The 288,358-nt window shown below is 46.0% G+C and overlaps 3 protein-coding genes across 4 annotated transcripts; 1 reads left to right on the plus strand and 2 right to left on the minus strand.

Annotated features, from left to right (window-relative positions):
• Positions 1 to 20,166: 20,166 nt before the first annotated feature.
• On the minus strand, positions 20,167 to 101,938 carry NOP16 (NOP16 nucleolar protein). Its single transcript, XM_085618280.1, has 5 exons — positions 101,682 to 101,938; positions 64,186 to 64,294; positions 62,989 to 63,058; positions 62,248 to 62,354; positions 20,167 to 20,701 (listed from the first exon to the last, which is right to left on the minus strand). The coding sequence occupies exons 1-5, from the start codon at positions 101,780 to 101,782 to the stop codon at positions 20,558 to 20,560; spliced, it is 531 nt and encodes a 176-aa protein (XP_085474406.1). The 5' UTR covers positions 101,783 to 101,938; the 3' UTR covers positions 20,167 to 20,557.
• Positions 101,939 to 102,259: 321 nt separating this feature from the next.
• Positions 102,260 to 118,107, plus strand: HIGD2A (HIG1 hypoxia inducible domain family member 2A). Its single transcript, XM_085618281.1, has 2 exons — positions 102,260 to 102,441; positions 117,502 to 118,107. Exons 1-2 carry the CDS (start codon positions 102,321 to 102,323, stop codon positions 117,666 to 117,668), a joined length of 288 nt encoding a protein of 95 aa, XP_085474407.1. The 5' UTR covers positions 102,260 to 102,320; the 3' UTR covers positions 117,669 to 118,107.
• A 67,990-nt stretch (positions 118,108 to 186,097) lies between these two features.
• On the minus strand, positions 186,098 to 229,973 carry CLTB (clathrin light chain B). 2 transcript variants are annotated; one of them, XM_085618282.1, is made up of 6 exons: positions 229,560 to 229,967; positions 216,746 to 216,798; positions 208,500 to 208,617; positions 199,911 to 200,022; positions 193,639 to 193,692; positions 186,098 to 190,578 (listed from the first exon to the last, which is right to left on the minus strand). In XM_085618282.1, the coding sequence occupies exons 1-6, from the start codon at positions 229,747 to 229,749 to the stop codon at positions 190,407 to 190,409; spliced, it is 699 nt and encodes a 232-aa protein (XP_085474408.1). In that variant the 5' UTR covers positions 229,750 to 229,967; the 3' UTR covers positions 186,098 to 190,406. The 2 variants fall into 2 exon arrangements, with proteins under 2 accessions (XP_085474408.1, XP_085474409.1); XM_085618283.1 differs by lacking the exon at positions 193,639 to 193,692 and having other exon boundaries at positions 229,560 to 229,973.
• Positions 229,974 to 288,358: the final 58,385 nt, after the last annotated feature.

The raw sequence follows: 288,358 nt of genomic DNA on the forward strand, positions 1-288,358 counted from the left end.
AATAGGGAAAAAGAAGTAGGAAAGGACCCCCACCAGACGGGGGGGTAGAGAAAGTATTTATAAACTGGAGGAGGGCCTTCATAACAGACCCCCGGCTTCTCCCTCCCGCACGGTAAGGTTCCCCTGAAGTGAACAAGGAACAGCACAAAAACAATCTTCTCTAACCTCGATGGGGAGCATTATGCACCTATTGTGCCAGTAGCCATGTCAGGAGAGCACACCACCCCATGCCCGCCCGTCCACTAGGCGACCACCCCCGAGGGGCTAGCCTCATCCCTGACCACTCTTTGGAATTCTGCCCATGCCGACCCCTCGACCCAGCACCATACCCAATGTTCCTAGGCAGAGGAATGTCCAATAACAACAGAGAAGCGACGCACACAGGTGGGGTGGAAGTCTCTGAGCATCAACACAGTCCGCCGCTTGAGGAAACAGGCTTCCCAGGGCTGCCTTAGGATCTGCTCTGCACGCAAGGTTCAGGAAGGCAGAAGCAGCCAAAGCAGACATTAGGTGCTGGAGTTGTCTCTGGGTCGCAGGAGGGCATGCACGGGATGAGGCCACCAAATCCCACTCAGGTCCGACGACTCCGGGAAAGATCAGGCCCTCAGAAGGTCGAACACACTGTAGCATACTGGCCGGGGCGTCCAGTCGTACACTAACCTCAGGGGTGGCCGCCACAGCGTCCTCCTGCGCGCAGTGTGGGTAGACTCTGTGTTCGTGCGGACAGGCGGGCCGCCACTGCCCCAACTCCGACGCCACACCATCAAGCTTACTCCCCAAGATCACGAAACCATGAACCAAGGAGGAGTGAAGAGCACCAATAGCCTCGAGGAGGTCGCCGTACCCCAGCTCAGCTCTTTGTGATCTCGCCGCCACACTCTCAAAAATCGTACGCTCACAGGCCCGCTGCGGCCCAGCGGACAGGATGGTAGGCTTCATCGACCCAAGATGGCCGCCAAGTATGCCCGACCCTCACCGGGGCCGGGACCCCGGGACAAGCGTCGCGATGTCCACGTCGCGGGTGACCGGGTTCCGGGGGCAGGCAAAAAACTATCTGTGGTCACGGGCAACAGTCGTCCCCACCACGGACCAGCTCCCGTAGAAATCCGGGGGCGGCCCGCAATGATCGGGGCAGGATACGGACGGCGGCCGGGCAGCTCACCATCAAGGCAGGGGCAGCCACCGGAGGATCCAAGATTTGCGCCCCCGGTTATGCACTCGGTCAGCTACACTGGGCAGTAGAAATGACCACGCCGAGGTGCAGGCCGAGTTTGGCACCGCTCCGGTGGGCCGACTCCACCCAGTCACCACCAGCCGCTGTTGTCGCACTGCCACCCGGCCACGGCGTCCACTCGATGTCCCGGCTCCAGGGTCGCACAGGCCGCAAGGTTCAGATGCAGTTTTCTCCGGCGATAGCACTGCTAGAAACCTCGGAGTCACACAGTCGGGAGCCCCTCTCCTTCAGAAACAAGACCACGTAGCACAGGTTGAGGATCTCAGGCAGGATATTCGTGCGGGATGCGGAGGTTCACGGAGCCGGGAGTCTACGCTGCCGTCCCGGTCGCCATCTTGGCTCCTCCCTCCTTACAGGGAATTCTTGAAGTATCAGCTGTAAACAATGAAATTTTAAAAACACAAAGCAACCAGTTTAGGGTCATAATTGGGGAGCTGACACAGATTAAAAACGTAATGCCCTCGTTAGTAAGAGCTGTAGAAACAAAGGAGGAAATAATTGTGGATAAGGGGATGGATGTGGTAGAAGCGAGTGGTCCTAAGGAGACTGAACCATCGGTATATATATCTCGTTGCCCCATGATTATAAAGAGACTTGGGGAAAGGTGGGGTAGAAAACAAAATACCTGGGGGCGAAGAAGGGGAAAAAAGGCCCCACGCAGAAACCCACCTCTAAAGCATCAGGAGAAAGTTAAGGGGGTAAGTTTAGAGCAAAGGCCAAGGAAAAAGGATAAGGTAGTAAGGCAAGTAATAAAAAAGCTAACTTGTGAAGAAACAGGAGCGAGCACCGGTAGACCTGGGGGAAAACTAGGAAAAAGTATGGCAATGAGCCTTAGAGGGTCCTGGCGGAACCACCAAGGTGAGAAGGAGGTCGTAGCTCAAGAAAGGGAGATGGAGTTGCCAGCAGTTGCAGGGCCCAGTAATCCAGCCCCAGTGGTGAGGTGCAGGATTAGAGGTAAAGAAGAAGTAACCTATCAAAGAAGGGAAAAAATATTAGAAGAAAGATCATTAGATTTGCAACGAGTTAGGCCCATAGATACATGGCTATTTTTAGAACCAATAGGTTATAGAAAGGGGGGGAAAAGAGCTAAGAAATTAAACCCCCTAAATCGTGCCCAGCTCCTCTCCTCATTTGCAAAATGCCCCAGTTTAAGATACGTAAGCACAGAAGACCTAAAAGAAGTGGGGTTCCTGATGAATACCAAAGGACAAGAAATAACAAAGGTTTTACTCCACTCAGCACTGATAAAAGTAGCGCTGGAAAAGGCAGAAGCCGAGATGAAAAGGGAAGGAATAAGGATTGTAAAAAGAGAGGATGTGCTGAGCGACAAAAAAGAGAAACCTTTCCTTAGGAATCATGCAGGGTTGTGGGAAAGGCAAATAAAAATGATTAGTTCAAGTCGGGACACGAAATAAGCCCTCGAAATCACTATAACCCCTAAACATTTAGGGTGGGATGAGGTAGACGCCTGGGTAGGAAATGGACTTGGAGAGATTATTTATACGGATGATGAAGAAGAAGTTGGGGATTTGAGCGAAGTTGATTAGGAACGGGGGTCGTTGCACAGCCTAGCAATAATGTCTTGGAATGTTAACGGATATAAAAGAATATGTGAACATGAAAACTTTGAAGATATTCTAAGGAAGACCGATATTGCCTGTTTACAGGAGACTTGGCTGTGCGACGAAACCCTTGTTATGGAAGGCTTCACATACCATGTAAAGCTGGGAAAAAAGAATAGATTTGGGAGACCATCAGGAGGTCAGATAACATTGGTCTCAACAAGGATAGCGAAAAGTATAGAACCACTTGAACTCAAGTGTAACTGGGCTTTAGGTAGCAGAGTGTTGTTATTGAATAATAATGCAGAGGGGGAAGGTTTATGCATGGTAAATGTGTATATATGTAAAGGCAAAATAAAAGAGTATAAAGCAGACCTGGAAAGATTGAAAAAGGATCTGGAGGTTTTAAAAGATACATACCCAAGAGATGTGTTATTGTTATTGGGTGACTTTAACCACAGACTAGACCCCCAAAAAACCGACTCTTGGCAGAGGGAGCTGCTAAGAGTATATAACAGAGTTTGCTTAGTTCCCTAGGTGTGGTAGTTCAAACCAAGATATGGAGCTCGGTAAATTGCTGGGGGGTATGGGTTTGTTTTGTGTAAATGGAAGAAAGGATCCAGATCGGCCTGCAAAGCGTACTTTTAAAATGGGGCAGCAAAAGTGCCCCATAGATTACGCATTTATTCCGGCATGGAGCTTTCATTTAATTAAACACTTTGAAGTAGGGGGGGCAGATGGTAGTGACCATTACCCACTGATGATAAAACTACAAGTAAACAAGGGCCCGCAGAGGCAAAAAGTGTTAAAATTAGACGTGGAATACCCGAAGCGGCTGACAACTAGGATTAGTGATGACCACATAAGGAAATTGAGTGCACTCCAATTACTAGTTGAAATAGAAAATCAACTAGCAGGAGTGGATTTAACCTGGTATGAGGATATGATAAGGCAACTAGTAGATTGCCTTAGGATTAATATTAAACTGGGTAACAATGGGTCTCAAAATAGACCAAAAGCACCCTCAAATAGTAAACCATGGTTTGATGATGACTGCAGAAAAGTAAAAGCCACTATTAGGCAGAAAGAAAGACGCCTAAGAAAGATTTATAATGATGCTCTATTGCATGAACTAAAGGAATTAAGGACGAAATATAAGGCAACCATTAGAGCAAAAAAAAGATCCTATAAAGATAGATGCTGGATGAATTTATTGGAGGCAATCGAAGATAAAAATATCAAAGGCTTCTGGAAAATGATACAAGAATGTATGGGAAAAGTTGTAGGGACTCTACAGTGTTCGGTTGTGGAAGAGAAGTGGGAAAGTCACCTTGAAGAAATCTATGGTAAATGGCCAAGGAAAGAGGAAATATTATCAAATAATTGGCCAGGGGTCAGGGAAAATGTGAAAGAGAACTTCTCTACCGACCATATCAAGAGTATCATAACAAATTTAAAATTAACACGAGCAGCAGGTCCGGACAATTTACCAGCAGTTGTTATAAAAACGAACTCTGAGTGGTGGGCCGAGTTCTTTTCAAAGATGTTTCTGAAGATATTGATTACAGGAATTTTCCCAGATAGCTGGAAAGGGGCGATAATTAGGCCAATACATAAAAAAGGTGATGTAAAAGATCCCAAAAATTATCGCTTGATAAACCTCCTGGATATAGGCGAAAAAGTATTCTCCAAAGTAATCCTAGGTATGCTAAAGGATTGGGCATATGATAATCAGATAGTACCCCCAGAACAGGGAGGATTTAGAGAAGGACATTCGACGGTGGATCACTGTTTTGCTCTCTGGGCCATAGCGCGGAAGTCGATAGAACAGAGGGGTAATTTATTCTGCTGCTTTGTGGACTTCCGCGCGGCTTTTGACCTCGTGGACAGAGAGCAGTTATGGACAACCCTGATGGGATATAAAATAAAGGATGATCTTTTAGCACTGATCCAAGCCCTACACATTGAAAACTGGGCACAGATAATTTTGGATAAGGATGGAGGTCTGTCAGGGAGGATACAAATTGGAAATGGATTGAGGCAGGGGTGTGTACTTGCCCCCCTACTTTTTTCCCTGTTCATAGCAGATCTACCTCAAAAATTAAGAGAGGTCAGAGGGGCTAGCCCGAAACTGGGAGGGAATCATGTACCCTGTTTACTATATGCAGACGACCTGGTGATTATGGACCAGACGGAGATAGGTCTCCAGAGAAAATTAAATAGGTTTAAAGACTACTGTGTGAATAAAAAACTAGTAGTGAATATGGAGAAGACAAAAATTTTAAGCTTCGGAAAGAATAAAACAAAGTTTCAATGGAATCTTGGTATAGAACGCCTCGAGAGAGTTACGGAGTATAGATATCTAGGTATATGGTTTACGAGTAATCTAAAATGGAATACTCATCTGGAAGCGCTAAAAATACGGGCAGCGGCGTCTGTGAAGGGCCTAAAAAGATTTAATAGCGTATATGGGGAGATGTCGGATAGGCCGGTTATAAAGGCCTATATAGCAATGGTTCCGCCACAATTCCTGTACGGGATAGAAGTACTATATTTAAGCGGAAAATCCAGCTGGGATAAAGAAGAGGGAAATATCTTAAAAAGTTTGTTCTCGTTGCCAAAATCATCAATGGTACAAGCAGCAAGGCTTGAGTTGGGAATCACCTCATGGGCCATAACAGCCTGTATGGCACTAATACGCTTCTGGCAGCGCTTAGGGGCAGAGGAGTCTCATAAAGTGTCCCAGTGGTGTAAAGCAGAAATTGCCACGAGTGAGCTGTCCTGGGCAAAAGAGGCAAAATCTGTAATAAAGGAAGCGTATGGAATATTAGGTTTAATGCTGGATCCTCAGTTAGGTCACCCCCGAATAGATAAGAAAGAACTCAGGTCATTGGGTTTTGATACGTCATGTATACATGACCGGGAGTATCTCTCACGAAAAATCTCAGTATCACATATGATTTTGGCTTGGGAAAAGGATAAACATTACCCTTATATAGATAGGTTACCAAGTCACTATTTACGACGAGAGGTGCTAAGAGTGCGAATGGGGATAAACCCCTGTTATATGAATAATAGGGTGAAAAATCTCATGATAGATCTTAGGGGGAAATGCACTTGCACTTTGGGGACCCCCTGTGATATTCTACACATTTTACTGGATTGTATGAAATTTTTAAATTTACGAAAGGAGATTCTACGCCCAATATTCATAAAATACAGAATAATGAGTAGGACGCAAGCTGTTGAACTTTTAATGGAAATGAGGAATTTAGACATAGCTTGCGCCATGGGGAAATTTATGTGTAAGGTCAAAACGATTCTTAAGGGCTTAGAGTAACCTTTGTATGGATACGTAAACGTTGTTATGAGATGGCACAACGAAAAGACATCAGTCCTGCAATTGATCTATCGGAAATACTGGATGTAAAGGTACAAACGCAGGAATCACCTGGTTTTATTAATTTTAGAATATTTTATAGGATATGGATTATTTTAGCTATGATGAATATGTGATATATTTTATATATGTATTTTAATAGATGAAACAGATGAAATGTACACTTTTATGGTTGTAACAAACTAAATAAAGTTAAATTGACTGACTGACTGACATAGCACAAAGTCTGTGATCTTACCACTTTCTCGGTCTTTTGCTCTCTGGGCTGTTTAGGGTTCAAAGAAGCTGGGGTTACAAAATGGAGGTGGCTGTCTTAGGGTTTCCTCCAAAAACTTTAAGGACTTGTGCAGGTCTTTACCTCTCCAAAGGAAACAAGTATACCAGTTTCCTGATCTAGTCCAGTCCTCGGTACTGTCGCCCTCGATAGAATAGCTCAAAGCAGCCGACCTAAAACCAGGGTTGGCACTAAAGCCGTGAAATGCAGATTATTCCCCAAAGGCAGCTTGCCACTGGCGGACAGTTGGGGCACAAGCGGCAGACAGAGAACGCACAGGGAAGCCGAAGAGAATCAGCGCTGCCCTCAGACTTCAGGGCTGGTAAGATGAGAAGAGTATCAAAAAAGTGTGTTTAACCTGCACACTATGTAATTAAACTTCAAGTATTTCAGTTATGTGCTGCCTCGTGAGGGGACCTGCTCTTGTCCCTGCAGGAATAATTCTAATTAAGATACGGAGTGTGCCAGGGGGGCCCTGGACATCCTGCACTACCACTGGTGCCTGTCGGCTGACAGGAGGTGGGGAGTCCGTGCCCTGCCTGGTGTGCTGCTTACATACCTGTGCATCTGCTAAAGGAATTGGAGGGGATAGCCCCAAACAGGTCATCCACACCCTGCATGTGTTATAGAACATCCCGTTCTGGAAGGATCGTGGAGAGTGAGGCAGACTGTCTCCCCGGACAACGGAGGCCGGAGTTGGATGGAGACACCTACGCAAATAATCACCCATAGGAGCAGCATGCCAAAAAGGGAGAGGTGGTGCAGACTGGCCTTGTGACACCTTATCATCCACTTGGAGGGCTCATTTAACAGATGCGGAGACTATGAACACTTGTGGGCCCGTGGGGTCCCTTCCCACTTATGAAATGAATTGAGTTATCCATGCACTAAAAGGCAGAACAAAACAGGGGCGGGTGTCTGGGGACCCGGCAGGTTGTCACGTTGTCACAAATGCAGGCCTCTTGACTGATTCAAGAATTTGCACTTTGCTGCTCATCGTTGGCTGCCTGGTCTGTTTACCACCACGTGCCTAGACAGGAGTGCAGACCTGGTGTCTGTGGAGCTGGCCATCATGCGGATGGCTCGTCCCCTCGTTGAAGGGCAGAAGAACCCATAAGACCAAGAATGGGTAATTGCAGCTCCACCCAATTGAGGTATTCGAGGGGCACTCTGCAACCTGTGAACGACTGGGCTGGGAGCCAGACACCTCTCCTCCTACTCTTTAGTTGCCCGATGGGGAAGGACAAACATTTAGTGCACCCTACAAAAGGGTACAATGACAAATTTACCAAATTGGCTCCAGTTCCAGACAGGGACCGCCCATGGCTGGCTTTCTTTCAGGGGAGGCCCCCCAGCCTAAACATCCTCCATTCTGCAGGCGATTCAGTTAACAGCTTTCCATGGAGTGGGAAAATAGGAGAACGTAGCATTGACCTATCACTGCTCTGACAAAACCTACGTAGTACAGTAGACATGGTCACAAAAACTGAGGAGTATATTTCTGAGGCAGAGTAACATATCTGAGGATACCAGACCAAAATCCCCAGCCTAAAATAAATATTGAACATGTTTTTGGCTCTCCCCACTTCCCAGCGGCGAAGAGAGAGTCACTGACCCCAATATGTTGTGGCAAAATCAGGTCTTTATTCCTTTCAGCTATATGACGCGTTTCGGATAACAAAGTATCCTTGTTCACATGCAGAAACGCAGCGCGCCAACTCTTTTTATACTTTTGTTTTTTGCTTTCCCCCGTGTCATGTGATTAAAGTAAACATAGAGAACATTTGCATTGCTTATTTTCCTTATAGTCTGTTTTCGTATTTTAAAGTATTGTGTTTTTGATACGAGTTAGCTATGCTATTGATTGTTGTGTATTTGGTATATCCAACAAAGTTTAAAAATACAGCAAAGTGCAAGTGCTAATTAATAACTGCTTAAATGCAGGGATGTCTTGAAAGGATAACTCTAAATGGTCCAATATTACAAATCAACTTGATCATGTTACATTAAACACATTTTCTTCCACATATATTATTAAATACTGTCATTCATTTCATGATAATAAATACATATAAATAAATATATATAAAATGTGTTAAATATGTAAAAAAGACCTATATCACATTCAGACATGTCTACCTTTAAAAGAAATTGGATATAAATAACATTGTGGTTGTTTGTGCAAAACTCGCATTATGTAAACATATAAGGCACGAATAGTTGATACGTACAGTACTAATAACAGTCCAATGCAGAATGATTGGTGTTTGAATGGAGAATTCTCCTAATTCAAATTTTAAAGTGCAAATGCTATAATATTGTGTAGGTGCATGACTAAAATTGGAAAATGTGGTAAATTTAAAAAAAGACAAACTAAAAAATGGAGGTTATTTGCGGCTGAGGATCTCTAATTCCATATGTTTCTTCTTATAATGGGATGCGTTACAGGAAGTTGTGTAAGTCCTCTGTATTGGTAAGCTCTCTAGGGTGTCTACTATCCAGCTCTAAAATTAGTTTGGATTCTAGTTGACGCAGTGTTCGTTCCCGGTTTCCCCTCTACGGGGGTTTGGGACTGCCGCTATCACATAATATTTTAGGCACCATAGATCATTGCCATGAGTCAATTTAAAATGCCTGGCTACGGGGTACACTGTGTCATTGTTTACGATTGCTCGCAGATGTTGTAGGGTTCCGACATGCACCTGTAGCTTTGTGCTTCCCACATATCGTAAGCCACAGGTGCATGTCAGAACACACACAGCGTACTCAGTCTTGCAATTGTAACTGCCTTTGATTTTGATTTCATTGGGGCTGAATGGGGTCTTATATTTTGTGGTGGTTTCCCCGAATTTGCACGCTCGGCATGAAGACCACTTGTAAAACCCTTGGATTGGCTGTTGCCAAGTTTTAGTTTTCATTTGGATTTCAGGGCTACTTTTCACAATTTGGGATCTCATAGAAATTCCCTTTCTGATAGTGACGGTAGGATTGTCTGGGAGGTCGGGGGCCAAGACTGCATCTGTGAGAATTATAGGCCAATTTTGTTTGATGGTAGACCTAATTTGTCTTTCTTGTTGATTGAACGCAAGGATAGGTCTGGGTACATTAGTTTCTTGTGTCTGATCGGGGTTTCTGATTTTTGGCTTAAGTATGGAGTCCATCGATCTAAGGGCTACTTTGGCCACTGCCTCTTTAAGGGTTGCTGTATTGAATCCTCTGTGTCTGAACCTCATTAGTGCCTCCTGAGTGCATACCTCCTGATCTTCTGCGGTACTGCATATTCTTTTTATTCTGAGGAGTTCTCCATAGGGTATACTCCGTACCAGATGTTTGGGGTGTGCACTGGACGCATGAAGCGTCGAGTTTCCAGCCGTAGATTTTCTATATAGAGTGGTTGTGATGTGTCCTTCATTGATGTAAAGTTTCACATCTTAAAAATCAACTCTTTTCGCTGATATGTGAGATTAATCTCAAATTGGCAAAGTTAATATTGATGTTATGTATAAAGAGTGGGACTTTCCTCACTACCCTGCCAAACAATAAAAACATCATCTATATACCGAAGCCAATGCATCACATGGTACATTTCCGAATGTATTGACCTGAGGGCCTGCTCCTACCACCAGCCCACTGTGAGACAGGCGTAGCTCGGGGAGAAACATGACCCCATAGCCACGCCTCTCAGTTGTTTGTATATTTGAGTTCCAAACATGAAGTAGTTGTTGTTGAGACTCCAGTCAATGCATTCCATGATGGTTTTACTGTGCTCGTACCATTCTGCAGGCCTTGTTGCTAAGAAATGTTTAATCGCCTCAAGTCCAGTTTCATGATCTATGCATGTATACAATGACTGTCTAGAGTTATGAACCTCATAACATCTTCCCACTGTATGTTTTTGATTTTTTTCAGAAAGTCTCCTGTGTCTTTTACGTAAGTTGGGAGATCCTTTACCAAGTTTTGCAAAAAGTAGTCTACATATTGGGATATGTGTTCTCCCATGCTGTTAATGGCGTAGATTATGGGTCGTCCTGGGATTAGAGTAGTGTTTTTGTGCGTTTTTGGCACAAAATAGATTGATGAAATTATCGGATATTCAACCCATAGGAATTTGAATTCTTCTCCTGATATCATGTCATCACCCTTAAATTGGTGGAGCTTTTTATAGTCAATGTCTCCGTGGCTTTGTTGTCTTTCATAGTGGTTTGGCCATAGCATGCTTGGTCCGATAGTTGTCTGTGTGCTTCCTTTGTATATTCTGCTTGAGGCCATAGCACAATGTTGCCTCCTTTGACTGCTTGACAACCACCTCATGATTGTTGCTCAATTTGTTGATCAATTTAATCTATTCGGTCTCTTTGTATTGTTTTTGCCGTTTCTTATGGTTGATTCGATAATACAATTTTTTAATATCATCCGTCACACTCTCATGGAATATATCTATCGAGTCCTTGGGCATAGAAGGAATATATATGGAGGCTTCTCCCATGTGAATGAATGAAAGAATACAACTTATTGCACAGATAAGATAAAATACCAATTACAATAAAAAGAATGGAATCAGAAAATACAAAAAAGATCAAAATATAAACCATTAATTTAAGAAACACAGGTTTAGCAAAATGACGATATGCACAGTCTAAAAAAGTCATACAATTTCCAATAAATTGCATATCATTGGTAGAGAAACAATGTCCAATTGATTCATGAATTGTTCTCCAGTTTAGTTTTAAAAATGTAGGACTCAAGTATTTTTTCCTTGCAGATAGTAAAAGTATTTACTAACACACAATATGTTCTAAGGATTCTTCCCTATGGCCACAGAGTGGACACTGTCCTGATGAATGACACTTAATCCCCAACCCTTCAAATTGGGCAATCAGTATATAGAGAAGACAGAACCTCAAGTACTAACCTTTACAAGCCGGGTTTAATGTACAGGAAAGATACTCCGGAGGTGTTAAGTTATAAACTTGAATAAAATGGGTTTAGAAACCGCAATATTCCTTTAAGATAAAGAATCACAAACCTATAAACTTGGATCTCTGGAAAAGTCGCAACAGCATACTAAAAAAGAAGCAGACTGCGAAAGAGTGAATAGAGTGAATGCTCTTCAGGACTGTTGGACCTGAATAGAATTCAGTCCACCAGAATTGGGCCTTGTAAAACAATTTCAATCCCATTCTATTCAGCGTGCTTAAACTTTCCATTAGATTTATCACATTATGGAACATTCTTCCACTAGAAAAATTATGCAACTCAACTAGTCTCCAAATCCACATAATCCCTTTGTGAAAATGATGCAAATCTTTTCATAACATAATTCAATGACAGCCCAGTAGAAAGTGAATCAGTTGACAAGTGCTGCCCACTTCAGTGCTAACAACAAATTAGGTCCCTATGCTAACCTTTACAGAGCTGCCTACCTGTGTCACCATCGACCTTTTGCTAGTTTGCTCTACTAGCGATAGGGGAACTGATTATAGAGTATCCATTTGACGCTAATTACATTCTCCAAGAGTTTGTCCTCTCATGGTACCATAATGCATAGTCCTGAATTTGCACCAAACCGATCTCATAAATGTTCAAGCACACACCCACTAGAATCTTGGGAATTATAGGTGAATTTACAGTTTGCCTTATAAGGATCTCACTATCTGTATAAATATCAATACAAACACACATGTATTTTTAAAAATCTTTTTATTTAATTTTATAGATAAACAGCAGCATAGACATCTTGCATCATTGTCATGTGTCATCACTGCGGTAGAGCCACAATGCTAAATAAATGCATTAAGTTTCGACTTCAGAATTTGATACATCGAGTACCATACAAAAGCTAGTCTCACCATATTAGAATGCATTCTCCCGCCTCATGGTCATCCGGACCTTCACTGGACTCCTCACCCATTCCTATAAAGGAGTACCAACCCGACCATATTTTTTCCCATTTGCGTGGACACCCCCTACCCAACAAGACAGTTTTTTCATTTGAAATAAACAATCCATGCCTCGTACCCATCCCACCACAGTTGGAGCCGCTCTTGCGCCCCACAAACATTCTACGTTGCGTTTGGCCACTGCAAACCGAAAAGATACCCATATTTTCCCATATCTCAGCTGTGGATCTCACCCCCAGATGTGCAAAAGACAGGTTTTTGCTGAGCCCGGGATTGTTCCCCTCCACCCCCCATGACCTCTCCAGTAATTTTCTGTAGTGCCAACCAGTAGTATTGTATGACAGGGCAAAACCACAGGATGTAAAAGAATGTTCCCTGCTCACCACAACCCCAAAGACAGAGGTCTGTAGGGCATCGGCCCATTGCCCGGGCAGAGTATGAACGCTGCAAGATGCAGTTGGATCAATCAGAATCACGAATTAAGTACCACTTCACGAAAAAGACCCTAATGCTTCTTCCCACTCCACATCCTCACACTCCGACGTCGCCCTCCCATTTACCTCTTAAGATGGTCAGGATGTCAGGTGAATTGTTAATTAGTTTCTTATATATAAGCGAGACAGTTTTTTTTAGGCAGGGTTTTAGAGAGAACTCTGTCCTCCACCGGCGAGGATTTCAGGACCAGGGTGTGTCCGGGATGTGCACTGTGAGTGCATTTTTCAAGTTGTAGGTATCTAAATGATTCAGTAGGTTCCAAATCATATTGGACTCAGAGGTTAGCCCAATCAAGCATATTGTCTCCCCTCCACAGTCACCCACAGTGGATGAGCCTATAAGGTTCTACTTCTTGAAGCCCTGTAGTCTTCCCAATTCTCTAAGGAGGTTGCTGCATCACATTGGGGTAATTCCAGAGGACTCCCCCCCCCCTCTAACCCAGAAATGCCATCGCTGTTCTCTACACCTGGGCTACTGCGAGTGTCTGGGGTGCCTGTTAATATTGACCAAGTTATAGAGCACCCCCGGGTCGCTCGCGTCTTCCATCAAGAATATCTCTAGTCTACAGGCAGGGTCGTCCTAGGCTGCAAACGCCCAAACATTGGTCATGGTTAGTTGTGTAGCCCGGTAATATTTTTTTATTGTCTAGGATGCCGATTCCTCCATTGTACACCTCGCTCATTGGTTTGGGAAGGACTATGTGCGGCGGGCTCGTGTTCCATAAAAGCAGGCGAAGAAGGGACTCCATCTTACGGAAGAATTCCTCAGGTATGTGATATGGGGTATTTTGTAGCACGTAAAGCATCCGGGGCAGCATCATCATTTTAAACTGCCCCGCCCTACCCAGTAGGGAGAGCAGCAAGGCCCTCCCAGTGTCAGACAGCCACAATGAAATGTTCCAGGATAGGAACTAGGTTGAAATTGTAAAAAAGCTGGGGGTCCAAAGTGGCATGGAACCCTGGGTATTTAAAGCAACATGGGTAAGTGGATGATTTTCTTTTCTTAATACAGAGGTGTTCTGATGTTAAACCAAACCTTAAAGTGAAATCTTTGATCACTTCTAATAACTTATTACAGGTGAGTATCATCACAAATCTTCAAACAAGAGGCCCTAGCCTTAACTCAATCGCTGTTGTACTACAGACAGTGTAGCCCCAAAGCATTGTTTGCTTGGATGTTTTGCTGGCACACTTTTGAAGGAATATATAGAGTAGCTGAAAAAATGCTCCACTCATTATGATGTAGGTCACTGCAGATGTTGTATGTGAAGACAAAGGGGCCGAGATCACTGCAAGACTTTTGGAACAGAGGCTGCTCGCACATGTGGAGACAGAGCTGTGAGTAGTTGTGCGAGGGATAGAGATCTGCCCAATCACTGACTATCTCAGCTAGGAAAGGGGAGTCTTGCACAGAGACTGGGGGAGCAGGACAGATTCATATTTCTGTTCAGAAATGTACAGGTTGCAGTATATTATGTTACCTAGCATGAGAGCCATAGATCTGCTCGGAGATGAACTGGGCGTTGGTGCAAAGCAAGTAATTGATTATAATCTCTACAATAAGTCAATTAAGGTATTTGGGAACAGAGGGATCTTAAGAGCTCTATAAAAAAAGACAGATGATCAGAAGAGAGTTCTACAATTTTGTTGTGTCTCCCGACAAAGAAAATTGGCCAACCAAGATCTGTTAAAAGTCCCAATTTAAATCCAGACATAAGCAGTTGCTCATGGCTGTATCTTGGCTGATAGGTACATAGTTTCCTCTAGAGAAAAGAAGGCCCGGCTCCTGCAGTGGGTAGTGCAGAGGACCTTAAAGCAGATTGTCCTGGTTACAAGAAGCAAGTGTGGCACTGACATGGTTGAATATATGGAAGAAGTCTTACCCTAACATTCTCAATTGATTGGAGTCTTTGTAAAATATATTCAGGTACACCAAGGTAGAGAACATTGCCATTGTTCAGACAACAGCACCACAGCAATATTAGCTTGGACTCAACAAGAGATGCAGAGAAAAAGGCAAAATTTTGGAGGATTATTACCATGAAGTCAGGTCCTCACTAGATTGTGCTACTAATAATACTGAAGCTTATAAAGCGCGACAGCTACCCCAAACAGGGCTGTCCCGGGGCTGTAGCAGCAGGTAGATTACGACCAGAGGAGTAATGGTCATAACAATCCATGTTAATCTGCCCTGAAAAGCCACGTCTTTAAGGTTTTTCTAAAACAGGTTTGTGTGTTAGCCTGCCGCAGAGAACCTGGTAGGGCATTCCACAGCGAAGAGAGTTTGAACACAGCGCGCGGTTCTGCTTATAGAGACATAGTCTTTCCTTCAGATAGCCAGGGCATTTTCCGTTAAGGGCCCGGTATGCCAACGTCATGGCCTTGAATTTAATTCTTTTCTCCACTGAGAGCCAGTGGAGCTTCTGTAGATGCGGGGAGACATGGTGTCGGAAAGGGATACGCCGAACCAGTCTCGCAGCCGCATTCTGTATCATCTGAAGGCGGAAAATGGCATATTTTGGAAGGCCAAGGTATAGGCAATTCGCATAGTCAAGCCTAGATGTAACTGTGGTATGTACAATTGATTTGCGGCAGTCTTCCGGTAGAAAGAGTAGAGCTTTCCGGAGGTTTTTTAGTTTACTAAAGCAGTTTGCTGAGACCTGCTGTATTTGGGCTGAAAAGGGGAGGTCCGCCTCCCATCTCACCCCTAAATTTCGGATACATGTGGCAGAGGATGGTGGTGTTCCCATTTCTGGCGGCCACCACAGATCTGGCGCTGGGCCCTTCCCGAAGAACAAAACTTCTGTCTTCCCAGCATTGAGCTTTAATTTGTTTGTGTTCACCCACAGCGCTATGTCGCGCAAACAGCCCTTGAAGTTCTTAAAAGCATCTACCGTCCACTCCTTAAATGGAAAAGCCAGCTAGGTGTCAGCGTATGAAACCGCTTTCACACCCCAGTTGGCAATTATGGAAAACAATGGAGCTAGGTAGAGGTTAAAAAGTAGAGGGCTCAAGTTTGAGCCCTGGGGGACACCGCAGCAGAGCTGTTTTGGTTTGGATTCAAATGGTTGCAGGGCAACTGAGTACGCCCACTCAGATAAGATGTCAGCCACGTTAACACTTTCCCGCTAAAGCCCACACCTTGTAGTCTCTGAACCAATATGGTGTGGTCGACAGTGTCGAATGCAGCGGACAGATCCAGGAGCACCAGCAATGCTGATGCTCCTGAGTCCAATGACCATCTTATCTTACTGACTCTGCCACCTCAAGGAGAGCGGTCTCCGTACTAAATCCCGCTCGAAAACCTGATTGTGTGTCGTGCAAGGCGCCATTCCACTCAATAAAAGTGGTCAGTTGGCGCTGGACCAGCTTCTCCAACATTTTACCTGGTGCAGGGAGCAGGGAGATGGGTCTCAGGTTGCTAAGGTCACCTGGATCACCATTTGGTTTCTTTCTCAAAAGGAGAAGTGTCACATGTTTCTATCTATCAGGAAAGATGCCCGTATCCAGAGAGGTGTTCCATATATGACGTAGCCCATCCGTCAGGTAGAGAGATAACATTTTCCACAATTTGGGAGGGCATGGATCATCTGGAGCACCTGAACGAAATTTCTGAATTTCAGCTAGAGCCTCCTGGTGAGAGATCGGAGTGAAGTTAGCTACACAAGCTGAGCAGAAATGTGGCCAAGAGGAGCACCTTGAAGACTGCCTGAGGGATCAAGTCTGAAAGGGAGCTGGTTGTCAGACATGAAACAACAAACTGTGACACATCAGTGGTTAACAACTTAGTGTAGTGCAGCAGATGTATCTGGTGGAGTCCATCAGCGAGACTGGGTTTTGTTCAAGATTTACATTTGTGAGGAGAGTTTCAAGATCGTGTAATTTCTTCACAAAATGGTATGTCCAGACATTGAAAAATTGTTGACAGGTCACATAATCGTCAGCATTTAGCTCTAGATTAAATAATTAATCTCAGATTCTGATTTACTCTTTCAATAGGAAGCCAGTGTGGGGCCTTGTACAACTTGTAATTGTTTACATGAAGGGTTAAGATGTATCAACTGGGCTAAAGCGGATGTCGTAGATGGGGCACAATCTTGGGTGGGGGGGGGGGGGGGTGAAAGCTAGGCAGGATTCATGTATGCATGGCAAAATACAGTATTGAGAGTTGGGAGCAACAGACTTTTGGGGAACACCAAGCAGATAGTAGCAATGTGGATGCTCTGGATAAAAGCAAATGTGAGGACTATTAACTTCCTAGAATAGGGTTGGCTTAGATATCACCAACCAACAGAAAAGGCAGAGCACAATCAGTTAATGTTCAGGGTCCCATAGAGGAAGTAAACAGGAAGTATGCAGTTACGAGTAGCTACTGAAGGTAGGGCAGTTTCAGATTGTGAGAGTAGATAGACTAAGGATGCCCAAGTACATCTCTCTATTTCACAAGCACTGTGCAACACTCCTGCTTCCTTCTAGCACCTGCTCAATATTTTCTAACAATATCTGTGGGGCGGAACGGCACCTACTACACTGGTCTTCTGATCTCAACAGCAGCTCAGGACTGTATCACTGCTGCACAATAAGGCAATGTAACACTGGTCAGGAAATATACATAAAACATTCCCGTGAGCCTACCATCCTGTCCGCTGGGCCGCAGCGGGCCTGTGAGCGTACGATTTTTGAGAGTGTGGCGGCGAGATCACAAAGAGCTGAGCTGGGGTACGGCGACCTCCTCGAGGCTATTGGTGCTCTTCACTCCTCCTTGGTTCATGGTTTCGTGATCTTGGGGAGTAAGCTTGATGGTGTGGCGTCGGAGTTGGGGCAGTGGCGGCCCGCCTGTCCGCACGAACACAGAGTCTACCCACACTGCGCGCAGGAGGACGCTGTGGCGGCCACCCCTGAGGTTAGTGTACGACCGGACGCCCCGGCCAGTATGCTACAGTGTGTTCGACCTTCTGAGGGCCTGATCTTTCCCGGAGTCGTCGGACCTGAGTGGGATTTGGTGGCCTCATCCCGTGCATGCCCTCCTGCGACCCAGAGACAACTCCAGCACCTAATGTCTGCTTTGGCTGCTTCTGCCTTCCTGAACCTTGCGTGCAGAGCAGATCCTAAGGCAGCCCTGGGAAGCCTGTTTCCTCAAGCGGCGGACTGTGTTGATGCTCAGAGACTTCCATCCCACCTGTGTGCGTCGCTTCTCTGTTGTTATTGGACATTCTTCTGCCTAGGAACATTGGGTATGGTGCTGGGTCGAGGGGTCGGCATGGGCAGAATTCCAAAGAGTGGTCAGGGATGAGGCTAGCCCCTCGGGGGTGGTCGCCTAGTGGACGGGCGGGCATGGGGTGGTGTGCTCTCCTGACATGGCTACTGGCACAATAGGTGCATAATGCTCCCCATCGAGGTTAGAGAAGATTGTTTTTGTACTGTTCCTTGTTCACTTCAGGGGAACCTTACCGTGCGGGAGGGAGAAGCCGGGGGTCTGTTATGAAGGCCCTCCTCCAGTTTATAAATACTTTCTCTACCCCCCCCGTCTGGTGGGGGTCCTTTCCTACTTCTTTTTCCCTATTCTCCTACATTTCGGGTCTGGTTCCAGGGCGACAGGCACACTGCTGGGGGGGGGGGGGCCGTACTCATCTGCAGAGGTGCAGGGTGGGGGGTTGGGGGAGGGGATTCTGTATTCTTTCATCTTTTTTTCCATGGCCTCCTTTTTCTTCTCTGATTCTTTTTGTTTTCTTTTCTGGGATCAGCGTGATACACCTCCTTTTGCTATGCCTCGTTGCCGTTCCATGTGTTCACAACTTCCGGGGTGTTCTTGGGGAGTTCTGGCGGGTGACTGCGGGCGCAACTGTATACTATGTGTTTCCCCATCCTGATGTTCTTGTGTTTGCGCCATTGACCGAATAGATTGCTGTAAATCGCTAACGTTCATTACTCCGCATATCCGTGATCGTTGTTTTTTTAAAATTGCTTGTCACCTGATCCTTCTGCCTCGTTTCATCATAAAATGAAAACCTCTTTCTCCTGGTGCCCTACTTACGCTGTTCGCAGTATTAGCAGTACGATTTTGCTCCCCGAAGTGCTGCCTGTGTTTATACTTGTTGTTACTGCTCTGATTGCTTAGCGGCCGGCCCCGGGGGGTTGTAGGCCCATACTTGTTCTTCCTGAACTGTCAATAAAGGTTTTCAAAAAAAAAAAAAAAACATTCCCGTGGAGAGTGGCCAAAGGACTTAATAGTTCAAAGCTAAGCACTAGAAATACAAGGAGCAGGGAGTAAAGAAAAAAAGGTACCAAAACCAGGGAGGCCTAAAACAAAATGTATGAAATCAAAGAAGGGTTCAGGAGTACAAAGTATTTGGCAAAAGGAAACTGAGCACAATAATATGGCAATGAAAAGGCCAACACAGCTGGAGATGAGGAGGTGCAGAGCACATTAAAAACAAACATCTGCATTCCCCCACCTGTCACATCAGTTTGATGATCATATAAAACCTAGGCCATGAATTTCCTGGCTTTCCCCAGTGAAGAAGAGTTGTGGGTCTTTTCCTATGACTTATTTTAGGATGAAGCCAGACAAAAGGGTTATTGTATTAATCCTATTTATTTTTTTAGCACATGTGCTATATTGTTCTCCTTTGGGCTGTATCCCAAGAAGCAAGTGGACCAAGCTCTGTGTTGCTGTAGCCATCCCTCGGTTCACTGAGCCTAATCTACTAATGCACATTTACTTAAGAGTTCAGCATGGTCGCATTTCTGATCTACAAATTAGCTTCAAGCACCTGAACAACTATTTCTCTATTGTGACTTGTGAGCAGGCAAACTTCCTCATAGGGCTTTGATCTTGGTGCCCAATTACAAGAAACCTACAGGGGAAGAGGCAGGTAGAGGAAAGTGTGACATAAGGCTGGTAAAGGAAGGGGCGGGGGATACAATGTGGTGGGCGTAGAATCCAGTCATGCTTTGCATTTGCCCACGGTACTATACTATGCCAAATCCGATATTTAAAAAATGGTCTTAAAAAGAATCTACACCAAAATCTTATTGCACTGCAGTTCAACCGTTTAGGCCTCTCCAAAAAATTAAGGACATAAAAAGCAGCACTCAACCCTGCAATAGAAAGCCTAAAGCTTATCTAAGAAAAAAAACTGCATTCTCCTTTAAAGGAGGGAAAGTAGTTTACAGAATTACCATAGGTTGCGTCAGAAGTTTACTTTGATACAGAATTTAGATATTTTGCTCACAGAGCAAGGTAGTATGTTAAACCTGTTCCGCACCAATACCCGGGACACTGGAGAAATCTGCAAACAATACCCATGTACAGTTTTTAATGTACTCAAAGAGAACAAAAGCAGAAATGTGCTACAGGTCTGCATAAAAAGACAATCTGACAAAGGCATCTCCTCTCCAGATCATTTTGATGGGAGTCACAACCTCCCCGTTCGAGAAAGCTGAAAGAAGACTAGAGGACTGAGGGTAGTTTGCAGTCATTAGATGTCAGAAGTGCAAAAGACAGCTCGCACTAGCACTTGGCTGCACTGAATGGGTTGCAAAATCAGATCTGTAGTTTATCGGGGAGCCATCTGCAGTGCTTCCAATTTCCCACCAGTATCCAGATGTGCCCAGCCAGGGTTCTCCCTCTAAGGGCTTGAGGGTTCCTGCTGACCTTGATGTCTTCTTGCCACCAAGTGTACCTCTACAGTCACTGCAAGTCCATTTTGTTCTCCTGCACAGAGGCAATCAGAGCATTGCATTCAATGGGGTGATAGCGTTGATACATATCAATCTTCCGCTTGATCTGCTTTGGAGTGTCCTGGTAATAGTTCTTCTCGTCCCTGGCCATCGCCTGCATGAAAAGAGGCAATGTTTAGATACTTCTTTCCTGTGTCTACAGCTTCATTAAACACTATGAACACAGTCACGTAGTTTGTTAATGCACATAGAACACCATAAAAAATGAAACAAAAATATCAGATTAGTTCTTTCAATTCCCTCAGTCAAGGTTGTAGAACATAATAGAAGAGTCCTACTGGAGGTCTAAAGCAGTCAAAGCCCCTGTGCGGGTGAAGGGCCACACAGAAGCAGCATGAGCAACGGACATATTCAGACAGTGGTGAGCCATTTTCACTAGCACCGAAGCCATAGTCAATACAAATTTCATCTAGCTATACAAGAACAAGCATTGGCCATGCCAATAGGTCTCTCCTGTGGGCGCGTGATTACTGGCTCTGGCAATAGGGTGGGTAACACGGGTAGAGATAGGTGATTGTGAATAAAAGTATGGGGGGAATGCAATGTGTGTTTTTTTTTTTTTTTAACTCCAGGGAGGTGAAAAAAACACGGACAGAAGGGAGAGATGGTGTTAGGAACGAGAAGAAACAGGGAGAGGGAAAAAGACCCAGGAGTGGGGCATGTGGGGGTAAGGTAAATGCTGACAGTGCCCTCTGTATTGGCCCTGCCCATTCTGGTACACCACGCTATAAACATCCATATTAAAACAAGCATTTGCAATGCAATAGGTCTCGCATTTACGTGAGTTTGAACTATTGCCATTGTATAACAATGCCTTTTATTTAGGTTTTGTTTTTTAAACATAAATAAAAGTGATTGTCATTTACAATGCCAATAGCTCAAACTCGCGTAAATGCGAGACCTATTGCATTGCAAATGCTTGTTTTTGTTTTGTTCAAGTACTTTGCACCAATGTACTTCATTATTTTGTAACTTTTAAACTGACTGCTATTGCATTAGCTAAATAAACATTATTACTGAATTCAAGGGGATCACAAAAGGTACTTTAAAGGAAGCACCAAAACTGAATAAAAAGGGACAATATATATATATATATATATATATATATATATATATATATGTAGTTATAGTTATATAGGAAATCGGCAACATTCTATTTGGAATAACGTTGGCGACGATTGACGAATCTTCGCGAAATTTTCCAAACTTTGGCCAGCTCCGGTCCGCTCCTATCCTGAAAATTTCACGGTGATTCGTCAAGCGGGGACCGAGAAAAAAGGGGGGTCCCAAAGCGCGTTTTCCCCATGCATTTTCCCATAGGACCTGTTCACGCAGCTACAGCCCGAACTGCTGAACGGAATTACACCAAATTTGGCAAAGAGGTAGTCCTCAGTTCAGACTCGTGCCTTTTGCTTAAATGGTGTAAATCCGTTCAGTAGTTCCTGAGAAAATTAGAGTTAAATAGATAGATAGATATATCTGGGAGGAGCCTAACCACACATCTCATCGTGAGATCTGATTGGCTGTCAGTACTTCATACAAGAAGTGTTGGCAGCCATCTTGGGACCAATATACATGATAACACCTCATTAAAAAGCATTGCAGTTAATAGAATGTTTCAAGACTTTAGTTACATTATAAATCATTTGTTGATGGTACCATACTCATTTTAGGAATTGTGGTGTGTTCTAAGGTGATTTTACCATGTGAAAAAGCCTTCTGCTGTGATATCATGAATCATGTTTGAGAGAAAACTATGTTCTCATGCTTTTCAACACAGAGGTTTGGAAGGTGATCTATAAGCTAAACTGACAGCATATTTTCTGTAAATTCACATTATCTTTCTCAGTCATGTGAGAATGAAGTCTGACATTCTCAGTAAAACATGTACATCCAACAAGGGCAGAGACTGTCAGTTGATTCCTTTGTGTTCTACTGCAGCTTCCCAGAGTGTTCTAAAGAACAACTAGAGCGCTAACAGTCCTACTTATGACAAACGTATTGCACACCTGAAGCCATCTTGATTGGAATAAAGTGGTAACTCTTAAAACATTTAATTTACAAAGGACCAAAATGAGGGGGTTCATTTTGCCATAGAAAGTATGATTAGTGCTGCAGAAAGAAAAATTAGGGCACATTTTGAGTGACTTCTCAAATCCTCTTCTATTTCATTAAAAAATTCTGACATGCAGACTGAAACATGCACTTTGAATAACAGCAGCAGACTTCCCTGGTGAGCAGTAGCTTTACTACAGTGATCTAATGAGCAACTAGTGTGCTAACATTCAGAATTTATGGCAAATGTGTGACATATCTGAATACCTTCTTGATGGATTCAAAGTAAAAAACTGAAAGCATTTCCTACTGAGGAGACTGCAGTAAATGAGGAAATTAGGAAACTTCATAACAAATAAATCTCCCAAGATGGCCACCAGAGACAAAAGAGCCCAAATGCAGCACAAATATCACCCAGATGTAGCCCACATGTAGCCCAATGACAGAAGTGTGCAAAACTATTTTTTGTGCATTTGCAGTTTTATATAGTGCAGACTTGGCAGGTATTGGAGTGCTTTACATGAGCATTGGTTACATCACACAAGATCAAATTCATTTTGGTTGTAGACATGGGGAGATTAAGTGATTTGACCGGAATCACAGAATGTTGAGCTGAAGCAGAAACTCCAACCTGGTTCCCCAGTTGCAAAGTCTGCAGCTCTGGAAGTAACACCACATCCTCTCCCCTAGGTGCAACATTTAATCAAGTGGTCAACTGGATAAAAAAACATATGATTACAAATAATTTAAAAGTTCTTTGTCGCTATTTGAAAACTCAGAAAATATGTCCTCATTTTAGTTTTTTAGAGCACTAACCATAATTTTGATGCAAATAAGACCCTCTCATATGGAATATGCTACTTACCAGTATGCATCTGTTCTTGGCATGTAGAGCTGCAGAGTTGTACACTTAGCATAGATCGCCATCTGGTGTTGGGCCCGGATGGTTGCAGTTTGTTTTTGTTCTTTGGACAGTCTTTGGAAGTCACGAGTTCGGTGACTCCTCCTTCGGTCCGTACTGCGCATGGGCTTCGGCTCCATCCTCCGATTGTTTTTCGCCAACAGGGAAATGATGGAGCGTAGTAATAACAGTGAGAAACCCATGTGTGTTGTATCTAAATAAGATGGACTGGAACGGATACAGGTAGCCGGGGAGGCGGGTGGGCGTGTACAACTCTGCAGCTCTACATGCCAAGAACAGATGCATACTGGTAAGTAGCATATTCCGTTCGAGGCATATGAGCTGCAGATTGTACACTTAGCATAGATTATATAGCAGTACCCATCCTTAGCGGCGACCACCGGTATCCGTTGCAGCGGTTTGAAATAGTGTCTTTAGTACAGCCTGGCCTACACTAGCTTGTTGCTTGGAATGCACGTCTACACAGTAATGTTTTGTGAAGGTGTGCGGTGTTGACCATGTGGCTGCTTTGCAGATGTCATCTAAGGGTATGTTCCCTAGCAAAGCCATAGAAGCCCCTAACTTTCTAGTAGAGTGGGCTTTAGGTGGAACAGATAATGTTCTTTTTGCCTTTTGATAGCAAATTTGTATGCACTTTACAATCCACCTAGCTATCCCTGATTTAGAGATGGGGTTGCCTTTATGCGGTGGAGAGAAGGAAACAAACAATTGTTTAGTTTTCCTGAAAGGTTGTGTTCTCTGTATGTAGTACAGTAAAGCCCTCTTAACATCAAGTGTATGTAGAGCCCTTTCCGCAACAAATTGAGGTTGCGAGAAAAAAACAGGTAATTCCACCGATTGATTGAGATGGAAGGGGGAAATGACCTTGGGCAGAAACTTTGGATTTGTACAAAGTATCACTTTGCTGTGATGTATTTGTAAGAAGGGTTCCTGTATAGTGAACGCTTGTATTTCACTAACCCTTCTAAGGGAAGTGATAGCTACGAGGAAAGCTGTTTTCCAGGTGAGGAACTGTAGCTCACATTTATGCATTGGTTCGAAGGGCGGACCCATTAGCCTTGTAAGAACTACATTTAGATTCCATACAGGGGAAGGTGGTGCCCTGGGAGGAATTACTCGTTTAAGGCCTTCCATAAAGGCTTTAATAGCGGGCACTCTGAACAGTGATAAATGCTGTCTGTTTTGTAGGTAAGCAGCAATCGCTGCTAGGTGTAGGCGTATGGATGAATATGCCAGGTTACACCTTTGAAGATGGAGTAGATAGCATATGATGTGCTGTATGGATGCATCTAAAGGGTTGATTGTATTGTTACGGCAGTAAACAACAAATCTCTTCCACTTTGCGGCATAGCATGCTCGAGTGGTAGGACGTCTGGCTTCCTTGATAATGTTCATGCAAACAGGGGGAAGGTTAAGGTACCCAAATTCTAAGATTTCAGGAGCCAGATCGCAAGGTTGAGCTGAGCTGGGTCCGGGTGCCTGATTTCTCCATGGTTCTGAGTTAGGAGGCATGGGGACAGGTGCAGTTTTTGATGTGGTACCACCGATAGCTGTAATAGTGTGGTGTACCACGGCTGCCTGGCCCATGTTGGGGCTACCAAAATGAGTGTGAGGGAGTGCTGTTGTAGCTTCCTGACCACTAATGGAATTAGCGGGAGAGGTGGAAAGGCGTATGCAAATTAGCCTGACCAGTTCATCCATATCGCATTGCCTTTGGACAACGGGCGTGGGTATCTGGCGGCGAAGCTTGGGCATTTTTTGTTTTTCGTGGGTGGCGAAGAGGTCTATCTGAGGATGCCCCCACTTGTGGAAGAATGGGCGAAGAACTTGTGGATGCAGTTCCCATTCGTGTAGTTGTTGCGTTGGTGTTTTGTACGCCTGGAACGTGCTGTGCCAGGAGAAAGATGTTTTGAGGAATTGCCCATCTCCATATGCTCTGGGCTAAGCGGGAGAGCTGGGGGGGGGGTCCCCCCCCCTGTTTTTGAATATAATACATTGCAGTCATATTGTCTGTGCGAATGAGGACTGCTTTGGCTGAAATCTGTTTTTGAAAGGATTTTAGGGCTAGAAAGATCGCCAAGAGCTCCAGATGGTTGATGTGGAGCGACTTTTGCTGTGGCGTCCATAGACCTTGCATTGTGAGGTGTAGGAGGTGCGCTCTCCAGCCGGAGAGCGATGCGTCCGCTGTTAGAATCACCTGAGGAACCGGGTCCAGGAACGGCCGCCCTTTGGAAAGGTTTGTGGTGTTCCACCATTGCAGAGAGTGATGGGTGCGGCCGTCCACCAACACCAGATCCGTCAGCTGTCCTTGGGCCTGGTTCCACTGTTGTGCTAGGCACTCTAGGAGTGGACGCATGTGGAGTCTTGCATGGGGCACTATGAAGATGCAAGATGCCATCATCCCTATGAGCTTCATAAACACTCTCGCTGGAAGAGAGTGCTGAGGAAGGAACGTTTGGTGCAAGGCTTGTATGCTTGCGATTCTGGCTGAGTTTGGATAGGCAATACCTTTGGAGGTGTCTATAGTGGCCCCGAGATATTGCTTTGTGTGAGATGGTACGAGGTGGGTCTTTTGGTAGTTCACCGTGAAGCCTAGCTGGTGGAGCAGTTGGATGGTGCTGTTTGTATGTTACACACATTGGTTGTAGGACGCGGCTTTTATCAGTCAGTCGTCTAAGTAAGGGAAGACGTGAATATGTTGACGTCTGAGGTGTGCTGCTACTACTGCTAGGCATTTGGTAAACACCCGTGGTGCGGTGGTGACCCCGAAGGGGAGAACTGTGAACTGGTAATGTTGACCGTCCACCACAAACCTGAGGTACTTCCTGTGAGAAGGGTGTATTGGAATGTGAAAGTATGCGTCTTTCAGATCCAAGGTAGTGAGAAAGTCTCCTTGACAGAGGAGCGGGAGGACTTGCTGTAGGGTGACCATGTGGAAATGGTCTGAATGTATGTATGCATTTAGAGGCCGGAGGTCCAAAATGGGCCTCAGGGTCCCGTCTTTCTTTGGTATCAGGAAATACAGAGAGTAGACCCCTAGATTTTGCTGATTGACGGGGACCTGCTCTATAGCGTGTTTTTGGAGGAGGGAGAGCACCTCCTGTTTGAGCAGTGTGGAATGTTCTTGAGACATTGGACGGTGCCTTGGTGGGATATTGGGTGGGGTAGATGTTAGCTCGAGACAGTACCCTGACCGAATAATTTGGGTCACCCATTTGTTCGATGTTATGGATTCCCAGGCGTGGATAAAGTGTTGTAGTCTGCCCCCGACCGGAGTGGGATGGTCTGGGGGGAGCGGAGGGAAGTCATTGTGCGGGCGGGGTGGCAGAACGGGTGGTGTTAGTTTTGCCCCTGCCCTTATTGTTGTTGCCCCTGTATCCACCCCTTTGGTAGCCCTTCGAGAAGGTATTTTGAGGAGGGGACTTGTAGGAGGTAGAGGCGCTATCGGTGGAGTAGCCTCTGCCTGTGCTACGAAAGGATGAACCCCGAAAGGAGCGTTTAGGGGTCTGTGATTGTAATGCACCCATAGACTTTGCTGTGTCCGTGTCCTTTTTCATTTTCTCTAATGCTTCGTCTACCTTTGGCCCAAAGAGATTTTGTTGGTCAAAGGGGTGATTTAGTATGGATGCCTGGACTTCTGGCTTGAACCCTGAGATCCTGAGCCAGGCATGACGACGAAGCAGGACACTAGTATTTATGGCTCTAGAAGCAGTGTCCGCTGCATCGAGGGCACATTTAATGGAGGTGTTAGTAATTAGCTTTCCCTCCTGTATCAGGTCATGAGCTTTACGTTTGTGTTTTTCCGGGAGGTGCTGCATAAGAGCCTCAAGCTCATCGTAGTGTGCTCTGTCATAACGCGCAAGCAGCGCTTGTGTATTCGCAATGCGCCAGATGTTCGCGGCTTGCGAGGCGGTGCGTTTACCAGACGCATCTAGGAGTTTCGATTCCTTATCTGGCGGTGGGGCCTCACCTGAGGACTGTGAGTTAGACCGCTTTCTAGCTGTGGACACAACTAGGGAATCTAAGGGAGCAGGGCCCTTAATGTATGTAGGGTCTGTGGGTGCCGCCTTGTACTTTTTTTCTATTCTAGGGTTTAAGACCCTGGCCCTGACAGGGTCTTTGAACACCTCTGCAGCATGCTTGGTGACACCCTTAAGCATGGGCAAGATGGCTGTGGACTTATCCTGAATATCAAATGTATCCAGTAAGAAGTCGTCTTCCACTGGTTCACTATGCAGTTCCACCCCATGGTAGTGTGCTGCTCTCTGCACTAAGTGGTGAAACCCTAGTGAGTCCTCTGGGGGGGATGGCCTGGATGGGTAGAGGTCATCTTGAGGCACATCCGATATGTCAGGGTTTTGGTAATCTTCCCATGGGTCTGGGGTCCCCGGTGGTGTGGGGTCCATTGGGGCGTCCGCCGGGTCATAATCTGGATCCCCGTTATCCAGATCTGGGGACGGGGTCGGGGAATGATGAGGCAAGGGTGGCGGAGACCTGGGAGGGAGAGGAGGTGGAAGAGGAGGAGGAGGAGGAGGAGGAGGAGGAGGAGGAGGAGGAGGAGGAGGAGGAGGTGGTGGGGAGGGCACTCTGAGAGGAGATGTGGCAGAGTCCTTCCGCTTGGGCGGTGGAGGAGGAGCTGGTGTGTCAAGACGTCTTTTCTTGATAGTTAAAGTTAATAGCCCAGTCTTTGGATCCTTTGATAAGGTCTTTTGATAAGATCTGGTGTAAAAAGGTCCGCTGGCGCCGATGTTTTCGGAGCCGAGGACTTGGGTTGTTTCTCTGCGCCATGCCTTTTTGGAACCTCCGTTTTTTTCGGCGTCGAGGTAGGCTTCGGCACCGGAGCGTCGGTGCCGAGGGATTTGTGCTTGTGTTTTGTCGGCACCGAAAGTCCAGGCTTCGGCACCGGTGGCTTCGGAGTCGAGCTGGGCATCACTTTCTTCGGTGCCGAACAGTGTTTATCGGCACCAGGCGTCGGCTGGCTCGAGCTGCCGTGAGACTTGTGAGGCTTCGACACCGGGCCCGAAGGTGGGGTGATAGAAGCTGCGTGTTTGGTTTTACCCAGGCCTGCAGGAGAGGGTGTAACCTGAGTCTCTTTGGTTTTGGGAGCGGGTAGAGTACTCACGACCCTCTGCGCCGGTGTGATGTCCTCCAGGTCGGAGTCGTCGGCCTCGGAAGCGCTGACGAAGTCTTCCTCCTGCTCGGTGAGTTGTTGCCCCGAAGCTCCGGTGTCGTCTCCGAAGATGTCCGGTGGAGCCGCGGTCGATGAGTGCGCCATGGTGCGTCGAGCTCTTCGATCCCGGATGGTCTTTTTTGATCGAAAAGACTTACAGGCGGGGCAGTCTCTAGCCTCGTGTTCTGGAGAGAGGCAAAGGTTACACACCTGATGGAGGTCGGTGTGGGGAAATTTAGACCCACATTTTGGGCACTTTTTGAACGGAGTCCTTTCCATCGGCCGGGACCGGAGTCGAGGAGGGCCCGAAGGCCGGTGCCGATGTGTGGAATGGAGAAAAGTGCCGCTTCGAGAGATGAAGATAGATGAAGAAACTCTAAGAACGAGGATTTTCCGTCGAGGCTGGAACCGTAGAAGTTCGAAGCCGGAGCACGAAGTATCACATCCGAGCCCGATGGCGGAAAAAAACAATCTGAGGATGGAGCCGAAGCCCATGCGCAGTACGGACCAAAGGAGGAGTCACCGAACTCGTGACTTCCAAAGACTGTCCAAAGAACAAAAACAAACTGCAAACATCCAGGCCCAACACCAGATGGCGATCTATGCTAAGTGTACAATCTGCAGCTCATATGCCTCGAACATTTAATTTCTAAAGAAAATGCTCTAGGTATAACAGTTTTGATTACATAAAGATGTCAGGCGTTCCACACTTTTGTAATAAATATAGAATGTTAGCAATCTAGTTGTTCATTGGGATACTGTTGAGAGGCAGAGGCCAGGGGCACGGACTCTGAAAATTGAAGTCAGGTAGGAGAGTGCAGATGCAACAATTTGACCACACTGGGCAGGCAGGAAGGGCAGTGGCAGTGCAACAGACTATGGAGGGCAGTGGAAAGGGGGGCAGGGGCAACAAACCAACAATACAGGACTGGCAAGAGAGGCTGTGGCAATATAATAGACCATTGTGGGCAGAAGGAAGAGGCAGTGGTAGTACAACCATACATGCCAACAGACCCGTTTCAGCCAGGAAACGTCCAATGTTTATAAGCTCAAATGGGCTTTATTTGATCTGTCTACAATCTCCTCTTTTTCATTGTAACTCAAAGGGGAAAATCAATACCCCAGTTTTTTTTCAAAATCTCCCTCTTACCAAGTTCAAAATGTTCACAAGTATGGTACATTGGATCATGGTAGGCAGGAGGAATTGGGGTAGGGACATGACTCGGATAACAGAGGACAGGAGGGACATGGAGAGGTGCACCAAACTGACCCTACAGGGCAGGCATCAGGGTTTGCAGCAGCACAATACACCACACAGGGCATGCGGGACGGGAGTGCAGCACAACAATCCATAGAAAGCAATAGGGAGGGGACAGGACCATGCACATGGACAACAGAGAACAGAGAGGAAAGTAGTAATGGTAGCTAGCTGACCATAATGGACAGACAGGAGAGAAAGCTGCAGCATAACAGAAAAGCCAGGAGGGAGGGAATAGGGGTCTGCACATGGAAACAGAGGGCTGGGGGCAAGGGGGCAGGGCAGGAGCAGCAAGATGACTATGGAGGTCAGGCAGGATGGGCACTAGAAACAAGACACACCATGGAGAGCAACAGTGAGACTATGTTGGCATACACACAGACCATGGAGGGAAGGTGGGAGGGGGTCAGGGGCAGCTAGCTGACCACACAGGGAAGGTGGGAGGGGCCGTGGCAGCACAGAAGACCATGCATGGCAAGCGGGAGGGTTAGTGGCAGCACAATGGCTATGATGGGCAAGAAGGAGGGTGCAGGGGCATGCACAAAGGACCATGGAGGATAGAAGGGAGGGTCAGGACCTGGGCACAGACAAGAGAGTTCAGGGGAAGGGGCCTCACAACAGACCGCGCGGGACAGGCAGGAGGAGCAGTTGCATGACAACAGACCAGGGAGGGCAGAAGGGTTTGGCCGTAAAATGGACCATGGGGGGACAGGAGGAAGGGGATAGGGGCATGGCATGTGGACAGGCAGGGTGGAGGTGGAGGTGGCAGGGACAGGTTACAGTCATCTGACAATGCTAGGCAGGTGGGAGGGGAGTGGCAGCTCAACAGAACACTCAGAGTAGATAGGAGTGGCAGGTCCATGGAACATGGTGGGCAAAAAGGATGGAGCAGGGGCATGCACAAAGACATCGGAGGGCAGGGGGAAGGAGAATAGGGGCAGCAAGCTAAGCACAGAGGCTAAGCAGGAGGTCAATGATGGGCCATAGAATTGGGCAATGGAGGGGAGGAGTAGTGGACTGGTACATCATGCTAAATGGAGGGCAGTGGCAGCACATCAGACCATGCATGGCAGGAGGGAGGAGGCTAGTCCATGGATTCAGACAACAGAGGATAGGGAGGAGGTGGATGGGGCAGAAAGCTAACTGTTCAGAGAAGGTGGGTATTAGGAACTTTATTGTTTTTAAAATGTGTCTGTGCGAACTACTTAAAATATGAACAAGTATGCAGCATAATCTCACTTTTATTCAGGAAGAAGAGGACGTTTGTGACTGACTCCAGGCTCACTTGGCAGAAACACCCCCTGACCCGCAAACCCCCATCGCAAAATGTAATGCCCGTGAAAAGGGTAGGTGGACGCAGTGTTATATAGAATTTAGTCCTGAGAGCACGATTGAAAATGAAAACTAGATATAGTGTATGGTATAAACTATGCACCAAAAAGTGTGATATAAGATGAACCGGGGCGTGAAATATAAAATGCAATACATTGTGCGCAGTGACAGAATCATTGGAGAGCGCGAGATAGCACAGGCACTAGCGCGTGCTATGCGATATGCGCCTTGGAGTGTAATGTGCACAGGGCAGTGTTATGTAACCTAACTAGTCTCTAAAGTTGTAATATAAAATATGTGCTGGGGAGTGTAACGTTGCATATGCACTGCGACAAAAATATGGATCCCAGATTGTAATATGTATGGCATAGCGCTGTGCGTTATAACATAGGCATCGAGGAAGGCACGTTAGATGGGGCAATATAACCCGTGCGAAGGCAAGTGTGGCATGACATACTCACGGGGTGGTGTTACAGTGCACATGGGCTAGAGAGTGTCATAGCATACGCACTAGCTGGTGGAATACAACACAGGTGTGTGGCACTCAGCGGGCACTGGTGGGTGTAACACAGCATTGGGCTCAGCCAGGAGCACGCTGTGACTCAAGTGAGGTTGGTCTCCTTTCCAGAGAGTAAAATAAAAAGTATTACACATCCGACGGTGGATGTGTGTTTTATTAACCGTGAGGGGGGTTTCTTGCATAGTTTGGTAGAATTTTTGTCGAATCCCCTTTGAATGGCTTGGTGTGCGTGTGTTATGTTATGTTATTTTCATTTATACAGCGCACAGCTACTCGGAAGTGTCCCGGCGCTATAGACCGCTGGGGAACCCGTCCTGGCTATCCCTGTGAGATGGTCCCTTTCTGGGTATCTCCAAGGTGAAACCAGGCATCCCTGGCGTCTGTGGGGGGCCGTTGTAGAGATGAGGCAAGCTTAATGCCCAGAGTTGCAGAGTGTGTTCCTGGTTAGAGTAGGTACCGAGGCGAGAGTTATCGAGTCCGTTTTGACCCTGGTCCACAACCCTGCCGCGTCGGGAATTGAACCCTGGTCCCTGGCCGATTCTCTGCTTACGGATCTGCCACCTCTAACCAGTGAGCCACACCTCTGTGTATTAAATATGCCCGTCAATAGCTACCCATGCTTGTATAAATAAACGACAAGGGTGTCTACTTGGAGACTACCCACCGGCGGGGGCGCCGGGATTAGGCACGGTAGGGCGTCAGACACGTCAGAGCTTCACTAGCGGTGTAAATACATTCCACGTGGATTCATTGTATGTATAGTCGCCTTTTAATGAATATCACGCAAATCGTCATGGTGATAGGTACATACGGTTTCTCCAGCATGTCCTAGGTGTTTCTATAAATATATTTTGAAAAAAAAAGTAAAAAACAAAGGCCGGGGATGGGGTCCGCGGGGCCATAAGTGGCCTGAGGAGGGGGACAACGCAGCCCCTCTCCTAAAAATTAAAAAGAAAAAAGAAAAAAAAAGCCCATGACCCAGGGGTTGGTGTCCCGGGGGTCGATTAAGGCCTTGGGAGGGCCAAATTTATTTTTTCAACAAAATTAATTAGGGTGCAGGCCCTGGGGGATGGGGTCCCCAGGGCCAATAAATTAGAAAAAGGGGGGCCACACAGCCCTCCTTCTTAAAAAAATAAAATAAATAAAAGACTGGCATCGCACCGGAGGCCACGCCCCCTCCTTGCAGCACTCTGCAAACGCGCCCCCTGGCCAGTTGCAAGTTGGGGAATTAATTCCCCTTCAATACTGAGGGTCCCTGAGGGCCAACTAGCCCAACAGGTATCTCCAGTATGCGCCAGGGAGCTGCGTTGCAGACAGGTGTTCTGAGGCCACGCCCCTTTTTACACCTCTATGCAACGCAGCTCTGTGGCGCTTACTGGAGGTACCTAGTGGGCTAGTTTGACCCTAGGGACCCTTAGGATTCAAGGGGACTTAATCTCCCAACTTAAAACGGCCACAGGGCGTGTTTACACAGTGGGGAAGGGAGGGGACGGGGCCTGAGGTGACGTGTGCAAACACGCTCTATGGTACGTTTTAAGTTGGGGAAATAATTCCCCTTCAATCCTGAGGGCCCCTGGGGGCCAACTAGCCCACCAGGTGCTTCCAGTAAGCGCCACTGAGCTGCGTTGCAGAGAGGTGGTCTAGGCCGTGCCCCTTTTTACATCTCTCTGCAACGCAGCTCTGTGGCGCTTACTGGAGGTACCTAGTGGTCTAGTTGGATCCTAGGGACCCTCAGGATTCAAGGGGACTTAATCTCCCAACTTAAAACGGCCACAGGGCGTGTTTACACAGTGGGGAAGGGAGGGGACGGGGCCGGAGGCGACGTGTGCAAACACGCCCTGTGGCACGTTTTAAGAGGCAGTTTTAATCCCCTGCCCTATTATATACTAGGGGCTTACAGAGGAGGTTATGCTAATCACAGGGGGACCCCAACGCATAGTGTTCCCTAGTGTATGTAGGTGTTTTCACTGTATTCGGAGTGTCTTAACATAGCACTGGCTCTAGGACTGGTTAGTCAGACTCAGTTACCACCAGTATCCGTCTGAAAAAGTTGAGGGTACAGGATGATTTTGCAACACGGCTTCTTTCTGCTCTTCTGTTTGTTCTTTCTGCACGTTATCCTTCTTCCTGCACTTTTCTTCGTCTTTGAGGACATCTGTTGCTTCTTTCTGCATTTCTTTTTTTTCCTTTCTGTGCGTTTTTTCTTCTTTCTTCACATGTCCTATCTCTGTAGGCATAGTTAGAAATTAGCATTTAAAAAAACCTTTGAAATTCACTGAAAAAACCATACGTTTCAGGGGCATTACAGTTAGCTGGACTTTTCACTCGTACAAAACCATCGAAATTCCCCCGTTATAGTTAGTTCAGCTAACTATAACTCCCGCGCCCGCAATGCACTGCTGATGAAGTCACATATTACATCACTCATGACATGGTCAGTGACATCACTCATGACATCTCAAATGACATCACTGATGACATCATCCTTGTGATAGAGTGGCAGACCTCCTCCCCCCCTAATATAACCTTGGATACACACATTCAATAATAGAAACTAAAATTTTCAAAACAATGGACATACCAATACCAGTTACAACAACCTATTCAGTAATTCTAAGATCCACATACACATCCACTCATTCACCAAGAGTCCTATACAGTCACTCATACATGTACTCACTCATCATATGTACTCATACACCTATACATCCTGTTACACAACGCCACTCATCCATAGAGTTACTCACACACAGTCACTCATGCTAATAAAGAATCAAATATCCATTTACTTGCATATACAGTTATACACACACCACCACACTTACTTCTACAGAAACTTACACATACTTAGTCTTTTAAACAATAACTTATAGAAACACATACTTATTCATGCAGGAACTCTTTCAATCTCTCACTCTCACATATACTCACTTATATACACCAATAGTCACATATACTAGTTTAAAACATATGTAGTTACTCATAAAGACACTATTGAGACAGTCATTCACTCACTAACACACCCATGCACACACTCATCCACCCATACAGTCCTGCATACATGCGGTCTTCAACACATACAAACAGTGAGTCAATCATTCATGCACCTATGCACTACGTAATACCCCCCACCGAACCATACAGACACTCATACTGATACTCAAAAAAACAACTAATAACCTATATAGACACTCATGTAGCTACTCACCAACCCATGCAGCCTCTTATACACAGTGAGAGACGGATACAGATATTTACATATTTAAACATTACTCACAAAGCCATGTATTCACTAAGATAAACTTAATCAGTCAGTTATACAATCAATTTTTCAAAAACAAATCATCCACTTAGACACTTATATACCCATTTATTCTTCCATCTACCTTGAGATATACATATATAAAACATGTAATTTTCAGAAACACACACATTCACTGGATGATGTAATCAGTGATGTCATTTGAGATGTCACTGACCATGTCATGAGTGATGTACTATGTGACGTCATCAGCAGTGCATTGCGGGCACGCGAGTTATAGTTAGCTGAACTAACTATAACGGGGGAATTTCAATGGTTTTGTACGAGTGAAAAGCCCAGCTAACTAGAATGTCCCTGAAACCTATGGTTTTTTCAGTGAATTTTTAAGGTTTTTTTAAAATGCTAATTCCTAACTATAACGTGCCTGAATCCTATGTTTTTTTTCAGCGAATAACTATATCTATCAGAATGCATTTCCCCACTGGGGTGGATACTTAAGACTGCGCAGCTGCGCTGATACTTTGCTGCTGTTTCCCGTTGCCGATGCCAGTGATCAAGGGATAGGAAATGCCCGAAACGCGTATGGATTTTAATTTAAAGGCAATGCTGATACTATGCTTGTAAAGGACTCTCCTGTATCCTTTGATGTCTACCAATAAAACGGAGAGCATGCACGGCATGTGAGGCACCTCATTTGGGAGAAGTGCACTTTTAGATTTGTGGCGGTCGGCTCTGACCGCGAGGCACCCTGCTGCTTAATGGCGGATCCGCAGCGCGAGGTAAAAGAGGCACTGAGAGAACGACGTGCCCGGTCGGAAAGACACAGAGTTAAGGATTACAGTTGTGTCCATGAAAGCAACCCACTGTGGAATATGATAAGCAGCACTAGGCGAGAAGGCGGCATCCACTAAGGACATTATACTTAGTAGAACTATATCTACCAGAATGCATTTCCCCACTGGGGTGGATACTTAAGACTGCGCAGCTGCGCTGATACTTTGCTGCTGTTTACCGTTGCTGATGCCAGTGGTCAAGGGATAGGAAATGCCCGAAACGCGTATGGATTTTAATTTAAAGGCAATGCTGATACTATGCTTGTAAGGACTCTCCTGTATCCTTTGATGTCTACCAATAAAACGGAGAGCTTGCACGTCGTGTGAGGCGCCTCATTTGGAAGCAGTTTACTTTTGGCCTTAGAGTTGAGAATAAAGATTTTTCTTTGACGGAATCTCCCACGATGTCGGCGCCTCTTCAATCATCGTTTGAACTGGATTGCAAAATATATATCTATATAGCTCTCTCTCTCTCTGGAGAGGCAAATCTGCCGACAAGAAAAGGATCCTGGGATGTCCTTGTCTAGGTTTCTTTCTCAGGCTGCACACAGTATTAATTATTGTGGATAAGTGAAAATTCAAATGTTGTTCATACTCCATAAGTGCAGAAACAATCTGCACACATTTGAAATTTCAAAACACTGCTGAATGTATCCTTATGCACATACAGAATGAAAAATAAAGATAGCACAAATGTTATGTATCCTCATACACAGTTGTGCACTTAGAAAGTTTTAAATTTGGTTAACAAATGCTTTTCTCTTAGCCCCGCCCCTAGCTTCGCCCCAAACTCCACTCTAAACTCCACCCTTAGTCACTACGGTGAGGGCTCTTGGGATGCACACGTTGTCGAGGGATGCTTGCACTGGTCATTGCTTCTCCGCCGCCTCTGACCCGCTTCTGAAGGGGCTGGCATCACCCGATGCCTGGATGCCGAGGCTGCCAGCGCGCCACGTGCATATAACAAAAGTCTGACACGTAGGCGTGCTATAAATGCACAGCGGTGCTGGGAAATCGCAGCCGGGGCCTTCAGAAATTAAAACTGCGTGAGCAATGGGAAGAAAGAGAGCAGCATTACCAATTATGCCTTGAGTTATAAGGCGTGCGGGAGCCACGGCACCTGAGGGGAGACACACAGGAGCCCCCCCCAACTACTCTCCGCCCAGGCATGAAAACATACAAAGTGTTCTGTTCCACTCAATTGGCCGCTCCTACCTGCCTGCTCCCACACTGGGGCAGTGGGGAGGCGGGGTGCGTTACAGGAACTCTATTAACAATGCTGAATAGCGTGACAGTGTGTTTGTGTGTGTGTGTGTGTGTGTGTGTGTGTGTGTGTGTGTGTGTGTATGCTTGTGTACATAGCAACTGAAAAACAGAGGCTTCACGCTCACACACACACATTCAGAGCAACTACTATCGACAAAAAAAACCAAAAAAAAAAAACCACAAAGCACAACTACAAGAAATGACACAGGGAGAAGAAAATCCAAGCAGAACGAGATGCGGGAGCTGCTGGTGTGCGCGCGCGGTTGCCAGCATCAGCATATGTTTCCAATTATCGCACCAGTGTCTGGGCACGATAATTGGATACATATGCTGCTGCTGCGCGTAACAGACACCAATAGGCCATGGACAGAGCAATGTGCCCGCCTTTGGCCAATTGCGTGCTGTCTTTGTAAAAAAAGACGCACACAAAGGCCAATAGCATGGCCCAAAAGGAAAAGCACACGCTCGAGCGTGTGCGATTCCTAAACCCCCTGCAAGAGGTCTCTCGCTGCACGAGACCTAAAAATAAGTATATGGGAACATACAGAGAAGAAGTGTTCTCGTGGACACTGGTTCTTGTGCCAAGTTTCCAGACGCTCCTGGTTAGAAGCAAAGGGCAGGTGTTAAAAAAATATTTTCCCAGGTCTCAGGCGATGGGAGCCAAAATATTTAATATCAAATTGTACTCTTTTCAATGCAACATAAGAAACTTCTCAATGTGTTTAGCTGTACATCTTTGGACAGAAAAGGTCCTACATTTGCCTTTAAAAAGTAATTTGTTATGAACAAATATTTTATGATGTAAAATTATTTATACTCATCCCATTTACTAAAAAACTGCGTAAATGGCATGCAATGCCCATGACTGACCAAATGCTTGACAAGCTTTCGAAGCACACATGTATACTACTGAGCTGCCAGGCAATACTGAACCATTTCAATGCTTTTGCACTGAATCAAGCAGAGAAACACTCACAGAAACTTAACTTTGCCTGTCTCAGCACTGTATCACACAACTACAGCAAACGGTATCAATTTATTTTCATAGATTGAATAATTGAAAGAGTTACCAGAAGGTACACATGATCAGTGGAAATGTTCTAGCCCTTTTCTTGTGCAATCCTCAGATAGAGTACTGAGGGTTAGTGAGATCTCCATCAGTCCTTCTCCAAATACAGAAGTGGAGAACGACAGACAGAAGGAAGGTGGTGAAGGAGGAGAAAGAGCGCACAAGAGAAATGGAAAGAGATGGGGCACAAGGAAGAGGGAAGGGGGATGATTAGCGGGAGAAAGAAAGGCGCATATTATAAAATAGTGAAACTAACAAGAGACTAGCTTTTAACAGAGCTCCAGAATATTCACGCGGATGCACCACACACTGCAGTTCTGAGCAGCCAGGAACATATGATGGGGTGGCCAGCAAAATAGGAAGGGCTCAATATATACGTCATGGGCTGCCTTCAGACCAAAACAAATGCAGCTAGATGTCGTAAACCGGTCTATTGTATACATGATGGATGGCGCTCGGCAGTCCAAAGCACCAAAGATGCTGCTTCCCTGTCACTCTGCCTGAACGCAGCGTAAGTCTCAGCGGTAGAGCCCCAAAAAGAATAAGGATACATTTTTTTTTTTTTAAAGATTTACAGGGCCGTAGGAGCTCGGAAACACGAGCACTTACTACGAAAATGGTTAAAGAATTGTCGGGGGAGGAGAGGTTTAGCGTGGCAAACAGGGACGGACGGAAGTGGTGGTGGAGGGACGGCATGGGGAAATTTAAGATGTAATAAAATGCATGCAGCGACGAGCGCGAGGTGGTGGTGTGGGGAACGACACAGGGAGATGAAGTGATTTACAAATATAATTAAAAATAAGTAACTCTGCAGGTACGCAGGGGAGTAGGGGGAACACCAAGCTTGGAGGAGACAACATAGCCTCTGGCTCAAAAACGCGCTTGGAACAACAAGGAACAAGCATTGGCATAGCCAATAGGTCTCGCCTTTGGGACCTAGTAAGTAAAAAAAAAAAAAAATATGAAGTCTGAGACTTCACTCTCACTGTATCCTAAATACGAAGTAAATGTAAACGTGAAGTCTTATACTTCCGTTTTTTTTTCTTTTTTACTTACAAGGTCCCAATGGCGAGACCTATTGGCTATGCTAATGCTTGTTAAAATTTTGCAGCAAATTAGTGGATCCCCTGTAAATTAGCATTATAAATTTAATGTCCTTCTGGCACCCCACCACCAGGCCTAGAGGGTCAGGCTATCACTACCATGCCCCTTATCTCAGCACTGAGTGCTAAGTCCTAAGAAGTCTTCCACCACTTCCTGGTTTATGTGGTGGCAGCTAATTAGATCTCAGGAGCAGATCTGTTGCTTTCATGGATCCTTCACAGAGTGATCTATACATTTTTCGTAACCATAATTTCGCTAAAACTACTGAAAGGATTTACACCAATACTCTAAAAGCATTCATTCTGGACCAAGAAGTAGCTTTTGTTCAAATGTGGTGTAAATCCATTCAGCAGTTTGGGCTGTAGCTGTGTCTAAAGGTTCTATGGAAAAATGTATGTGGAAAACACATTTTGGGACCCCTTTTTTTCCTCTGCCCCTGCATGATGAATCATCCTGAAACTTTCCATGCATACACTAGTCAAAAAGTTCCACTTTTTTTGGAAAGTTTCATGGAGATTCGGCAAACGGCACCAAAGTTAGTAGTAGGGGTGCGCGGAATGTTCAGTTCCGCCTGTGGAATTTTGGCCACACTGCCTTACACTTTAACACCGGGTTCTGGCCAAACTCTGCCAGTCACCAAGTGGCGGACTTTTTCTCCCAGAAGGCTCCAGAATATGTGAGCTGGCGAGCGCAAGTAAGATTTGGCGTCACCTTGCGTAATTTTCTAATGCTGGCAGGCACCGGCATTCAGGAGTGGTCCCACTCAAAGGGCCGCCGTTCGAGTAGATTTCGGCCACTCAAGTAGATTTTCTACTTGAGCGGCAGCAAAATCAACTCGAATGGGTAAACGCTCTTGCACAACACTTAGTGCCATTCACACTAATTTTCAGCACTGCTCGCGCTAACAGTGCTACATTGTAACGTGAGCTGCAAATTTACTGCCCGCTTGTGGAGTTTTTCTGTAACTCCATGGAATTCCGGTGAGTGAAACTGAGTTTCAACCACCCCTATTTATTGCAACACAAAAAGGCATTTCCTTTGGAAACAAGATCCTAACTATAACTACCGGTGGCATCCACCATTGGGTAATGCATATGTACATATAGCTGCATAAGGAAAATGCTACTTACCAGTATGCATCTGTTCTTGGCATGTAGAGCTGCAGAGTTGCACACTATGCATAGATCGCCATCTGGTGTTGGGCTCGGATGCTTGCACGTTGTTGTCTTGGAAGAGTTTTTTGTAGTCACGAGATAGGGGACTCCTCCCTTGGACGATAGTGCAGTGGTCACCTGCATATGTTGCAGTAGTTTGAAAAAGTGTTTTAAGAACAGCCTGGCCTACAGAAGCTTGTTGCTTAGCCTGCAGTGAACACAATAGTGTTTGATAGCATATTTGAATGCATTTTACTATCCACCTCACGATCCCAGCTTTGGAGATGTGGTTACCTTTATGAGGTGGGGAAAAGGCTACAAACAGTTTTGTCTTTCTAAAGTGCTTAGTCTAGTCAATGTAATAAAGTAGGGCTCTTTTGACGTCTAGTGTGTGAAGAGCTCTCTCTGCCACAGAGTCTGGGTTTTGGAAAAACACAGGTAACTCAACTGACTGGTTAAGATGAAAAGTGGAGATTACTATGGGAAGGAATTTTGGATTTGTTCTGAGAACCACTTTATTACAATGTATTTGTAAGAATGTTTTTTGTATGGTTTAAGCCTGGATCTCACTTACCCTTCTGAGAGAGGTAATTGCGACAAGGAAAGCTACTTTCCATGTGAGGAACTGAAGTTCACATTTATGTAGAGGTTCAAATGGGGGAACCCATGAGCCTGGTAAATTTCACACCAGAGAGGGTGGCAGTCTGGGAGGAATTATTCTTTTAAGGCCCTCCATAAAGGCTTTAATTGCAGGTACTCTAAACAGTGACAAGTGTTGTCTGTTTTGTAAAGAAGCAGCAAATGCTGCTAGATGTAATTGTATGGATGAATATGCTAGATTACAGCTTTGTAAGTGTAACAAATAGCAAATGATGTCTTGGATTGAAGCATCCAGCGGATCAATCTTGTTATTGCAGTAGATGACAAATCGTTTCCATTTTCCTGCATAGCAAGCTCTAGTAGTAGGGAGTCTGGCTTCTTTAATGATGTTCATACAGTCCGGCGGAAGGTTAAGGTAACCAAACTCTAGGACTTTAGGAGCCAGATCGCTAGATTCAGTTGACCTGGATCGGGGTGCCTTAGCTCTCCATGGTTCTGCGTTAGCAATGTTGGGGAGAGGCGTAGCTTTTGGTGTGGAACTACTGAGAGTTCCTGTAGTGTTGTGAACCACGGTTGCCGTGCCCATGTGGGAGCCACCAGGATCATCTCGAGACTGTTGCCTGAGCTTGTGTACTACTAGGGGAATCAATGGGAGTGGCGGAAAAGCGTACGCAAATCTGCCTGACCAGTTTATCCATATAGCATTGCCTTTGGACAACGGGTGTGGAAACCTGGTGGAGAAGGTTGGGCCTTTTGCATTTCCGAGAGTGGCGAACAGATCTATGTCTGGTTGACCCCACATTTGGAAAAATGGTTGAAGAACTTGGGGATGAAGTTCCCATTCATGTATCTTGTGTGTCTGTCAACTTAGCAGATCTGCAATTTGATTGTGAACTCCTGGAAGATGTTCTGCCAGAAGGTATACGTTTTGTGGAATGACCCATCTCCAAATGGTTTGTGCGAGCTGGGACAGCTGCAAAGAATGTGTGCCTCCTTGCTTCTGTATGTAATACATGGCTGTCATGTTTTCTGTCCAGACTAGGACAGTCTTGTGCTGTAGATGTAATTGGAATGATTTTAGTTCTAGAAATATTGCCAGTAATTCTAGGTGATTGATGTGGAGCACTTTCTGCTGCATGGTCCATTTTCCTTGAATCGTGTGGTTTAGGAGATGGGCTCCCCAGCCGGTGAGTGATGCGTCTGTTAGCACTATTTGTGGAACCGGCTCAAGGAATGGCCGCCCTTTGGAAAGGTTTTGTGTGTTCCACCACTGCAGAGAGCGATGTGTGCGGCTGTCCACCAACACCAGATCTGTAAGTTGAACTCGAGCCTGGTTCCACTGACGTGCTAGGCATTCCTGTAAGGGGCGCATCTGAAGTCTTGCATGAGGTACAAAAAAGATGCAAGAGGCCATCATCCCTATGAGTTGCATGAATACCCTTGCTGGGAGGGAATACTGTGGTTGAATGTGGAAATTAGTGTTTGCATACGGACTATCCTGGCTGGACTGGGATATGCTAGAGCTCTGGGAGGTGTCTAATGTGGCCCCTAGATACTGATGTATGTGAGAGGGCTGAAGATTTGACTTGGGGTAGTTCACTGTGAATCCCAGGTCGTGTAGCAGCTGGATGGTTTGATGAGTGTGATGAACACACTGGTTGAATGACTTGGCTTTTATTAGCCAGTCGTCGAGATATGGAAAGACATGGATTTGTTGTCTTCTCAAGTGTGCTGCTACCACTGCAAGGCACTTTGTGAACACTCTGGGTGCGGTGGTCACCGAGAATGGAAGGACTTTGAACTGATAGTGTTGTCCGTCCACTATGAACCGCAGATACTTCCTGTGAGCAGGGTGTATGGGAATGTGGAAGTAGGTGTCCTTGAAAACTAGGGTGGCAAGGAAGTCGCCTTGTTGAAGTAGTGGGAGGATCTGTTGGAGAGTGATCATATGAAAATGATCTGATTGGATATAGAGATTGAGGGGTCTGAGGTAGAGTATTGGCCGTAGGGTCCCGTACTTTTTGGGGATTAGGAAATACAGCGAGTAAACCCCTGTTCCTGGATACTGTAAGGGAACTAGTTATATTGCCTGCATTTGAAGCAGTGAGCGAATATTTTGTTTTAAGAGCATGAGGTATTCTGTGGACATTGGATGCTGTTTGGGTGGTATGGTGGGTGGGGTTGCTGTAAGTTCCAGGCAGTAACCATACTGGATAATTTGTCTTACCCACTTGTCTGTTGTGATGGAATCCCAGACAGGTAGGAACTGTGAGAGTCTCCCTCCAACTGGAGTGGAATGGTCTAGAGGGAGTGGAGGGAAGTCACTGTTTAATAGTGGGGGAGGCGCGAGTGTTGTTGTTACCTCACTCTCTCCCTTTGTTGTTATGTCCCCTTTATCCGCCTCTAAAATATCCTCTGTTGGGGGATGTTTGCGTGGCGTTTTTGTAGGAAGGGCGAGGCGGCGGTGTCTGTTCCAATGTTTTTGGATGCTCCTCTATAGAGGGAGCAACGAAAGGAACCACGTGTGAATGGAGACTGTAATGCTCCCATAGATTTAGTAGTCTCCGTGTCCTTTTTCATCTTCTCTAGAGAGGGATCTACAGCCGGTCCAAAAAGTTGTTCCTGATTGAACGGCTGGTTGAGGATAGTTATTTGTACCTCCTGTTTAAATCCTGAGATGCCATTGGTATTGTGCCTCTGGAGTTGAGGGTGTTCTTTGTTCAATGTTTGCTTGAACTCAATAAACAGATTTAAACCATAAATCCTGAGATGCGTAACCAGGCATGTCGTCTGAGTAGCACACTAGTGTTAATGGACCTAAAGGCTGTGTCAGCTGCATCAAGGGCACACTTGATTGATGCGTTGGTTATTAATTGGACTTCTTGATTTAAATAATTTGCCTGTGTTTTGTATTGGTCAGGTAAATGTTGTAATAAGGTTTCTAGTTGGTCATAGCGAGTCCTATCGTACCTAGCAAGTAATGCTTGGGTTTTGGCTATGTGCCAGTGATTAGCTGCTTGTGCAGCATCTCTTTTGCCAGAAGCATTTAGCAACTTAGATTCCTTATCCGGAGGTGGTGCGTCACCGGAGGTTTGTGAGTTGGCACGTTTCCTAGTGTTAGTTACCACTAGTGAGTCTAAGGGTAGCTGCCCTTTGATGTAGGTGGGATCATCGGGGGCAGGATTATATTTTTTGTCAATCCTGGGATTGAGAGTTCTAGCTCTCACAGGGTCTTTGAATATGTCGGGGGCATGTTTAATGACCTCTTTTAGCATTGGCATGATTTGGACAGTTTTTTGTGACTGTTCAAAGGTGTCTAGGAGGAAGTCCTCGTCTGCAGGGTCTGAATGCATCTGAACACCATGGTAGACAGCAGCTCTATTTACAAGCTGACCAAAGCCAATATGGTCATCTGGTGGAGATGGCTTTGTTGGATATGGCTGGGGATCCGGGCGGTCTGGGGGAATCTATTGGGTCATCATAATCGTCCCAATCGTCCTGTAGAACGTCCGTGTCGTCATCAGTGTCAGTGAAAGTGTCATTGTTGCCTCCCCCACCCCCTAAATCATCATCCTGCGGTGGTGGTGGTGGATGTTTTGGAGGCTGTGGAGGAGAGACAGGCTTAGAAGGAAGAACAGGCTCAGGAGGAAGAACCGGCTCAGGAGGAAGAACCGGCTCAGGAGGAAGGACAGGAGAAGAGGTCTTATAGGTGAAGTGGCACAGTCTTTTTTCTTCACAGGCACTGCAGGAGTGTCTGGTGAGTCCAGCTTCCTGTTTTTGTGTGGAACAGCAGCCACATGTCCTGTTTTGGGGTCTATATGGAGTTCTCTGCTTCGGATCGACAGGATCCGGTAGAAAAAGTTCTTCTTCCTCGGTAACTGTCCGAGCGGGGTTTGGACTTCTGCTCCGAGGGCTTAGGAGGTGGTTTGGGTTCCCTTGGCTTGGCTATGGAGACAGAAATCTTTTTTGGTTCCGAAGGCTTTGGTTTCGGATCCGATGGCTTTTCTTTCGGTGTCGAGGTAGTCGGTGCCGACTTCTTTTTGGGAGTAGGTTGCTTTCCAGTCTTCGGTGCCTAAGGCGCTTGCGGGACACTGAGATACAGTTTGCTCGGTCCTGAGGTACCGGAAGACTTGACCTTTATCTTCGGAGCCGGGCCCGGGGGCGGAGCTTCTGAAGCTGGTTTTCGGTCGCGACTAGGGCCAGCAGGCGAAGTTTTGACCAGGCCCGCCTTTTTTCGGGTGGAGTTGGGGCAGTTGTACTCACTCATTGACCAGGAGTTATGTGGTCGTCTGAGTCATCTGCTTTGGACACGATTACCAGGTCCTCAGAATCCTCCTCCGGGACATCGGGGCCTTCATCGAAGATGTCCACTGGTGCCGGAGCTGCTCGCTGCGCCATAATGTGCCGTCGGGCCCGGCGATCACGGATGGTTTTCTTGGATCGAAAAGAGGCGCAGGCCTGGCAATTGTTCTTGTCGTGCTCGGGCGAGAGACACAGGTTACAGACCTTGTGATGGTCACTGTGTGGGAATTTTGCCCACACTGGGGGCATTTTTTGAAGGGAGTCCTTTCCATGAGCTGCAGGCACGAATGGCGTCGATAGGCCCAGCGGCCCGCGTCGACGACTAATCGAGTAGCTCAGATGCACGTCGAAGATCACACGATCGAAAACGATACAGCTAGTTGTACATAGTTTGCGCATCGAAAAGGTTTGGAGAATAAGGTGCCGAACCAGAGCGCAAAAGTTACATCCGAACCAATGGCGGAAAAAAAACAGTCTGAGGATGGAGTCGATGCCCATGCACACTATCGTCCAAGGGAGGAGTCACCTACCTTGTGACTACAAAAGACTCTTCCAAAACAACAACGTGCAAGCATCCGAGCCCAACACCAGATGGCGATCTATGCATAGTGTACAATCTGCAGCTCATATGCCTCGAATATATAGAGTGAGTGAGTGAGTGAGTGAGTGAGTGAGTGAGTGAGTGAGTGAGTGAGTGAGTGAGTGAGTGAGTGAGTGAGTGAGTGAGTGAGGTAGAAAGAGAACTGTATAGATGTATATGGCGGGGTATTCCCACACACAGACACACACACACATATATATATATATATATATGAAAACCAGTGGTGAATGTGAAGTTAAAACTAATTTGGTTATTAGACCTTATGTGCCTTTAAAAAACTCCAAACATTTAATGGGAAAAAAAATAAAAATAAATAATAATAAAAAAAAAAGTAAGAAGTGTAGGTGAAATAAAGCACCTATCATCATGGCCTTTTACAACTCATTGTGGAATATAATTAAGGCAGAAGCAAGTAGCTCACAATGAATAAATACATGTAAAGCAGGTACAAACACAAAGCAGTTGCTAGGGGGATGCTAAAAAGAAAGTCCTTGAGATAGCAGTCCCTTAAATAGTTCGAAGGCAAAATAAAATCTACTGGACATTGGTAAAGGCTGGCTGATTATGTGAAAAGATCTCCATTGAAATGGAAAAAAAACAAACTAGAAATTGTGGGGAATGTCAGCAAATCTAAAGCAGACAAGGGCTGAATGGTATGTGGTCATTTGTAATAGAGTCTTTATTGCTGCCTTCTAGAATGGAGGAGTCTGTTGGCTGCAGTTCACATGAGAGGATCCGATGCCTGCTGGTGAAGTCCAAGCATCTTCGACACACTGAAATTCACACTTTGTCATCTTGTACTCTGGGGCCCTTTGTTCTGGTATGAGAGTTTGAGGTCAGATGCTGGAAGGAGCGACTCTAAGACCTGCTACAGCTCCTAGGAGATTCTCAGACTCTTAGCACCATGCTGAGCATGCAGGCTTTAACGAGAGCCTTGGGGGGGGGCCTAGTGGAGCTAGGGGTCGTGAGGTAAAATCCTCCTTTCTCTGCTGTTAGAGCAAGGATTGTTGACCTTCTTTACTGAGACATGTTGTTCCTGAAGAACAAGTTACTTACCTTCGGTGACAATATATCTGTAAGAAACATTAGTTAGATTCCTCACCTTAGAATATCCCCAGGCGTCAGGCTGGATCCGTAAAGATTTTGTGTCAGCAATACCCTTGTGCGTCGCTAGGCGTCGTCTGCGGCTCCGCGTCTGGCGTCGGCATCGCCGGGATGACGTCAGAGTACTTAGACGCTGCCCTCGCGCGCTGACGTCAGTTTTTGTACATAGCTTTCCGTGCCAGGAACGCAGAGCCATGCAAAAGACTGACACTGGTGCCAAAAAATTCTAGGGCCCTGAAAGGGATGACCTCAACCCCAGATATCGGTTCGCAGAACGGGGAGGATGGGTGGGTCGGTGAGGAATCTAACTAATGTTTCTTACAGATATATCGTTACCGAAGGTAAGTAACTTGTTCATCTGAAAGAAACAAGTTAGTTAGATTCCTCACCTTAGAATAGATACCCCAGCAATACCAACCCCGGTGGTGGGCCTGCGAACCAAGATCACACCAGAAAGTCCTGGAGAACAGAACGGCCAAAGAAGCCGTCTCTCCGGACTTGGCTGTCCAGGCAATAGTGTTTGGCAAACGTGGGCAGCGAGGCCCACGTTGCTGCCTGACCCCCTGGCCCAGGGCAGTGGTCGCCGCTGTCGCCCGAGTGAAATGGGCCCTCAGCCCTACAGGAGGTTCCTTTTTAGCTAAGGAGTAACAGGCCTTGATACACAAAATGACCCACCGAGAGATGGTTCGCTTGTGCACCGCCCACCTCTTCTTAGCGCCCACATAGCCAACAAAGAGTTGGTTGTCCACCCGGAACTGTTTGGTGCGGTCCAGATAGAAGGATAGCGCCCGTTTTGGGTCCAGACGGTGGAGCCTCTCTTCCTCTTTCGAGGGATGTGGAGGCGGAAAGAAGGTGGGCAGCGTAACAGACTGTCCGATGTGAAAGGCAGTCACCACCTTATGGAGAAAGGAAGGACGAGTCCCGAGAACAACTTTGTCCGGATGGACAGAAAGGCAAGGAGGTTTAGAAGAGAGAACCTGGAGCTCACTCACCCTTCTAGCAGAGGTGATGGCAACCAGGAAAGCAGTTTTAAGCGTCAACAGACGAAGCGGACAATTATGAAGTGGCTCAAAGGGAGCGCACATCAGAAACGTCAATACCAGATTCAAATGCCACTGAGGCATTACGAAAGGGACAGGAGGAAACGTGAGTAATGCCCTTAAAGAATCGAGAAACAACAGGGGATTTGAAAAGAGGAGGCTGATCAGGAAGCCGTAAGAAAGCAAAAATAGCTGAAAGATATCCTTTAAGGGTGCCTCAGAAAGAGGGGCGGAAAGGGGATCCACAGCCTTTGCTGTGCACCATGCCACAAATTTGTTCCACCTGCAGGCGTATACAGATTTTGTGGAGGGACGCCTGGCTGCCAGAATAACATTACAGACTTCAGGAGGCTAGTCAAATGACATCAACTGCTGCCGCTCAATCTCCACGCATGGAGGTGGAGGCTGGGCAGGTTCGGTGGAGGACCGTCCCCTGCTGCTGCGACAGAAGGTCATCCTGAAGAGGCAGTCGTATCGGGGGAATCGATCGACAGACTGAGTAGCTCGGGATACCAGTATCTTCGTGCCCAATCCGGAGCCAGCAAGATGACTTGGGCCCGGTCGCGTCTGATCATCTTCAGCACTCTGGGAAGAAGTGGTATAGGCGGAAAGGCGTACAACAGACCGCAACTCCACTCGTGACGAAAAGTGTCTCCGAGCGAGTGCCGCCTTAGAAACTCCAACGCGCAGAACTGCTGACATTGCGCGTTCTCTTCGGTGGCGAATAGATCTAACCAAGGCTCTCCCCACAGCCGAAAGAGGCCTTGCGCCACGTCAGAGTTTAGACGCCATTCGTGAGCCATCATGCACCGGTGGCTGAGTTAGTCTGCTCTGGCGTTCAGAGAGCCCGCCAGATGTTGAACCACCAGGGTGATGCCCTGATGTTCCAGCCATGTCCAGAGGCGCAGAGCCTCCTGACAAAGGGCCCACGACCCCACCCCGCCCTGCTTGTTGCAATACCGCATGGCGGTGGTGTTGTCCGTGAACACCTGCACTACACTTCCCTGCACAGAGGGAAGGAATGCCTTCAGTGCAAGCCGGATCGCCCTCATCTCCAGAAGGTTGATATGGAGCAGAGACTCCGCTGGAGACCAGAGGCCTCTGATCTCCGCCTCTCCCATGTGCCCCCCCCATCCCAGGAGGGACGCATCCGTCACTACTACATGCTCCGGTTGGGGTAGGGATCGGGATCTGCCACTGACCCAATCGCGGTCCGTGAGACACCACTGCAGCTGTCTTGCAGTGCCCTCCGAGATCAAGATATGGTCGGACAGGTTGCCCCGATGCTGGGCCCACTGAAACTTCAGGTCCCACTGCAGAGCCCGCATCTGCCATCTGGCGTGATGCACCAACAGGATGGCCTATCAGACCCAGAAGCCGCAGCACCAACCTGACCGAAACCCGGGATAGAGGCCGAAAGATGGGAATCAGAACAAGAGGAGCTTCTGAGAGGGACTCAGATGCGACTTCGGCACATTGATGGAGAACCCCAGCAAATGCAAGAGGTCGGCCGTAGTCTGGAGGTGAGAGACAACTGCCTGGGGCGAGCCCACCTTCCAACAACCAGTCGTCGAGATAGGGGGAAGACTGGAACCCCCAATCGGCGCAGATGAGCCACGGCCACAGCAGGCAGCTCCAACCCAAGGGCTTCGGCCGCCTTGCGCAGCACCACAGAAAATGTAGCACCTTCCTCCGAAGCCACGGTCGGAGGAGAGATGAAGCCAGTGTCAGGGGAGGTGTCAAGACCACTGGCATTCTCCAGTTCGTCTGCCCAGTCCTGAGATAACTGGCCCTGCCGGGCCAGAGGGTCCTCAGACCCCTCCCAGACGTCACCGTCATCCGATTCCTGGTATACAGGTGGAATGATCGGAGCCGGGCGGAAGATGAAATTGCCACCCATTGGTATCTGGTGCGGCGCCGCTCCGACACCGGGCCCGGATCGGGACTAAACCGGGGAACGGCGTCGTCCGGAGGAGGCACCGGAGGAGTCGGCACCGGCGGAGGGGTCATGAGGTCGACCGGCACAGACTGGGATCCAGGCCTGGATCCCTTGGGGACCTGCGGCGTCGGGACCGGAGTCGATGACGACGCCGGAACCGCCGGCTCGCTAGGCCTCCCAGTCGAGCCTGCGGGGCCAGAAGGCGCGCCGGCAGACGTCGACAGCAGAGCCAGGCTCCTCATTTTTTTGTTCAAATCTGTTTTATTGAATTTTTAGTTACATACAGAGAGACGTATTCACACGTTATACATGCACGTTGCCATCTACCAAGCATTCAATACTATGTTCGTTGCGCGTCAGTTGAACTCTCCAACATACATGGCTCATGCGCCGCTCCAGATTGATTACAAACGCAATTTACAGCTCCTCGCCTTAGTGCTATGTGTCATAAGTCCGTGCTTGGTCAGTGACGATAGTCCCGCAAGTACAGTCTTTCTAGAGCCAGGCTCCTCATGGCCACGAGGAAGTCTCTGATCCCCGCCGGTGTCGTGTCAGACCCAGGGACCGGAGGGTATGGGGTCTGTCGGGACTCCTGCGGCTCCGACGGAGCTGCGCGGGTGGTGGCACCCGAATCTTCAGCCGAGTCACGCGACCGGCGAGGAGCCAGAAGAGCGATGTCGCCTCTTCTACTTCTTGCTGTGCTTCGACTTATCGGATCTCGAAGACTTGGACCCCGACGAGCAGTGATCGCTGCGGCTCCGGAACCGGGACCTAGAACGGCGCGGAGCACACTGCCGGAACTCGAGCAGCTTGCGGGACCGCTCCCGCCTAGCTTTCGAAGTCAAGGCCCGGCAGTCGAGGCACGACTCGGCATTGTGGTCGGCCCCAAGGCAATAGAGGCACCGGCAGTGGTGGTCCGTGACCGACATCAGTTGGTGACAGGAGTCGCAAGCTTTGAAGCCAGGCATCCCTATCGGCACCAGAGTCGAGGTCGACGAGAATGGAACCAAAAGAGATCAAAAAAGTTTAGTCAGAAAGTGACTAAAAGGGTATGCTCTTCCCGGATCGGTGTTTACTGGCGCAGAAAAAAATCTGACGTCAGCGCGCAAGGGCGGCGTCTAAGTCCTCCGATGACGTCATCCCGGCGTGCACGACGCCGACGATGGACGCGGAGCCGCAGACGACGCCTAGCGACGCGCAAGGGTATTGCTGACGAAAAATCTTTCCGGATCGAGCCTGACGCCTGGGGATATTCTAAGGTGAGGAATCTAACTAACGTGTTTTTTTCAGATAGTGTCTGCAGTGACAAACTCTAAAGCTATTACATTTAAAAATAAAATAAGCAGAGCTTTAATAAATGTATGTCAAACTTACGAGACACTTGCAGTGTAACCACAAATCAATACAGATTCGAGAGCTAATTATAAAAACACAAGAGGGTGGCATAATAAATGACGACGCAATAAAATTAAAGCTAAATCATTTCAATGGTTACCATTAACTATGCATTTCATACTGTTCTATATTTATAGCTACTTTCAATGAAGCAATAAATAACTTAGTACCAGATCATATTTACATTCCAAACCTTCACACTTTGCTTCATATGAGATCGGAGGCAATCTAGTATGGCCAACATGGAAAAAACAAATCTGTTAAAATCAAGCATTGTCTTTTATTATGTGAACAAGTATTATAGCCTATTTGTTCCTCTGCAGTCTAAAGATATTGTCCTCAATAGAGCACTTATCTGAACGCAAGCAGCGAACCATTATGCTGGTGCAAGCTGTTGGGAAGTAACGTGGTTCCATTCATCCTCTTTGGTTGGCCATCCTGGAATTCCTAAGACCAAGGAAATATGTTTGCGCTGGTTTTGGTGGGAGACGATAGGCCATGATGTGCAGGTGTTTGTGGGGTCATGTCCAGTTTGTGCAGTTAGTAAAGCAACACATACTCGCCCTGCTGGTTTGTTAAACCCACTGCCGGTGCCCCCTTCCCCTTGGCATACTGTTAGTATGGATTTTGTCACCGATCTTCCTGAGGTGGGGGGGGGGGGGGGGGGGGTGTACACTGCCGATCTCGTTGTGGTAGATCTATTCACTAAGACCTTATCTTGTGATTGGTTGTTGGCACTACCCTTAGCTGAGTTTGCGTATAATAACAGCTTGCATTCCGCTTTGGGAATGACCCCTTTCTTTTGCTCCTCAGGTTTTCACCCAAGGGCTATACCTATCCAACCCTTTGGTGGCTATTTGGGAAAAAGCTCAAGAACAGTTGTTAGCCACTAAGGAGAACATGAAGAAGCAGGCAGATAAACCTAGAAGTCCTGCTCCTTTGTATGCAGGGGGGGACATGGTGTTGTCAGCCACAAAGAATTTGAAGTTAGATGGGCCAAGAAAGTTTCAGTCAAGATTTGTGGGACCCTTTAGCATAGGCAAAGCGATTAACCCTGTGGCCATGAAGCTGGTTTTGCCTGATGCGTATCGCATACATCCTGTGTTTCACACCGCTTTGTTGAAGCCATATACTCCTACCACCCTATCCTTGCCCCCTCCCCCTCCTGTGATGGTGGATAACCATGAGGAATTTGAGGTACATGCTGTTCTAGATTCTAGGAGAAGGAGGTTATATTACTTCATCGATTGGAAGGGCTATGGTCCTGAGGACCGCACATGGGAACCAGCGGGTGATGTACATGCCCCTAGATTGGTTCAGTTGTTCCATCTTCGTCATCCTAGCAAGCCTCCATCCACCTGTGGGGAGGCGTTTGGGGAGGCGGGGGGTCGGAGGTACTGTTGAGAAGTAACAGAGCTGTGTTCTCTTACCTCCGTTAGTTGTTCTGTTTGCCTGCCATGCGTGCTTGATTGGTCGTGCACTTGGGGATCTGGGCGGGGTAATACGGAGTATATAACCTCCTTTCCAGTGCTCGATCGGTGCTTGGTTTCTTTCCTGGTCCTGGGACCCGGAAGGTCTGTGCTGGTAACCTTGGAGCCCTGGAACTTCCTGTTTTGATTTGCCTGACATCCTGTTTGTGAATCCGGAGCGCTGAACGCTGGTAACCTGGACTGAGAAGATCACGCTGGATTCCTTGATTTTGCGGGAAGTTTCGTTCTTATTTTCCTGAGGATGGGGAATCGTTTTTTTGCCCCTACCCCTTTATCTGGATATATTTTATTTTTGTTTTACCGCTACGATTATGGGATCATATGTGTAGCGGAGTTTAAAACGCAGCTGCGTTTTCTGTTCATTTCTCAGTGTTTCCCCGTATTTTTTGCACTCTCCTTGGCCCGGAGATCTCCTAGAGTCCCGTGAGATCTAGTTATTAGTAGATATTTTGTTCGTACTGTGAGTGCACCCTTTTAGAGGTTGGGTAATAATGTATCTTTCCTTTTTATTTAGTAGAGGTTTTTTTTGCCTTGTTTTTGGCCTTTTCCTCTGTGCTTCTAATTTTGGGATCAGAAGGTGTTTTTGTCGGGACTTTTGTTTTTTTCAATGGACATTAGAATCGTAACTCCCCTGGATTTCTGTACAGTTTGGCTCAAGCGAGTGTGCTGAGGACACCGGAATGGGACCGTACCTACAGCTTCATATTGAGCAAGAGGAACCTGTGTAAGGGGTAAGAGTTTTTTACGGTTGCCCAAGTGCTATGCCTAATCATGTGCGTTTGAGTGTGAATTTGTGGTGTTAACCTATGTTCTGTTGACTTTTGTAGGTTGCCTTGGGGTCCCGGTCTACACAGAAGAAGGGAATACCTCCCCACAAGTGCTGATCCAAACTACCTGGTTTCCTTGTTTTTTCGCCCCACCTTCTTCCTTGGTTCTTGTCTGCCATCACCGGTATAACTGATAGGCGGTCGCGATGGGTGCTGAGGAGGAATGGGATTATTCTTCGCTCCCGCAGTATCGGGTGGTTTCGTAGTGGTGGCAGGACACAAGCCTGCCACTCATCAGGCAACTTGAGTCACTCACACTGGGGAAAGTAGGAGCACCTTTTCATTGTTTGCATTACCTTGAAATGCCATAACTTAGCCAATCCTAGTACCTCAACTGAAATAAATGTAGGCAGTTAAGGAAAGTGTAGTGGTAACTGAAGGGAGGGTTTTAGGTTTGGGATAGGTGGAAATGTGAGGGCAAGAGCTAAGGAAATGTTTAGGGTTAGAGGTGAGGATGAGTGATTGGAGTGTGTTTAGGGCAAGTGTTAATTTAGGGGATATGTTTAGGGTTAGTGCCACTAAGGGTTAGTTCTAAGGTAAGAGTATAGGCATGGTTTCATTTAGGGTGCCACTATGAGTCAGCCATTTGTTATGAAGTGTGGGACCTTTTCAGGTTATCACGTGTTGTGCAAATCTCAGGTTAGAGCTGCCTTTACCTGCAGTCTTCCCAATTCTCTAGTCCTCGCTTTACTTTAAACTCAGCTTAGGCTTAGAGAGGTTCATAGAAAGGCAGCTTAAGAGCTGCAGCGATGCCATAAAAAAATGGAAGGTCAAAAGCCCTGTAATTCACCAAAGAGGGGATCATTCATATCCTAACCTTATTATAATAATGGCCAGTCCCCCTCTCCTCCATCCGCGAAGTACATTACGAACAGTGCTTTAAATGGGCCGGTACTGTCCGGTATTGAGTACCGGCACATTTCAAGAGAGACGTAATAGCATACCCGATGGCGGTCCTGAAAAAGATGGGCTTTGGCCCTAATTTTCCCCTGTGGTGCGGCTCCTCTATACAGAACCATTGGCCCAAGTAGTAGTAAACAACAAAATCTCTGAAGTGTTCACACTCGGTAGGGTGACGAGACAGGGTTGTCCACTCTCGCCACTGCTCTTCGCGCTATCCCTTGAGCCGCACGCGGCCTGGGCACGAGGGGATTCTTCTATCCGGGGACTTAAATGGGCAGAAAGGTGGGAAGACCGGATATCACTATACGCAGACGACATCCTTCTTTACCTTTCTACCCCCCAAAAGTCACTAAGGGTGGTTCTAGACATATTCACCAGCTTCGGGAGAAACTCTGGCTACAAAATTAACTGGAGCAAATCGCGGTTATACGTCCTACATGGGAGCTCCCCTTCCATGTCAAAGGACTGCCCCATACAGACAGTCACAGAAGGATTTAAATACCTTGGTATTTTTATTACTACTAATACCAAGACCCGCTATGAGCGGAACCTCCTCCCACCCTTGCAGAGGTTCAGACGTGATACCAAAACCTGGAAAACACTCCCATTGTCCCTCCTAGGATGGCCAGCACTTTTTAAAATGATGGCGCTGCCACGTTTCCTCTAAGCCCTTCAGAACTAACCAGACCTAGTCCCACCTGCATTTTTTAAAGACATTGGAGCTACACAAAGGGACCTTCTATGGGACGGGAAACCACGCATATCGCTCCATAAACTAACACTTGGTTGGTATGATGGGGGTATTGCCCTCCCTGACATTAGAAAGTACAACTGGGCAGCGCACCTCTCCGCTATAAACCAATGTACATACCGCAGTGGTGACGACCCCGCCTATTGTATGGATAGGTGGATTCTCCCGGGTGGGGATTTTATGAGGGTGCTTTACTCTAAACCAACCAAATTTCCCCTTACAGGGCCTACAAGACACTCGGCCCAACTTTGGCACGTGGTCAACCGTAGCTTGGGATGGGGCAATAGACTCACGCTCGCAACTCCACTCTGGGACTCCTAGCGTCTGGGTACATTGGGACGGACTAAGGGGTTCGACGAGTGGAACCTCATAGGTATCTCCCGCATAGGAGACCTCTGGGGACTGCATGGAGTGGTGTCCTTTACCTCATTTCAGCAGACGCACGAGCTGGTTGACTCGGAATACTTTAGATACGCACAAGTCAGACACTCCCTTCAGGCTAACATCCCAGCTGGGTTATCGCTTCCAGAGTCCTCCCCTCTTGAGGATAGACTACTCGACGGATACCTGCCAGAGAGAGGTATATCCCTTACAGATAAAAAACTTATACATCACACTCCAGATCCTTTACTGGCACTGAGGGAGAAATGGGGGAGGGACGGTCTAGAAATAGACGAGGAATGGCAGGAAGCACTGTCTTCCCCTAAGGAAGTTGCCATCTCAGCGAAACTAAGATTGATCCAATTAAAGATTTTACACCGGGTGTACCTCTCTGGACGAAGACTGGTACTAATGGCCAGGAGTGAAGATGAGATGTGTAAGAGGCAGTGTGGCCTAGAGGGGACCTTTCCACACATACTCTGGGAGTGTTCACTGATCCAAAACTACTGGAAAAAAGTGCATGAGCACGGTTTGGGGGGTTGAAATTCGACTTTGGGGAGCAAAAGCGCCACCGACACTCAATGCCTGGAGAGAGGACTTGGATTGGTGCATGGCACGGGAGAAAACAGTGTATGTAGCCCGTGGCTGTCCCCGAAAATGGATAGCGCTCTGGACTAAATGGAATGTGTATCGTGGAAATGTGTGAGAGCCCCCATGAACGCCCCGATACCAACAGAATGTGAACATCTCAGTATTGTACGCTAATATAATGCATGACACTGCTGCCTGATAAAGACACTGTACCATAGAAATTGGTAATGATCTCTTGTATAACATGACCTTTTCCTTGATTGTTCAAAAAAAAAAAAAAAAAATAACAAAAAAAAAAAGACGCAATACATTTAATTGGAGAGTACCGGCACTTCTCAGAAACAAGCAGGTACTCTGGTACAGAGTACATGCACTTTTATTTTTCCATTCCAAGCACCGGTTACGGACCCCACAGAGGGTACTGCCTCGTGAAGCAGTCCTTGAGAATGGAGAAGGCACGTACAAGTGATGAGAGAAATCACCACGTCTGTAATAACCGGATGAAAAAGAAAAGGTCAAGAAACAAGCTTTAACATTTTCTCAGCTCTCTGACCTAACAGCGCGTCTACACACAGGGTTTTACCAGTTACAGATGGGGCCGCTCTACGTAACTGTGATGTTAACCGCTTCAGTGCCCATGACGAGATGGTCTCATCATGGAGCGCGGTTGCGCTGTGCCCATGACGAGACTATCTCGTCATGAACCCCGCCCGCTAATGCAACGCCCGGCACAGGGCGGGGAAAGGGCGTGGCACTGAAGGGGGTTAAATTCACCAAACGAAAACCAAGCCAGATTGCAGAACAGGAATGTTTACTTTGGGAAATCATCTTCCTGGCACTATATCTGCAAAAAACCATGGGCGGTGGCTATTAAAACAAGAACATTCTAATTAGCCGACAAGTTCTCCTGGCTTCTCCGACACCCTAGTTTACTACTGGCTACCCTACTTCTTGTTCTAATGAGACAGCTGGGGGCGGAGTGAGCTGTTCCCTGATATTATCGAGAGCCCGCGGCATGTTGGGAGCAGAGCGGTGCCACGCCCCTCCATGTGAATGGATATTAGAGCCTTCTTTCAGCTGCCACTGAGTGTTTACGCGCTAAAAGGAATTTGCACCAGGGCCAGCGCAACCGCCATCTGTTTCCAATTAAGATAATAGGAAACAGATGGCACTGCTGCTCGCTCCTGAGCTGCCTAGGCCAAGGCAGAGAGAAGGCGGGCCATGCACCCGCCTTTGGCCAATTGCGTGCTGTCTTTCTTAGAAAGACGCATGCAAAGGCCAATAGGTGTGATAAAAAAAAAAAAAGCACAAGCATGTGGTGTGAGTTGAAAAGCTCTTACTAGAAGCCTTGCATGCATGCGCACTGGCTCAGGCGAGACCTAAAAAGCACACTCTGAGCCATTAACTAAAATAGGACAAGTGGAATGCTACAAGTAATGGGGGCTGCTCCATGGGAGGGAACAAACACAAAAGGAGGTACAAATATGTATATATATAAAAAAAAAAAAACACTTCGAAGCAAGGATTTTTAACCCCTTCCATGCTGCGCAGATTCCGCCGCTGTGCTGACGGAATCTTGCGCGGGCGTGGTCATGACGGAACGGTTCCGTCATGAGCACAGCTCAACCGTGGCTCATGACGGAACCGTTCCGTCATGAGCACCGAAGGGGTTAAAGGACATTGAAATGAACAAACGAAAAGCAGTGGGAGGGCTGTAAGCCCACAAAGTATATACAACATGCCTCGACCTAAAAAGCACTCTATTTCTACTCTTGCATTGTCGAAAAATCTTTTTATATCCCTTTCATAGAACACAGAAGAAAATTAGTTATTTTACAGTTGTTTATGCTTGAACTTCATTATTGTGCAAAGAAATTTCATTAGGGCAAGGAAAAAAAGTTCAGACCAGGTCAGGAAAAAATAGGACCTTTTTTTGCTGCTATAATTTCTGACATAGCCCCCTCAGTAAGGTTTCAGAGGCCTTCATCTGTGTTGACTACACTCCTATTTAATCTAGTTCCAGCATGCTGAAGCTGCAGGTTCCAGTCTACTCTATTTTTCAGTAATGACGACAGTGCTTAATTTTTCTTTCAGAGAGGGGTGAAGCCAAATCACAAGGTTCTGTTTATGGGCATCAGTATTGCCACCAACAGGGAAGCCAGGGGACTTGGTAGCACTTTTTAAAACAATTTTTTTTTTTTTTTAAGGTTAGCCCTTCTATGAGGGAAGGGTGGGGATGAAGAGCTGCAGTACTTGTCATGCAGGCGTAACTAGTTTTTAGGTCTCGCCTAGCTATTGCGTTTACGCAATTGCTAGGCGAGACTCTAGTAAGAGGGGCATTTCAAAGTGCCCCCAAAAGTGGATTGCATGGCGAGCACGCGCACAATCACTTGCATCGTGCCGCCATGCAATCCGTTTGGGGAAGCGCTTCAGCCCACTGGCGCCCTCGGCATCAAACTTCAAAGGGCCCGCTCCCCCGCCTGGAATGCGCTCCCCCTTCCCCTTGCCGCTTCAAAGCCCGCGTTTAGCGAGATTAAAGTGACACTTCAATAGCTCGAGTCCACGGGAAGACACGCGCGCAGCGTCTTTTGTCTTCTTTGTTTTTAGTGTGGTCTTGCCTAAATGATTGATGTGAAACCTAAAATGAAAATAAAACCCATAAGCCCTTGTGGTCGACCTTACTTGGTGGCCAGTGTTGCTGCATCAATGCGCTGTTCTTGTCAGCACTTTTGTCTTCGGCTCTCGCTCTCACATGCTTCTCTCCCCGTGTGCTCCAAGTTACTCAGTAGCACGTGAGCTTCTCTCCCTCCCACGCACTTGTTGCTCTATTTCACCGGTGTGCCTCTCTGCTGCCCCGCCCGTCGGTGTTGCTCTCATTCGTGTGCTTCTCCTTTGCCCTTTGTTCACCCTTGTGCCCTTTGTTCACCCTTGTGCCCTTCTCCCGCCACCATCCTTGTTGCTTCCCATCGCTCTCTGTGTTGCTTCCCCCTTGGTCTTTCCCCTCAAACGCTCCTCCAGTGACATATTTAACAACAACAAAAAAACTTTTGCGCTCGTTTTTTTTTTTTTTAAGTTTACCTATCCAATCTGGTTTGCTCACAAAAACACAAAAGGCGCCTGCATCATTTTGTAGGCATGTGCATGCGCTCGGCTGCAGAGTGATGCAACTGTGTCATTGCACTTTTTTTCCCCCTTTAGCCATGGTGCACAGCATTGGCAAAAACAATTGGAAACACTAGTAGGTACGAAAGCAGAGACCTGTTGGTTTTGCCAAATACCTTTTTTATTCTGCCCTAGTTATTTGGCATGCACAAGTAGGTATGCACAATATATCAGTTGTTCAAAGAAAATATTTGATCGCGGCCTAATTCTAATGGATTTTCTAATACGGTGCTCGAAGCTCAACAAGGACATTTTATATTCTGCTACATTAGATATGCACATTGGTATGTGTTTATATGTAGATTCTGGACTAGCAATCAGTCCCACATCCTTTACTGCAGAGCACTGAAGTATGTAAACTTCATATTCAGTCATGCCAGTCATTCCTCTTAATAAGCGGAAGTGTTTGTATTTGTCGCACCCCAACGGATGCGGTGAGCTGTTTGTGACGTCAGTGATTACGGGGACATGGACTGCCAATGAGTGGCCGTGTTCTGTTGATGAAAATGCCAGCTATCGCCCTTGGAAGAGATTATCTGCAATGCCAACTCTTGCCACGTCAAAAAGGAAGTGCGCCTCTTGCATTTACTTTTTGTTTAGAAGGCAATATGCGGTTCCCTGTTAACTAATTTTAGAAGGGCTCCTGGCTCTTAGTTATTAATGATGGCCTTGTTGTTGCAGCGCTCGCCGTTTCCATTTAGAAAATGAGAATTGATCCGGTCTCTGGCATTCCATCCGCCGCATCACACCGTGGACAAAATGTAGCCATTCCAGCTTTGACCTAGATTAATGGCAGTGCTCTATATGTAGTAACAACTGTAGCTTTGAAGATCCTTGTAAATAAGCTGCCATTTGAGATGCTAAATGGAATACAAAATAGCATACTTTGGCATTAAAATGCCCTAATGTATTAAGGCTGTGGGGTTATGTACTACAGGCATATTGGCTCCGAATCGCCAAGATAGAAATCTACTTCTGTAAGTTTATTCCTACATGTGAAATATATTTAAAACTTTCTGGGGATCCACAAAATCACATGAGCACTCACGCAAATCTATGACAGACAAAATGCCAGATTCACAAAAATGAATGGAATAGTACCTGCATAGATGTAGGACTCCACCTAAATATAAATTTCTTTTTACACACTTAAATCTATTTATGCCAAAAGGAATCCTTCTGTCAATTTGTAAGTTATAAAAAACGTAATTTTGGCCATGAACCTATGTTTTTTTTTTACTTACTTTACCTTTGTGAATATCCCACTTGATGTCAAGTAGGACTACTACTGAGTAACATTTACTCATGCAGATATTCACCCAAGTGGGAAATCTGCACGAGTACACAATGCCGAAGGATGTGTCTCAACATATAACCTCTTCATTTCCTAGGCCTTTTAGGACCCTTTAGTAGACAAGCATTGGCATAGCAAATAGGTCTCGCCTTTAGGACCTTATAAGTGTTTAGCCATGCAACAGTTGCATAACTAAATACTTATAAGGTCCCAAAAGCGAGACCTATTGGCTATGCTAATGCTTGTTTCTTTTTAAATCAAGAGCCACGTTTGCACTACTGGAGATATGGGCCATTACTACTGGCCTTTCACACATCACCTTAGCAGGCCCATGATATAAACAAAGGTCTACCTATGGTATAAGAAGCGAGTCCTCAGCGAACCCATGCTCCAGAAATATCAGCATGTCCATGGAAATGCAGCAAATGCCACACCATGGTCAGAGCTCATTCTTCTCACAGAGAATTGTTAGGGTGGTAATAAACTTATTGGCAATACATTTGAGCAATAAGTGCAGTAAATTATCCCTACCCTTCTTTATGGGGTCCTCGACTGCAGTTCGGACACATAATTAACAGCTGTTTTTGACAGAGTATTTTGTGTTTAAAGCAGAATAAGAGTGAAGGCTGGAGCTGTGGCCTCCCTCCATCGTACATACACCTGGCCTGAGTAGTTCCACCCTACTCGCGCATAATATCAAGAGATTGGTCTCATACCATTCAGATAAAGCTTGAACCCCTGATTCTAAGAAATCATGGTCTGAATTCCCACCATTAGACATATCAAAATAAATACAAATTTACCCTGTTCAGCAATCGGCCCCTCGCTGATTTAATACTCAATCATTTTTGTCCAGGCAGCAAGTTCAGATTTCTTGTGCATATACACTTTGATCAAAACAATTACTCTCCTTAATACTTTTATATGTGATGAGCTAATGCACAAAACAGTTACTGAATCAATCTCAGCAAAAAGCAATCATTACACTCCATGGCCCTCACCACAGACAAGCACTTGTTATTTATATTTAATTGAGAAAAATGCTGCGGAGGGCTAAATGGCATGGGTGGTGCAGAAAATGCTATGCTCACTCAAAACTCACTTCTGTGGGTGGAGATAAGCTAGATGGTGGTTTGGGCGGCATCAGTTCCTGTTACGACCCAAAGCACTACACCTTTGGTATCCCACTTCTATGAAGCATCAACATTTCACACAAAAGGATCACCCTGAGCTCTAGAGTATCGACGCCCCACTCAGTACTGGCCGATGGCACTTTTTTGTACCTCTTCTCGCATGAGCGGTGCGTTTCACAAACCTTGTAATTCAGGCCGTGGTTCTCTATCATGTGCTTCACATAGTCTATCATGTCCGAGGAGATTCCTTTGGAGCTCTTCTCAGGGAGACTGGCCACGTCCTGCAGACCTGCATGAACAAACAGAGGACATAGGCAGAAATAAGGTGTAAGATCCTGGTCACAGTACTGAATGAAATGCCATCAAAGGACACAGGCACTACAAATTAGATGCTTCCGAAAGGAGGTGCACAGGGACACAATGAGTATAATGACATTCCCCATAGGAGCCCAGCCCTCAAGGTCAGCAGCCTCCTATGGTACAAGGAAAGAATAATATTTTCTGCCTCTATGCCCAGACCCTAATTCGCAGCCTGTGAGAGTGGCACACTAAAAACAAAAATGGCACATGCCTCTTCACACCCAGAATCGACATGAACAGTCTTTGGGTGCAAAGGAATAACATCTGCTTGTCCACACCCAGACCTCAACATCAGAAGAGTCTGGCAAACCATGTGTACTAGGTAGGGAATCGAGCCTGCTCTTTTACACTATTTAACAGCAGCAATTGAATCTATCAATCCCACCAGCCCACTTACCCACATCCATTGTCAGCAGAAACAGAGCGAGGAAAAAAACTGAAATAGACCCCCTTCACTCCTCCTCCCCCACACGCACTCAGACACTTTACATCAGCGACCTCTGGGAAGAATCCTTAACGCACAAGATAAATGCAGGCGTGTAAGTGCCAAACAGGCCACAGACCTTTTAAAACGTAGGGCTTTCGGACAAGTTGACTTTGTCCTGATTTCAAGTCCACATCCATCTGCAGCATCTGCAGTAATAGAAAAGACATTACTGTTCGTAAACAGAGGCTTCAAGAACTATAGGCTGGGAAAATATAGTTAGACAACCTCACAGACAAGGCATCATTTCCATTTCTTAAAATGCAGACTCACAATGATTTGCGATCTTGAGCACAATGTATCTGGTAACTTTTATTATGTAATAATTTGAACTGCTGCAGATATTGTACTTCTAGGTATATTTTACAAAAAGTTTAGAACAAGAACACACAACTTTATCTAGTCTAGCACAAGTCTAAAAAATCATTCAGAAAGACCAGATTATGGGCTCTTGCATCACATGCACTTCCACCCACTGCTCTACAGCATCGTTTTTTTTTTCACACTTACCACAAATCACCCCCTCTCGACCAAATCTTAGCAAAACTCTGCTAAAAAAATAAAATACACAGTATGCACAAAGGATACATAATCAGCTTAACCTCAGCCCAAAGTGCTGAGTAAGAGGTGTTTCGTAGGCCACTAGGTGGCTGGTTCTCAAGGCCCTCCAGTGAAAGTAAGAATTAGGCCATGGATTATCCTTGCAAATAAGGGAGTTGGGTGTCCAGTCACATGGCTCGCCATCTAAACTATCATCTACGGCAGAGCTGTGTAGCATCAGCGATGGATCCTTATTAAGTGAAATGTGGTTTGTAGTACAGGGTTTGCAACTTATTTCCTGTACAGGTATTGCTCCCATCTAGGTTCTTATCAACTCATCTCCTTGTCTCCCTATAGTTGGGAGAGCTCCCCATTTCTGTTGTTATCAAGTACATTGTTCCAATGGCCAGTATTTCCTGCCCGAATGTCAATATACTAGAGTCCCTCTGTCTCCTATTCTTACCTCACTCCATTTATCGTCTCTGGAGTTAACTTATCTCAAAGCTGCCTGGCTCCCCGTCTCTTGAGAGACCCTGTTATTGGCAGAATGGGCAATCAGACAGGTCTGCAACAAGCCCACAATAAATCAGAGGAGTAAGACATAGCACTGTAGTCTGGCACATAAGACATCTGAAGTCTTTTCTATTTGCCACCCCCACTGCCGACAAGGTTTATGCCTTGTACCGGTGCTTATTTCGGCCCCACAAAACAGATACACAAAAAAATGGCTACATACCTTTCCTTTTCTGGTGGACTGTGTCTGGTTTGGATCTACAGCCAAGCCCATTTCTGACAAATTATGAGCCACAGATTTCGTGTCATCCCAGGCATTGCGGATCTGTTCACTGCGTACAAATAAAACGGAAAGGTGCTTAGCTTCAGTAGCTTGTATGCCATGGTAATAGGAGCACCTGATACATACTTTCCCTCTCCAGACAGTGGAAAAGTGTAGCAATGGAAAGGGCAGGTCTTTGGCCAGAGTTTTGGCAGAATGCAGAGAAACTGCAAGCACAAGTCTGACTGGTAACAAGGAGTGGCTAGCTGACCTCTGCAGTTGGATGGACTCACTAACCTGGGTTTGTCAACCCAGTCCCTGCACAAAACAGAGTAGTTAAATAAACAGAAACACCTTTAGCCACCCCCTTCCCAATGAACATAGCCTCTCTTGCAGCTCAGAACCACAAGAAGAAAAGTTCCCTTTGCTGGGGAATGGGAGGAAGTCGCTGCATCAATTTGAAATAACAAACATTCAAAATTCAGGACATTACCTCAGGAAGGCCATTTAAGCAACACATTATAGGCATGTATCGCAGGACTGTGTGGTCTATAATGCCTTGGGTCAGGAAGAAGGGAAGGGGAAAACACAGAAACAAACTAAAAGAGAAAGCAAGAATAACTGTTTCAGGATGCGTGTAAGCTGCCAGTAGTGATTAGCATCAGAGGACGTACAGCCAAGAAGATACCAGCTGGCCGAAAATGCTACAATGTGCATGGGTTACCTCACCACTTCAGAGGGGAGGGGATGAACAGTCAGTGAGACTGTGATAGCCGAGGGGGCATATTATCATAGGCAATCGTCTCCTAATGTGGACTCGCTGCTTCCCTATCTCCTGGGCCACTGCCCATCGCCAGGGCCGTTCTGGTCATCAGTCCCTGTCCTCTCTTCACCCTCATGATGTTCCCAGGCCTCCAACACCTCCATCTACAATCCAGCTACTGAGCATAGTCTCACCTCCTTAGAGTCTTCCATAAGCAACACCCTCTCCTCCGCTCTGGCCCACATGGTGACATCTCTCAGCCAAGTCTCCATAACAGGCCCCACTGCAGACTTGCATGCTATTGCAATTCAGCTCTTCGCTAGCAAAAGAGCCAAGTCTAAGAATATGGTTCCCAGCAAGGGCTAACAGTCCAGGCTTAGACTAAGAATCATTACAGCACAGTAGATAACACTTTATAATGTCAATGTATAGTTCTTTACTTTAAAAATGAATATGAATTTAATAGTAAAGTAAAACATAAAAACAAGTTACAGATCGAAAACAGAAAGGCCCTAAAACCTTTTATTGTCCACATATAGATCTGCTGCATTTGCCACATAATCCATCATCTGCTGCATAAATTGCAGATTCTACCAAAACAGATTTTTTGCATCCGATGAAGACTTCTAGCTGCAGATTTCTTACCTCAGAATATTCCCCTAGCATCAAACTGGATCTGGAAATTTTTCATGAGCAGGATCCCTGCATGCTGGTACGTGGCGTTGTCTGCATCGGAAGTCATGTGCGCAGTGCCTCTATAGATACCACCCCAGCGCGCGGATATTAGTTCTATTCTTTCTGCACCAGTCAGCGCAGATTCAGAGAAGAGCTACCCCCCAGCCATTTTTTGACTGATGTTTTTTTTACCTTTAGTCAAAGATTTTTTGAGACATTGTCTCCTGGTGTAAACACAAGGAGATCGTGGCAAAGAGAGCAAGGGACCCACGTCTGGGCATACCATGCTAACTTAGGGCAAAAAAGCAAACGCAAGGAGATGGGCGGAGCACTGAAACTTTACAGACACTCACCCCCAGTCACAGATGTGGGTCCCTTGCTCACTGTGCCACTGGATTCAAGCTAGCCTGGCTGATGAAGGGTAATACATAGAAACCGGTCCCAGGATGCTTGTTTCCGGTCCAGGGAGGACCTGGCTTGGCAGTTCGGTCTGGACTGTTCCCATGAGACACAGGGTCAAGACTGATTTGCATATGGCCAGGTCTAAACTGGGGTGGCATGGTGAGCAAAAGAACAATGGATTTAACCCAGATCTCTTGACTGGGGGTGAACGTATGATTTATTCAGCATTCCGCCCATCATTTGTTTGCATAGCAATTGTCTCCTGGTGTGGCAGGAATGTCTGCGAGGAAGGCTGGTTTCAAGCCCTGCGACACCTAAAACCTGCAAATGTCTGACGAATCCACACCTAGTCTGCCTGTGGTGTCTTGAGTGCTCCACGACACCAAGACATGCATCGATTGTCGTGTCCTGCACGCAAGCCCTTGAAGGAGCAGTCCTTCAAGCTACTTGCTGCTTGTAGGACTTGGCCCTTTTTCCCTCATTTGTTTTCATTTTTCATGTTGAGGCAGATTCAGGGAGCCATTTTACCTACCCCTGAAACTTCTGTCTGAGGGCCTGGAGCACAAAATGGTGGCCACCTGTGACATCATCAGCATCCACTGGAACCTGCTAGCACCTTCCAGAACATTCCAGAACCCTGTGACAGTTGGAGGCGGTTTAGAATGTTGGGAAGCTAAGACAGAGAGTTGGCAGTTGGAGCTGGCAGTTGGCACCTGACTGGTGAAGAGAGAGGAGCACAGAACTGAAGGAGGAAGGAGTGAAGCAGCAGGGGTGGAAACTTGTGCCTGGAGTGGGGTCCATAAACCCACCCTTGATGCTAGTCCCTACTGACGGAGCCCAGCCTAGAGCCCTGTGTGGGAAGAAGTCAGAAAAACCGTCCTGAGGACCTGGACAGCAGGAACAGGCCTTAGAAACAAGAGAACAGCAAGATCCTGACCTGGAAGCTGGTTTCCCTGAAGTCCGACGTCGAGTAGCCTAAGACCTGGAGCCCGAGGTGGAGAAGCGGCACTGACTGGAAAAGCAGACGTCGTACCCGGAGCCGCCAGAGGTCGAGAGAGGGCGCCGTCAGAGGTCGTGAGGAATACCAGAGGTCGAGGAGGAAGTCACCCGAGGTCGAGTGAGCGGCGTCATCGGAGGAGTGAAGTCCGCCCTCCGGAGTCGTCGGAGACCGAGGTGAAGGGTAACGGAGGTCGGGAGTGAGGATCGCACTCCGGAGTCGCCGGAACCTGTGAGAATCGTGCCGGAGGTCGGGAGTGGAGGTCGCACTCCGGAGTCGCCGGAAACCTGTGAGGAGCACCGGAGGTCGGGAGGGAGGATCGCACTCCGGAGCCGCCGGAAGTCGACATCGAGGCAAGGCCGGCCGACGTCAAAGCCGAGGTCGTCATCGGACCGGAGCCGCCCGAAGTCGACATCGAGTAAGACTGCCCGAGGCCGCTGACATCGAGACCGGAGCCGCCTGCCGGCGTCGTCAAAGAACTGACATTGTGCCGAGGCCGCCGACATCGAGCTGGAACCGCCTCACGGCATCGACCCGACTCCAGCGGCGTCGGAGCATCAGAAAAAGGGCAGTAAGTGGAGTAGAGGGCGCCTAAGGCCCTGTGGAGACCTGAGAGACTGCTCTAAGGGGCTAGGGAGGTGCTGGAACCAACCTGACTGTGCCAGGGGTGAACTGGGACTAAACTAGAGAAGTTGTGTGGAGAGAGAGAGCCAGGTCTCTGGTATTTTCCCCCTTTATCTACCTCAGTTTAGGCCTCAGCCTTGACCAAGCCAGGGAGTAGACACCCCCAAGCCTTCCACATCCCCACAAGCTGTGCCTGGGCCAAATCAGCCCTTAGGAATTCAAAAGTGATCTGAATCCATGAGTGTCACTGTCAGCTTTTAAGTATTTATTAGGGGCACTGTATTTATTGTATTTAACCTATTTATTGTTCCACTGTATTTATTGGTCCACAGTATTTATTGATGCACAATATTTATTGGTTACAGTATTTATTGCCTCAGAATATTTAATTGCCTGTCTGTATTGCACTTTTATTTATGCCTTCAGTATTTATGATCACCCCTATTTATTGAATCATTAAGCCAGTATTTATTTGTCCTGCACTTTCTAAAAAGTTTGTATATTGTGATTGTTATTTATTTTCTCCAATCAGCAACTAAGAGAAAAAGCAGATAAAGAAAGTTATTTTCATAATTTTTACGGTGTAGAGTCGTTTTTGGAACGGATGCACGCATGGTTATTGTTTGGGTATGTTGTATGCTTAGCACGGAGCCTGATTCCTGACCACTCGAGCCAAGCTACCACAGTGTGTCCGGAAGACCACCACCACCCCTTCTAGTGTGAGAGTGGTTTTCCAACACTGCTCGACACTGCAACGGTCTTGATTCCGGTCAAGAGGATGGTCTCGGGATCAGTCGCGGAGCCATCCCAAGTGCTCGTTATCGCAGTCAAAGTAATCCAGGTGTTCAGGTAAGTCCCACAAACATAAGAAAAATAAGTCAAAGAGGTCTTCGACTTTGCCCCATCCATTTGATTCATCCAAAAAGATACAAGGTAACGCCTGCATATGAGGCCATGCACCTCATATGTGGGTGGCCAGTCCCCGCTGGCACACCCTCGGGCCCAACAGGTTTGGGAAGGGTTCCCACTGGTTTTCCACTAGTAGGCTTACTCCTGGCGCCAATCAAGCCTCTTGGATTCAAGGACAGATCTAGACCGACTAAGGTCAAACCACCTCAACCTTCGCCTGCACTGGCTCCACTGCTGATGTCCTCAGCCGTTCACATACTCATCCCCAACTCCCACACGGAGCCCGATGAGCATCCCCCGATGCAGACTCTGGCACCAACTGGAGGCATTCCTTCCAAGTCAGAGACTGTGCCCTATTGCTATGGGCTAGGACTTGGGGGCGATTGGGGGGGGGGGGGGGGCAGCTGAGGTTCTGGGCCTTCAGCTACCCTCTGTGGCAGGGGGTGGGGCGGACAGCTGAGGATCTGGACCTTCAGCTGCCCTCTGTGGCAGTCAAGACAAACGTCTTGACTGAGGTGCTTGAACCGGGGGTAACCACATCTCCCATTTAACAAATCCCTCATGGGCGTCATACTTGGGGCTTAAGCTCCACACCAGAACCCTCCAAAGCAAAAGTTAAGCTCCCATCCCTTCCCGACATGGCCGACCCGTATCACCCTTGACCTCTATAAGAGGAGGGCCGGCCCAACCCTCAGCCTGAGAACTACTAAGCAAAAACATGTGGCCGATAGCAATACAGTGAGGGAGGGATGGATGGGAACTCATGTGGCGAGGAAGACTATACTCTGAGTAATGAAGATTACCGGTAAGTAACCGGGGCATGACCTCCTCGTAAGTCTACCTCGCCACATGATTAACGAAGTGAGCACATACCTAAGCCAAGCGGCTTCATGGAAAACTCACAAGAAAAGCAACGGACCAGATCGGGAAGCCAGCGAAGCAGGGCAAACCCAAAAACCCAGACGAGTGGAAGGAACCACCCAAGAAAGAGGCAACCACGAGCAGCAAGAACCAGCCCGGGACAGAGAGACACCGGGAGAGCTGAAAAACCCACCCCTCCACCGAGACCAGGAGGCCCTAATGAAGCAAGCCCAAACGAATGACAAAAGGCGGACAGAGAAGGCGCGGGATGAAACCGTACGGAGCCAAAAGCAACAACAAAACAGGCCCCAGAACAGACAGCCAAAAGCCGGGCCAAACACAACAAGACTGGCCAACGGACAGCCAACAGCGTGGGGGTGCAGTAATTGATTGATGCTTGTCTTTTAAACAAAGCGTTAAAACACTAAAATCTAAAATACTACACACTATGACATGCAAGTAACAATATCTACTGGCGCTAGTCATCGCCCCCACCTTCCAATAAAGTGGTATAAGATAAGGTAGGTCAGGCTTCAAGCACAGCTGCAGGGCTACCAAGGCGGTTTCAGAATTTGTGCACTCAATGAAACTGTCTTAGTCCCAGTATGTAAATCTCACCAATTACCCTTCATCACCAACATATACGAAACTGCAGTGTTCAGGAAAAATTATCAACAGCTCCTTGCAGCTAACAGACAATCAAATTTCTGAAGGCAGCCCTCTCGGCTTCTCCTCCTGGACTCTCTACGTCTCATCCCCCCAGCTCCAGGAATGTCAGCAATACACTTCCGCTGTCTGAGAAAATAATCAAACCTCCATCTTGTGCACATTAACATGCAAGAGGCTTTCAAAGAGGAGCCCATAGGCCTCCAAAACTCTAGTTTATGCATACTTACATGTTTGCACCATGCAGGCCACATACTACTTGCAAACATGCACTGGGTTGCTGGAACGCTAGGACCTGGATTAAGGTGTATCCCGAATCAGAATTTTACATGAGTGGGCCACCAGGCCTCCACTTCTGTGACAGATACAAAAGATCTGGCAACAACTACTAATTCACATATCTCAGTAAGCTGCCACCATCACTCTACATACTAAACCTGTGACAGGGACGGAGGTCCACTTCTAAACAAATGAGGGCACGCTTGGTGCGTCCCTCTATATCCGGGCCCTCCTGTCAATGGACAGTCCTTCACCTACATACAAAGTCAGTGTTAGGCTGGGGTCAAATATAACAAGCATTGGCATAGCCAATAGGTCTCGCCTTTGGGACCTTATAGATGTCTTGCCAGAGCGAATGGCTTTGGCAATGTGTTTAAACTACGCTGTAGAGCATTGTGGCTGCTGTGCAGCATGTTGAAAAGTTATAATAAAATGTGCTGAGGTGATACTGAAGTGGTGCTGCGTGGGTGCTAAATTGCTGCTGAGGTTGGACTTCCCTTGTGGTGGTGCACTTATGCAAAGGTGGTGCTTTGCTGAGGCCAAGATGGAACTGTGCTGATGTTGCATTGGTGGGGAGGTGGTGTTGCTGGGGAGGTGGTGTTGCTGGGGAGGTGGTGTTGCTGGGGAGGTGGTGTTGCTGGGCTGGTGGTGTTGCTGGGCTGGTGGTGTTGCTGGGCTGGTGGTGTTGCTGGGCTGGTGGTGTTGCTGGGCTGGTGGTGTTGCTGGGCTGGTGGTAAAATCTGCTGAGGTGGGGGTTGCACTGAGTAATGCTTTGGTGGTCCTCAGATGGTGTAGTGCTGGTACTCTGGTGATGCGGAGCTGGTACTGAGATGGGGCTTCGCTGGTGCGGTGGTAGGCCTGCGCTGGTGGTGGTGCTGTGCTGATGCTGTGATGGTGCTGAGGGATGCTGGGAAAAAGATCTCTGACAAAGAGCTCCTCATAGGGTGCCCGTCAGGCATTGTAGCGCTGGCCTGACAAGGAGCAAGCCCTATGATGAAGCATGACAACAAAATGGGTGTGTGAGGGCCCCACTTCCCAAACTGGGAGACACCCACACTTCACTAATGAATAAGGGTGTTGACCAACCTAGCCGCCTCCTCTTCTTTCCCCAACCTACAGTGTGAGAAGTTGGCCTGATATGTAGTGCTCACTATTCTAGTGATCACTGTGTATCATTCCAAACGACCCTTATTGATGATTGGTTGTAAGTCAACCTTTTAGACCAGCTATCCTAGTAGCGTGGATACGAGCAGTCTTAGGCTAAACTCTAGAGGGCGTGTTAAGCCAGCTGTTTACCATCACATATACCCCTTGAACACCAAGTGAAAGGACACCACACAAGTTGTTATGAAAATAAAAGGATATTTATTTATGACAAGACTACCCTGGCTCTTTATGAGTCAGGGAGCTAAGCACACTACAAAACTCTTAGGAAAATACTTCAGTTGCACAATTTACACAAATGCCCGAGGGGCACGAGAAACCATCTACACTAACAGTGAAATGCGAATGGTTAGAGTCTGGAGATACTGATTCCGGAGTGATCCGATCAGTGGGACTAAACGAAAAAGGAACTGGACACTTGTAGAGCGAACCTGCGATGGAGCACCGAGATGCTCGAGTTACCTAGCCCGGAGGCTGCGGCTGCGTGAAGTTCGTCAAGATGTCGGGAGTCCTCGTGTAGTCTCAGGAGCCTGAAAGAAGAAGTTGCTGGCAGGCGACCAGTGACGATGTTCAGAGCGATCCAAGCCTGGATCGGTGGTGAAGGAAAACCTGAAAGCAGAGGGGACTCAGTTCTCAACCGCTAGCCAGCGATCGTGTGGGTACCAGGAGGGTACCGGCTGAAGTCACCTCGACCAGGTGAGTGGGTGACGTCGGACTCGGCTGTTCCTCGGACCAGGAGGCGCGGCGGCGACCAGGATGGAGGGCGAGCTGTCCCACGAAGGTGTCTGCTGTCGATGATGCTGGGCCCAGGAAGGGGCAGTGGGTCTTGGCAGTGGCCACCCAGGCGGGGGAGTCAAGATGGCGTCGGGAGTGGACCAGGAGGGTCCGTGGTACTCCTCTGTTGAAGGGGAGCAAGAGCCAGTCTGGAGCAACCAGACTCGTGATGAAACAATCGTGGTGCGTCGTGAAGAGGGCCACAAGCCGGCCGGCAAGTGGTCGAACAACGCGGTGAACAGCAAGGAGCGGAAGGGCCCCCACGCAGATCTCGTGAATGCTGGGGAGACAGACTTCGATGCTGGAGCTGCTCAGGGTTAGGGCTTCTCAAACCCTAGGTGCACTCACTCGAGGGTCCCTCGGTGGGCGTGCTAGATAAGCGTCGTGCAGGTTCTGAAGATAGCCGGTCCCGCAGGTCTCGTCACACCTACGACTCTCAGCTGAGCTGATGAGGGAGGTAAAAGGTCAGAGATGGCAGGGAACTCGGGTCTCGTCGAGCTGGGCAGTCTTGATCCGTAGGAGAGACTTACAGCAAACCGCAAGCGCTTAGATGGTGCCTGCTGGTGCAGGGTGGCTACTCCTTAGCCACAAGGGAGAGTCTTCAGAAATAGTCAAGAGTTCCTTTCGTGGAAAGTGGTTCGTGATTCGGAGTTATCCGATTATCTGATTATCCAATTTGGGAAGGGGACCCGCTCCTACCTTTATTCTAAGAGAAAGGGGCTGGCCCGTGACTAGGTTCTACCTATGGGTGGAGCCAGGAGGGGGGTGGTTACACCCCTATCCTTTGTCCGGCTTCGCGCCAGCTCAGGGGCTGGTGTGCCCCCGAAACTGGTTTGAGCCGGGCTATGCACAGTGAGCACCGGGGTGCCACTTGCAGTCACCTTCCTTTCAGCCCTGCCTACCTGGGATACACAAACCCTGTCTGGGACGGTGCTAACACCGCCCTCGACAGGAAACCCTTTGTCCAAGCTCCCCTTGCTGGAAGGTCCCCCAGCAGCAGGAGGTCAGACTTGTGTCTGGTGGCAGCATCCATTTTGTGATGCTGAGGCTTGAGTCAACTTTAACCGGGGTTCAAGGTTACTTCCATGTCGTGCCCCTCTAAAAGGGGGGAATGCTAACCCCGTCACCAGGACTGGCGAGGGGTTCGTATTCCCATTCGTATGACACCTTACTCGACATGTATAGGTGATGCGATGCCAAAGTTAGCAGATAACCGCGAGGATTATAATGCCTTAAAAGTAGTTGGCCCGCGTCACCATGGAACGGCTATTAGGGTTTGGTTCCGCAAGCCGTCGACGGGCTCAGCTCGCGCCAGAGCACCGTCCCACATGATTCCCTGCACTCTGCCTTCAGGATGGATAAGGCCTGCTATAGGAGTGACTGATAGGAATCCATGTGTCCATTTTTAGGGTTTAGGTGTAGGAATACTACACCTACAGCAACGGGTGATTACACCACGTGGCCCCAGCTGTCGTGCAGCCAGTTGTGTCAGATTTGGGCGGCCATTCCAGGGGGGGCATAATACATGCTTCAGCCCCTGGTAGGCCCTGGGTACACCGATGCCCTGGATACCTGTGGTATGCTGAGACAGGGACTGACAAGGTGGCCCAGTTCCAATTAGTGGATGCACCTAACGTACATGTGTGTTAATTTCGAGAGAGAACAGCTAGGCTGTGGGTCTGATTGGCAGGCCCACAGCCGGAGAAAGTCGTAAACCAATGAAGCAAAAGCAAAAAAATCTGGGTGATCATAGGATTGCAGACCCTACTCTCCTACATGACCCCCCCCCAAACTTTGGGACAATAAGCTAACCTTGACCAGGTGAGTCTTCTTGCTCTAAGTGGAAATACCTGGAGAGCCCATCTGCATTGCCATGATCAGTGCCAGGTCTATGCTCCACTGTGAAGTCCATCCCCTGTAGGGAAATGGACCACCTAAGTAGTTTGGGGTTTTCACCCTTCATTTGATTTAGCCACAAGAGGGGCTTATGGTCGGTCTGAATCTTGAAGTGAGTGCCAAACAAGTATGGCCTCAACTTCTTCAGGGCCCAAACCACAGCAAAGGCCTCCCTCTCAATAGCTGACCAATTCTTCTCTCTGGGGGTCAGCCTCCTGCTAATAAAAGCTATGGGCTGGTCATGACCATCAAAATTCAGTTGCGATAGAACAGCTCCCACACCCAGCTCCGAAGCGTCTGTCTGGACAATGAATGGTTTGGAGTAGTCTGGACTCTTTAGGATAGGTGCTGTGCACATGGCCCGCTTTAGGTCATCGAACGCCTTCTGACAGCTTGCTGTCCACTGAACTTTTTTTGGCATCTTTTTACTTGTCAGGTCGTTTAGCGGGGTCACAATGGATCCATAATTTCTGACAAATTTCCGGTAATAACCAGTCAGGCCCAAGAAAGCTCGAACCTGAGTCTGGGTGGTTGGAGGAGCCCAGTCCTGGATGGCCTGTATTTTGCTCTCCAATGGTTGAACCTGGCCTCCACCTACAAGGTGGCCCAGGTATACAACCTGTGTCTGCCCTATCTGGCACTTGGTGGCCTTGATAGTGAGGCCTGCCTTCTGCAGGGCCTCTAACACTTTCCTCAGGTGGACCAGGTGATCCTCCCAGGTGGAGCTAAAGACAGCGATATCGTCCAGATACGCCGCACAGAAGTCGTCCAACCCAGTGAGAACTCGATTCACCAGCCTTTGGAAGGTGGCAGGTGCATTTTTCAAACCAAAGGGCATTACCACGAACTGATAATGCCCACCCGGGGTAGAAAATGCTGTTTTGGGCTTGGCCTCCTCAGCTAACCTGATTTGCCAATACCCAGCTGTCAGGTCAAACGTACTTAAGTAGTTGGCCGAGGCCAACCGGTCGATAAGTTCGTCTGCTCTTGGTATCGGGTGGGCGTCGGTCTTAGTGACCGCATTGAGACCTCTGTAGTCCACGCAAAACCTCATCTCTTTCTTACCGCCCTGGGTGTGAGGTTTCGGCACGAGCACTACGGGACTAGCCCAGGGGCTGTCCGAGGGTTCAATGACTCCCAGCTCCAACATTTTCTGCACCTCTGTCTTGATGCAGTCTCTGACATGATCAGGTTGCCGATAGATTTTACTCTTTACGGGCAGACTGTCCCCAGTGTCGACCTCGTGGGTACACCACTTGGTCTGACTGGGTGTCAGAGAGAACATATGTCGAAAGGATTGAAGAACCTGTTTACAATCCTCTTGTTGATGTCCAGAGAGGCTGCCACAAAAGACAACACCATCTACTGATCCATCGTCAGGGTTCTGAGAGAGCAGGTCCGGGAGAGGGTCACTCTCCTCCTCCTGTCCCTCATCTGTGGCCATGAGCAAGCCCATGCCCTCCCTGTCGACATATGCCTTGAGCCTGTTTACGTGGAGCACCCTGTGGGGGCTCCGGGGAGTTCCCAGGTCTACCAGGTAGGTGACCTCTCCCTTTTGCTCAATGATCGTGTGGGGCCCAGACCATTTGTCTTTGAGTGCTGCTGGGGCCACTGGCTCCAGCACCCACACCTTCTGTCCAGGCTGATACACAGTCAGGACAGCCTTTTGGTCGTGCCAAGCTTTCTGTAATTCTTGGCTCGCCTCAAGGTTTTTAGACGCCTTTTCCATGTACTCCGCCATCCGCGAGCGGAGACCGAGCACATAGTCCACAATGTTTGATGCCGGCTTTCTGAGAGGTCTCTCCCATCCTTCCTTTACCAAACAAAGGGGTCCCCTTACAGGATGTCCGAACAGAAGCTCAAAAGGGCTGTAGCCAACCCCCTTCTGCGGGACCTCTCTGTAGGCGAACAAGAGGCAGGGTATCAGGACATCCCATCTCCGCCGAAGCTTTTCAGGTAGTCCGTGAATCATCCCTTTTAGGGTCCGGTTGAATCTCTCAACCAGCCCATTGCATTGTGGGTGATAGGGTGTGGTGAACTTGTAGTTGACACCACATTCCTTCCACATAGCAGTCAGATATCCCGACATGAAGTTTGCACCTCTGTCTGAGACGACCTCCTTAGGGAAGCCCACTCTGGAGAACACTCCAAGTAGGGCCCGTGCCACCACAGGTGCCGTAGTGGTCCTAAGGGGAATAGCTTCAGGATACCTGGTGGCGTGGTCCACCACCACCAGTATAAACTTGTGCCCTGATGCTGTCTGGGGTTCCATTGGTCCGACAATGTCGATCCCCACTCGTTCAAAGGGTACCCCCACCACTGGTAGTGGTATGAGGGGGGCCTTTGTCGTGCCACCTGACTTACCACTGGCTTGGCAAGTGACACAGGAGCGGCAAAACTCCTTCGTATCTTCGGACATGTGGGGCCAGTGAAAGTGTGGAACAATTCTGTCCCAAGTCTTATTCTGGCCTAAGTGACCTGCAAGGGGAATCTCGTGGGCCAAGGTGAGAAGGAAACCTCTCAGAGACAAGGGGATGACCAGCCTCCTGGTCGCACCAGGTTTGGGGTCTCTTGCCTCAGAGTACAGGAGTCCATCGTCCCAGTACACTTTGTGGGTACCCGTGGCGTTCCCTGCAGCCTCAGCAGCGGCCTGCTGTCTGAGGGGTTCAAGTGAGGGGCAGTCTAACTGTGCCTTCCCCAGGTCTTCCCTGGAGGGTCCCCCTGAGCCCAGAAACTCAACCTGACCAGGTTCAAGCTCTTGCGGCTCAGTTTCCCTCAGTTCTTTAAGGTCAGCCTCCTCGGAGACTTGATCCACGACCTGGGGCAAGGGGGAAGGCGAAGCCTTACCCTTACTGCTCCTTTTCTTGGAAGGTGTCTGGTCCGTTCTTCCAGGATCCAGCACCTGTTCAGTGGGGCATCTTTTGGCCTGTGACCTGGTCACAGCAAGGACATGTGCTGGCAAGCCTAACATCTCCATGTGAGTCCTCTGCTCCACTTCTGACCATTGTGACGTTTCCAAATCATTGCCCAACAGACATTCTACGGGGAGGTCTGAACTAACCACAACCTTTTTCGGGCCACTTACCCCTCCCCAGGAGAAATCAACAACTGCCATACTGTGATTGGTAGTGACGTTGCTGGCATTGGTCACTAGGTAACTGGTACCTAGCATGATCTGTCCAGGGTCCACGAAGTTAGGCGTCACCATGGTGACACTGGCACACGTGTCCCTGTAGGCCTGGGCCACTCTTCCATTTATCAAAGGTGTCTGTCTGTATTTGCCCAAAGTATTGGGACTGGCATCAGGGGACATATCCATATCCCCTGTACAGACAAGGACGGCCTGAGTGAGCGTGCCGACTAAGTCGTCACTCCCCTCGGTTCCCAAGGTTAACCCAACTAATGCCTTGGGAGGCGCACTACCACTGCTGACTGTACTAGGGGGCGCAGGTGCCTTAGGGGCTGCAGTGGTAGGAGTTTGCCCTCCTTTCTTGGTGCACTCACTAAACCAGTGAGTCTTACTTTTACAGTATTGGCACCACCTTTTGGACTGGCCTTCTTGAGTCTTCTTCTTCTGTGAAGCCTGACCCCCACCCTCTTTGGTTTGTTGGGGACCTGTCGAAGACTTCTGGTCATTTTGTTCGTTCTTGTTACCCTTTTGGTCTGCTTTCTTCTGACCACCCTGGTTCTGATTCTGGTTCTGCTTGACCCTTGTTCTGACCCATCTGTCTGCCTTCTTTCCCAATTCTTGGGGAGAGGTCAGATCCGAGTCGACAAGGTGCTGATGCAACAATTGGTTCTGACAGTTGTTTAAAATCTGTTCTCGCATGATAAGATTGTACAATCCTGTGTAATCAGTAACCTTGCTACCCAGCAACCAGCCTTCCAAAGCCTTAGTGGCACAATCGACAAAGTCAGCCCAATCCGGAGACTGAATTTTCTGGGTGTCTCGGAACAGCACCCGGTACTGTTCCGTGGTTAAGCCGAACCCATCAATCAGTGTGTTCTTCAGGACTTGGTAGTTGTTAGCATCCTCAGCTCTTGTAGTGAGGAGCTTGTCCCTTCCTTTACCTTCAAAGGAAAGCCACAGTATAGCTGCCCACTGACTTGGGGGGACGCACTGGACAGTGCAGGCCCTCTCCAAGGCAGTTATCCACTTGTGGATGTCGTCCCCTTGTTTAAAGGGGGGCACTATTTTACTCAGGTGTCTAGTGTCTATACCCCTGTCTTTCTCTCTATTGAGAACGCTGCCACCAGTGGGATCTAACCCACTTAATTTCTGCTCTCGGGCTAAGGCAAGTCTTTCTTTGGCGAGGGCAAGTTCTTCCCGCTCGATCCTCAGATTGACCTCCCGCATCTTCGCTTCATGCTCCCTCCTCTGAGGGGAAGTCATTCCTCTCTGAGAAGGTGCCTGAGAGACATGTGTATGAACCGATCTGCCAGAGCCTCTGGAGAGAGACCTAGCTCGTCCGTTCCCAAGGTTAAGCCTGCTTGAGCGTGGGCCCGGGGCTCCCCCAGTTCCATTCTCATGCCTGCTTAAGTTGGTCCTTGTAAGCCTGCCGACTACCACTGGACCTTTGTCTGCCTCGTCTCCCGATAACTCGTCCTCGTCCTCCTCCTCTGTGTGGAGGTCGAGGTCTGGGTCACCGAGGGTTCCCTCTAAGGGAGGCATGTTCCCATCTGCACTGGGGGGACCTGGGTTAGAGGACCTCCTAGCATCGTACGCCTCTAAGAGACCTATCAGTATTGCGATGGTAGGGTTAGAACCCTGGTTTAGCTTCCTGGAGGCACACAGTTGTCTCATCTCCTTGAAGCTAAGAGTTGCATACCGTGACACGACCTGTGGAGGGTCACTGACCACTAGGGGAGTCCCTGCAGACTCTCCGTGGACCGACATGCTTTTCTAGTGAGGTGTAAGTGTTGCACCTACCTACACTATGGGTTTACCTACTGATCCCTTGCTAAGAGTTGTAGTCAGGGTGTGCTAAGCCCTGTTACACTACAACAGCCGGTTCAGTAGAACTCGGAGTATTCTAAGTTAAGTTATATGTACCTGGGTACTTATGTGATCTTTCACTGCGATATTCTTAGGATACGTGTGTGGTAAAACAACAGCAAGCTCAAATCCCAACCGCTGCTCACCAATGTGAGAAGTTGGCCTGATATGTAGTGCTCACTATTCTAGTGATCACTGTGTATCATTCCAAACGACCCTTATTGAGGATTGGTTGTAAGTCAACCTTTTAGACCAGCTATCCTAGTAGCGTGGATACGAGCAGTCTTAGGCTAAACTCTAGAGGGCGTGTTAAGCCAGCTGTTTACCATCACATATACCCCTTGAACACCAAGTGAAAGGACACCACACAAGTTGTTATGAAAATAAAAGGATATTTATTTATGACAAGACTACCCTGGCTCTTTATGAGTCAGGGAGCTAAGCACACTACAAAACTCTTAGGAAAATACTTCAGTTGCACAATTTACACAAATGCCCGAGGGGCACGAGAAACCATCTACACTAACAGTGAAATGCGAATGGTTAGAGTCTGGAGATACTGATTCCGGAGTGATCCGATCAGTGGGACTAAACGAAAAAGGAACTGGACACTTGTAGAGCGCACCTGCGATGGAGCACCGAGATGCTCGAGTTACCTAGCCCGGAGGCTGCGGCTGCGTGAAGTTCGTCAAGATGTCGGGAGTCCTCGTGTAGTCTCAGGAGCCTGAAAGAAGAAGTTGCTGGCAGGCGACCAGTGACGATGTTCAGAGCGATCCAAGCCTGGATCGGTGGTGAAGGAAAACCTGAAAGCAGAGCGGACTCAGTTCTCAACCGCTAGCCAGCGATCGTGTGGGTACCAGGAGGGTACCGGCTGAAGTCACCTCGACCAGGTGAGTGGGTGACGTCGGACTCGGCTGTTCCTCGGACCAGGAGGCGCGGCGGCGACCAGGATGGAGGGCGAGCTGTCCCACGAAGGTGTCTGCTGTCGATGATGCTGGGCCCAGGAAGGGGCAGCGGGTCTTGGCAGTGGCCACCCAGGCGGGGGAGTCAAGATGGCGTCGGGAGTGGACCAGGAGGGTCCGTGGTACTCCTCTGTTGAAGGGGAGCAAGAGCCAGTCTGGAGCAACCAGACTCGTGATGAAACAATCGTGGTGCGTCGTGAAGAGGGCCACAAGCCGGTCGGCAAGTGGTCGAACAACGCGGTGAACAGCAAGGAGCGGAAGGGCCCCCACGCAGATCTCGTGAATGCTGGGGAGACAGACTTCGATGCTGGAGCTGCTCAGGGTTAGGGCTTCTCAAACCCTAGGTGCACTCAAGCGAGGGTCCCTCGGTGGGCGTGCTAGATAAGCGTCGTGCAGGTTCTGAAGATAGCCGGTCCCGCAGGTCTCGTCACACCTACGACTCTCAGCTGAGCTGATGAGGGAGGTAAAAGGTCAGAGATGGCAGGGAACTCGGGTCTCGTCGAGCTGGGCAGTCTTGATCCGTAGGAGAGACTTACAGCAAACCGCAAGCGCTTAGATGGTGCCTGCTGGTGCAGGGTGGCTACTCCTTAGCCACAAGGGAGAGTCTTCAGAAATAGTCAAGAGTTCCTTTCGTGGAAAGTGGTTCGTGATTCGGAGTTATCCGATTATCTGATTATCCAATTTGGGAAGGGGACCCGCTCCTACCTTTATTCTAAGAGAAAGGGGCTGGCCCGTGACTAGGTTCTACCTATGGGTGGAGCCAGGAGGGGGGTGGTTACACCCCTATCCTTTGTCCGGCTTCGCGCCAGCTCAGGGGCTGGTGTGCCCCCGAAACTGGTTTGAGCCGGGCTATGCACAGTGAGCACCGGGGTGCCACTTGCAGTCACCTTCCTTTCAGCCCTGCCTACCTGGGATACACAAACCCTGTCTGGGACGGTGCTAACACCGCCCTCGACAGGAAACCCTTTGTCCAAGCTCCCCTTGCTGGAAGGTCCCCCAGCAGCAGGAGGTCAGACTTGTGTCTGGTGGCAGCATCCATTTTGTGATGCTGAGGCTTGAGTCAACTTTAACCGGGGTTCAAGGTTACTTCCATGTCGTGCCCCTCTAAAAGGGGGGAATGCTAACCCCGTCACCAGGACTGGCGAGGGGTTCGTATTCCCATTCGTATGACACCTTACTCGACATGTATAGGTGATGCGATGCCAAAGTTAGCAGATAACCGCGAGGATTATAATGCCTTAAAAGTAGTTGGCCCGCGTCACCATGGAACGGCTATTAGGGTTTGGTTCCGCAAGCCGTCGACGGGCTCAGCTCGCGCCAGAGCACCGTCCCACATGATTCCCTGCACTCTGCCTTCAGGATGGATAAGGCCTGCTATAGGAGTGACTGATAGGAATCCATGTGTCCATTTTTAGGGTTTAGGTGTAGGAATACTACACCTACAGCAACGGGTGATTACACCACGTGGCCCCAGCTGTCGTGCAGCCAGTTGTGTCAGATTTGGGCGGCCATTCCAGGGGGGGCATAATACATGCTTCAGCCCCTGGTAGGCCCTGGGTACACCGATGCCCTGGATACCTGTGGTATGCTGAGACAGGGACTGACAAGGTGGCCCAGTTCCAATTAGTGGATGCACCTAACGTACATGTGTGTTAATTTCGAGAGAGAACAGCTAGGCTGTGGGTCTGATTGGCAGGCCCACAGCCGGAGAAAGTCGTAAACCAATGAAGCAAAAGCAAAAAAATCTGGGTGATCATAGGATTGCAGACCCTACTCTCCTACATGACCCCCCCCCAAACTTTGGGACAATAAGCTAACCTTGACCAGGTGAGTCTTCTTGCTCTAAGTGGAAATACCTGGAGAGCCCATCTGCATTGCCATGATCAGTGCCAGGTCTATGCTCCACTGTGAAGTCCATCCCCTGTAGGGAAATGGACCACCTAAGTAGTTTGGGGTTTTCACCCTTCATTTGATTTAGCCACAAGAGGGGCTTATGGTCGGTCTGAATCTTGAAGTGAGTGCCAAACAAGTATGGCCTCAACTTCTTCAGGGCCCAAACCACAGCAAAGGCCTCCCTCTCAATAGCTGACCAATTCTTCTCTCTGGGGGTCAGCCTCCTGCTAATAAAAGCTATGGGCTGGTCATGACCATCAAAATTCAGTTGCGATAGAACAGCTCCCACACCCAGCTCCGAAGCGTCTGTCTGGACAATGAATGGTTTGGAGTAGTCTGGACTCTTTAGGATAGGTGCTGTGCACATGGCCCGCTTTAGGTCATCGAACGCCTTCTGACAGCTTGCTGTCCACTGAACTTTTTTTGGCATCTTTTTACTTGTCAGGTCGTTTAGCGGGGTCACAATGGATCCATAATTTCTGACAAATTTCCGGTAATAACCAGTCAGGCCCAAGAAAGCTCGAACCTGAGTCTGGGTGGTTGGAGGAGCCCAGTCCTGGATGGCCTGTATTTTGCTCTCCAATGGTTGAACCTGGCCTCCACCTACAAGGTGGCCCAGGTATACAACCTGTGTCTGCCCTATCTGGCACTTGGTGGCCTTGATAGTGAGGCCTGCCTTCTGCAGGGCCTCTAACACTTTCCTCAGGTGGACCAGGTGATCCTCCCAGGTGGAGCTAAAGACAGCGATATCGTCCAGATACGCCGCACAGAAGTCGTCCAACCCAGTGAGAACTCGATTCACCAGCCTTTGGAAGGTGGCAGGTGCATTTTTCAAACCAAAGGGCATTACCACGAACTGATAATGCCCACCCGGGGTAGAAAATGCTGTTTTGGGCTTGGCCTCCTCAGCTAACCTGATTTGCCAATACCCAGCTGTCAGGTCAAACGTACTTAAGTAGTTGGCCGAGGCCAACCGGTCGATAAGTTCGTCTGCTCTTGGTATCGGGTGGGCGTCGGTCTTAGTGACCGCATTGAGACCTCTGTAGTCCACGCAAAACCTCATCTCTTTCTTACCGCCCTGGGTGTGAGGTTTCGGCACGAGCACTACGGGACTAGCCCAGGGGCTGTCCGAGGGTTCAATGACTCCCAGCTCCAACATTTTCTGCACCTCTGTCTTGATGCAGTCTCTGACATGATCAGGTTGCCGATAGATTTTACTCTTTACGGGCAGACTGTCCCCAGTGTCGACCTCGTGGGTACACCACTTGGTCTGACTGGGTGTCAGAGAGAACATATGTCGAAAGGATTGAAGAACCTGTTTACAATCCTCTTGTTGATGTCCAGAGAGGCTGCCACAAAAGACAACACCATCTACTGATCCATCGTCAGGGTTCTGAGAGAGCAGGTCCGGGAGAGGGTCACTCTCCTCCTCCTGTCCCTCATCTGTGGCCATGAGCAAGCCCATGCCCTCCCTGTCGACATATGCCTTGAGCCTGTTTACGTGGAGCACCCTGTGGGGGCTCCGGGGAGTTCCCAGGTCTACCAGGTAGGTGACCTCTCCCTTTTGCTCAATGATCGTGTGGGGCCCAGACCATTTGTCTTTGAGTGCTGCTGGGGCCACTGGCTCCAGCACCCACACCTTCTGTCCAGGCTGATACACAGTCAGGACAGCCTTTTGGTCGTGCCAAGCTTTCTGTAATTCTTGGCTCGCCTCAAGGTTTTTAGACGCCTTTTCCATGTACTCCGCCATCCGCGAGCGGAGACCGAGCACATAGTCCACAATGTTTGATGCCGGCTTTCTGAGAGGTCTCTCCCATCCTTCCTTTACCAAACAAAGGGGTCCCCTTACAGGATGTCCGAACAGAAGCTCAAAAGGGCTGTAGCCAACCCCCTTCTGCGGGACCTCTCTGTAGGCGAACAAGAGGCAGGGTATCAGGACATCCCATCTCCGCCGAAGCTTTTCAGGTAGTCCGTGAATCATCCCTTTTAGGGTCCGGTTGAATCTCTCAACCAGCCCATTGCATTGTGGGTGATAGGGTGTGGTGAACTTGTAGTTGACACCACATTCCTTCCACATAGCAGTCAGATATCCCGACATGAAGTTTGCACCTCTGTCTGAGACGACCTCCTTAGGGAAGCCCACTCTGGAGAACACTCCAAGTAGGGCCCGTGCCACCACAGGTGCCGTAGTGGTCCTAAGGGGAATAGCTTCAGGATACCTGGTGGCGTGGTCCACCACCACCAGTATAAACTTGTGCCCTGATGCTGTCTGGGGTTCCATTGGTCCGACAATGTCGATCCCCACTCGTTCAAAGGGTACCCCCACCACTGGTAGTGGTATGAGGGGGGCCTTTGTCGTGCCACCTGACTTACCACTGGCTTGGCAAGTGACACAGGAGCGGCAAAACTCCTTCGTATCTTCGGACATGTGGGGCCAGTGAAAGTGTGGAACAATTCTGTCCCAAGTCTTATTCTGGCCTAAGTGACCTGCAAGGGGAATCTCGTGGGCCAAGGTGAGAAGGAAACCTCTCAGAGACAAGGGGATGACCAGCCTCCTGGTCGCACCAGGTTTGGGGTCTCTTGCCTCAGAGTACAGGAGTCCATCGTCCCAGTACACTTTGTGGGTACCCGTGGCGTTCCCTGCAGCCTCAGCAGCGGCCTGCTGTCTGAGGGGTTCAAGTGAGGGGCAGTCTAACTGTGCCTTCCCCAGGTCTTCCCTGGAGGGTCCCCCTGAGCCCAGAAACTCAACCTGACCAGGTTCAAGCTCTTGCGGCTCAGTTTCCCTCAGTTCTTTAAGGTCAGCCTCCTCGGAGACTTGATCCACGACCTGGGGCAAGGGGGAAGGCGAAGCCTTACCCTTACTGCTCCTTTTCTTGGAAGGTGTCTGGTCCGTTCTTCCAGGATCCAGCACCTGTTCAGTGGGGCATCTTTTGGCCTGTGACCTGGTCACAGCAAGGACATGTGCTGGCAAGCCTAACATCTCCATGTGAGTCCTCTGCTCCACTTCTGACCATTGTGACGTTTCCAAATCATTGCCCAACAGACATTCTACGGGGAGGTCTGAACTAACCACAACCTTTTTCGGGCCACTTACCCCTCCCCAGGAGAAATCAACAACTGCCATACTGTGATTGGTAGTGACGTTGCTGGCATTGGTCACTAGGTAACTGGTACCTAGCATGATCTGTCCAGGGTCCACGAAGTTAGGCGTCACCATGGTGACACTGGCACACGTGTCCCTGTAGGCCTGGGCCACTCTTCCATTTATCAAAGGTGTCTGTCTGTATTTGCCCAAAGTATTGGGACTGGCATCAGGGGACATATCCATATCCCCTGTACAGACAAGGACGGCCTGAGTGAGCGTGCCGACTAAGTCGTCACTCCCCTCGGTTCCCAAGGTTAACCCAACTAATGCCTTGGGAGGCGCACTACCACTGCTGACTGTACTAGGGGGCGCAGGTGCCTTAGGGGCTGCAGTGGTAGGAGTTTGCCCTCCTTTCTTGGTGCACTCACTAAACCAGTGAGTCTTACTTTTACAGTATTGGCACCACCTTTTGGACTGGCCTTCTTGAGTCTTCTTCTTCTGTGAAGCCTGACCCCCACCCTCTTTGGTTTGTTGGGGACCTGTCGAAGACTTCTGGTCATTTTGTTCGTTCTTGTTACCCTTTTGGTCTGCTTTCTTCTGACCACCCTGGTTCTGATTCTGGTTCTGCTTGACCCTTGTTCTGACCCATCTGTCTGCCTTCTTTCCCAATTCTTGGGGAGAGGTCAGATCCGAGTCGACAAGGTGCTGATGCAACAATTGGTTCTGACAGTTGTTTAAAATCTGTTCTCGCATGATAAGATTGTACAATCCTGTGTAATCAGTAACCTTGCTACCCAGCAACCAGCCTTCCAAAGCCTTAGTGGCACAATCGACAAAGTCAGCCCAATCCGGAGACTGAATTTTCTGGGTGTCTCGGAACAGCACCCGGTACTGTTCCGTGGTTAAGCCGAACCCATCAATCAGTGTGTTCTTCAGGACTTGGTAGTTGTTAGCATCCTCAGCTCTTGTAGTGAGGAGCTTGTCCCTTCCTTTACCTTCAAAGGAAAGCCACAGTATAGCTGCCCACTGACTTGGGGGGACGCACTGGACAGTGCAGGCCCTCTCCAAGGCAGTTATCCACTTGTGGATGTCGTCCCCTTGTTTAAAGGGGGGCACTATTTTACTCAGGTGTCTAGTGTCTATACCCCTGTCTTTCTCTCTATTGAGAACGCTGCCACCAGTGGGATCTAACCCACTTAATTTCTGCTCTCGGGCTAAGGCAAGTCTTTCTTTGGCGAGGGCAAGTTCTTCCCGCTCGATCCTCAGATTGACCTCCCGCATCTTCGCTTCATGCTCCCTCCTCTGAGGGGAAGTCATTCCTCTCTGAGAAGGTGCCTGAGAGACATGTGTATGAACCGATCTGCCAGAGCCTCTGGAGAGAGACCTAGCTCGTCCGTTCCCAAGGTTAAGCCTGCTTGAGCGTGGGCCCGGGGCTCCCCCAGTTCCATTCTCATGCCTGCTTAAGTTGGTCCTTGTAAGCCTGCCGACTACCACTGGACCTTTGTCTGCCTCGTCTCCCGATAACTCGTCCTCGTCCTCCTCCTCTGTGTGGAGGTCGAGGTCTGGGTCACCGAGGGTTCCCTCTAAGGGAGGCATGTTCCCATCTGCACTGGGGGGACCTGGGTTAGAGGACCTCCTAGCATCGTACGCCTCTAAGAGACCTATCAGTATTGCGATGGTAGGGTTAGAACCCTGGTTTAGCTTCCTGGAGGCACACAGTTGTCTCATCTCCTTGAAGCTAAGAGTTGCATACCGTGACACGACCTGTGGAGGGTCACTGACCACTAGGGGAGTCCCTGCAGACTCTCCGTGGACCGACATGCTTTTCTAGTGAGGTGTAAGTGTTGCACCTACCTACACTATGGGTTTACCTACTGATCCCTTGCTAAGAGTTGTAGTCAGGGTGTGCTAAGCCCTGTTACACTACAACAGCCGGTTCAGTAGAACTCGGAGTATTCTAAGTTAAGTTATATGTACCTGGGTACTTATGTGATCTTTCACTGCGATATTCTTAGGATACGTGTGTGGTAAAACAACAGCAAGCTCAAATCCCAACCGCTGCTCACCAATGTGAGAAGTTGGCCTGATATGTAGTGCTCACTATTCTAGTGATCACTGTGTATCATTCCAAACGACCCTTATTGAGGATTGGTTGTAAGTCAACCTTTTAGACCAGCTATCCTAGTAGCGTGGATACGAGCAGTCTTAGGCTAAACTCTAGAGGGCGTGTTAAGCCAGCTGTTTACCATCACATATACCCCTTGAACACCAAGTGAAAGGACACCACACAAGTTGTTATGAAAATAAAAGGATATTTATTTATGACAAGACTACCCTGGCTCTTTATGAGTCAGGGAGCTAAGCACACTACAAAACTCTTAGGAAAATACTTCAGTTGCACAATTTACACAAATGCCCGAGGGGCACGAGAAACCATCTACACTAACAGTGAAATGCGAATGGTTAGAGTCTGGAGATACTGATTCCGGAGTGATCCGATCAGTGGGACTAAACGAAAAAGGAACTGGACACTTGTAGAGCGAACCTGCGATGGAGCACCGAGATGCTCGAGTTACCTAGCCCGGAGGCTGCGGCTGCGTGAAGTTCGTCAAGATGTCGGGAGTCCTCGTGTAGTCTCAGGAGCCTGAAAGAAGAAGTTGCTGGCAGGCGACCAGTGACGATGTTCAGAGCGATCCAAGCCTGGATCGGTGGTGAAGGAAAACCTGAAAGCAGAGCGGACTCAGTTCTCAACCGCTAGCCAGCGATCGTGTGGGTACCAGGAGGGTACCGGCTGAAGTCACCTCGACCAGGTGAGTGGGTGACGTCGGACTCGGCTGTTCCTCGGACCAGGAGGCGCGGCGGCGACCAGGATGGAGGGCGAGCTGTCCCACGAAGGTGTCTGCTGTCGATGATGCTGGGCCCAGGAAGGGGCAGCGGGTCTTGGCAGTGGCCACCCAGGCGGGGGAGTCAAGATGGCGTCGGGAGTGGACCAGGAGGGTCCGTGGTACTCCTCTGTTGAAGGGGAGCAAGAGCCAGTCTGGAGCAACCAGACTCGTGATGAAACAATCGTGGTGCGTCGTGAAGAGGGCCACAAGCCGGTCGGCAAGTGGTCGAACAACGCGGTGAACAGCAAGGAGCGGAAGGGCCCCCACGCAGATCTCGTGAATGCTGGGGAGACAGACTTCGATGCTGGAGCTGCTCAGGGTTAGGGCTTCTCAAACCCTAGGTGCACTCAAGCGAGGGTCCCTCGGTGGGCGTGCTAGATAAGCGTCGTGCAGGTTCTGAAGATAGCCGGTCCCGCAGGTCTCGTCACACCTACGACTCTCAGCTGAGCTGATGAGGGAGGTAAAAGGTCAGAGATGGCAGGGAACTCGGGTCTCGTCGAGCTGGGCAGTCTTGATCCGTAGGAGAGACTTACAGCAAACCGCAAGCGCTTAGATGGTGCCTGCTGGTGCAGGGTGGCTACTCCTTAGCCACAAGGGAGAGTCTTCAGAAATAGTCAAGAGTTCCTTTCGTGGAAAGTGGTTCGTGATTCGGAGTTATCCGATTATCTGATTATCCAATTTGGGAAGGGGACCCGCTCCTACCTTTATTCTAAGAGAAAGGGGCTGGCCCGTGACTAGGTTCTACCTATGGGTGGAGCCAGGAGGGGGGTGGTTACACCCCTATCCTTTGTCCGGCTTCGCGCCAGCTCAGGGGCTGGTGTGCCCCCGAAACTGGTTTGAGCCGGGCTATGCACAGTGAGCACCGGGGTGCCACTTGCAGTCACCTTCCTTTCAGCCCTGCCTACCTGGGATACACAAACCCTGTCTGGGACGGTGCTAACACCGCCCTCGACAGGAAACCCTTTGTCCAAGCTCCCCTTGCTGGAAGGTCCCCCAGCAGCAGGAGGTCAGACTTGTGTCTGGTGGCAGCATCCATTTTGTGATGCTGAGGCTTGAGTCAACTTTAACCGGGGTTCAAGGTTACTTCCATGTCGTGCCCCTCTAAAAGGGGGGAATGCTAACCCCGTCACCAGGACTGGCGAGGGGTTCGTATTCCCATTCGTATGACACCTTACTCGACATGTATAGGTGATGCGATGCCAAAGTTAGCAGATAACCGCGAGGATTATAATGCCTTAAAAGTAGTTGGCCCGCGTCACCATGGAACGGCTATTAGGGTTTGGTTCCGCAAGCCGTCGACGGGCTCAGCTCGCGCCAGAGCACCGTCCCACATGATTCCCTGCACTCTGCCTTCAGGATTGATAAGGCCTGCTATAGGAGTGACTGATAGGAATCCATGTGTCCATTTTTAGGGTTTAGGTGTAGGAATACTACACCTACAGCAACGGGTGATTACACCACGTGGCCCCAGCTGTCGTGCAGCCAGTTGTGTCAGATTTGGGCGGCCATTCCAGGGGGGGCATAATACATGCTTCAGCCCCTGGTAGGCCCTGGGTACACCGATGCCCTGGATACCTGTGGTATGCTGAGACAGGGACTGACAAGGTGGCCCAGTTCCAATTAGTGGATGCACCTAACGTACGTGTGTTAATTTCGAGAGAGAACAGCTAGGCTGTGGGTCTGATTGGCAGGCCCACAGCCGGAGAAAGTCGTAAACCAATGAAGCAAAAGCAAAAAAATCTGGGTGATCATAGGATTGCAGACCCTACTCTCCTACATACAGGAACTGCATACTCCTTCGGTGCTAGATTGGTAAGTAACCTCACATTACATGCCACGTATGAAGAGCACGAGGAGGCAGCCCTTGGTATTAATTTTATTTCAGCAACAATTGAGACCTAAAAGAAAGCATCAAAAGTTGAAAGCACACAATTTAAAGCTGCTTCCCTTTTCATAAAACAGAGCAATAACGGCACGTTTACCTCTTTAATTGAATCCAAATTATCACGCTGTCAAACTCAGTGTAAATTGGTGGATACTACTTTTTATTCGTCTTCTTAAACTACACTTCCATTAAGTAAGTATATTATTTAAGGCTTGGACATTTGAGCTTATGAAACAAAAACGTTATAGGATTAAAAAACATAGCCTCAGGCTGAAAAAACACTTGTGAAACCAAAGACAATGGAAAACAAGGTAAGGACATGATTCGCAGCCCTTGCCTGAGCACATTCGGAAAGTCAAACAAACCATGGCAAAAGAAAAAGTAGTGAGCTGAAACTACCATATACAGCCGATAGTGAAGTGATCTATGTAACGGGTCCAGTCTCCAGGGCGCAACCAAACAGCACAAGGAGGGACAAATGTAAACTATTCACCAAAGGAATTCTGAAAGGCACACGAAATAAAACAGAGGGGAGTGCTGAAAGCCCATACAGTAAACACCAAGTCTCGAGAGACCACACATGCACTGCCTAGGCGAGACCTAAAAACACAAGGATGCCAGATACTTGCCATTGGGCACTCAGGGCAGAGGACATTCCTGTCCCAACAGTCTTCACTTTCAAAAACATCTTGGGGAAGACAAACATCACGGCTGACTTCCAACCATGCATGCCATGTGATCCCAATGTTTGTGACAAGTGAAATGAGGATGTCACAGTTGATTATTGTGAGAAAGTGCCATCTTTCTTGCATGGTATGCCCCCACTTTTTGCTAAATTGCTGAATGTACTTTGACTGAGTGTACCCTGGACTCCTGCCAATCAGGTGCCCAGGGCCTATGTTCCTTCCTTAAAACACACAAACTCCAAATTGGCAAACCCTGGCCACATGTCAGCCCCTAGTAAATGGTACCCTAGGTACCCAGGGCCTTGTGACCAGGGAAGGCCCCTAAGGGCTGCAGCACTCATTGTGCCACCCTTAGGGGCCCTGTACCCTTACACACACACACTGCCTTTGCAGGCTGAGTGTCTGGGTGCAGGACAAAATGAAGAGTCGACATGGCACACATCAGTGTGCCATGCCCAACACCCACACTGCCAAGGCATATGTCAGTCACCCCTCTGGCTGGGTGCCTTATGCCCATGGTGTGGGCGCAGGAGCCCTGTGCCCCTACAGTACCCAGGTCCATTCCCGGGCACTGTAAGTGCAGTGCTGCCATTTAAGAGTACATGGTGCTGAGAGCTCGTCAAACACGAGCTCCACAGCACCATAATGGCAACACTAAAGACTGGGAAGTTTGGTATCAAACTTCTCAGCACATTAAACCCACACTGATGCCAGTGTGAGATTTAATGTACCAAGCACCCCAGAGGGCATCTTAGAGATGCCCCCTTACAACTAACCTACAATCCACGTCTGCTCTGAGGCTGCCCAGGCTGCCACACAGCAGACACGTTGCTGGACCCCTGGGTGGGAGAGCCCCTGCTCTCCCGGGCCTGCAACAATGCACATCCTGGGTGAGGTGATAAATCTCCTCCCCCAGGATGAGCAAAGGGAAGCTTCAAAGGCCTGCCGCCTCTAGGAGTTTCCCCAGGCCACTGGAACCCCCCACTCTGGCGGGAAGCTTGGCCGGAAACCCCATACAAGGACAGGGGATGTGCCAGCCTGCCCACCCCACCCCTCAGGTGGGGGAGGCGAGGTGAAGCACATCTCCGGGCTCTCGCCATCTCGAAGATGGGAGGCCCTACCCTATCAGGATTAGGCTACTGCCCCCCTCCCACGGGAGAGGGGCAGGATAGGGGGTGTACCCACCCCAGGACAAGGACCCATTGGTCCCTGACCTTCACCTACCTGTAACGCCTCTAAATCTAGTATTTAGGGGCACCCTGAACCTTCCTTCCCCAGATCCCAGATTCGAAACTACAAGAAGAGCAAGAAGAACAAAGACCTGCCCTGCAGCTGCTGAAAAGAGGAAGACACCAACTGCTTTGGCCCCAGCCCTACCGGCCTGTCAACCCTCGAACCTGCTCCTGCTCCAGCGCGGCATCACTTGTGGCCAGCAACCTCAGAAACCCCGGAGGACCTGGCTACCTTTGAACTCTGATTCCCTGGGACTCCCATGAGTAGAGGCTCTACTCAGAACCTACCTTTCACCCCTGGCAGCAGCCCGGAACCGCGATCCCAGCCCACTCTGCACCCGCCCAGCCTGGCCGGTGCCGGAGTGAACTAAACCCACGAGGACGACCCCACGGCGACTGTGACCCCGAGTCCGGCACCCAAGGACCCCCCTCGACTATCCTGAAGAAGCTTGCAGCCTCAGAACAGAGTGCCACCCCAACCGCGATCAACAAGAGGGTAAGATTTCCGACATCAAAAGGCTTTTGCTTGAAAATTCTTCTAAGTGTGGAATTTTCAAAACTTCAAATAATCACCAAAAATCAGCCGAGTGACAAAAAACGAATTTACTCACCTGCTCTTAGGTGAGCTCCCAGTGCTGGATCTTGGTGCCCAGCACTGACTCTCAAAAGTACCCACAACTATACTTACCTTTAACTCATTTTTCTTCCATAGGAAACCATTGACTGCTTTTCTGTGAAATTTCTTCTAAGTGTTGATTTCTGCAATTTCTAAATATTCCTCAAAAATCGTATAACATCTGAAAACGTAATTACTTACTTGTTTTGGATAAACGTCCCAGTACTGAGTCTAGACACCCAGTACTGGATTACAAAAGTAACGATAACCTACTGTACCTGTAACCTACATTTCCTTCCATAGGGAATCATTGATTGTTTGCTCTGAAATATTTTCTAAGTGCTCACTTTTGGAATAGCTAAACATTAGTTAAAAATCATTACAGTACCAACGTCGACTTTTAACAGCTGATTCTGAGAACTGACCCAGGACTGGATCTAGGATCCAAGCCTGGAATTACAAAAGTAATCTACAAAGTAATCTGTTGCATATAATCTGAATTTATCATTGAGCTCAATGTATTGTGTGCAGAAATAGAGTTGCCTACTGCAACTATTTGCAACTGTTTACTAAAAAGTCAATTGCATATACAAAAGTATTTTTATGATACATCTCCTGTCGAGAAAGTATATTTTAATTCCAAGTGTTGGTTCTAAAATAAAACAAGCATATATTTGTTTATATACAAACCATTGGCCTAGAGTTCAGTTATTGAGTGTGTGGAACTATTTGCTGACTGAGTGTGTACAACAAATGCTTTACACGTCCTCTGATACTGTCTTACTGCTCGACCAGGCTACCACTTTGGATCTTTATCTAACTTTAACTTCTGTTAAACCCTTGGGGTCTGTGGACTCTGTACACCCTGTACCTATTAAGGAACAGTATATACAGAGCCACTTTCTCACAATTATGTAATGGATGAGCGGTGTTACAAGCATGCAATGAACCACAGGTAAAGCATAGAAGTGATTCAGTATGAGTACAAGTATGCCAGAGTGTTGAATTTAATAGTGAATAGTTGGAAAAAAGTATTGAGAAGCTAATCTGCATCCATATCGAACAATTAAAGGTAGACTCACTGTAGAAGATGATGTTATTGGCAGGAATGTTTTAGTTGTTCCAATCAAACTGAAATCCCATATTACTGCTCTAGCACATGGTCACCTTGGGATAACTGGTACCAAAAAGAGACTTACAATGTATTATTGTGGCCTGTTTTGGTATGCAGAGAATTAGACAAAACATACCGTGTGATGACAAGTAACTCACACCCATAACCTCGCCTTAAGGACCATTGCAGAGAGTGGATATAAATCTTATTGGAGCTATTAACAAATTACCTACTTCCCAGCGCTGTGGTCATAATGGACTACCAAAGCAAACTGATTGAGTTGAAGTTTCTAGAACACCCCATGAAAGAGGAGATGTTCGATGTCTTGAAAAAAAAATTCTTGAGAGAAGGCTTCCCCAAATTGTGAGTGACAATGGGACTCAATTTGTATCAGCCAAAGTTACCACCTTTTTTTTGTGAACGGTGTTTCCCATAGCAAGGCATCCCTGTATCACCCACAAGGTTGGATGTGGCAACTGTTTGAGAACGGGCAGTGGTGGAACGGCTCCTGTTCTGTAATTACATCACTCCAAGCCATCGGGAAAAAACATAAGCTTGAGTGTGGAGATGGAATGAGTGCATGTGATACTACTCTGTTTCAGTTGGCGAAGAATGTCTCTCTTGCGAGTGACAATGCATGCTGTAACTCACTTTGATGCAGGCTCTGTGGAGTTTATGAGCAATACAAATGTGGGCCTGCAAGTTTGTCAATGCTGCGGATTGGTTGCAAATCTTGCAATGTTGAGTTACCTACCAATTCAGAGACTGTCCCCAATGCATTAACGTTTCCAAAGAAGAGAAAAGATACAATATATTGAAACTGTATATATGGACTTATGTGGTGCGCATGCGCCTTATGGCGTTTCCTTTCCACCCTTCCATGTGCATGTGTTGCCTCAAGCGCAGTCTTTAGTATGTTGGCAGCGACCGTTTTGGGATTGGACACCTGGGTTTAAAGGCTATATGTTTAGGGGTTGTACATTTGTGAGGAATATAGCGTTGCGCCCACTATATTGTGCCAGGTGTTCTTACAGTTACTGTATTTTGGTTTTGTGTCTCTTTGCTAATTCAGGGTCAACCAACTACCACCTTTCCTCAGCACTCTAGCATGAACAAGCTTCCCCTTGCAGTGCTACATTAAAAGCTTGCTACATCTCGTGTTACAATATGCTGCGACTGTTATCCCTTCCTCATCACTGCATCAAAACCATACACCCTTTCTCTCACCACTGTACACAAGGATGGTGTACCTATTCCTCGGCTACGACACTCAACATCCTGTGATTCTGGGCAAATCACTTAATCTCCTCATGCCTAAGAAAACAAGCATTGGCATAGCCAATAGATCTCGCCTTTGGGATCTTATAAGTGTTTAGTTAGAGCTATTGGCTTTGTCAATGTTTTTGCTTAAAGAGAATTAACACCAATGCCAGCCGGCAGCCACAGAACAAGCAACTCTCCATCACTCCCTTTAGACTAAGTTGGCTTAAACATAGCGCATCATCACAGGCACCACACTGCATCACAGCTAGTTACCCGTTTCGGCAATGCTCTCTATAAAAGAATGTAGGCAGGCCAGATCACAACAACCAATAAGCACGCTGTATGATACAAAGTAAAGTTCTGCGGCACACATCTATACAACGAATACCACCCCCACAGTTCTCTTTAGTACAAAAAAAAAAAAAATACACACCATTACTAAGCAGTTTAAAATCTCTATTAACTGTAGAGAATAAAAAAACCAGACATAAGCAATGGAAGTTCCAGAACGATGGGAAGACGGTGCCCAGATTACGAAAGCAAGTCTATTCAACACATATGGTAAAAAGAACTACACAAACAGTGGCCAAAATATACAAAAGACAATTAGAACACTTTGTGTTTGTCCCGGGGTTCCTTTCTTTCTTCTTTTAAGTGCTGTTTTGACATATTATGTGACTGGTACGCGGGGGCTCTCTCTAATTAATTTAGCCAATGGCTGAATCAGGATAATGAAAGTTTGTATAACCTAGTAGGAAGTGATTAGAGTTGACATTGTTGTAATCTTTAGTAATGAATTTGAAGCTATTGGCATCTCTTCTGACGTCACGATATCTGCTGCCTCTCACCGACAGCTGAGGCAGACTTTCTGGTCTGAAGCACTATGGGAGAGGTGGTCCACTGTGTCATGGGAGTCACTAGCTAGCATAAGACGCGCGTTGAAATGTCTCTCCCCTCTCAATGACTGAGCTAAGCAGCGGAGCCAGTTCCTTCAAATCAAGGCAGAAGGAGGCAGAAAGTAGCGGACGCACCGCTACCTCCCAGACCGGGTCAACAGCTCCCTCCGCCGCCATCTCTTACACTTCTCAGACTGCTCTGCGGTGCCGGAAGTGACATCCCTGATATAGCGTCGGACGTCAGACGCAGTGCGTGTCACCAATTTGCTGGCGCTCACTTGCTGGAGGTTAGTTAGTGCTGTAAATGGACTTTAACCTTTAGTGTTGAGGTTATGAGACTGAATGAGAGTGCTGCAAAGGCTGCTGCAGAACATCACACAGTTCCCAGAACTGCAACGCTGCCATGTGGTTGATGGAAATGACCTCCGAAGATAATCAATGTGGCATTCGCAGACTGCAACTCTGATTCACCAAGCACGGCCTGAGATGACAAAATCTGGACCTCACTGGTGGCCATCGATAGGCCAGGGTAAAGCGCCATAGATTTTTTGAAAGTACGAAAGGCGAGAGCTGCCTGTATCTACAGTGTTTGTCGTTCTAAACAAAAGGTCTTTCTTGTGCGTGCTCTCGTGCAACTTAGAAGCTACGCGCCTGTCTCCCCAACAGTTTGAGTAATATATGGGGGCTGTGGAGGAAACAACGTGCAGTTCTTTGAAAGCGGACAATTCCCATCCGTTCTAAGCCGCAGCTTTTTTGCTTTTTGGGGGTGGTCTGAATGATTGAAACAAGGACAATAAAGAGAAGATAAAGAAAGATAGGCGCAAGATGGCGATAAAAGACTAAGCGATAAAGAATAGAGGGTGGTGCGCGCACGTTAATGGAGCACGCAAGTGGTGCGCACGCGCGCTTGGGAGAGCAGTCTGCCCCTGCTTGCTACCGCAAGGTGGATGCCGCCACAAGCACGAGTGTGTGCTTGAATATGAGCAGAGCGATAGCTAAAGGTCCTCCTATGCAGCGCATGCCTAGCCTAAAAATGAATGTGTCCTTGTGTAACGAAACTGGTGTTATGTAAAGCGCTCTGATACCCGATATATCGGGTCTAGTTTGCGCTATATAAAACTCCCCCCCCCAAAAAATGTCAACCCCGCATTCGGCAGCGCTGATTCTGTGATAAAACGGTGAGGCCGGCACTTTTTTTTTTTTTTAAACACAAATTATGTACTGATCTCGCCATTACCACAACTGGCTTGCCACGGACATGCACCCATCTCAACACTTGCTTTGGATTTCTCCATTATATCATCACAATGCTCTGCCGACAACCCACACTACTGTCCCCAGTTTTGCACATTCACTACAATGCCCTGTCTCAACACTATGATGGCCATGGCCACGGCCACTCTCTCTGTTTAGCCCCGCTTCAATGCAAAAGTCTTCCTATGAATGGGGGCATCCGCCACCAAAGACTATAGTAGGGTTGTATCAAGATTCATGCAAGAGGGACCCATGTGAACAGGAGGTACAAAAAGACAAGCATTGGCATAGCCAATAGGTCTCGCCTTTGGGACCTTATACGTTTTTAGCCATGCAATAGTCGATGTTGTTCCACCAAGGATATTGTGCTGGATAACTAAACACTTATAAGGTCCCAAAGGCGAGACCTATTGGCTATGCCAATGCTTGTTGTTGTCAAGCGGAAAGCAGAGACTGATCCCAGGATTTCTAATTTTACAATGGGCATCTTAGTTACTAGATGGGTATTTCTTTCTCCAGCAAAGGTTAATGATGTCTTTAAATACTGCCCATGAAGCTAAAGCGTGTTGGCTGGTAGAAACTACATGAAACTTAATTTGTTTTGGGCTCGATGGTCTACGAGGCCCTAGAGTTAAAATAAGCCAAGCACCCTGCTCGAGCTTTCAGTAGCTCGCCCACCACTGATTAATATACGATAATCTATAGTATATTAAATAGTGGAGGGCGATTCACTGCAGGCTCAAGGCGAGCCAGGCACTTGCATAATAGGTGAGAAGTTGAGTTCAGGGAGATGTAGGAGAAGCGACAAGGAGGGTGTGAGGTTTTCCCCATGTATTGTGTTATTTCCTCGGGTCGATAACCTACCTGAGATCTTTGCAGCTCCCCTGAGGAGAACTTCTCAAGCCCCGGCATGTCTGTCTCCATCCCCTCCATGTTGTGGGTCTCTTCGCTTTTTTTAAACTTCTCCAGCACCTCTACTTCTTTCACAAATGCTGTTTTCCACTCTTTGTTCTTGCGTAAGTTTTGTCTGTTGGAAGTCTGCGTCTATGACTTTGCATACCCTCTGAGTCTCTGCCACCGCATCCCCAAATCCGACTCCTCTCCTTTGTCCCGCTAGCACTAGTTTCATAACTAGCCGGCCCCCAAAGTGACGTCACAGGAAGAGTCGACAATTAGGGCGGGAGAACTGTCTCCATGGAAACCACTGATGTAGTTGTATAATAAGTTACACAACCTTCCGTTTTTCCAGCTAAAAGGGCCAGCTTGTGTGTATGCGGTAGTGTTGTCTTCTTTTGTCTTGGAGTTCCGACTGACTCAGAGTCAAGTTAGGAGTAGTTTCCACTTGTACTCAGTGGTGCATGGCCACTGTCAACACAGTACTGGTAATAGAAAATATCCTCTAAAATATGATTAAAATAAATACGAATACAATTGAGGGGAAAACATGCTATCCTCAACCATGCACAGGAGCACTCATATTTAGTCACTATTCTTTATATGCATGTTGCTAAACCATACCTCTTCCTAGTGACCAAAGGACTTGAACTTTTAATTAAGTTAATCACAGATATACAACTTCTGCAATAAAATGATAGCTGCCTTATAGTTATAGCATCTAATATTGGCATCTCTAAATACTGGGGCCAATAAGTAGAGCGTCCTGTGCGAGGAATACGAAGTGCAAAACAATATAAGTGCAAGGTGCCTGCTTCATGCGATAGTCATAGGGGCAGTTTGAAGATTGTTAAGGCAGGCTCCCTTCGTAGGAAAGGCCACAGCAAATTAATATTAAAACGCATCCTAGTGAGATAAAATCTGTACCTTTCATTTTGTATTAAAGACATAAAACTCCGGACCTTCTGAATGTTTGATAAATAGTTAACGTCTGTTTGCAATCGATAAAAATCCCACAAGCATCTCTCTTCCACCCATTTATAACCAGCAAGCGCAACGGCACGGGTAGGACAAAACACCCTTTGCAGGATCTTATAGCTGCCGCGTGTCATTTACGTCACTCTATAGTAGAGAGGGTAAGAGTCAACCAAAGCATAAGCATTCAACTCAAAGGCAGAGCAATGCACCCGTACTGGCGATGACATGTAAACAGCTTAAATCACTGACGAGTCCTGTCATCTGGTGCAGACGTCTCATCACAACCTACTCCTTTGTCGTGCTTTCTCCTCAAGAGGACGCAAACAGTGTTCAGTGTGTTGACACTACCCGACTTTGCCGCTGTTTGCAATTGATAAAAATCCCACAAGCATCTCTCTTCCTGACATTTATAACCAGCACGCGCAGCGGCACGGGTAGGACAAACACCCTTTGAAGGATCTTATAGCTGCAGCCTGTCATTTACATCACTCTATAGTAGAGAGGGTAAGAGTCAACCAAAGCATAAGCATTCAACTCAAAAGCAGAGCAATGCACCTGTACTGGCGATGACATGTAAACAGCTTAAGTCACTGACGAGTCCTGTCATCTGGTGCACAAGCCTTTCATCACAACCTACCCCTTTGTCGTGCTTTCTCCTCAAGAGGACCCAAACCGTGTTCAGTGTGTTGACACTACCGGACGTTGCCTGACCCACCACCTCTGGGCATGAAAACTGAATTAATCATGCAGAATCCACATCAGTGTAACCATAAGCACTGCAGCCTTCATTACTAGTTCATGCTACCCGTACTTTGTTTTCAGTTTTATATAGCGCAAACTCAAAAACAAGCCCCCCCAGCAGCTGCGGAATTCTAAAAGCACACAAGTGGTGCACGCGCCCACAGCAAGCGATCTGTTTTCAATTATCGCTCCCGCGTCTGGGCACGATAATTCAAAACAGATGCCGCCCATGCGGGTAACCGCAGGCAATAGGCCATGGGCGGAGAAAAGGCAGGGCATGCACCCGCCTTTGCCCAATTGCGTGCTGTTTTTCTTAGAAAGACGCACGCAAAGTCGAATAGCCTGTGCAAAAAAAAAAAAAACACACACGAGTGTGTGGTGAGCTTTCTGAAGCCCCTTACAAAAAGTCTCGCCAGAGCAGCGCATGCGCGCTGCTACATGCTCAACCTAAAAATGGGTCGATGAAGGCAGAAAAATAACAATAGAAAGCTCAATGTAAGTGTTTCGTTCGCACACCTCCTGGGTTTGAGAAATTTCCAGGTCTTTTAGGGTAGAGCTTTTTTTTTTTAAGTCATCTTGAGAACTTAGTCCTGTGCCTGGCAAAATGCTATGTGGTTGTGCTGACTTTCTGTTTATCGCTTTAGATCGCACCAGTTTTGCCATCCCTTCACTGATAGTTGTTTTTACTTTTCAATCCCCTCAGTTGTATTAGCACCATCCATGTAATGTCTTGTTGGTTGTGTTTTTTTGTCTCATTTAGGGTAGTCTTATATGTGTGTTAAGCAGCGTCCAGTGGCGTGAGCAGGTTTCAATAGCGGCTCCCGGCTCATCACACCACCATCTACTGCTGAAACCGCTAGGCAGATCTACCAATTATCATAATATCCAGGCAATAGTGGTCAATCCCTAGAAACAGACAAAACCTTTGAAAGAGTGCTCCAGTCAAGGTATTCTCTCTCTCACCCTCTTCCCTGTTTCTCTCCTAGTTTCAATGTCTGGTAACACGTTCCATCAAGTTCACCAACAGCGGTATCAAAGGTCCACAGAGGTTTTCAGTGGGTCCATAATAACAAAACCTGACAAGCTAAAACCATTCTTTAGGAAAAACACCAGCTATACTGAACCTAACACCCAGGGCCGGCTTTAATGCTGGTGGCGCCCTGTGCAACAATGTTTGTTGGCGTCCCCTCAATGACCACCTCCACCACGGATTCTCTCACTAGCACCCTAACAGTGACCAAGTCTCCATAACCACACTCTCTCAGATGCATTGAATTAGTTATATAGCGCCACTCATACCAGTGCAGGGTGTCCGAGCACTTTGCATCACACACACATTATACAGAGACAATCAATCATGCGTGTGTAAATCAGTGTATCGGAAATGTTGCATAAGCCAAAGGACTAAAAGTGTAGGAGTCACACGTCATCCATACTGGTAGGCAGTATAGTTTAAGAGTGCTTGGTGTAGAGACGCATAAACTCAGAGTCGAAAAAGAAACGGCATAGTTGGGAGTTCTTCTTTAATAATAAGAATCGATTCCTAGCCAAATCAACCCTTTTTGCAACATTAATCAATCAATGTTCTAATAATGTATACTTTGCAGTGTGTATGCAGTTCTGGGATGAAAGTTAATAACTCACTAGTCTTATATTAGGACTTTTAAGTTATAAATTGCAAAGTAACAAAAAGGATGTCTCTTTTGAAAGCAGTAACCTGCTGATCTGTGTACATCATACCCACTCTGTAATCTACTGGGTACACGTTCTTTGCAGCAGGCATATTAACCCTCTGCACTAACTTCACCCAAGTCAAAACCTCAACTATACAAAATGCTGATCTCTCTCCAGGAAGATAATTAATCACACGAGTTATCTTGACATTTATGCGAGGCCTGGTAATTACCGGCGGAAAGAAACGCTGCAGCAGGTACTTCCAAAGCTTAATAAACTTTCAAACACGGCGCCCCCAAGAAGGTGGCACCGGTCGCACCGCCCTAAAACCGGCCCTGCTAACACCCCTCTGCCGTTAGAATGTAATCTACCCTCGCACCCACCTCTCCTTACCACTGTATCCTAGGCTTTTTCTGGCTCTTCCTCTTCAGTTTCTTCCGGTTCACATTGTAGTTAAACTTTTTTCTGCGATTCTTTCCCTTAGCTTTCGGCATGCTGAGAGTGGGGACGAAAACGGAAATCTAGATAAAACTGCTCACTCCGAATAACAGCCGCGACAGACACGAGGGACGAGATCTCCGAGTACGCACGCTTCAGCTGAAGTGCGTACGTAAAACGAGTTACCCTCTGACAACAGCTTGTGCCCGCGCAAGGAATCCTGGGTAATGTATTTCTTTAAAAGAACGCTCTGGCGATGAGACTCATGTGATTAGCCTCATCACAACTGGGGCGGCCATCTTGGATTGATCGCCTACATGTCTGCTAAACCTGAAAACACGCCAATTTACTGTAATATGGTACTTTCAAATAATCGATTTTTAAATACTACTATTTGAAAATATATTCCAGATGATTTTAATCTGTGATAGCTATCAGTGGAGATGTCCGCTCCAAACGAGCATCCCATCAAGGCACCCAGTGTCTGTCTTCTTTGTCTATGAAAAAATGTCCATCGTGACGTCAGAAGAAGCTAATCTGTAGGTGACCCCTGATAGACGCTGAAGAAAGACTAAACTATCTCCAATCTTAATCATGTCCGCCTCTGGACCACCTCCTGATATCCCGGGCTTCCTGCGGCTTGAGCACCCGGAGGCGGAGACCTTCCGTGGCAAATTTATGAGGAAAGTGCAGCAGAATCCCTTCGTGCCCATTGGTAAGACTTGAAGGGTTTCTGGATTAGGGTGACAGAGATCCAACATGTAGTATTAGTGGCCTGCCAAGAGCTACTACAGCTTTTTTTCAAGTTCGGGCATCAGTAGGGTTACAAGTCCTAGTTAGGTTTTTACGATGTGGCAGTGGCACTAGGAAAATAAATTCTATAAAAAAAAGGTTGTTCGACCAAGACAGGCTGGCACCATCACATGCCCTATTATTACAAAACAGCTGATACAATTGATCTGCATGGAAGTAGAAGCAGCCTTTTAAAATAAAGGTGAGGGGTTGATCATTTTTAAACAGGAGCACTTCTTACCTTATCACACCAATCTTTTTTTAATTTTCAGTCCTGTGCTTTCTTTTCACATATCATTTGTCATACCTGTTTACCCCTTGGCTCTCAAATCAGAATGAAGTTAGATATTCAACCCTTTCGCTGCTCGGCCTTTTATCCCTAGAATGCTAAGCCCTTTGTTGGCCATTTGGGGTAGTTTGTGCTTAAGCCTCCCTAACTTCTTTTTCCATAGACGGTATCTATGCCAAATTTGCTTCCTTGTTTCCAACATCCTGGGGACTCCAAAGGAACCTAGAGCTTGCAGATTCCCCTTGAGCAGACTGAGAAAACAGCTAGAATAAAGCAAAATATGTTTTTGTTGGGACAAATTGGAAAAAAGTACTCCACAAATGGCTTCTGTTTTTTTTCTCCTAAAAATGGCATAAATGACAGGTTTGCCGTTTTTAAAAGAGACAGCCTCCGAGCCAACAACTAAACTGCACCTTTCGATGGTTTTTCATTGTGACAGGTATAGAGCAATTCAAATGGTAAAATATAAAGAGTGAAAAATGGGTATCAAAGAAACCTATCTATTTCTGAAATAGACACCAGATACAGATTTTGTGAGCAGTGGTTATTTGTACATGACTAAACTTGTGGGTATCCATACTACCATGTGTTTCAGAGGTCATTTATCAAAACATTTTCTTTCTAACACATTGCCTTACATTTGGAAGGCACAAATGCACAGAAATACAATTGGTAAAAACAAAAGTTCTACTATTCTGTAGTCCCACATGTGTCCTAATAAAAATTGTACCTCACTTTTCTAGGTAGGCCTAGTGCCAGCAACAGGAACTGACCAATACAGCATGTATATTCAAGCCCTTCAGATCTTAGTGACGGTGATTCTCGGCTCATTGTGCAATATACCGATGTTTCCCCCACCACATAGTGGTTAAATGTACATGCTGTAGTGGCGGCCAGAGCATGCAAAAGTAACAGTCCTCTCGTGGTGTTAACGCTCCGCCAGCCAGTAGGAGCACATTGGAACCTATTTAAGAACAAATCATCTGTTATGCTGTGCAATACCAGGATTGAAAAAGGCAGGGATGCCGAAATGTAAATAAATTGATACATTAAAATACCCACAGAGTGATCCTCGATGTCCCTTTGATGGGAGCTTTGTTTTACAATATATATATCTCTAAATGAGTTAATGAATAACCTTGCCCAATGCGGTAATACCCCCAATTAAGTGTATCCATTTCCTGGCGCCAGAAAATGCTTGCCATATTGAGTTGGACTTTGTGTACTTTCGGTTCTATGTTATTGCTATTTACTTGTGAAATTCCACACCAGCATCATCATAAAATCCAAATAACCGAAGGAAGAAAACGTTCTTCCATGAAAATACAACCTCACCACCATCTACCTTTCATAGTCTGCTGCTAATCGAGTCACAGTAGCCAAATATCTGTGCCATCTTCAGTCCAAACAATTAATTTTAATCATTATTCAATTGAAAAGATAAGAAAAACTATCGTGCACAGAGGTGGTTGCAGAATCGTCACTTGATTCTTCAGTTGTGCCAGTAGATGCCTTTTGTCACATCAATAATGATCTGACCCAAGCTGATGTAAACATGACGTATAATAGAAGTCCACATAATAAAAGGGTTATCTACAAGCGTCAATGACAATGCAACCTAAATTGATCTAAGCTAAGGCAGCTCTCGTGATAGCGTTTTGTACACGCACGGTTGCTTAAATTATATTGTTACTCAACTCATTCAAGGAACTAACCCACTGATTTTCCATGCCTTTAAATAATATCAGCACATGGGCTTATCCAGGGTCAACCGATGAAAAACATTATCTTTAATAATTCACAATTTAAACCTATGAATTGTTTACCCTTCCAAAAATCAGACAAGTAAACAGGTTGCAGCAATACAATAGACCGATCAGCGTAGCACACAAATTAAGTGTATACAGTGATCAGTGTTCAAATCACCCATTACTATAATAAGTCAAAACAAGCTCAAGTGTATTACAATAAAGCAAGGGAATAACACCATTTCACTGCTGTATTCAAGCCTCACTTGACTGTGGCCACTTTCCAGTTCCATTCATTTTCTTTAAATGATAAACCTTTTCCAATATTTGACCTTCTCCTAGATAGACACACAGAGTCAATAGTAAACCAAAATAAATCAGTTTCCCGATTGTTGTTTATACAACAACAGAGCATTGGCAAATCTGCACCTAATTCTCGATTGTTTCGAAAAAATACAGCGCCTCATTTCCTGAATAGTTTTGCCCTTGCATATCGAAGACCAAATGGGCAATCAATAAAATATTCCATGTTTTTGCTACTACATGATCAATAACTGAGAACAGCTTCAAATCAGCAGTTGTACTACAAGAAGCACTAGGGTTGTATTAAAAATATTTACAGTCGTTCCTTTTCCCACAAGGCCGTAATAGCAGTCTTTTCAGATGGTTCAATAAATGCCTTTACAACCTTGTCACAAATATTCGGTGATCTTTTAAATTCAAACAACGTTTCTGGTACTTAAAAGTATCTGGAATTAAATGACAATTTTTTTTTTAAATGAGTCCTAAATTACTCAAATTCCCATCGGTAGTCATGCAAACTTGTTTCTACGCATTTTCTTATTCTTTGTAGCAAACAATGAGTCTCTTTTATTGTGCCATGTTCTTTTAAGTGCTCTATGAACCAAGCTCCTAGGATATGCAATGGGCATAAAATTGATGTTAAAAAATATCCACCTTTGTGAAGTAATCTGCACTCTCAGAACTGTTCCATTTTTTTCTGAGGCATTGCCCATACAGCAAGTGATCACATAGATTACACAGTTGTGCTTTCCTCTAATTCGAGTATATTTTCATCTCTAGCTTTTCTAAACAGAGTGTGTTGAGCATACTATCTTCAGCCCATGCTAATAACTCGAGAACACTAAAACTTATTTTATTGTAGTTGATAATGAATTTTAGATCCTCACAGCTAGGATTCAGTCATCCATGGAATAATGACATTGCATCAACCACACCTCACCAAATCACCACAAACCTGTTGATAAAGCACAGTTAAAGCCCTATAGACTAAATGGGTTCTCCTTATTGTAAATGGCTTCCTCTGGAAACTGTGCCACATACAAAATGGCTAAATTCAGGAAGCAAACCTGGATTATTCATTCATCCCTTACTAAATGCCAGATCTTGTAGTGTGCGTTTTTTTTTTTCTTAATCCGGTTTGTTAGATCGGTTTGCAATAAGCGATAATATTGGGCGACATATAACTGGAGCTTAATTTCAGCCATGTAATTTGCCTTATTTTGAACCACAATTCCTTCCTCTTTGTCAGTCGACTTGATTATGGCATCTCTGTGCTTATACATTTTCTTTATGACTTGGGACTCGTTAGTTGACAGAATAAATGTACATATTTATTTTTTCAAAATGAACATCAGCCTCAGCCAAACAAAGTTTTAAACAGTGTGACTTCATTGCTAACGACACTCTATTTTTGAGAATATATATATTTTTTATTATAATAATTCTGAAAGAGGATAAAACTCAATTTTTATGTGTAGGAACAAAAGAAAGTCTTTCGCTTAACACATTAAACTCGTGTTCATTCAAAATAAATGAAAATAGATTTAAAATCAGAATATTTGTGTTTTGTTTTATAATCATATTTGAATTGTTAACTAGTTTTAGTTACTTGTTTGTCATACTCTGGGGGTTTGAATTGGTTGTAATACCACCCCCTATGTCCCTTTTGTCCTCCCTGTCTTTGGCATGCCCAGGGCTGTCCCCTTAAGAAAAACGAGGATTGTAGATTAGAATCAATACTAGGGACCTGTCTAGATGTACTAGGCTACTGGTCATTATCCGAGTCTGTAGGAAGCCGAATATGTAACTATTTTATAAAGAAAAAACTGTTTGATGTCTCACTCTTCCAGTCTAGTTGGAAAATACCCAAGTAGGTACAGGTCCAGCCTCTCTTTATTGTACAACTGGATATTCTGTTGAAGTTTTTCAGACTTTTTGAAGCCGTTTATTTCCTGATGTTCATGAATAGATCTGTTTATTTATATACCAGGATTTTCACATAACCAGGAAAATCCAAATTCAAGATCTTCTTTTCTAACTCATGTAGTTGTGCTTGTATCAGTTTCATATGAGAAATTAGTTTCGTATTAAGCACAACCTAATTTCTGCTGCACTTCTTTGAGCTCTCTATACAAAAAGATGGGAAGAGAGGGGATCTGGTCCAGCACAAGTCTTCCCTAGAAATAAGAATCCGTAAATGGTTGTGAAGTTCTGTAGTAATGGACCTGTATGTCCACTTTTGGTAGTTGGACCAATTGAGGTCTTCAGAGGCGTCCTTTTTAGGATGCACAAGCCCTCACTCGCCAAAAAGTGTCATGCTTCATGTGAGAAGTTGGCCTGGTATATGATGTTCACTAGTTAAAGTGACCACCTTGTACCATGCCAAGCAACCCTTATGGTGTGGTTGTAAGTCAACCTTTTCGGACCAGCTGCCCTAGTGGTAGCGTAGGCTAAGCAGTCTTTGAGGCTAAACTCGTGAAACGTGTTAAGCAAGCTGTTTTACCAAATGCAACCCCCTTTTATACCAATGAAAGGACACCACACAGATATATATTCAAAATATATATGTATTTATTTCTCAAAGTAACCCCTAGTCTCTTTAGGAGCACAAATCGTCAAACAAGATTACAGTAGAATACACAGAAGTTGCACTTTATATGGATAGGCCCTGGTGGCCGCTCAAACCATATACTAAAATAGTGGTATAAGTACCACGAACAGAAAAGGGAAAAGGCCTAGGGCCTCTAGAATCGCTGGGCCTACAAGGAGCTAACTTCAGTTAGTGACCAGGAGGTCCACGGGTTGCGTGTGCAGAGCAAATAGTCACACGCGTGCTCCCATAGGTTTTCAATGGGTGCGTAAAAAGTACAAAGTTACTGCAAAAAGGATCTTCCGGCTGGACTATGAACTCAAGGTTGGAAACACAGACACTAGAGATGATACTCTACACTTGGGCACTGGAGTGCCAGCTTTACCTCACCCACAGGAAGCGGGTGCGTAGGTGTCGAAGTGCGTCGGGTTTCTTCTATCTGTTCACTGGAGCCTGTGGACAAAGATGCTGCAGGCGGTCGGTCCGGAAGAGATGCGGTGGATCCAAGAGTGGATCGGAGATGTAGAAGACCTGTAAGCAGAGGGGACAGTGTTCACAGTCACTAGCCAGTGACCAGCGTGGCACCAGGTGGGTGCCAGGCGATGTCGGGTGCAAACAGGAAGAAAGGTGTAGCTTGTCTCTGCAGCCACGTGGTCCCTGAAGGTCGACGACGTCCAGGAGTCGGTTCACGAGCTGTCCCACGCAGGCTCTCGCTGTCGGCGGTGTCGGCGACTTGATCGAAGCAAACAAGCCTTGGCAAAAGCAATTGTTGTGGAAAACGAAATAAGCTGATGGATCTGACCAGCAAGGTCAGAGGGATTGCTCCTTTGGAGGGGAGCAAGGGCCAGTCTGGAGCAACCAGACCAGCGGTGTAGTTCTTGAAGTTCGTCGCCAAGATGGCCACTAGCCAGCGGGCCAGCAACCGGTTAGGCGCGTCGAGTGGCAAAATGCAGAAGGGCCCCACGCAGATCGTGGAGATGCTGGAGGGCTCACCTTTGGTGCAGATGCTGCTCGGGTGTTGGGCTTCTCAGATCCCAAAGCACAACTTGGAGGGAGCCTCGGTTGTTGCGCTTGCAGCTTGTCGTGGTCTTTTCAAGATGGCTGGCTCCACGTGTCTCGGTGCCTCCACGGGTTCCTTCTTTTCAGGGACTGTGGATCGGGCGGTGAGAGGTCTGGAGGTCCAGGTCTTGTCAGTCTCTGGGCTCGGACTCCGGCGGGAGGCGGCGGCAAAGCAGACGTTGATTCGCTGGATGGTGCTTGCGTTAGCAAGGTGGTCACTCCCTGACCACAGGGGAGATTGGCTTCAGTCCTCTGTGCAGCAGAGCGTCGAAGTTCCCGTCTTCTTCTTGTAGTTAAGTTGATTCCAGGATGTCTGAAGTCTTAGGACACAGCTCCTACCTTTAAGCGGATTCTAGGGGCCGGACTACCTGCTAGGTCCCTCCCTAAGGGTGGGACCAGGAAGGGGGGTGGTTACACCCCCAATCCTTTGTCCAGCTCGCCCCAGGCCCGGGACTGGTGTGCCCCAGGACCGGTTTGAACTGGCATATGCACCGAGGCTCCTTGTGAGCCTCAGGCATGTCTGGTTTCTTTCAAGCCCTACCTGACCAATACACAAAATCCTGTCTGGGGTGGTGCACGCACCTCCCCTGGCAGGAAACCCTTTGTCCACACCTCCCAAGCTGGAAGGACTCCCAGCAGCAGGAGGGCAGACTTGTGTCTGTGGTGGCAGCATCCATTTTGTGGAGCTGAGGCTATGTCTGATTTTACCCGGGTTTCAGGTACTGTACATGTCGTGTCCCTCTAGAAGGGTGGAATGCTAACCCCGTCGCCAGAATTGGCGAGGGGTTAGTATTCCAATTCGTATGACACCTTACTCAACATGTTTTGATAAAGCCAAACCAAAGATAGCATTTAACCGCGAGGTTCATAATGCACTTAAGAGTATATGGTATGACGATATCTGGAAACAGTAGAAGGAAGTTGTTCCAACTACTGCAGACAGGCTCGGCTCATGCCAGAGCACCATCTCACATGGAACCAAGCACTCTGCCTTCAGGATTGTTAAGGCCTGCCATAGGAGTGACTTATAGGTTAACATGTGTCCCATTTAAGGTTAGGTATAGGTATACTACACCTAAGTAAGAGGTGGTTACACCAACTTACCCCAGCTGAGTGATCAGCCAGTTGTGTCAAATTTGTTAGGCCAGGCCAGGGGTGGCACAATACATGCTTCAGCCCCAGGTAGGCCTTAGATACACCAATGCCCTGGGTACCTAGTGTACACTGGTACAGGGGCTCACAGGGTGATCTAATTCCAATGGGTTATGCACCTAGGGTACATGGAGTCCATTTTAGAGTGAGAGCAGACAGGCTGAGACCCTGAATGGCAGGATCTCAGGCCTACTAAGTCGAAAAACCAGCTAGACACTAGGCAAAAAATTTGGGGGTAACCATAGTCAGATATCCACCTTCCTACACTTCATCATTCAGCCGTGCTCCTCATCAGGCTGACACTGCAATGCCAGACAGGCCCCGCAAAGGGGCTCTTTGCCATAGATCTTTTTCTATGAGATCATTAACAAAAACAATCAAAAAAATTCACCTGCAAGCCTACAGGGATGATGTTGGCTTGGAGATATTCAGTAGAGACCCATAGATCTGGGAGAATTCATTTTTTTAATATAATTTTCCCATTCTTCAAGCTTTGCGTTGCCATAAGCATATGATTTACTTATGTTCTTACCAAGAAAAAATGTCCCACCTGTAAAAAATATAACGTATTCCTCTGTGCAATATGATGTGTTGCTTTCAAACATGGGTAAACTTGAAAAACAAAATATTAATACAGTGTCTGGTTAAATTAGCCGCCAAAAATGTTTTAAACAAAATTGTTTAGGGTGAAGGCAGTTAATGTCACTATAGCCACCGCTTTAGTCTGTTAAGCACACTTGGGCGATTGCCACAGCTTCACAGGCCTCTTCAGCAAGGCAGATCGCTAGGGCACACACAGACAAGTGCCAGGCTGTGGCTGCAGAGTTGACAAGGGATGAGCAGACCTACACCTCAGGGGTCACCTGCTTTTATCCACACCAGTGGTTAGCTCCTCGTGAAGTGATGGATCGCTCCAGTCCTCCCTTCTTTTAGACAGGACTCTCTAGGTAGTCTAGGAGAGTGTAGGAGAGTAGGGTCTGCTTTCTATGTTCACCCCCACTTTTTGCTTTTGCTTTACTGGTTTTCGACTTAGATGTGGCTGTGGGCCTGCTAATCAGACCCACAGCCCTGCTGTTCTCTCTCTAAATTAATACTATGTACTTTAGGTGCATAACCCATTTGGATAGGATCACCTTATTGGCCCCTGTACAGTGTACCCTAGGTACCCAGGGCATAGGTGTACCCTAGGCCTACCAGGGGCTGCAGCATGTATTATGCCACCCCTGGCCTGGCCTTCCATTTTGACACAACTGGCTGATCACTCAGCTGGGGCAAGGTCGTGTAATCACCCCTTGCTTAGGTGTAGTATTCCTATACCTAACTTACATATAGACACATGTGTACCTATCAGTCACTCCTATGGCAGGCCTTGACAATCCTGGAGGCAGAGTGCTTGGTAACATGTGAGATGGTGCTCTAGCAGGAGCTGAGCCTGTCTGCAGCTTTCGGAACCTTGTCCTTATAGCTGTTCTATGATATAGCCTACCATATACTCTTAAAGTGCCTTATAATCTTAGACGGTTATGGTAACTATGGTTTGGCTTTATCAAAACATGTCGTGTAAGGTGTCTAACACTAGGGAATAATACCCCCATGCCATTTCTGGACATGAGAATATTATTCCCCCCTTCTAGAGGGAAAGACATGTTAAAATCATACTTCAACTGTTAGCCTCTGACCAAAGCCTCAGCATCACAAAATGGATGCTGCTGCCACGACACAAGTCTGACCTCCTGCAGCTGGGAGTGATCCCAGCCAGGGAGGCCTGGACAATAGGTTTCCTGCTTGGGGAGGTGCTAGCACCTCCCCAGACAGCCTTTAGTGTATTGGGGCAGGGTGGGCTGAAAGGAATGAGACATGCCTGGGGCACACAAGGTGTTCCTTGCATAGTCCAGTTCAAACCGGCGCTGGGGCACTCCAGCCCCAGCTCTGGCGCGAAACTGGACAAAGGGAAGTGGGTGTAACCACCCCCTCCCAGGTCCCACCCATAAGGCGTGACCTAGCAGGTATCCCAGCCCCCCAGATTAGTATAAGAGTGGGAGTTGGGCCTCAAGACTTTAGATTATCCTGAAGCTGCAACTTGAACAGAAACTCTGGACCTTCGACATTCGACGAAAGAAGAAGACTGAAGAATCTCCCTTGTAGCCAAGGAGTGGCTACCCTGTGCAAACAGGCACCATCAAGAGACTACCCTTTGCTTTGCGACCGTTCTACGAGGAACCGACTGCAGAGCCCGACCAGAGCCTTGACTTCCAGACTTCTCCGACCCTCATCCACATCTGCAGCAGAGCTGAGATCCGTGGAGGCGACGAGCGACGTGGGACCGGCTACCTGGGAAAAGTGGCTAGTAACTTACAGCGCAGCTTCTGAGGTACCCTCGAAGTTGTGCACCGGGGATTGAGAAGCCCCAACCCCAAGCACCATCTGCACCGAAGATCAGCCCCCCACACTCCACGAGTCCTGCGTGGGGCCCTTCAGCATTTTCCTGCTTGCCGCGTCTGTCCGGTTGCTTGCCCGCTGGCTAGTGGCCTCTGTGACGACGCACCCTGAAATCTTCTGCGCTGGTTTGGCTCCTCCAGACTGGCTCCCGCTTCTCTGCAAAGAAGAAGCACCCCAGACCTTCCTGGTCTGCACCAGAAGCAAGTCCTTCGTTCTTCGTGGGTTCCGCTTGCCAAGGCTTGGTGAGTCCTAGTCCAACTTCGACGCCGCCGACAGCAAGAGCCTTCGTGGGACAGCTCGCCTCCTGGTCCTGGTCGTCCTCGACGCTTCCTGGTCCTCCTGGCTGCAGCGACAAGCTTCACCTTCACCTGCAAGTCTTCACGACATCGCCTGGTTCCTTCCTGGTTCCACGTGGTCACTGGCTAGTGACCTTGACTCTGTCCCTTCTGCTTGCAGGTTTCTTCTCTTCTTGATCCCAGCCTTGGGATCCACCGGACACTCTTCACTGACTGCCTGTCAGCATCTTTCTTCAGGCATCCATAGGAGTCGACGACGAAAACGACGTATCTTCACCCCTATGCACCCGCAGCCTGTGGGCTAGGTAACTTGGGTACTCCGGTGCTCATCAGGATAGTGACTATCCTAGTGTCTAGTTTTCCAGTCTCAACTTCCTAGCTACTCCGGAAGTGTCCTAAATCTACCGTTTTCTAAACTGTACTATTGCTATTGACTTTTACGCATTACGCGTGAGTGTTTCCACTCTGCACACGAATCCCGTGGGCCTCCCACTTCCTAACTAACGCTAGTGTAGTGTAGCCCCAGCGATTCCCTAGGCCTAGGCCTATTCTATTTCCGTGACAGTGGTCCTTATACCACTTACTTAGTATATGGTTTGCGTGGCCCCTAGGGCCTAACTGTATTACTTACCTGTGTGACTTAATGTATGCATAAATAAGACTGTGTTGTACTTACCTCTAATCTCATAAAGAGTGCTGAGGGTTTGCTTAGAATAAATACACTTTATTTTATATATATATCTGTTGTGGTGTCCTTTCATTTGGTATTCAAGGGATTATATATGGTATCACAGCTGGCTTCACATGCCATTCAGAGTTTAGCCTAAGACTGCTCTTGTCCATGCTACCACTAGGATAGCTGGTCTATAAGGTTGACTTTACAACCAATCACCATAAGGGTATTTGGACTGATATAAGGTGTACACTATAACTAGTGACATCATACATCAGGCCAACTTCTCACAGAGAGTGAAACCAGTTCTTCTAAATTAGCTTTTAGGTGATGTCTCCTCACCTCCAGTAAGCTTGCTTTCAGCCTCAAGCAGACACAAGCTCTGTTCACGCACTGGCCCCCTGGGTACTCTGTAGAGCACCTCCTCCTTGGTTAGAGAGAACTTGGAATTGGAACGCAAGTGGGTCAGCAGCTACTACTTTAATACAGGGATAGCAACCAGGGGATGTGTATTCTCTGTCTGCACTTTCCTTTCAGAAATGGTTTAGGTCGGTTCTCTATTCATGTGTCCTTCTCAGGGTGTCTCCGGACTCTGGCTTTGTTTAGAATGCTGTTCCTCACAGTGGGGGAGCACCCACAACAGGGACACAAATAGGTATGAGAGGTCTGCATCTCACTATCAATAACAGCACCCAATAGTGATCAGGAAGAGAGACTAAAGGCTGACCCACTGCCAAAGGACCCTTCACACCCTTGACAACAGGAACTGCAGTCACACCTTTCATCCCTACAATCGACCAACTGGTAGTTTCAGAAAAACTAATCAGCAACACTCTTTAATCAAAAGGATCTAATTTAATTTCTAAAGGGAAACATGTCTCCTCTTTCCGCACTTGTCTGCGTTCCCTCCCTCCAGTGTCAGGAATGTTAGCAATACATTATCATTGTCTGGGGAAAGTATCTCACCTCCACCTTGTGAAAAATGAACAGGCCAGGGGTTTCCAATTGGAACCCACAGGCCACCCAGACAACCATTTGGTGTGTAAAGCACTTATCACACGCATCACGCATACATACATGAGCCTGGGTGCTTAGCACTAGACACATGTTAATATGTAATCACAAAATGTTTCCCAAGTGGGCCAGTAGGCCTCTGCTGTCATGCTACTCATAAGGTCTGGTCACCCAACTAGTTCTAAAATACGGTAATGTTGCCACCCCCTCATTGCATGCATGAATTTGTGGCAGTAGTCAAGTCAGTATTGAAGTTGTGCTTTGTGCACTCCTCCAGGTTTAGGACTGGTCCTGGACTGGCCTTTTGTTAAAGCACAGGCCTAGGCCTTCATACACAGGTTGATTAGTAGGAGGCTGGGGCCACAATACAAAAAGCAGGAAACCAGATACTCCCAGTGTGGCACTTAGAGGACACTACTGTACTCCAAGCAGGTGACATTCCTGTCACAACAGTGAGGAAGGTGGCAGAGAAGTCCTAACCGAAGCAAGAAGTTTGCTCACTGAAAGAGGGCATTATAGATAATTGTTATTTGATTCTGTCTGAGGGGACATATGTAGTACGACTGTACTGTTTTGTACAGTAGTTGCTGGGTACTTCAACAGACTTAGCATTTCATTGTTCCTAGGTAAGTACATTAAATAATATTAGGACATTGGAATGCTTAGAGCTCCATTGCAGATGAAGGAGTGCTCAGGGCTTCTAATGGCTGGTAGAATCCCGGAGTATCAACATTCCAATGTTTGTTCACAGCAACAGCTGTGAACAAAGGCCTCACAGAGCCTGTGGGGATTTCAACCCACTCGGACTCCGGGCTCTGTGAGGCCTTTGTTTTACAAATTAGAACATAATGTCCTCTAGGGCGGAATGTTCTAATGGCCTTAGAGCCCTCCTTAGCGGGCTCTACCGGCCATTAAAGGCCTGCTCTCTTGTTAAAGGCTTTAATGCGGGAGCGGGCCTTTAATGACCTTGGAGCCTGTTACGGTGGGCTCTAAGGCTATATTAAGTTGGGTAATAATATCTGCTATTTAGAGTGTTTAGAAATTCCAGAAGAACGGTATTAAGAACTATATAAGAACCTAGTTATTATTCTTAAACAATGTTGGAGAGCTGTTGTTACCTACTGGAAGTATTTGGTATTGGTAATGCCTGGATTTTATATGTTACAGTAACAGTTTCGCAGGTCAGCTGCATTTTGCCAATAATATGTGTATGTGATACCTATTCTATGTGTCCATGAAGGTATCTTTGGCCGTTGATGTGTGCTGCTCATGTGTGCTTTTGGTGTGTTAGATGGACGCATGGACTTCTGATACCCATGCAGTACCTGCTTTGTGTGTGCAAGTTAAGCTTGTCTTTTTGATACTCATTCGGTACCTGTTTTTGTATTTGTGTGTGCTGTTTGCACTCCTGATGCTTTTCTGGTATTAGTTCTGGATAAGCGAGGGAAGCTTGGAATTCAAATGTCCATTTAGTGTCTGTTTGTGTATGGGCTTGCATCACTACTTCTTAAACTGTAACTCTTCTACATTAGTGGAAGGCTACTATTGCTGAGGTCCATGTATTATTTGTTCTATTTGCACCAGAAGACCTTGCACTCTGCACTGCACCTTGCACTTTTTGTTCATCGTGCGCTCCTACCCTTGCGTCCTGCGCTCTCCACCCCCCAGTCCTCTGTGCCCTGAACACTCCTGACCTCCCCCCCTTTACTACACTGATACAATCGATTTCGTTCATCTATGGTTAAAAGGTGTTTACGAAGATTCATTAACATACACCACAGGTAGAACATGGGCAGCAGCAGTGTAAGATTTGCCTAACACTGAAACCAGTTACACGATAGCGTACAACAAATTGTGGGTTCTTACACACATGGAACAGGTAAAACGAAGCGCATGATTTCCTGTGTATTGGAAATCCGCATCCGCTACTGCTGCCCAAGTCTGTATATGACTAGCTTGCAAACATGTTTGAATCAAGGAAAAACAAAAATGATTGAATTATCGGTGCTTTTTTTTGCCCTGTTTTTGTATTACAAAAATCACTACTTCCTTACTTATTGATTTAGACCAACCACTGGCTTAATGAACAGTTTGAGTTGGAATATGGTACGGAAACTCTCGCACCTTTGACAAGTTGAGGAAAAGGACAGACTTGGAACCAAAAGCAACCCTGGCAAACGGATGCTGACCCACATCCTGCTTCCACCCACCAAAAGGCTTTTGGAAATATGGACTCAAACTTTTTATTTTGCAAATATTCGAATTATAATGATTGAAAAAGTTTGTCATATTTTGACGAGAAACTAATGAAATGTTCCAAGTGAGGATCTGTCTCAGCCTCAAGGACAATTGACCTATAATAAGTAGAACATCTTTGCTACATCCGTTTCCATCCTTACTGTATGTGAACCATGGCACCACTGTCCTGGCACATTATGTATGTAACATACCACTGGCATGCACTTTTCCACTTTTCCCTGTATATAAACTACAAAGTGATTTATATACAGGGAAAGATTAAACACAGCATCCTTCCGCCTTACCAAGTCTGTAAAAGTATTTTTCATGTGGTGGTCCTCTCCTCCAGAGCAGTGGCTTGCTGATGATGAGGCGCATCCTACAGCGACAGCTGGGAGGGACTTTAGTTGTGATGTGCTAGCCCCACTGGCACTGGCTTACTTCTGTTGCTTTCGGGCCGCACTGACAAGCCAGAAGAAGGTGACAGATTCTAAAACGCTGGTGGTGCTTTTGCCGCCATTACATTGACTGCCTTGTTAACAACGTTAACTTCCTTATGCAGTTGCATTTTTGCACCAACAAAACACATCTTCACATAGAAGCACAAAAAAGTAACACATTTTATGTATAACATTTCATTATTAGCAAGCCTTGTGTAGTTGGTAGTTACTTGGTTCACCTTTTTGCACACAAAGATAAGGTGGCTCAGTCTAACTGACCTAAAGCAGGTAATGTCTGTGCCAGGCTGTTGCCTCTCTCTCCAGTGGTGTAACAAGAGTTGAGGGGTCCCCCCTGCAAAGCACAATGAGAAGCCCCCTGTGGACTCACTCAGGAGATCTCAGGCCAGGGGACTGTACGATCCTAATCCTATTGTGTTTTTGATTTTTGTGTGACTGTCATCTATTGTTTATTTGACTTTTTATTTGACTTTTTCATCTATCTCGTTTGTATCTGAAACGTGTAAGTATGTAAATTTCCTCATGTAACGTACTTGGTTCTATTGTGAAGCGCTCTGACACCTTTGGGTAAAGTCTACGCTATATAAAATTGTATTAAATAAATAAACTGTGCTGATGGGGCACCCCTGGATCTGGGGGGGGGCACTGTTGGAGCTGCGAGGCCTTTGTTATGCCACTGCTCCAGTGTAACAGCTGTGTTTACTTCTCCGACATCTTTGCACAGGTTGTTTGGCCACAGCAGGCGCCCTGACATATGGACTCATCGCTTTCCGACAGGGAAAGACCCGGCAATCCCAACTTTCAATGCGGGCCCGCATCCTGGCCCAGGGCTTCACAGTGGCGGCCATTATGGTGGGAGTGGTCACTGCGGCAATGAAACCTCGCCAATGATGTCACTTGTACGGCAGTCCCAGCTGCAGCCTTCAGGAAAGGACCATGTCATAGCACAGCCTTTAAAAGTGAAGAGCCTTTTCTGCCTATTTACCCCCTCCTGTGTTTATTGCTGCCACCTTGACCTTCTTTGGACATTTAAACAAGGAACACTTTTAAACGCTCCTTGTTTACTGTATGGAAATGTTATGCATAACAATGTAATATTAAAAGGGCACTGTACATTTGATAATTAGTTCATTCAAGTGGACGTGTATATATATTTTTTTCTTTAACCCAAGTAACTGGCTTCCTTCCAGGTAGAAGAGGTTTGTAAATGTAGTAGTTGTAAGTTTATAGGATGGGAATGCAGTGCTGTGGATCAAAAACTTTGGCAAATGTACCTTAACTTGCCATTACGGGGCCCCATTTTAAAATAAAAATTGATTCCGTTTGAAAATTGTAACTGTGATTTTGAATATTGTGAGAAAGTGGCTCTGTGTATACTGTTCCCAAATAGGTACAATGTGTACAGAGTCCACAGTCCCCAGAGGTTTGGCAGAGGCTAAAGTTAGATATAACCTTACTCTCTAAAGTGGTAGCTTGGTCGAGCAGTAAGGCAGTATCAGAGGACAGTGTAAAGCATTTGTTGTACACACTCAGTCAGCAAATGGTCTCACACACTCAATAACTGAACTCCAGGCCAATGGTTTATATAAAAAATATATGTTTGTTTTATTTTAGAACCAACAATAGGTATTAAAATATACTTTCTCAGAATGATATGCTTTAGTTAAATACTTTGCAATAGGCAATTGACTTGTGCAGGTAATAGTTACAGTTTGTTGCAATGGGCAACACAATTTTAAACAAAATAATACATTGAGCTCAATAGGAATTTTAAGTTATATTCAATTGATTACTTTTCTAACTCCATGTCTGGATCCTAGATTCAGTCCTGGGACAGTTCTTGGAAACAAGTGAGTAAATTTGTTTTAGTTACTGTTGTGATTCGTAAGCAATATTTTGCTATTTTAAAAGTTGACACTTAGAAACTTTTTCTGATCAAATCACCAATGTTATCCTATGGAAGGAAATTCGCTTAGCAGGTAAATGGGGTTATGGTTACTTTTTGTAGGTCAGTGTTGGATCCTAGACCCAGCACTAGTGTACCACCTGTAAGCAGTTGAGAAACTGCGTTTAAGTTATACATGCGATTTTTAAGGAATATTTATAAGTTTGCAAAATCGACACAGAAGAAATTTCATAGTAAAACAGTCAATGGTTCCCTATGGAAGAAAATTCAAGTTACAGGTAAAGTATGTTCTCGTTACTTTTGTAATCCAGTGCTGGGCTCCTAGGCTCAGTACTGGAACATCTATCTAAAACAGGTAAGTAATTTCATAGTTGTTACGATTTTTAAAGAATATTTGTAGATTTGCAAAAAATCGACACTTAGAAGAAATTTCACAGAAAAACTGTCATTCCTATGGGAGAAAATTGAGTTAGTGGTAAGTACGGTTGTGAGTACTTTTCGAGGTCAGTGCTGGGCACCAAGATCCAGCACTGGTATCTCTCCTAATAGCAGGTGGGTATTTCCGTTTTCGTTACTCGGGTAATTTTAGGTGAATATTTTAAAGTTTAGAAACTCCACACTTTGACTGGTTTTCTCTGAAATTTCTTCTATGTTACCCTAGGGAAGAAAAGTGAGTTATCAGCTTTTGGGTAAGTACTCGACTGGCAGAGGTAAGGTTCTGGGCACAGACTCGGGGGTCTCCCAGGGTCAGGTAAGTACAGTTGTTTCACCCTCAGCGGCGCAGGGGTAGCCGGGTGCAGAGTGAGTTAGGCCCAATGTTATCCTATGGGAGGCAGGGGGGCCTTGGTTGGTGGCTGCTGACTAGCAGGCCACGCGGCTGTGGAAGCTGGGCTCCTGGTCACTTGCTCAGGGCAAATGGGGAAGTAGGTTGGAGTAGAAGTTACACTGCCAGGGCCACTCGGGCGGCTGGGTGCAGGGTGCTTTTGAGCCTTCGGGCGCTCAATGGATTTCAATGGGAAAGCTCCAGGTTGAACAAAGACTGCAAGCTCGGGGACGAAGATTCTTCAGGTGCCACCACCACTTCGAGAGGTTAGTTGGAGGATAGGTAGGTACCCAGGAGTTGGGCACAGGGGGCCGCAAGGCGCTGGGTGCAGGGATGCCTTTTGATGTCGGGAAATCTTACCCACTGTTGATCGCGGTTTGGGGGGGTACCTGGTTCAGAGGCTGCAGGCGTCATCAGGAGCGTCGAGGTGAGTCCTTGGGTGCCGGATTCGGGGTCACAGTCACCGGGGGGACGTCCTCTGGGTCTTTGTTCACTCCGGCACAGGCCAGGCTTGGCGGGTGCAGAGTGTGCAGGGTTCCGGGCTGATGGCAGGGGTTAGCAATTTGCTTTGAGCAGAGCCACTGCTCGTGGGAGTCCCAGTCTTGGTAGAGTCTCAAGGTGGTCAGGTCCTCCGGGGTTTTTGAGGTTGCTGACCACTGAAGGCGCCGGAGTTCCACAGGAGCAGGTTCAAGGATCAACAGGCCGGTAGGGCTGGGGCCAAGTCAGTTGATGTCGTCCTTTTGTTAGCAGCTGCGCGGCGGGTCTTCTAGTTTCTTGATCTTCTTGCTTGTTGTTTAATCGGGATCTGAGGAAGGAAGGTTCAGGGTGCCCCTAAATACTAAATTTAGGGGCGTTACAGGTAGGTAAGGGGCAGGAACCACTGGGTCCCTGCCCTGGGGTGGGTATACCCCCCTATCCTGCCACTCTCCTGTGGGAGGGGGGCAGTGGCCTAGTCCTGATTGGGCAGGGCTCCCCATCTTCAAGATGGCGAGAGCCCGGGGACGTGCTTCACCTCGCCTCCCCCAACTGAGGGGTGGGGTTGGCAGAGGCTGGCACTACCCCTGTCCTTCCTTGGGGTTTCCGGCCAGTCTTCCCACCAGAGAGGGGGTTGAGAACCGATAGGGGCCAGTTCCTGGGTACAGCAAGTGGCCTGGAGGAGCTCACAAAGGCGAATGCCTTTGAAGCTTCCCCTGCCCATCCTGGGGGAGGAGACTTCGCACCTCACCCAGGATGTGCATTGTTGCAGGCCCAGGGGAGCAGATGGCTCTCTACCCAGGGGTCCAGCCACCTGTCTGCTGTGTGGCAGCCTAGGCAGCCCCTCAGACAAGACGTGGATTGTAGGTTAGGTTCAGGGGGCATCTCTAAGATGCCCTCTGTCGTGCATCTTACAGTAAATCCCACACTGGCATCAGTGTGGGTTTACTGTGCTGAGAAGTTTGATACCAAACTTCTCAGTCTTCAGTGTAGCCATCATGGTGCTGTGGAGTTCGTGTTGACGACCTCCCAGCAGCATATACTCTTAATGGCAGTACTGCACTTACAGTTCCCAGGAATGGACCTGGGTACTATAGCGGCACAGGGCTCATGCACCCGTGCCCACACCTCTGGCATAGGGCACCCAGCTAGAGGGGTGGCTGAGGTATGCCAGGGCAGTATGTGTTGTGGGCATGGCACACAGAGATGTGTGCCATGTCGACTCTTTGTTTTGTTCTGCACCTAGACACTCAGCCTGCAAAGGCAGTGTGTGTGTGTGTCAGGGTACAGGGCCTCTAAGGGTGGCACAATAAGTGCTGCTGCCCTTGGGGGCCTTCTCTGGTCACCAGGCCATGGGCACCTAGGGTACCATTTACCAGGGGCTGACAGGTGACCAGAGATGCCAATTGGGTTTTGGCTGTTAGGCAGTTTTTAGGGAAGGAACACAGGCCCTGGGCACCTGATTGGCAGGAGCCCAGGACACAACAAGGAAAAGTGCATCAGTTATCGGGCAAAAAAAGGGGGGGTTACTGCAACAGAAATCCACTTTCTTACAAATATTCCTAATGCTGTAGAAGGAGGAAGTCTATTCAATCCAGTGCAATAAACCATTTTCATATTTTTGGACATTAATCTTTACGAAGATTATGTGAAACATACAGCTGTGTAATTATGTAATCTCTTTCCCCATTTAGAGGAGCCTTTTTCAGGGTCCCAGAGTTTTAGTGGCACTGGATGTGCGCTTTTCTCCTGACAAAAATTAACCAGAATTGCATATAGGGCAATGAAGCTGCTGGGAACAAAAGTGTGTTGAAATGCTATGATGCAAGTACACTTATGACTGCTACTATAGTCCTATAAAGTGAATGGTTGTTATTCCATCTGATATTCATCAGGTTTCCACCTGTACCACTAGTCAAAGTAGTATTGTCCTGATATTACCAATGCTAATTTAAAAGCTGGACAGCAGGCTGTGTGTCCTGACCGAGCAGAGTGCTCGTGTGGAGACTGTTCTCTTCCTCGCTGTGCACATAATCAGTGTCCTGACGAATCTAAAAGGAGTCACTAGAGTTGCACTGCCCTTTGCGGGAAATGTCCCTCCATATGCACAGCCAATAATGCGCAACTCTTTGCAGTTCATAAAGTAAGTCTAATCAAAAGTTCAAATCAAAGATTTGTGGAAATTATCCGATAACTTATGCTCATTTCATTCATGAGGAAGTCGCGTAATTTGAAGTATCCATTAGAGGGTTATTCTGTGATACATACATCTAGATGAAAACCCCAATGCATTTCGGGTAGGTCAACTACCCTTCATCAGGGAGAGTGTTCCTAAAAAAGAGAGGCAAAAATAGGCGAAACTCAAACGACCTGTTATCTTTGAATGTAAATGCCTAAGTAAATAGTGAACCATGTTCATGCTCAAACAATAATAAGGACTCGTGAATGGAAGGGTGTGCGTTAAAAAATATGTGCTATTTAGATTGTGCACAGGTTATGTAGTACACAGCGTATCCGGGGAAAAACGACAGTGAGACATTAAATAATAATAATAATAATATGAAATTTATAATGCGCTCAGCTTACCCGGGGGCATCCCGGCGCAACAGACCAGAAAGGAGAGACTCAGCTAATCACTACTATGGAAACAAGTGGGTCTTAAGAAGTTTCCTGAATGGTAGGATCTTGGGCTCTGAGCGAATCTTGAGGGGCAGAGAGTTCCAAAGAGAGGCCACTTGCACAGAGAAACGCCTGCCCCCAGAACGAGCTCTTCTTACTCTCGCTAACTGCAAAAGGTGTTTTTGGTCCGAGCGCAGCAGACGTGGGGGTTTGTAAGGACGGGCCATGTTAGCAAGGATGGGGGGGCCTTTGCCATGTAAAATTTTGTGGGCTGTACATAGCGCTTTAAATTTCACCCGCTCCTTCACGGGGAGCCAGTGAAGCGCTTTGAGGGCCGGAGCAGCAGACTGCCTTCTGGGAACATCCATAAGGACTCTCACAGCTGCGTTTTGCACCTGTTGGAGGGTTTTGAAGGTCGCTTCAGGAGCACCGAGAAACAGCGCATTCCCATAATCGAGCCTCGATAGAATCAGGCCACGTATCAACAGCTTCCTTGCTGGATCAGGAAGCAGAGGTAGCACCTTCCGGGCTGATCTCAGTAAACCAAAGCAAACCCCTGCGGTCTTCCTGGCATGAGTCCTGAAGGACAGGTCTTCTTCCAACCATACTCCCAAGGACTTGATCTCCTTCTTGGGGGATGGTGGGTCACCAAGAGACCGGGGCCAGCAGCTCGCAATAATGGAGGGGCTGGAATTGCCCAGGAGCATCAGCTCGGTTTTACCTCCATTAAGCTTTAGGGCAGAGATAGACATCCAACGATAAACATTGGCAAGGCAGTCGTGTAACACCTCCGGTTGTTCCGCCAGCTGAGTGAGGCCCACCACCAGCTGAGTATCATCAGCGTAACTGACGATCTTCACCCCTGAAGGGGCGACCACTCTTTCAAGTGGAGTCATATATATATTAAATAGGGTAGGGCTCAGCGATGAGCCCTGCGGGACTCCACATTGAAGAGGGATTAGGGCAGATTGCTCTGACCCTTCCCAGACTTGGTAGAAACGGTCAGAAAGAAAAGATCCCAACCATTTCAGGGCCGTCCCTGAGACACCTACCTCTGACAGACGTTGGAGGAGCACCTGATGACTCACGGTGTCAAAGGCAGCACTCAAGTCCAGGAGGATCACTGCCACTGACCCTCCTGTATCTAGAGTGCTCCTTGCCTCCTCCACTACTGCCAGCAAGGCAGTGTCTGTTCCATGGCCGGGGCGGAAACCAGTCTGGGAATCTCCTAGCAGGTGGTTAGACTCAAGATGGTGAGAGAGCTGACGGTTGACCAACTTCTCTGCAATTTTAGAAAATCCAGGCAGAAGTGAAATTGGCCTGAAGTTGGTCAAATTGGATGAATCCAGTCCTGGTTTTTTCAATAGGGCTTTCACCACAGCCTTTTTCCATCTCTGGGGCACTGTGCCCTGAGCGAGTGAAAGGTTCAAGAGATCAGTCAGAGGAGTTGACAAGGTGTTAGCCACGAGCTTAAGATGTTTTATGGGAACTGGGTCACTCGGGGAGCCACTCTTCATCTCCAACAGGACTTTTATCACCTCCTCTTCCGAGAAGGGGCCTAAAGATGCTAGCTCAATCGAGCGACTTGTGAGGCTAGTAACCGGTTCATGGCTTTGAGGAATAGTGGGTAAGGAGGATAAGATTTTCTCTATTTTTGAATTAAACCGTGTCTCTAAAGGAAGGAATTAAACAGTGTCTCTAAAGGAAGGAGTACCCGTGTGGTGTGATAAACGTGACGATAAAAAAACGGATCGTAAAAGGACCAGAGTATATGAATGTTCGGTGTGTACTTTTGGAAAATACACGCTAGTTAGATTGTGCACAGGTTATGTAGTGCACAGCGTATCAGGAAAAAATACAACGGTGAGAGATTAAACGGTGTCTCTAAAGGAAGAAGTAACCATGTGGTGAGATAAGCGTGACGATTAAAACAAAAAAAAAACGGATCGTAAAAGCACCCGAGTGTACCAGAACGTTAAAAAAGCCCAAGTGTACCGAAAGTCCCTAAAAAGTATACCAGGAACACGACAGTTATAATATAGTGTCGTGCAAAGATTAAATAAACGTGTTGTGAAGTGAAAAGGTGCTAGTACCTTGATGTTACGAATGTGAGTCCACAAAGATCTCCTGCGGTTAATCCAAACCGATAGTGACAGTAACCACCCCCTATATCGTGAAAACTAGAAAGTGAAAAGGGTATTGTGGGAAAGTTTAGAAGCGCAATGTTTAAGCAGATGTGGCGGCCATATTGTAATGGGTTAAAGTTAACGAACCCAGTGTATTAGTTATACAAAAATGTAAATACACAAGGTGTGCAAGAATGCTGAGGAAATAAAGGGTGATAAAAAGACCAGGGGTGCTAGCTAGTTAAAAATAGTTCAAACAAACAAACAAATAAATGCTGAAGATGAGTAGCAGTTGAAAGCGTGAGACACAATGTGAAATAATTATGGGGAAATTATAAAAGTTGAAACAGAGGTGGTAGAAAGGTAACTGGAAACCGTACAAAGATCACACATGTCTTTCACAGGAAACAACTAAATTCAATGCGATCATTAAGTCCATGAGGCACCAGCGAGTTCATTTTTTTTGATCCAGAAAGTCTCTCTTTGAAGTAGAAATTTACGATTGTCTCTTCCTTCTTTGATAGGCACTACTTCACATACCAAGAATCGTAATTGGCTGATATTGTGGTTATGTTTGATGAAATGTGCAGCCACAACCGATTTCATGTTTTTGTTGCGGATGTTACTCTTGTGTTCATTGAGTCTGGTTTTGATTTTTCTCTCAGTTTTACCAATGTATACCATGCCGCACGGGCATTGGAGCAGGTATACGAGATGTTTTTAATCACATGTGGCTGTGGTATATAGTTTGATGTTATGACCGTGCGTGGGGTGCCGCGTGTTGTTACCCCTGATAATATTGTTGCAATTACCACAATTCTGGCAAGGTATAGTACCTTTTGAATGTCCTGGTTGGATCCATCATGATGCATGGTCTGAGAAACTCCATAAGATTCTTACTTCTCTTATAGGCAAACAGAGGTTTGTCAGAGAAAATGTTCCTGAAATCAGGTTCTAGTTGAAGCATAGGCCAATGTTTTAAAATGATTTTTTTTTAAACTGATGCTTTCAGTTGAGAACTTTGTGACTATTACCACTCTGGATTTCTCTTCAATGCGGTTCTTGGTAATCAGAAGTTGAGATCTAGAGATTGTTGACACTCGATTGGTGGCTTTAGATATGATTTCTTTGGGATATCCCCGTTTGTAAAAATGGTTCTCCATCTGTAGAACGTTATTTGAGAGTTGTTCTGGATCTGAAATGATTCTTTTGATCCTCAGTAATTGAGAATATGGTGAATGTGCTTTGAGAGCAGGTTGATTGAAACTACTGAAATGTAGTAAATTGTTTCAGTCGAGCCGAGTTCTTGGCGCACATACTTCTGGCCCCTAGAGTTCCTACTGCCCTTTCATCAGAATGTGATTTGTTTTGCTTACTGTTTTGTTCATGCCAACGTGTAAAAAAAGATTTCTTTTTAGGATATGGGGGAAAAGGTTGTCATATTACGGTCTGGAGCAGTGGCCCTTCTGACCTTTACGTGCGACACCCCCACCCCCCGGGCAACAGGAGCACTGGGCTGGTATTTAATGGACTCAGCACTAACATTAAAAAAATATTAAATAAACAGCAAACATTAATTTAAAGGTTAAAGAGAGGAAGTAAGTAGGGTGCACTGCACCCCAGGTTGTCCAATTCCACATTGTGCAATTCAGTTCAGCCACTAGATCTACATGCTTTGCTTCCCCTACACCAACTTTACACCCCCCCCCCCCCCACCCCCTTCCACCACCCTGCTGGCCTTAGTGCGGCCCCCGGGGAAATGTTTGCAAGTACCCATGGTCTGAAGGGTGTAAATAACTTTTTTTTTGTCCTCGTATCACGTTGTATAGCAAGCACCCTCTTGATCCGTCTGCCCCTCTTGTTTATATTGGGGTGCATTTTCGGTCAGTGTCGGAGCTGAGGCACCACCCGACACCATACATCCGAAGCTGACCAAGAGGTATAATCATTGGACATCATAAACATTTATCTGATTCCAACAAATTCCAAAAGGACCCAGATTCTGCCTTACTCCTATCCTGACTGGCCTTATTATCCAATTCCCTAAAGTATTTCACTGAGTTCCACCACTCCCGCCCAGCTGGGGGTAAAGGTTAGCACCACACTTTACATATCTCCCTCCTTGCCAGAAGAGTCAAGTAAAAGGCTTTGGAGTTTTGATAGGCTCCCAGAACCAGATCCTTGCTGCCCCAAACCAAACATGACCAAAGTGGGTGTTACTGCTACATCATGTCTCAGGAAGTCAGAAATTGTCTTACTCACAGTTCTCTAGAATTCTTACAGAGTAGGACCGCTAGAGAACATATGGACGTTATTCGACTCACGAGCTACGCACCGCCTACATTTAGAATCCCCATCACCTCTTATCTTGGCCTGCTTCACCGGGGTCCAGTAGACTCTATGCAAAGTGAAGAAGTGGTTTCTCTTTAGAGTAGCAGATTTAATCACAGAATTAAGCATGCTTATAGATACTTTCCGTAACTCTTCCAACTCCGCACTTGGCAATATCCTTCCTATACCAGATGAGGGGGTCATATGCTTTCTTCCACTGCTGCCACTATGTATTCACACCAGCATGATACCACCTCCTTTCCTGATCCCGAAGATCCTTTTCCATAGAGTTTACCTCTGCATCATTTCTCCCCTAATTGTTAAGCCAAGCAGATATCTGGTAGAACTTAAACCTAAAAAGTGTTCCATTAGTCTATTCTTTCCAGGTGTCCCAAGAGAGGGCCTTGCCCTTTTCCACTATTTCGCCCCCCCGTACAATATTCCCGTCTCCCTCGGGGGTCTTGCCAGAGTATCCAGCAAGCATTTCGGAGTCCCCGATGAATACCACACTGGTGACCATTTACTATAGTATGGTATCTCCAAAAGGTATCGAACCGTGTACCACATTTTCATCACTGCCTTTAAGCACTTCAACCGCACTTTCTTCAAAAATGTGGGTTCCCCAAACTTATACATGGAGCCCATCTCAGACAGGTCATTCAGCATTAAACTATACACAAGAACCACCAATTGACAATCTGGGTGGAGCATAAGCATCCTGCTATTCTTTAGTTGATACACCCAGTAGTACAGCTGAAAATTTGGACGCTCTAATCCTGCACTCCATATTCTCCTTCTCAGCTTTTTCCAAGAAAGTCTGACCCTCTTATTGGCCCAAACAAAATATGTAATTCTTCCCTGTATTTTCTTAAGAGCTTTCTTATCAAACTCGAACGATATATTGTTAAACAGATATGAGAACTTGGGTAGAATAGGCATCTTGACCAGATTTACTCAGCCGTACAGGGTAGGGGGAGATTGTGCCACCTTTTTAGAATCTTATCTACCTCTTTAAAAACGCTCTCCAAAATCAAAGTGGGAATCTTCTCTAGATCATGTAGTATTGTTAACCCCAAATACCTCAATTCATTTGAACTCTGAATCTCCTGATGGTCCTGGTTTCAAACCATTATCTCAGTTTTGCTATAATTTATTTCATAACCGGACAACTTTCCAAAGAATTTCACCTCCGCAATCAGACACAGTATGGCCTCTTCTACGTTTGAGGTATAAAACATCAAGTCGTCTGCATATAAGGGAATAACTTTCTGGAAAAGGTGCCCAACATAAATGGCTTGATTTTACTGTTTAACCTCAAAACTTGCGTCAGGGCTTTGATATATAAATCAAAGAGGATATGAGACCAGGGGCAGCTCTGTCTGGTCCCCTGGCCTATCTTAACTGGGGAGGTGGGACTACCATTGACTAGAACCCAGGCCTTTGTGTGTTCTAAATCTTGCCCAACCCTTTCCGATACTCCTCTCCAATCCCAAACCTCTTTAGTGCGCCTACCAGGAATTTCCAGTTGACAGAACAAAGGCTTTGGCTGCATCAAGAGTAACTTGCCAGGGGGACCCTTTGAGTTGTAGCCAGATCTGTTGGGCCTATTAAGATGTGTGTGAGGTCTCATTTGCCTCCTAGGTGGGAAACTCTTCTAATCTTCATTGATTAGACTTCCCACTTCCATGCACAAACAAGTTGCCAGGATGCTCGTACAGATTTTATATTCGCAAATTAAGCGGCGATATCGGCCGATATGATTGACACTGCATGGGTTCTTACCCAGTTTTAGAATTAACAAGATGACTGCCTCATCCCAAGATTCGGGCAAAGGAGAACCCCTCGATAGCACTGCATTAAATAATTCAAGCCAGACTGGGATCACTACCTCTGCATCAGTATATAAAACTCATTTGGGATCCCATCTGAGCTTGCTGCTTCCCCCCTCTTAAGTTTTTTAACTGCTGTCAACATTTAATTCCCTCTAAGTTCGAGGCATGTGGGCTGCTGAATTCATATCTGTGCATAGATCGCCGCCTAGTGTTGGGTCCGGATGTTTGCACGTTGTTGTCCTGGAAGAGTCTTCGAAGTATCCTGGGATAGGTGACTCCTCCCCTGGACTACAGTGCGCATGGGCATCCTCTCCATTGTTTTTTTCCGCCATTGGGTTCGGATGTGCTTATCTTGACTCAAGTTAGGAAAAACTTTTTCTAGGCCAAAAGGCCTTTAGTTCACGTCGGTACTGTTCCCGATCGGTATCGATAGTATCTTGTTAGTTTACTAACTTCCAGAACCAACTTTTCGCTTCCTACCCGACCATCGACCCGTCATCGACGATGGAATCGAGGACACCATTCAAGCGGTGTCCGGTATGTAATGCGAAATATCCCCACATCGACGTCCATCCGGTGTGCAACAAATGCCTTTCACCGGATCACGACGAATCTACATGTATGGCCTGTGCCCGATTCCGATCCAAGAAGACTCTCCGGAATCGACTAGCAGCGAGACTCGAAGCGCAGCAAGTGGCACCGGCCCTGGCCGACATCTTCAGCGCTGAGACCGAAGATGTCGAAGACGTGGAGAACCTACCCTCCAGCCCCGTTTCCGAACACGACTCCGGCTCGGAAGACGTCAAAGAAAGCCTCTTTCGCAGAGATGAAGACGACACCGAGGTAGGAGACTACAATGAGGCCTTAGGGGCCGAAGAGAGTAGCTCCGGTGACGAGCAAGGCCTACCCGTACAGACTGAGGACATCCCAGTGCGCCAGTCTATGGCTCCGGTCGAGGGATCGCCTTCGGGCCTTACCCAAGACCTATCCCGCAGTTCTTCGGCCCCGCCCTCTGGCCCGGCCTCGGACATTCAGCGGCAGCCATTAATACCCAAAACGGCTGGTTTCCCTTCTTCGAAACCGAAACCTGTACTGGTTCAACTGAAACCGAAACCGAAAGTGACGCTGGTCGGATCGAGGCCCACCACACCTTCGACGCCAGCAAAACCCATCGGCACCGAGCGCACCAAACGAGACTTCGGTGCCGAGCTTGCAACGGCCGACGTCGGCGTCGACATACGGAAGAAGACCTTCGGTGCCACCAAACCTACTCGGCTCCCGGCACCGACGCAATCGACTCCGACCCCAAAGGTCAAACTGCCTGCTGCGTCTCACACCGCTTCGACAGCACCACCAAAGGCACACTCATCGAAGACGTCGACGGCCATTACCGCCCCTCGACTCGATGACTCACCGGCGCCGAAAAAGTCCACGCCCGCTTCTACGGAACCGGTCGGCGCAAAGGAATCGATGGCGCTCCAGGTGCGGCCCGTTGCTGCGCAACGCACCAAACACAAAACAGTCCTCCAGGACACATCGGGCTCCGAGCCAATAAAAGCTCCACCAGCCTCTTCGGCACCGGCCAACATTACTTTTGGCCTGCCGCCATCCACGGCCCCGAAACTGTTCCAAATCAGGACACGGGTCACCCACACCACGATCACGCCTGCCGAACGTTCTCCTGCGGAGACGTCTCCATCACATATCATCGACGCCGACACCGGCAGGATGCTGCTCCACAAAAGGAGAATAACTTCAGAGCCAGCTTTGGACTCCTTCCGGATCCCACTTAAGAGAAAGCTGCCAGTGGCTTCGGAACCAGTTCTTTACGAACCTCTCCATTCCCCCTACCAGGATCCACAGTCCTTCTCTCCCACACACTCCGACACAGATGTTTTGGAGGACTACATGGGTGACCACGTCCCCTACCCCGGTGAGATGGACCCTGAAGGCCAACAGGACCCTGATCAAGCTTGGGATGACCCTGTCGACTCCGGTGCACCTATAGATGCACAGGACCCGCAACTCTATGGAGCAAAAACATCTCCCACAGAGGACACTGCCGCGTTCAACGCCCTAATTGAACGTGCTGCGGCCAATCATGGGGTGCAACTTCACTCTGACACCGTAGAGGACGACTTTCTCATGGACACTTTCGCATCCTCAGAAAGGAACATAAAAACTCTACCCATGTTGAAGGGTGTCCTCAAACCAGCAAAGGACATCTTCAAGGAACCCACCAGGGCAAGAGTAATAAACCCCAGGATCGACAAAAAATACAGATCGGCGCCTGGGGACCCTACCTACATTAGAGGCCAGTTACCTCTGGATTCAATTGTAGTTGCGAATGCTCGCAAGAGGGCACACTCGCAAACAGGTGATGCTCCTCCCCCGGACAAAGAGTCCAAGGTGCTAGAGACCTCCGGCAAACGGGTTGCCGCACAGGCAGCTAACATATGGCGTATTGCCAATACTCAGGCGCTCCTCGCTCGCTACGATCGAGCACACTACGACACATTATAACAACTACTCCAACATCTCCCTGACCAATACAAAGAAGGTGCAGAGATCCTCATCAGGGAGGGACAGCTCCTCACAAATGCATCCATTAAGTGTGCACTGGATGCCGCGGATACAGCTGCCAGAGCCATAAACACTAGCGTCATGTTACGACGACATGCCTGGTTGCGAATCTCCGGATTCAAACCTGAGGTACAAAATAACATCCTCAACCAACCTGTCAACCCCGACTACTTATTCGGGCCGGAGGTTGACACCACCCTAGAGAAAATAAAAAAAGACACGGACACTGCAAAGTCCATGGGGGCTCTACAAACGCAGTCCTTTCGGAGCGGCTCCTTTCGTCGCCCCGGAAATAGAGGAGCAGGTAGAGGACAGGGGTCACAGCAAACATACAACAAGGGCAACACACAAAGCACCTACTACAAAAACACCCGGGGTGGATATCGTGGCTCCAGCACAAAGGGCAGAGGACGCGGCTACGGCAACACCAGGTCCTCCCCCAAGAACAAGCAGTGACGCCATCTCCCTTCCTCCCGACCACATAACACCTGTCGGGGGAAGGCTACAAAGGTTCCTGTCCACGTGGAACTCCATCACCACGGACAGGTGGGTCAAAGATATTGTCAAATACGGTTACTGCCTAGAATTAACCTCAACTCCACCCACAATACCTCCAAAAAACCGTCCTATGTCCTCAGAGCACTTAACGCTCTTACAGCAGGAGGTGCAAAGTATGCTACTAAAAGGCGCAATAGAGGTCGTACCCGTCCACGAGCAAGGTACGGGGGTGTACTCCCTGTACTTTTTAATGCCAAAAAAGGACGGGTCGCTCAGACCTATATTAGACCTGAGGCCCCTGAACCGGTACATTCTTTCCGAGCATTTTCACATGCTCACTTTACAGCAAGTCCTCCCGCTGCTCAAGCAGGGAGACTTCCTGGCCACACTGGACCTCAAAGATGCGCATTTCCACATACCCATTCACCCCTCACACAAAAAATACCTCCGGTTCACTGTTCTGGGGCAGCACTACCAGTTCACAGTCCTTACCTTCGGCGTGACAACAGCACCCAGGGTTTTCACAAAGTGCCTAGCTACTGTGGCGGCACATCTGCGGAGGCAGCACATACACGTCTACCCTTACCTGGACGACTGGCTCATTCAAGCAAAGTCAGCCCAACAATGTGCCAGCCACATGTCCCGCACCATTCACCTCCTTCACAGTTTGGGGTTCTCACTAAATTACCCAAAGTCCCATCTCCAGCCCGCACACGTACAACAGTACCTAGGTGCGACCCTAGACACTCTGGCGGCCACAGCTCAGCCAAATTTAGTGAGAATCAACAGCATACAAATGCTGATTTCCAAGTTCAAACCACAACACTCCCTGCCCGCGCGAGTGTTTATGCAGTTGATAGGCATGATGGCCTCCTGCATTTTCATAGTCCCACACGCGAGACTACATATGCGCCCGCTTCAGGAGTGCTTAGCACGTCCGTGGAATCAGGCTCAAGGACAGTTGAAAGACCTAGTGTTGGTGAGCGGTCGGGCATACAACTCTCTGCATTGGTGGAATCCACAAAACCTTTGCAAGGGCCGACCGTTCCAAGAACCTGTTCCACAAATAATACGGACAGCGGACGCGTCTCTCCAGGGATGGGGAGCTCATGAACTCAACTACACAGTGCAGGGACTATGGACAACACAACAAAAGAAGTTGCACATCAACATTCTGGAATTGATGGCGATCTTCCTCGCAATGAAAGCGTTCAAAGTACACTTGTGCAACAAAGTCGTGTTGATCCGGACGGACAACATGACTGCCATGTACTACATACAGAAGCAGGGAGGAACACACTCTCCACAGTTGTCTCATCTGGCTCAGGGCATGTGGAAGTGGGCCATTCAGAGGAACATGTTCCTCATGGCAGAACACCTCCCCGGCAAGGACAACCAGGTGGCGGATCTGCTCAGCAGACACAGCCACCAGATGCACGAGTGGGAGTTACACCCATCAGTACTCCAACCGTACTTCCAGCAGTGGGGTCATCCAGAGATAGACCTATTCGCCACAGGCGAAAACGCAAAATGCCAAAGCTTTGCCGCCAGGTTCCCACATCCGCAGTCGCAGGGCAATGCGATATGGATGAACTGGTCCGGCAGATTTGCGTACGCTTTTCCCCCAGCACCACTGATACCGCTGGTGGCACGCAAACTCAGACAACACTCACTGACACTCATCCTGGTTGTTCCAACGTGGGCACGCCAGCCGTGGTACACCACCTTTCTCGAACTTTCCGTGGTGCCGCATCAACGGCTGCGGGTCAAACCCGAGCATTTGACGCAGAACCATGGAGAGGTTCAGCACCCAGATCCGCAACAGCTGAACCTGGCAATCTGGCTCCTGAAGTCCTAGAGTTTGGCTACCTCAACCTGCCACCTGACTGTATGGACATCATTAAGGAGGCCAGGAGACCCACTACCAGAGCTTGCTATGCAGCCAAATGGAAGAGGTTCGTCATTTATTGCAATAATAATGACATCAACCCGCTAGACGCATCCATCCAAAACATTATTTGTTACCTATTACACCTCTACCGATGCAATCTGGCGTACACCTCTATACGTGTCCATTTGACCGCAATATCAGCCTATCTACAGACCAGGCAGCACCTCTCTCTATTCAGAGTGCCTGCCATCAAAGCATTCTTGGAAGGACTCAAACGAGTCATTCCTCCTAGCCACCCACCAGCCCCAATGTGGAACCTCAACTTGGTCCTCACACGCCTGATGGGTCCACCCTTTGAACCTCTACACTCATGCGAGATTCAATTCCTTACCTGGAAAGTAGCTTTCCTAGTAGCGATAACTTCTTTACGACGAGTTAGTGAACTCCAGGCACTGACCGTCCAAGAGCCATTTATACAGGTTCACGCCAACAGGGTCGTACTACGTACCAACCCCAAATTCATGCCCAAGGTGGTATCGCAGTTCCACATGAATCAAACTATTGAACTGCCGGTTTTCTTTCAAAACCCACAGACTGTCGCTGAAAGGGCACTCCATACCCTAGATGTAAAGAGGGCCCTCATGTATTATATCGACAGGACCAAACCCTTTAGGAAAACACAACAACTTTTCGTTGCCTTTGCCCCACACCACAAAGGTAACGCTATCTCCAAAGCAGGTATAGCCAGATGGATCGTTAAATGTATTCAAATTTGCTATCAAAAGGCTAAACGCACTTTAACGATTCCCCCACGAGCCCACTCAACACGTAAGTTAGGGGCCTCCATGGCTTTCCTAGGAAACATTCCTTTGCATGATATATGTAGAGCAGCCACCTGGTCCACTACACATACATTTACCAAACACTATTGTGTAGATGTACAATCAAAACAGCAGGCAGCTGTAGGACAGGCTGTTCTCAAAAGTCTTTTTCAGACCGCTTCAGCTGGCACTGGTAGCCGCCGCTAATAGAGGGCACTGCTATGTATTCTATGCACAGATATGAATTCAGCAGCCCACATGCCTCGAACTGAATATGCTACTTACCAGTATGCATCTGTTCTTGGCATGTAGGGCTGCTGACATTCATATCGCCCTCCCTCCTCCCCGGCGCCTGTAGCAGCTGCAGCTCTCAGAATTACTGTAAGCATGGTCATCACTTTCTGTATCTACACCATCACTGCCACAATGGCGAAAAACAATCTGAGGATGGAGAGGATGCCCATGCGCACTGTAGTCCAGGGGAGGAGTCACCTATCCCAGGATACTTCGAAGACTCTTCCAGGACAACAACGTGCAAACATCCGGACCCAACACTAGGCGGCGATCTATGCACAGATATGAATGTCAGCAGCCCTACATGCCAAGAACAGATGCATACTGGTAAGTAGCATATTCATTTCACTACTGAAGAGTTGCTGCTGCTCAGAGGAAAGTCTTGGTAAATTCTTATTATTTAACCAATTCTCCACCTCGTCTACCTCAAGCGTTTCTAAATATAGGTCCTGATAGAACTTGCGAAACGCCATTCAGTCCCTTCTGAGTCCTCCACCACCCAGTCCTTCTTTTCATCCCTGATTTTTCTGATATAGTTTTGTGTTCTATCCATCTTAGCCTTCCAAGCCAGCAGCTTTCCACAGCTCTCACCCTGCTCATAATCCCTCAGCTTACTCGCCTCCTACTGCTGTTGTACTTTCTCCTCCAACTTCAGTTTAAACTTCAGTTGCAGATCCTCCAACTCTCCTTCCAAGCTCTTTCTGATCCCTCCTTGATCATGTTTATTTCAGTTCAGTCTCTATCGTGGCGGTCTCCTTTTCCATCTCTGTGATCTGTCTCCTTTCTCTCCTACTCCAAGCGATAGAAGAGCTCTTCAGAATCCCCCTTAAAGGAGGCCTTAAATGCATCCCATACCAGATGGATAGGTGCAGAAGCCATGTTCCACCTGAATAAGTATTCCTGAATTGGGTCAATGACGCGGATTGCCTGAGGTGGAGGGGCAGGGTGTTCCAGGTTTTGGCGGCAAGGTAGGAGAAGGATCTTCCTCTTATTCTGGTCTTATGGATCTGAGGGATGGAGACCAGGGCGAGTTGGGCAGAGCGGAGTGTTCTGGCGGGTGTGTGGGGAAAGCAAGGCGGTGGTTCAGATATTCTGGTCCCGTCGTGGAGAGCCTTGTAGGCATGAGTGAGGAGCTTGAAGGTGATTCTCTTATTGATTGGGAGCCAGTGGATTTGTCTGAGGTGTTGTCATGTGGCTGCTGTAGGGGATGTCGAGGACCTGGTTGCGACATTTTAGACGTTCTGTAGTTTTCAGAACCGTTTCTGGGCGACGCCGGCTTAGAGTGCGTTGCCGTAGTCAAGTCTGTTGGTGATGAGGGTGTGGGTGACAGTCTTTCTAGATTCTGTGGAGATCCATCTGAATGTCTTTCGAAGCAGGCGGAGCATGTGGAAGCAGGATGAGGATACTGCGTTGATTTGGCGGATCATTCTGAGCATGGAGTCCAGTATGATGCTGAGGTTGCATGTGTGGTCCATAGGGGTGGAAGGGATTCCAAGTGCAGTGGGCCACAGGATTCGTCACAGACTTGGGGGTGGATCCCATGATGAGTACTTCGGTCTTGTCCGAGTTGAGCTTGAGGCAGCTGTCTTTCATCCAGTGAAAGTTGATTCTGGTGGCTGTGGGTTCGTTGGTGAGGGAGATGATCAGCTGGGTGCCGTCTGCGTAGGAGACAATGTTGAGTCCGTGGCTTCTGTCGATGGCTGAGAGAGGGGCCATGTAGACGTTGAAGAGATTTGGGCTCCGGGAGGACCCCTGGGGCACTCCGCAGCGGATCTCTGTAGGTTCTGAGAGGAACAGGAGTAGTCTGACTTGCTGTGTTCGTTCGGTCAGGAAGGAGTAGATCCAGTTCAGTGCCTTGTCGCACATGCTGGCGTCGTGGAGTCTCGTGATTAGGGTGCGGTGGGAGTCTGTGTCGAAGGTGGCAGAGAAATCGAGTAAGATGAGGGCTGCGGCTTCGCCCCAGTCAAGGAGGTAGTGGAAGTCATCAGCACCGGCGAGGAGTGCGGTCTTGTTGCTGTGGTTGCTTAGGTAGCTGGATTGAGAAGTGCCCAGGACATAGTTCTCTTCAATTAACTCAGAGAGTTGGCCGTTGATGACCTTCTCGATGACCGTGGCTGGGATGGCAAGGAGGGAGATGGCTCTGAAGTTCTTAAGGTCTGTCAGGTCGTTGGACGGTTTCTTCAGCAGGGGGTTGATCTCGGCATGTTTCCCGGTGTCGGGTAGGGTGGCGGTGTTGATGGAGCAGTTGATGGTGGGGCGAAGCTGGGAAGAGATGGAGGCGGCTGCTCTATGGAAGATGTGGTACGGGTAGGTATCTGATGGGGCTCCTGAGTGGATGCTCTTCATAGTCTTGAGTGTGTCATCTGTGGTGAGGAGTCCAGTTAAGCACGATCTGTTGGTGTGGTGGTGAGTGTAGTAGCAGGATCATGGGTGTCAAAGCTGTCATAGATCTGCCTGATCTTGTGGTGGAAGAAGTTGGCAAGTTTGTTGCCGAGGTCTTGGGAGGGTGTGATGTCTGTGGTCTCCCTGTTGTGAACTCCTTGATGATGACAAAGTGTTTTTTGCTGTTGTGTGCATTGGCATTGATTCTGTCAGGAGTGCCATTTTCTTTGTGGCTTTGAGGAGAATATGGTGTGCGTTGACGGCGGAATTGAAGATTGCATGGGTTTCCCAGGTTTTGTTGTTTCTCCATCTCTTCTTGAGTCGTCTGCAGGTGTGTCTGGACTCATGGAGGGCGGGAGGGAACCAGCTGGCTTCCTTGGAGTGTTGCTTGCGTGGTGCCTTCTTGAGGGGTGCTAGCGTGTCTGCTCAGTTGGAGATCCATCGGTGAAAGGCGCTCGCTGCGGTGTCGGCATCTGTTGGTGGAGGCGTAGCGTTCATGCTGAGGAAGTCAACTAGACGTTCTTCGGTGGCCTTGTGCCAGCTCTGATGGGGGGACATGAGGGTAGTGGTGTGCGGGTGGCGTGGCGAAGGCGAGATGTACGCAGTGGTGGTTGGTCCAGTGGAGTTCAGTGGTGTGGCTGTAGGTGAAGTTCCCTCTGTCAGAGAAAACTGGGTCAAGCGTGTGTCTGGCTGTATGGGTCAGTGCAGTGAATAGCTGCTTGAGTACAATGTTGGCGAGGTTCTCTAGTAGGGATGCAGTGTTCTTGTTACTCGTATTGTCCGGGTGGAATTTTCGGTGTCCGAGTAGGATGTAATCTGATGCGAGAGCCATTCGGTTCGATGAGGTCTATAATGGTGTCGGTGAAGGGTGGGCTGGGGCCGGGAGGCATGTAGATGAGGGTGCCGCGAAGGGAGGTGTTGGGGTTGGTCTGGATCTGGAAGTGGAGGTGTTTCATGGTTGTCGTTTGAGTGCGTGGTCAGGCGGAGGGTCTTCTTCTGGACAATAGCAGTGCCTCTTCCTGGTCGGTCTTTGCGGGTGATTTGTAGTGGCCTGGGACGGCGATGGCAATGTACGGTCGAGAACAAGGGTTGATCCAGGTTTCTGTGAAGGCGATTTCGGGAGAGGCGTCGTCGAGGAGGTCTCAGAATTCTGTGGCATGTTTGTGAAGGGTTCGCACTTTGAGGATGATGCAGTTGAGCCGGTCGGGTGTGCTGTTGGTAGGCTGGGCGGTGAGAAGAGCTGACGTGTTGGCGTGGATGAAGGTGTGGCTGCAGTTCCGGCAGGCAATGGGTCCCTGGGTTTCCTTAGGCGATGGCAGGTGGCGTCCTGAGACGAGGAGTGTGCTGGCGTTGTAGTGGTGGAAGGTCTGAGAACCAGGGTCTCTGGCGCTGGGCGCGGTTCAGGTGCAGACGGGCTTGCCTTTGGCGCACCAGTGGCCGGGCTGCCATTAAGCAGTGCTGCAGGGGGGGAGTCTGGACAGCTGAGAGGCGGGAAAACACCGAAACGGGAAGGGTCACTTGAGAGTGACTGGTCCGCGGGGATCGCAGGGGCAGCACAAAAAGGCAAAGGAAATGACAGAATAAAGGCAGAGGCAGAATTACAAAAGAGCAGAAATTAAGGCAAGAACAGTAGAAAAAGCAGAAAACAGGGACAGAGGGGCAGTCCTAGCAGCTGAGCAGAATGCTCTGCCACTAGACCACCAGGGATGAGGTGCAGGCAGGAGCCTGGGGATGGAAGAGGGCCTTGAACTCCTGACCAGCGGGTTAGCAGCAGCAACGGGGGCAGCAGCAGCAGCTACCAGGTGGAGCTGCGCCGTGAAGGGAGCAAGTCCACTAAAGGTTAGTGGACTGCACTTTCACTCCGCGTGTGGACATCATTAAGTAGTGCTGCAAGGGGGGGGGGGGCTTGGCAGGTGGGAAAACGCGGGAAGGGTCACTGGTGGAGGGCGGGCCACCGGGGGTCTCGGGGGCGGCGAAAAAAAGGCAAAGGAAAAGAAAGAATGAAGGCAGAGGCAGAATCGAAAAAGAGCAAAAATAAAGGCACAAAAGAACAGAAAACAAAGACAGAGGGGCAGCCCTAGCAGCAGAGCAGAGACGTTCTGCCACTAGACCACCAAAGATGATGCGCAGGCAGGAGTCTGCGGGTGGAAGAGGGCTTCGAACTCCTGACTAGCAGGTCAGCAGCAGCTAAGCGAACTAACCTTTGTGGGGAATTGTTTTTCATTTTTTGTCCCTATGCTTCCCAACTCGTGTGCCCCCCCCCCCCCCTTTGCCGGGAAGCCTCCTACTCCCACCTCTACCTCTTGGCTGTGCAAATTACTATGGTGGGGTGCAGGGGAATGACGGTGCAAGGGGACTTCATTGGTCAATTCTCAACAGTTTCTTGTGGGGATCTGCAACGTGTGTACATTATCTTTATTAATAACCTAATAAAATGTTCTTAAAAAAATATATAATTCTTCCTAACTTTTTTGTTCAGCAGTCACAGACTCTTCTGTTGGAAAAATTCTCCTACGATATCTCCAGCTAAGTCCAAGAATGTCCAACATTTACTTATTTACAATGCCCTCAGCGACGAGGGGGCTGATGAGTACCAGCTTTACTGGCCTTTTCTCAGGTGCTATCAGGGCAAATTGGTTCCACAGAGTAGTCTGTAGAGTTTCTACCTCTTCTCCCTGGGAAACATGGATTTTTGTGATCATTCATATAAGTCCGGGAACCTGTTGAGTGACCAGCAGTTTCACGTGCTGAAGATCTGGTGGAATTGGATCAAACTGTTAAAGTATTTATATATAGCGCTTACTACCCCTGATGAGGCATTGAAAGCGCTTCTGTCTAGTGAGTGCTGGAGATTATCTGCAGATGTGTCCAGGGACCGAACCGTAGTTCTTGTAAACGCAGGCCTGACTCTTAAGGCAAGACCAGGCTGGCCTACGTGAAGGTAGAGGTAACATTTATTTTACCTATATACATAGCTGTTTTGCAGTGGGAAGGCAACACAAATATTCTCATAATTTTTATCATAAAGAACTTAAAGGCATATGGTAAAACCAGACACAATGATTTCGACGTCAACAATGGTCACAGGAAAACAGGCCTATGGAGAAATCTGGAAGTATTGCAACTGGTTTTTACCACTTAAAAACTTGTGGGGTTTGTTAAAAAGTCAGGTCACTGACTTTGCCCCAAACATTTTGAGGCTTTGGTATGTTGTAAATGCTTAATTTCTCAACAGGCAGCCACTTTCTTAGAACTAGTATTTCATTTATATTTTGAAAGACTTTAGTTTGAAACAGAGCACCAAACTGAGGTGAAGGAAAAGACACATGGAAAATGGCCCCTGTCATTTCTTGTAGTTATGTATGAGGTAAAATTGTGATGTACTTATTATTCAGTTCTATGTCGTTGGTCACACCCACCACCTTGCTCAAGACCAAAGGAATTAAAAATTGGGTGTGGACATGTCTGCAGAACACCACCAATGCTTACTGAACAACGCCCTCTGAGTGACTGCATTCATTGCTGGTATAACAAGTTAAGTATCCACTATAAATATCTCTCTTTTGTATAAACAGACCTTTGAGCTTTTGGAAGTTGTTGCAAGCCAACTAAAAAAAAATATGAACATTCATGATTTATGTTTTATTGTACAGTCCTTTTTTTAAAATTTTTTATCCTACCCCAAAAAAGTTCTTGCTTCGGAATCTGAGCATAAACTTTTATTTAATTTGTTAAGTGGGAAAAGAAAATGCGAACAATGTAGACGGGTGACAGCAGTTCATTCGGCGAGGCTTTTGCTATGTATTTGTTATTCAGGAACCGAGCTTGCCGTTATGATCTCCCGCCTTGGCTGCTGCACATCACTCTTTATTGGTGTATTCTGGTGTTGACCTGCAGTCTCGTTAAGGCGCCATTGTATCTAATGCACTGACTCCCAGTGGCAAAACAATGGTATTGCAACATTTATATAGCGCTTACTACTGCTATATGGGGCGCCAAAGTGCTTACCTACATGGGCAAGCATGCTACACCGTGGAGTGTGTGTGGTTGGAAGCGTGTTGTCTTTGTTTTGATCCTGCGCGGGTAGTGTTTCTGTGTTGTGCTTAATGATCACTGAGGTGCGGTTATTGCATTATGGAATGCAGCGCTTGGCAGTGTGATGGATGAAGAAGTGTGAGACAGGTGTACAGTTTATGGTTTTCAATAAGCAGGCAGCTTTGAGCAGCTGTGAAAGTCCCTTTATGGGATTTCTTGTGTTCATAGTCCACTTAGTTGGTTACCGCTCTCGGTTGTCCTTTCTGAGATATGTTTATGGTCCTGAGCAGGCATAGGTTAATGGTGGACTAATGTGCTGGTATGTACTTTGTTAATATCTTACTATATTTGATTGTCACTGTGAGATGCCAAAAAGCGGTTGTAGTTTGTGGCTAGTTGGAACTGGCAGAGGTGGACTAAATTAAAGTCCTCCAAAGTCCAACGGCATATGGCAAAACTCTTCACTAATTCCATGCCTGTTCGGTTGGTGATAATGTAGGAAGGTGGAGAATTATGTGATGATGCTGGTTAGGCTTCACCATGCAATACTGTTACAAACCCCAAAGATAGTCCTTGGATTCACACTAATAAATCCTTCGCTCAGTACTGGTAGTGTGGCAAAGAGCAGTCAGGCATTACTAGAGAAACTTGTTAGGCATTTCAGAGTACCAGCATGGATGGTAAGTAATTGACACAACTCAAGAGAAATTCGACATCAATTTATAACAGTGTCTATTTTTATCTTAATTTAGAGACCACAATTAACAAAATAGCATACATATAACCAGAGTTATGGATTTTTCAAGAAAACATAAATCATAGCAATTCAATACTGCTGAACTTTTGCACTGCCGTCAATGGTAAAAAGTAGTAGTGACAATCTGTCACTTGCAGGTCGAGTTGCGTGGTACCCTTGCATGGTAAAGGTTGTGCCGGTCCCAGGACCAGGCCACGACCATAGATCCTGGTGCAGAGTTGTCCTGGCTGTCCTTGGTGCTGAATGGGAGCAGCAGGGGTGCTGCTTTTAGCACTTGGACAGAGCTGGGGGATGCAAGGAAGAAAACTAATGCAAATTCGCGACAACCACACCACTAATGATGTCGGTTAAAGGTGCTACGGAGTTCCCACTTGGAGCAGCATCAAGTGTAGGGTCTAGTTGCCGGATTGTCAGCCAACAAGCCTTGGCAACGGTAAGCTCAGCAGGGAGCTTCTTTGACGTCCAGAGGCCGTCATGTTAGCGGCCTAAAAATTGGTGGAGGGCAGGACTATAGTTACCACAATGCACTGGACAAACTGTTTTGGGCCGATCTCTCAGAGGGCTACTTGGCCAGAGGTTCTTTGGATCTAGAGCGTTGATTTACCTGCAGGCTACAGGGGCTAGACCCACTAGTCTAAGGGAGCCTAAGGTTGCTTCTGAATCTCACACGGGTCTGGGGGAACTGACCTTTAGCATAGGACAAGTATCATTCATGCAGTTCCGAAAGTGTTGCCACAGTTGCAGAGTATCCTTCTTTTGCTTTACTTAGGGCAAAGTCCTGTTGTCACTGACACGGGGTGCTTCTTTGTCCTCTGTGATGCAAGTTGGATCAGAACTGAGGTTCTGTTGTTGGGGGTCACTTAAATCCTGGACTTAGGGAAGTTATGAGTGTAGGAGCAAGTAGCCAATGGGCTGCTGGTCCCTGCAGTTAATCCGCCCCTGAGGTGACCACATCCGGGGGTGTAGGTCACCTTTTCTGCTCAGGACCCACTATTTCTACCACTTTTAAAAATGGCGGAAGTCTTCCTTAGGTGTACAGACCAGGCAGCTCACCCTGGAAGATTGGCTAGTCTTCTGGGGGTGTACCCCTCCGGCATACCTAATTTCCTACCTGTCCACAAGCAAATGTTCCTGGGCATGGTAGGGCTGTTCACTCCTTTGGCAGGCAGCCAGAATGCATGTTAGTGGTGGTGCAGCCTGTGAAGCTCACCGCATTAAAGTGCCACTTCATTAGCCTTCCTGGGAGGGAGGAGATGTGACCTCCTTCCTGCCCAGGCCTTTGATCCTGATTCCTGGAAGTGATCATAATGCCTGGTAGGAGGTCAGAATCCTGTCTTGGCAGCAGCCAGTGCGGGCTGTCGGCTATGGCACAGGGTAGGTAGGATAACCAGGTGGGCAACCTCTAAGATCAGCACCTGGATGCATGCCACCTCCCCCTCGACACGAGATTCATGTTAGGGGTGATGAGGCACATTGTTTGACACTAAACTTTACATATTTAGGTGGTACCATAATTGAGCCAGCAACCCTGGGTCTGCCAGAGCGCTATCCAATTTTATCCTAAGGACCGCCTATCACTTATAGTGTACTTTAATAGTGAAGGCAAAAAGAACAGCTGATGGACAGAATGCAGAACAGTGTCATACCTTCACCCCAGTACAGAGATCTGGGCCTAAATCCATCATTTATGTTGCTCCCCATGCCATTCCAGTTTAGACCCAGAAATATGCAAATCAGTCTTGACCCTGTTCCCTATGGGAACAGACCAGGCCCATCTGATAGGCCAGGTCCTCCCTGGACTGGAAACAAGCATCCGATAACCGTTTTTGGGGTATCGCCCCTCTTCAGCCAGGCTAGTTAGACTCCAGAGGCATGGAGACCACAAGACCCACGTCTGGGCATACCCGTCCCAATCGGGGTGACAAATGCAAAAAGAACAATTGATGTACAGAATGCCAAACAATGTCATGCATTCACCCCTGTACAGAGATCTAGGCCCAAAGCCATAATTGTTTTGCTCCCCATGCCGTTCTAATTTAGACCCAGCCATATGCAAATAAGTCTTGACCCTGTTCCCCATGGAAACAGACCAGGCCCAACTGCTAGGCCAGGTCCTCCCTGGACTGGAAACCAGCATCCTAGGACCGGTTTCAGGGAATCTCCCCTCATCAGTCAGACTAGCGCGACTCCAGTGGCATGGAGAGCTCCGTCCATCATCTCCTTGTGTTTGCTTTGTTTGCCCTAAGTTGGCAGGGTATGCCCAGATGTGGGTCCCTTGCTCACTTTGCCACTGGATTGAAGCTAGCCTGGCTGATGAGCGGTGTTACCCCGAAACCGGTCCCAGAATGCTTGTTTCCACTCCAGGGAAGATCAGGGTTGGCAGTTCAGGCTGAACTATTCCCATGTGGAACACGGTCAAGGTTTTTGTTTTACATATGGCTGTGTCTGAACTGGGTTGGCGAAGTGAGATAAAGAACGATGATGGATAAGCCCAGAACTGTGACTGGGGGTGAGTGTCTGAAAAGTTTCAGCGCTCTGTCCATCATTTCCTTGTGTTTGCTTTAAAGGTAAAGGCCACTATAGAGATATATAATCTTGCACTTACATGCCTACACCTTCATGTACTGCACCCAGCCTCCTGGGCTCAGGAGGCCTTTATAAGGGATGACTGCCTTATAATAAAAGCAGTGCATTGATTTTGTCACACATGGTGAGGGCAAAGTCGAAATTGAGCAGTTGACACTGTTCCTGCAGTCTGCAATGGCAGACCTTCTGTCAGTAGTTTACTTGGGTCACTCAGGGCGGCACAGACAGTGCTGCAAGCCCTGGGACCCCTTTCCCACTCATGCCCTGGGTACCACTGGTAACATATACTAGGGACTAAAAAGGGGGTAAAGTCCTTGTCAATTGGGGTTGTCAATTACACACATCAGTTTTAGGGAGAATGCACTGTCTGAGTCGAAAACAAGCATCTACCTCTCTAAATGGGGACAAAAAGTGGTGGCCATCTGCAAAAAGCCCTGTCTTCTTACAGTAATGGGTAGTTTATTGCTGTGGGCTGGTGCTGTGGACATGGCCAATCAAAGTTTTGTCTTGTGTGAGTGTAAGAGTCAATCAGTAAAGCAGTAAAGAAAATTACAATGCAGCCTGTATGAACTGCAATCGACTACCTGAACACTGAGTGTTATGGTATCAGTGTGGGTTATATATTGTATTGTAATTTTAATTTGTATAGCACTTATTACTCCTGACTAGGCATTGCAGTGCTTTACCCTGGGTAGCATACTGCTCTGGGGATTTGTTTTGTTTTGTTATTAGATATTGGGATTAGTCTTGCGCTCTAAAGTACCCCAATCCATGCATTTACTCAATTTTCTATATGGTAGATTAAATTAATAGAAGGTAGGTGTGATCTTTAGTGAGAGAGGAGGGTATGTGAATTCATGCGTTGGATGTCTGTATTAATAGATGAGGTATAGGAGATTAGAACTTGTAAGAATGCAGGAGTATGACTTTTAAAGGGGAGACAGCTCCCCTTTGAAAAGAAATGTGTATAATTTACAGAGATATAATAATGGGAATTAAGGCAAACATGCATGTGACTTAAACTAGACTGTGCTCAAAGAAATGAGGTGTGCAGAGGATGTTAAAGGAAGGAGAAAGTAATTTGAAAGAACCAGCAGTGCCAAAGCTAATGGGTTTCTCCTATACAAGCCAACATTGCAGTGCAACATGGCTTAATGTAAATAAAAACTAAGCGTCATGGCACAGCCTGCTTTGAATACGTCCAAGTGCTTTTTTGTTTACTTTAGGCCATGTTGAACAGCAGCACCCGCTCTGCGGTGCAACATCTTTAAAAAACATTAACAAAGCCAAATAGCTCTGCAGGAGCTATTTGGTTATGTTAATGCTTTTTTTGTGGCGGACCTGTTACCACCAACGAAAGCCACACAAGGGAAGTGCATGAACGGACAGCAACCTATCACCAGAGAAATGTGGGAAGCAATAACAGATAGCAGGCGGGGGGGGGGGGGTTGGGAGGGAGCACAAACAATTGACAGTGGGGGAGCAGGGGTTGAGGTGTTGAAAGCTACAAGAGGGAGCAGGAGGAGGGCAGTACATGTACTGCAGAGACCTGCACTCTTCAAGAGCATGTAGGACATTGGAGTATTATGTGGTATGTGGGTTAGACCTCACCATGTAATACTATCACAATACCCCAAAGATGGTCGTTAGATTCATATTAATAAATACTTAGCTCAGTCCTGGTAGTGTGGCAAAGAGCAGTCAGGCTTTACTAGAGGAACATACGTTAAGCATTCTAGAGTGCCAACATGGACAATAAGTAACTGACACGACTGAAATCCAACACCAATTTTTAAAAATAAGGTGAATTGTTATATTAATTTAAACACCAAAAGGAACGGAATAGCATACATATAACCAGAGTTATAGATTTTTGAAGCAATATTAAATCGGTGAAAAATGATACATGGAAAATATAACATTGCGTTTAATAGGGAAAAACACTAGTGACCATCGGTCACTTGCAGGTCGAGTTAACTGAAACCCTCACAGGGTTGTGGTCATGCGTACCTATGGACCATGTCACAACAGTCAGATCAATTTTACCTAGCCCTTGGAGTCCAGGAGCAGAGCTGTCCTGGCTGTCCTTGGTGCTGAACTGGAGCTGCACGAATGCTGGTTTTACCGCTTACATGGTGCTGCAAGAAACCGAATGCAAAAGCATAATACACAGTTGCTAACATCGGATGAAGGTTGCATGGTGTTCCCTGTAGATGCCGCATCGAGTGTGAGTGTTGGTTGCCGGATTAGTGACCAACAAGCATTGGCAGCGGTAAACACATTGAAGAGGTACTGGAACTTTACTGGGTGCAGGGGAGGGAACTAGCTGCCTAAAACTTTGTGGCAAGCGAGACTACAACTCCTACAATGCACTGGACCACCTGGATTTGGGTGATCCCATGAAGAGCCTGATGACCTGCGATTCTTCGGATCCGGTGAGTGTTTTTACATGTAGTTTGCAGGGAACTAGTGCCACTAGTACAGGGGAGTCTGAGGGTGCTTCTGGCTTCGACCGGGGTACCTCTCTTCGGGAGTGCTGAGTTTTGGACGAGGTTCATTCACTCAGTTCCAAGTCTGTTGCCACAGGGACAAAGTATCCCTCTTTTACTTTCGTGGTGTGGGCAAAGCCTTGTTGTCTGTGACATTGATATCCTCTTTGTCCTTCCATGATGCAAGTTGTTCTGATGTGAGGTTCTGGTGTCAGGTGGGGTCCTTAAATCCTAGATTTAGAGGAGTTAAGGGTGTGGGAGCTAGTAGCCAAAGGACAGGTAATCCCTCCATCTAGTTCACTCCTGAGGTGACCACATTTGGGAGTGTAGGTCATCTTTTCTACCCAGAACCCTCTAGTCTGCCAGTCCTAAGATGGCATATATCAAATTGTGGTGTACAGACCAGAGTACTCTCCCAAGAGGCGTGGCTAGCCTTCTGGGGGTGTAACCTCCGTGCATAGCTAATTGCCCGCCTGCTTGGGTGCAAATGTGCCTGGGAAGGGCTGTTTCTTCCAATGGAAGTCAACACTGATGCATATCTGAGGTGGTGCAGCCTTTGAAGCTCACTGCCTTGATGGATGTACCACTTCACTAGCCTGCTTGGGAGCAGGGAGGTGTGACCTCTTTTTGCTCAAGTCTTTCTTCCTGACTCCTGGGAGTGATCACACTGCCTAGCAGGAGGTCAGAATCCTGTCTTTGCATCAGCAGACGCGGGAATGTACGGGCTGGTCAGCCAGAGCATAGTAAAACTGCGACAACCAGGGGGATGTGGAAATATGGATTTTTCTGGTCAGTTATGTCCCCTATCTTGGACCCCAACGGTTCTATGTGCATGTTACAAGTACATGTATGTTCCCTCCAGTTCCAGTTATGAAGACGCAAATACATGTGCGTCCACCGTCGACATGTCCTTTGTCAGATCCGCCATGAATAGGCCGGATATTCCATTCCTAAGTATGAAAAGCCACCGGCCTTATATGGTTCACTTATGCCATTTTACAGTCCAGGCAAGTAGGCCCTGATTCTGTCATCAAACTCTTCTTGCCTTCTGCCTCTGAAAGCTCCAGTCTGAGCCTGCATCTGTGACCATGAACTTTGTCTCATTCTCTGCGCGGCTCACGAAGCCTGACATCAGCCTATTCTCTGCCAAGAACTGTATTTCACCTTCGAATTATCTGCTTCCCCCTCAGCCGATGCATTCCTGCCTAGTAGTTTAGGTAAACATTCTTCCAGTTACCAAGCAAAAAGGCCCAACTTCTCTGTCTTCATGCAAGTGATTCATAGCCCTGTTACCATGGAATGTTCCTACCCCCTCGTGTTTAGTGTAGACACCTAGACGCTTGTACACGCACACACAGTCAGTATAGAATAGATTCTGTCCGAGAGTCCCTCTTTTATGGATAACATAGTTCTTTAAACATAGGATGCTAGATATGATTTGGGATTAGGTTGACTTGACCCCCCAGACTTCTTGTCTCCACATGTAGAGCTAAATGTCAAGTCCCCTTCACCCCCTAGTTACACGTCAATTACACGTCATACTGCTGCGCGCGCATGTAGGCCAAGTATTATCTTATAGATCCACCTATGTATGACATCATAACCAATCATGTTCCTTTTTACCCATTATTACACCCATTTTCGGTTACGCAGACCAAACGTCGATTTCCTTATCAATTGTTACGCCTACTGTATTCACTTCATTATAATGTATGTACTATAAAAGTTACTTCTTGTCAATAAAGGGTGTGCTTCACTTCCTGAACCTTCGTGGTGACGGAACATTGGGAGCAACCGATTATAATCGATTATTGGAATAAAGCCCGAACCTCTAATACCACGGATTCTGCCTCTCATTTTATTGAGCTATTTTACTATGTTCCTGTATCAAATTCAGTCCCGGTAGAGGAATTTTTATTTACCACATGATGGCGCCCGAATAGGGACACTTTCTCATCTCACGCGCCGGCGGTGCGTTGCAGGCCCGGTCTCCTGCCACAGCTGGACGGACAATAACGCGTACCAGCAGGATTTCCTGTATCTCCCTCCGGTCAAGCGGGGGCGACTGAGACTGCGATCAACACCCAGACGAGGCGGTGAGAAGTGCGAAGTATCCCGACCAGAGCCTAGCTGAGAGAGCAAGATCCGAGGTATACAGAGACCCACCAGTCCGAAGTCAAGCCCAGTGTCCGACGAGTCGAGTCGAGTCGAGTCCAGTCCGGTTCAAGTTCAAGTTACTGAGGCCTTCCGTTTCCGAAGCTACCCGGTGAGTACCATTGCTGGGGAGGCATTTCTGACGTGCACATAGGTTGTGCCGGTCAAGACGGGTTTGGGTACACAAATCCGGTCTGCACTGTTTTAGCAGTGTATCTGTACTGTTTAGCAGTATATCAAGTATTCCGAAGTATTCCGAAGTGTCTAGTTATTGTCTAGTTATTGTCGAGATTTAAGCTTGGTGATTAGTTATGCAGACGATCATCATTGTTGTTTCAGTTAAGGGTTTAATGTTTAATGTTTAAAGTGTTTAAGTATGTTCTGAATATCGTGGTATGAATGACTGTTCATTATCGTGTTTATTGTATTAAGTCTGTTCAAATTCAAGTATCAGGTCAAAATCAAGTATAAGGTCAGTTCCCAAGATGCCGCTCTTTTCGAAATTAAGACAGATCACTACCAGAAAAGGGGTTCTCGAAGAAGCCGTCCCTATTCCTCCTAGGGACACTCCAGGGCACTTTATGTATCACAAACATGGCTTAGACGCTATATTATTTCTTGACTTATGGGTAGACTATACCAAGGGATTACCAGAAAGTCAGAGGTGGCCCACAGCGGGGACCTGGGATGCAGAGTGCATCATGAAAGTCGAGGAAGAGTTATGGAAAAGGAAAGTCAGACAGTCACAGAAAGACGCCGTTGAATTATGGCGTAAAGAATCACATAGACGAACAGAAAAGGCACGTAGACAGGAAGAGAAGAGTAAAGAAAATTCCAATAAAGTTCGGGAGAATCTATTAATTGAGGAAGGTATCCGAGTGAAATCAGAACAAATTGACAGACAAAGAAATGCCCTTATGAATGGTATGTATCCCCTTCTGGCCGAAGGATTACCTAAGGCTACTCCAGAAACACCAAAAGACTTGCCAACCCCATTGTTCCCAATAAAGATACATCCTAAGGGGCATCCTAGAACCGCAGAAGATGTTTTTCTTTCCTCATATTTAGATGACGCAGCTCCCGAGTATGCTAATTCCGCCCCACATAGACCGCATACCAGGGAGGTTCAACGCCAAGATCCAGTGCCCGTATCCCTACAGCAACAAATCGAGTCACAAGTTCCGGCAAGCACATCTGTTTCTGCATCTGCTCCTACAGGTACTTCTATAGCTGAATCCACACCTATAGTTGCTGTGTCACGTTCGACGAATCCTTTCACACCCGACGCCCCAGACGGGGCCACGGGAGGTGCTACCAATATTTTTTCTACGCCACGTAGAATAAATAAACTTATTTTTCAAGAGTCAGCGCATTCACGTACACCCAAATTCGTAAGTGATCGTACGCTTAAGGAACTTCTTATAGATTGTAGATATGACCCGGTGCTCGGTAAGGAGGACGAAATGATCCTGGCATCATTACGTATCAGACGAGCCGCAGGGTATTTAGCGAAGCTACCAGGAATGACTGCGCATCTAGATAAAATATATCATTTTGTTCAAACAGGGCGAGATCCAGAATGTATTAACAGAGCTATGGAATACCAGAAAGTAGAGATACAGGGGGAACTGTTACGTTTCCTCATAAACTGTGTGATCAGAAATCAAGACCGACCGGGGGTAGATCCGGAAGCAATGAAAATTCTTACAAAATGGAGCCAGAATATATCAGAAGGGAGACACGATAAGCAAAATTGTATAATAGCCATGTGCCGAAAGATCCGTAAAGAAATAGAACGCCTACACGAGGAGAGATTAGAGACAGACGAGTTCGAACAAAGCGAGGAAGAAGGGTCAGGACTGCCTGCAGGACAGTCGGACACCATAGCCTATGTAGGTAGAGGAAGATCTTGTAATAGGGATCAGACTAGATGTCATACTGACTCAATACGTCCAATATGTCCAGATAATGACAGGAATTTCCAAATACCTATAATTAACATAAGGTCTAACGAGCATTCGTTCCAAACCGCCGACAAACTACTCCGAGAACGAAGGGGTTATCATTTTCTCGATTCTATGGATGAACAAGATTTAGCAAGGGCAGCTGTCCATTGGGTGGACAGTCCCGGAAAATATAGTGATGAGACAGTAGTACGCACATTTTTGAATCTTACCCCAGATGAACAAAGGTTAGCTGGGATTTATATGATTCAACAACTCATTGTACTATATCGGAGTCAGCATTCGGACCCTGGTCCCTTACCTGACATACTGACTGAATTGCTTATGAATAAATGGAGAGGTCCAGGTACTAAATTAATTAAAGAAATTCTAGTATCAAGAAAGCAGTATATTCTTTTTGTATGCTCAGAGCATGTCTCATTGCCTGTCAAGGAAAGAACTACGTATCACCTGGATAGACAGAATCCCTTACGAGAAGTACACCCAATAAAAGGTGAGGACAATCAGTTTAAACGCGTATTTGTATATACGCCCATATCGAAAATAGAATTGTTAGAAATGAAGAAAGTGGTACCCAGTCATGACAAAGACCCAGCGTGTTTTCACCGAGAAATTAAGGACATGTTACTCATGGGAGAGTATACCTACCCCGACATTATGACAATATTAAAGGTGTTGATGCCTGCTGGCATTTATGAGAAACTCAAGGAAAAAGAGTGGGAGGTAGGTGACCAAAAGATAGAATGGTCAGCATTAGAAGCAGAAGAAAGGGCCCGAGGTCCAGATTCGGGGCTTGGGGACAAAACTAAAGCACTACCCGGTCTACTAGTACAGGTACTGCCACGTTTATTAACTACGAAAAAGGAAGATTGGGGTACAATTTCAGCCTGTAAACAGAAGCAAGATGAAGACACTAGCGATTACTATGCCCGATTCGAGAAATGTTTTGGTATAAATAGTGGCATAAAAGCAAGTAGCGAATCATACCCACATCTGTTTGTAACAAAATTAGTGGAAAATGCCCTGCCCCCAGTAAAGAATAGAGTATTAAAATTCGAGAGTACCTGGCAAGGTAACACTCCAACACAAATGTTACAAATGTTACAGTACCACCACAATAGAATTAGAGAGGAACAAGAACATGAACACAGACGCATGAAAGACACAAAAATGAAAATGCTAGTCTCCCAGACAGTTCCAGCTGAAGGACATAAAAAGGGTATGACACATTCCGATTCAGCAGGACCTGTAAAAGGGACATGCAACTATTGTAAAAAGCCAGGTCATTACGTACACGATTGTCCAGTGCTAAAACATAATATCGCCATAGGTAAAACACAGGAAAGATCACGGCCACTAAGACAAGATCAGAACGAACAAGGAGCTACGCAGCATGCCCAGGCCATGCCAGCCGCACAACAGCCAATACAGTTTGTGCCAGCTGCACCACCGTTGCCTGTTGCTGCCACACAGACAACAACACGACAAATGTATCAGACCGCACAGTATGAATATCCCGAGTATCAGCGTTACGCATGAACTAGCCTAGAGAGGGAAGTTGACTTACCCCTTATCGAGATTCCTGTAGATCAAGAAGGACCTTATGTACATAGTGAATTATTAGGTCAAGATAGAAAATTTTTACTCGATACAGGGGCAAGTCGAACAACTATAAAACGTAGTGAAGTTCCAGGGGCACCCCTCTCAGGCTCTCAGAATATTTCCCTTGGTTTTTCAGGAAAACCTATTGTTAATGAAGTATCACAGCCTCTTCCACTTACGATAGGACCTCTGACCCGAACTACAGATCTATTGCTTACTAAATCATGTCCAGAAAACTTGTTAGGAATAAAAACGTTGAAAGCCCTAGGAGCCATAATATGTTGTTCTCCGGAAGGAGTAAGGTTGTTTTTACGTGATTTTAAAGGTCACTATGTATCTAGAGACATGGATCCCCGACTGCAGACTTTACCTACACATCTATGGGCACAAGGCCCTACTGATGTTGGATGCATGAATATTACACCATATCGAGTCACATTAAAGGCAGGAGTGGTGCTACCACGAATGCGACAATACAAGTTACCACCAGATGCTGTAGTGGCTTTACTACAAATCATTGACGAGCTCATTGCCCAAGGAGTAGTTGTGGAAACAGACTCCAATATATGTAATTCACCGATAATACCGATTCTTAAACAAACAGATCCTACAGCGCCGCCAGTATATCGATTGGTTATTGATCTGCGCGAGTTAAACAAATGCATTGTGCCACAATTCCCTGTGGTCCCAGATATCTCGTCATTACTGACAGCTATTGATTCCGAAGCAACATTCTTTACTGTAATTGATCTCAAAAATGCCTTTTTCAGCGTCCCAATAGATCCGGAAAGCCAATATTTGTTCGGATTTAGTTTAAATGGACGTAGCTTTAAATTCTCACGCGCACCTCAAGGATTTACAGAAAGCCCCAGCATCTATAGCCAAGCACTGAAACGAGAACTAGACAGTATCCACATGCCAGTTAACACTGCTCTGCTTCAATACGTCGATGATCTGCTGATCACCGCCCGAAGCGAACCTGAATGTGAAAAAGCATCACTGACAGTTTTACAATTTCTAGCCGAAAAAGGGCACAAGGTGTCCCCTTCTAAGCTGCAATTCTGTGTCCAGCGAGTTGTTTATCTTGGACACTCGCTGGACAAGGAGGGAAGGCAGCTTACACCCGACCGCATTCAGTTGATAGCTAACATGTCAATACCCAAGACACAAAAGGAGGTGCGGGCTTTCATAGGCCTCACTTCATATTGTAGACAGTGGATCCCTCAGTATGCATTTCTAGCAAAACCACTCATTCAATTGACAACACAGGAGGCAGCCACACCGACTGTTCTCCCTTGGACTCAAGAACATACACAAGCTTTTGAAAGCCTAAAGAAAGCTTTATGTCAAGCACCTGTTTTAGCAACGCCATGTTACAGAAAACAGTTTACACTCTTTGTTACAGAACGCGAAGGTACTGCTTTGTCAGTACTCACACAGGATCAAGCAGGAGCACACAAACCATGTGCCTATTTCTCTAGTACATTAGATCCCGTAGCTCAGGCTTTGCCTGCATGTCTGAAATCAGTGGCAGCGACAGCTTTAGCAATCAGACAAAGCGATGCCATAGTGTTAGGACATCCATTGACAGTTCAAGTACCGCACGCAGTAGAGGTTCTTGTAAATAGAACGCAAACACAACACTTGACCATAGCACGACTTACAGGGTATGAACTTACATTGTTTCAGCCACATATAGAAATCAGACGCTGTAACACATTGAATCCTGCCACACTTTTGCCAGTAACCGGAACAGACCCACTAGCCCATGACTGTATTGAAGTTATTACTGTAACGACAAAACCCAGACAAGACTTGACCGATGTTCCATTGTCAGATCCAGACTTGACATTTTATGTCGATGGTTCATGTATGAGAACAAGTACAGGAGAATTAGTGGCCGCTTATGCAGTCACAACAGATACTGAAGTCATTGAAACTAATCGTATAAATACTTTGTCAGCTCAAGCCGCAGAGCTCATCGCTCTGACACAAGCCTGTATTCAAGCCACGAATAAAAAAGTCAACATATACACTGATTCACGTTATGCATTCGGAGTTGTACATGACTTCGGCGTGCTGTGGCGAGAGAGAGGTTATTTAACTTCCCACGGTGCCCACATTCAGCACGGACCCCTCATTCATGCCTTATTAGATGCAATACATCTACCTACTGCAATATCAATTATGAAATGTAAAGCTCATACGAAAGTTACTGATATCATTTCCCAAGGCAATGATCTAGCCGACAGAACGGCTAAACAGACTGCTCAAACTCAAACTCCCGACATGACAAAGACAATAGTTCCGATGCCGACACATTGTATGACAGTTAAAGATCCTACTCTTGACGTAATTGACATACAGACACATGCTACACCAGACGAAATAAAGAAATGGACTGAATTAGGAGGGATCCAAACGGACCAAGGATGGATGATGAAGGAAAAGTCTGTATGGTTCCTTCCTGATTCAATGGTCCAAGTTATAATTAACACTATACATAGTCCAGCACATCTAGGAGAAAAAGCTATACTGGACAGCATTCAACACATTTGGTTCAATAAACATTTACGAGCAGCAGCAAAACAAAAGGTCCGTACCTGTATGATCTGTTGTCAGTTTAACCCAGGTAAAAGCATTCCCGTAGAACAGGGTGGATTTCATACCCCTAATCATCCTTTTGAAGTACTCCAGATGGATTATATCCAGATGGAACGATGTCGAGGATTCAAATATGTTCTCGTAGTTGTTTGTGCTCTGTCCCGTTGGACGGAGGCATACCCGGTTTCAGATTACACTGCCCCGACTACTGCCAAACAGTTGGTTCGAGAATTCTTCCCACGATACGGTTTACCACGTGTTGTCTACTCAGATAACGGCCAGCCGTTCTCATCCGAATTAATGAAACACGTTTCACTTCTGTTAGGTTATCAGTGGAAATTCCACTGTGTCCGACACCCCGAAGCAGCAGGTCTCGTAGAAAGACATAACCAGATACTGAAAATCAGAATGTCCAAAATATGCAGAGAAAAAGGTATCGACTGGGTAGTAGCGTTACCCGTTGCACTCTTTTACATGAGAATGGTAGCACACTCTCGAACAGGGCTATCCCCGTATGAGGTGATCTTCGGTAGACCACCGAATATGTGGGGGACGCCTATACCACGCAAAATAACTGATATTGACTGTAATATGCTGACAGATTACTTGGCTTCCTTGATGTCTGCACTACAATCTTCTCGTTCACAGGTAGCTGCAGCCTTTCCCGACAACACTGAGGTGAAACCCCATGACGTTGTTCCGGGTAATCTTGTCTTTGTGAGGAATTTCGACCGAAAGACTCAGCTGGAGCCCAGGTGGAAGACACCCAAGTTGGTTCTGTTGACCACAAGAACAGCCGTGAAGATCGAGGGCCGCAAGGGCTGGATTCATTCAAGCCACATCAAGAAATTTCATGGACTATCCTCGGATATAGACATTGTGCCCTGCACTCCCTCACAGACTGATACAAAACTCCCTTTTGTTGAACCGAACAAATCTGAAAATTACAAACTAAAGCTTAGGCCCAACAAGTCGAGCAATTTGATTGTTTAAGTCCTCTCCAAGGTGAAGCGGTTGAATTGTCTCTGACATGTATCCCTTGGACCTGAGTAGAGAAAATACCCGAAAAATGTTGAAACGACAGGCGTATTGTAAATCACTGCGTAGCCACTGCATAGTGACATTATTAATTTTGTTTTCCTTAAGTCTTTTAATAATTATTACCAGTATGTTGTTGCACATATATTACCCTATTGCCAGAAATGTTCACAATGTTATTGCAGAACACTCTTTTAGTGACTTACCCCCGCATGAATTGTCCTATAGACTTGCGCTGCGCAATAACACTTTCATCAGTATGTTACATCATTCCCATCAGACTAGTAATGCTACTAATTGTTGGGTGTGTGGCCGACTCCCTCCCTATCAGAATTATGAAGGAGTCCTGCCATTCTTTCCACACCCATTTACACACAATGGCTCCTGTGGAGCATGGTTCAGTTTAATCAATTCCATAGACTCAGACACAGCAGTTTACCAAGATCATTGGATATGGGGAAACCTGAACCTAGTTTTACTCAAAATCTGCTACCCTGACAAAGAGGGTCGCCCCAAAAGAACAGGAACTGATCTAGAAAATGAAGTGTATGGATTAGGTAATTTTACACCTAATCTCATGATTCTAAATGTCATATCCGAAGTTGAGCTAGTCTTACCCACCATGTCAGTATTCCCAGCGAAGGGTGAATTATGTGTAAGAAAGGTTGGTTCCATACATATGGGCCATAGTAAATGCACTACTATAGTAGAATTCAGTGATCAAGGAAAATCTTCATTTAGAGCTTCCCGCCACTCCTACTTTATATGTGGTCAGACGACATATATGCGTCTACCCCTAGATTGGGATGGTACCTGCTACATTGCATTCCTTTTGCCACCTGTTTTCCTAGCTCCTCCTGATTATTATAGGAATATTCATTTAGTACACAATAGAGAGCGGAGAGATCTCCCAATTGTCGATTATACTGAGACGGCATGGGACAAGTATGTAGATTTCAATAAAGGCATCTTTCCCTATATAGGTACAGTTACCAATAGTAAGCTGATACGTAGATTAACTAGAACCCTTGAAGCAGTAGTGAATGAAACTATTTCCGCCTTAAGCAATTTAACAGAAGAGCAGTCTGCTATGCGGATTGTTGTGCTTCAAAATCGTCTTGTCCTTGACGTCATCCTGGCTGATAGGGGCGGAGCCTGTAGGGTCATCGGATCAAGCTGCTGCGTATTCATACCAGAAAATTCGCCATCTGTATATAAAGCCATCACTCGCCTTCATAAGATTGTAAGCCAGATACACCAGAACCCAGGCACTTGGACTTGGTCCAGTTGGTTTTGGAATGCGGTATCAGCCTGGGGATGGAGAGTTTTATCCTTCCTAGGTATTGGCCTTCTCATACTATTCAGTTGCTGCTTATGCCTGCAATGTGGACCAGCGATTTGTGGTCTGTGTGCCACATCGTGCATTCCACATCAAGATTTTCATTCAAGATCCCGGAAGAAGAAAGAAGAACAAATGATGCTATATGAACAGATCAATGGATTGATGAAGATTGATATCTCTTGAAGGGCAAGTAGGGGACAAGGAGGGAATGTGGAAATATGGATTTTTCTGGTCAGTTATGTCCCCTATCTTGGACCCCAACGGTTCTATGTGCATGTTACAAGTACATGTATGTTCCCTCCAGTTCCAGTTATGAAGACGCAAATACATGTGCGTCCACCGTCGACATGTCCTTTGTCAGATCCGCCATGAATAGGCCGGATATTCCATTCCTAAGTATGAAAAGCCACCGGCCTTATATGGTTCACTTATGCCATTTTACAGTCCAGGCAAGTAGGCCCTGATTCTGTCATCAAACTCTTCTTGCCTTCTGCCTCTGAAAGCTCCAGTCTGAGCCTGCATCTGTGACCATGAACTTTGTCTCATTCTCTGCGCGGCTCACGAAGCCTGACATCAGCCTATTCTCTGCCAAGAACTGTATTTCACCTTCGAATTATCTGCTTCCCCCTCAGCCGATGCATTCCTGCCTAGTAGTTTAGGTAAACATTCTTCCAGTTACCAAGCAAAAAGGCCCAACTTCTCTGTCTTCATGCAAGTGATTCATAGCCCTGTTACCATGGAATGTTCCTACCCCCTCGTGTTTAGTGTAGACACCTAGACGCTTGTACACGCACACACAGTCAGTATAGAATAGATTCTGTCCGAGAGTCCCTCTTTTATGGATAACATAGTTCTTTAAACATAGGATGCTAGATATGATTTGGGATTAGGTTGACTTGACCCCCCAGACTTCTTGTCTCCACATGTAGAGCTAAATGTCAAGTCCCCTTCACCCCCTAGTTACACGTCAATTACACGTCATACTGCTGCGCGCGCATGTAGGCCAAGTATTATCTTATAGATCCACCTATGTATGACATCATAACCAATCATGTTCCTTTTTACCCATTATTACACCCATTTTCGGTTACGCAGACCAAACGTCGATTTCCTTATCAATTGTTACGCCTACTGTATTCACTTCATTATAATGTATGTACTATAAAAGTTACTTCTTGTCAATAAAGGGTGTGCTTCACTTCCTGAACCTTCGTGGTGACGGAACATTGGGAGCAACCGATTATAATCGATTATTGGAATAAAGCCCGAACCTCTAATACCACGGATTCTGCCTCTCATTTTATTGAGCTATTTTACTATGTTCCTGTATCAAATTCAGTCCCGGTAGAGGAATTTTTATTTACCACAGGGACCACCTCTAAGGTTGCCACCTGGGTGTATGCTACCTCGCCCAGGGCATGAGATTCGTGTCAGGGGTGAGGAGATACATTGTTAGATATCAAACATTACCTATTTCGGCGGTACTATCATGGAGGTGCCAACAACGCAAATGCCCGGGTGGCAGCCCATGTTATACTATTGACCGCTAACACTTATAGTAGTTTCCAATGCTGAACACCTCTATAGGGACATATAGGCCTGCACTTATATGTCCTCACCTTTAATATACTGCTCCCTGCCTCCTGCGCTGAGGAGGCCTACCTTAGGGGTGGCGTACATATATTAAAGGTAGTGCATTTGACTGTGCCAAACATGGTGAGGGCACAGACGAGTTCGAGCCGTTTGCACCGCTCCTGTAGTCTGCAATGGCAGGCCTGCTGTCAGTACTTTGCTTGGGTCACCCAGCAAAGTCATTTGCCAATTTGGGATTACTAAATTGAACATAACAGTTATGGGAGAGAGCACATGCACTGGGGTCTGGGAAGCAGACTCCAGTGCATTATCTGATTCATAACCAGCAGTATATGGAGCAAGAATTTGGGGGTGACCATACAAAACGGGGCACTTTCTTACAGAGCGCATGTCTAAAACTAAGTACCTGGAGGAGCCTATGGAAGGACACTGGCCGCAGACAAAAAGCTGTAGTTGGTCCACGCTCCACTGCAAGAACAGAAAATTGAATTCTGGAGGAAGCCAGAAGCAGCTGACCAATAAGAAGCAAGGAAACAAGAGCGAAAAGCAAGGTAAGTAATGGTATGTATGGGGCAGGCTCTACGCCACATTTAAGCTTTTTTTTTAATGAGGTTTCACAAGGAGAGGGAATGCGCTGCATGCATTGTTCAGGAAAAACCTAAAAAGGAGAGTCAACAATCAGAAGTTTTATGTCAAGGTCAGTTATCATGAGGTGTTTTTAAGAATATTGTAGAGTCCTTCTGGGATAGCATGCAAAACTCTAGATGGAAACAACATGATTTGCATGTATTACAATACCACTGTAGGCCATGAGAACCCCAGCACGCGCACATACACCACAATCAGCGACAGAGTCAATGGAATTTAGTACATATGGTTTCATTTTCCCATAAAATCTAATGGAACTAAAATGCAAAACAGGAATGTTGTATTTAAAATGGTGGTGCTAGAGATGCGCCTCCGTTTTCCTTCTAATGGTCCTCGTGGAATGAAGGGGAACAGATTCTTGTTTTAGTGAGTTTGTGTAAAGCAATGCTTCTCAGGGCAGGTAGCACGGGGCTGTCTCAAGTTTGGAGCACCCACAACTTGGGCACAATGGAGTGTGAGATATTGCACCAGACTGTCATTAACCTTCCAGTAACAGTAATTGGAGACACAAAGGAAAGCACTTCCTAGAAATGTCCTCACCTAGGCAATAGAAACTTCAGTCCCACCCCTTGAACTTATCATCTACCAAACCTCCAGTGCCCAGGAAAAACAAGTAATCGGAAGCTCCTTCCTAACAAGACCCTCATTAAATTTTTAGGGGAAGGCCTCTCCAATCTTTCTCACTTCAGTGTCTGGTCTCCACCCTCAAGCCACAGGAAGGAATGCATCCAGTACTTTTGCACTATCAGAGGAGGCTGTCACCTTCATCTTGTGCAATGCTAAAGCAGGGGCATCCATAATGGACCCACTGGGACATTGTTATCTTATTTCAGTTTTCCTATTAACATTTGCAGGTGCCTGCTCCAGTTAATAGTGATGCCAGAACTATTTTGAAAGAGGGGCTGCTGGAATCAAAAGTTTAAATGCACAAAAGCTGAACCAGCAAGCAGCACTGTGTTCTGTATGTGTGTGTGTTTCTGCCAGTCTGCAGCAGAACCGATAAATGATGGCCTTATTAGTCTCCATCTTATCTACCTTCTCCCAACAGCATGACTGATAATGAGATCCGTGTGAACAAAACAGCAATGCAACATTGACAATACCAACTAAATTAAAGGGGGACACATGCTCTGTCCTGTGCAAGAGAAATGTTTTGCTCTTCACCCCACTTCCCTGGACCTGATAGAGCACTCCCTGTGCAGCCCTTTATCAGAGACGTCAGCCCATAGTCAAGTCTCGAGCGCCACTCTCCGTGAGAATCAATTCATAGAAGCAAACATGCATTTCATGCAATGGTAGACTACAGACCGCCTCTGAAGGGACAGTCCATTTAAAGATCGCCGGAAGTCAACTAGATGCTCTCTAACATATTTAGCAATCTCCGACATGTTCCAGAGACCAAAAAGAATCTTCTATATAACTCAAACTAGTAAAAACCTCCGGGAGCTAATAACAAGTATATTTATTCTTATAGATTTGATTACCAGTTTCCCCCACCCCAAATGGTTCTATGTCCCTTTCTACACCAGATTTGCACATCCACTCTTTGTTTCCATTGCACAGCCTCTGCACTGGCAGAATACACACAGCCCCCCTGTGGACACTTACACTTTCTCTGTGTTGCACAGTATGCCGCAGGGCACATCCTTCAACCCCAGCCTATGGCAGTACACATTGAGTCTCTAGCAGGTAAGTATGCTGGGGCTTCCTCCAATGCGACCAAAACAGCTGTGCACAAAACCCCAAGCAGCTCCACTATAGTATCCTTTGTGTCCCCATTCCCTGTGTCTCTGAAATGCTGAGAGTGAATGATGTAATATAATGCTGTTCTGTGGTCTTCTGTGAATGTTTGGTCATAGGTTTGTTGGAGGGAGGATAGAGCCTACCTACCTGCTTTTGCTATAACCAAAGGGCCTAACATGAAATAAAGTATTTGCCCCTGCATGAATGACTCCAGGCTCTTGAATAAAGGCCCAGTCCATTTTCTATGACTTATTCATATTCTGTCCTATAATATAGTGGGTCTTACTTGGAATGTTGTGAAGTGTTTAAACAGGCATTTAAGGAAGGGAAGGAACAGAGCAGCTGGTGACCTGTCCTTACCGCCCCTTAAGGCTTATGTTCTTATATAAATAAATTTAATTCTTAATGCGCTCTTACCGTGAATTCATTTATGAGTATATGACAATATTGGTGATGAGTTGGCGTGTCTGCAGGAACCCAGCGAGCAGCAAGTTTTACACGGAGTGTGTTCTATGACTCTTGAACCTCTTCCTGGAATCTGCTACTAGAGGTGTCACGCTAGAAGGCATAGGTTTATCGAGGTGGTCTCAAAGGTGATCAAGCGAGCAGTGTTTTCAAGCGTTGGACAGGGGGCCATGCAAGTCCGTGTCACAGTGTCCATCTTCAGGTAAGTGTGGTCTGCGTGCTACGGAAGCACGTAGCTACTTTATAATCTCAATCTTTAAGCAAGTGTTGGGGGTGTACTTTGTTAAGACCACTCATGGATTCATCGTAATCATTATTACGAGCTAACCTACGTAGACTGTCACCTTACCCATGATCAGGGTTGGATTGGGATCAAAAATCGGCCCGGGCACACCAGAAAAAAGTGCCCCACATTTGCGTATTACCTTTCCGCAAAACACTGCTTCAGCAAAGTTTTATGGAAAGAAAGGGGGTGGGGGGCATGTTTTATTAACTTCACTTAGATAAAAAAAAAATGCACAGATTAGTTAACACTGCAGAGTCACACATGAATGCAAGTGAGACACTTCTGCTCAGGCCACCTGCCCCCGCTCAATCAGCATACATTAATGGGCTGGCCCAGCGAGAGAAAGGGAGTGATACCTCCGCACATCTGCCTCTAGAAAGGCCACTCAGGCACCCACTGGGCCGCTGGCGGCTTCCTAACAGCACAGACAACCCCCAGGCTGCCCTAAAAAGCAGCCCACAGCTAGAACTTGGCTATAGGCCCTTCGGCCATTTCCCGAGTGCCCACATTACCAATCCGAACCTGCCTATGATATGTTAGGCAGCCATTTTGTTTCAAAGCCTGTGAAGCTGTCTACGATTTTTGTAATACGAGAATTGTGCTCAAAAGTGCTGTCCCTAAACTGCTCAAGTAGCACTTGGTAAATATTTTTTCTGGTTTATTGAAATGTGGAAGGTGCCTTTCTTGGTGTTTTTAAGCATCTCATGATTTTTGATCATCCAGTTCGGTAACAACTGATCGTAAAGTTTAAACTAACTTCCTGTATCTCTGGTGGGTGTGTGTGTGGGTGAGTGTGAGTGTGTGTGTTTGTGTGTGTACACGTACATATGTATATGTGTATATATAGCAGTGTATGTAAACAGTTGGGCAAATTGTATATATTTTTATCACTGTGATAAACCGCATCATGCTTCTTTGAGCAACGTCATATTTTAACAAGCATTTGCAATGCAATAGGTCTCGCATTTGTGAGAGTTTAAGCTCATTGGCATTGTAAATGATAATGCCTTTTATTTATGTTTTGATAATTAACACATAAATAAAAGGCATTGTCATGTACAATGCCAATAGCTCAAACTCTTGTAAATGCGAGACCTATGCAAAGAAGCGTCCGCCATTGTCCCATGCTGCTTAGAAAGTGAAAGCGCGCTGAATGTTGCAGGAAAGCATGTCGTGCCTGCAGTAGGAGAAACTACTAAAAGAAAATAGTGCTTACAGACTAAAAAAGACTCACCGTGTAACAACCGAAGTAAATGGGCCAGTCTTCATGGGAGGTTACGAATTAAGACAAGGCTGTACTAAATGGGGACTAACAAGCCTATTAACGAATCAGAAGCCAGCATTTACGAAGGACAATTACACAAGCCAATGTCAAATATGGGCAAGACAGTGGGCGGGGCTTCTATTCCATACTCCAATACAGCTTGGCTCGCAGTGCATGTGCTGCTCAGGCTCGACCTAAAAAGCTTATCTGCACAAGAAAAAGTGTCAGCCAACCAGGTCCGTTGACACTAAATACAGGAAAACCACCAGTAAAATGGAAAACTTTGCTAAGGAACTTTGACAATTATTTAGTAGCTCTTAAGAGAGAGAATTCTGAAAGGAAAGAGGCCATGTTTTTCATGTGCATAGGAGCAGCGGGTCAAGAGATTTTCGATCATCTTTCAAAAGTGAAGTCTCCTCAGAATTCATTATGATTGTAGGATGAATACCATGAAGCAATTTGCAGATTTTAGAAGCAGTCTGGAGAAGAACTAAGTGTAGTTGTTTAACACTTTAATTTCTTCTCAAGGAAACAGTGATGAAACAATGGATGACTATATAGCTAATTTACAAACTCTTGCAGCTATGCTTAATTTTGAGACTAACAGTGACACATATTAATGCAATCAACTAGTTTTAGGGTGTTTTTTAGACAAATATGCGAACACATTCTGTGTCAAATATATATTATTCAACTCTTTTTCTTGTCTTACATTATCCTAGGAGCTCTCATTTTGTTTCTTACTTCTTCTTGGTCTTTGAGCTCTTTCATCACCTCTCGTATGGCACGTGTCATTACGTATAAGGGTCGTACCTTCTGCCAAAACTTTCAATTTTGGCAGTTGTGCAAACATTGGTTGGGCTCTCACTGATCTAAACTTGGTGATTTAATTCTTTCAATTCGCACCAGTGTTTAAAATACTCAAATGACATATCAAGTTATACTTGCAATTCTTATTCTTTGGCTAGCTGTAAGGATTTCACCTGTTTTTCCTTAGTCATAATATTTCCTTGATTCTGCAGTTCCCAAAGTTCACCAACATATTTATCGGTTGGGAGGCAGGTTTAGGTGTAGGAAACTGGACTCTGTGCCTTGCAGATTGACAGATTTGTAACACTTCCAGGTAGAATTTGATATCATATAATTTTGCTAAAAAAAGCTGTGGGGCTGATATCTAAATCTTCTGCATTTCCGAGGCTCCCACATGTCTCAGATTGCTTCTCTTACGACTGTCATAGTCTTCTCTTTTATAGTTAAACTTTTTGAATCGCTTTGTTACTAGTGAGATTTCTTTCACTTTGTACCACAATTTGTGAATCCTCAACCCCAGCAGCCCATTGTTCTAGCTCCTGTATTGGGTCACTCTATGTGTCCATTCATTTAATCTAGGACATTTATCTGTTGTTTTAGATTATTAGCAATATCCTGTTGATTACTTATTATTGTCTGTACCTTTATAAGAATGTTTTTCAATAGAAATAGCATGTGGTACTTGCATCTAGATTATTTAAGGCGAAGGCTTATTTGATAGGGTTTAGAGCAGAAGAATATGCAACAGAGCTTTCAGTTTGTTCACTAGTTAATGGTTGGGTATTCTTTCTCTTTCTAGAGTAATGCTATTATCCTCCCCACTCTTGTGGTACCTCTACGGTTGCCTGCTTTACTAACAGGTCAAGTTATTTCTCTGAAGAGTTGGCGCCCCCAACCTCAGTTATTTCAGCAGCTACCAACATTTGCATGTATTCAATCGCAGTTTTTGTTACTTCTGACATCATTCATGACATCATTCTGGTTTTTTAATTCCTTTTGAAATGGGATTATAAGCCTCTTCCGAGAACAAGGTGGGTGTTCCTTATTTTTCCTCATTGAGTATTACATTTTTAGCTGCAATATTTAGTTTCTCAGCCCTGTCTCACCTCAATCCCTGCAGAGTATCCGTGTGGGCATCACCGTAGAAAGAGGAGGGGATCAGGTTCCCTGTGTGAAGTCTGTAATGCTGTGGGCTTATAAAATGTAGTCTGATGACTACCCTTTGAAAGAGAAAATCTTGCATGGCTTGCTTGTCTCCTAAAGTGTTGCAGCTGGATGTTACATTGTTGCAGAGTTCTGGCCCCAGGCGTTGGAGAGAGTTGGATGTAGAAATACTGTAGTTTTCTGTGCAGGAAAGAGACGCCTTTTGTTCTCACATTCCTGTATGGCCAAGGAGTCTTATGGAGCAAAAAGGCATACAACAAGATGAGAATAAAATACGCATAGAGCGGTCTTTTGCCAGGCTCCACACTGCCCTTGTCCTGTGGAGCTTGGTGTATGCAGTCCATAGTCCAGCTCAGCGCTGAATGCTCACAGCACGGCTTTTGATTAAGCCCTGAATTTTTAATTAATCAGGCACACTACATTTTCTATTCTTTGCCCAGCATTGTTTAGGTGTGCCTAGACAGGGTAGCAGGGGGGAGTCCACTGTGGCAACAGCAGGAGCTGCAGATTTGCTGGAGCAGCCAAACTTGGGGCAGGCCATGCTCAGTGGTGTCAAGAGGTCAAGACGTTAGGTGCCCGCCCTCGACAAATCCATCGAAAATTGTGGAATAATTGCACAGCTCTGCACAACTCTCATGCCAAAGAAATGGTGGAAAGGGCCAACCGTGTGGTCAAGGGTGCTGTTTTGATGACAAACCACTATGGCAGAGATGTGGAAAAAGTGGTGAATTACATGATTTAGCAGGGGCGGGTGCTCCATTAGGGCGGAGGAACGTCGCCCCACTGCTTTCTCAAACTGCGAGAAGCAGAAACATAAAATAGTATTTTAAATACCATTTTATGTTTCTGCTTCTCGCGCTGGGACAAAGCAGAATAGTATGCCTGGTTGGGGGCGGGCGGGGCGTGCAGGTCGGGGAGGAGTGGCTAGCCCAATGTTATGGGCCCTGAATGTTTGGTCGGTCCTCTGGGGCCGACCAAACCAGTCATGCACACTCTGGATTTTCTCTATGTAGGGTGCATGATTGGCTTAGGGGAGGGAAGGGAGGATGTCTGCTTCCTGTTCCGAAAGCAGCAGGAAAACGTGGGCGCCAGACCAGCCAGAAGCAGAGTCATGCGAGCCGAGACTGTGATTTGGGCTCATTGTATAATGGTGAGTAGTGTAACCGACATATGCCCTTTTTAGAAAATGAGGGGGAGAAAGGCAGGAACGAGGTTGAAACCTGCATGGCTGGCTGAAAATGGCTGTGAACAGCAATAAAAAGCAGGGAAAAGGTATTTAGGACTCCAGTGAGAGCTGGTGAGTAAGTGAAGGTAAAACATGGGAGAGTGAGTGGAGCATTGTCCAAATTTTGGGGGCCTTTCAAGGTTCAGGAGGTACATGAGGGTTACGTTTGTGCCGGAGAATGGCAATACTTGAATCTTCACAAAGTAGCACTGTACCAGAAGAATGACAGTGTCTTAGTCAAGGGCGAACAGAGTCAGGGAGGAATCAGCAGTTTTATGTTAGCCAATGATGAGGAGTCACTCGGGGACTTGAATAGTGGATTGAGAAGTTCTGTTGAGAATGGTGGTGAAGATGTAAGGGGTAGAGGAATTCTGTGAGTGATGCAAGAAGGCAGGGTTTGAGTGGCGAGGGTGATGTTAATGAGAGGAGAGGGGTCGACAGTGCAACTCCTTATGGTTTAATGGTGCTATTAAGGGGACAACATTGAACTACCCCATCAAGACCGCAACTCGCAGAAGCCTCCGCTACTGGGAGTAGGAGTGCCTTGTTTTTCCCACCGTTGCAACCACCGGCCCCTACTTAAAGGGCCGGCGGCTACTTAAAGGGCATCGCTACCACATTGCTGGACTACCTTGACCCTCCCCAGTGGGACAACAACTTCCGGCAGCAGCCTCTACTGGGAGTAGGAAGGCTTTATTTTTCCAGCTGTTCCTGCTGCCGGCCCCTACTTAGAGGGTGCCCACTCCTGCATAGCGGGACGAGTGCAAAGCCGGGGCCAAGGGTGGGTCTGTCTGCATCCGTCAGAGCACGAAGGAGGCTGGGATGACACCCCCTCTTTCACCTGACCCCCAGCTAGGGTACTGTACCCCCTTCCCCTGAGGTGCCTGCTGTCCCTGCGGTGCCTGCTGTCCCTGCGGTGCCTGCTGTCCCTGCACTGCCTGCTGTCCCTGCACTGCTGCTGTTCCTCTCCCTGCGCTGCCTGCTGCCCCTGTGCTGCCTGCTTTCCTTGTTCTGCCTGCTGTCCCTGAACTGCCTGCTCCAGATTGCTGCCAATCGCCCAGGACCACTAAGACCACCCACCAGGACCTCTAAAGGAGACTGCCGCATGGTCATGCAGCGGATGCACCGCCAATGCACTGCTGGTTGAACAACGCCCAGCGCCAGGACCCCTGGCCCTCCCACCACACAATGGTACACTGTCAAGGAACTCCTGGACCCCAGACACCAAATTAGCTGCGTCGTCTCCTCCCCATGAGCCTCGAAAGGACCCTTCACCTGCCGACACTATCACTTCTCCTACGACACAATCTATGAAAGATCCCGCCCCACTCCCGTCCACAAGACCAAGAACACCCTGCAACTGATCCACGGTATCCTGCTCAACGCCCACTCACTCTGGAAACACGAGATGGAAATCTGGGACACCAACACCACTCACTCCACGGATGTTGCCTTCATCACCGAAATGTGACTCAACCCCTCATCAAACCCCAACATCACCACTGCCACTCCTGATGGCTACAAGATGATACACAGAGACTGCGCCAACAAACAAGGGGAAGACATCGCTATTATCTTCAAGGAAACCATCAGCTGTACCATCACCAACTACGACCCCACACCCTCTTGGAACACCTCAACGTTCTACTACAAACTGACACGATGACCACGATAAGAGGTACCCTTTGCTTCAGACCACTGGGACCCTGAGCAACTATCTGCAACACCTTTCCCAACCTCATCACACCCCTAGCAATCGATTTTTACCACTACGTCCTACTCGGCAACCTCAACTTCCACATCGACAACCCCAGTGATGCCAACTCCATCACCCTCCTGGAGAACCTGAGGAACATCGGATTCACCCAACTGCTCACCAAACCCACACACAAAGTCGGACACACACTCAACCCTATTTTTACTTACAGCGACAGAATCAAATTCAGCCACACCAAAGAACTCACTTGGAACAACCACACCATCGTGCACTTCACCATCACCAGCACCCAGCACACCATCACCAGGGTCAGATCTACTCCCACCGCAGCTGGACCAAGGTCACCGAAATGCAGTGGTCACAAGCCCTCACCAACTCCTAACCCGAGGCCAAACCAGACCTCAAACAGGCTGTCCAGAACTTTGCCGCCTGGATTACCGACCCCGCCCAAAAAATTGCCCCACTGAAACCCACTAAATCCAACATGACCTCCAAACATGCTACCTGATACACCCCAGAACTCAAGGCTACCAAGTACAACTGCCACCAACTTGAGAAACGTTGGCGCGTAACCAGAAACCCTGCCGACAGAGCAGCTCACAAAACAGCCCTCAGCAAATATCATCGGCACATCAAAGAATCCAAGAAATCAGCCATCACCACCAGCATCGACTCTGCATCCAACCACACAAGGGAACTCTTTAATATAGTCAAATAATTCCCCAACCTGACAGCCATAGAGAGCACCATCCACCCCTCCCAAGAACTCTGTGACACCCTCTCATACTACTTCCACAGCAAGATCACCAACATCTACAACGTCAACATCCATCTCACCACCCTCAACCCCGACGACCTCAAGCAACCAGCACACACCAGCTAAACCATTGCCACCTGGTTACTGCTTACCGTCCTGACCACCTCAGCCATCATGTCTTCCTTCCACTCCGGGGCGCCCACCAACTCCTGCCCCCACCACCTCTTCAACCTTGCAACGAACCAGATCAGCATACAACTCACCAGAATTCTCAACACCTCCATCTCTATAGCAACCTTCCTAGATGAATGGAAACACGCAGACGTCAGCCCCCTCCTAAAGAAATCCCCCGATGACCCCAATGATCTCAAAAACTATTGCACGATCTCCCTGCTTCCCTACCTGGCCAGGGAACTCAAGAAAGCCATCAACCAGCAGCTCTCCTAATTCTTGAAACTGAACCAACTACTGGACACCTCGCAATCAGGATTCCATGCCAACCACATCACTGAGACCGTGCTGATTGCTGCCACAGATGACAGTAGAACACTCCTCGAATGCAGAGAAACTGTGGTCCTGATCGTCCTAGACCTCTCCGCGGCATTCAACATAGTTTATCACAACACCCTTATCAACAGCCTCTACAACATGGGCATACAGCAAGATTCCCCTAAATGAATCACCTCCTACCCTAAATGACACACACAGAGCATCAGACTGCCTCCCATTACCTCTGCACCCAAAGACATATGCGAAGTACCGCAAAGATCATCCCTCACCCCCACCCTGTTCAACATCTACATGACTCCCTATCAGCCTTTTCAGATCCCACGGACTCAACGTAATCTCCTAGGCAGCCAACACTCAACTAATCCTCTTGCTCACCGAGGACCCCTCCCAAAACCAACTTCTGCAACGCCATGACCAACGTAGCCAAATGGATGAGAAACAACTGCCTCCAACTCAACTCTGACAAAACTGAAGTACTGATCCTCGGGAAGAACATCTCCACATGGGACCAAAGCTGGTGGCCTACAGAACTCAGACCCACACCCACACCGACCGACCATGCCCACAACCTCGGCATCATCCTCAAAAGCCAACTGACCATGAAGTGACAAGTCAACGCAGTTGCCTCCTCCTGCTTCCACACACTTCACATGCTCCACAGAATATTCAGATGGATCTCAACCTACACCGGAAAACTGTCACCAGCTGCCCCGATTATGGCAATACCTTCTAAGCTGGCATCCCCACCCAGCTCCTCAGAAGACTCCAGACCATACAGAACATGGCAGCCAGACTCATCCTGTACCTCCCCAAACGAACCCACTTCGCCCCCCACCTGAGAGATCTCCACTGGCTCCCCATCCAGAAAAGACGCCAGTTCAAGATCCTCACACACGCCTACAAAGCCATCCACGACCTAGGACCTGCCTACCTCAACCATCGACTGAACTTCCACCATCCCGCTAGACATCTGCATTCCTCTACACTTGCCCTCGCACAATCCCCGCATCTGTTGCAGCTGCAGCAGTGGTCACTTCTTCTTCTACATTACTGCCAAGACCTGGAACGACCTCACCCTCCAGCTCCCCACAGCCCCCTTGCTGGCTGACTTCAGAAAGAGACTTAAGACGTGGCTCTTCGACGGAGGCACAGTGCCCAGATACCCCTAGGGGAGACAATTTGTGCTTAGATTGATTAATTTCTATGGGTGCATGTGAAGTACAACAACCCAGAATTTGCAGACTGCCACGCTACTTGGAGGATTATGTCCAAGTTCTGGAATCCAGCATGGGGATTTCTTAACGTCCTGTGTATGATGTTTACTGATCTCTTGTTGGAAATGTCTTATAGTTCCTAGCAGGTTTTTATGCTTCTCCTGTTGTTAGTGGTTATTTTTGTTTTCTTCCATTTTTGTTTTAAGGGTAGAAGGGAAGGGGATGTGTAGTAATCTGGTTAGGAGTTTTAGTGATTGCTTCAACTAGGGTTAGACTCTTTACCCAGGAGGGTTCTGTGGAGCCGAAGGATTGTGTACATATTCTACTGTTGTCATTTGAGCTGAGAGGAGGATCACGTTTCTTTAGGCTTCAACGATTAAAGCTTTCATTATTACTAAAGAGAGCCCTGGCTTTTTCACCACAGCCTGCAGCACTGATTGTGCCACCCACAGAGGTAGCCTTTCAAACCTGTGTCAGGCCTGCCACTGCCGGGCCTGCGTGCACTGTTACTTTCACTTTAACTTGGCCTTTAAAAGTACTTGCCGAGCCTTAAACTCTCCTTTTATTATAGATAGGCCATCCCTAAGGTAGACCCTAGGTAGTCCTATGGGCAGGGTGCTGTGTAAGTAAAAGGTAAACATGTGCTTTTATGTGTGGCATACCCTAGAAGTGACGAACTGCCTATTTTGTTTCCCACTGCTGTGAGGCCTACGGCTCTCATCGGCTAGCATTGGGAACTCCCTTGTATACTCTTAAATGGTAATTCCTGATCTGAAAGGAGTGCGTTGTAATGTTTGGTATGTTTAGAATTGTAGTGTTAAATCCTGCATACTGATGTAGTTGGATTTTACATTACTATTTTAGAAATGCCACTTTTTGAAATTAGGCATTTCTCTATGCTTATGACACTTTGTGCTTTGCAGCCTGATTCCAATCTTCCTGGGCTGGGAGAGGACGTTCACACCTTTACATTTGTATAGGTTGTGTCCTGCCCTCACATAAAAGGCTGATTCACCCTCCTACTGACATCTGGAGATGGGGGCTGGGTTGAAAGGGATTGAAATGGTTCCTTCTGAAGTCACCCCTTGAACAAAGACAATTTTGAGTAGAAGTATAAGGGCTCTGACCATATGATTTTAGACACGGCATGGAACTTGTAACCAGATGCTGCTGGCACTACAATCTGCACATTGCCGGAGGTCTGATGTGCTGCCAGGAGGGACCGTTATTGAGACTACTCACTTTGTTGTGCCGGCCTGCCACAGAGACTGCCACTTCTAAAACTATCTGTATGTGTTGGCCTGCTGCCTGATCTCTGCTCTGGTGCCACTGTAGTGCTCTCCAGGGACTGGTTGGCTTGCACCTCCCTACTCTTTTGGGACCTCCAAGGATTCTGTTAAGCCAAACACGTGTCAAGCGCTTTCACCTTTCAGAAGTTGCTTTTTAAGCACGTATCAAGTGCGTTCACATTTAAAGAGAGATTGCCTGCCTATCGAGTGTTGGGCGCTTCGCCCCGTTAGGACCCTGTGTACCTTGGGAGTGGCACCAGCGTGCCCCATGTACAGATCATGCCACTGCACAGGCAGTGCCGACCTGAAGAGTTGCCTTACTTTTGGGCACGTTGCCTAGAACCCGGGGAATATGGTGACTATGTTAGGCCTACCCTGGTTTCCTGGAGAAGCCAACGCCGCCCTTCTGCAGCAGCCCAGAGTGAGAGGCCTGGCCGGGATCCTGCTGTTTTGTCCTCTGGACCGCTGAGACTGTCTTGACAAACCAGGGTAGTCCAATCTGGGTTGCCGGTCTCCCCGCTTAGATCTGCGTTTCGGGCTTAACAGCAGCACCGCAGTTGCGGGCAGCTGCACTCGTTTTCCAGCATGTGTGGGGATCAGAGATGGTCTCCCCACTCTCATCAACAGAGGGTGTGCCTACCCTGTGTTTGGGGCCATTCCTTGGGGTGCTTGACCAGTATACCGTGACAAGAAGAAGCCTTGGCGGAGGCCCCCGATTGCCTTGGAAAACTTGCTTCATACAGGAAAGTTCTGTAGATGTGAGCCTGGGAATTACCGTACCTCGTGTAGTAGGTGTGCAGGTGTTCCTGCGACCTACAGTTGACATTTGCATTCATCCCAAAGGGGTTCATCATTTTAGCACATAGCATGCAATAGAAGAGCAGGTGCACTGTATCTATGTGTTGACTGCATTTGTAGATGATATTTGGTGATTTATATGTTTTGCCTCTAACCTAACTGCTGCATTTCATTCCCTGATGTTATGTATGTTGTTTTTATTCTTGCATCGTCCAGGATAACGAGTACTATCTTAGTATTTGCACAATATGGACAGCATTTATGATTCATGTCGCTTAGGTCCATGTTTGTGTACAATATACCATATCTATTTTAATATAATACTGTGTGGAGTCTCTTTTGGGGTGTGTTCATTGTTTTTCTGTGTGTGTTGTGTAAATGCTTTACACACTGTCTCTGATGATAAGCCTCACTGCTCTGTGCCAAGGTACCAGAAGGTTAGCTCATGCCACCTTTGGTGTGCACCTTACTTGCCTTGACTGACTAGAGTGGTGGTTTCTGCCTGGCTTAGTTGCATACCCTAGCCAACCAGAAACCCCATTTCTAACAACTTCCACATGATGTTACTTATGTTCCCCATATGTTACGCTCATTCTCTCTCAATGTGTTTCTTAACTTCCAAGCATGTCTCTCTCACATTTTCCTTAAGTTTGCCGTCTTTGCCACATTGTATGACTCTTATTGAACCAGTGTCTCTCACCTTAAAAAGAAATGTTTTGCTCCTTTTCTTCCAGTTTGGCTGCCATTTTACTCACAATCACCTATCATCTCCCAAATATAGCTGTTACTTGTCCAATGTACTTGTATCATCTCACTTAATGTGCATATTCAGTCACCTCAATGTTACATTTCTTATTGCTCTCATTGTGTGAGTCTCGAGCAATGGAGCGGTCTCGGGTGGTGGCACATACTGCTATCCTGATTAATGTGGGGCTCCTAAGTTCATGCCTTGGCTCTCCCAAAACTGATAACCACCTTCTAAACGAGGTAGGATTTTTCAGTGTCAGCCCACAAGCCCCCACCAGTCCTTTATTTAGTGCCCAAGATCCCCTGGCCCCACACTGACTCTGCCTGTTTACTCCTGCTGCCTCTCCAAGGTCAACTCAGCTAGGCCTCCCAGATACTCAGGAGCACCTTAGAGGTCTTTCTTCAGTGCCCCCTTATTTGTCAATGGCTCCTACAGAGAGCCCCTCCTACCCCAACTCACTCTCGACCACTCTGTCACTTTAGCCACTCTCTGCCAGTTAAGCTCTGCACCCGTCCCATTCTTCAACTATCACTCTGTGCAATTTCTTCCACTCTTTTTCTCTCACCCTGTGCCTCTTTGGTTTTCAACCAGTTAGCAGTGCAACTGATTTCATTAATGCTGGTTTTTTCAGCCTTTAGCATCCATTCTTCCAAAGGATTGCTGAATGATCCAGTAAATCAGCAGGAGCTCGGGTCGCTCTTTCAGGGCGTTGGTGTCAGCACTCTGGAACTCATTAACTGGGACTATCAGGAGTATGCAGAATTAATCGGCTGTTTGGTTTATCATTGTCTCTAAGTAGGTGCTTTTAGTTCAAAACGCGAGGTTATTGTTTTGAGCAATGGTAGGGGACTGTTTGTGAATGCAGAAGCCTTGTATTAGAAAGAAGCCTCCCACAACTAAAATTAACGCACTCTGCATTTTAATCACATATTTATCTGAATTATATATAGAAAAGTATGTCAGTACAGTACTTGTCAGGTCTTATTTGTGTATGCACAAAAACACTACAAGAAAAATAAAAAATCTTTATCAATAAGACTTGACAAGTATGATAACGCACTGTACATTTCTTCTTATTTCAATAATACATTTGTTTTTGGGTCTGCCTTGACAATGCAATTGTCTCTTGACCATATGTGAACAGAAATAGAGCTTTGAGTAGCAGTACTGAGAGAGGGGCTCTGGCTGTGCCCATATGTTGGTTACCTTGAGTAAACATTTGATTGGACCGAAGTTGTGTTCTGCAGCCAAGAAAGAGTGTTTGTTGCACTCCAATTGGCTTTTGGGTGATTTCTCCTCACCTACGATGGCCAAAGCTGGGCTACAGGCCATCTTTCCTTTATGTCTATGCCACACCTGTTTCTGGTTAAGTCTTTTGTTTTATTTAAATGTTAATGCTGGCTGTTGTGCTAACAGCCTGCTCCTGCCCCAGAAGCTAATCAACAATCCAGTGTGGGAGCTGCGGGAAAGTAACCTACCAACCCCTTGAGGGTCAGTGTAAGGGGTCCCCAGCAGTGTGTCTTTCTTTGGTAATCGTGACAACACGTGGATCCCGTTTCTGTTTCTATGATTTTTGGGGGAACTGCCATCAAGCTGCTCTTCAACCTCAGGATGCCTGTCAGACTGGACTTAGTTTTTTTAAATAAAATTTTATATAGTGCAAACTAGACCCGAAGGTAGCAGAGCACTTTACATGAGCACCAGTTTCGCTACAGATGGACACATTCTTATTTTTTTTTGTGTTAGGCACGGGTGATTAAGTGATTTGCCCAAAATCACAGGATGTTGAGCGTCGTTGCCGAGACTACCGGTCCCGGTCCCCAGCTATGAGGTCGACCGCTCTAACCGTAAGGCTACATCCTCTCCACAAGTTCACGCGGTCTCCACATACCTTTATTTTCTCCTGCTCCGCCACTTGTGTGTGCCTTGCAGACTCCTGTCGCGCATCCCCTGTTGTTACTGTCCTCTGCTGCTATCCCAAGATTCCCCACCTGGTTGCCCTTCTCTGTCCCTGGGCGCAATTTAAGGACTCCCATCATACAGCCCACATTGTTCTAGTCTTCTTCAGCCGCCCCCTAAGTGTGAAAGTATCTGTATTAGTGCCTGTGTGGGTGCAAGATTGTTCCTGTCTGAGTGCATGGCAATCACTGTGCGAGTTCAGGGTGGGTGAGCAGTGTGCTTTTGTGACTGCAGGGTGGGTGAGCAGTGTGCCTGTGTAAGTGCATGGTCAACAGTATACCTGTGTCATTGCAATGTGAGGTGTCTGTGCAATGAGAGGTATGACTTTGCTACTCCAGGGTGTATGGTGTGTTTATGCAGTGGTCGAAGTGGGGGAAAAAAGTAGGGGAACTGTGGGCGGAGAATTAGAGGGCAGAAATAACCCATGGATTGGGTCAGTGGGCGGAGTCAGAGGTGTGGCCAGAAAGAGCAAATCATACTAATTTTTAGTATTTGTTTGACATTTCACTACCCAGTTACAGGTTATTACGCTATTTAATTCAACAAATGAATAGACGTCTATTTAAGGTATAATAGTTGTTGACAGTCAGAAAGTGGGATATGTTTCCAATCACAAAATACCCCAAATACGCTTAGAAGTGGAATCACAAGCCATTTGTCTCCGAGCATGGAGTTTCTGTCTTCAGCACTTCTCCCTTTTTCTACAAGAGCAGTTCAAACATGAATAGCAAAATATCCTAGTTTGCAAATGTTTACTATATAATTATGGCTATGCAATATTTGCCACATAATGCATCATCTGCTGCATGATTTGACGATTTTAACCAATAATTTGTTTGTAGCTCAAACAGATCAAAAGTTACTAAAAGATGTGACTTGTGTTTCTGAGAAGTGGAGGGTCATTGGCAAAGGTTGACTGATCACCTTTCTCACTGCTGTATTTGTATGTTACCCTGGTACTAATAAGGCAAAATCTTCGCAGAGACTGTTAGCATGTGTAGAAATGTCAAAATAATAAAGTATCAGAAAATATGCTGCATTACGCTGCAGACTTTCTTTTGCTGCATAATTTAGTCAACACTGGCATAATTTTGCACCCCATTACTGCATAATTCCAGTGCCCCAAAGCAGGCAGCACATGCTAAAAATGCATGTGCATGAAGCAGAGAGACCATAAAGTTTGTGAACTTAGTTTGGTGTGCATGCAAATCCTGCATTGCCGATCCCTGGTGAGTTGCAGCTACTACTGCTGAAACAAAGCCAATAGAGGTACCAATGGATGAAGCGGACTGGCCTCAAGGGCAGGGCCGACTTTAGCACTGGTGGCACCCTGAGCGACAATCTTTTTTGGAGCCCCTCTTTCCCATGACATCCTCCTTGGATTCTCTCACTACCATCTGGCCAAAGTGCCCCTTATCTCTCCATAGACCCTCTCTCACATGCATTTAATTTGTTTTACAGTGCTAGTGAAGGCTGACTTTACTATTCCACTCAGCTATCCACATAAAATATAGATTGTTCTTTGCAGCAGGCATATTAACCTGGTGTGCTACTTTAAGGCGAGTCAAAACTGCCACTAGACAAAACTCCATCTCAGTCTCTCTAGCAGGAACATTAATTACAAGTTATCATGACATTTTTATTGGTGTCTGAAAGCTGGAGGCACAAGGAACTCTGCAGAAGGTGATTTTAAATTGTAAGTTGTTGCTAAACACTGCACCCCCCTGAGGCCACTGTCCCCCAAACTGGTCAGCACCCAGTGCCGCTGCACCGGTCGCTCCACCCTAAAGCTGGCCCTGATTCCCTCACTACCACCCTTTAACAGTGCTCCTCAAGTCTCCATAACCACACTCCCTCTCAGATGCATTTAATGTGATGTACAGCACCACTGATACCAGTGTAGGTTGTCAGAGCACTTTACATCACATACATTACACAGAGACACTCAATCATACATGTGTAAATCACTGTATAGACAATATTACATAAGACAAAGGACTACAAGGTGTAGGAGTCCCATGTCAACCATACTGGTAGGCAGTATAGTTTAATAGTGGTTGGTCTGGAGAAACACAGACTCTGAATTTAGAATGCAACACCATGGTTGGGGTTTCTCTTTAATAACCAGAATTGATTTCTATCCAAATGAACCCTTTTTGCAACATTAGGATAATCAAAGACTGGGGAAAAATACAATGCTCTAATTTATACCTTGCAGTTTCCGTTCAGCTCTTAGATGACAGTTAATAGCTCACTGTTCTATGTTAGGATTTCAACTTCTAAACTGCAAGTAACAAAGAGATCTCTCTGACAAAAGCAGTAACCCACTGGCCTATTTACATTATGTGCAGTTTGTGATCTGCATGGTACATGTTCTTTGCAGCAGGCACATTAACCCTCTACGCTCCCTTTCCATGAGTCAAAACTTACACTTGACAAAACTCCATCACTCTCTAGGAAGAACATTAATCGCCAGAATTATCATGGCATTTTTATTGTTGCCGAAAATTGCTGGAGGCCAGGAAGGAGGCAGAAAGTGCTTTTAGAAACATAATATATTTGCCCATAATCCTGTGAGTTTTCAATCCTGTAGATGACTCCTTGTGAAAATAAAAAAATACAAGTCTTTATCCTTAAACAAGTTTTATATGGGAATACTTCTCGGATTCCAAACATGTATTTTGATGACTTCTCAGACTAACAGGCTACACGAATTCTAAATTGTAACCATCTGCACAACTGCAGCAACTATGGATCACAATTACCTTAGAAAGGACGCTATGGACCACAAGGAACTTCAGGCGTTTACAGTGGCGGCCGCCCTTTAAAGTCTTGGGAGAGTCCTGTGACTCCTTAGAGATAAGCTGTTATATTTGTTTCCTGGGCTAATTTTGAAACTTGCTTCACTTTTCCTGACCTTAGTGTTCTTGAAAGAGTAGAGCCTCCTTATGAAATCTGCCATGTATTCATACAGCCGTTTAGTGCAGCGCCTCACTCTCAGTTGTCAGGCTTGTCTTCATTCAGCCGTTTAGTGCAGCGCCTCACTCTCAGATGTCAGGCTTGTCTTCATTCAGCCGTTTAGTGCAGCGCCTCACTCTCAGATGTCAGGCTTGTCTTCATTCAGCCGTTTAGTGCAGCGCCTCACTCTCAGATGTCAGGCTTGTCTTCATTTAGCAGTTTAGTGCAGCGCCTCACTCTCAGATGTGAGGCTTGTCTTCATTCAGCCGTTTGGTGCAGCGCCTCACTCTCAGATGTGAGGCTGGTCTTCATTCAGCTGTTTAGTGCAGCGCCTCACTCTTAGATGTCAGGCTTGTCTTCATGCCGTTTAGTGCAGCGCCTCACTCTCAGATGTCAGGCTTGTCTTCATTCAGCCATTTGGTGTAGCGCCTCACTCTCAGATGTGAGGCTGGTCTTCATTCAGCTGTTTAGTGCAGCGCCTCACTCTCAGAGAGAGTAGCAACTGTAGCGCAAGGAGAACGTGGAAAGGAGCTGGCCTGTGTAACTCTCAACTCCATGAAGAGCTGAACTGAGTCCTAACCCTTACCACAAGTCACCCAGAGTTCTCCCTCCAGCAGTGGTGCGCCGACCAGGCCCAAAGTCTATCTTTCTGGCCAGTGCTTCATTTTACATTTTGGTGCTCTTAGTCTCTAAGATCTCTTTAACCCCTTCGATGCGGCGCCGATTCCCGCTGAGCGCTGACCGTTTCTTGCGCGGGCGTGGTCATGACGGAACGGTTCCGTCATGAGCACAGCTCAACCGACGCTCATGACGGGACCGTTCCGTCATGAGCGCCGAAGGGGTTAAAGCGCCTATAAAATAAAGCAATATTTGTTTAGTTATTTTTTCACATTTTGAACCTTTTATTTCTCCACGTCCCTAGGCTGCACTTTGGAATAGAAAAATGTCCGAAAAAGACATTTCCAGCAAAAGTGTTGTTCGTTTTTGGATCCATTTCACGGAGGAACAAAAAATCGAAAGGAGGAAAGAGAGGGTGAGAAACCGTTTCTTGAAAGCACGGTTTCCAGTAAGTGAGGAGAAGCAAGACCGAAAGAGAGGGAGGATGAGTGAGAAAGAGAGGGGACAGCTGTCAGCGGCAGAGCAGAGGTCGACACTGTCCTTGTCTTCTCAGAGGAGGAAGGAAAAGACGTTGCCGTTCCTTCTCTGCCCGCCCGTCCCTGGACGCGTGTTTAAAATAATAAAGTAGGGGAACGTAATCAATCAAATTAAAGAAGTAGGGGCACGCCGTGCCCTGCCGAACCCGCCCACTTAGACCACTGTGTTTATGTGAGTTTAGAACAAACGGTGTAGATGTTTGAGCTCTGGGCGAAGGTTGCGCCGGTTTGAGTGTAGCGTTTCAGTGTGTATTGTGAGTAAAGGGTGAGCGGAATGTTTGTGTGAGTGGAGTGGCTGTGTGAGTGCAGGGTGAGTGGTGTGTTTGTGTGAGTGCAGGGTGAGTGGTGTGTTTGTGAGTGCACGGCTACAGGAGTGTCTGTAAAGTGAAGGGCCAGGAGCGGATGTGTGACTTCAGGGGGAACGATGTCCTAAATGAGTTGTGACTATGTGAGTGCAGGCTGGGCGGGGGGGGGGGGGGCCTGTACAGGTGGAGGGTGAGTCGTGCGTCTGGGGAGTCCAGGGGGAGAAGTTGGTTTATATGAGTAGAGTAACTTTGCATGTATAAGTACAAGGTGAGGGATGTACTTGTTGCAGGCACAGAGAGGATCGTACCTGTGTGAGTGAAAGGATTGTTTGTACAAATGGATTGGGCGGAGTATCTATACACGTGCCGGATGAATGGCGTGCCTGCCTGAGGTGGGAATCTGTGCGAGTATTAAGTGAGTTGTGGTTGTGTGAGGGCAGGGTGAGCAGTGTGCATCTGTGAGTTTGGGTTGAGGCGAATATATGTGAAGGCGAGCTGAGAAGTGTGCCTGTCCAAGGAGAGAGGTATTCCTGCGTGTGTGGATGATGCAGCACATTAAAGCCAAACATCTTGGCATTTTCAGTGTTTGTTCGGTCTCACCTAAGACAGCTTTTAGCTGTCTCTGCACGAAAGCCTATTGTGGACCACAGTAAAAACGTACAGTGGGCTTAGAGGCCTTACATTGCTTACCATTAGTTGGCTTTAGTGTCTTTCTAATTTTCATGCTTCTTATTCAATGGCTTGCCTTCTGCTCTTCAGGTCTGCCCTTCCCCTCAAGCATTTCCTCTTTACCACCCTTTTGATTGGATGACTTTTTTCTTCCACTGCTTACATTCAGGGAACTACTTATTTTTGTTTGAGCACTCCATAAGAGTGCAACCGTTTTCTAGACCTCTTCCTTGTGTGTTGATGACCTCCAACTACCTCTTTCCACATATGTTGTGTTGCTCCCTCCATCCCCTCCTTTCCTTTTTTTTGACCTCCCACATGCCTCTGTTGCACTCTCACCCTGCCCACCCCCATTGCTTCCTCTCACCCACTTCCATCAAAAGAGAAGTTGAAAACAGTTGTATCACTACATTAGACAAGGTTAATTCCATGGAAGCTGCGCCAAGGTAGGAGTCCGTGGAGGCAGAGTCCAGTGGTGTCAAGGATAGAGTTGTCAGAATCATCAAGGCCAAAGGGGCTGACCTACCTATGGGAGCTAAAATGGGCCCAGAGGGAGGAGCCCTGAAGAAGGTCCAAAATGGCCTGCCAAAAGACCTTAATGGAGCCGTATTGGCAGATGGAGTGAAAAACTCGTCTAATAAAAAAAAAAAAAAAAAAAAAAAAAGCAAAATCAGATCCAAGGAACAGAAGTGAAGGGTGCGAAGAATAGAGCAGCCGACTTCCTACACAGTACCATAGGTGGGACCGCTTCTCTGAAGATGACTTGTCTTTGTAATGGTGTTTTGCAGGTTTATGTAGGAGGGTCCCTGAAGGATCACTCCCTTTCAGGGGGCCTACGTAATAGAGAAGAGAGGGACCATTCAGTAGTCTACTTAAGAGCCCAAGCTAAAATAAGAACTTGGATTTCCGCTCCTTGATGGCCTTCAGGTGCACAGAGGTACAAGAGTCACAAGGTGGAGGATTCTTGGTTAGGCCCCAGGCAGTCCAGAAGCAGCAGTGGTCAAGGTGACAGCAAGCCAAAGAGTTTACTTGTCCGCCTGTAATGAATGGCATGTACAGGTTCCCAAGGGCTTAGCCCATAAATAGCTCCTGTCATCGTTTTGAATGTTAAGGTAACTGAACTCTAAGACCTCAGGAGCCAGATTGCTAGGTTGAGCTGTGCTGGGTCTGGGTGTCTGATCTCTCTATGGTTCTGGGTTAAGGGACGTGGGGAGAGGTGTAGTTTTTGGTGCAGGGCTAGAGACAGTTCCAGTAATGTGGTGTACCACGGTTGTCTGGCCCATGTTGGAGCAACTAGAATGAGGGTGAGTGAATGTTGCTGCAGTTTGCACACTACCAGTGGGATGAGTGGGAGAGGCGGAAAAGCGTACGCAAATCTGCCTGACCAATTCATCCATATCGCATTGCCTTTGGACAATGGGTGTGGATATCTGGCGGCGAAGTTTGGGCATTTGGCGTTTTCATGTGTGGTGAAGAGGTCTATCTCTGGCTGCCCCCACAACTGGAAAAAGGGTTGAAGAACTTGTGGATGAAGTTCCCACTCGACGACTTAACAGATCAGCAATGCTGTTCTGGACTCCTGGAACACGTTGGGCTAGGAGAAAAATGTTTTGAGGAATAGCTCATCTCCAAATGATTTGCGCTAGTTGGGAGAGCTGTAGGGAATGTGTCCCGTCCTGTTTCTGTATGTAGTATATGGCTGTCATGTTGTCGGTGCGGACTAGGACAGCTTTGCCTGATATTTGCTTTTGGATTGCCCTTATGGCCAGAAAAATAGCTAGTAACTCCAGGTGATTGATGTGGGGTAACTTTTGTTGTGTAGTCCACATGCCCTGCGCAGTGTGATGTAATAGATGAGCTCCCCAGCCGGAGAGCGATGCGTCAGCTGTTAACACAATCTGTGGAACCGGCTCGAGGAACGGTCGCCCTATGGAAAGGCATTTTGTTGTTCCACCACTGCAGAGAGCGATAAGTGCGTCCATCCACCAACACCAGATCTGTTAGCTGACCTTGATTCCACTGACATGCTAAGCACTTCTGCAGAGGACGCATTTGGAGTCTTGCGTGAGGTACTATGAATATGCAAGAGGCCATCATCCCTATGAGCTGCATGAACACTCGAGCTGGAAGAGTGTTGCGGCTGAAATTTTGTTAGGAGTTTCTGCATGCTTGCTATCCTGGCTGGACTGGGGTACGCAAGTGCTTTTGAGGTGTCTATTGTGGCACCGAGGTACTGTTGTATGTGGGATGGTTGTAGATGAGACTTTGCGTGGTTTACTGTGAACCCTAAGTCGTGGAGTAGCTGGATTGCTGCGTGAATGTGACGTACACACTGATTGTATGAGTTGGCTTTTATGAGCCAATCGTCCAAACATGGGAAGACGTGAATGTGTTGTCTTCTGAGGTGAGCTGCAACTACTGCCAGACACTTGGTGAATACTCTGGGTGCTGGGGTGACTCCGAAAGGGAGTACCTTGAATTGGTAGTGCTAGCCTTCCACTACAAACCTGAGATATTTTCTGTGAGAGGTGTGAATGGGAATATGAAAGTAGGCGTCCTTGAGATCTATAGTGGCAAGGAAGTCACCTTGGGAAAGGAGAGGAAGGACTTGTTGAAGCGTGACCATGTGAAAGTGGTCCGAATGTATGTAAAGATTTAGGGGTGTGAGGTCTAGGATAGGTCTCAGAGATCCGTCCTTCTTTGGGATGAGGAAATACACTGAGTAGACTCCTGTTTTTTGCTGATGCAGGGGGACTGGTTCTATTGCATGTTTTTTTAGGAAAAGGTGAAGGATTGCGCGTTGAAAGTGGGATCTGTACCGAGCTGGAGCGCGATAAACACATCCGAGCCCGATGGCGGAAAAAAACAATCTGAGGATGGAGCCGATGACCATGCGCACTATAATCCAAAGGAGGAGTCACCTATCCCATGACTTCCAAAGACTTTTCCAAGACAAAAACAAGTGCACATAGCAGGGCCCAACACCAGATGGCGATCTATGCTCAGTGTGTGATCAGCAGCTCATATGCCTCGAACATATGTATTTAAGGAATTAACATGCAGATGTCGTAGGGATCACACAAAGACAATATTTTGTGACAAAATTGACAGGGTGTCAATCTACAGACTTTAAGCATTAACATTTGATATAGTCTGCTGAAGATGTATTGGTAACCCTTTGAGGAATTCATTAAAACCTGAAGAAGTCCTCTCGACCTGTTTTGGTAAGGGGTGGAAAAAATGGAACGGACTCCAGTGGCACTGGAGAGCTATTGCTTGAGGGGAGTTTTTCTGGATCCACTGGGGTGAGGAATCTGCCAGAAATATTCATCAGAACCTCACTTTTAATATTATCTAGAACACATTTTAGAATTCCAGAAAGAGGATTGCCAGTTGTTTTTAATTATAAAGCATATTTGAAAGAGTTGACATATTCCCAGATAACATTCTATTTTCCAACGGAATCTTCATGATGAGGTAATTATACAGCCTGGTCTTACACTTGAATTTAAATGTATTGAGACCAGAAATTGCAAAGTTTAATGACCAAACTTCTTCGATTTTTGGAATTCAATAATGAAAGTTCCCCACCATAGATTTCTGTAGTTAAACTGTAAAGCTGAATTACACCATAACAGAATATTAGCATAGATATAAAAACAGCTCACATCTAGAGACCCGATTTGCTTTATTCATTTTGACCACAGGCTTCTTTGAAGCTGGTAGTAAATTATTATTTAATCCCATTACATCCAGTCAGTAAAAGGAAAGGAGAACATTGTGTACCACTTACATTCATCCACTGAGTGGGAACGTTTAGGTTCTTGCAGAAGGCACATTCTTTGCGAAGTTCTTCCGATGCACAGCAGTGGGCATTGTCACCTTGGTGCACATGCTCGCCCTCTCTCCCTCTCACCCACCCTAAGATGCTCCAATGGAATCCAGTGTCTGACTACTTACATCAGTTAACAGAAACTACTAGACTGTGTCTTTGAGGATATATGGTGAAAAAGTCACTGGTGTTGGCTTTTGCATTTTCTTGCCCGTTCATCTCCTTGCTAGGTCTTTGTTTCTTCCCTTGTACCAATACACTTGGTGTTCTGATTTACATTTCTTTGTATTACAATTTTCGTTATGTAGAGTACCGTCATTGTTGCAATTTGTTTAAACGAGAAGATGAACGGTCAAGTGGGAGTCAGGTAGTCACACAGAACACCTCTGGTATAGAGGGTACAACATAGCCTTACTGGCAGAACCCCAACAGGAACAGGATGAATTATTCCCTCAGCCTCCGCCTCTTCCAACGGACTACTCCATCCACCCGTCATAGTAACATTTCAGCCTGGGATGAACTGGACAACGAAAGGAATACACCAGCAGGTTAAAATACATGCCTTGCTGGTCCCGCACAGTGTCTCAATTTGTGCGCACCACAAATGAGCAGGTAATTCTGCATACCTTGAATAAGCCAATAATAATAATAAGAAACATCAGCACGCCACCAGTTAACCTTGATATGTACGTGCCATAAATTAATTGAGATTCCAACATGCTTCAATCACCATAGAGTTATGCAGACACCATGTAGCCTGTACCTGTGCATAGCTCATCGTATACTTTTGTGTTCCAGGTCAATTAAGGTGCCCTTACACTTTGGTGTTGCCTCAATTGAGGTGCCCTTAATGGCAGGATATGTGTAGTTGAAAAGCAAGACCTGCCTGTGAGTTTTGGTAACCTTACGTACAAGAGTACTGTCTTGCAATCTATATAATCTGCAGGAGTGAAGTTCTCTTACGCACTCGTGTCCCAACACCTCGTGTGCTGATATTTTCTGTACACATCAAACTTTTCATACACAAGTCAATCCAATTAGAAAATGAACAGGCATAGACATTATTTTCAGGAGAATATATTTAAAATGGTAAAGGCAGTCCAGAAGCAGCCGTGGTCAAGGTGACAGAAAGCCAAAGAGTTTCCTTGCCTGCCTGTAATGAATGGCATGTACAGGTTCCCATGAGCGTAGCCCACAAATAGCTCCCGTCATTGATGTGACTGGGTGTCAAACTCACAACAAAGGAACACTATTACCAAGAACAAAATATGTATTTAAGGAATTGACAAACCCAACTCAAACACTTAAGCAGTTGGTCTAACTGCATCCACACAAATGACAAAAGGAATGACAAAGACAGAATAAATAAATAACATTTCAGGGATACAGTTTAACATAACATTTAAATGTTCCTCAGTTTGTTTCTTAGACATGACCCAAAACAGTCTGAGAACAAATGATGTAAGCAACCTCTTAAACAGAGGCAAACTGGCCTACAACTGGCCGTAACCCTTTCAAAGGCCATCTGGAGAGGAGCACTGTCAGTCATATGTTGGATTTAGGCTGTAACTAATACTGCACTCTAACATAGTAAGGTTCAAGAACTTATCCTGCCATCCTTCCTAAGGCCATTTCAGATTTCTACATTAATCAGACTACTTTATTGTCTTCTTTTCTGCCATGCCGGTTTCCCCAGTAGAGAGGTCAGTCCATACACTGGATATTAACCGAGAATTCAAACTTTTAGGATTAAACCAAATAAATAAGTACAATAAAGAAGGTATGTCAACTATTGGGATGCTTTTGCAGGGGGTGGCCTTTTCAAAACAATCTGTAGCTAAAAAAACCCACAGAATTACAGCTGATCATCAGAACCCGAATAGACCCTCCAGCGCACTCCCAGGGACACTCATTCTGCTAGGAACAGGGCAGTCATTGCTTATCTTATGGCATATCAGTGAAATCTCCAGGGTGGAAAAATGTTCACCCTTTTGCCATCCATTAATGCCTAGAGTCTGCCCCCTGGATTGACATCCTGATGGGCCAGACCTCCGTCTGCTTAACTGGTCAGCCTTTTCCTTTATTCCCTGGTTTACTTTCCACCTAGCAGTGTTGAGCTTGCTAGTCAATCAAAAGATCCTCTTGGAATTCATTTATAACCTGCCTGTCTTTACATAAAAACTGAAGCACTGGTAGAAATTAGTACTTTAGATCCTTACTCTGCTATTACTGTGGTCATCAATTGCCCTTACGAACTCTTCTCTGCCTTTGCGGCCATTGAGCTCCTTAGAAGTTGAAAGCCACATGGTCAAAGTTCTCTTTTGAGCATATTTTCATCACAACTTGCGTTGATTATTTATTTTCAATGGAAAACTATAGTTTTACCATCAATTTAAAGGTTTATTCTGTTAAAATAGGATTCTAATCAAATTTGATTATAATTAGAAAAAAGTATAATCAGAAACTTACCTTAGATATGTATTTGTTATCTGAACATTTACATTTAAAACTTTGAAATCTCCCAATTGAAATGTGCTACATGATCCCGAACACAGGTATATGAATTCAAATATTGCATGATCAAAGCATGGGAGAAACTATTTTAGAACAAACTGAACTTTCTCTATGTTCTTTCAGCTCTCGGGCACCATATGCTCCTACCCCAGGCAACCATGATGCCTCTCTTAGCAGTAAACAATTCTAACCAGTTCACAGTGACCTAAATGAGCAGGATTAAAGACAAGGGCAGTTCTTCTTCGAAAGATCTTCTGAGTTCTATAGGAGCTATTAGCAGTTCAAATGCAACAGCACCTTGTACGAATATAGTCAAAACATTCAGAATCCATATCTCCTCTGATGATGCAATGTGACTTTTCTTTTACTTCTATTAAATCAATTACAACAAAATGCTCTCCGAGGGGGAGGTTGTCCTTTAAGTGTGTGCATAATGACAGATTACACCTTATAGTAAGTGCACGCATTGAGGGAAGAGTGGATTTGTCAAAAGAGCCACAGAAAATTAGGACTGAATAGAGTTCAGCAAAAAGTGGTATATGTTTATTCTTCCGGCTTGTGCTGCAGGGGAGTCAAAATGTATAGAGTTGTTGTGCTTCCCAAACAACCTCCCCTGATCTTCTCAACTTTTACATAATGCTCCCCCGCCCTTGATAGAAGCTCCAGTGGGCTATGTACAAATATGTCTACTGGATACAGAAGCAGCAAATGGAGTTTTGCACAAAGGACTACATATGTCCCAGTTACCAGTTGCAACAGGTACTGCAGAATTCTCCAGAACAGTTAGATTTTCACTAACCTATCTGGCAGCAATTGGAACCAGAAGAAATCATTTGTAAAAGGTACAGAAAATACTGTGAGACTACAATGTGCTACAATATCTGAAGTGATTAACCCCATCCAGTATACCACGAAATGCAACCACACCTAAAAAGTCTTTGTGCAAGTGTAAAAAGCATTGAGATTGACCAGCAATCTTACATATTCACACCTAAAGACACTGAGGAAGATCTGTTTGCACTTCAGATATTTAAATTCAGGCCCTTGAGGAAAGGAGGTATTAATGGTGCATCATATCCAAATGCTACCGGAAACCTGCAATGCGGTCTGTGAAATAAGGCTTTAGGGCTGTTCAGCCAATCAAAAGAGATTCTCCAATACCTAATCAGGGGCATACCATAGGTAGAGGATGCTATTCTCATAGATAATGGGATCCTTGATTTCTTTTACAGCAAGGCTAGTAGGGAATCAGAGGCTTGGTAGTGCAAAAGAATATTTCAGAGGCTGGTTCCATTTGGCGTGTTCCCGATAATATAACTACATTTGAATCTATTCCAATCAAGCATGTGTCTAGCTGCTGGATGTTATGCGGCCAAAAAAGTACAGTCACGATTATGAGGAACAGGCACCACCAAATCATGCCTAGAGCAAGAGAAGGGCCTTGGACCTCTAAGTTGGGTTTCTGGGTGAGTCTTTTCAAACTTGTTAAGAGTTTGGATTTAAGATCCGGACTTTACATGCAATATACAGATCTACACCAATTAAGTTTCTTGTGGGAGTTTGATAGTTCTCTTCATTTCCTACAAAGAGGTACCTGGGTTCACCACCTTTCAGTACCTTGCTCTGCTCAAGAAATGTACATTTCATTACCCACCTCTTGGCTTTGCAACTTTGCCATGGTGTGTTTAACTGCTGTGTTTTTTACATAGGCTTTGATAAAAACCTGTGCAATAGTTTGTGCTCTTCTTTGGCTCAGTATAGCTCCAAACGTTTGATCTCCACTTCTCAGTATCAAGAAAAAAAGTCTTTTCAGAGACGCGACCAATTTCTTACCTTATTTCGCATTTTTAGCAGGTTTCTTCTACAGCATATTCTCAATACCCTATACATGAGCAGTATTCTACTGCTGCTCTTCCTGAGTCTTCCAAACTCTAGACTCCAGCTTGCTTCTCTCGTCCCTCAGCTGCCCCTTGAGTAACCAGTTTCTTTTTAAGTTAGCTTAGAATTACTGTGTCAAATACATTTTTTTGCTGTAGTTCAATTCCTAGATTTCTATTGCATTCTACCACGTGCACTCCTATCACTCTTCTGAACTCACCCCCAGCTATAGCAGTTTTCCTGTCTCTCTGAAAATGTGTACTTTTATTTCTATGTGATCATGTTTGCGTGGTAGGCATGTATGGGGGTGATGTGCACTAATATCAGGACGCTGCAAAGGCAGTTCTGTACAGTTATCAGCATGGAACTGGCCAAGCCCACCTGCTCCTTTATGGAGGCGACTTATTAAGACAGAACAAACCAAGTTAATCATATTAAGTCGTGCTAGTTTGTTTTAAAGCGATTTAGAGTTAGCAAATGGCTTTCCTCTGTGCATGCGTTTTTGTATCTGGGCTCTCAGCACCACTGACTTTGAAAGCAAGTTTGTCTTAATACCAGAGCTTGTCTTGTTTCTTTTATACAGAGGCAAGTTTTGTTTTTTTAGCTATTGACTAAAACCATTTTCCAGACTCGCTGGTAGAGAAACTCTTGGGCATTCTCCCCATTTTCTTGGTGCCTGCCTCGCAGAGACACAGCAGATATATGTAGTGTGGATTTGCAAAGAATAATAATAGAAAATATAAATAACATCATAAAAAGAGAAGTGTTCTTTTAAGCCAGAAACGCACATACCAAAAAATTTAAACCTCACCCAAAACTAGTGACTATAATCAGGAGATGCTCCAAGGAACAGTGCAAAGTCCTGGGAGAAATCTGGGAGGCATACCACAGGGAGGGGACAACACCTCCACCACCCCAGTAAGAAAGATTAAATAGAGCGTTCCTTCCCCGAGCCCCATCCCACCAGTTTCTGCTAGGTTAGCGGACCAGAGGCGCCTGCTTCAAGGAAATCAGCACAGAGCGTAGGCGGGACACGTCTTTGGTCTGCTTGCTGCTTTTGGGATTGAAATCGCAAAGCCGGGCCACCCGTTCCCACTCTGTGCCAGAGGAGTCATCTGTCGAGTCAGCAGCCAAGGCTTCATCCGATGCTCTGTAGGTGAGAAGAAAATACACAACATTAGTCTCTGCACTGGCTGTCTCCAGGCACTATGTAAACAGAGTGAGGTCAGGTCTCTAATTCTTCCTAATCATAGGTACCATTATATCCTTCAGAGAAACCATTGTAGCCACCTGAGGTGAGAAATTATAGAAGCACTTTTGCACTTCTTTGTTAGTACAAAACGGGATATCAGATTTTGGAATACATAATCGTTGTTTTTGCTTGGAATACATAAACGAACCTTAAAGGAGCTGGAACAGGCACATAGGATCTTTAAACTTATCATGCGCAGTAGCCCATTCTACCAGGGTACCAAAAAGTCCACCGCAGCAACATCCCAACATTCGGACATTTCAGATTTCTACTAATGCAATGTCCAAAACTAGGAGTCACAGAAGGTCAAGAGGAACATGGACATGGCAGCAAGTGCCCAGTCTGGCAAGAGCATATAAACAATTACAATTCACAATAAGGGAACCTGAATAAAGCAATTTCACTTATCAGGGTCACCAAACAGGAGCACTAAGAAATCTCCATTGTCCTCACAAAACGACCAACAAACCCAAAGCTAAAGAGTGCCTGAAAGTACATATCACCTGAGACCGGAAACCAGAGCAATGACTACATGCACAGAGACCCCTGGGATAAATGGAATTTCAGTCTCTTTTACAAAATCTTGTCCACCACAATGGCACATTCTTTCTAAAAACTGTACTTCTGTCCAAGGACTAGGATCTATTTCCAAGCCATGCAGCCTGGCAACAATGTGAGCTCAATAGTGGTACAAACTTTGAAAAAAATGTATGTATGACCAGGAAAAGTGGTGGAGTCCTAATGTAAGACGACAGTATCATAGTGGCATGGAGTGAAGCTCCAACCTAATATGAGAAGGATTCATACATTTTGAGTGAGAAACTCACACACAATGAGTGACACTTGGTATGAGTAAACATGAGAAAGATTTGAAGCAGTGATATTTTTTCAAGGAGATTTGATGTAATATTTAACAAAACCAGATGCAGCAAAACTCGTAGCCATCGGTGACACAGCCTCAAGTTCAGAAGGGAAACAAGGTATCTATAAAATATGCAGCAATGAAAATAGAGAAAACAGGAAATGTATCTGAAAGCACGTTCATGGGGAATGCACAAATTAATACCAATTCTTTATGCACAACTGGTGTGTTTTCCCATTGTTTCAGGAATAGTCGCCTACAGCATTTGAGTTTGTGTAGTGATTTAAAAAAAGATAAAAAAACAAACAAGTACTTTTATGTATATTATTAGGCGAGACTTAATATTCATTTCATCACCAGCCTCTTCCAGTGCTTACCTACTCTAACCTAGGCATGAAATAGTGAAACTAAAGGAGAAAGCACAACACCACAAATGCAGTTTTCAGAAAAGCCATACTGTGTATTCGATAGAAGTTTGAAACTGTCTAAACAAAGAGATGCACATTGTAAATATCAAAAGTGCATATTTTCTATAACGTTGGAGGAGAGGGGGGTCATGAAACCCTCAAATAAACTGAAAAATTGCAACAATTAGATCAAAAGACAAAAAATCCTCTGGTTTGACTTCCTAAGCATCTTGCAAAATAGTGTGAAGGGGAAACCAATTGAGATTTTGCGATCTGGAGAATCAGAGCAACAGGATCCACCCGAAGTAGTGCTGATTTGTATGGATCTACAGAGTCTAGAAAGACTTAGTTGGAACCAGATGAAAAGGAAACAAACCCCACTGGAATCCAGGTTATTTAATTGCATTGTAGTCCAACTTTCATTAAATAACGCTGCTGCCAAGACTGTAGGGGCAAAAATGGATCCTTTTATCCTTTTGCGTGTGCAGCAAATGTCATCAAGCCTCCAAGAAACACTTGAGAGATCCCAGACACTAAAAACAGATCCATCCCGCTTACAATATCTTAGCACATTTCTTTGATAGGTCAGTTCGCCTCCACCCCAGGGCACAGAGACACAGCGTTTAATGGATGGCAGAAGAGAGCAAGCACAGTTGGGCAATGCAAGGCACTTTATGCTACATCAGACCTTGCCCATACTGGACACAGGCCGAGCCTGCTCATTGCACCCGACATAATGAAGCCCCTTGCCACTCTATGACCTCTGTAAACTCTAAGACTAAGCCACACATAATGGGACCAGTCAATGCCCTACAGCTCACATCTTTAACAACTACTGGCCTGACGAGGCCAAACAGTCCACATTCCCCTGCGAATGCCATACTTCACGCTGAATGTAATACACTAATTTTCACAAATGGCATGTGGTAATTACTCATTTTATCAGGGACCTGAACAAGGATCTGTGTTAGCCCATGTCTAGCTGAAGTGCCAATGAAGAGGAGTCTTGTATGCTCTGCACTGGGATGGCCAGGGTGCACGTCTGCATCTTGTTGAGCATCTAGAAGACCTAGAGAGGAGGAGCTGGTTGGATCCTGCATTCTCTTTACCTGTATGTTACAATGCCTCAGAGGAGCAGGCTAGTTGGATCAGATTCTCTACACCAGTATGGTGGCACACCACAAAGCGGGTCCAGCCCAACTGAGCCTCTAGCTTTATGCAGCAATCCTGTGATGGACAGACTAACTGGGACTGAAATACCATATACATACAATGGCACGGCTGAGGGATAAGCTGTCTGCAATACAGGGTTTTCTTTAGCTGCAAAGTTGCATTCCTAGGATGGTCAGGCTTATTAGACCATAGAATCATTTTATCAGTGTGGTTGCGTTTTTGAGTGCCGTCGGATGAACAAATTCAGGGTTCTATCTATTTGTATTTTTCTCTTGCCAGGAATGGACAGGATTATTTAATCATTCCGGTCAGTGAAATGCATAACATGTAGAACAACTGTTAATGTCACAATGTCATTAATCATAGCTTAGTGGGATGTCTCACAGGGAAACTGTGCAAGGGGACAGCCAGAGCAGTAAATAGGTCTCATGTCATTTTAGAGGATTCCCCTTGTTCCTTTAAGTAGAAGTAGATACATGTTAGAGAAGCAAAGATGGAGGAGAAAAATTAACATACACATAGCCGATCACATCAGCGTTAGGCTGCTGGTAGAATGCTTTATCAGCAATCCTGGAGCAGCAAGCGAGAAGCAGGTAGAGAAGTGGAGAGAATAAGAGAAAGAGAAAGCATTAGTCCTTCTTAAATACACATATACAGACATATAACAGAGAGAGGAAAAACAAAGATTAAAGACAAACAGGAAAACGTTAATCATAGGCCTTGTTACTTTAGGTCACACTGAGTAGGCTTCTAGTGCTACGAGCTAGGATCTCTTCGAAGGTTCTGTTCACCGGGTTCTCTGCTGGTATAGTGGTATTAGCAATTTATTTCAGGTTTACTTATTTCAGAGTTAGAACAGAAATATAAAATTAAACAAAACACAAATACACATACGCAACCCCCTTCTCCATCACTCCCACTGGATTTTTCCAATCCAGACTTTTGGGAATAAGGGCAATTACTAAGGATTCTGCTTTTATTGATGGAGTCACTTGAGGTTTCATAATGAAAAAGATGTATTCTTTTTGAAAGGTGACACAAGGGTTCCGAATTCGGGAAGCTGCCTTTTTAAAGGACACTTATAAAAATGCTTGCACTAGGTACAGTGTGATTGCCTATTACTAAAATATATACCTTGAAAGCATTTGTTATACTTTAAACACCATGTCATTTAGTGGCTGCTTATCTTATACTGTGTGTAAAACAATTTAAAAATAAAACGACATGCCTATTCACGGTGCTTTCAGTTACAGAGCACTATAAATACGGGCGCCCCTGTTCCCCACTGCGCCGACCAGGAGTCACTTCTATAACTATCTGGCCTCAAACACAGACATCTGCAGCGATTGCATTAACCAACCGAGGTTTCAAAACGTAAGAGTGCATTTTCCACCTATTAATTTATTTTGCATTTATATTTCATTTAAAGGATGTGCGTTATTTTACAGTTACCTGAAGGTGAAAAAATGACAAAATATTCTCAGAATATTTTGTTCTTATTAGTCATATCCTTGACCCTGAAAAGGGCATTCAGGATCACTGTTGTCATACTTTTTTTTATATGCTCGTCCATTGCGGTTTCTACATGAAGACAGCCTGGAAAAGCACTAAGTTAACAAAATTGTGCTTCCGGGCCACCTTCATTTACAATTACTTACTGAGGTATTTGCACCCCTGGGAATACAGCCATAGACCATCAGGGGGCTTGCCCCAGAGATTGAAGACCTTTGCTTTAATGCATGTTCCAACAATTGTGCTCCATGTCTATGGAACAGTCTATTTATACCTCCTTTTTTTAAACTGCGCAGTCTTTGACAGTTAACTTTCCAATACCAACCAATGGAATGCCAAGATAGGCATAAGGGATCACTGTCTCCAAACCCACCTGATCCAGTAAGTAAGTGTTTATTGCATATAGTTAATTAAGACCTTTACAATTTCATATTAGAGTCTTCCTTTTAGCACAAAAAAAGGAATAAAATACAAAACTCAAATATTAAAAAGAAAACTTACATATTTACAGGTTCAGTGTAATCAACTACCATTTGTATGTGGGTCAGCTATACATAAAATCGTCCTCCCTCTTTACCTTCCAAGATTTTGTAGCTGAAGATACATACTTCCTGCCTCTTGGCCTTCCTTAAATTCATGAATGTAAACTTGTGCAAAATACAAAATGGGTGACAGGTCCTATCAATACTCTGTTTTACTACCGGTATAAAAGTTAAAAAACAGTGTGAGCTGTACAAGTTATCACTGATATTTAGTTGCCATCATGTGCAAAAATGCTCATATGCATGCCCCCTGTATTAAGAATATCGTTTGAACTAAACTTCGATACTTAAATTATTTCATATTTTAGAACCTGCATTATCATTTTGCATTCAAACTTGAAAAATGTACTCTGAATTACTTAAATAAACCACCTGATTCATTGTTCAAAGACTTGTGAAAAGATGTAATTGTAGCTCAAAAGATTTAAAGCATTGGGTTTCATAGATGAAGTTTTTTTGTAAACCGTTCAGAGTGAGGCTTAAGAGAGATGTGTCATGCACATACGTTAATGACCAATAAGTAGGATAAAACATTTTTTTATTGTATTTATTAGTGTGCAGGATTAATTAATACAGACAATGAGGTCTATACTATACCTCACCACTGACTAATGGAAAAAGGTAAGTTTTTCAATATAGGATAGTTTTATATTCTATGATTTCATATTGCTAAATTCCGTCTAGACACCCTGACAGAAATATGATTATGTAGCTTCCAGGGGTATGGAATTTATTAAAACATCTACTTGTCTGTGGGACAAGTTGCTTTTTAAATCTACTTGTCCTGTTAAAAATCCACTTGTCCCTTTGGTGCCAAGTGGTCCAGAAATACATTATGGCAGCAATCTCAATTATATAAAAGCTGTGATCTTGGCCTTTCAGATTACGTCAGGGCTCATACTATAGTAGGGATTGAATTCTAGTAATTTCCTTATTTTGCCCCCTTTCTGCAGATCTACACACTACACAATACTGCCTGGGTTGGATTGCCCTTTTGAGTCTGTGCCCTTTTGAGTCTGATCATGTTTTAAGGGTTTTCTCCAGCTCTGAGAGAGGTTAGAAATTTACTCCTGACAATGGCAGAAGAAAAACTTCTTCCAGGGTTGGGGGGAAAGTTGTTGAAGGGGAAGTGAAATTGTAAACGCTCAGATTTTCGCATAAGCAAATATACACCTGCATATTTGCTCGTGCTAAAAAGCAGTTCACAAATATTTTCTAGGAGTGTGATTTCCTGGACTACTTCAGTAGTGCAATAATGCAAAGACATATACCATGGGTGCAATTTTGTGACTTTCTTTAAGAATTGGGCCCCTAATTAGGTCTGGAGTAAACCAAGACCTTTTGTTTTTATTAAAATATTATCCATCCATCTATCCATTCACCCAACCTTCAATCCATCCTTTCACAGGGAGCATATAGGCCCACAAAGTAGTTTTGTTCAGTGCCAGGGACTACTGTGGCGATGTGTACTCTGCAACCAAACAAATATTATTGCTTTTTGCCGGTGTTTGTTATAATGGTGAGGGCCTGGCAGCTCTCAAAGTTTTACAAAAACTGTACCAAAGAAGACACGCATTGACAAAACCAATTAGTTTTGCCAATGCTAGTTTATTTTCATGTTTCCCATTATCTTGTTGAAACTGGTTGCACTGATTTTCCATAATGAATATTTTTGGAAATACTAGAATGCATAAACACATTTTACTAAACGATGCTTCAAAGAAACCACAGTAGTTTAGCAAAACGTTTTTTTTCCTAGTTGCATTTTTTGTGTACATTTTATTTTGATATCAAAGAATCACCAGTCTTGCTTTCAAGCTTCTGCAGATATTTGCATGTAATTAGAAAGCTTTCTGGGAGCATTGTATGTAGCCTCATATTTTGAAAGTTTGCGAATGTCTATGCATTTTACACTGGAACCAATGTGAGTAGTGCCATCCATGCTTACAACATTTCCTTAGAGTGCTCACACTATTATGAAAGGATTTGTATTAATGAACCATAAATGCAAGTTTGAACAGCATTAACATATGGACCCAAAGATTACCATAACTGTAGACAATGCCCTTTTCGTGTCCATAATGTGGTACTTCTCAAATTCCATATTCCACTATACTAATTCACCGCTAATCCTTTATGGGATCCAGAGTAGCATGGTACTCGCCAATAAAGCATTTCAACACTCCATCAGGGTTACACGCGCTATATAAATGCATTTTTTTCCCCCTTTTCTACCCCTCCCCAACCCTTCTCAATTCAAATAACTGACTAACCTATCCACCACTCAAATTAATTTCATGTTTCACCATACTTATTCAACACTAATCTTTATGGGTTCCAGAGTAGCGTGCTACTCGCCAAAAAGTGCTTCAAAACCCCATCGGGGTAGCAAGGGCTATATAAATACAAACCTCTTTCCCTCTTCTATCCCGCCACCACCCTTCTCTATCCAAATAGCTGAATAACATATCCACCACTCAAATGACTTCATATTTCACTATACTAATTTTCAACACTAATCCTTTATGGGTTACGGAGTAGCGTGCTACTTGCCAGAAAAGTGCTTCACACCCATCAGGGGTAACAGGTGCTATATGAAAGCAAACCTTTCTTCGCCTTCTATCCCTCCGCTATCCTTCTCACTCCAAATAACTGACTAATATCCATCACTCAAATTACTTTCATATTTCACCATACTAATTCACCACTAATCCTTTATGGGTTTCCGGAGTAGCAAGCTACTCGCCCAAAAATATTTTTAAAAAAGCACTGAAACACCCCATCAGGGGTAACAAGAGCTCTATAAATACAAACCTTTTTTCCTCTTCTATCATTCTGCTATCCTTACGAATCCAAATAACTGACTAACCTATCCACCACTTAAAATTACTTTCATGTTTCACTATACTAATTCAACACTAATTCTCTATGGGTTCCAGAGTAGCGTGCTACTGGCCGAAAAAGCGCTTTGACGCCTCGTCAGCGGTTAAAAGCGCTATATAAATGCAATGCAATTACTGTAAACTGGCAGTCAAAGGGTTTGTGCTGCATGGAGTTGGGCCTACTTGTCCCAAGGAAAAAATAAACATGAAAACTTAATGTCCTTGACCCCAAACAATATGTCCTGAGAGTCGGGCAATAGGAATTCCATACCCTTGAGCTTTTATGAATATTTTTGCTTGAACCCCTAAATTGTTCTTTCTTAGCATTAAAAGCCTATTTGGAGGTCCATGCATTCATTGCTGAGATGTGTGTGGGACCATCAGGCTACAATTTTAGATTTCAAAACGGTGACCACATCAATGAGATAAAAAACAAGTTGCAAATCAGAATATGTAGGGTAAAAATAAACATGTACAGAAATGGTCAGCAAAGCACTAAGAGGAAACACAATTAAAAGAAGAATTGTCAAGAAAAACACCATGAAGGTGTAAGGTTTTCCTTGCTGATATATTTTTCACTAGATTCAAAGCATATAAAAGTAACCCATAGCATGGCAGAAACAGTCTACCTCCTCAAAGCACAAGAAGAGTGAAGCAAGAGCAAATGATATGCAGTTCTCACCACAGAAAAGCAACAGCATCAAAAGTGTCCTCATCCCGGGCCCTTCTAAAAGCATACATGGATTAGACAGCCAGGGAGCTAAAGCACTTTGGGAGGGATGAAATCACACAAGGTACCCACGGTGGTGATGGGGCATAAGCTGAGAAGGCAGCTAAACTTGCATAAAAAAAGGACATTACTCTCCTCCTCTGCCTCCCTGGGGAAAAGAGTCAGATTTATAGGTTAGTGACAGCCTCAGTCCACTTGTGTTAACCCACCACTTGTGCTCCACTAAGTTTTAGCTTGCAGTATTCCTCCAACAGGAAGGGGGCATGTTAGGTTCTTTGAGTTTTCTGAGCTAAAGTGTCAGAAATGGATAAAACAAGGAGTTCAAGAATCATAAAGCACCTCTTTCAGGCCTGTGCCCAAACACGGTGCTAGACGCATCAATTCCAAGGTTTCAAGGTATGCTGTGATCACTGTGGTATTTTTCATAATGTGAGGAAGACACAGAAGTGCCCACCTAGAGGGTAATACACCAGAAGGTGACAGAGAGGCAATTTACAGTTTTGCAGTAGAGTGTCCTAATATAAAACCCTTTTCTTTTTATCACTGTTTGAGGAGTTTCATTTCAGCATTATCATGGTTTCTCATTAACAGGCTTCGCGTTCGCCTCATTCGCACATCATTTAGCATTCTTTTTGTTCCAAAACCTTTGATGCCTGCGCTCTCTTCCTCATTCTGCTCCCAGTATGACTTTTTTCTGCTACATGTTAAGAGTGCATTGTTGGAGTATAGTTTCCCAGTCACCACATATTTCTCAAACTGAGCTGTGGCAGAGAACTCCTTTCCTTCCAAGTTTAGAGGAACAGAAGGACGCCTAAGACGAAGTCCTGCCAGCCTGTTCGGCAGCCTGAACTGTCCACTAAGGAGGTCTGCAGGTTTCATTTACCTCACATAACAGAACCCTGGCAGGCACTGCTACAAGTTTTCAACCTTCAAAAAAATCTATAAAATAAGAACAGAGCTGTGTAATAACATCACCCGATATTGAATACATGCTCCTTCTATTAGTGGTGAGATACTGCAGCTCCTTTGGATATATCTGCCCTGTTAATCAGTGTGGGCCCACTTCCTATAGCTTTACTTCAAATCCCACCAGCGTGTCGTGTCCCTTGCTTGCTGACTCACCTGTTGCTGACCTTTGTTTTTTCCATCTGCTCATTCTGGCGCACATACCACTCGTCCAAATCCTTTTTGGCCTTCTCCCGCCACTCTTGCTCAGCTAACTTCGAGGAAGCATCTAAAATGAAAGACAAGTTCAAATAAAAGTAAAATGAACACTGGGCACCATCATCATGGAGTTTTGGCTGCTACCTCGAACAAGTCCAGCTTATATCAGCCAGAAAAACTAAAAATAAGGTGACATTTCTGGATTCCCAAATAAATTATCAAAGTCAAGAAAAATTTACTAGGAGGCAGAAAACAGTATCTGGAATAAGAGTTATAGACCAATGCCTGACGGGGACTCTTCCTTTCATTTATGGAAATCATGCACACTGCCCGCTATTGACTTTAGCTTTCTCACTGGTCAAGCAAAATCCTTTTTTGGTCTCGACTGAGCCAGCGCATGCGCTGCTCTGCGAGACATTTAGTTAGGGTTTTTAAAAGTGCTGCCTCACGGCCTAGCGCTTGCGTTCACGTGCACAGCCGCCAGCTTTCAGGGCATCACTCGCAGGCTCACCCCGTGCTCCCCCTCCCGCCACAGAGCGCGTCTCGCGGCCACGCGTCTTGTGCCATCTCATGGCCGCGTCACTTTTTCACCCTCCCCGCGATCAGTTTCAATTCCCTCCCCCTCCTCGTGATTCCAACTCCTTGAGACCTCGTGTGCCATGTTCTTAATGGCTGCATCACCCACTATTCGATTAGCGGTTTGCAGGCTCTGGCAGCATTTCACTCCCGGGCTTTGTTCCTCCCTTTTGCGCGCAGCCAATGCTTGTTTAAAATTATAATTACCGCCCCCCCCAACCCGCACAACCTCCCCGCCAGTCATGCCAGCCACAGCAGCGTTTAAGACATGTTTAAAAGGTCTGTTGTAATTCTAAAACTGTCCCAATATTTAACTTTGGTCGAGCTCACAAACTAGTGAATTTGACCCCATTTGTTTTGTAAAGTATGCAGGCCAATACTTGCGCATTAATACTTAAGGTGTGTCAGTCAGTCAGTCAAAAATCTTTATTCGGCTTAATGACAGCCATAAAAGAACAAATAAAACATTATTTTAACAATAATACGCATATTAAGATTTTAACCAATTTGAATAATACCCAAGAATTCATCTTCCGACAACATTACGAAGTCGAACTGCAGCGGAGATATACTTATAGACCATAAGACAGGTGAATTCATTATTTAAAAGAAGTAGATGACATAATGCAGGTTGACACTTTCTAATATTTAAAAATCTTAATAATGGTTTTTAAAAAGTGCGCCTGGGGTTAAGATACAATTTACAAAAAAACAAAGTGCAAAGTGCTTTGTGCAGAAATTGAATTACATGGACACAATTCTAATTTGGTGTCACAATATGCATCACGTGGGTGCGATACCAGTAAATGAGCAATACCCATCCTGAACCTGATCAAATAAAACATCTTTGCTTGAATAAAATAAAAAGAAAAATAGGATTCAATTTGTGGGGAGCTAATTAGCAGTGAATGCTCAATGACCCTTTTTTTTTTACCATCTCTTGACTATCTCTTTCATGCTTCAGAAGTAAAAGAAAGTCACTTTTAAGATTGGCCTTAGGAATTGCAGATATATTTCCGGGACTGTTAAAACAATCCTGCAATCCCAACTTCTCCAATTGTTCTTGCAAGTAAGAGAGCCATGGAATTTTTTTTACATAATCCAATTTTAAGCAATCTAAAATTATGTCACGATTCCTCTTTTACCCAGATGCTACGCCAAAGCATCAATGGTGCTAATTGCATACAAAAGGATAATGGTGTAACACCTAATTCATTATGACACATAATGGCAGGGGTGCTTTTAGGTAATGTCAGTACACGTTTTAACATTAAGTTCTCGGCTCTTTGGAGGCCCAATGTGTTTGAACAACCCCAGACTCCAGCGCCGCATAATGTAACGGCGCATGTTCTTGCTTTGTAAATATCAATAATTACTTTTATGGGGCGAGAACCTAATTTTTAAGTGAATCTAAAAATGGCCTCCATGTTTTTATTCAAGCCCCCAATCCTGGCATTAACTAGGTGGGACCAAGAGTTTTTTTCATTAAAAAGAATGCCCAAATAAGAGAAAGTTGGCACCTGACATAATATTTCATTCTTTATGTAGAAAGTTTTCATCTTAGTAGGAACTTTTCCTGCTACCAAGACGTGAGACTTGGCAACATTTGTTTTTAACCCAGGATCGCTCATGAATTCATTAAAACGAATTAAAAGCCTTTGTAAACCCACCCCGGTTCTCGACATTAGGACGCAATCATCCGCATATAACAGGGCTGGTAAAGTCCTGCGGCCTATTGTTGGTGCATCTACGTTTCCAATTCTGATGTGGCTTTCTAAGTCATTTATATATAAACAGGAAAGGAGCAAGCACGCATCCCTGTCGGACCCCACAATCCATCTTTATGGGTCGGGTAAGCTCTCCAGTTGCTCCATAGCGTACGCTACCTGTGACACCCTGATGCATTGCAGCTAAAAAATGGACGATGGAGGGATCAATGCCCATAAGGAGCATTTTCTCCCACAATTTCCCCCTCTGCACCCAATCTAAGGCAGATGTCAGGTCCATAAACCCCAGGTATAAGGACCCTGACTTAGCCATGATGTATTCACCAAAGACTAGGTGCAGGTAAGGCACTGTTCTACAGTGCCCAGGCCCTTCCTGAAGCCATACTGGACAGTGGAGAACTTCCCTTTTTCTATGACCCAAGTCTCCAGTCTCTCCAGTATTACTCGTCCCATAATCTTGCAAGTGCTATCGATTAAAGAAATAGGTCGATAGCGTTTGGGATCTGATCTATCACCCTTTTAAGGTCTCGCCTGACCCAGCGCATGCGTTGGCCTCGCAAGTCTTATTGAGAGGGCTCCAAAAAGTGCTACCAGGCCAGCCTAGAGCTACAGTGCATGTGCGTGGGCGCGCGCGCCACGCTTTACCGTGATTACTTTTACTTTTGCGGGCGTACTGCCGCTTTTATGTTTGATCGTGATCGCGATCACTTTCACTTTCGCGGCCGCACGGCCGCTTGGCATAGCCAATAGGTCTCGCTTTTGGGACCTTATAAGTATTTAGTTATGCAACTGTTACATTGGTAAACACTTATAAGGTCCCAAAGGCGAGACCTATTGGCTATGCCAATGCTTGTTAAATATGGGAACTATTGTAACTGATCTCCATGACTCCGGGGGGCCCTGAACTGCATAGCATCTTAATATATTTGTTAATAGCGGGTGCCACAAGGGGGTATTAGCCAAAAATAGGTCGGCGGGTATACCGTCCGGCCCAGGGGCCTTGTTCTTTACAGTCTGGGAGAGCGCCCTATTTACCTCAACTAAATTTGGGGGTTCCATGGGACATGCCACATATTGGAAGCGAGCGGCACTTTGTTTCTCAGTGCTATTACTATAGAGGTTGGCAAAATATTTTACCCACGATTCGGGCATGATTGTTGCATCAATATGGCCATTTTTTGTGTCACCAAAATATTCTTCGTGAAGTTTGCCAAACAGGTTTGGAATCTTTACTCTGTGATGCCAAGTGTAATTTGCCTCATGCCTCTTGCCTAATTTCCTCCTTGCGTTTCTCCATTGCGCGTTTATAATCAATACGCGCCTGTCTCACTCCCACCCTATCTCGTGGTATAGTTTTTAGGATCTTAATTAATTTATTATGTAATTGGGAGCATTCCCTGTCAAACCACCTTTTATTTTTCTGTGAGCTGTTCAACTGGTTTTTAGTTGAGAGCACCTTTGTTGTCTCAATTATTGCATTATACGATTTGATCATGGATGTAACACTTAAATTTTCATCCAAACAATCCAGTACTTGCGCAAAATTGCTCTTTATAATCTCCTCCAGAACAATCTCAGGGTTGACAAAGGACCACTTCCGAGTTAACCCCTTATTTTTAGTATAAGATAAGGGGACTACCTTAACTGATGTATTTTGAGGAACTGTTAAGATTGCTAATTGTAATGTTAGTGGGTAATGGTCGCTAAAATGTATTTTGGGAATATTAAAAACCACGGTTTCAGAGTTAAAATAATCAGACAAAATAATAAAGTCAATTAGCGTCCCTTGACCTCTTCTAACATATGTTACCACATCAGAATTTAAGAGCTCAATGAAATCTAAAGTTAAGAAAAGTGAGAATATTGACAAAGAATTAAAAATATTCCCACAAGGATTGTGCTCAAAGTGATAGCCACCCACCACATCCCTTGTTAAATGGTGGCATGCCTCGCGTTTAGACAGTGAGCACAGTTTACAATTAAAATCACCCCCCCCCCCCCCCCCAAGAGTATTACATAGTCCATTTTTATCTCCTCAATGTGTTTCATAAGTGCAGTTTCAAGTTCTTGGGCAATAGTAATATTTGCACTATTAAAATTATTGTGATAAAAATTAATAACCACGAGGGTCAGGTTACTCTTCAGAGAAATATTTATAATATGGAAATGTGGGGAGTCCAGCTGCAGTTTCCTAACTCTGCCATTCAATGTTATGGAGATCATGGTTATTAAGCCACCTTTATCATGACTACCTACAGATGGTCTAGCTGATGTGTGTACAGAGTACAAACCATTTATATAAGCTGGTTCACGCATCCAAGTTTCCTGTAAACAAATTAAGCTGAATTTGCTAACCAACTCTACCCACTCGTTCATGCCTAATTTGTTTAACAGACCTGCTACATTCCAGAAAAGACTACCATGAGTAAATGTACTGACATAAGGGGGGTCTTTATTCTCTGCACAACCGGTGTCAGTTACACCACTTTCTACTGTCATCATATTTGTTATTACAGTAGGGTTCACAACACCAACTAGCTCAGCAGCAGGGCATACTGGCAGAAGATCTAATGTGCCATCATTAAATGGATTGGGAGAATTGGGCCTTAAATAGTATGTCGGGTTTAATAAGCATTCCTTATTGGGATGACCAGGAGCATTTAAAATTTTAATATTAGAAAAAGTCAGCGAAATGCCTGAGGGGGCAAGATAGCTGTCTCTTTCTGTGTCAGCTAAAACATGCAAAAAGGCTGGATTTAAATCTAGATCACCAGACTCCCTTAACGGCTGACCATTCAGTCCACCTGATCTAGGGGAGAAAAGGGGTTGAAAGTTGGAAAGTTAAGGTGTGTGTTTAATTATGCCAGGTACACGAATCAATCTTCACTAAACCCAGGGGTGTCATCGCTATAAATGGCGCAGCAAATGCAGCAGCCTCCAGGATAAGGTGTGTGCGGCGCTCACTTCACCCCGATTAGTGCTGTTTTTATTGCTTGACTTGGCATCCATTGCTCCTTGACTACGCCACAGACTAACCACAGTTATACCCCAATTTCTAAAACTTTGTTACACAATACCGGCTTTCATTGTTAGCCAGATACAGAACTTCGAGGCCGCATGAGGACAAATATTGCCCCTTTGCAATGGCTGCTGCCTGTTATGTTATGGATCTGGCGCAGCCTGAATGAAGCAGATAAGAAGCATCGAGAGTCTGGACTCATGAAAAGTCAGAGGCAGGATGCATACATTCAACTTACCGCAATCAGTACTGAGTCCAACCTCTCGAGCTCGGAGGCAGTTACAGAGAAGCGCACCCCTCTTCTCCGTTGCCTGATCCAATGCAAGCGGTAGTCCTAGCATACGTATAACACTTTTGTGATTCGTGTGACAGAGCACTGGACACTATTAATTTGGCACGAATATCACCACGGTTGCCTTGATATTGTCAAAAGGCCGCTTTATTCGGGATCATGCTGGACGCGCCACGTAACATCCTTTGGGTTCCTGCTGTTCTAACAGATATCTACTAACCCATACTCTGGCCCTTAACAGTTCCGACTCCCCATATCACTCTACAACTTCAACTTGACGCTTTCCGTTTGTGTCTTACTCCGACACTGGCTTTCCTCCTGCACTCACTGTTCCTTGTCTCCCTCCCCTGGGCTAAGCCTGCCTTCCTTTTTGCTCTTTTATTTCCTTCGTCCAGTTTCCTATTACCTCTTGTCTCGTCCTAACCGTTCACACCCAGCGAGACCCCTCTCCCTCTTCACATCCATTACTTCCTTCAAAACCCTGCCCCCTCAGCTTACTGTCACAATTTTCAGAGGCACTGACTGCTCTGTTGCAGGTAAACACGCAATGACAGAATGAGGGCTGCTGCGCGGTTCCGTTTTATTGCATCTGTGTCTTCCCTTCCCCAATTCTCCCCAGATGGATAGGACGGTGCCCACCCTCCCTCCACCTGGGGCCTAGCTTGTCTCCAACCTGCCTGCTTCTGCCACTTCACCTCACTGTGCTCAAAGAACGCATTAAGGGCCCAGCACACAAAACGGGCACTACACTAAGCCAGTGCATTGTGAATCGCTGCCAAGTGAAGTTCCATGTCATGTAAATTTTTCAGACATATTTGGGGTTTAGGGAACAACAGAGCATTATGGGAATTGTGATTTTCCTCTTACCATTATATATATGGAATCAAAAATCATAGCATGCAAAACCACTAACTAAGGGTGTTACATATATCAGTGGTCTACTTGGTAGCTATGCTAGATGAAATGAAATCGAGAGTTATAAAACGCCCTACTACCCGTAGGTGTCTAGGCGCTGAACTCCCACTTGGAAAAGAGATAGTAAGTGAAGGCCAAGACAACATGTGTGGAGTAGGGTTAGTAATTGTACTAGTTATTAAACAGCCAAGATTTAAGTGTTTTACGAAAGATTGTCAGATTTCCTGTGGTTTTTAAATTAAGAGGCATCAAGTTTGGCGGTGGCCACCGCAAAACTCTTGCCTCCCCTAGTGGCTCTCTTGAGTTTAGGTACAACCAGATTGGCCTGGGAGGACGATCTTAAAATCCTAGGTGGGGTGTATCGATGAAAGAGCTGTCTAATAGAATCTGGGCCATCAAAATGCAGAGGATGGGTGTATTTTTGGACTATTGCAGAAGATGGGTGTATTTTTGTACATCTGTGTATGACCTGTGTTAAAAACAAGGGAGCATGAACTGGTTCATTAAAACACAAAGTGACACCGATGACACCTTTGAATAATTACTGCTTGAACCAGTAGCTGGAATAAAGTTCAATTTATTTCTAAAGGGGCAAAGATCATTTTTATCTATCCTTTCCCAAATGCAGCAAAGTTATTAAGCAGGAGCTTGTGTCTTTACAGTCCCCACCAGTTCAGTTCCATGGTTCACTCCCTAGGATTTGATAGAGAACAAAACTATAAAGCAGGTGCACACAGGTGTCGTAGACCTCAATGCCATGTGCAACCATATGAGCCACTGCTGAGCTTTTTAAGCTTCAGCCCCTGCGCATGTGTGTTTTACCCATTCCTTGCCATTGCAAACCTCAAAAGGCAAAACCCCCCAAAATGGAACGCGCTGTTCGATAAAAATCCTAGAATGGTTTTGAGGCTACATCATGTGACAGCACACAGCAGCTATGGTGACACAGGAATATGAACCAAGCTACTTTAGCCAAAGCATGCTGCACTACCTTCTATGTGTCAGTAATTAAGGGGAAGGCAATCAGAAAATGATAACATCAGCATACGCAAAGATTGTCCTCTAAAGCTCATAAAAATTGAAAATTTCTTAAATGATCAATAATTCAATCGTATTGCTTTATTAACCTTCCTGCTTCCTCAATTTTGCTTGAAAATACACCATTTGTCCACTCTCTTTTCAAAATTTTCTTGGGGGAGAACCCCCTGGGCCCCCCATAGGATGTTCAGCCTCACTCGCTCGCCGTAGTGCAGTACGACAAGAATTTTACGCCCTACCACTTTCAAATGTCACCAGCCGCCACTGCTCATAAGTGTTTAGCCATGCAACAGTTGATTTTGTTGCACCAAGGATATTATGCTGCATAACTAAATACTTATAAAGTCCCAAAAGGGAGACCTATTGGCTAGGTCAATGCTTGTTTGTATCTAGTGAACTTGCCGTACTAAGTGATAACTTTCTCACGTACAGTTTCCTCCTTTCTGGACATGTGTTGCTCTCTAACAATTACGAACGGGGAGAGATCATTGTTGCTAAATCTTTCTCCAGCCATCTCGTTGATGCTCAGAGGCTACCACCATGAGATTTCAGGTGACCTCTGCTGCTTCTTCCTTCAAAGTCTAAGAAACCCTTGTTGCGGAGATGTTCCCCATTACTGATCCATGATGACCCCCTGAAGATCCAGTACTTCCTCTCTTCTACTCTCAGTGACCCCTTCTACAAAGACCATGTCCTCCGAAGGTCCACAAAGCCTGCTGATATGCTGTCACCATTTCGAGATTTGAAAGACCTTCTGTGGGCAATGTAAACTCATTCACTTCTCAGTCAACAGTCCTGGAAACTGTGTGATAGTCCACAATGACAGCACACCATACCACAACCTGTGCACCTTCAAGTTACACTGCTGCCCTTTGGACACAGTACTTGAGGCACAGTCCTTCTCCAGCTTAGTCTCCCTGGCAACCACTAAACATCTCTATCTATCCCAAGTTAGGTGCCTTGCGTTTGTCGGTCCTCACCAAGTTCTTCCAAGCGTTTCTTCTGCTCTTCTCTCCATACACGGATACTTTCTGGCTCCTGGGTCAACCGGTCAGCCCGGGCTATTGCTGAATATCCATCGCCATGTCCGTTTAAATCCTACAAGGATAAGGCAAGAACGTGAAACCCCATGAGCGTTGCCTACATTTCTATTCACCTCAACTCCCTTTAACTTTTTTTTCTTTGTTTATCCACTCCCTCCCATCCGCCCTCAATGAGATGCCTTCCACATGCAATTAAAAGGAATCGGTCACAAACCCAAACGGCTTCTAAGAGACATCCTCCTGGCTTCTGAGATTGTGGTCAGATATACCTCTGCTCACCTTCTTCATGATAAAAAGCTGAGTGTTCAGCACCCAAAAATCTCCCTTCCTCATAATTCCTTCTTTAACCCTTGACGCTAGCAGCCTAAATTAGCTCACCTGGCTCAACACAGATCTTGGTCTTGACATCTCTAAAGCGTGACATCAGATTCTTAATGAAGAGGTCACAGGTTCTTCACTGTGACATCAACAAAGACAATGTCCTCCTGCCCTGAAGCTCTCTGGCAACGATTTTCCCGCTATAATTTAATCATTGCCTATAGACTGGACCTTCATTGCAAATGGAGAGTTGGCCAGCAATTGCCTTACTTACATCAGAAGGTCATTGTCAAATATGGGGTGTTATTCACTCTAAAATCCCAAGCTCTGCGGTTTCCTTGGTGCTTCCTCCAACTCATCAGTTGCTTCCACCCACCCGCTCTTTATAATCTAACCATACACATTTTTACAAAGAAACAAGGTTAAAACTGAATTTATAGCACATCACAACCTAAAACAATAACGTTTGTGAGATTAAAAATGAATTTCTTCTAAGTAACAATAAGATACATTTGTTACTATCCTGCACAGTTCATGATAGATGTAACACTGCGTCACACTTCACATGGATTTAAAATAAACAATGAGTATATATTACCTCTCAAACGACAAAAATAAAATAAATGAAAACCACAAATCATTTCAGTTCTCATGCATAGAAAAAAAATGAACTAAATTGTTTATTTCACAAAGAAAGGAACACAAAGATATTCATCGTCCAAATAAACAGGCATTTAAAAAGGAAAATACTTCCAAATTAAGAACCCAGTTGTAAATTTCACTACACGTTATACAAATAGTTTAAATACATAGAACTATTTTTCAGAAGAATATTTGGACCATGTTGTACTTTTTTATTTTTTTTAAACATTATTAGATATAGGACTTGCAATAACAACATTTGCGACATGACACAATAATATGACAGTTTTCTGTTCATTATATAACGTTTTCAACCATAGTCGAACATCATATCGTATATACATCGAGAGTCTATTGGTGAATGCTTATTATACCAATTTAATCATCATCGTCTGAAAATGTTTCTATGGTTGGTGGGGTACAGATGCCTCCCCTGAATGTATTCCATTTTCCCCACATTAGCTCCCATTTTTTAGGACACCCTCTGTGAATATATGTTAGCCTTTTCGGCCGCCATGGCCATGTCCATATCGCTACACTAATCTCCCAACAGTGGAGTAGTATGCGACCCCCAGAGTCTGGTGATGTTTTGCTTTGCTATTACCATACCTAATGTGGCCCAAGCTTGGGCCGTATGGTTTAGGTCTGTTGCTTCCCAGACATTTCGGAGACACCGTTTAGGGTCAAGTGGTACTGGAGCCTCACTAACCTGCGTGATTGTGTTCATAACTGTTGCCCAGTAGGTTTTAATTGTGGGGCATTCCCATATTGTATGATAAACGTTGCCTATTTCACCACACTGTCGCAGGCAGAGTTGGCCATTGGCTCTTCCCATCTTGCATAATGTCACTCTTGTGAAGTAGGTCCTGTGGAGTATTTTGAGCTGCACCAGGCGCAGCCGAGAGGATATCGCCACCACTTTTGGGGATTCTAGCGCTTCTTGCCAGTCAGCGACATCTAAGTCACCACATTGGCCTGCCATTTTTCTCGGAGTAATTGTGTAAGGCCCGGCTGATTATTTCCGATTTTCCTGTATGTTAGGGATATGGCTTTCTTATCCATGTACTCTGTAAGGAGTCTATCCTCCTTATCAGGCTGGATGACCGCTTCCAGCGCATGCTTAACCTGTAGGTCACGGAGCATCTCAGAGGGCCCCATCTCGCACTGGTCTTGCAGTTGTGCAAAGGTAATGACTTTCCCTGCTTTCCAGAGGTTATGTTGAACTTTTTAGGAAAAATCAGAAGACCTCTTTGAAAGCACATTGTCTTTTGTTGTCTCACTTGAAAGCGCATCATAAGCGCAAACAATTTGAGGATTATGTAATTTTTATAAATATTTATATCTTTAAGTATTACTTTAGACGTGTTATTTTTTTAGATGTGTTAGTTTTGAACTATTGAGTTAATACCGCCTGTTCTCTATCTCCCTTCTCCTGATACTCTCCATCCATATTCCCTTTTCTCATCCTCATCGGCCAGCCCAATACTTCTTCTCTCGCTTCGTCCATCTCTTTATATTAGTTTTTAGAGTCGTATAAAGCGCACTCCAATCTAAGATATCAGCACACTGTACAAATAATGGCTATGTCAGGGATAACTTGCGATAAATGAGTAGAGAACCCAGAAACTAAACGCATTTGCGTTAGCTCTTGGATCGTAGCGGTGGGAGACAAGCAAATGAGAATAGCAAGCCAAAGTCAGGTGAAGAGCACACAGGCAGGGGGGGGGGGGGGGAGAAAAAGAAAGAAAGAAAATAAGAAAGAAAGAAAGAAAGAAAGAAAATAAGAAAAAGAAAGAAAGAAAGAAAGAATAGGGAGGAACATGCTATTCTGCAGATGGGAAAATTTGTGGAACTAGCTTATTTAAAAGTACAATATGCAAGTTCTCAGGGTTTTTTTCTCATGAAGGGCATAAAGGCCTCTGCAAGTCTGATGTTGCCTGGGAAGGAATTTCACACAGAGGCGCAGCATCTGAAGAAGGCTTGGATGGCTTCTCTGTGAATGCTGAATTCTGAAGTAAAATTCTGTAGGCTCCTTAGATTCAGATTAGGCTGGTGAGTTAAATGGCTGATATGTGGTAAGGTTCATGAAGGTGTGATGCCTTGTACCTATGTATGTCAGTTCAAATGTTATTCTGGCTTCCATGTACAGCCAGTGGTGGTCTTTTAGTACCAGGATGAGCGGATCATATTTTTAGTGAAGCAAAATGAATGACTTCCTTGTCCTTATGAGCCCTCTCGAAATGACAGGCCTACGACCACACAAAAGGAACGCTTGATGGTTCAACCCCGATGTAAAAACTTTGAAAGACAGAAAACATATGGAGGAAACCATATAAACAGTAGTGACAAAGGACTCCAAAGGCAAATCTGAATCTAATGGATGTCCAATATTGAATGTAATGGGGTCATCACAAGTTAAGAGGATAGTGAATATTTTGTTAATTAATTACAAAGTTCCTCGCAAGGAGCGGCACCAGCGTGCTACAGGAACATCCACTGCAAGCAACTGCTAACTCCCAACGCCACCCTTAGAACAACCCACACTATCCCACATTCCATGTTCTACTTATTCCAACATCCCATCACTATACCACACATTATCTACCCCAAACCAACAAAAAAATAAACTTTATACATAACTAATAGACAATTTCAGTTATATCGGAATGTCAATATAAAATCATTTATGCAATCTGATGAACTAATTACCCTAAATGGTAATCATCAAATCTAACAGGAGGTTTCCTCACTCATCGTACTTCAATATTACCGCCAGGCTCATCTACACTTCCACTCACACCATGGCCACATCCTTCTACCTCACCACCACTTCTCCACGCAGCCACCAACAATTCCTTCCCCAAAATGTAACCCCTATCCTCACTTGATTCACTTTTCCCACCATCGCCCAACGTGACACTACTGCTCTTTGCTTTGCGTAAACTAACTTGATGTAGATTTCATTGTCTACTTTCTTCTAACATCACAGCACTCCCCAACACTTTCCTTCAACGGTTCTTATCAATTAGCAGCACCCTTCACAACAAATCTGAAGTTCTTCACACGTACAAGTTGACCTACCATAAACACAGGTCATCTGGTCTTATGATTCCGTTCCTGTTCAGTACGTTCTTGCAAATTCTCTACCCTCATCCTCATATTTTGATCACGTTCCCCAATCCTTATTTTCCTATTTCTCACATGATCATCCTGCACATTCAGTATCACCCACACCTTGTAGACTCCCTCATCAGAAACATCTACGACAATTTGGTTTACTTTTTTCCCCATGTTCTTACATATCCTACTGAAATTATCCTTCTTCTTGCAAGTGCTACATACTTTGTTTAATGGTGGACACATTTTAAAGTTAGCCAAATGGCTACTTGAGACACATCTGGTACATAAAAGTCTTTTACCCCCGTACGTCCATCTTCATTAGTCTTCGTACCACCAGTTTTAATTTTTAACCCCATCACTTGTCTTCGCTTCTGCAAATTTACTTTTGAATCTCACATCCTTCATTAACCACACTCACGTGACTACTTTCACTACCTTCACTTCTTACTATTTGAATACCTTTTTCTGATACTTCAATATTCCTGGCAGCATCAACAGCTGCCTTCAAGGATATCTCTCCACAAGACCATAATTTCTCTTGTATTTTTTGTTGTTGATTTTGTCCTCATGAGAATCGAGTCCCTTAGTACCTAGTCAGATGACCTGCTGAAAATCACAAGTCACTGCTAACCGTCTGAGTGCAGACACAAACTGGTCAATGGTCTCATTTTCCTTCTGTACCCTAGAATAAAAGTGAAATCGTTCCATGACCACATTCATTTTCCTACCAAATCTTTCCTGCATTTGTTGATTGCATATTCATACACTCCAATGTTCCCTGCATGCTTCAATATGGTCGTTTTTGTAATTCTCTCAAACTTATTGCGCCTGATCTATGTTTCAATAATGCCAAACGTCTTTCCTCCGAGCATTCATCCTCCTCTAGAACCGTCACATAAGCTTCAAACACATCTAACCACAAATCCCACAGTATAGGTGCCTCACCTGGTTCTGCTAGGAAAAGCGGGGGGAGAGGCTGGCTGAATACTAGCCATATTGCATACACAAGGGGCTATTATTAATAACTATGCAAAGTAATGATCTGATATTTGCAGCACTTCCCAACAATTGTATATGGCACTTGTGCAAACGTTATTACTGCGGGACAATGCGAGAAAGTACTCCACAGCCCGTGAGAAGTACAGGGAGTGGCCACAGGTAATAACAAGCACAAGGTATACCCGTCACCGGAAACCCCTTTCTGCCATGGCTCACCACCTTGCTGACCAAATTACTGTCGACGTTAGAATCTACACTCAACCACAGAGGTTCCTCGATTGCACGACTTTGAAATAAACCATCACCACAACCACTAGACTGCTTCCACTTAAAAAAAAGATGCCCACCAACGTGAACGCACAACACAAAGACGCCATACACTGCAGGAACGCTCGACTGGCAACTTCCCCCACAAGATGGCATCAGCATCAATGCCACTGCCCTTGACGTCACTCACCATACGCATGCACAGCGCTCCCTGGAATTGAAGATTTCACACACTTCCTGTTAGTAGGGTCTTCAGAAAAAGCTCACAATCCTTTCTTTGTATCAGTGGTCGATAAAACGGCACTTCACCCTGTTTCCACACAATAAGTAAAGCACATCGTGTTGACAGTGCACCTCACCAGTACTCCAATAGTTGTTGGTGCTGCTACGTCCCTCACTCATTTCCATTATTGAAAAAAACAGGGTCTTCACAAAGTAAGAGGATAATGAATATTTTAATAATTACAAAGTTCCTTGCAAGGAGCCGCCCAGCATGCGGCAGGAACATCCACCAACAGCAACTGCTAACTCCCAACCGCCACCCTTAGAACCACCCACACTATCCCACATTCCATGTTCTACTTATTCCAACATTCCATCACAATACCACTTCCATCAAAGAGGCAAAATTATTATGCATCATGGAGGCTGCATGACCTACAGAGAACTCTTCAAAATACTCAAACTTCATAACCCTGCCATTGACCAAGCAAGTGTAAAGCACTCTGAGGACTAGGCAATGCCTTAGCGACACACTACATTGAAAAAGCTGCCAACCTCAAATCCTCTTTCCAGTCAAAGGCAAGCAGCGAACATCAATCTGCCTTCTTCCAAGCAAAACCAGGGACCACAAATACACAACTATTACTGTACACTTAACAGTCTGAAATAAACTATTTACCTAATCAAATGAATACATTTGGCAGGGTCCTCAGAAGATCCATGCCCTCCAAACAAATACAAAATTACCCTACTAGAATGCTTTGCTGACATCCCACCTAGAAAGCGTACTAACTGCTCCCTATCAACAGATCAACTGCCACACTAATTGAAAACATCCTTTGTTACACCAATACTAAAGAAACTAGGTCTTGATCAGGCTGACCCAGCAAATTTCACATCAATTTCCAATGGACTCGGTGTAGGTCAACTAATCCAACGTACTGTGTTCTCCCAAATCTCATCCTTCATTGAGCAAAACATTCTCCTATTGGATGAGCAAACTAGATTCAGGCTATGAAAAAGTACTGCATCAGCACTAATTTATATCTGTAATGACCCAACGCAATCCGTAGATGCTCCAGGGTACTGTCTTGAAATTGATAACATTCTAACTAATCAAAGATCCCAAATTGCCTCCCTGCCACCACTTGAGTTGGCACTCTATAAAAGTAGGCGTCCCACAGGAATCAACCACTGGACTTTAATTTGTTAAAGTGTATCTAACCCTCCGCCCTGATCTTGTGAAAGCATTCTCTCTCACATGCTAGAACTATGCTGATAATACTTAAAGCTGGACCAACCTTTTGATGTCAAGACTCGGCAAATGTAGAATGACTGTCAAACAATGGAAAAGCACCACCTTAAAGTTAGCTCATCTAAAATGGAACCATTCATCTGTAAATCCAGGCCAATCATAACCACATGTTCCATTTTGTGAAACCAGTAGAATAGCCATGGAGTGGCGAAGTGGAATCAAAAATTCTTGTAGGATTCATGGACTTGAAGCTCTCACTGGAATTCCAAATCAACTAAGTGATAAACTCATTCTCTGTGATGTGAACACATTGACTCATCTTTACATTCCTTGAACCCTCACACGACATAGGCCTCTCTGTCCCTAGTGATATATTGTCTAGCCTATGCAAATCCACTTTTTACCGCCAAAAAATCCAGGATATAGCAGCCAGACCAGTACCCAACTTAAACAGATGGTAAAACATTACGCCACCTCTCAATGCTCTTCAACGGTCACCTGTTGTATGAAGAATATCCTTCAGAGCACTTTACGTTACACATAGGACAATCCATGGGACAGGACCAACATTCTTACAATATAAACCTGGGTCATACAACCAAAAGTTAAACTTTATGTCAAATATGACCCCATGATTGATAATCTCTCATCAAAAGACCCACCTGAATAGAGGCGATTCTCAGTACAGATATGCAAGCTCCGGAATATACTCCGAGGATACGGACCATCAGCAATCTTTGAGATTTCAGAAGAGAAACAAAGTCCTAACTTTTCCTAAATACTGATACCAACTAAACTTGTATCACAACCGTGGACTAGTTTGTATATGCTGCTTGCAATCCTATCCTTACTCATAACTTCAAACCTAAGCCATATATATGTACGCCTGCACCAAGTCTGGAGTACACTCTAGGGGGCTCACACACAACATCAAAACTCAACACTAATAGAGCTGGCTGGTACCAACACCCTTTTCTTATCCAAATGCTACAAATGTAGAAGTGAATCACCTAGCTTGGAAAGTGCTTTGGCAGCTCGACAAGAGGTAGGGAAGTGCTATATTAATGCGGCAAAATAACAACTAAATACTGCCTTAATGAAAATGTAGCAATTGTTTATATTTTGCCTCGTTTCTCTCTTCAGCATCACAGGATTCTCATGCACTGTTCTCTTGTCTGTACTCTCACTTTATCACCCTCATCTCGCTTTCCATCTCTTGATTTTTCTTATGCACTCACTCCTTTCTCACGCAGTTGCAATACGTTCCACTGCCACTTTTCTCCCTCCACTTCTCATTCTTCTTCTTATCCTTCCTAGTACCCTACTCTGAACGTATCACAGATGAAGATCAGAAACTCACCGGGAACAGGTCTCCTCCATTCACAGGTGTGGTGACAAGGTCTCCAAAGCCCACTGAAATACAGGAAGAAGCACAGGTGGTCAGTGGTGATGAAAGAACAGTAACACATACTGATAAAGGCTCTATGTATCTCACTCAAAGAAGAGAGGGGGCCAATTTGAATCTGACAATAGACCCATTACCTTGTAGAGTGCAGCCCTCTTCAATCACTTAACACTCTGTATCATTCTTAAACAATTGTGGCCCGATTTAGATTTCGGTGGACAAGTTACTCTATCATAACGGTGACAGATATCCCGTTTGCCAAAATATAAATCCCATTATATCCTATGAAATGTATAACTTGGCAGACGGGTGATGTCACCGTTGTGACGAAGTAACCCGTCCATCGAGATCTAAATCAGGTCCCGAGTCTTCAAAGCCGAGTATGAAGGATTCTGCAAATGAAGATAAAGAAAGGAGATGACTGGACTCACAAACCAAGAAAAGATTTCGCAATCAGATTTTATGTCATTCATTTCAAGGTATTGTGGGTTCATGATGAGCGTACTCAACCTCCAACTCCAGAACAGCCCACCCTCATAAATCCTGTGTGTGTCTTCCTATTCCCTTTTGTTTAAAATGTCTTATCTTGTGGAGAGAGATTAACCCACCTGCTCTGTAGCTTTCAGGAAGGCACACCAAACTTTCATCCACAAAGAACTTGTCGCCTCCACTTGAGAGCTCTCTCAGTGGCCCACATGCTTCTGGGAATGCTTACCCACATCTGAAAGTCAGCTAGAGAAACGTAACTGGACATCCAGATGGGGCCTTGACTAGTTTCTTCGCCAAAGTGATCCTGGACTTTTCTGCAGCCTGATTATCTGAAGGAAGCTACCATCCTATCTTGCAGCTTGGCAACAGTAACACGGAGGGTGGTATTCCTGCAGCCCAGCAGTTCACCGCCTGCATTTTTAAATGCCTTTTAAATCAAATTTGATATCAGAGACATGAATTAGACCATCGGACTGACAGATTTTTGCTCCACGTTCTTCCTTTGTCAACTTCACTTCCCACTTTCTTCTAGTGACTGGTTACGGAGTTGTTGCTGCCTTGATTTCTTTTGGGGAGATGTTAAATAATTAAAAGTTAGGCTTGTTACGTTGCTCTAGCTTTGTCCATTTTAGACCAGGAAAATGTGAGTCCTGGTGCAACAATGCTATTGTTTCCTGTTGAATCAAGACATTTAAAAAATTGGCATGATGTGTGCTTTTTCATGCAAGAATCTGTAACCTACTTGCAGTCTTTTGGCAATGGTTGCAGAAAACGTATTTCATAGGACAACAGATACACTCTGGCTTGGCAGTATATTTATTAACATGCTTATGGTACTTTGGTACCATCTGCATGCCTATTTATAAATGTCTTGTTATGGAGCTGTTTTCAACTATTTAATGGAAATTTTATTACAATTGTGTGCTCCATTCAAAATTCCCAATATATTTATTTGAACAAAACAAATCCGAGCAACCGTGTATTCTTCAGAGCCAGATAATTTATACTGTCCCCGTTAGCTTGTTCCCATTATTGCAAACTAACAAAAAGGGACAGCTGCCCTGCATCTTCTTTCTCCCGCGACAGCTGCCCTGCATCTTCTTTCCCCCCGGGACAGTTGCCCGGCATCTTCTTGACCCCCCCCACGGGACAGAAGCCCAGCATCATCTTCTCCCCCCCCCCACCCCCCGGGACATAGGCCTGGCACCTTCCTTCCCCCGGGACAGCTGCCCGGCATCTTCTTTCCCCCAGGACAGCTGCCCGGCATCTTCTTTCCCCCAGGACAGCTGCCCGGCATCTTCTTGCCCCCCCCCGGGACAGCTGCCCGGCATCTTCTTGCCCCCCCCCCCCCCGCTACAGCTCTGCCCGGCATCTTCTTTCCCCGCGGGACAGCTGCCCGGCATCTTCTTTCCCCGCGGGACAGCTGCCCGGCATCTTCTTTCCCCCGGGACAGCTGCCTTGCATCTTCTTTTCCCCCGGGACAGTTGCCCTGCATATTCTTACCCCTTAGACATCTGCCCTCCGTCTTCTTACCACTCGGACAGCTGCCCTGCATCTTCCTTCCCCGGGACTGCGGCACTGCATATTCTTTCCCTTGGGACAGCTGCCCTGCATCTGCTTCCCCCAGGACTGCTGCCCGGCATATACTTTCTCCTGGGACAGCTGCCCGGCAACTTCTTTTTGTTTCTAACACTATATACATTCATCAAAGCTGATCTAATTCCTCCTGCGAGTGACAGTTTCAATCCAACTGTGGATTCCTTCTGGGATCACCCCCCTCCCAGGGCACAATTGTTTGCTGTTTACAGGGCTGCTATACTAATGTCATGACAGTAGTCCTGGTGAAAATCCCAGTAATTAATATAAGAGAGGTCGAAATGACGACAAAACTGATATTTGGGCTGTATATATCATAACTTAGGTTGATTATTTTTATCCTGTGATCAATAAAATAAAATAAAAACATTGTCCCCTTGTGAGATTGACAAGCAATAGAAAACAACAGCGGGCGGCCTTTAAAACAGAAACTAAACAATAAGTTACTCACAGGAATATGTGTAGCAAATTAAAACATGACAAGTCCCCACACTCATCACACGGGGGGGATAGACTACAAAACAGAAGCGACCAACTGTAAATAGTTACAAATTACACAGTTTGAGGCCTCTGCAGACCGACAATAAACAGAACTATCAGAACATTCGCCCAAATGCATGGCTACTAATCTCGTGAATTTACAAATATGGCGCAAGGTCGCAGCAAAGCAATTAGCGACAATTCTTGAGTGTTTTCAACCATTTGGTATGACATACAGGGACAACAGGCTGCATTCTGTCCCGTATATGTCGCCACTTGAACACAATATAATTAGGTATATCTTCACTCTTAAACCTACATAGCTTATATCAGCAAAATGTGCATTTTTAATTCGTACAGGACAGTCTTAATATTTTTTGTTTTAGAGATTGTTTAGAAATTCAAATTTCAGAACTTGGATCACTATTTTTAACATCTGATTAAAAAATATAAACAATATAAGAAACTCAGATTAAAAAAATACTTCAAAAGCAACCAATGCTGTCAAAAGGTTGTACCGGGCACAGAACCGAACAGCTCATTTATTTATTAGATATTTAACTCCACAGAAAGCATTTGGACCACTACCAGGAGCAACTCCTGATCAGTATATTCATTTGAAATGCGTTTTTATTGAATAAGCTATCGATAGCAAGCCACACTCTAGCTGGATGAAGACACAGAACATCACTAGCCAAGTTTAAGCACCGAGAAGGCAGAGTAATATTGTATATGGGCTGGTTGGCAAACTTATAAACACCATAAATTATCATTTGGAAGAATTTCGTATAAACTCAGGGGTATATTTACTAGAAAAAGATGCTACGCGGCACTGCAAGCCATCTTGCTGTGCTGAGCTGCGTCATTGGGAAAGTGCAGGGATGTGTCATATTTACAGCAATATGACGATCTCTGCGTTTTCCTCTGCACTGGGGCACAAATGACTGCCTAGCATTGACACAGGCGCCCTTGCACCATTGTGCAAGGGCGCCTGCATTGCAGGGATGATTGTTTTTGTGCAGGAAGCGACACCTTCCTGCACAAAAAAAAATCTTTGATGACGCTTTACTCCTTCTATGTGTGCTGCACACATAGAAGGAGCAAAAAAGAGGAGAAATAAAGGTTTTTCTCCTCGTTGTGCCACTTTAACGCCTCCCCTGGGGAGGCGTTAGAATCGGACGCACTCCTAGGTTTACAAAACCTTGCGAATCTGGGAATGCATCAGATTCCATGGGTGCTACGTGGGAACGACCACAGCAACACCCAAGTAACGCCCCTTTCATGCAGAGTAATGTGTGAATGGGGGCCATATTCACAAAGGCATGAAAAAAGCCACGCAGGGTGGCTTTACGTTGCCTTGTAAATATGGGGCGGCACACTGCGCCTCCAGAGCGTCATAAAAGTGATGCTCAAGCGGCATAAAACTGCATCAGGGGCACTGTAAATATGCCCCTCAGTTTCAGTGAATGACCACTCGTTGGACTACCCAAAACATCCAGAGATGCAGTAGTGCCTATGTAAGATATATCTATAGCGTTATGGCTCTTTCTTAAATGATGGTATCATCAGCACATAACATTACTTGAATTGGGGTTGATGCTAATTTAGGGTGAAAAGCTCTAATGTTGGTCAGTGCTTGGTCCTCATCATATGACTAAAGGAAAAACAACATGGCCAGATCGCAGCCTATTTCAACCACAAACTTCTAATAATTCTTTTTGAGACTTGCAACCCTTTGCCCACGTTTACTCAAACCAAAAGGCCACTACATAATAGAGCAATAGCCCTTACAGGAAAGGGAGAGGTTCACCAACAGGAGAGCTTCAACCACCATTGACAATGATTTACACAACTGAAGGCCTACAAAAAAAATGTATGGCTAGCGTACAGTGGTGTGCAAAGCTCACAGACTGCCCTGCTAGCCTGCAAAGCCGTAGCAAAAGCATTATCTATAGTACCCATCCTATAACAAAATCATGTTTGATAAGATGGAAGAATGTCCATGTCCATGCTGTTCCCCCCAATATCATTTTAGAGTAAATTGTGGCTTCGGTATCCTAGGGTGTGATAACACAATAGTTATTTGGGCACCCAGACTTCCCTTCTTAAACAAACAATGATGCCAAAACTGAACCACATTAAGATTTGGAGACGTGGTCCAACCTGATGTCTAGAGAGGAGATAGTAAAGCAGCTCAGTTTCACAAATTGCATTTGAAAACAGAAACCAGCATCCAAATATAAAGTTGAGCAGTAAATGCCCTGGCAGGTTTCCAGAAGCCGATCACTTTTTTTTTTAACTTGTTTCATCTCTTTTGAATATTCGGTACCAATGCAGCTGACCTGAACCGCATGTGATCCAGCGACATACCGAGGTGTATCATGTTAATAGATACATTTGCAGAACTTTTTAGAATTTTGCCATTACAAGAGCTCAAGCCACTTTTTTTGCCAAGCTTTTTTGCTTTACATATCAAATTTGTATATTCTTGCTTTAAGCAAGCTACCCTGTCCATTAAGGAGGTGTCCACATTTCCAGATTTCGACAAACTCCACAGACTGTGATAGGGTTCCTTTTTTATCACCAGGACTGGCATTAAATTGTAATATGGCTCCTTCTAGACCAGAGCCAGACCAAGTCACTGCAGTACAGATTGGCAACCTGGTTTCATGCAGCAGGCCAGTCAAGATGGGAGTACCGCAGGGCTCCATCTTGAGCCCCACGTTGTTTAACCTTTATATGACCCCTCTAGCCAGGGTGATCAGATCCTATGGCTTTGATGTAGTGTCATATACCGACGATACTCAGATTCTGATCACCCTTGGCCCCGACCCCGTGGACACAAAATCTTGTTTCAAGAATTGTATGGCCCAAGTAGATAGGTGGATGAACAGCAACCACCTACAATTAAACGGAAGTAAAACCGAGATAGTACTCTTTGGTAAGGCTCATGAGCACTGGTCAGATGGCTGGTGGCACCAAAACCTCGGTCCATGACCCACTCTAAGTCAGTCAGTGAGGAACATAGGAATCCAAATTGATAATCAATTATAAATGAAAAATCAGGTTAACCATATAATTGACACCTGTTTTGGCATCATGAGCAATTTGCGCAATGTGTATAAGTGGATTCCATTAGAAGCCAGGAAACCATTAGTACAGATATTGATCATCAGCCGTATGGATTACGGAAATGCCCTCTTGACACAAATAAATGAAGATCTTGCTTCCAGGCTTCAGGTCCTGCAAAATACAGCAGCCAGACTGGTGCTAAATCTCCCATCTGGATCTCCCTCGGCACCCAGCCTAAGACATCTTCATTGGCTACCAGTGAGGAAGCGTACCCGTTTTAAGACCCTATGCCTAACGCATAAGAACATGTATGGTAGAGGTCCAAGCTATTGGGCAAAAAAGCTCAGCTGGTATGTGCCTCGCAGGACCTTAAGATCTAGCAATAGTGCTCTCCTCACTCCTCTCAGAGTGCGCACTGTCAAAAACGGGGGAAGATCTTTTTCCTTTCTCTCTCCCTCCCTCTGGAATAAACTGCCTTTATACTTATGCATCATCTCTGATCACAAATGTGTTCGTAGGGAGTTAAAAACATGGATGTTCGATTAGTTTGGTTACTTCTCTTTTTCTAGCCGATAATCTTGAGCTGTCCGCAAGCGCCATGAGACTTTCGAGTGTTTTGTGCGCTAAACAAATGCTGCCGATTTGATAGCAGACTACCCCAGCTAATGCATTTCAGGGTCAGGTGCACCAATATGGTCCCAATTATGAGCTGAGAGGAATGCCCATATGAAATTCTGCTCAATTAGGAGTGGGCTGTTCCCACATCTGAATGTACCGAATGATTTATTTATTTATGGCGATTTTTAGAGCGTGCAAATACCCGAGGGTGTCTCGGCGCTGTTTGTCACAGAACTCTCTGTCGGAGAAGGAGGTTTAGGCTTGAAACAGCCATGTTTTAAGTTTTTTTCTAAAATTGAGCAGAGTCGGTGCACATTTGATGTGAAGAGGGAGAGTGTTCCACAGTCTGGCTGTGACAACGGTGAAGCGTTTGTCTCCCCAGTTAGCCCTTCTTGTGCGGGGGACTGTTAGCAGATGGGCTGAGGATGAACGCAGTGTTCTTCGCTGTTCGGGCGGGTGAAAGGCTTGTTTTAGGAATAGAGGGCCCTGATTGTGGATCGCTTTATAAGCTATGCATAAGGCTTTAAATTTGATGCGGCTCCTCACCGGCAGCCAATGTAGCTGTTGGATGTAAGGTGAGACAGATGCAAATTTGGGAATGGGTAGCAGGGTCCTGGCTGCTGCATTCTGTACAGTCTGCAGTTTGTTGAGGACCTTTTGTTGGGCATTTAGAAGCAAGGCATTACAATAGTCCGTTTTAGAAAAGACCAACGTGCTGACTAAAGTTTTGCCTGCAGAAGATGGTAAGTACGGAATGAGTTTTTTGATCTTTTTTAAGGTGTGGAAGGAGGATGAAACCACTGAATTTGCATGCTGCTGGAAGGACAATTTGTTGTCAAAGACAACCCCCAGATTTCGTACCTTGATTACTGGTTCTGGAGGTTGTCCCATTCGTTGGGGCCACCATAGTGGAGACCAGATAGGTTGTAGTCTCCCGAATGTCATCACTTCTGTTTTATCAGAATTTAGCTTAAGGCAGTTTGATGACATCCAGGAGCTTATTGCTTTCATGCCAGATTGGAAGTTTGAAGCTACTGTTTGGCCATCATCGAATACGGACAACACCAATTGTGTGTCGTCTGCGTATGTGGTGAGAGAAATTCCGTGGGATTTGATGACCCTCGCTAAGTCAGACACATATATATTAAATAGTGTCGGGCTTAGCGAGGATCCTTGTGGTACACCGCAAGGCAGGGAGAAAGTCTGGGAGGTGAATTGTCCCAACTTCACCGTTTGTGGGCGGTTTGACAAGAATGAGGCGAGAAGTTCCTTAGCCTTGTCCCTTATTCCTATAGCCGCGACACGGTCGATCAGTATGGTATGATCGACCGTGTCGAAGGCTGCGGACAGATCTAAAAGTATGAGGATTGCAGCTCCTCCATTGTCCATAGTGGAACGTATGATGGATCATCTGACCCAATTTTACTGGCTGAACAATCTGGCTGGTAAAATCACCTTTAAAACAAGCATTTACAATGCAATAGGTCTCGCAATTACATTGTTTTGAGCTATTGGCATTATAAATGTTATTTTTTTTTTTCCTTCTTGAAACATTAATCAAATGGTGTAATGCAAAATGGCAATAGCTCACATTGTTGTAATTGCGAAATCTATTGCATTGCATTTGTATTAATGTGAGTTTTGTACTGTAAATGGTACTGGCTTTTATTAATTTTTTTAAATCAAATTAATCTGAAGCATTAAAAATGTTAATACCAGCGAACTAATCTCCATACGATATCCATTTCTTGCTAAAAATATGTCTGACATCATAAGCACACATGTGAATTTAATAACTGCACGGAAATGGAATAGTGGTGCTCACTTTATACCGCATTTACTGTTGTAAGGCGCATCTACATTCCTTTCTGCTCACCACCTCTATCACGTACTCCTATGACCAAATTCAGAAGTGCGCTTTGTAGCCGGGAAAACATAACATGCAGACAAACAGTTCTAGACAAAATGCAGATGTGGCCAAGTTATCTCAACAGAGGCCGCTTTAAAATAGAACTGATTTAGCAGGGGGCTGGTATGTAATTAACGATAACATTGCCTTTGTTTTTAGATTAGTGCCAAAAATGTACGGGATTTGAAATAGTCTTAAAAATCCGCTCTTAATACTTAATAAAAATGCATGGGCTAATGAAATTAAGTTGCAGCGCTCTTTATCTGTTCGGAATCAGTGCCGTTTCCTCCTTGGCTTGGTGTTTACTTTCCTGCAGAACCCGTCCTCGCTTGGACCCTCCGCTCTCCCAGCGTTGCTTGTCTTTCTCTTTCTCGCATTTCGGGCCCATTTTTCCTGCATCTCTCGGCTTCCGGAGCCTCCGCCGACGCACCCGCCTCTCGCATTTTCTCATTGGACACTCTCCCTCACTTTGCTAACTCCGATTGGTCTCTTTCTAATGATCCTGCAGAATGATTGATTGCTAACCCCGTCGATCTTGTGGCACACGACTTTTTCCTGAGACAGCTTGGCACGCACTGTCTACAGTGGCCAATTAGCGCCTCTCAAAATTATACGTTTTTAATGATCACCTCGGCGCTTACTAGGGCGTAAATAGAAGCAGCGCAGCAAGTGGCATAACTTGTGGGGTGGGAGGGTACTGGCAAGTACATGGCGCCCTCCTCCTGTTGCGCCGCTGGGTGCAGCGTGTACAGTGGCGCCAGAGGGATTCGCCATGAGATTTGTATTTTATTGCATGGAGATGTGTAAGGGGGGCATTTTATCATGCCGCAATACAGCTTTGAGAATGAAAAAAAATAATAATGATATATATTTTAGACAATGATCACAGCCTCTTTTGGCAACTGAGGGGGGATTTCAATGTGCCAGCCTTGTGGTGGGCAGGCAGACATCTATGAGGGGTTACAAAACACTAGTGGCGTGTTTCGATAAATTCGCTTGTTTGTAGACAAATCGCCCCACCAGTGAGGGCCCCCCTACGGCATAGCGCAGCGGTGGAAAAGCCGGGCTAGAAACAGACACGGGCCGCTGGAAGCACCGCGGGAAAGCGGGATCCGGCGGCAGGACGGCGCCATGGTTACCCGCGCCCTTTCATAGCTCCTGAAGCACTTCAGCGCTTTTCCGAGAGCTGTGGCCAGTCTCTTATCCGCGGGATGAAGAGTGATTAGGGCGCGAGAAACACAGATGGGCTCGACGGCACCGCCAGCTCAAAGCACCGGCACTTACTGTACATCAACAGGCTTCGATCCCGCGCAAGAGACAGACATGGGGTGAGGCGAACACCCGTGACATTAGCAGACAGTAAGGAGGAGAAAGAACCTGCAATAGTGAGACGAAGGGATATGGGGTGAGACGAAGGGATATGGGGAGTGGGGGCTGAGGAAGAACGAGCGTAATCCAGTGTTGTCAGGCCTATCCAGCGTCGGTCTTCTGGCCCAGCACTTCATTCTTCTGCAAGTTAGGTACTAATGGACACCGCACTCTTGGAATACTAGCGCCTAGAAGCAAAGGAAGGTCTTCGGGCTGACTTTGCGCCAGCTAGAGGTCCACGGAATCACCACCTTACCCCCCCCCCCCCTGTTTTAATTTAACTCCTCAGGTGTTAGTTACTATCGCCGACAGCGGGGCGGCTACTCCTACGAACAAGCCTAGCCACCTTACTGAGCCCGGGCACCCAGGCGCTGCTAATTTGTCCCAGTCCTACCAGCCCGCACCCACCCCATCACCTGCACGAACCCGCTCATGAGCCTTCCAGTGCCCGGCAGCGACGCCCATGTCGAAAGGGATGCTGGGTCCAGGCAGCCGCGCATTACTTCACGCCGGGGCACTTCGTACCCGACCACCCTCCCCGTTATTCAGAGGCGCCCCCTGTCTGGGGAAGATGCCCTACCTGCGGAGCAGCTGGGCCTGCCCTTGCCTCGGTACAAGTAGTGTTGATGGTGCTACGTGCAGAACGCCGAGGATAGCGCTTCAACAAAGAGCATTAAAGGCACCGGTCTCGCAAACAAAACGCTTCCCTAGAGGAACGCAAGGTACAAACCACTGGGGATGGGTGTTGTCAGGAGAAGCAAGAGAAACCGAGCCAGCAGCACAGTGCCAATGGGTGAAGGCAAAATTGGATTATGTATTTGTCAGCCCTCTGCTCTCCCAACAAGCGCACGCCATGACGCATTTGCTCGGCTTTCCTGCTAAAAGGTTTCTTGTCTTTATGGGGCCATGTGTTTGGCCCCATAAAGATAAGAAACCTTTTGCGACCAACGTAATTCAGGCAAGCCCGTTCCAAGTGGGACGGCTCAAAAAGCCAAGCAAATACGTCATGCACAGCTCTGTTCCAATGGCTGGCCACCGTTTACCATAAACGGTGACGCCAGCCAATGGAACAGAGGGGCGGGGCTTAAAGCCACTTACAGAAAATACCCGTTAATACTAAATCTCGCCAGCGAGACTGCGCATGCGCGCAGCCTACGCCAGGCGAGACCTAAAAAAAGGGCTGCATTGAAGCCTGGACCAGTTCCTTGTTCCCAGCCAGTCAAATAAGGCATAGCGGGAGCAGGTGATAGTACCCCTGACAACCATGCTTCTCCGATTCCCTACCTCTACGATTCCCAACTGCCTTAAGTCAGCCCCTATGCACACATTTACCACGAGCTCATAGGCAGTTTCTTAACGTCGGTAATAAACTCCACAGTGCGAAATACTGCCCAGTAAATCAAGGTCTGAACAGTTATTCCCCATTCAATGAGGTTATTATAGGAGTAAATGTGTGCAGAAAATCAAGTCAAACTTTAATTCTTGACATTCAAAATTTCTGTTCATACCTAATCCTAACTCGTGCCTTTGCAAGTAACAATTAGTTCCAATGCCATTCTTACCAAAACAAGAAATTACTGGACATTCTAGTTATAATTAAATTCTCCAGTGAGAATAAAAGCTTTTGTGTATTTTAGTGCATTGTCTCGCGGGGTTGAGAGATCCATTGATGTCCTTGGTGATATGAAGGATGGTGTACGGAGACAGAGATACACTTTCGATCCTGAGTTATCCTAATCTCCCCTTTAACGAGCGCTGCGCAGCCAAACTTGTTTTTTAACACAAAAACTTCTCTAAGCACACATTAAACACAGGCACGACACAGAACAGCCACAGCCATGAAAAGCAAGCACAGTGACGTTCTCCCTCATCACATGCACACTAACGCCACCCCTCAGTCAGAGCAGCACTCCTCATGTCATCACAAACACGTCTGTCATGTGTCAGACCAAATACACCAATAGCCCTCTCACAAACGCACAAGACAAACTCACTCACCGCTCCCCGTTTTCACATCATCTGCACACACTCAACGCCGCCGTTAGTCAAAAAAACCGTGGGCTACGTCAGATGTAATAATTTACTAAAGTCACCTTATGACAGACACATTCACATCATCTACACCCCACCCCGCCCCCTTCCACATGACCATCGTCCTACTCACATCAGTCACCTCAAACTCAAATATAAACTGGGATTCCCGCTCACACAAAAGCCAAGGTCAAACTCACAAACGAGCAAAGAAACTGCATGGTTGTGTGGTAGGTCTGTGCTGTCAGCTGAGGAGAAACTGCCAGTAAAATAGTAGATGCCAAGAAACAGCCTGAAAGAAGTGCTGCTCCCGAACGAAGCCGGCAACAATCATCAATAAAGACCACCACCAGACACAAACAGATTAACAGACGAAAGGCAGCACCATCGAAACCGCACTGCCCACAGAACAACACACACACTAAAAGTGCGATCTGTAGAGTATAATAGGTAGCGTGTTTACTTTGGCACTGCGTGTCTTTATTTTCTTGCCAATAAAGCGCTCAGCATTGTGCGTGACTGTACACCCCCTTGTTACACGCGCACAGATGCCAAGGTCACGCCAGCACTCCCTGTCAGCTCTCAGGCCTGTGGCCACCACGCGCTGGCCCAATCTGCCTCCCCGCCTAAAGCCACATTCCTTCTTAATACACACGCTAGGACTCACTCCTTCCTTTCAATCCCCAATCTCTTACCTACACACCACAACACCGTCCATCACTGTGTCGATCTTTACCCTTCAAGCACAACACGATACACCCCTCCCCCACCCTGCACTGGAGCCAACCTAGTACACTCCCTTCCGATCACGTCGGAAAACAACTCGACCCTGCAGCTCAAGCCTCACTTAGTATGTGATGATGCCAAAGCCACCATGTCCCAGTGATTTCCTTAAATTCTAGAAAAAAATGCATTCTGGGAGCTGTAGTCTTGACCACTTAAAATGAAAATGGTTTGTAAAAGTCTAGCCCTCGAAACTATACGGTTCCATGAGCCTGCAGACATCTGGTAATCCTACTTGTCTCTAGACACCCAACAACTAGAATTCCTCCCCGCCTGCCGTCCTGCCCGAAGCCTGTCTAGCCTGGGATTACTGATTCCCCTACTCTCACTCCCTCTTCGGTGCCATACTTCTCGCCCATTCGTCCTTGCTGGCCGCTTCGATGAGCCCATTATATGCCCCCCTCAATACGCCCTTCTGCTCACCCAGCTCGGGCGGTTCCTCGGTGGGCACGGCGCCCCCGTCGATCACCCCGAAGCCCTCGTCGTTCTCGATTCCCGCGATCTCGCTCTCTTGCTGGGCCAGGAAGGCGGCAGCCGGGTCCTCCTCCGGCTCTGCGGGCTCTCCGGGCACCCCGTTCTCCGAGGAGGAGAAAAAGCCAAAGTCATCGGCCATGTTTTCGTCCGCTACCGCTCAGTCCCTCCGTGCCCCCTGCGCTCACTGATGCTCTAGGTAGGTGTGGGTCGGTGGCCCCAGGACGGGACACAGCGGTCGGTCTACGGCTCTCGGCAGGCACAGGAGGGGCAGGAACAGGACGGCACTTCCTCCTTCTCCGGGTGGCAGGTGGAGCTTTTGCAGGGGCATGCGTCACCAACAACGCAGCCGAGCTCTCCAACCACTGTGTGGCAGCAGAGGGCAGCATCACTGGTCCTATGCACTCTAGCAAACACCATAGGGTAGAAGAGAGCACCGTCTCCGCCAGCAGCAAAGTTTACTAGGTCCATGCTTGATGTGCTGCTCCAGTTCAGTGTTTTTCTTTGAATCGTGGGACTTGTAGTCCTGCGGGTTACCAGCTTGAGTTATTCACACCATATACTCATCTTGTCCCATAAACATTCATACAATAAGCTAGTAGTACCACTGGAGTCTATTTTGAATTTGCCTGTGGGATTGTATTTACCTTTACCAAATTCTTACCAACTCAATCTCCTTGATATTAAATTTCCCCTGGTCAATGAATCTAGTTGCGAGGTTATATTAAGTAGAAATGACATTAAAGTTTTATTCTCCAAATAACCACAGACTCAAAGAGTTTTGAAAGTTTTATCTAATCAAATAATTTTGTGAGTCAAAGATCAGATACATGTTATACACCGTTTTCCTTCAGGAAAAATAAGTCAGGTTCAATATAAGTCTCAATTTAAAATATCATGATGACAGCAGCACCTGAAGAGGGAGAGAACAGAGAGCAGTACAAGGACATACTACACAGAATTATATTTAGCTAAGATGTTGTGAAGACCAAACCCCTGGCCAAGGAGTCAGTTGAAGTTCTCCAGAACAGGTCGGGAGATAAAGGATCAGGACAGGTTCAGGACCGGGAAAGGTGACCTTCTCTAAATGCAACGCATGCGTCGCACCCCTCTCTGGCACTACTCTCCTCGATTTTCCATAGCGAATCCCTTCTTGTATGTGCCTCCTCGATTTTTCCCTGCGATCCCCTTCTAGATGATAGGATTCTTCGATCAGTATCTCGGTCTCTCGAGCAGGGCCTCTGGCATCTGCAGTCTGCGGAGGGTCTGTGTCATCTAACTAACTAAACTACCTCAGTTATACTATTCTATGTTCATGTACCACCGCCAAATGTTTCAATATCATGCTAAAGGTAATAATTTTCTTTAGGTTCATTGTTCAATGTTCCCGCCCCTTAATTTACTTTCCCAAGCTTTATTCCCACCCGCATTTCACATTATGATCAATACATTGTATATTTTTTGTATATCTTATTCTTCCTCTGTCCGAGTCGATGGGTTAAGTTCCCAAGAGATTCTTGCCAGTGCAACCTTGGCTGAGTTTCAACGTTGTCATCATAGTTCCGGGCAGGTTTGAGTGCGCTTGCGCTTAGGTCAGGTGGGGTAGGGATTTCAGTCACCCTCCGAGGCCCAAATATGAACTAATAATAAAGTCAGAAAAAGACATGTTAGAATACAAAAATAAATGAATTCACTGTATACCACTTATCACTACTCTAATCCCATTTACTTATATATATCTTTCGCATTAGCAATTTAGTAGAACTTATACGTTATATTTTAAGCAAAGCATGTGCATTAACATGTGCGTTTCAAGCGGCCATTTTAGAAGCTATTGCGCAGCTGCAAAGTTTTCCCTCCAAGCATAGAAAACATAATACTACATAGATGCAGTAGGCGCATGCGCAGTAAGAATCCCGCGTTTTTAGCTGCCATTTTGATGACACTCGGATTACTGGTTAGTAATACACATAGACAAGCTTCCCCTAGATTCAGTGTAATGTGTGTAATGCAATATTAGTAGTTTCAAACAGATTGATTACAGTGTTATACGTTATTTGAGAGGATTGCATCCAAGCAAGTCTCTTTTATATGAGACCTTGCTCCATCGTTTAACAGGTCCATGCATCCAGGTCCATGCATCGTTTACCAGGTCCATGCTTGATGTACTGCTCCAGTTCAGGGTTTTTCTTTGAATTGTGGGACTTGTAGTCCTGCTTTATAGTGGAATAAACAAGACTACCACTGGTCGCACTTGGCCAGTCCGTGAGAGTTGTTGGCATACCTGTGTGTGCTTCATTTTATTTAATTCTGTTGGTGCCGGGGCAGCCTAGACCATACCCCTGGCAGCAGACGTGGCATCCTGTGCTTGTTGAGTCCACTGAGTCTTGCCACACTGTGTAGTCCTGTGACACCACAGCTGAGGCAGCCAAGTTGCAGGCTGTGAGCAGTAGCGGCTCGCACAGGTAAAAGAGGTGGGTGGGGTGGAGTGGACGGTGGTCGAAGCCGACAGACACCGGGATAAGTAATATTAAATAAATAAAACCAATTACCTTGTGCTCGCGATGCGGCAATCGCTAGGTAAGTGGCTTTGAGAGAAATGATGGAAAGCCGTGCCCTCAACCGGTTGGTGTGAAGTGACCCCCGCCTGAGGTGAGAAGCAGCACTCCTGGCCGGTGGGCCGAGCAGCTCATTGGAGGCAAGGCGAGCCTATAACTATACAGCAGTATAGTGGGGCTCATTTGCATTCATGCAGAGTCCCTCATACCTGGGACACAGGAGCAGCTCCTCTATTAGGGCGGAGGAGCGCCGCCCCACTGCTTTCTTGCAGTGCGAGAAGCAGAAATTAAAATGGTATTTTAAATACCATTTTATTTTCTGCTTCTCGCGCTGTGAGAAAGCAGAATGCAGGGGTATGCCTGACTGGGGGCAGGCAGGAGGATATGCGGGCGGGTCGGGGAAGAGTGGCTTGCACCACTCTGAGTACCCTGACTGTTTGGTTGGCCCTGGAGCCGACCAAATCAGTCAGGCGCACTCTACATTTTCTCTATTTAGGCTGCATGCATCCTACATAGAGAAAATGGCCTCCCTACAGGTGCCCGGCTGGGCGCTGTCCGGGACTCCGCACCAATCACAACGCTGCCATTGCAGCATTGTGATTGGCTTACATGCCTGTTCCTGTTCAGGAGCAGGAAAACGCGGACCCGGCCCAGGAGCAGAAGCGCCTCGGGACTGGCCAGGTAATATTTTTTTTAATCCCCCGTGCGATAACCCCTGCACGACCCCACCCCTCCACCCACGAGAATTGTGAGCCGTGACTGCTGGGACATTACAGTAAGCTTCTTGGAAAATGAACTGAAACCACAGAATCAATAAGCACCACGTATGCGCTTCACTGGTCGAAAAGAAAAAGGAAAAAGAGAAAAGAGAAAAGAGAAAGAAGCACATAGAGTGGTGAGGCCAGACAGTAACAGGTGATTAGAAGCAGGTGCTGGGTGCCAGATACACCCGATGAAGGTGTGAGAAGCAAGAGCATTACCGGTGTGGCCCTCACAGATTGCACATAATAGGAACAAGGGCACACCCATACAATCCGCCGCAAGGATAGAGGCCACGCTGGTGGCTGGCGCTCGATAACAATACGTCATGAAAGGGACACTGCATAGCTACAAACAATCTCTCAACAGCAGAATTCAGCACTGACATGCCCCATCCACTACGCCTATTCCTTTCTCATTGCAATAGCGACATTCAGCAAGCTGGTAGACCCTGACCCGGCTGCCCATCGTTGGGGCCAATGGATCGGGGGCCTACAGCATTACTTTCATGCCACACGTGAAACCAATGGGGCGGTGAAGAGGTCAATGATGCTCCACGTCGGAGTAACAGAACTATATGACTTGTATGAAGACCTCTCCAACACAGGTGGAGAGGTTGACTTTGACGCTGCGGTAGCAGCATGGGCACCCACTTTTATCTCCAGCTCAACCCTGACTATGAGAGATTCAAACTGAGGCAAGCCTGGCAGGTGAAACATGAGTCAGTGGACGTCTTCTGTGCCTGACTTTGGAAGTTGGCAAGCACCTGCATTGACATCAACCAGCCAGATGAGATCGGGGCCCAGCTGATCCAGGGCTGCAGTCATCGTTCCCCAGGTAGCTCATACTGTGAACCCAGGCATCTCACGAGACAACATCCTGATACTGGTGAGGTCAAATGAGCTGGCAGGCAGCCAGGCTGAGGACATGGAGGTGGCACTGGTGAGAGGTGAGGCACTGGCAAGTACAGCTCTGGCGGTAAAGGTGAAAGTGAAGCATGTGGATGCCATCTAGACAAGCCCCACGTGATATCATGCCACAAATGCACCCAAGACGCCCGAGAAGGGGTGCAGAAATTGCGACCCGATGCGTCAGCTGTCCAATGTATGCCTGGCACAGGAAAAAGCATGCTTGAGGTGTGGGCACGAGAACCACTTTGCGAAGGTGTGCCGAAGCAGTGGGCAAGGTGCAGCCGTGGGGTACAGAGGATGGAGGTGATCGACCCTGCGACAGGTGTCACTTGAAGAGGAGGAACCTGAAGTCTGACAATTCAGCCTGCCTCCACCACTTGCCCTGATGACGATAAAGTGTTCACTGTCTCGTTCGCTGGCAGCAAACAGCCCCCACTAATATGCAAAGTTAACATTTAAGGCACCCAGATCAAAGCGTTAATTGACATAGGTGCCTCTGTCAATATAATGGACTCAGCCCAGTTTGGCTGGATCATGCCACGGCCAGCACCGACCAAAGCACAAATCTACTCCTAAGGGGGGCACCACGCCACTGCCATTGAGAGGAGTCATAGAGGTATTGGAGAAGGGCCTGATTTAATGTAACCAGGGGTAACACGGGCATTCTCCTTGGGTGCCACATGGCCAAAGACCTGGGGCTAGTTTTCTTTGCTCGGCAGGTGCATGAATATCATGCTGCGGACATTCATTAAGAATTCCCCCAGCCATTTGATTGGCTGGGGAGTTTGAAAGACCTGAAGGTAAAGCTAAACATTCACAGTAGTGTAAGACCCATGGCACCCCGACACATGAAACTGCCTTCCCACCTGCGGCCGCTAGTGGAGAAAGTACTGGATCAACTAGAAGAGCAAGGGGTGATTGAAAAGGTCACAGGTCCCACTCCCTGGGTTTCACCTCTAGTGCTAGCACCCAAGCCCAAACAACCTGGAGCTATCAGACTGTGTGTTGACATGCTGCTCCTGAACAAAGCCATACGCAAGGAGCAACACATAACCTTCACAGTTGATGACATAGTGGCGGACTTCAATGGTGCCAGGTGGTTCTCAGAACTGTACCTCAATGCGGGCTACCACCAACTTGAACTTGACCCTACTAGTCGCTATATAATCACCTTCTCAACGCCTGCGGGGCTCGGCAGATACAAGCTGTTGAACTTTGGAATATCAGCAGCGGCAGTGTTTCAGAGCACCATCCTGGAGACCCTCTCTGGTTCGATCAGAGTGCTAAATGTTAGCAACAACATTCTGATATTTTACAACACGCTTTAAGATCACTCTGTAAGGTTAAGGGAGAATCTCAAGGGGTTAGCGGACTGTAGGTAAGGCATGACGGTCCATGGGTCTGGAACTCCCGCTCCAACCTGCCGTTCTGGAAGGTGAAGGAGGTGCTGTTGGCAGATGCCACCATGGCGCACTTTAATCCAAGGTGCCAAACAGAGCCAGTAGTGGATGTAAGACCCATCAGGCATGGGCAGTGCTCTTACAAGAAAAGAACAAGAGGTCATAGGTCCCTATCGTCTATGCGAGCAGAGCGCTGACAGACACAGAGACCAGGTACGCACAGATTAAGCACGAGACACTAGCAATCTGGTGGGCCTGCTGCCATTTTCCCTTGTATCCTTGTAGGTAGCAGTTCTGGGTCATAATGGAACACAGGCCGCTTGTCCCGCTATTTGTGGTTACCCCCAGGAATGGCCCCCCTCGCTTCAAATGATGGGCCGTGCAGCTCCAGTCATGCACATTTGAGGCTGTGTATCACCCGGGTGTGAATAACCCAGGAGATTACCTATTGAGGCATTTGCAGGCACAAACTGGTGCTAGGGAAACAGAATAAGATGAGGTGGTTTGAGGAGTTTGTTAGGATGGTGGTACATGATGCCTGCCCTCAGGCGCTCTCAAATGAAGATATACAGGAGGCCACAGAGCAGGAAATGAGCCTCTCAAAAGCAAAAGAAACACTTAGTAGAAGACAGTCGTGCAATTTCTTGGATGGCGCTAAAGCATTGACTGCCGATGAGCAGGCAACAATGAGCCAACTCTGGAGGATCAGATTAACTAATCACTAGTGGAGAGGGTCTGCTTCTTTGTGGAAGACAGATCGCAGTACCTAAAAGCATGTGGGCATGAGTCGTCGAACAGGCTCACCAAGCTCTCCAGGACATAGTGAAGATAAAGGCAAGGCTAAGGGGCAAGGTATGGTTCCCCAGCATGGACACATGGGTGGATGACAAGGACATAGGCTGCCACTCCTGCACAACAGCGAGCGGAGAATCCCCGTCTGCTCCAATGATTACCGAGTAACTTTTGTCAGACGCCATAATCCTGAGTCAGCATGAACGTTGGTAGTTTTCCGGATGGCCATTTCATGGTCGTAGTGATAGATAACAACACTAAATATCCTATCTTGGAGCTAGTGTCCTCCACTGCATTTTCAAATGTGAAGCCCACACTGGAGAAGATTTCTTCATTGCTAGGGATCCCCGAGGAGATCAAACCTGACAATGGACCCCCATTCGAGGGGCATGACTTCCAAATTTACCTACGTAGCCTCAAAGACAGGCACAGGAAAGTGACCCCCACAGTGGCCAAAGGCCAATGGAGAAGTGGAGCGCTTTATGTGAAAGCTGAAAAGATCTCTACGAATCAGAGTGGAACAAGGGAAAGCACGCCGAGCTCAGCGCTCTGCTGAAGAAACCAACAGCGGACCCGACCGACCTCAAGAACTTCCGCCCCATCTCGCTCCTTCCCTTCCCCGCCAAAGTCATCGAGAAGGTCGTCAACAAGCAACTGGCCGCCTTCCTCGAGTCGAACGGATCCCTCGACCCATCACAGTCCGGATTCAGAGCCAACCACAGCACCGAGACCGCCCTCATCGCAGCCACCGACGACATCCGAGCCCTGCTTGACAACGGTGAAACAGCGGCACTCATCCTCCTAGACCTCTCCGCAGCATTTGACACTGTCTGCCACCGCACCCTAGTCCAACGCCTCAACGACACCGGCATCCAAGGGACGGCCCTGGAATGGATCACCTCATACCTCTCCGGCAGAACACAGAGAGTACGCCTCCCTCCTTTCCTCTCTGCGGCCACCGGAGTCATCTGCGGCGTCCCGCAAGGATCATCGCTCAGCCCCACTCTCTTCAACATCTACATGAAACCCCTCGCTGCCATCGCACGCCAACACAACCTCAACATCATCTCCTACGCCGATGACACCCAGCTGATTCTCTCCCTCACCAGAGACCCCGACACCGCCAAAACCAGCCTACACGAAGGGATGAAAGACGTCGCCAAATGGATGGACATCAGCCGCCTGAAATTGAACACGGACAAGACAGAAGTCCTCATCCTGGGACCATCGCCCTCCGCATGGGACGACTCCTGGTGGCCCCCGGCCCTAGGCACCGCACCCAAGCCTACGGACCACGCACGCAACTTGGGCGTCATCCTGGACTCCTCCCTATCTATGACCAGACAAGTCAACGCCGTATCCTCAGCCTGCTTCCACAACCTTCGCATGCTCCGTAAGATCTTCCGCTGGATCCCGACCGAGACCAGGAAGACGGTCACCCAGGCCCTCGTCACCAGCAGACTAGACTACGGAAACACCCTCTACGCCGGTACAACAGCCAAGCTTCAGAAAAGACTTCAACGTATCCAGAACGCCTCCGCCCGACTCATCCTGGACGTCCCCCGACGCAGCCACATCTCGAGCCATCTGAGGGACCTGCACTGGCTCCCCGTCAACAAGAGGATCACGTTCAGACTCCTCACCCACGCACACAAATCCCTCCACGACCTTGGCCCAAGATACCTCAACGACCGCCTGACCTTCTACACGCCCACCCGCCAGCTACGATCCGCAAACCTCGCCCTCGCCGTCGTCCCTCGCATCCAGAGAACCACCGCCGGAGGAAGATCCTTCTCCTACCTGGCGGCTAAGACATGGAACTCCCTGCCCGTCCACCTGCGACGGACCCCGGACCACCTCGCCTTCAGGAGACAGCTCAAGACCTGGCTGTTCGAGCAGTAGCAGACCCCCTCCCTCATGCGCCTTGAGACCCTTCCGGGTGAGTAGTGCGCAATACAAATTTCTTGATTGATTGATTGATTGATTGAAAGATGCGGAGTGCTGCCTACATTGATTCCTAAGAGCCTACCGGCAGACACCGCACAATCTCACAAGATGTGCCCCAAGTGATCTATTGATGCAAAGACCCACCTGGGATGTCATATACATGGGGTCCAGCTGGAGCCCAGTCCGCACTGACATCCAAGCTGCACAGGAGAAAAGAAAGTCCTCGAATGACCGTGCAAGCCAGGGCTGCATGGAATACGGGATAAGGAAATTATCTGGCACCAACAACCAGGGGGGAAGTTCCGCACTCCGTTCAAAAAGGAGGTGTGGGAGATCGTCAACATCCAAGGGACGTTGATCACCCTTCAGAGAGGCCAATCCACTGCAGCCAGGAATGTCTCCTGGTTCAAGCAAATTGGATCTCAGGCAAGGGATCTGGATGACGGCACAGAGAAAATAGATGAAACGTCAGAGGAAGACATCATGATGCCAAGCCCTCTGCGGGCGAGTGTGCTGAGGCAGCAACAAGAGCAGTGAGCCCCAGGAGTGCCACTGATTTAGTGAACATGTACACTAACACTTGTGCAACCAGTGTGGTCAAAGACACTCCTCGGAATCAGGAGTCTGGCAGCCAAAGACAGAAATTAGGAGTCCGGCCCCACTCTGTACCCAGCCAGAGGCTGAGAGACTATGAGGCTGATTTAGATCTTGGCAGACGGGTTACTCCATCATGAAGGTGACAGATATCCCATCCACCAAAGTATAAATCCCATTATATTCTATGGGATTCATATTATGGCGGATAGGATATCCATCACCTGTTGTGATGGAGTAACCCGTCCACCAAGATCTAAATCAGGCCCTATGTTTTTTTGTGTACCAGAAAAAAAGTTCTAGATTGCTCTGTTATGATGAAAGTTGGAAGGGATGTAGAGTGCCACCCGGCCTCTTTTATACAATGTATTGCAACCCCACAGCCAGAGCGCCGGGGTACAAATAAAGGGCAGAGTGGTCGCTTAAGGCCAGTCTGCGAGAGATGTTTGCATACCTGTGTGTGCTTCATTTTTTTCTGTTGGCGCCGCTGTGGCCTAGACCATACCCCCGGCATCGGATGCCACCGGCACTGGCACCAAGGGACAGTAGAGGGCACTTTTACTGACACTGTGTAAGCGAGTAAACCACATGGGGCAGAAGAGGGCATCGTCACTTGCACTGTGCACTCCAGCAAACATCATGTGCAGCAGAGGGCAGTGGCGTTGGGCACTCCAGCAAACACCATAGGGCAGCAGGGGGCACCGTGACTGGCACTATGCACTCAAGTAAACACCAAGGGGCATAAGAGGCTCCATCAAGGATACTGTGTAGTCCAACAAACACCAAGGCACAGCAGAGGATACTGGCACAGTGCACTCCAGGAAACACCCAGGGGCAACTGAGCGCACTGCAACTGACACTTTGCACTTCACAAACACCAAGGGGTAGCAGTGGAAACTGTGGCTGGCACTGTGTGCTCTAGCACGAACCAAGGGGCAGCAGAGGACGATGAACTGAAGGGACAGCGAAGGGCACATCACCGGTACTGTACACGCCAGTGAACCCACTGTTATGTTGCGGGTTCTAGGCCCACCGGCTAAATAAATGACCATTGGCACCAGGGTCACCTGACTGTGACACCAGTGGTGGATGGGTGTGGGACCTGGGTACAGCCCTGAGAGAGGGGCTGAGTCTAACAGGTCCATCAGGACACTAAACACGCAGGGTCAGCAAAGAGCACCCCACTGGTACTGTGCACTCTCGCAAACACCAAGCTGCAGCAGAGGGCACTGATAGGGTGACCAACCGTCCGTAAATTTCACGGACCGTCCGTAATTTGGACCTCACGTCCGTTGTCCGTGAGGATCCTTTTTACGGACGCCTTTTGTCCGTAATTTTGGGCATTGCAGGGAACAACACTGTTCCCTGCATGAAGCCTCAGCCCCCTGCTGGGGCGCCTCGCACTCCTCCTGGAGCACAAGAGCAGCCCCACCCCGCCCATTGTCATTCTGTAAGCGGCTGATTGCCACATACAGAATGACAATGGGGCATTCTGGGCTGCAAAGTATATTGCCGGCCTCCTACAACCTCTGTCCAGAAGACTTCCTGGGAGGGGGGGGGGGGGGGGCGATGCGTTGGGGGGAAAGTTGTTTCTTGGCGTTTCCAGAATAATTTTGTTTTCACTCAGGAGGCCTCTCAGGCTGCCAGCTAGTTTGAGAAGATTAGAGAGGTAAATCGGAGAGTTAGTTTGGATTGTGTTGTAGGCAGGAGTTGTTTCAATTTTATTCTAGACATAAGACATTGTAACTAGATGAGGCTTGCAGTGGAATTACTGAATTTAATTGAAAATGGGATAAGTGGAGTGTAGAGCAGTTTTGAGTGGGAGGAGTTTGGATTGGGTGATGCCCAATAGAGTGTTCCCTTAATTATCTAAAGGCACACGTTGCTGAATAAACTTGTAAACATTACTGGCATCTCGGGTTTAATCCTCTGCTGTGAACACATCTAATCCTGCAGTTCGTGCACTTGTTCTCACCTCTAGAAAAACGACAGATGCTGATGAGACTCAATGGAATGATGAAGATTTTTAATAGTTCAAATGTCAAGGAACTGCCATGTGATATGTGTTTTTGGCCCTTCGACGATATATTTTACCATGATAAAGTTGCTGTAAGGAACAAAACGTGTTAGCAAGGCTGATTTCATTTTTTTTTCTTTTTTTTAATATATTGAGTCTATCGAATAAAGCATTATACTATTGAATGAAGATTGATTTTGCCATAATTTGTGAATCCAAGGAGAGTTATTGATTATCTCTTCTCTCTTAACATTTCACTGAATGCCGAGGACTTATAGTACATTGTGAAGTTTTGAGTATGCAACCCCACTAGAATATTTTATTCTGAGCCTTCCAGGTTTGAATGTTTACAAGTACAGAATGGAGCCAGGTCAAGCAGTGATGAGGTTTTTACGGTGTATTAAGGTTGCTCTGGAAATCGTCTAGCGCCCTGGAACATTAGTCCATGTATTGACCAGTTCTGTTACCAGCATTTGCACCCTTCTACCATTTGTGGTGCACTGTACTTATTTAGGATCGTACTATTCTTTCGATACAGTTGTGGAATTTTTTCCGATGCGTTGTGTTAGTAAAGTTTTGTCCAGTCTCTTGTGAAATCATTTTTTATATCGGTTAGCGTGAAAAATAAAAGGTGAGACGGGGGCTTTAAGGTACACTGTGTGCATGGTTGCACGTGCCAGAGGATACGTTTATTTCATTCCACTGGGGTCAAAGGCTATTACGGTGACAGTCTCGCCATTTTAGAAATTATGCATTTTCAATATCAAAGGAAGCCATGATTGCTGCTTTTTTATTTTATGAAACTAACAACCATTGACAAAGCCAATAATTCTGGCTTGTTGCAGGTGTAACGTTACTTGTTGTGTTACATGGATACAATGACAGAAGACGCAAAATACCAGTCAGGCGGTACACTATACTAAGCACAGATTTTTAGCTTAGGTGTTTAAAGCCGCGCCCTTAATTACATCAAACATCCACTTTGGAGAAACCCCCCAGTTGTTTCATCCCACTTAAAGCCCTGGAAACAACACCATGTCACAGTCACCTCATGGCCTGGCGCTGTGCATCATGCATGACTCATGACTCAGATTGCCTATGTTCAAGGGCATAGTGAACCCTTCCCCGCCCCACCCCTTGCTTTAGGAACTAGAGCAAGAGTGACGTTCTTGATGGGTCTCTTCTGTCTGCAACTCTGCAGACAAAGGCTCAGTTCATAAATAAAATGAAAAGGTGGGTGAGTGAGTTTTTGAAGGGATGGGTGGATGGCTGGATAGATTAGTGAAACGGTGAATGGATGAATGAGAGGGTGAATGGATGGATAATGAGAAAAAAAATGGATGGATGAGTGAGTGGAAGGATGGATAAGCCAAATGTAAAAATATAGATGTATGGGTGGAAGGGTAGAAGGATGAGTAAAAGGGTGGATGGATGAGTGAAAGGGTGGATGGATGAGTGAAAGGATGGAGGGATGAGTTAAAGGGTGGATGATGGGTGAGTGAATGGGTGGATGGATGAGTAAAATGATGGATGAATTGATAAGTGAAAGGATGAATGAATGGACCGATGAGTGAAAGGGTGGATGTAAGGATGGAGGAAGGAGTGAGTGAAAGGGAGGGTAGATGGACAAAAGGATGGGTAGATGAGTGAAAGGGTGGATGGATGACTGATAGTGTCAATGGATGGATTCATGAGTGGATGAGTAGATGGATGGGTGGAAGGAAGGCTAAGTGAAAGGGTCGATGGAGAGAGAAAGGGAGGATGGATTGATAACTGAAAGGGTGAATGGGTGGAAGGATGAGTGACTGGGTAGATGGATGAGTAAGTGAAAGGATGGCTGGATGGGTGAAAGGCTAAAAGGCTGGATGGATGAGTGGAAGAGTGGACTGATGAGTGTACCGATGGATAGGGTGTAAGGATGGATGGATAATTAATGGATGAGTGAAAGGGTGGATGGAGGGATGGATGAGTGAAATGATGGATGGAAGGATACATGATGGATAGGTTTGCAAGCGGGCCTGGATTGGGAAGGTCAGGGATATAGAGTTCTCAACTTTAATGTATCATCAGGTATCCTGTCAAGCAGTCATGCCGGAGGGGGGTGGGTGTAGGGGGGGGGGCGGTTGGGGGAAGGGTCATAGTAGGGGGTGGTTGTTTGAAGTTTGAACTTTGTTTTGGCTGCTCCAATTTCACGGGGGTACTATCTGTGTGGGGACCCCGCGCCCTGCGAGTCTATACTATGCCTACGGGGGGCCGCCAGGGGGCGGGCCTCTAAGGATCATCCTGCAGGGTGACTGGGGGGAGCAACGATTTACCCATGTACTGTGGACTCATAGCTGGGAAATTTATGCGATGGAAATTGTATTTTGACATGCCCAGGCGGGGGATAGTCGTTGCTTGTATTGTTTTCTGAGTGTTTAAATGCCAATAAAAATATTCAACAAAAAAAAAAAAAAAATGATGGATAGGTTTGCAAATGGTTGAATATGTTTGGATATGGATGGGCTTAATTATATACTAGTGCGCAACCTTCTCTTGTGTGTCTGTAAAATTTACCTTTTGCCCCGAAGTTTTGTCGTGAATTTTGACCTTCTGTCCTGAATTTTTGTCCTGAATTTAGACCCTTTGTCCTGAATTTTTACACTCACCGTCCTGAATTTGGACCCATGCCAGTTGGTCACCCTAGGCACTGACACTGGCACTGTTCACTCAAACACCGATGAGAAGCAGGGAGCAGTGTCACTGTGCACTCCAGCAAGCAACAAGCTGCAGCAGAGGGCACTGTCAATGTAGGGGCAGCAGAGGGCGCTGTGCCCTGCAGTAAATACTACTGGGCAGCAGAGGGCACTTTTACTGACACTGCACTCCAGCAAACACTAGGTAGCGGCAGAGGGCACTGTCAATGTAGGGGCAGCAGAGGGCACTGTGCCCTGCAGTAAATACTACTGGGCAGCAGAGGGCACTTTTACTGACACTGCACTCCAGCAAACACTAGGTAGCGGCAGAGGGCACTGTCAATGTAGGGGCAGCAGAGGGCACTGTGCCCTGCAGTAAATACTACTGGGCAGCAGAGGGCACTTTTACTGACACTGCACTCCAGCAAACACTAGGTAGCGGCAGAGGGCACTGTCAATGTAGGGGCAGCAGAGGGCACTGTGCCCTGCAGTAAATACTACTGGGCAGCAGAGGGCACTTTTACTGACACTGCACTCCAGCAAACACTAGGGAGCGGCAGAGGGCACCGTCACTGGCACTATACATTCCAGGAAACACCACAGGGCCGCAGACGGCGTCATCACAGGAACTGTGCACTTCAAACATCAGTGGTTCTAAGCACTGCAACCAAACACCAAATTTGCGGCAGAGGGCACCATCACTGGGGCTGGGCACTCAAGAGGCACACCTAGTTTAGGTTTAATTCCTGCCTGTCCTTACTGCCTTGGATTTTGCGCCGAGATATCCCTTCGGGGCTGATTCGAGCGCGTAATAAATTAAAATAACATAGCATCGTGGCAGCAGGGAGGATGAGTAACATGAGAGGGTTCTACCAGCTTCAGCTCTTCATATTTGGAGCTCTTGAGCAAATGATCCTATTATATTGTAAATCAGTTCCTTTGTGTGTCAACATTGAAGCGCTTGAAACGAGCTAACGAGCACAATGTGCCATATAAATGTACGTTTGCGTTATTAAATTAATTTGGACATTCATTCCCACCACTAAGAAGCACACTGTTGTTAATTCTCTGACTTTGGCATTCATAAAACAACAAAACTAGAGGTTTTTTTAGCATTGTCACCCCAAAAACACAGTCTACTCGCACAACCACATGACACAGGACAAACAAAACACGTCAGTTTTAGAAGAAGACTGTTGTCTATGAAATAAGAATAAATACAACAATATTTACAATATTAAAATCATGTAGACACCAACCTTCCAAATACCTATGCAAGAATAACCTTTAAAAATCTTCCCACAGCGCAAGATGCGTCTAAAAACTCCATATTTAAAAGACTGCCTCACTCGATGTTGAATTTTATAATTTAAAAAAATCGGTTTGAGAATCAAACTTCTATTACTGCAAAAATGAAGGCACTCTTCTTATAAAAGAACATTAAAATTGTTAAGCCATAACCCACATGTACAATTATCCCTGTCAAAGAAAGAATGCAATTTTTCATAATTTAGAAACCGATGTGGATTTAAAGCTAGAAAATTCCAGGGCTGAACATCTCCTTTAAGTCTTACAGTCAAGCTCATAGCACTCTTTGGTAATCCCAACGATTTTTTCAGATATTTGCCTTCACATTTACTCCACTTTGGATCAGAACTAATTCATAATACATTTGCCCCATATAAACATTGTGTATGTACCATAGCTTTATATGCTGTGGTTACTGGTATTAAGGAGAGTCCTTCAAAATCATTTTTAAATTTAACTAGCCCTCCAATAGTAGACAATGCCTGTGAAAGAATCAATTTAATTTGTCATTAAACAACACTCCCAAATACTTGTACGAGGCTACCACCTGCACAGATTTATTCACCAATAGACATTTTTATGGTTTAGATTTCTTGCCAAACTTTACTATTTTTGTCTTATCCATATTTTTTTAAAAAACAGATTTTAATGAACAATTACTCATGGCATCTTACAATTGGCAGTGCAAATAAGTTAATTACACAGGTATCGTTGAGGTGCGCTCGTGTCCCCGGATCCCTTCTTCTGGCATTTGTCTTATCCATATTTGTGGTCAGGTTGGTTGCCCCACATTTCCTGATAAAGCTTTCAAGTTTTCTTTGAGCACCCACCTGAGTCAAATCAAGGACTGCCAAGTTGTCTCCATATTAGAGTCACGGAATAGGTCTTCCCCCTTATTTTCAGTTTAAAGTATTTTGTTTCTAGCAGGGCTTGAGGCAGATCTGCATGGTACACAGAAAACAACATAGGCGCTAATACACATCCTTGGCTCAATCTGTTTTCAAACAGATTCTCTTGGATAATGCAGCATGTAAATCTAGCTCCATTTGAGCCCAATTATCTCGATGTAATTCTTCAAGGATAGTGAGGAGGCATAAAAGAATATCCATATTTCTCAGCTTAAGACCAACAGAAAATTACTGGGATCTGCTGGATCCCTTTTCTTGTGTAAAATGGTTAAATGGGTTTAATTATTGCTCCCTTTCAGCTAGCCAGAAAGGTTCCTGTTTTCATTACATATATAAAAACCTTAGAGAAGAAGCTAGCCCTCCATTTGGGTGCGATTAAATTTTAAAATAATTGCCGGTAAATTATCTGGACCAGACTCCTTAGTTAACTTGAGAGAAGTTATTAATTTACTTAAGGACTGTTTGATGAATAAATTCAAAAACTCCTCCCCTGGGGGTATCCACATCCTTCTATCTGTCCCCTCCTGGGCCCTACTGATGTTACTCAAGTAGGACACCCACACATCGTCTGGGACTGTACACCGTATTGGTTCTCTTTCTTTTTCGCACTCTTCCTGGACTAACTTCTAAAGTTTTTTCATGTCTTTTGCGAGGAGGACACTAACTCTCATTTCTCAATTTGCTTCATAAAAATCTTGTTTCTTAGCTGTAATCAATGCCTTGTATCCTTCCTTACTTTATTGTATATGTTTCTCTCCCTCGTACCAACAGGAAACAACTTTTTGTTCTTACTTTTATCGCCTCCTTTTCAGTCATAGACATTGGTTATTGAACCAGGGCTGTTTATGTACCAAGGAAGATTTTGCACTTTTGGCAGCCATATTGCATTTTATAACCTAATGGAGTCAGGCAATTCACAACCTCTCTGATGGAACCCCCTCTAACAAAACAGACTCTGATACTTGGTATTGCACTAACCGTATGATATACCTGTCATCTACCCTAGTTGTCAGACGTTTAGGAAATGATACCTCCATGGGAATCACTGTTTCCTGGGGCAAGGAATGGAATCAAATGACATCTGTAAGCCCCAATGATCGCTACTCATAATTCTTACAACTTTAAATGTTTTACAATACTTGAAGCACCACACTTAAAAGAACATATAGGGCCTGATTTAAATCTTAATGGGTGAGTTACTCCATCAGAACCGCGACAAATATCCTGTCAACCAAAATATAAATCTCATTATATCCTATGGGATTTACATTTCAGCAGATGGGATATCCGTCACCATGTGATGGAGTAACCAGACCTAAATCAGGTCTATGGTCTATCGGACAATTCTGATTTCTGTATATAAATGTTTGGACAGCTGAGAGATCATCCTTAAAGCGTCCATTTAGACAGACAAACCGTAATGCAGCTATATGCTTAATTAGCTACAAATCTCTCCTTGACTGGGAGCATTTAGGAAATATGTCTTTTGAAATCCCACAACCCTCAAGCATTTCACTATACAGAATGGCTACCTTTACTGGGGACAGTCGATGATTAAAATCTCCCACCATCCGAATAGGGGGAGCCCTGGTAGATCTAACAAAGCTACCAAATCTTTTACAAACGATTACCATTGCCAAATCTCGTTACGCGCCTCCCCCCTGATTCACACATACATTCACAATTATTAAAATATTCATTGAGAGGTATCCATCTTGCAAATGTAGAAGACATGCCAGTATCCAATCACAATTGGTCTGTACTAGACGTGCCTCTTTTATACAATTCAAACAAACCGTAGTCAACAGCCCCCTTTTAGGTTCCCTGTCCCCACTTTAGTTGCCTGTTTTGCAAACTGCTTAAAGCCACCTTGAATCAACATTTCTCCAGCTAACCAAGTCTCCTGGTAACAGATATTCATGTTTTCCTCCCAAACCTTCGTAAGACCAACTGTCCTTTGCAGACGTTCAAGCCCATACACATTCCAGGAGAAAACAACAAGGTTGGTAGGGGAACCCTCCACCTAATCCACTTGCCCTACCCAAGAAGAAACACTCTTATGGCGAATGCTTAAACAAGCGTGTCAATTGCGAAGAGGGATGTGATCTACTACACCATCTTTTAAAGAGGAACCTATGGTTACCTCCAAGCTTCCTTGCCTATATCCCCCTACTGGCACTGGGGTGGCGAGCTTACCACCCCAAAACACAGACTCAGCTGCTCTGTGTTTAAGCCACCATGACTCATTAGGAGTGGTTTGTTAGCCTGCTGGTTCTCTACTTCCACTTCAAGTACTAAGCATAAGTCAGTTTACTTAAGCCCATAGTCAACAGTTCAAATTAATTTTTCAAACACTTCCGAACTGAAGGTAACTTTCGTAACTTACCCCCCTTTTATGGTTTTCAACATCCGTAGATGTAATCTTATCTAATGCCTTACTTTTTCGAAAGCCCTCAGCAGATTTGACCTATTTAGCAGTTTTCCCTTGTTCTCTGTTTTCCCTTTCCTAAAAACATCATAATAAACATAAGATGATGCAGGATACTCTTTTTGGTTAATTTGTAGTTTATGATTCAGATCAGGCTCTGCATAAAAGGCCGCGGTGGTGGCAAAAAGGAGACTCACAGTGGGACTGAGATTTTTCCCTGTTTTTCCTGTAGGGATGAAAAACCATCTTCCCAGTCGCCTTTTTACTCTTAGATCCCCTTTTACCTTGAGAACTGTTTGGTTCATCACCCCTGCCTTTAACGTTGGACTTGTTAGGGTCCAAAACCTGCCCTCAGCGTTCCTTATGTTCTTGGTGTCTTCCCTTTGATCCTTTATTCCCTCCCTTATTTCTCCCCATCTTTACTTCTATACTAGCTATCTTAGACAAGTAGCCAGATGGAATAATCTTCTTAGTCCCTTGTGAGACATTTCTAGAGCATTGTTTCCCTGGTGGATGTCTCCTCCCCTTATAAAATGATAGATGATACTTCCCCACCCGATCTTGATACCACCTATTTGCTACCATAGGCCATGTGGACACATATCCAGAACCATTTTCTCTCACCTCCCTAGATTTAACTGACCCCTCATCCTGCAGCTTGAATGATTGGGAGGACACCATCCTTACTAATAAGGGCATACATGAATTTATTGACTTTAGTTCATACAAAATCTCCTTTAAGAGGCACACCTCTGATTTCATGTTCTCATTTGTTGTAACCGTTGATTCCAGAATGCCTTATAGAGTCTTTTGAATTATAATAAGGACGTCCGGCATTGGCAAGGGTCCAAAGATGGAGGATTCTAAGTTCAAAGTAGACAGATCAGGGTTTTGTTAAATCACCTTTGGGGGATTCTGTCCTGATAAACCAGAGTCCTGTTTTTATCCCTCTTCCCCAGATATCCACGAAATTTGAGGACAATCACTTCTCCTTTTCTCTCTGTCCATCTCTCCTTCTTTACAAATTGTTTCTCCTCACTTATGGATTATTCAAGCTTCAATGAAGATCAATACCATATATCTGTGAGAGTGGACGTTACATATATCAACATATGTTCATATGTTATTTTCAACTGTTTCTGACTGTGATGGTACAGTGTTGATGTATTTTTTGAAGTTGCTTGCTTTGCTGTGTACCCCTTTATTTTATATGTTTTCTCAACAATACATTTTTTAAACCACATCACGATATAAGCCCGCCTTTTTTCATTTTTTTCATGTGTTATTCATATGATCTATTTTTGGGATATTGCCTAGAACAATACGATTTTGTATTCTATTACTAATCATTTTTACAACTGAGCAGTAAAGAATTTTTTTTATAAGTATTTTGGTTAAAAACTCCCTTGTTAGCCCTTTTTACCTTTCTATAACCTTACCCAAGTTTGCAAGGGGTTATTGGGTTGCCCATTTTTGTTTCTCGTATTCAAGCAAGAGGCAAACAATTGGATCATACATAGATTTCTACTTCATTGACTGGAATAGCTGCACATTTAGTTTCCAATTGCTAGCATCAATCAGGAATTCAGGAGTTCCAATCTGCTGTTACATTTATCTGGCTTGGAAGATATTCCTCAGTCGCTAATAACTATTGTTATAATGCCAGAAGTCTTTTGCATAATGCCAAAAGTGTTTTGCTCTCTCTGTTTATATTTGAGAAATTGTTCTTCCCAGCTTGTTAATATATTGAACCACTGATAGATTTTCCATCCTCTGAGAATGCATCAATTTGTTTTCTGTGGCAACAGAGCTCTAATAACATAAGAACCATCCAGTAGTTCCATGCAACTGATGTGTAATTCTAGTTCTTCCACGACCAGCATCCTCCTGTATAGAGGAAGCCACATGTGACCCCACAGCCCCATCTGCTGGCGTCTGAATGATAATGTTTAGTTAGGACCTGAAGATGTTAGGGCTTTGTTCAGATGCTGAATCTTCAGCCTCTATGCAGCCCTGTATTGCATAGGGCCAGGAAATATTGCTTGGATCAAGGAAGCAAAGAGACCCACAAGCCATAGAAATACTATCTGCTGAGTCGGTTTGTGAACAAACTTCGCATTAATGTAAGCTAACTCCTGTAGGAGGCGAATTGTCCAGGCTAGATAAGTCTTAAACTCTAGCAGATCCTGTGACATAGGAATAATCAGGCACTCCACCACAGGCTTTATTACCTTAGTGAAACATCAGTGTGCTGACAACGGGCCAATCATGAGAACAGTGTACTTATCCATTTGATCCTGCCATTGAAATTGAAGCAATTGTCTGTGAGGGCAAAAACTGGAATCATCAAGTAAGCATCTTTGATGTCCAGATGGACAATTTAGATTTTTGACAGCATGGTGGGCAGAAAATCTGGATTTTATTAAAGACACAGAGGATAAGATTATGCAAATCTCCTTTATTGACAGCTCACAGCAGCAACAATTGAAGAATATGGAACTGAACATTCTAACATACTATAAAATCCCCCCACAGGCAGCCATCTGCCTTCTTTGTGTATCTGCAAACAAGATTACTTAAACGAAAAAAGTTTAAACTTCAGTTGATAACAGTTTTCCAGAAGAGGACCCAAGAAGATCAAGCTCCTTATTCTGAAAGAGAAAAGAATAGGTTTCCGTAATATCTTTAGTATCATTAGGGGGGGTTACAACGGTATGTGGAGGGATAAATAATCTTAGCCTCCATGTCTTTAATAAAATCCAAATTTTCTGCTCACCAGGCTGTTAAAAATCGAAATTTTATGGCATGACAAGGAGACTAACATTATGCAAGTTTAAAGTGCATTAAGTACGTTATCAATTACGTTTGTCATTGGTCTAAAATAACAGTTCTTAAACATACTTTCATTCGACCGCTCTGCTGCCATGAGGATCTCTTGTAGGCCCCCCTCCAAGGATAAAGGCTGTGTAAGCTGAAGCGCCTCCAAGGGAATGTGCCCCGAATACAGTGCAACCACACCACTTTCATGCATAACTTCTTTCACCCATCTTGCCAACGTGGGTGAATAAACTCCACTATGAGGCCATTTATGAGAAATTATTACTTGCTTCTCGTTTCCTCTCACACTTTCTGTTCTTCTTTCATACTCTTTGAGACATTTCACAACACAAAGTCTTTCATTCTGAGGAAAGAAGGTATAGAAGATAGAGGATGACATAGTCTTGGTTCTCTTTTTGTGGTAATAGAAAACTCCTTCCGGCTGGTACACCCTGCTCGAGACGTCTACAGCCTTTATGTCTGAAGTTTGTCTAAAAGATACTAGACATAATAGTGCAGTGAGTTTAAAAGAGATACAATTTTAGGGATAGGTTTGAGTTCTCGCCCCAGGAGGTTAGGGTTCGTAAGACGTCCCTAACGTCCCATAAGGCTGTGTATTTTGCAGTTGGAGGTTTTACTACTCGCATACTTCTCGTTATTTTGTTGGTCAGTAAATTGTGTTCCACAGAGATGCTGTCTATTAAAGAGTGTCCTGCAGCTATAGCTGATCTGTAAACATTTACTGTTCTGTAACTTAAGCCTGACGTGATAAGTTCTGATACGTAGTTTACAACATGCACTAGATCAGTTGAAACAGGATCATGACCACGTTGAAAACACCAGCGAGCCCATTTGTTCCAAGCCAGTCGATATGCTTTTCTCTCCAGAGTCCCATGATTCAGATATGAGTCGGAAAGCATCTGGCGAAAGTCAAGGGATTCGCCACTGTCTCCTGAAATCATCCAGGCCGCCAGAACCATTAGCCTCTGTTCTACAAGGGGGTGAAAGTGTCCCTCTGGGCCTAGGAGTATTTCTCTGAATGATGGTATTAGGATTGGGAAGTCTATGCTCATTTCCAGAATGATTGGGAACCAGGCTTGTGATCTCCAGAGGAGAGTTATCACTAAGAGGCTCTCTCTGTACCAATGTGAATGTAGAAGTAGTCAAGTCAGCATGGCAAATGGAGGGAAAGCATATGGTGCTAAACTCTTCAGTCTTGGATGAAAGCATCTATCCCTTGAGCTTGACGGTCCAGCCTCCAGCTGAAGAACTCCTTCAGCTGAGTGTTCAGTCTGTCTGCAAAAAGGTCGGTCCCAAAGGGATCCCATTTGGTTAGGATATTAAGGAATATCTCTCCGTCTACTCTCCAGTTGCTGGAATCCTTGACATTTCTGGAGAACCTGTCCGCTACACCATTGTTTAACCCAGGAATATCTTCCGCTGTAACTGATACTCCTTTGCTCAAGCAATTTACCCAATAAACCTTCGCTAGATCTGAAAGTCCTTTGGAGTGGGGTCCACCCAGCTTGTTGACATATTTGACTGCTGGCACATTGTCCATGCGTAACATCACAATGCATTTAATTGAATTTTGGGTGAAGCAACAAACTGCAAATGAACCTGCTAGTAATTCCAAGCAGTTGATATGCAATTCCTTCTCTTGATCTGTCCAACGACCCCCTGCTGGTGAGCTGCCACATCTTGCACCCCATCCTTCTAAACTCGCATCTGATTCTATTATTAACTCGGGTTCCTCCCCAAAAATAGCTCTGTCATTCCATGCCTCTGCATTCTTCAGCCACCATAGGAGTTCTTTCCTTGAGTATTGGTCTAGAGACACTATCTGGGAGTGCGATTGTGTTGAGTTCAATACCCTTGCTTTGAGTCTTTGAAGGGCTCGATAGTATAGTGGGCCTGGAAAAATGGCTTGGATTGTGGATGATAAGAGGCCTAGGATCCTTGCTAACAACCTTAACGGGCAATTATTTTTTTGCTAGTAGTTTTCTCAATTCTTATCTAACTTTCCTTACTTTGTATCTTTTGCGTTTCAGTTCTGCTTTTACTGTGTCTACCACAAAACCCAGGATTTGTGTCTGTTGGCTTGGTACTGTACATGATGTTTTCTTGTTTATTACAAAGCACAGGTGTTCTAACAGCCATATGGCGAGGTCTGTATGACGAGATACTGTTAACTCAGATTGAGCCATTATTAGTAAATTATTAGTATATCGTCCACGTATATTATTAATCTCACTCCCCTTTCCCTGAGCTAGATTGTTACAGGTCGTACGAAACTTGGTGAAGCACCAAGGGGCTGACAATAGTCTGAAAGGGAGACTGCAAAACTGCCATAGTTTTCCCTCCCAGGTAAATTGAGGGACTTTTTGGTGTGGTCCCCAAAGTGGGATTGTCAGGTAGGCATCCTTCAGGTCTAGTCTTGTCAGCCAATACCCATTGTATGTCTCTTACAAGATGGATCCTTTCCATTTTGAAATGGTGGTACGTTACCCATTGGTTTAAATCTTTGAGGATTATTACTGGTCTCAGCCCTTTGTCCTTTTTCTCCACAAGGAAGATGTTGCTGACAAAACCTAACTCTGAGCCCTTCCTTATTGCACCTTTTGCTAATAGATCCTTTACTTCCTGCGACACTAGTTTTCTGTCTTTGAGTGGAAACGATATCTCCCGTGGTCTCCTCACTTGGGTAGGGGTATTCAGGAATTCTATTTTGTATCCCCTGACTGTACTCAGAACCCAGGGATCCCGTATCACCAAATACCAGTTCCCAGAGAATTGGGCCAATCTGCCTCCCACCCTTATAGGGGTACCTGAAAGGTCTTTCGATATTCCTACCTGTGAAGAAACTTCGCTGTCTCCATTCACCTCTGAATGATCTTCCATGGTTTCGTTGTCTTTGTGGGTAGAAGGGTTGATGGATAGCGTAGGCTGGTTGAGAGAATTTGGCACCACGGCCCAGGAAGGGTCTCATAGAAGGTTTTCCACGGCCAAGGAACCGACTCCGCGATCTCCCGACCCTGTCAAAAACCCTATCCTGGAATACTTTCTTTTTTTAAATTCTGTTTTATTGTAGAAACGTGACGGTCACATCTATCTGGAATACTTTCTTAATATACTTTTGGGATTTCTGGATGGAGCTGAATACTCCTACATATTTTGCCATCTCTTTCATGAAGTCCTCCCCAAAAAGGAGGCCCTGGGAGCTAGGTCCCCCATCTTTATTAGCTAGGGTCAATTTTGAGTAAAACCCCCTTTCTTCTCTCTCTGGAGATTGCTGTGTTAGCATTGCCCAGCAGCATATGGTTCTTTGGACCCATTGGCGGAGTTCCTTCGGGTTGATTGGGGCTTCGCCGAGATAGGCTAGTTCCGCCATTTCAAATATTTTTGTAATTGGCCCTATGATATCAAGGAGGTGGTCTTGGCAGGATTTTAGGCCTTTGTCAATCCCTTTTCTAGGGTCTTTCACGTTCTTGGCTATGAACACTACTACTTTAGGATCTAATTCAGGGGTCATTGCCACTTTGTCAGGTAAAGAGGACCGTGGGCCCCCCGAGCGTAGTCTGGATCTAACCTCTTTTGTGATTTCCTTTCTCAACCAGAAAGACAGGTAGTCCACAACGTGTTGTGAGGGTGCCCACTTGGCTGATAAGGGGTGTTTGATCAGCAAAGGGTCAAACATCTAATCTTCAAACAGATCCACAATGCCCATTTTGGATCCTGAGGCCTTGGATGCCTCGTCAGAGCTTCCCATTCTCTTTACCTCTACCTCCTCAATATCAGTGTCGAACTCAGAAGAGCATGAAAGCTCTATATCTGGTTCCAAATTCTCATTGCTTTCGATGGGGATGGGAAGCTCATGACCTGTTTCTTGCCGTTCTTGTCACCGCCTGGAAAGCGTGAAGGGGCCCCTTGGGTGATTTTACTTTTCTTTGCCCATTTATAGAGTTCCTCCAGAAGCCCTTTTTCTTGGGCCCTTACCTGCCCCATCCAAGCCACTTGTAGATGGTCATCCTTTGTTGGAGATGCTTTCTATTTTCTTATTAATGGTGTCATCAAGGGAACCCAACACTTTGTTTGGGGCCTTATTAACTAGTTTTTCTAATTTTTCCTCTATATTTATTTTTGAGGGCGCAGCAGACATAATTGCAGTGGAAGGTAATAAAAGTTATAGTAATAACATTTGTTTGCCTAACTTTGTTAGAAATATCTTTAAACTCCTATTCAGTTATAAATTTCTTCAAGCGTAGAGAGAGGACGTTGTTATCAGCTGTTCGGTTGGAAGAAACAGTTGATCGGTACCGGGTATTTGAAAAAATCTAATTGTCCCCGTCATGGTGACCAAAGAGGCAAAATGGATGTCACTTTAGGATGCATTGGAGCATCCCAACATGTTAAAATGGTGGTCACACACGTATTCGTCGTGCGTGACCGTCTGCTTATAGCCTTTCCTCTAAGGCTTTTTGGGTTGTCTTATTATTGATTCTTTGTGTGGTAAGACGTGTGGCACCGTCATGGCTGGGGGGCTTAAGGTGGTGCAGGATCACGCATCTCACTCCCCATTGTCAGGGGTAGTAGACATGGTTCCCCGGTCCCGTTTGAGCTGAACAAGAATCAGCCTGCTTGAGGTTGGAGAAGGTGTCTCCTAGGCGATGCAGGAACGCATTTGAAGGTACACAAATACACACTTGTCTTTTTATAAATAAGTAGAGATGGTGAAGGCAAGGAGGGGAAGTTCCCTGATTAGGGGGGTTTGCGCAAAGGGGAGGCCAAAGGTTTAAAGCATCCGGTTTAGAGTAAAACCGGTGTAATTAAAGGTGATGAGTTTTCCGGCCTAAAAGGCTGAAAAGGGGAATAAAATGAGTAGGGAAGTCAAAAGCTAGTCCTCATTACATTCTATACAATGCATAGGTAAAGGCATATGGGAGTAAAAGGTTATATTACACAGAAATGTATACAGAATCTAAGGTTAAAGAATGTAGTACTTACCTTGTGAGCAGAAGCAACAAAGAAGGAAGATGGCTGCACATGGGGGACTTTATAGTATGTTAGAATGTTCATTGAAGTTCCATATTCTTCAATTGTTGCTACTGTGAGCTGGCAATAAAGGAGATTTGCATAATCTTAGCCTCCGTGTTATGCCATAAAATTCAGTCATTATCTTTCAGAAGATCTTTTAAAAGATGGATACACTCCATTTTGAAGTGACAGTACAGAATCCAAAAAGTGAATTCTTCATGATTCAGAACCAATCTGAAACTTCAGCCCTCTTTTTAAACCTTGTTGGATGAAGAGAAGTGGGTCAGAGTGCCCTGTTATGGAGCAAATATTGAACTTCGTTTTCGATAAAAGATTGGTTTCGTAGGGAAAAACATTTTTGTCAGAGTTACATAAATCTTCAAATGGATACTGTTGATCATTACTAAAATCTAAGAATGCTGGGTCAGCATGTGCCGACTGTGAACAATCCACAAAACTCTGCCCCTCAAATTTACATGTGAAAAAGGAATAATGTTTAACTATAAATCAAGAGGATACCCCTTCCTCTTCTATATCTGACACACCATCCACTATCATGGTATGGGGAATACTTGCCTCCTCTGGATTGGTCATACCTTACGCCTCTTCTGCATGTCAAATAACCTGTATGGGAGCCTTGAAAAAATGCACGGCCTGTTGCCCTGTGCCTCGAGAGATCCCACCATAAGGGAAAGGCTAGAACACTTTTCTTAAGGCTAGATGAGATGTGTCAAGCATTGTGAAGGTGTTCAAAAACTTTCCTAGGTCTTTCATGAAAGGATTTCTGAACAGTAGACCTTCTGCCACTGGACCCGCTTCGGCTGAGGCCAATTCTGCCAGCTTAGGGTCATTTGACAAAAGCAGGTCATCGTTCAGCAGAAAGTGCACACTTCACATTACTTACAAACAAATAGCCCTCAGGGCCTAACCCTCTGGAACATCTCACCACTCATAGAGCACTGATCCTTTGCTTAGTAAGCCAATGCCAGGATTTTTTAAATGGTCCTGAAAGATCCAACAGTTTGTCTTACAGGTCTTCCACGACCAGTCACTTTCTATCTGGGATTTATTGTGAGCTTCTTGATGAAGGGATACATGTTTAGATCTACATCTGGGGTAGCCACATCCTTACCTTGCAACTAAGATCTTGGGTATTCTGCCCTAAGATTGTTCCAGACTCTTTTGTAGAACACATTTCCAAGGCAAGATTGGACATAAGCAGCTACTGCCATGGATGGAACCCAATCCACTGCCTTAGGGTGCACGACGTCTTCAAGTGTGAATAAAAAACAACCTAGACATATCATCTAAAGTCTTTATGTACTAGTCACAGTTTTCTGAACAAAGTGCTCTCTTGCTTCCTGCCCCACCGGCTGGTGTTTGTCATGACCTCTGACATCCCCACTTATTAGAAGCGTCCAACTCTGCATAGGTTCATCTCTGCCTCAGGTGTTGTTCACAGTCTCAGCATTCCCAAAATTTAACTCAGAGCTTGTATATCTATGGTCAGTAAGAAAATCAGGTTTTAGTTTCCCTGTGGCAACAGAACTGTTTTTAAAATAAATTTTGTAATTCCCCTTCTTGCTCCTGTGCTCCTTTTGAATTTGAGAGATTGTTCTGAGGTTCACCACTGTCTTTATGGAGCACATATTTCTTTAGCTGACTAGAAAGGCTTCAAAGCTGAGGGGACAGCTTTATTCTCTGACTGCTGACCAGTATTACCCATGCCTTCATGGAAGCTGTCATCCCAATAGTAGGCAGAGTAATCCTCCGTGCAGTACTCCTCGTATCAAATATGTGAGAAGGTGCAAGTGGCTGCCATATTCAAATTAAACTTGTCAATATTTATATATGTGGGGAATCTTGCCTATTGGTGTCCAAACTGGCATCAAAGGTAATAGAGGAGATCTACCCCAGGCATGAAATAATTCAAGGGAAAGGGGTCATACCAAAACACAAATATAACTGGGGAGCAGTAGTCATGAGTGAGATTAACGTGCCCTAGATTCTAGAATCTCCTCTCTTCGTACCTTTCATGACACGTCAATCTTACTCATGGCTACTGCTCCCAAGATATATTTTTGTTTTTGATCTATCGGTCCTGACATTGTGTTGTACCCTCCCTTATCTGGGGTGCTACCATATCCTGTATTTTTCTCGCCTATGATTATATTGATTATATGCTTCTCTGTTCTCTGAACAATTGTAAAGCTCTCTTATACCTGCAAGGGTCATGTTCGCGCTATATAAAACTTATTAAATAAATAAAGTACGAAGAGAGGAGATCCCAGAATCTAGGGCAGAAATGAGTTCATAGGTAGGAATTCAACTTCTTTCTTGAAAGATGCAGTTTAGGGAATCAGTCTTATTTTAGGGGGCAAAGCGTTCCAAATTATCGGGGCGTTCCAAGAGAAAGCTCAGTTGTAGGTTTTCTTTTTAACCCTTTTGCTGCTAGGCCTTTTCTCCCCCTGTGCTAAGCCTTTTTTTGGCTATTTAGGGTAGTTTGCGCTTAGGCCCCTGTAACTTTTTCCCCACATAAGGTATCCACACCAAATTTGTGTCCTTTTCTTCCAACACTGGAGGATTCTAAAGGTACCTAGGGTTTGTGGATTCCCCTGGAGGGGACCCAAAAATTTGCCAAAATAGAACAAAACGTTTTTTGGGGTGGGGGAAATGGGGAAAAAAGTGCTGCAGAAGAAAGTGTCTGTTTTTCCCTGCAAATAGTATCAACAAAGGGTTTGTGGTGCTGAAATTACCACCTTCCCAGCTTTCAGGGATAGGCAGACATTTGTCAGAAAAAACAAATATTTCTACACAGTTTTAGCATTTTACTGGGACATAGTCCATTCAACCTCCTTCCAGTTAATGGTAGAAAAGGCTATGAAAGCAATAATGGATCCCAGAACACTATAAATGTCTGGAAAGTAGGCAAAATTCTGAATTTAGCAAGGGGTCATTAGTGTAGATCCTTCAAGGTTTTCCTATAGAAACTAACAGTTGAAGTAAAACAATATTGAAATTGAGTTGAAAATAACAGTCATTTGTGCCAACGTTTTCACCTATAACTTCTTCTAAGTATGGAATAATTTTTAAAGCAATATACTGTTGCGTCCGCTGGACCCTTCTAGTTGTGGTGATATATTGTGGGTACCCATACTAGCATGTGAATTAGAGGCTTTTTTTCAAAGTGACATCTTTTTTACAAATTGTATTACATTTAGAAGGCAGAAATGTATAGAAAGTCAATTGGCAATAACACTGTTTCCCAGAGAGACTGTACAATTGGTAGGGGTGGGGGCTACCCAAAATGGGCATGCTTGTGCCCCCCCACGTATAAAAAATCATAACCCCTGGTGCTTATTGGGTTTTCTGTCTCCCGGGGGGGGGGGGGGGGGGGGGGGGCATATCAAGGGCTACTGCCCCCATCTGCCTTACGGGGGGCCAGAAATACTATGACCATTTTTTAAGGGGATGGGGGCATTGGCATGCCCATTTTGGGCAGCCCCCACCCCTAAATGTTCATAAATAAACATCCCTGGTGCCTGGTGTGCTTTGTGCCCCCCCCTCGGGGTCAGAAGGTTTTCAAATATATTTAGATGGGGGCATGGTCTTGCCCTTTGTGGGTAGCCCACACCCCTCTCTTATAAAAAAATAAATAAAAAAATCCCTGGTGTCTAGAGGACTTTCTTCCCCCCTTATAGATCTAGATAATAACCCTCAGTTGCCCCCTAGTGGGAGCAGAAAGTCTGTGGAGGTTGTTTGGGGGGCATTGGCATTGACAAGTCCATGACCTACTCATGTCCGGGACAAATAAAGGCCTCTGAACTCATGCTTGATTAGTATGAGCCAAGGCCAAAAATCACTCAGGGCAAGGAACACTCCTTTACACCATGCACAAGCCATTCCCATCCTAACAATGAAGCACTGTTAGATCTAAGAGAAATCCCCATAAGGATGCTTTTCATCAGAGAAAGTAAAAGGCAATCCACTCAGTACCGTCACCTCAGACATCCCCACCTCAGAATTGAACACCTTGAAGAGGAGGGGAAAATTCATCAATCACCCCAAATGCAGGGCCCAAAGAAAAAACACTAAAATGTACAGGCCTAAACTAGTTAACGGTTCCCTGGGCCTTACTACAGAAATACCTTCATCCTTAGCAACTGCAATAGCAATTCCAGACTCCGCCTTTCTCTTACCTTCATCAACTGTAATGAACCCATCAGATGAAGGAGCAAAACTTTCAACAAAGGGCGACAAATTATTTCTATTTTCTCTCAGCTGTTGGAAGGTTAAGGGGGGGAAATGACAAAGGGCAAGAGTGGAGCCAATGTGACAGAAATAAGAGACACAAGAGAGGGCAGAATGCTAACCCTAAGTCCACCACCTTTTACTCAGAACTCTGAAACAAGCCATCAGGAGAGACAGTCATCTGTTTGCAGAGTTCGCTTGGAGGTGCCTGCAGTGTTTGCCTCACTGTTTGAAAGAACCGCACAAAGAATCCAAATCATGCTGGATAAAAGCAGGCAGGAGGTAGAAGAGAAAAGGGCATTTGGAAGCTTGTCTGCCATCCCTACATCCCCCTTAGCTTCTTTCGCAACTACTCATAGGACACTCTCAATCAGCACTGGTCCACCGTCGCCTTAGCGGCATGTTCTGTTAATACCACAGAGGCATACTGATGAGTCCAGTGACTATGAGGCCCAAGTCCTCCTACCTGCTATTCCCAGCATTCCAAAAGGCAATTCACAAATCTCAGAATTCAGAAGATCCTCGTTCGCAAAGGAAAGGATGCAAACTCTCAAGACACCCTTAAACTTCTCTTAGGTGGCAGAGACCATGGACCCTCCATGGATGATAAGGAGCCCTGCTCCTCCAAGTTCAGTCACCTGCTCCCAATCTAGTTTAGTGTCATATCCAAGGATGACCATAGTCACTTCCAGACAGCTCAATATAAATGCTGTGGAGCTCCATTCAAGTAACAAAACAAATATCCTAGAGGGACTAGTGACAACAAAAGATGTAATGCCAAAAATAAAGGAACAGAGGATGGTGCAGTGAATAAAACCAAAAAGGAGTATCATCAACACAAATGTTCCCAAGTATGAAAAGAAATGAACCCTTGGAGGTCCTTAGAACTAAAACTCTAGCTTGGGTAAAGGATTGGGAAGCATCAAGTACAATCAGGTCATTTGACCTAAAATAATTCAAGAGACTACATGGGGAGTAGAGAAAAATTCATATTTGATTGACTGTGAAGAAGGTACTCTCTCTGTTTTTGTAAAGCAAGACATACCTTTAGGCAAAAGTTGTTGTCCCTGAAGTTAATTGTGGACACCATGAGTCAAATAAGGGCAAAAGATTAATAGCTGCTATGAGAAACATCCAGCATGAACTCCTACTGCATAATCATGCTGAAATATTTGTAATTCTCCAATTTTGTTCTAACTCCTTATCAGTGGTTTACAGCTTGCAGTCATTATCCGTCGTTTTACTTCATCTTTTTATTTCTGTCCTATTCTCCGTATTTTTTAATTGTAAATGTAGTTATATAGCTCTTACAAGCAGTGTTTGTATGTAGTGGTCATGTGTGATTGTTAATTGGGTGGCATGGCTAAAAAGAAGGGGTGAAAGTTTTGGAAGGACGTTTGTGAGTTCATAGCAGTTAGAAAGGTTTGAGATGAGTAAGAGGGAGAAGGGATAGGAAGAATAGAAGGTTTTTTTTAAATAGCAAAATGAAATTCATTTATACACACACATATATATACACAGATGATGCCCACCATATGTGTAATGAAGTAGCAATATTTACATGGCCTGCTTTCCACATTTTCCCAGCATTAATTTTTTTATGGTTTCATATCATTGTAAGTAACTATATATACATAAATATCCACACATGGCACTTATTGTAGGTTTTAGTAGCAGGCGTAATCCTCTATGCATGTACCTATATGTACATAGGAGTAGCATTTTTGACATGGTGTGATATACGTATGCATCTTGTGACGTAATATATAATTTTCCCCTTATATAAATGCATCTTGCTAACAGAAGGCATCGTTCAAAGTTCAATAATGTGTACGTGTATTACGACAGCTCTTTTCCATACCGTGAGAAGTATAGTTTGTCTTGTCTGAGTAACTGTTGAGGTACATTCCTGAGCTGTCAGGATAGTCCTCATGTGGGAGAGAGCCAGCTCTTGACTAATCATCTGAAGCGGAGATAGTCGTCTGAGGATCTTATGTTTGTGGGTAGGGAGTTCCATAGTTCGGCTGCTTGAACAGAGAAAGATGTTCTACCCTTGGTTTTTTTCTTATATGTAGGAATAATGAAGTGGGGTGGCCTTGAGTGTAGGTTATTTTGTTGTATGTATTTGTTGATTTTCTTCCTAATGAAGAGCGGCTCTTTGCCATGATTTACTTTATGTCTGATACAAAGCAGCTTGAAGGAGGTACTTCTCGCAACTGGTAACCAGTGAGGTGCCCTCAAGGCAGGGGGGAGGTGTCCTTCAGGTGAGTACTTTAAAAAGTTATGTTTAACCATGGGCTGAGTAACACTCAATCTCTTCTGGAGGCAGAATTGCCTCTATTCGAGGTAACTTCCTCTCTGAGGCTAGAGGCATCTTGCAAATAGCTGAACGTCTGCCAGTGTCATGTCAACACATTGACCCCTTCTGTGCCCATGACGTGCTGGACACGTCATGGAGCACAGTCTCGCTGTGCCCATGACGTGTCCAGCACGTCATGAGGCATTCCTGTTACACATCGGGCCTCTTGCCTAATCCCTTGGGTTACGTGGTAACAATAAAGTTTCAAACAAGAGGGCATGCTCTTTGTAGGCGCTCCCTGCTCGAGGACTGTGGAGGTGGACTTTGTATACACTCCCTCTTTTAAATACTGGGCGTTGCCAAGAAGACAATGCTTGGCTTTCAGTTCCTCGGATCCTGTTCCCTTGCTGGTTTACTCCCTCTCTGTTCCTGAGTACCCTGAACCTTCTTGTTGGTGTTACCCTGTAGAGAGTCTGGTGGTGTTTGTTCGTTTCGCCTAGCGAGAGGATTGCTCCGCATTCGGACGCCCTACCGTTCTTCTCTCTCAACCCGCGGTAAGCTGAGTTACTGCCGCGAAGGCATTAGGTGGTTTCCTGCCGTATCCTGTACCGTTGCCGGTCTTCCCGACCTCCTCTCTCCCCCATGAGTGCCATAGGGCTTTCACCCAGTCCGATACAGTCCCCGTAATCCCTTCCCGCCTCCCGCCTGAATTTCACTGGTTGGTTGTCACCGGAACGATATAGTTTGTGGGTACCGTTTTGTTTATTTAGAACTGGGTACAGTTCCTATTAATGAGCGGGTTGTCTCGCGCGCTGCACCTGATAGTTCATGCACGTATGTGCACTCATTGGTTTGGAAATTTGCATTGATACGCGCGGTGCGCGTGTAGGATAGCGACTCTTATTTTATGCGTTTATCGATCTCACAGGCATTGGGACATGCGCAGTGTTGCGTTGGAGTTTTGCTTAGCTATCCCTTTTTGGCATAAGGTTCACGCTGACCTAGTATATGTGTTGCTGGTACTCTTTATAGAAGGTTGCTCCTCCTTCCATTCACCTCCCCCTCCAGTCCGTTTGGCCTCACCCCTAATAAGGAGTTTAAGTCACCTTCTATTCCTCGAGGAGGGTTTCCCTCGATTTTGCCAAATCCTGTGGAATTACTGCACTGCTGCATCAGAGTCATTCAGTTGAAAGCCCCTTGAGATGTCCAGCTGGTAAGAGAATCACCATAACTTATAGCGGAGAGTATTGTGAGAGGAGTAGACGGAGTGGGAGGAAGGCTGGACGTTAATGATATCCTCTTTGTCTCTTATATAGGTCCTTCCTCTACGCTATCACTTGATGGAAGCCAGCTGGGGGACTTGAAACTTCTCCTTCACGGTTTTGGGTCCCCACATCTCCCTTTGACTTTCTGCTTAGAGGGTGTTGTTCAGTCACTCTTTTGTGGATAGGCGTTGGGAGTGTGGGGACATTCTCATCGCTCCTGTGGATCAGCAGCTCACATCCTACAGAGGTGGGTGTGTTCGGCAACAATTCCCTTCATTCAAAATAGCCACATTTCTGAAAACTAGACACCTGGGGGATTCCAGGGAGGTATGGCTTGCGTGGATCCCCCAACATTTCCTTACCCAGAATGCCTTGCAAACCTCAAATTTAGCTGAAAAAATCACCTTTTTCACATATTCTTGTGTGGGAAATTTGTGGCATCACCAGGCGTTTTGGACCCTTGCCCGTGGCGGGTCCTTAGGCCTCCCACACGAGTGAGGCACCGTTTTTATCGGGAGACCCGGGGGAACACTGGATGGTAGGAAATTTGTGTCAGCCCAGTGATGCCACAACTTTCCCACACAAAAATGTGTGAAAAAGGTGATTTTTTCAGCTAAATTTGAGGTTTGCAGGGCATTCTGGGTAAGGAAACGTTGGGGGATCCACGCAAGCCATGCCTCCCTGGAATCCCCCAGGTGTCTAGTTTTCATAAATGTGTGGGTTTGGTAGGTTTCCCTAGGTGGCCGCCGAGCACCGGGCCAAAAACCCAAGTGACCCCCCTTGCAAAACCAGGTCGTTTTGAGATAGGCAATTTTCATGTCGCCTCACTACGTTTTGGGCCCATGCCTGTCGCGGGTACTTGGGCCTCCCACACGAGTGTGGCACCGTTTTTATCGGGAGACCCGGGGGAACACTGGGTGGTAGGAAATTTGTGTCAGCCCAGTGATGCCACAACTTTCCCACACAAAAATGTGTGAAAAAGGTGATTTTTTTCAGCTAAATTTGAGGTTTGCAGGGCATTCTGGGTAAGGAAACGTTGGGGGATCCACGCAAGCCATACCTCCCTGCAATTCCCCGGGTGTCTAGTTTTCAGAAATGTGTGGATTTGGTAGGTTTCCGTAGGTGGTCGCCGAGCACCGGGCCAAAAACCCAAGTGTTTCCCCTTGCAAAACCAGGTCGTTTTGAGATAGGCAATTTTCATGTCGCCTCACTACGTTTTGGGCCCTTGCCTGGCACGGGTACTTGGGCCTCCCACACGAGTGAGGCACCGTTTTTATCGGGAGACCCGGGGGAACGCTGGGTGGTAGGAAATTTGTGTCAGCCCGGTGATGCCACAACTTTCCCACACAAAAATGTGTGAAAAAGATGCTTTTTTCAGCTAAATTTGAGGTTTGCAGGGTATTATGGGTAAAGAAACATTGGGGGATCTACGCATGCCATACCTCCCTAGAATCCCCAGGGGTCTAGTTTTCAGAAATGTGTGGGTTTAGTAGGTTTCCCTAGGTGCCGGCAGAGCTAGGGTTTAAAAACTACAGCTAGGCACTTTGCCAAAAAAAATCCTTTTTTCACTGCGAAATTGAGGTGTGTCCACGATGCGTTTTGCGCCGTTACCTGTCGCGTGCACTAGGCCGACCAACACACGTGAGGTACCATTTTTCTCGGAAGACTTTGGGGAACACGGGGTGGGTGGAAATTTGTGGATCCACGCAGATTCCAGAACTTTCCACCACAGAAATGTGGGGTAAATGTGTATTTTTTGGCAATTTTTTTAGGTTTGCAAGGGATTCTGGGTAACAGAACCTGGTGGGAGGCAGTCAAGTCACCCCATCTTAGATTCCCCTGGGTATCTAGTTTTCAAAAATGTATAGGCTTGCTAGGTTTCCCTAGGTGCCCGCAGAGCTATGGTTCAAAAACTACAGCTAGGCACTTAGCCAAAAAAGGGTCATTTTTCGCTACGAAATTGAGGTGTGTCCATGTTACGGTTTGCGCCGTTTCCTGTCGCGGGCACTAGGCCGACCCACACATGTGAGGTACCATTTTTCTCGGAAGACTTTGGGGAACACGGGGTGGGTGGAAATTTGTGGATCCACGCAGATTCCAGAACTTTCCACCACAGAAATGTGGGGAAAATGTGTATTTTTTGGCAATTTTTTAGGTTTGCAAGGGATTCTGGGTAACAGAACCTGGTGGGAGGTAGTCAAGTCACCCCATCTTAGATTCCCCTGGGTATCTAGTTTTCAAAAATGTATAGGGTTGCTAGGTTTCCCTAGGTGCCGGCAGGGCTATGGTTCAAAAACTACAGCTAGGCACTTAGCCAAAAAAGGGTCATTTATCGCTACGAAATTGAGGTGTGTCCATGTTACGGTTTGCGCCGTTTCCTGTCGCGGGCACTAGGCTGGCCCACACAAGTGAGGTACCATTTTTCACGGAAGACTTTGGGGAACGCGGGGTGAGTGGAAATTTGTGGATCCACGCAGATTCCAGAACTTTCCACCAGATAAATATGGGGAAAAGGTGTTTTTTTGGCAATTATTTAGGTTTGCAAGGGATTCTGGGTAACAGAACCTGGTGGGAGGCAGTCAAGTCACCCCATCCTGGATTCCCCTGGGTGTCTAGTTTTCAAAAATGTATAGGTTTGTTAGGTTTCCCTAGGTGCCGGCAGAGCTAGGGTTAAAAAACTACAGCTAGGCACTTTGCTAAAAAAGGGTAATTTTGCATTGTGAAAATGTGGTGTGTTCACGTTGGGTTTTGAGCCATATCCTGTTGTGGGCACTATGCCTACCCCTACAAGTGAGGTACCATTTTTATCGGGAGACTTAGGGTAATTCAGATTCGTAAAGGAACTGTTATTACCTATTGACTTTCGATGCATTTCTGCCTTCCAAATGAAAGACATTGTGTAAAAAAGAAGTTATTCTAAAAAATGACTGATAATTCTCATGCTAGTATGAGTATTCCCAATTTCGGAAATGTGCAAATATCTACTGTTTCTAAACTCTATATTTTGTTCCCATTTCAGAAATACATAGGTGTCTTTCATACCGATTTTTCCATGTACACATTTTTACAGAATAATTACTATATACCCGGTACATAATAAAAAACCATTGCAAGTTGCTGCTCAGTTTTTGGCTCTGGGTTCGTCTGGTTCTTGGTGAACCTACAAGTCCTATATATACCCACAACCAGAAATGTCCAGCGGATGTAACGGTATATTGCTTTCAAAGAGCTGTCATAATTAGAAGAAGTTACAGGTGAAAACGTTGACACAAAAGTCTTTTTTATTCAACAAATTTTCAATTTATCATATATTTAACTGTTAGTTTCTATAAAAAAACCTTGATGTATCTACTCAAATGACCCCTTGCTGAATTCAGGATTTTGTCTACTTCTCTAAAATGTATAGCTTTCCAGGATCCATTATTGCTTTTGTACCCATTTCTACCATTAACTGGAAGGAGGTCGAAAGCACAAAAAATAGCAAAAATAGGTTATGTCCCAGAAAAATGCCAATATTGTGTAAAAACTTTTGGGTTTCTGACAAAAGTCTGGTATCCCCTAATATCTGGCATAATGGTGATTTCAGTCCCACAAACCCTTTTCTGATAACACTTGCAGGGAAAAACCCAGAAGCTTTCATTTGCAGCCCGTTTTTCCCATTTCCCCCCAAAAAAACTAAATTTTGCTGTATTTCGGCTCATTTCTGTGACCCCTCCAGGGGAATCTACAAACCCTGAGTACCTTCAGAATCCCCATGATGTTGGAAGAAAAGGACGCAAATTTGGCGTGGATACCTTATGTGGTCAAAAAGTTACAGGGGCCTCAGCACGCACTACCCCAAATAGCCAAAAAAGGGCGTGGCACAGGAGGGGAAAAGGCCTGGCAGCGAAGGGGTTAAACCCCTCACTCGTATTCATTTTAGAGTCTCACCCTTGCACTCTTTGGACTAATCTAAAATCTAAAAAGAAGGGAAAATTTCCCCAATTTATTTTATTGGGATGATCAACGCTAGAGAGAGATTTAGAGAACAAACTGGATAAATTCAGTCCCCGCATTAATTTGTACTGGAATTTTGATAGTTTAACGAAAAAGAAAGCAAAAAAATTGGTAGTCTATGACTTTGTGGAAGAGTTAGGTGGGAACCTGGTTGAGTACTGAGAAGCAGGCCCTCTTCCCTCGCCTCCTCCCCTGAGGTTTATGTGCCAATGTTTGCACGGGCCACTGACTTTTTGCTTCTGATACAATACTTGCATACACAGCAGGTAGTTTCCTCCTGAAGAGATCAGTATCAAGATACCTCTGCACCAGCATTCTCCTCCTTTGAATTTCAAATGCATAGTATAGCACTCACTGTGAGTTAGAAGTAATGTATGTTTTCCTATAAGCGCCTCCTGGACATTGACTTGTTGATTCCTATTATTTGTTTAATTGAGTTCTAAGTTTCTACCTCACTTAGAGTTGCCAACTTTCTTGGAGAAAAATTCTGGTCAGCTAGTATACCTGGGCCAAAACTTTTGTTTCAGACACTACACTTAATTACGCAAAAGAAAAATACAAAATTGTTGAACATCCTTAGTTATCTGTTTATGTTTGCAGATGTTCACGCCGGGACACTTTCGAGTAGCCGTGCTCGTTATAAATGGAGGCTAACATAAAATAACATGTGTAAAAAGTGTAGAGGCGGCTATTTGAATCAGAACTTCTATAAAAATACTTTAAGTCCCTTTCAACATGAATAATTTGCCTCCACTAGATTTAATAATTATCCAGGAATAGGTTAGACAGCTCTGAAAAACCTTGTATTTTCTATTTGAAGTTTAAATTCCGACCAGGCAACTAAAATGCTCACCAGGTAGCAACCCCAACCCAACAGCACCTACCCGAGTGAGCCCTAAACTGCTAACATTCGTCATTACATGAGAGTTAAGTGCTAAAAAAGCGTACTTACTGGAGGCTCAGTTTTGGGTTTCAAAGTATGGTAAAACCCGAGATGTCAGCAGTAAAAAACTGATTATTACAATGTGAGCCCAGTATCCCCTCTCTCTCCTGGGACTTCAGAAAAAGTTCCCAAACCGACAAATTTTGAAACACATTCAACTCTGTGCTGTGTTTATGCAATTGCAATTTATTTTTTAATTAATTGATACGATTTAGTGAAGTACGACATAAAACCGTTCATTACAAGACAAGATGCACATATATGTTAAACTTTAATTTTGTCATATGGTGATGTTTGTTATATTCTAATTAAGTACATTTAAAAAGGAGAAAAGTTAGGTTTAACTCCCTAAAGAACCATTTGCTAGGCTTCAAGGAGAGTTATGGAAACAAGGGTGTGAGATCTGCCAGCCTTAGCATGTTCGCACCCCAAACCTTTTCCCTTCCTTCTCCTTTTTTGATCGAGCCTAGCGCAGTGCGCATGCGCGGCACAATGGGAGGCTTATTGTAAGCACTCCCAACTTCCTTGCAACTTTTCCGTGTGGATTTCTTTACACCCACACATTTGATTGGCCATTGCGTCTGGCTTTCACAAAGGAAAGCACGCAAATGGCCAAAGGCGTGGGTATGTCCCGCCTTTTCTTTAAATGTTTACTCCCCTAGCCTATGTGTCTCGGGAGCTAGCGGAGTGAGCAGCGGTGCGCAGTGTGCCAGCTGCATTCCAGGATCATGTTATAGTTCTTATGTTTACCCAGCGTGAGCGCTTTCACTTTCGCGTCCGCGCGTTTAAGATTTCCAGCAGGCAGACACAGCACACCTCCTCCACTTGCAAAAACAGTAAACTTATCTTCCGTCCTTTGATCCTCACCCGCCTTACACTTGCTCTCTCATCCTCCTCAACATGAAACTTTGCGCAACATTGGACAGCCCTTATTATTAACTGATGGCGCTCAATTTTCTGAACTCTCTGCGGCGAACATTTAACTGACTGAGCTAACATGACGGGATAGTGCTTATGTCAGTAATAACCACAGCACATACTTTATTTATATTATTGCTACTGTAATTGCTGGTGTTAGTGCAAGTATTATTGTTTAATAGTGCCAAATGAAGCATTTGTTCAAGGCGCTAGACATATATTGTCGCCAGTCATTTGCCCGCCGCACCCTCTTCTTTGTGCCTGTCACACTACGAGAGATGGAATATGTGCCTGTAACTTGGATTTTTTTATGTAAAGCGCATTTATCTAAATAAGATGGGTTTTCAAATAAATGCCTCCTCTGGTGTCTGGAGCAACACGGGTTCAGAGGGAGGTGGAGCCACCACAGTACTGACTGATCCGTCTTAGGAGGGCCCCTCCGGGCACCCCGCCACCAGCATACTAACATCTTGAGCCCTCTGTACAGCGACAGACCCGCACACCGCTCGCACAATACCTTTAAGAATAAAATGCCCCGAACGTTTAAAATTAAAAAAGCTCAAAAGTACCTTTAAACACAAGCACCGGCTGCACTTTCAATGTAAAAATATTTCCAAACACCAACAATGCAGGATTTTCCGTTTAGAAAATAAACGTCTTTTCAATGACACCGGCTGTACTTTATATTTAAAAATAAACGGAATTTCAAACACAAACATCCCTGCAATTTGAAATAGAAAACGTGTATGCGTCAAGTAAAATAAGAGACTTTCGTATTTTAACAAAATAAAATGAAAAAATGCCGGTACTTCAAGGTCTAAATGCCAGAATTTTCTATCAAAACCTACCACCACTTCCAAACTTGTGAAAAGCAGCACAGCGCTTAGAAACATAAACTGTGATAATAAAGGTTGCTCAAAGGACACGTTGTCGCTTCTGCAAACAAACAACTGTTTTTGTCAGTGGCTCACGCATCTAAACTTGACTCAGCGCGCACTGCTCCTGGTGGCGCAATAAAGTGCATAGAAAGCCTGTAACACAGAGGTAGGCGCATAACTTCTGTAACGTTGTGCCCTGCTGCCTCACCAGACAATAACCACAAGTACACGTGGGTGTGGTGTCATGTACTTTATTCCCTCACAGGAGCGCCGGCTCGGAGCTCCGTACAGTTTGAATCCGGCGCTCGTACTAACTCTCCGAAATGGCCACCACCGGGCATCCTGTGACGTCACGGGGCGGCGCGCACAACACTAGACCGCTACACCACATCTCCCCCTTTACCAAAACAACATCCCAACGAAAATCCCCTGTAACTTGTACAGTCTTACTTGTTGTCCATGCAATATTCTCCAAACTTCCGGGGCAGTATGATTCTTCTTCCCCGTCGCGTCTGCCGGTCAGGTTCACCTGTTTTCGGGGTGGTGGTCACGCTCCGTGTGTCAGGTGTCCCTTCTTCACCTTCCCGGCTTGTCTGTCCTTTTGCACTGCCCGCTCTGTCCTCTCGGGCTTCTCCTTCCTGCTCCTTCTTCCCTCCAGCACTGTGTCTCCTCTCAGCCTGGGGACTGCGTCCCATGTCCCTTGGAGGGCTTTCCCCCTCTTCTGCGGAACTCACCGCCTTGCAAGGTGTCTCTGCAGGTGTCGCCTCCGCCACTGTTTTCTCTCCTGCGGGTAAGCACCTCGCCATGCGGTCCTGTGACCATATCTTCCCTTCGCTGAGAAGCGCCGATCGTGAGTATGGTTCCAGCACCTGGAACGGCGGCGTGAACTTGCTGTCTCCCTTCTTTTGCATGGTGGGTAGCTTGACTCTCACCCACTCCCCTTTTCCCAGGGCCACCTCCTTCGTATTATGTGCCTTGTCGTAGTGTTCTGTGTACACTGCTTGTGCCTTCTCCCAATTTTTCCGCACCACCGCTGGGGACCAATGGCTCTGTACGGTGAGTCGCTTCCAGGCCACATTGTCCTTCGTGAAGGGTTCTCGCCCCCTAAGCACCCGGAAGGGACTGTACCCCGTCGACGTGGGGGTGATACGATACGCCCACATCAGTCTTTTCAACTCTTTTTCCCAGTCCTTCCCTTGGCTTATGGCGGCTTGGACAGACCCCATGATCACTCTGTTGAACCTCTCCGCCGCACCGTTCCCGGCTGGGTGGTAGATGGGAGTGTGCCGGATGGAAATTCCGTTTCGGTCCATGAATGTACCCCATTTGCTGGAGGTGAATTGCGGGCCGTTGTCGCTCAGTATCCCTTTGGGTATCCCTTCCCTTATGAAGATATCCGTCAGGAATTCCAGGATCGTCTCCGTCTCCGCGTTGTCTGCCACGTGGACTTCCGGCCACTTGGAATACCAGTCTACCACTACGGTGATGTACTTCTGGACCTCGTTCGCATCCGTGATGGGTCCCAGGACGTCGATGGAGATCTCCTCCCACGGGTTATCCGGGCACGCAAATTTGCCCAGTGGTCGTCTTAGCATCTCTTGTGTTTTGTCTGCGTTGCTGCAGTGTTCGCACCCTCGTACATGCCGCTCTACCGCTAGATCGATCCCCGGCCACCAGTAGTCCTCCTTGGCTCTTCCTTTGGTCTTTACGATGCCCAAATGTCCTTCATGGGTGAGAGATAGTATGCGTTGTCTCAATGAGATGGGAGGAACCACTTTGTTGCCGCGCAGCAAGAATCCTGGGTTGTCTCCTAAGGACAGTTCTTCCTTCACTTCCCAAAACTGTTTTAGCTCCTCGCTCAACAATCTCTTCTCTGGCCATCCTTTAGTCACGTAAGCTTTGATTGCATTCAACTGTTCGTCCTTGCTGTACTCCTCTTCCCATTCTTGGGCACTTATTGCTCTTTCATGGTCGCCTGTGAAGGCTACTGTATAGTCTTCCCAACCTCCTTCCTCTTGAGTTTCCGCGATCTCCTTGGCCGCCGCCCTGCTCAGGAAGTCCGCCACACCGTTGCGGTGGCCTGGTAGGTATTCCACGTCGTAGACATAGTCTAACAGCCTGAGCGTCATTTTCGCGATCCGCGGTGTGGCGTGCTCGTGCCCCCCTGACGTGAGGACCTTCACTAGCGGCTTGTGATCCGTTCGCAGCAAGAACCGTCCTCCCCATAGGAATTGCCGGAATCTCTCCATCGCCCACACAGCTGCTAGCATCTCCTTTTCGATGACGCTGAACTTGCTTTCGTTCGGCGCTAGCGCCCGCGATGCGAAACTGATCGTAGTTACGCCCCCTTCTGCCGTCTTTTGCATGAGGACTGCCCCCAGCCCTCGATCACTGGCATCTGTCGTCAGCATGGTGGGGGCTTCCGGATCATATGTGGAAATATGGATTTTTCTGGTCAGTTATGTCCCCTATCTTGGACCCCAACGGTTCTATGTGCGTGTCACAAGTACATGTATGTTCCCTCCAGTTCCAGTTATGAAGACGCAAATACATATGCGTCCACCGTCAACATGTCCTCTGTCAGATCCGCCATGAACAGGCCGGATATTCCATTCCTAAATATGAAAGGCCACCGGCTTTGTATGGCTCACTTATGCCATTTTACAGTCCAGGCAAGTAGGCCCTGATTCTGTCATCAAAACTCCTTTTGCCTTCTGCCTCTGAAAGCTCCAGTCTGAGCCTGCATCTGTGACCATGAACTTTGTCTCATTCTCTGCGCGGCTCACGAAGCCTGACATCAGCCTATTCTCTGCCAAAAAACTGTATTTCACCTTCGAATTATCTGCTTTCCCCCTCAGCCGATGCATTCCTGCCTAGTAGCTTAAGTAAACATTCTTCCAGTTACCGAGCAAAAGGCCCGGCTTCTCTGTCCTCGTGCAAGTAATTCATAGCCCTGTTACCATGGAATATTCCTACCCCCTCGCATTCAGTGTAGACACTTAGACGCTTGTACATGCACGCACAGTCAGTATAGAATAGATTCTGTCCGAGAGTCCTTCTTTTGTGGATAACATAGTTCTTTAAACATAGGATGTTAGATATGATTTGGGATTAGGTTGACTTGACCCCCCAGACTTTTCGTCTCCACATGTAGAGCTAAATGTCAAGTCCCCTTCACCCCCTAGTTACACGTCAATTACACGTCATGCTGCTGCGCGCGCATCTAGGCCAAGTATTATCTTATAGATCCACCTATGTATGACATCATAACCAATTATGTTCCTTTTTACTCTTTATTACACCCATTTCTGGTTACGCGGACAAATCGTCATTTTCCTTATCAATTGTTACGCCTACTGCATTCGCTTCATTGTAATGTATGTACTATAAAAGTTACTTCTTGTCAATAAAGTATGTACTTCACTTCCTGAACCCCCGTGGTGATGGAACTTGGAGCAACCGATTATAATCGATCACTGGAATAAAGCCCATTCCGAAACTCTAAAATCACGGATTCTGCCTCTCATTTTACTGAGCTATTTTATAATGTTTCTGTATCAAATTCAGTCCCGGTAAAGGAATTTTATTTACCACATGATGGCGCCCGAATAGGGACACTTTCTCATCACACGCGCCGGCGGTGAGTTGCAGGCCCGGTCTCCTGCCACAGCTGGACGGACAATAACGCGTACCAGCAGGATTTCCTGTATCTCCCTCCGGTCAAGCGGGGGCGACTGAGACTGCGATCAACACCCAGACGAGGCGGTGAGAGGTGCAAAGTATCCCGACCAGAGCCTAGCTGAGAGAGCAAGATCCGAGGTATATAGAGACCCACCAGTTCGAAGTCAAGCCCAGTTTCCGACGAGACGAGTCGAGTCCAGTCCGGTTCAAGTTCAAGTTACCGAGGCCTTCCGTTTCCGAAGCTACCCGGTGAGTACCATTACTGGGGAGGCATTTCTGACGTGCACATAGGTTGTGCCGGTCAAGACGGGTTTGGGTACACAAATCCGGTCTGCACTGTTTTAGCAGTGTATCTGTACTGTTTAGCAGTATATCAAGTATTCCGAAGTATCTAGTTATTGTCAAAAATTAAGCTTGGTGATTAGTTATGCAGACGATCATCATTGTTGTTTCAGTTAAAGGTTTAATGTTTAATGTTTAATGTGTTAAAACGTCCTGCATATTGTGGTATGAATGGTTGTTCATTATTGTGCTTTCGTATTAAGTGTGTTCAAGATTAAGTGTCAGATCAGTTGTCAATATGCCGCTCTTTTCGAAATTAAGACAGATTACTACTAGAAAAGGGGTACTCGAAGAAGCCGTCCCTATTCCCCCTAGGGATACTCCAGGGCACTTCATGTATCACAAACATGGCTTAGACGCTATATTATTTCTTGATTTATGGGTAGACTACACCAAGGGATTACCAGAAAGTCAGAGGTGGCCCGCAGCGGGGACCTGGGATGCAGAGTGCATCATGAAAGTCGAGGAAGAGTTATGGAAAAGGAAAGTCAGACAGTCACAAAAAGACGCCGTTGAGTTATGGCGTAAAGAATCTCATAGACGCACAGAAAAAGCACGTAGACAGGAAGAGAAGAGTAAAGAGAGTTCAAACAAAGTTCGAGAAAATCTATTAATTGAGGAAGGTATCAGAGTGAAATCAGAACAAGTAGACAGACAGAGAAATGCCCTTATGAATGGTATGTATCCCCTTCTGGCCGAAGGATTACCTAAGGCTACTCAGAGATACCGAAAGACTTGCCACCCCCATTATTCCCAATCGAGGTACATCCTAAGGGGCATCCTAGAACCGCAGAAGATGTTTTTCTTTCCTCATATTTAGATGACGCAGCTCCCGAGTATGCTAATTCTGCCCCACATAGGCCGCATACCAGGGAGGTCTCACGTCAAGATCCAGCACCCGTATCCCTACAGCAACAAATCGAGTCACAAGTTCCGGCAAGCACATCTGTTTCCGCATCTGTTCCTCCAGGTACTTCTATAGCTGTGTCCACACCTATAGTTGCTGTGTCACGTTCGACGAATCCTTTCACACCCGACGCCCCAGATGGGGCCACGGGAGGTGCTACCAATATTTTTTCTACGCCACCTAGAATAAATAAACTTACTTTTCAAGAGTCAGCGCATTCACGTACACCCAAATTCGTAAGTGCTCGTGCACTTAAAGAACTTCTCGTAGATTGTAGATATGACCCGGTGCCCGGTATAGAGGACGAAATGACCCTGGCCTCATTGCGTATCAGACGAGCCGCAGTGTATTTAGCGAAGTTACCAGGAATGCCTGCGCATCTAGATAATATATATCATTTTGTCCAAACAGGGCGAGATCCAGAATGTATTTACAGAGCTATGGAATACCAGAAAGTAGAGATACAGGGGGAACTGTTACGTTTCCTCATAAACTGTGTGATCAGAAATCAAGACCGACCGGGGGTAGATCCGGATGCAATGCAAATTCTTACAAGGTGGAGCCAGAATATATCAGAAGGGAGACACGATAAGCAAAATTGTATAATAGCCATGTTATACTATATCGGAGTCAGCATTCGGACCCTGGTCCCTTACCTGACATATTGACTGAATTGCTTATGAATAAATGGAGAGGTCCAGGTACTAAATTAATTAAAGAAATTCTAGAATCAAGAAAGCAGTATATTGTTTTTGTATGCTCAGAGCATGTTTCATTGCCCGTCAAGGAAAGAACCACGTATCACATGGATAGACAGAATCCCTTACGAGAAGTGCACCCAATAAGAGGCGAGGACAACGAGTTTAGGCGCGTATTTGTATATACGCCCATATCAAAAATAGAATTGTTACAAATGAAGAAAGTGGTACCCAGTCATGACAAAGATCCAGCGGGTTTTCACCGAGAAATTAAAGACATGTTACTCATGGGAGAGTATACCTATCCCGACATTATGACAATATTAAAGGTGTTGATGCCTGCTGGCATTTATGAGAAACTCAAGGAAAAAGAGTGGGAGGTAGGAGACCAAAAGATAGAATGGTCAGTGTTAGAAGCGGAAGAAAAAGCCCGAACTGCAGGAGCAGGACTTGGGGATAAAACTAAAGCATTACCAGGTTTATTAGTACAGGTACTGCCACGTCTATTAACTACGAAAAAGGAAGATTGGGGAACGATTTCAGCCTGTAAGCAGAAGCAAGATGAAGACACTAGTGATTACTATGCCCGATTTGAAAAATGTTTTGGTATAAATAGTGGCATAAAAGCAAGTAGCGAATCATACCCACATCTGTTTGTAACAAAGTTAGTGGAAAATGCCCTGCCCCCAGTAAAGAATAGAGTATTAAAATTCGAGAGTACCTGGCAAGGTAACACTCCATCACAAATGTTACAAATGTTACAGTACCACCACAATAGAATCAGAGAAGAACAAGAACATGAACACAGACGCATGAAAGACACGAAAATGAAAATGCTAGTTTCCCAGACTGTTCCAGCTGAAGGACATAAAAAGGGTATGACACATTCCGATTCAGCAGGACCTGTAAAAGGGACATGCAATTATTGTAAAAAACCAGGTCATTACGTACACGACTGTCCAGTTTTAAAACATAATATCGCCATAGGTAAAACACAAGAAAGATCACGGCCACTCAGACAAGATCAGAATGAACAAGGAGCTATGCAGCATGCCCAGGCCATGCCAGCCGCACAACAGCCAATACAGTTTGTGCCAGCTGCACCACCGTTGCCTGTTACTGCCACACAGACAACAACACGACAAATGTATCAGACCGCACAGTATGAATACCCTGAGTATCAGCGTTACGCATGAACCAGCCTAGAGAGGGAAGTTGACTTACCCCTTATCGAGATTCCTGTAGATCAAGAAGGACCTTATGTACATAGTGAATTATTAGGCCAAGATAGAAAATTTTTACTCGATACAGGGGCAAGTCGAACAACTATAAAACGTAGTGAAGTTCCAGGGGCACCCCTCTCAGGCTCTCAGAATATTTCCCTTGGTTTTTCAGGAAAACCTATTGTTAATGAAGTGTCACAACCTCTGCCACTTACGATAGGACCTCTGACCCGAACTACAGATTTATTGCTTACTAAATCATGTCCAGAAAATCTGTTAGGAATTAAAACCTTGAAAGCTCTAGGAGCCATAATATGTTGTTCTCCGGAAGGTGTAAGGTTGTTTTTACGTGATTTTAAAGGTCACTATGTGTCTAGAGACATGGATCCCCGACTGCAGACTTTACCTACACGTCTATGGGCACAAGGCCCTACTGATGTTGGATGCATGAATATTACACCATATAGAGTCACATTAAAGGCAGGAGTGGTGCTACCACGAATGCGACAATACAAGTTACCACCAGATGCTGTAGTGGCTTTACTACAAATCATTGACGAGCTCATTGCCCAAGGAGTAGTTGTGGAAACAGACTCCAATATATGTAATTCACCGATAATTCCGATTCTTAAACGAACAGATCCAAAGGCCCCGCCAGTATATCGATTGGTTATTGATCTGCGCGAATTAAACAAGTGCATTGTGCCACAATTTCCTGTGGTCCCAGATATCTCGTCATTACTGACAGCCATTGATTCCGAAGCAACATTCTTTACTGTAATTGATCTCAAGAATGCCTTTTTCAGCGTCCCAATAGATCCGGAAAGCCAATATTTGTTCGGATTTAGTTTAAATGGACGTAGCTTTAAATTCTCACGCGCACCTCAAGGATTTACAGAAAGCCCCAGCATCTATAGCCAAGCACTGAAACGAGAACTTGACAGTATCCACATGCCAGTTAACACCGCCTTGCTTCAATATGTCGATGATCTGCTGATCACCGCGAGAAGCGAACCTGAATGTGAGAAAGCATCACTGACAGTTTTACAATTTCTAGCCGAAAAGGGGCACAAGGTGTCCCCTTCTAAGCTGCAATTCTGTGTCCAGCGAGTTGTTTATCTTGGACACTCGCTGTCCAAGGAGGGAAGGCAGCTTACACCCGACCGCATTCAGTTAATAGCTAACATGCCAATACCCAAGACACAAAAGGAGGTACGAGCTTTCATAGGCCTCACTTCATATTGTAGGCAGTGGATCCCTCAGTATGCATTTCTAGCAAAACCACTCATTCAGTTAACCACACAGGAGGCAGCCACATCGACTGTTCTCCCTTGGACTCAAGAACATACACAAGCTTTTGAAAGCCTAAAGAAAGCTTTATGCCAAGCACCTGTTTTAGCAACACCATGTTACAGAAAACAGTTTACACTCTTTGTTACAGAACGCGAAGGTACTGCCTTGTCAGTACTTACACAGGAACAAGCAGGAGCACATAAACCATGTGCTTATTTTTCTAGTACACTAGATCCCGTAGCTCAGGCTTTGCCTGCATGCCTGAAATCAGTAGCAGCGACAGCTTTAGCAATCAGAAAAAGCGATGCTATAGTGTTAGGACATCCATTGACAGTTCAAGTACCACACGCAGTAGAGGTTCTTGTAAATAGAACGCAAACACAACACTTGACTATAGCGCGACTTACAGGATACGAACTTACATTGTTTCAGCCACACATAGAAATCAGACGCTGTAACACATTGAATCCTGCCACACTTTTGCCAGTAACCGGAACAGACCCACTAGCCCATGACTGTATTGAAGTTATTACTATAACGACAAAACCCAGACAAGACTTGACAGATGTCCCATTGTCAGATCCAGACCTGACGTTGTATGTAGATGGTTCATGTATGAGAACAAGTGCAGGAGAATTAGTGGCCGCTTACGCAGTCACAACAGATACTGAAGTCATTGAAACTAATCGTATAAATACTTTGTCAGCTCAAGCCGCAGAGCTCATCGCTCTGACACAAGCCTGTATTCAAGCCACGAATAAAAAAGTCAACATATACACTGATTCACGTTATGCATTCGGAGTTGTACATGACTTCGGCGTGCTGTGGCGAGAGAGAGGTTATTTAACTTCCCACGGTGCCCACATTCAGCACGGACCCCTCATTCATGCCTTATTAGATGCAATACATCTACCCACTGCAATATCAATTATGAAATGTAAGGCTCATACGAAGATTACTGATATCATTTCCCAAGGCAATGATCTAGCCGACAGAACAGCTAAACAGACGGCTCAAACTCAAACCCCCGACATGACAAAGACAATAGTCCCGACACCGACACATTGTATGACAGTTAAAGATCCTACTCTTGACGTGATTGACATACAGACACATGCTACACCAAACGAAATAAAGAAATGGACTGAATTAGGAGGGATCCAAACGGACCAAGGATGGATGATGAAGGAAAAGTCTGTATGGTTCCTTCCTGATTCAATGGTCCAAGTTATAATTAACACTATACATAGTCCAGCACATCTAGGAGAAAAAGCTATGCTAGACAGCATTCAACACATTTGGTTCAACAAACATTTACGAGCAGCAGCCAAACAAAAGGTCCGTACCTGTATGATCTGTTGCCAGTTTAACCCAGGAAAAAGCGTTCCCGTAGAACAGGGTGGATTTCATCCTCCTAATAATCCTTTTGAAGTACTCCAGATGGACTATATCCAGATGGAACGATGTCGAGGATTCAAATATGTTCTCGTAGTTGTCTGCGCTCTGTCCCGTTGGACAGAGGCGTACCCGGTTTCAGATTACACTGCCCCGACTACTGCCAAACAGTTGGTTCGAGAATTCTTCCCACGATACGGTTTACCACGTGTTGTTCACTCAGATAACGGCCAGCCGTTCTCATCCGAATTAATGAAACACGTTTCACTTCTGTTAGGTTATCAGTGGAAATTCCACTGTGTTCGACACCCCGAAGCAGCAGGTCTCGTAGAAAGACATAACCAGATACTGAAAATCAGAATGTCCAAAATATGCAGAGAAAAAGGTGTCGACTGGGTAGTAGCGTTACCCGTTGCACTCTTTTACATGAGAATGGTAGCACACTCACGAACAGGGCTATCCCCGTATGAGGTGATCTTCGGTAGACCACCAAATATGTGGGGGACGCCTATACCACGAAAAATAACTGATGTTGACTGTAATATGCTGACAGATTACTTGGCTTCCTTGATGTCTGCACTACAATCTTGTCGTTCACAGGTAGCTGCAGCTTTTCCTGACAACACTGAGGTAAAACCCCATGACGTAGTTCCGGGGGATCTCGTCTGTGTGAGGAATTTCGACCGAAAGACTCAGCTGGAGCCCAGGTGGAAAGCACCCAAGTTGGTCCTGCTGACCACAAGGACAGCCGTGAAGATCGAGGGCCGCAAGGGCTGGATTCATTCAAGTCATATCAAGAAATTTCATGGACTATCCTCGAAAATAGACATTATGCCCTGCACTCCCTCACAGACTGATTCAAAACTTCCTTTGGTTGAAAAGACTGAAACCGAACTTTACAAACTAAAGCTTAGGCCCAACAAGTCGAGCAATTTGATTGTTTAAGTCCTCTCCAAGGTGAAGCGGTTGAATTGTCTCTGACATGTATCCCTTGGACCTGAGTAGAGAAGATACCCGGAAAATGTTGAAACGACAGGCGTATTGTAAATCACTGCGTAGCCACTGCATAGTGACATTATTAATTTTGTTTTTATTGAGTCTTTTAATAATTATTACAAGTATGTTGTTGCACATATATTACCCTATTTCTAGACATGTTTATAATGTTGCTGCTGAACATTCTTTTAGTGACTTACCTCCGCATGAATTGTCTTATAGACTTGCGCTGCGCAATAACACTTTCATTAGTATGTTACATCATTCCCATCAGACTAGTAATGCGACTAATTGTTGGGTGTGTGGTCGGCTCCCTCCCTATCAGAATTATGAAGGAGTCCTGCCATTCTTTCCACACCCATTTACACACAATGGCTCCTGTGGAGCATGGTTCAGTTTAATCAATTCCATAGACTCAGACACAGCAGTTTACCAAGATCATTGGGTATGGGGAAACCTGAACCTAGTTTTACTCAAGGTCTGCTACCCTGACAAGGAGGGTCGCCCCAAAAGAACAGGAACTGATCTAGAAAATGAAGTATATGGATTAGGTAATTTTACACCTAATCTCATGATTCTAAATGTCGTATCCGAAATTGAACTAGTCTTACCCACCATGTCAGTATTTCCAGCGAAAGGTGAATTGTGTGTAAGAAAGGTTGGTTCCATACATATGGGCCATAGTAAATGCACTACTATAGTAGAATTCAGTGATCAAGGCAAATCTTCATTTAGAGCTTCTCGCCATTCCTACTTTGTATGTGGTCAGACTGCATATATGCGTTTACCTCTAGATTGGGATGGTACCTGCTACATTGCATTCCTTTTACCACCTGTTTTCCTAGCTCCTCCTGATTATTACAGAAATATTCATTTAGTACACAACAGAGAGCGGAGAGATCTCCCCATTGTCGATTACACTGAGACAGCATGGGACAAGTATGTAGATTTTAATAAAGGCATCTTTCCCTACATAGGTACCGTTACTAATAGTAAGCTGATACGTAGATTAACTAGAACCCTTGAAGCAGTAGTGAATGAGACTATTTCCGCCTCAGGCAATTTAACAGAAGAGCAGTCTGCTATGCGGATTGTTGTGCTTCAAAATCGTCTTGTCCTTGACGTCATCCTGGCTGATAGGGGCGGAGCTTGTAGGGTCATCGGATCAAGCTGCTGCGTATTCATACCAGAAAATTCGCCATCTGTATATAAAGCCATCACTCGCCTTCATAAGATTGTAAGCCAGATACACCAGAACCCAGGCACTTGGACTTGGTCCAGTTGGTTTTGGAATGTGATATCAGCCTGGGGATGGAGAGTTTTATCCTTCCTAGGTATAGGCCTTCTCCTACTATTCAGTTGCTGTCTATGTCTACAATGTGGACCAGCGATCTGTGGTCTGTGTGCCACATCGTGTATTCCACCACCAAGATTTCATTCGTCACGGAAGAAGAAAGAAGAACAAATGATGCTATATGAACAGATCAATGGATTAATGAAGATTGATATCTCTTGAAGGGCAAGTAGGGGACAAGGAGGGAATGTGGAAATATGGATTTTTCTGGTCAGTTATGTCCCCTATCTTGGACCCCAACGGTTCTATGTGCGTGTCACAAGTACATGTATGTTCCCTCCAGTTCCAGTTATGAAGACGCAAATACATATGCGTCCACCGTCAACATGTCCTCTGTCAGATCCGCCATGAACAGGCCGGATATTCCATTCCTAAATATGAAAGGCCACCGGCTTTGTATGGCTCACTTATGCCATTTTACAGTCCAGGCAAGTAGGCCCTGATTCTGTCATCAAAACTCCTTTTGCCTTCTGACTCTGAAAGCTCCAGTCTGAGCCTGCATCTGTGACCATGAACTTTGTCTCATTCTCTGCGCGGCTCACGAAGCCTGACATCAGCCTATTCTCTGCCAAAAAACTGTATTTCACCTTCGAATTATCTGCTTTCCCCCTCAGCCGATGCATTCCTGCCTAGTAGCTTAAGTAAACATTCTTCCAGTTACCGAGCAAAAGGCCCGGCTTCTCTGTCCTCATGCAAGTAATTCATAGCCCTGTTACCATGGAATATTCCTACCCCCTCGCATTCAGTGTAGACACTTAGACGCTTGTACATGCACGCACAGTCAGTATAGAATAGATTCTGTCCGAGAGTCCTTCTTTTGTGGATAACATAGTTCTTTAAACATAGGATGTTAGATATGATTTGGGATTAGGTTGACTTGACCCCCCAGACTTTTCGTCTCCACATGTAGAGCTAAATGTCAAGTCCCCTTCACCCCCTAGTTACACGTCAATTACACGTCATGCTGCTGCGCGCGCATCTAGGCCAAGTATTATCTTATAGATCCACCTATGTATGACATCATAACCAATTATGTTCCTTTTTACTCTTTATTACACCCATTTCTGGTTACGCGGACAAATCGTCATTTTCCTTATCAATTGTTACGCCTACTGCATTCGCTTCATTGTAATGTATGTACTATAAAAGTTACTTCTTGTCAATAAAGTATGTACTTCACTTCCTGAACCCCCGTGGTGATGGAACTTGGAGCAACCGATTATAATCGATCACTGGAATAAAGCCCATTCCGAAACTCTAAAATCACGGATTCTGCCTCTCATTTTACTGAGCTATTTTATAATGTTTCTGTATCAAATTCAGTCCCGGTAAAGGAATTTTATTTACCACACATATCCGTGGATCGGTACTGCCTCGCTGATGTTTTTCTTCATCTCTTCGAACTCCTGCTGATGCTCTCCCGTCCATACGAAGGTGGACTTGTTCTTGAGGAGTGACCTCATGAGATGCGTTTTGGAGGCGAAGTGGGCTACGAATTTGCTATAAAACTCTGCCATGCCCAGGAAGGTCCGTACGTCCTCTTTGCTCGATGGTGTGGGCGCATCCCTGATAGCGGCGACATTTGATGACTTTGGTTCTATGCCGTGCCTACTTATTTCATGGCCCAGGTAGGTGACGGTGTTCACGCTGAACTTGCATTTGTCCCATTGGGCGGTAAGCCCATTCTGCTGCAACACCGCTAGGACTTCTGCCAGTCTCTTGTCGTGTTCTTCTCGGGTGGCTCCCATCACCAAGATATCATCCTGAAAGTATTGGATGCCAGTCTTCCTGTGGAATAGCTTGTGCATCAGCTTCTGGAAGACTGCTGCTGCGGACGCAAGTCCGAACGGCATCCGCAGGAACTTATAGCACCCGAACGGTGTTATGAAGGATGTTAGATGGTTGCATGACTTATGCAGGGCAATCTGGTGGTAGGCGGAGGTAAGGTCCACCGTGGAGAACCACTGTGCTCCGTGGGTCTTTGCCAGCATCTCGTTGATCCTAGGCAAGGGGAACTTGTCGACAACGATGTTCTTATTCAGCTCTCTAAGGTCGACACACAGTCTCACCTTCCCGTTGGGCTTCTGCGCTACGACCAAGGGTGCCAGCCATTCCGCATTGTCTATCGCCTCGATTACGCCATTATCCTCTAACCTCTGTAGTTCATCCTGCACGGCACTTCGCACGCGGAAGGGTATGTTGCGTACTTTGTGGGACACTGGTACTGCTCCTTCTTTCAGTTGGATTTTGTGCGTAAACTTCGCCATGCGGCCGATGGTGTCTTTGAATACTTCCGGGAACTCCTCTTTCCAACGCCTTCCTTCCGTGTCTGGGCCGTCATCCGTCATGAGGATTTGCACGTGTCCACCTGGGTTCAACTTTATGCCCAACGCTCCTTGATCTCTCCAGCCCAACACCGATGGTCCTTTTTCCGCCACATACAGTTTTCCTTCGCATGTGCGTCCTCGGAATTCGAAGGTGAGCGGACAGTACCCTACCATGGGTATCGGTTCTCCCGTGAAGGTCACGGGATGGATGTCCGTGGGCCTGAAGTGATAGGTCGTTTTCGGTGCGAAGTCTTCCTCCCATATCTTTCTTTGCACTATGGTGTAGGGCGACCCTGAGTCGGCCACCATGGTGGTCTGTATTCCTCCAATGCTCATGTCGCACCGGGGTTTTCTGTCCGTTACGGCCTCTATGCCCAGCACCTGCTCTTCTATGATCAGGATTTCATCCTCTTCCGCTTCTCCTTCGTCGTCGTCTTCTTCCCGCGTCCCCTGGGCTACGAACTTCACTTCTTGCCTTTGGGATTTCCTCCTGCACACCTTTTCATAGTGCCCGATGAGTCCGCAATACAGGCATTTGGCGCCAAACGCTGGGCATCTTTTGTCGCTGGCTGCGTGGTTGTCGCTGCCGCACCTGTAGCAGGCCGTCTTGTTACTCTGCCTTTGTCCTTGCATTCTTTGCGTCCTAGGGTTGAATCTTCTGTTCGATCGTGTGCCCTGTGGCCCCCCCCGGCTGTCTGTTGTCCGTCGTCCTCCGGTCCTCTACCTTGCACACGGTCTGTCCTGGGGGACTCTCGCACTTGGCCGCTTCCCCGCATCTTCTGGAGAGTTCTGCCTTCTTTACTAGTGCTACCACCGTTTTCAGTGGCGCGTCTCCATTGGTCCATAGTTTCTCTTGGATACTCGTGTTCACGGTGTGCATTATGATCTGGTCCCTTATCAGGTCTTCCTGGAGGTTACCGAACTTGCATGTTAGAGCTAGTTTTTGTAGGGCTGCTACATATTCGTCGACTGTTTCGCTTTTGCCTTGTTTCCGGTGGTAGAAGTTGTATCTGTCGATCGCCGTACACACCACTGGCCGATAGTGCACGTCCAGATCCTCTAACGCGTGTCGAAACACGTCGTCATCAGCTGCTGGTCTATCTGCCTTCACCAAGCCCTGGTATACCCGTTGTCCAGCCGGGCCCAGGTTGTGCAGGAGGATCTTCTTCCGCCGTGAACTTGTGTATGGTGTGTCACTCTCCTCCTCAAGTGCTTCTAGATAGTTGACAAAATACATCCTCCAGTCTTCCCACGGCATCTCAGGTGCTCCTGGCTTGGCTAAGAACGGTACCGGGTTTGTTAGGGAGCACGCCTGGGAGGCCATCTTTCTCCTGCTTCTAGCTCTACCTCCTCCGGTCGTGGGTGTGCTCACTGTCTCTTCCTCTCCGCTGGCGCCGCTTCCACCGTTGTCCTCCGTGCCAGGACTGCTCCCGTCCACGGGGCTGCTGCTTGCTTCTTCCAGGGTGCTCTCCACACTCTACACGGGCGAGGGTGGGACATGCGCCGTGCCACTGCCTGTTGGGCCTCTGCTTTGCGGGGTTTTCCCGCTGCGGCGCGTCGATTGTCACCCCCTGGGGTCCTTCTGCGCTAGTGCTGGCGCACGCTGACTCCGTTGCGCTGCCGCGCTCCTGTGGGTCGTGAGATGGCTGCTGGTGGGCTGCAGTTGCTGCGGGGTTCAACTCGGGTGACTCGCGATATCCCCCTTTTAGATCACCAGCTCGTCGCCATTGTAACGTTGTGCCCTGCTGCCTCACCAGACAATAACCACAAGTACACGTGGGTGTGGTGTCATGTACTTTATTCCCTCACAGGAGCGCCGGCTCAGAGCTTCGTACAGTTTGAATCCGGCGCTCGTACTAACTCTCCGAAATGGCCGCCACCGGACATCCTGTGACGTCACGGGGCGGCGCGCACAACACTAGACCGCTACACCACAACTTCCTGGACGGGTTTTCTTGAACGTCGTTACACGCATCATGTAGTGCATTTTACCGTAAGTCATTCTGACAACTGTATACTTGTTTCCCTGACTGTCGCCATATTTTTTCTAGAGCTCTGACAGCGCCTCTTACTATTTTAATGGGGTTTCTTTACTTTAATTCTGGGTTTTTTCAAAAGATATGGATGGAGTGCTTTCCAGAGGGCACCAATTCAAGCATTCATCCCCCCTCCCTTTATTTCAGTTTCATTTATTTTAGGCGGGATTGTTGTAAAGCGCTACTAACCACTCCACAGTGGCCTCAGGGCACATTCATCTCTTAGTTTCATCTCTCTCTTCGTTTCTATCCTCTTTGTCTCCTGCCTCGGAGATCTCTTAACTGTCCACCTTAGATACTCCCCCCTCCATTATTTTCGTGAGCACACTTCCAATACTTTTCCCCCTTTTATCTGTCTGTTACATCCTTTAATTTACTACGTTATTTATGTATGTATGGTTTTGTATAACACCTACTGTAGTGTAGTCCCAAAAGTACCCTGTCATGCACGACCTATGAACTTTACGGATAACATATACTGTGGGTCTGGTGGTAGACTAACTCCATACACCCCGCCGCATATGTTAGCCTATGGTTTGCATTAGCTAGCTCGCAGTGCCACTAGACTCTCTTACTATCAGAGAGATTAGTTTTGGCAACCTCAGAACACAATAACCCCAGACTCGTGGAAACAATATATTACTTTTCACCCAGTCACTCGTGCACGCTTGATTTTGCTCTCAGAGAGATACCCAGAAAAAACAGTAGAGCGTTTTCACAATAAGAGTTTATTGTGAAATAAATAGTATTGTTCTACCATTGTGTAACAGTCATGAACAGATACATGAATATAGAATGCATTTATAAAATAAAGTGCGTACTCCTGAGATGCATGACTAGATGTACCTAAGTCTACCTAGCATGTGAGTAGGTGCTATAGAGCCTAAGCCTAAGAGCCTAAGAATACTAAGAGCCTAAGAGTCTTAAGAGCCAAGAATCCCACTAGGCTTTTATTCGAACCCCATTAGCTGAATAGTGAAAGTGTGGGACTTTGTCCTGGACTTGAGCTGGACACCCCGCAAGGGATCGTCAGACCACTGTCAGCTGGAGCGATGGCATGCCGGAGCTGCAGCGTCTCTGGTCAGTATGTCGGCCTCGAAGTCTCGGGTTCCCCCTGCTTTCTGATAGCAAGAGGCGCTGTATTTATACAGTCTATGTACGTGTGTTACCCATTGTTCAGTAGGATGATGACGTTGGGGATTGTTAGAAATGGGATTTCTGGCTAGCTGAGACTTGCGCCAAAGCGAGGCAGAAACCACCACTCTAGTTAGGATAAGGGAGTTACACGTCTAAAATAACCCCTGCTCATCCCCTTGGTAGCTTGGCATAAGCAGCCAGGCTTATCTTAGAGGCAGTGTGTAAAGCATTTGCACATAACCAACAGTAATACAGTGTACGGACTACAAAAGGACACCACACCAGTTTAGAAAAATATCCAATATTTTTATATAATTAAAACAAGACCAAAAACGACAAAAACTCCACAATACTATACTTAAAAGTTCACAGTTCAAAAACAACATTGATTAAAAAGAGTTCCTTGGGTGGATAGCTCCGTCCGGGCTTCCACGGCGTCGTGAGCACACAAATCCGGAAACAGTTCTGGCTGACCGCGGGGGGTTGCGACCAACTACGGTGTCGTGAAGACCCGCAAATAGTACCTTTCAGAGATGCAGGGCGATGGGGCCCTTGAAGTCACTCGCGTTGCAGGTCGAGCCCCTCTCTGATGGGATCAGGAGCGCTGGCGCCAACAGGTGTTGGGTGCTGCGGTGCGAAGTGCAGCGGTGTGGCGTGCGGTGCC

The sequence above is a fragment of the Triturus cristatus genome, chromosome 7 (genome assembly GCF_964204655.1).
Source record: "Triturus cristatus chromosome 7, aTriCri1.1, whole genome shotgun sequence".
Lineage (NCBI taxonomy): Eukaryota > Metazoa > Chordata > Amphibia > Caudata > Salamandridae > Triturus > Triturus cristatus.

Excerpts from the sequence above, each read along its gene's own strand:
- NOP16 (XM_085618280.1), bottom strand. The coding sequence starts at position 101,782 with ATGCCGAAAGCTAAGGGAAAGAATCGCAGAAAAAAGTTTAACTACAAT. Across the intron at positions 64,295-101,681 it reads AAAAAGCCTAGGATACAGTG|TGAACAGATCCGCAATGCCT; the intron begins GTAAGGAGAGGT and ends ATTTGTACGCAG. Across the intron at positions 63,059-64,185 it reads AGTCCACCAGAAAAGGAAAG|ATGCTGCAGATGGATGTGGA; the intron begins GTATGTAGCCAT and ends CTATTACTGCAG.
- HIGD2A (XM_085618281.1), top strand. The coding sequence starts at position 102,321 with ATGTCCGCCTCTGGACCACCTCCTGATATCCCGGGCTTCCTGCGGCTT. Across the intron at positions 102,442-117,501 it reads GAATCCCTTCGTGCCCATTG|GTTGTTTGGCCACAGCAGGC; the intron begins GTAAGACTTGAA and ends ATCTTTGCACAG.
- CLTB (XM_085618282.1), bottom strand. The coding sequence starts at position 229,749 with ATGGCCGATGACTTTGGCTTTTTCTCCTCCTCGGAGAACGGGGTGCCC. Across the intron at positions 208,618-216,745 it reads ATGGAGGAGACCTGTTCCCG|GATTTAAACGGACATGGCGA; the intron begins GTGAGTTTCTGA and ends TTATCCTTGTAG. Across the intron at positions 200,023-208,499 it reads GAAACGCTTGGAAGAACTTG|ATGCTTCCTCGAAGTTAGCT; the intron begins GTGAGGACCGAC and ends CTTTCATTTTAG.